Raw genomic sequence first — 268,508 nt, 5'->3', positions numbered from 1 at the left:
GAGGGTCCACCCCATTATAGGTGGTGCCCACTCAGAAGAGGTCAGGGAAGACTTTTAAGAGCCAGAGGGGTTGAGGATGCCAGGAGAACATGACCCACGCGGGGTTCAGAGGGGCTCATAGAAACTGAAGCAACAGAGCCTGCATGGGTCCTCTGCATGTTATGGTTGTGTTGCAAAGGCGTTTTTCTGTAAACACAGTCTTTGCTAAGGCCACATTCACACAAGCACATTTCTTTTTGAAAAATGTGCATAAGGTATTTTTTTCCCACTGAACTGTAAGTTCTGAGGAGTCAGGGTTGTACCAGTTGCATTTTGCCTTGTCTTGGTCCCCAAGCAGAAGAGCACAAAGTAGTAAGTTGCATCCTCTCAGTCTTTCAAGGGAGCCCTGAAGATCTGCCATGTCCAAGAGCTTCCACAGTCCAGCGATTGTGACAGAGTGCCCATATTGGATTCTGCTAATTGAACTGTCTTAGGCTTTTGTTATTATAAACTTTATATACATTGCTTGTACATTATACACATATATCTTATATATATATCATATGTGTGTGATATACTTGTGTTGTTATGTTTATAGAAGCCCCTGGGGATCGGGAATATATCCAATGGTCTGGGCCAAACTGCCATACTCCTAGCCAGTGAGGAGAATAAACCTCACACTTCTAATCCCAAAACTCTATAGAAAGAGAGGCAGGTAGACCTCTGTGAGTTTCAGGTCAGCCTTGTCAAACAACAACAACAACAAAAATGTCCAGGGCTGGCAGGCTAGACTCCAGTCTCTTATCTTTGTTTGCCTGTTTGTTATTTATTACTGGGTTTTTGTGGGTATGTGAGTGTGCACATGTATTCACATGCATGTGAGGGCCAAAGGTCAGCATCACATGTCTTTCTCCATCAGTCCCTACCTGGTTTTTGAGACAGGGTTTCTCACTAAACCTGGAATGGGTGATTCAGCTAGCCCAGTTGGCCAATGAGCTTCTGAGGTGGATACCTGTCTCTTCTTCAGCACTGAAGCACAGATGTGCACCACTGGCTCAGGTCTTAGTGGGTGCTGGGGATTGAACTCAGTCCTTCATGCTTGTACCACCAATGCTCTACTCACTGAGCAATCTCCTCAGTCTTACCTGACCTTGCGATTGAAGGTAAGAACCTTTAAATGCTTTCTTGTCTAAGTCTTTTGAAGGTGTAAATTTTGAAGAGATAAATATAGACTAGAAAATGCAATTTGTTTTTTAAAATTGGAATATAACACAGTTCTGAAAGTCTTTGTCCTTCTGGGTTCTATAATACAAAGCTAAAGACAAGAAACGGGGCATTTTTAGAATATTGAAACATAGCAAATCCAATGAAAACTAAGGAAACGTGAGAACGATTCTAACAAGTCAGGAGAAACCTGACAATGCTGGGGCCGACTAGATGACCATTTTCTGATCCTCTCTGAGCAACCACTTGTAGTGAGAATTTTGGTTTCTTTAAAACACACAGGAATATTATGGAAATATGTTTTTGTTTAATCCCAAGTGTGGGGATATGGGGCTGCTTCAAAGCAGCTGACTATGATTTGCTGCCTGCTCTAACAGGGGTGTGGTTTTGCCAGCTGCAGATAGTTTCTGTGATTGTATGACTTTTGGAATTCTGGGGACTTTCCAGAGGATATATAAATGCTAGAGCCCTGATAGTGGTGGCTGTTCAGCCAGTTGGTGACTGAATGCTGTTGGTTGTGGTTTGAGAAGTGATCGTGTGTGAAGAGACAAAAATAAAAAACTAGATTTCCTGGGGGTGAAGATCAAACTTGCCCCAAGGAACTCGATGTCCCTAATCTACAACAGCATTGCCCCCTTACCCTCTATCCTTTTATCTCCTATCTAGTGTTAGGAGGCTGAAAGCATGGGGAAAGAGGGGTAGAGGAGGATGGAAGAAAGAAGAACCCACAACGTAGCCAAGAGTCCAGCTATGCCGCTCACCCACGAGTGACTCCTATAGCCAGGCACCTCCATGGTCCAGAGATATAAAGGCAGGAAATGGGAGAACATGGAAAAGGAGGTGGAGGTGAGCTGGGCTGCATCCCAGACAGAGGCTACATGCTGGACTGAAAATGATGGAGCTGAGCGAGCCCAGCAATTGCAGGCAAGCTAGAGACATTTGGGCCTGTAATCTTTTGGTGCTCATATATCCAGATAATCTGACTCTCAAAGGAAGCCAAATAAAAGGATTTCCAGTGAATTCCATCAAACTCTAACTCAGTAGATCAGATTTGAATCTAGGTAATTGTATAAACTGTAGAATTGATATTAAATACTAAGTAATACTTTTAAATTACTAAACAAAAATAATTCAAAGGTATACTATATGTGGGATAAAATCCTTCTGTGGATGTGGGAAGCCACATGTGCCATTGCAGAGTGGCACAGGCTTCTGCTGGCCACCACGCATAAGTTTGGGCAAACGACCAATGCTTACTGATGCAGTAAAGTTTTTTGCCAAAACACTGCCTGGCCCGGGCATGATAATGAGGCTCTGCAAAGTACCGAGAAAATAACCAATCAGATGTGAGACATGCAAATGAGGTATGTTAATGAGGTACTGTGAGATACTGAGAGAAAGTAGCCAATCAGATGAGGAACATGCAAATGAGGTATAGTGCATAACCAATCCGGGTGTGAGACACGCCTCTCCTAGGCCTATATAAGCAGCACCAGTTCTGGGCTCGGGGTCTCTTCGCCTCTACAATCAAGCTCTCCCAATAAATGTGTGCAGAAGGATCCTGTTGCAGCGTCATTCTTGCTGGCCAGTCCGGCGTGCGCAAGAAGTGGTGCCGAAAACCCGGGATGAGACATCTTCAGGCATGAGCGAAGACCCCCTGCTACAGGGAAGATTCAGAACTGCATAGCAGGGAAGGAGCGGTTAATGAAGTGTTCCCGTAAAACAGACTGCTGAGAAGGATCCGGGCGTGGATTCAGAACTCTTCAGCTGGGGAACGGTGTTAATAAAGTGTTCCTGCAAAACAGACTGCTGAGAAGGATTCGACTGCACGAATTCAGAACTCTTCAGCTGAGGAACGGTGGTACCGGTCAGTATAAAGAAATTGATATGAGTCTCTGAGAGGTATGCTTTCCTACGGAATAGATCCAATAATTGTCGCTGGGGTTGTGCTGCTCGCTTTTTTTCTTGCCTTGATAGTATGCCTTTGCCTTAACTGTCACCGCCCCAGGCACGAGTGTATCTCCTGGGAATAATCTCACGTAGATAACGCTTTAGTCCAGGACGATAATGGGTACTGGCCAGTCTATGCCCTTAGTAGGGCCGGTGCAAGCCTTGCTTAAAGAAAGAGGTTTAAAGATTTCTGAAAGTACAGTGAGCGGGTTTTTAAAAGAGATAGACAGACTCACTCCTTGGTTTGCCCCCACTGGGTCGCTGATGCTACCTAGTTGGAAAAAGTTAGGGAGAGATATAGTGAGAGAGGAAGCTGAAGGGAAAGTGAAGGCAGGAACAAGGCCGTTATGGAAATTAATTTAAGGCTTGTATCCAGGATAAGAAATGTGAGCTAGCTGTTAAGGAAGGGCAGTGACTTTTACAGGAGCAACAGGAAAGTATGTCAGAAACAGAAAGATATGAAAAAGAAGGCGCGCGCAGAAAGATAAGTAAAGGGAAAGAAATGAAAGGAGAAAAGGAAAAGAAACCAAAAAGTAAAGATATAAAAGATAATATAAAAAATAAAGAACAGAAAATTAAGTCAATTTACCCTCCTCTCAAAGACTTTGAATTATTAGAATTATCTTGCTCAGAGGACTCGGAATTATCAGCAGGGGAGGAGGAAGATTTGGAGGAGGCTGCTGCAGAGTATGAGGTGGAAAGATCTGGTCCAACAGGGAGGAGTTTCAATGCTCCCCCACCTCCTCCACCTTATACAGATAAGAAAGCAATTGGCAATGGCAACTCTTTTTGCACTCCTAGAGGGTTGCGAAAAATATGTCAGGATTTTCCTGTTTTTCAGGATCAAGCTCAACAGCGGTATTATGAGCCAATATCGCATAAACAAGTGAAAGAGTTAGTAGAGTCAGTAAGGACCTACGGAGTTAATGCCTCATTTACTCAGTCCCAGATTGAAAGACTAGCTCACAATGCCATGACTCCCTCGGATTGGATGAGTGTGGTAAAGGCATGACTTACGATGGGACAATATCTAGATTGGAAGTCTATATGGCATGATCTGTGTTTGAGTCAGGCCCGTGCTAATGCTACTGCAGGGCAACCAGCATGGAGCTTTGAAATGCTTACAGGTCAGGGTATATTGACAAACAATCAATTAGGATACCCAGTGCAGGTCTATGATCAAATCAATCAGGCTGCAGTGAAAGCTTAGAAAGCATTGCCTAATCGAGGAGAGGTATCTGGTAATTTGACAAAAATTATTCAAGGAATTAATGAGCCGTTCTCTTAATTTGTGGCTCGCATGATGGAAGCAGCAGGGCACATATTTGGTGATTCTGAGGCTGAATTGCCGCTAATTGAACAATTAGTTTATGAGCAATGTACCAAAGATGCAGAAATGCTATCACACCTTGGAAAGGGAAAGGACTACAGGCGTGGATGAAAGCCTGTAGAGAAATAGGAGGACCCCTTTCAAATGCAGGGCTGGCTGCCGCAGTTTTGATGGCGCAAACAAAAGAAATAACCTGCTATAATTGTGGACAAACAGGTCATATGCAAAAGCAGTGTACAAAGGGTACGAAGAGTAGGTTTGAAAAGACAGTACCAGGTACTTGCCCAAAATGTGGGAAAGGAAGACATTGGGCAAATGAATGCAGATCAGTCAGAGATATAAAAAGAAGGCCAATACCTCAGTTTAAAGTACAACAGCCAAAAAATGGAGTAAGGGGCCCCCGTCCCCAAGGCCCCCAAATGTATGGGGCACTCCAGACCACAGTGTCTATGAGGCCACCCAGAGACCGAGGAGAGCCACTCCGGGTTCAGCAGGATTGGACATCTGTGCCACCTCCAGAGTAATTCTTACACCTCAAATGGGATGCCAACCTATTTCATCAGATTTTAGAGGTCCCTTACCAAAGGATACAGTGGGCCTACTATTGGGTAGGTCCTCTTCTGCTTTGAAAGGATTAATGATACATCCTGGAGTTATAGATTCAGATTATGAGGGACAAGTTAAGATTATGTGTTCTGCACCTCGAGGTATCATAGCCATTTCTCCTGGAGATCGCATTGCTCAATTGCTGATTCTTCCTAGTTTGCATAACATGTTCCCTAGTAACCAGGATTCCTGAGGAGATAAGGGACTTGGTTCTACAGGAACTAATGTGGCATACATATCTTTAGATTTGGATAATCGTCCCACTTTACCATTACAAATAGAAGGAAAAACCTTTCAAGGTATAATGGATACAGGAGCGGATACAAGCATTATATCCAGTAATTGGTAGCCTGCTTCTTGGCCTGTTAATCAATCGTCACATAGCTTACAAGGATTAGGATATGAGGCTACCCCAACTATAAGTGCAAAATCCTTACAATGGAAAGATAAAGAAGGAAGGACAGGGCTTTTTCAACCTTATGTACTCCCTTTACCTGTAAACTTATGGGGAAGAGATGTGATGTCAGCCATGAACTTTATACTGACTAATGATTATTCTCAGAAAAGCAAGGAAATGATGAAAGGAATGGGATATATACCTGGACTAGCTCTAGGAAAAAAATTACAAGGTAGAATTTCACCAGTTAAAGCCACAGTAAAAGCAGATAAGAAAGAGTTGGGTTTTTTCTAGGGGCCTCTGAAGAGCCTTTGCCCATTCCGTGGTGTACGGAGGACACGGTGTGGGTGCCTCAGTGGCCTTTACCCTCTGAGAAGTTAAAAGCAGCTAAAGAGTTAGTACAAGAACAATTAGACCTGGGGCATGTGGATCCCACACAATCACCCTGGAACACCCATATTTTTGTGGTAAAAAAAGAAGTCAGGTAAATGGAGATTGTTACATGACCTCAGAGCCATTAATGCACAAATGCAAGTTATGGGTCCTGTACAAAGAGGACTCCCCCTACTTTCAGCTCTACCTAAGGATTGGAGAATTATAGTAGTGGATATTAAGGATTGTTTCTTTTCCATTCCATTAAATAAGAAAGATAAACCTAGATTTGCATTTACTCTACCTTCTGTTAATCATATGGAGCCTGATAAAAGGTATCAATGGCGGGGATTGCCCCAAGGAATGGCAAATAGCCCTACCATATGTCAATTATATGTAGGAAAAGCTTTACAACCAGTTAGAGATGGTTTCCCCTCCTTAAAAATTTGTCATTATATGGACGATATTGTGATTTGTGGACCTGAAGAAGAAAGTATACAGCAAGCTTATGGCTTGCTTACTGAAACTTTAAAAAATAATGGCTTGATTATTGCACCAGAAAAGGTACAGCAGTCTAATGTTAGTCAATTTTTAGGAGCCACTATTACTTTATGGTGTGTCACCCCACAAAAGATTAGTATAAGAAAAGATCATCTAAAGACATTAAATGATTTTCAAAAATTATTAGGAGATATAAATTGGATTCGACCTTATTTAAGGATCCCTACTTCGGAATTAAAATCTTTATTTCAAATTTTATAAGGAGAATCACATATTACCTTATTGAGACAATTAACACCTGAGGCTTCTGATGTTCTTAGGAAGGTAGAAAAAGCAATCCAAACAGCACAGCTAAATCGTATAAATGAGCAAAAACCTTTTTGCCTATGCATATTACGAACCATAAATTTGCCAACTGCTGTATTATGGCAAGATGGTCCTTTAATATGGATACATCCACATATATCCCCTAATAAGACTATAGAGCATTATCCCACCATGGTTGCAAATATGGCCCATAAAGGCATAAAAAGTTCAATTACTCACTTTGGAAAAATGCCTGATAGCATAATTGTTCCCTATACTGCTGCACAAATGCAAACATTGTGTGCGACTATAGAAGAATGGGCTATTCTTAGATGCAGTTATTCTGGTTTAATTGATAATCATTATCCTAAACATCCTTTATTACATTTTCTGTTATTACATCCAGTGATATTTCCAAAGGTAACGGCTAATACTCCTATAAGGGAGCCATTGATATTTATACAGATGGATCCGAAACAGGAATTGGAAGTTATGTGATTAATGAAAAGGCTGTAAGGTTGCAATATACACCAGGAGCCCCTCAATTGGTAGAATGTTTGGTGGTTTTAGAAGTCTTTAAAAGACTTCTTATGCCCATAAATATTATCTCTGATTCTGTTTATGTGGTTAATGTCGTACTAACGTTAGAGACTGCTGGAAATTTTAAGCAGTCTACTCCAGTATCTGAAATTTTGATGAAAATACAAAATTGTATTTTGATGTGTGAGCATCCCTTTTATATTCAACATATTAGAGCACATACATCATTACCTGGACCTATGGTTAAGGGAAATGCAATTGCTGATTCAGCCACCAGAGATACGGTTTTCCTATCACAAAATTCTATAGAAAGTACAAAAAATTTTCATCAACTTTATCATGTCCCTGCTTCTACATTACGACAAAAGTTTAAGCTCCCACGAACAGAAGCTCGAGATATTGTCCTACAGTGTGGTAGGTGTGTAGAATTTATTAATGCACCTTCTGTGGGCATTAATCCTCGCAGATTGCGACCCCTAGATGTTTGGCAAATGGACGTCACGCATATCCCAGTTTTTGGGAAATTACAATATGTACATGTGTCCATCGATACCAGTTCTGGTGTCCTACATGCCTCTCCCTTGTCAGGGAAAAAAGCAGTTCATGTCATATCTCACTGCTTAGAGGCTTGGGCTGCATGGGGTAAGCCCCTAGTGCTAAAGACAGATAATGGTCCTGCGTATACTTCTTCTAAATTTAGCCAATTTTGCAAACAAATGCAAGTGAAACATATTACTGGACTGCCTTATAATCCACAGGGCCAAGGCATCATTGAGAGAGCCCATCGTACTTTGAAACAATATTTGCAAAAACAGAAAGGGGGAATAGAGGCTATGACACCAAAGATGGCTCTATCCCTTACAATATTTACTCTTAATTTTTTTAAATTGGATGATGCTGGAAGATCACCAGCTGAAAGGCACGGACAATGGCCTCAATCGCCCAATGAAATGGTCAAATGGAAAAATGTCCTTGATAATAAGTGGTATGGCCCAGATCCTATCTTAATCAGATCCCGGGGAGCTATTTGTGTTTTTCCACAGGGTGAAGAAAATCCACTTTGGGTCCCGACGTGACTGACAAAAACTGTGAAAGAGCAAGATGAACCCCAAGATGATCCTCTTGCTCCTGATGATTGAGACCGGGATAAGTATACCTTTGTGGGCCATAGTAAGATCATGGCCAGTACCTTTACCGGTACATTCCAATTCTTCTACTTTGCCTTTGTTTTATGTGACAGAATGTTTTCTGGTTGCACCTTGTGCACGACAAACTCCTCAAGAGCCACGGGTGTATAATACTATGAGTTTTCATTTAAATTATACACTATGCTTTGTGCATAATGTGAATAAGCCTTTTACACCCTGTATATTTTTAAAGAAAAAGATTATCTCTAATTGGGCAGATCCCATTATCCAAAATAAAGTGAGCTCTGGAGTGTTACTTAATGCTTTAACGCAAGGCATTCAAGAGCGCAATCAGGCTCAGGTGATGTTGGAAATAATATAACTTCAACTATAAACATCACCACTATTATGATAAAGGGAAAGGTGACTATTCCCAAAAGATCACGATGGCCTGTTGGCAATGCTACTGCTAAACGCAGCGTGCCCTGGTGTCATCTGGACCTCACATTTCCTATAGTTTTTTCACCTTGTCAATAAAAATTTTTTCCTCAAAAAGAAATAGCAAAGGGTTTTGCTTTGTCACCTCCTTTAGATTTTGCTGTAATGAATGATAAAGGAGATGCTACAGGAAAAGAAAATATTTGGCCATATTACCAATGGATTTTAAGTAATGAGGCAGGTGCTAGTACCAGTCTGTCAGCCTTTGCACTGCTGACTGGAACCTTTCATGAGATATTGAATGTTTCTGCCACACTTTCCAATACTTCTGCTCATTTAGAGAATGTGACAACTAATAGAGTTATCAGAAATATGACTACCTTTCCAGTAGAAGTTTGTGTTAGTCCTCCATTTTTCTTTATATTGGCTGAATTTCAAAATGATACAGAATGGTTAGATTGTACACATATCACTTGTTTTTTGACGCAATGCTGGAATGGAACCAAATTCTTAGCCTTAGTGGTACAGCTACCAATCTTGGTCCCTGTACCTGTTGAGGCAGATCCGGAGAAGTTCCCAATAATGAGTCTAGTTAGGCAGAAGAGAGATTTTGGAATCACAGCTGCCATTGTCACTGCCATTGTAGTGTCTGCAGCATCAGCGGTTACCGCAGGAATTGCTATGGCCAATCAAGTTAATAGTTCTGACACCATAAGTCAGATAGCAGAAAAAACGTCTGAGGCATTGCTCACTCTGCAAAGGGTAGATTCGCATATCACCTCAGGATTAATGTTAGTGAATCAGAGAGTGGATATTTTACAGCATAACATGGAACAGATGATGGATGTCATTCAAATGAGTTGTGTGGCATCCACTCCGCATGTATGCATTACTCCCAATAGGTATATTAATAATTCTTTTATTAAAAGTGCAGACCTATCGAATTATCTGAAGGGGAACTGGTCGCAGGAGCTGGACAGGTTGCAGAAGAGGCTGCAGATATAGATCCTGAACCTTAATGGAACCAGAGTGGAACCTGTGACCTTTGGAGACTTTACCTCTTGGCTTTCCTCTGCTTTCTCTTACTTTAAGGAATGGGTGGGAATGATTTTGTTTGGTGCTGCCATATGCTGTGGACTGGTGTTCATGCTCTGGTTGGTATGCAAATTCAGAACCCAACAAAAACGTGACAAGGTGATTATAACTCAGGCACTATTAGCTATTGAAAACAGCGCCTCCCCTGAAGTTTGGTTATCTATGCTCAAGAATTAGTCGGCATCTGAGTTCTCTGCTCTTGCACATGAGAGAGACTCAACAATCATTGATCAGCCCTTGCACATTGCTGCACACGACAGGGTGATCATGATTTCCCCACTAATTCATTTTTTGGCTGGCCTCTTTTGCAGAGTTTGCCCTAGGTCATTTAGCAGTTACTGTCACACAGCACTGGGGTATTCAGAGACGGGCAACTTTCCTCATGCACAGGCCAACCTAAGACATGGGGCCCAGTGGCGATAGGGTTACCCTACGACGGGAAAGGCTGTGACATTGGAGGAACGACCTTGTGATGGTTTCTATATCCTTGGACCAAGGAATGGCACCATCTGAAGGTGTAGCCTTGTTGGAATAGATGTGACCTGGTTAGAAACGGTGTGTCACTGTGGGTGTGGGTATAAGATTCTCACCTTAGTGGCCTGGAAGTCAGTCTTCCACTAGCAGCCTTTGGATGAAGACATAGAACTCTTGGCTCCTCCTGCGCCATGCCTGCCTGGATACTGCCTTGCTCCCACCTTGATGATAATGGACTGAACCTCTGAACCTGTAAGCCAGCCCCAATTAAATGTTGTTTTTTTTTTTATATATATATATAAGACTTGCCTTGGTCATGGTGTCTGTTCACAGCAGTAAAACCCTAACTAAGACAGAAGTTGGTACCAGGAGTGGGGTATTGCTGTGATAGGCCTGACCATGCTTTTATTTGACAGAATGTGGATTTTGGGACTTTGTATTTGGAAAGCAATGGAATGCTTTAAATGGGGCTTAATGGGTCATCCTAGTAGGAATATGGAAGACTTAGTTGCTGGGAGTAAATTGAACTGTGTTGAACTGGCCCAAGAGATTTCAAAGGAGAAGAATTTCAGAATGTGGTATAAAGACGGGTTTTGTGCTACTTGGGTGAAGAATGTGGCTACTTTTTGCCCTTGTCTGAAAGGTTTGCCTGAGGATAAGGTGAAGAGACTTGGATTGATTGCATTGACAAAGGAAGTTTCAAAAAAGCCCAGCAGAGACTTTTTTCTCTGGTTAAGTCTTATGAAGAGAAGTTTGAACAAGCATAGCAAGCTTAGAAAGGAAAAATATAAAATATATGGTTTGAGTATTAAAGGGGTACCAGGAAGTGAAATGGAACAAATTCCTGTGTTCCAGAAGATAACAGATTAAGGGAGTGGGACCTTGGGGCAAGATCCTACCCAGCTAAATTAAATCCAGGCATGGTGGCACACACCTTTAATCTCAGGAAACAGGCATGCTGATCTCTGCATTCAAGGTCAATCTACAGAGCAAGAACCAGGATAGCCAAGCTTAGGCAGTGAAGGATTTAGAAAACATAAAGCTAGTGATAATGTAATAGGACAAGGGGATCATGTTCTAGTTCCTGTAAGCAGCAGAACTCGGCAGCTTCAGCCATGTGGTTCTGGCTCTAGAGTTAAGAATGGAAGGAACTACTAGGAAAATTTATGATGGTTAGCTGGAGCTAAGGAATTAGCAGTGATTAAGAAGAGGCCAGCATCACTGAAGTGAAATCGTCTGGAAATTGTTTTCTGAGAGCACAAAGAAGCTGTGTTCCAGAGATACCCAAGGTTGTACTTCATGCTGCGGCTGGACTTGGTAATGTGTAAGAGTCACTCAGGTGGTACTGCTTGTGAAGGAATGAAGGGATCATGGAGAGAAGCTGAGGCTTAGCACTGTGAGAGGCCAGGGAAGGCTATTGGAGAAGGTGAAGCCTCAGCTGTAGTTGATGGCCCAGGACTGAAGGGGTCATGCAAAGGATTTGAGGCTTGGCACCCTGAATAGAGCTTATGAGAGGCTATTGGTGAAGCCTAGTTGGTGTGGAACACCCCAGTGTATTGGAGATATCAGTACAATGGGATGATCACCAAGAACAGCAGCCGTAGTGGAGTGGATTAACCTGAGCTTAGAGTGCTACAGAGGGCAGAGCTGGAAAAGTGATGCCAGCCCTTAGGAGGAGTCCAAAAGATCAAGTGGAATCCCAGACACTGAAAGAAGAAGCTGTAACATTGAAATTGCCTTGGAGACTCAAAGATGTTAAAGATGCCAGAGCCATGGGATACATGCTGAGGAAAGCTGCTAACAAGGAGTGGAAGCAGCCCAGGAGAAAGCAGATTGTTGCAGTCAAAAAAGATGAAAAAGGAGTGGAGATTTGAAGACCACTTTGACATCAGCCATGGAGATGCAGAGTTTGGAGTTTGCCCAGCTGGTTTTCTGCCTTGCTTTGGGGATTACACTTAATTAAGTTGAATGAATCTCAGAAGAGACCTTGAACTTTGGACTTTTAACATTGTTGCGACTGCTATAGACTATGAGGACTTAGAAAGTTGGACTAAATGCATTTTGCATTATGCTATATTTAAGTATGGCCCCCATAGACTCATGTTTTTTAACAAGTCTATGGGGACCAGGGAGTGGAATGTGATGGTTTCTATATCCTTGGACCAAGGAATGGCACCATCTGAAGGTGTAGCCTTGTTGGAATAGGTGTGACCTGGTTAGAAACGGTGTGTCACTGTGGGTGTGGGTATAAGATTCTCACCTTAGTGGCCTGGAAGTCAGTCTTCCACTAGCAGCCTTTGGATGAAGACATAGAACTCTTGGCTCCTCCTGCGCCATGCCTGCCTGGATACTGCCTTGCTCCCACCTTGATGATAATGGACTGAACCTCTGAACCTGTAAGCCAGCCCCAATTAAATGTTGTTTTTATATATATATATATATATAAGACTTGCCTTGGTCATGGTGTCTGTTCACAGCAGTAAAACCCTAACTAAGACAGACCTAAAACAGGAGCCACAGTGGATGGACATAATTGCACAGGCCTAGTCCAGCCTCATTTTATTAAAACAAAAAGGGGGAGATGTGGGAAGCCACATGAGCTGTTGCAGAGTGGCGCAGGCTTCTGCTGGCCACCACGCATAAGTTTGGACAAACGACCAATGCTTACTTATGCAGTAAAGTTTTTTGCCAAAACACTGCCTGGCCCGGGCATGATAATGAGGCTCTGCAAAGTACTGAGAGAATAACCAATCAGATGTGAGACATGCAAATGAGGTATGTTAATGAGGTACTGTGAGATACTGAGAGAGAGTAGCCAATCAGATGAGGAACATGCAAATGAGGTATAGTGCATAACCAATCCGGGTGTGAGACACGCCTCTCCTAGGCCTATATAAGCAGCACCAGTTCTGGGCTCGGGGTCTCTTCGCCTCTACAATCAAGCTCTCCCAATAAACGTGTGCAGAAGGATCCTGTTGCAGCGTCATTCTTGCTGGCCAGTCCAGCGCGCGCAAGATGTGGATATTTTACTCATTAGATAGACACTCACTTTAGCAGAAGAAAAGAGTGTATTTGTTTATCTGTTTTTAATATAATCTTAAATACATTGAAAGGATTCTGAGAAAGGTAACTTTAAAAATAGATACCTCTGTATTATTTAGGCAAGAGGCTTTGAAAGAGCACAAAGCATGAATAACTGGCCAGAAACTATTAGGGCCACAGAATCAATTTACCTAAGTCACCATATCTATAAGTACTCAGGAGGCTTTCCTCCAGACAGGACACGCTGCCTCTGCCAGGGCACAATACTGTGTGCACTATATTCCCTTAGGACCCCGCATAAGCCCAAATGCCAGAACACTTACAAGAATTCTTCGCTTTGCATTTAGAATCTCTTAGAAGGCCACAAAAGGAGGTGGGCTGTGGCCCATCCTTTGTGTAACCTATGAATATCTCAGTATCTGAACTTGATGTCAGATGCATACAGTTTACATCAGTGTCCATAAAATGCTTGGTTGCTTAAGTATTTTTGTCACTGATGTCTTAGCTGCAATTTGAAATGGGTATTATACAGAGCAGATCTATGGGTCTATTCTGAAGTCCTAATAGGTAAAGTCAAATGAACATCCCTAGAGCTTTCCCATGAAGGTTTTAGGGTGGCCTCATGTTAGAAGGCAATCTAGCTCAGTAATTTACTTGTATTTTCAGAGATAGATAAAGAGCAGAACCATTTCCTGTTGTGATGCAGTGTAATCTGTGGGGCCTGGAAGGGAGAAGCCCACATGGAACTGATGAGAGTTTTGCTGTGTAGTGGTGGTACCCTTGAGCAATTCTCATTATGTATGCAGAGGAAATATTTATGATTTTATGACAGTGGGTGCATAAGAATGGCCCTCACACCAAAGAACAGAGATTATTTCTCCACGAGGACACACCAGATAAAGAGGAAGGCACCTCTTGTGCATGTTTTGTGGGACTCAACAAGTGGTCAAAAACTTGTCTTCAAGGTAACCACCTTTCAGTGCCTACGAAAGCAAGCTGCCTGTCAATGTCCAGGCAGGCAAACAGTATCTGTGAGGGATGGAAGGAAAAGTACTCAGAGTAGGAAAGCATTGGGCCCTGACAATCCTGAGGCCTGCAAGCCTTCAGGAAAGGACCAGAGGCTGATAAGGGGCATGAATTCTCTGTCTCGCCTCACTAATGCAAACTCCCCACTGCCTCAGACTCAATCTCTAGTTGCAAGGAGTAGAGTGAACTTGAGTCCTCCAGCTAACAAAGGAGAAAGCGATCAAGACAAACAGAAAACAATGGGTTGTCTTTTACATCACACAAGGTCACTTCCTTTGTCCCTGACCTCAGACCACCAAAATGCTACTAGGCATGAAGGGAGAAGCCCAGCAACCAGCTTTTTTGTATGTGCTAGAACATTATCAGGTGATATAACCCAACGTCAGATGAATATTTGAAACCCCGATACAGGAAATCTATTCATGTACCCTAACCTTTTAATTTCTACATAAAGCATCTATGGGTAGCATAACCAATCAGGTATGGACACGTCACTCCTAGGCCTATATAAGCAGCGCCATTTCTGGGGCTCTCTCTCTTTTGCCTACACGGTCAATACTCTCCCAACAAACGTGTTGCAGAAGGATCCTGCTGTGGCGTTTTTTTTGCTGGTGAGTCAGGCTACCATTACCTCATTAATATGCCTAGAGCCAGGCAGTGAATCAGCAAATAACTCTTATGCACATGCGCACATTGGTTGTTTACCCATAATCATGGGTGGTGGCCAGTGGTAGCCAGCGCCATCTTGTAATGGCGTTTGCGGCTTCCCACAAGCATCTAAGAGAAAATATGAGCATGTACTCAGGAAGGGCATGGCAATGAGAGAGACCAGGAGTTGAATCAGATCAGAAGGGACTGTGGAATAAGAGACATAAAAGCAAGTTTATTCTGAGCACATCACTGAGAACACCAGCTACATCCACTCCAGTATTGACACACGTGACAGGCCCCCAAAACCCGGACAAAGTCTCAAGGCTAAAACTTCACGGAAACTTAGTCTCCTGGAAATTTGGCATTCCCATAGCTACAATGCCCCAGATTTGTCCCTTCCATAATGTGGAGGGTCTTACATGCTTTCTTACAGTATTTTACTGGATAAGAGTTAGAAATCTCAGGAGAGGCTACTCCCATATGCAAGAATTTACCATTATCTAGGAAGAAGGAAGGTTGTGATCTAAGAAAGAACTAGAGTAAATACTTAGAACTATAGATAGCTGAGTTACACCCATACACAGGAATTTACAATGGCCTAGGGGGAAGGAGGACTATACAATAGACTAGAATTGGAACTGTGGCAAGGGCATGAAGCCCTTGCCCCTGGCTTTTAAGATTAAGCCAACCTTAAGTGGGGCTGCTTTTGATCCCAGTTGTTAACATTGAATTTTATCCCAATTGGTTCCCATTAGATTTTTGTACACATTCCTCTGTTTCGTGTAAAAAGTCACTTATAAGACTGGTGCTCGTGAAAGAACCTAGTGGGGAAACCCCCACTCAACTCCCGATTTGGTGTGCACCCAAGAGTCACGAAGAGACCATCTTGATGTAAATACACGAGGTAGTTTAATGGCAGAGCTCCGGGTAGAAACGTATCTCATGCAGGAGACAGTAGATTCGTCCACAAGGCTTGAAAGCTAGGGGTTTTTATAGAAAAGGGTCTGGGGCTGGGGGAGGAATTGGCGCAGTTTCACATGATTGATCCATTTAAACATCAGCAGACTGTACATGCAGATCGAGGTAACAGAACTTAGGTCAGAAGGGCGGGAGATAGGGAGGCGCCAGGCCAGTCCGGACATTCTTGTATCTCTTCCCTATCTTTATGGCTAGTTGGTTCCTGGGATGACTTTACAGCCTTTGTTCTTTGCTCTAAGCCCAAAAATCCCTCCTAACTAGCAAGCGGCATGAATCATGGATCTTGAATAAACTTTCTGGCTAGGACTTTGAAGTCTTGAATTTAGTTTTCTTTCTTTCATTCCCCTCTTCATCTACTAAGTAATTCTAATCTTAGAATTTTAGAAGTCTGTATCTCTATGTGGAGAATAGAAATCATACTCTTTTTTTTTATATAAGAACAAAAACAGAATAAGAAGGATAGTGAACAGAACTAGGCAGGGACCCTTCTAGTGAGGCTTGAGGGTCTGGGCATGATGTACGTGTACGTAGATCAGATCTCTGGCTGAACTGGTGAGATGTCTTTTGGGGTACCCAGCTCATTCACTGTAGCAAATTGTGACCAGACTTCTTTCTGCACCACCTGCAAGCCTTTTAACTTAGCATACAGATTATTATTACAACAACATGTAGGTTTAAACACATCATTTAAGACAGTGATGGGCATGGGAGCCCCATAAAGGATCTTTAAAAGAGTAAGGCTGAATCAAGAGAGAGCATTTTCAGTTCTAAATAGGGCATGGGGAAGGAGCACCAAGTCTGCGCCAGTCTCTATGGTTAATTTTGTCAAGATCTCTTTTAGAATTCTATTTATCTTTTTTACCTGTCTTGAGCTTTGGAGCCTGTATGCACAATGTAACATCTAATCAATCTCTAATATCTTGGCCAGTCCCTGATTTACCTGGGCAACAAAGGCAGGTCCATTATTGGACCTGATTACCTTGGGTATCCCAAACCTCGGAAGATTTCTTTTAGTATCTTCTTGGCCATCACATTGGCTGTCTCAGTCCTGGTTCGAAAAGCTTCTACCCAGCCTGAAAAGGTGTCTATGTCTAACCCTAAGTACTTGTTGCCATATCTAGCTGGCTTAATTTCTGTAAATTCTACCTCCCAGTAGGCCTCCAACCAGTTGCCCCTGAGACTCTTCTCAGGAGTATACACGAAGTGTCCTGTTTTAGTCATAGCACAAGCCTTGAGGTTTGACTATTTCTTCTGTCAAGTCAGAGAGTCCTGTAACATAGTAGTCAAAGGACCTAACCACACATTTTAATTTCTTGGCCCCCAGGTGGGTCAAGTAACGTCCACAACTTGATAGTGCTCAGGGGTGTATCTAAAGCTGGTCTCTCTGACATCATAATAATCTTTAGGCTCCTTGACTGCCAGGATCATTGCTCCTTGGGCTGCCTGTTTGGCAGTTAGATCTGCCATCTGATTTCCTTTAGTCACAGCATCTTAGGTCTTTCTCTGCAGATGTCAACAGCTCTCTTTGTCTGTATATTGCTCCGTACAGTGGCAAAAGCATTTCTGCTGTCAGTGTAGACTTTTTCTTTTGCCATTTATAGAGCTTATATCAAAGTTACAAATTCAGCTTTCTGGGCCGATGTCCCTTCAAGGGAGGCTGCTGGCCTAGATCACTTGCTTTCTGTCCACTACTGTACTGCTGTCCCCACCTTCCGCTTACCTTCAACTGCGAGGTTACTGCCATCCATGTACCAGCTTGAACTCTCAGGTCAAGGCTGATCTGATCCTTCAGATCATTTCGAGTACCAGTTTCTTCTGCCAGAATGTCAGCGTAGTGATGAGTAGGTGAAGTCTCAGGCAGTAGGGTAGCGAGATTGAGGACAGCAGGGGGAGCGAAGGTCACTCGTTCAGTCAACAAAAGAGCTCTGATAATGTGTCCATCGATCAGGGGGCCTGACAGACCACACTTTCTAGGTCATGCACCAAGTTTTGTCCCAGAGTCAATTTATCTTCGTCCTTGACCAGAAGCCACTATGTGCAGACAAGCAGGCCATCCCACAGCCACCAGGTCTAATTTCTTACAAGTATGCCACAGGTCTTTTCCAGGGCCCCCAATCTGAGTAAGAACCTCTTTGGCCATACCTTTGATCTCAGTCACATCTAGGAGGCCCAAAGCTGGGGCCCACATTAGGGCAGTCTTAATGGCATCCAAGGCCTGTTGTTCTTGATTTCTCTATATGAAGGGCTGTTTATCTCCAAAACCTGGAACCCACAATCTGCAAAAGCCCACAGTGCCTAGGAGCTTTTCTAATTTGTTTTGAACTGGTCAGTGGAGGAATATGAAACACGGTCTCTTTTCTAGCTGCTTCCACTGGCCTCTTTTAAAGACTCAGCTTCTGTGTTAGCACCCCTTTTGCTATCTCTTTACTTTTAGCCACGAACAGGTGAACGGTTTGGTCATGAGGGGGGGGCTCCTCTTCTTTTTGTTGGGGCAGTCTCTTACCCAGTGCCCATTTTCTTTACAGTAAACACATTGATTTTTAGCCAAAAGCTTTCTGTAGTTGCCAGGTACTATTTTCTCATTCTTTTTAATTCCCTGGCTCCCTGTTCCTTACCGATCATTTCTAAGTGCTAGCATTACCAGCATGTGCCACTTTGCTGGGTTCTAGTCTGCCTCACTGCACATCTCTGATTCTGACTCTGGTCTCTGTCTTTGTCAGCCTGATGTTTCTTCAACTCTACCTCTTGCTTGTCTCTTACTTACTGGTTCTTCCTCTAAATATTCTCATTCAGGGTATCTCTCTCATCTCAGACATCTCTAATCTCCTTCATCTCTATTTTCACTTCTCCTCACTGTTATCCTCCCTATTTGCCACTGTCATCTATCTCTCCTGAGTCTGCTGAAGCTTTGCTCTTCCTTACAGTCTAAGCTCACCTTTTTCTAGACCTCTATACACATTTTTCAGAGCCTGGTGATTAGACTCGTAGGTGCTCCTTACCTGGGACAGAAGTTTTAAGTGGGTGGATGTCTCCCTCGCTGGTTAGCAGCTTAGGGCGGGGCTGCCCTAGTGGGCCAGGGAAGGGAGCACAGCTTTCACAGCTGGCTGCATCAGGCCACTGATATCTCAAAGTGAAAGCACTTTTTCTGTTAACAAGAGGCACTCTGGTCAAAGCCTGAAGATGGGCAGGTGGGATGTAGGGGAAAGGGGAATAAGAAGCAGCCAGGGAACTAGCGATGCTCTTGGCCGGCCACTCCCACAGTGTCCTCCTTTTCTTCTCATCCGTCTGTCCTGCAGAGGCGGGGCTTGGGGTCAGGGATGGGGGAGGTCTGCTCACTGCGCAGTCTCCTGGGAGCGGGGTGAACTAGCAGGCCCCCAGGGGCTGCAGACACTAGGCTGGGGGAGGGGGGAAGGCAGCAAAGGCAGCGACTCTAGTCGCCCCCCCCCAACTGCGGCAGGCATCACGGCCACTCTAGAGAGTTAGGCAGGGCCAGCACAGGGACCCTACAGGCCTTGCCCCTCTTTCTTTCTTCTCTCGCCCATCCCTGCGTGGCGGTGGTGGGTGTCCCGGGGAAACCTCTGCATCAGTGTTCCCCCCCTCGGCCATGGTTTCCCGAGTTGCACCTCACCTCGGCCGATGCCCACACTCGCCATCAGCATCTTGCAACTCGCTCACAGGGCACAGCCGGCCTCTGCCGATGCGGCGCCTGCAGAACCCAGAAGTGAACAGCAGGCGACCAGAAGGTTTGTGTGCTGTTTCGCACCAAGAAGCCCTAGCTGTGTGTTGCCACCAAAGCCGAAAGTTCCCAGTCCGGCCATGTAGCTGCATCCTGGAGCTCCTCCAAGCAGCCAGGGGCGCATGCAGGGAAGCAGGCCCATCTGAGGGAAAACAGCGCCAAGTTGTTTTTCTTAAATATCACTGACAAATTCTGTCCCAACGTCAGTCCAAGTCCACAGTCAAAGACAAAGGGTTGACACACACAGAGTCTGTCCCATGACAAAAACCACAACAGAAACAAGACAACAACAGAGAAAAAAAAAAGAAACCAGTATCTAAGCACACTTGTTCCTCACCCTGCCAGATGACAGTCAGTCCTTCTTGACTGTCCCTCACCCTGGGTATTTCCTCCAGGGTTACCCTTGGAACATCTTCCAGGGTCACAGCTTGCGGCGCCTTCTGGACGTCTCCTTCCCGCAGCTACTGGGTCCACCAGGCGGGACTTGAACCCACAATCCCAGAACTGTAAAACCAAGACACAAGGTGGGACTCAAACCCACAATCCCAGAACTGTAAAACCAAGACACGAAGTGGGACTCGAGCCCACAATCCCAGGACTGTAAAACCAAGACACGATGGGACTCGAACCCACAATCCCAGAACTGGAAAACCAAGACATGAGGTGGGACTCGAACCCACAATCTCAGAACTGAAAAACCAAGACACAAACTCACAATCTCAGAACTGAAAAGCCAAGACACAAATCCACAATCTCAGAACTGAAAAACCAAGACACAAATTCACCACACTTAGACAACAGACAACATGGAAGACTCACACAAACAAATGTACCTCCAAGGGATCTTTCGGGCTTCCTGGGTGTCACACAGATCTCGGTGGGACCTCCAAATGAAAGAACCTAGTGGGGAAACCCCCACTCAACTCCTGATTCGGTGTGCACCCAAGAATCATGAACAGACCATCTTGATGTAAATACATAAGGTAGTTTAATGGCAGAGCTCCGGGTCTCACACCGGAGACAGTGGATTCGACCACGAGGCTTGAAAGCTAGGGGTTTTTATAGAAAAGGGTCTGGAGCTGGGGGAGGAATTGGCGCGGTTTCACATGATTGGTTCATTTAAACATCAGCAGGGAGGAATTGGCACAGTTTCACATGATTGGTCCATTTAAACATCAGCAGACTGTACATGCAGATCGAGGTAACAGAACTTAGGTCAGAAGGGCGGGAGATAGGGAGGCGCCGGGCCAGTCCGGACATTCTTGTATCTCTTCCCTATCTTTATGGCTAGTTAGTTCCTGGGATGACTTTACAGCCTTTGTTCTTTGCTCTAAGCCCAGAAAGCCCTCCTAACTAGCAAACTGCATGAGTCAAGGACCTTGAAAAAACTTTCTGGCTAGGGCTTTGAAGTCTTGAATTTAGTTTTCTTTCTTTCATTCACTTTGAGACAAATTACATCCAGCTACCACACTCCACACTCCCTTGTGTTCTTGTCTGTTTGTTACCCTTTTCTCGCCAACTCCTTGCCCGGGGTCTGGAACCCCAATTTCTTCCGCGGATTGAGCGAGGCCGACTGGGGCCAGTCCCTGACAGGATGGTGCCCGAGCAGGGACTCTGGACAGGTAAGACTTTATCTCTTTTTCTTCCCTTTATTCTTTACTTCTCAGGCATGGATAGGATCTCATCTTGGTGCTGCAGACCCGACTGATAAAGGCTCATTAGTTTGAGAATGACGAGTAAGCTTTACCATGGTGCAGTCTGACATTAAAACATGTTTAGACGTCCATAGACCAACCGTAGAAAAGGCCTATGCTGCAGCAATGAAGGGACAGAAATTCAGTGCCAATGTTAAGAACACCTGTGAGAATGAAAAAGAGTTCTCAGGGGAATGAAGCTACACGTTTCAGTTGAAAAAAAAAGTGGGGGGGACACCTGAGGAAGGATTGTAAAAATCCCTCAGCAAACAAGAAGGGGCTTCCTCCAGGTCTCTGCCCATGCTGTGTTGAAGAGAACCTTGGAGGAATGAATGTAAATCAAATTACCATAAAGATAGGACTCTGCTCACTAAAGAAGCGGGTAAGACAAAAAAACTAGATAAGGGGCAGCCTCTTAGCCCCATTTAGGAACTGTGGGTCTCATAGTGAAAGAAAATTAAATTCAAGGTTCATGACTCATGCAGCTTGCTATTTATGAGGGCTTTTTGGGCCAAGGGCAAAGAACAAAGCCTGTTGCTGTTAAGTCATTCCAGGAACTGGCTAGCCATAAAGATAGGAGAGGCGATTTGCTGATGTTTAAACTGTCCAATTGTGTGTAACCACGTCAATTCTTCCCCTGCCCCCAACTTTTTGTATATAAACCCCTAGCTTCTGAGCCTCATGGTCGACTCCTCTGTCTCCTGCATGAGATACTGTCAGCCCAGAGCTCCGTCATTAAACTACCTCTTGTGTTTGCATCAAGATGGTGTCTCGTGATTCCTTGGGTGTGCGCCATCTCGGGACTCAACTGGGGGTCTCCCCACTAGGGTCTTTCATTTGGAGGTCCCACTGAGATCTGTGTGACACCCAGGAACCCTGAAGACCCCTTGTAGGTATGTCTGTGTGAGTCTTATATGTTGTCTATTGTCTGAGTGCCGCACCGCTGAGTTTGTGTTTGGTTTCGGTTTTCTGGCAGCTGCCACTGTGGACCATAAAGACCCAGTGGCTGCGTAAGGAGATGTCCTAGGGACGCAGGCTGCAGCCCTGGAAGACGTTCCACGGGTGGAGGGGGGGGTGGATGTGGAACCCCACACCCCATCAGGAAGTTCAGGAAAGCCTGACTGTTGTCTCTCAGAATGAAGGAGATGAAGTGCTCCTTCTACCGGGAAGGGAGTGGACGTGGAATCCCATCCCCTCTGCGAACACGTGTGTTTAGACATACTAGTGTCTTGTGCCTTTGTTTTGTTTCTGTTTTGGTTTTTTTGTTTTTTCTGATTTTAGTTATGGGACAGACAGTGTCATCCCCTTTGTCTCTGACTGTGGACTATTGGACTGACGTTAGTTAGGGTAAGAGAACAGAATTTGTCAGTGATAGTTAAGAAAAACAACTTGGCGCTGCTTTCTCATGGGCAGGCCTGCTCCCCCGCATGCCCAGGCCCGCATGGACCTGGCAGTGCTGGCAGTGCTCTGGGACGCGGCCGCAGCCCAGAGCCTGGCGGCCTGAGCAGGGCCGGACTGGGGACTCCTGGCTTCAGTGGCGGCGGCAGGGCTCCATGCGGAGCAGCACACAAACCTTCACCTACTGTTCACTTCTGGGTTCTGCAGGTGCCACAGCGGCCCCGGCATGCTGGGCCCCATGAGTGAGCCACGTCCAATAGTTCAATTTACCCACCATCACCATGCACCCCACCGCCCGCGGGCCGGGCAGGAGGGGAAGGGGCGAGGGCCATGGGACCCACGCCCCCCGAGTGTCCGGGCCCCCCCACACACTGGGGGCCCCGTAGTTCCTCCCGCTCCGAACCCCCATGGGGTTGGACCCGTTGCCCCAGAGCCTGCGCCGCGCACTGACCTCCTCCACCCCCGACCCCGGCCCTGACCTCCTCCACCCCCGACCCCGGCCCCACTGCCACGGGACTGACAGACAGGGAGAAGAGGAAGAGACTGTGAAAGTGTCCGGCCAAGAGCGCCTGCCCTGGCTGCTTCTCACCCTTGCCTAATTATGTTTCCCTTTCCCCTGCATCCCACCTGCCATCCCATCTCCAGACTTTGGCAGTACCAGAGTGCCTCTTGTTAGCAGAAAAAGTGCTTTCACTTTGAGATGTCAGTGGCCCAGTGCGGCCAGCTGTGAGAGCTGCCCTTCCCTGCCCATGCGTTTTCTCTTCACGGGAGGCCCCGCCCTGAGATGCTGGCAGTGAGTCTGTTCCAAGCTCCAGTGAGGGAGACATCTGCCCACTTGGGGCTTCTCCTGCCCAAGGTAAAGAGCACCTATGAGTCTAACCGCCCGGCTCTGATGGTGGTAGAGTAGGAACCAGTAAGTAAGAGACAGGCAAGAAGAAGAGTTGAAGAAACACGAGGCTGACAAAGACAGAAACCTGAGTCAGAATCAGAGATGTGCAGTGAGGCAGAAGGATAAAGCAGGATAGAGGTAATGCAGGGACCGATTGAACCTCCCTCAGTCTTCCTTGAAAGGCTTATAGAAGCCTTCAGGCAGTTCACTCCTTTTGATCTTACCTTGGAAGCCCATAAGGCCTCAGTGGCCCTGACCTTCATAAGGCAGTTGGCCCGGGAGATCAGAATTTTGACCACAGTGGTAGGAGAGAGAGAGAGAGAGAGAGAGAGAGAGAGAGAGAGAGAGAGAGAGAGAGAGAGAGAGAGAGAGAGAGAGAAAGACAGGACCTAGAAACCTGGGGGGAAAGGGGGTAAGGTGGGGAAAGAGCGGGAAAAAGGGGGGAAAGGGGAAAAGGGGGAAAGGGGCAAAAGAGGGGGAAAGGGGGGAAAGGGGGAAAGGGGCAAAAGAGGGGGAAAGTGAATTTTGGAACTCTCCCAGGGACAGAGAGAAATCAGGAAACGTCCTGCTTCCTCTCTGGCCCCTACAGGAGAAATCTTTAGTTTTGGTTATATCAAGTTCTCTACCCTCTTTGTATTGTCTGTGTTTGGTGCACCAAACTGTCCATGTGTCAATTCATGTATGTTTTTGTTTTGTTGTCTGAATGACTGACTGTTCTATGTTTCATGTTGAAAAGAAAGGAAAAAAAATGGTTAAAACTTTATCTGCTGATTCAGTCTCAGTTTGCACAGTGGAGGCTGAAAGTGGCCCCACACTTTAACCAAGAATCAAGCACAGCAGGAGAGCCCTTGCTGACAAACTGTGTTTTAAAAAGGAGTCTACACCTCTTAGTTCTAAGGCAAATAAGCTGATAGTTGTTTTTTCCTAGAAAATTCTCAGCAATTGTGATTATTGTGTTTAGCAAATGACAAAGTGCTTTTTATCTTGAAATTATAGATAGAAAAAGTAAAATTCTTTGATATAAATTTATAAGATTCGCATACCACTTCATTTGGTTTTTGACTGGTCTTAAAGGTATAAATATGCTCTGCATGTCTTGGTCATAGAGTATTGGCTAATGAGTTATTGGTTATGATTAAAAAGGTGTAACACTGGTAACAAGAAAGTTAGCTTGAAAGTGGTAACTCAGGGCTGGAACCATTTTAAAAACAACAGCACATGGCATGAACCAGCCCAAGAAACTAGTCCTCTAAGGATATGTCTAATTGGGATAATATTTTATGTGATCCTTATCCTAGAAAGTAGACTTATAACAGATAAGATTTAAAAACAATATCTCTTTAATAAAATATTAAAATTTACACTCTCATGCATTCATGAATTGGCAGCCAAACTTCATAATGTAATAGTGATGTTTCTGGTATTGATTTTAAAGAGAATAAATTGTTTAAAATTGGGTTTTGCTTTCTAAAAGTTATAGATATATTCTAATATTGCAAAAGAAACTTAATTCTGGTTAAAGTTGCCACTGTTCCATTGACTGCAGTTTGCAGTTTGATCGCAAGCTTAAAATTTTTACTCACCCATATATTTTAGTTAATTAAGATTATTACAAGAGTAATCATCTTATGAGAATGCTAATACAGCTCACTTTGGCCATTCAGCTATACAAAGCAAGGCAGAGTTAACTAGATATATTCATCTCTGTGCAGTAATTAGACCCTCACACAATCAGTTTGGCTATGGTTGTGGCCTTGCAGGACCATAGAAGGTTATAAAAAATGTTTTAAGTATAAGTCATCTTAAGAAAGACTGTCCAATGAGCCGGGTGTGGTGGCGCACGCCTTTAATCCCAGCACTTGGGAGGCAGAGGCAGGTGGATTTCTGAGTTCGAGGCCAGCCTGGTCTATAAAGTGAGTTCCAGGACAGCCAGGGCTATACAGAGAAACCCTGTCCCAGAAAGAGAGGGAGAGAGAGAGGGAGAGAGAGAGAGAGAGAGAGAGAGAGAGAGAGAGAGAGAGAGAGAGAGAGAGAGAGAGAGAGAAACTGTCCAAAATTAGAGGCATAGACAGACAGTGAAATTGTTCCCCTGGAATCTGTTCTCACTGCAGGAGGGCCAAGACTCAGGCAATATGCTCAGATTAAAAACAAAAAATTACATTTGAGTTAAGGCAAAGCTCAGAGCAGCCTCAAGCTTGTGCGACATTTCTTTTGTTTTGCAAACTGCCTAAGGAAGTTCTTGAAATTTTACCTCTCCCTTCCTTCAGGAGGATTTCTTTTTAGCTAAACAACTTTGTTTCAGATCTACCCAGGTGTTGTTCATAATAAAGTTTAAAATTTACACAAAGTCAATTAGGCATTACAAGCTGGCTTGCCTACTCCATATAAAATTACTATAGATTTGAAAGTTTTTTTTTTCTTAGCATTCTGATTATTGTAAAGGGTTTGCTTCTAGTGAGTTTGTGATCACTGGAAGATTTTGTCTCTAGGTATGGCTAATATAGCCTTATAATATGTAAAAAAAAAAATTTATTGTCTCTGCTTCAATACAGGAAGCTAAGAGTTTGAATCTTTCAGTGTATATTGTTTCTTAAATGGAAAGTAATTTATTAGCGAATGCCTCTGAAGGGAAGCTTACGTCAAATCTTTGCTCTCACACAATGAGCTTTAAAGTTCTGGGGAGTAGATGTTGCTCCAGAAAAGACTCAGAGGCAATATCTTTTTAATATTTAGGGTCTTAGTTATCCTAGAAAAATTGTGATACAGAAAATTTAAGAAAGAAAAGATGATTGGCTTATTACAAATTATTTTCAAAAGCTTCCAGGAGATGTTAATCGGCTAAGACCTCACCTTAATCTTACCATGGGAGGACTTAAGCCTTTGCTAGATGTTATCAAGTGAAATTCAAATTCACTGGTGAGAAACAAAAGGCTTTACAGAAAGTAGAGGAAACTTCTGTGATCAATTGTTATCAATTTTAATCAAGGGTAAGCAAATATTAGCTGCTTATTTTGGCAAAGAAAACATTAATGTAAAATCATCTTTCTTCATCTCCAAGTAAATTTTTAACATCCTATTATGATGCTGAAATTTGGATTCCAAAGAAAACCTTGCTGAGTGAGTGCCTTATAGTATTCTACAACCAGGAATACTTATGCCTAGGTGAAGTGGAAGGATCCACTTACTGGCACATGGCATGATCCTATTCAGATACTTAATATGGGGAAGAGAACATGTTTGTGTTTTTTCCACAGAATGTTGCAGGAGCATGACAGCTGCCAGAATGATCCTTGTGACAGGCTGACCTATGAGTTGCTGAGTGCCCTGACAATGGTGACAGGAAAGCTGTATTGGACACACAGAGAAGGAGGAAGCAGGGAGAGCAGACATTTGCAAGCAAAATGAAGAGACTCTCCCTATCTCTGCCACAGACTGCAGCAACGAGAACTGACCTGGTGACAACTTAAAAACAAATAAAGAAGCTGATTCGTGAGGGGAAGGGACTGCTACAGAGAACGAGCAAGAATACTACTGCTCTTCAACCAGATTTTAGACTTTCCTACTGCTGCTAATTTGATTTTTTTAAAAAAGAAACCCAAAGCTCAGACCAATTCCTCTACAGCTGTGAAAGCTTGTGTTCCTTAGCTGTATGCTATGTTATTGGGTAACTTTGGCAACAATTGATTGGGAAAAGACTAAAGCTCATTTGCAGGGAGTATGGAGCGATACTGATATTTCTCATGACATGGAGCAATTAAAGGCAGAAGTCTCAGATATTAGCAGAAGCCATTTGGATACTTGGAACATTGATGAATTGGCCAGAGATTTAAAAAAATAACCTAAGTGCATTGAATCCCTTGGATTGGATTCAATATATAGTCTTACTTGCTATTATTATTGGCATTTTAATTTTGTAATTGTTGTATTTCCACTCATCTTTAGAGTTCTTCTGAGATCTGTAGCTATGACAAGGCAGGACATTCTGGAACTTTGTCTAAAAAATAAAAAAGGGGGAAATGCTACATCCACTCCACACATGTGACAGGCCCCCAAAACCTGGATGAAGTCCCGAGGTGAAAAGTTCAAGGAAACTTAGTCTCCTGGAAATTTGGCATCCCCATAGCTACAATGCCCCAGATTTGTCCCTTCGATAATGTGGAGGGTCTTACATGCTTTCTTACAGTATTTTACTGGATAAGAGTTAGAAATCTCAGGGCAAGCTATTCCCATATGCACGAATTAAATACTTAGAACTATAGATAGCTGAGTTACACCCATACACAGGAATTTACAATGGCCTAGGGGGAAGAAGGACTACACAATAGACTAGAATTGGAACTATGGCAAGGGCATGAAGCCCTTGCCCCTGGCTTTTAAGATTAAGCTGACCTTAAGTGGGGCTGCTTTTGATCCCAGTTGTTAACATTGAATTTTATCCCAGTTGGTTCCTGTTAGCTTTTAGCAGCATTCCTCTGTTTTGTGTAAAAGTCACTTATAAGACTGGTGCTTGCTTTGAGACAAATTACATTCAGATACCACATTCCCTTGCGTTCTTGTCTGTTTGTTTCCCTTTTCTCGCCAACTCCTTGCCCGCCTGTCTGGAACCCCGATTTCTTCCGAGGATTAAGGGAGGCTGACCATTTACCGTGGGCATCAGAATTTACATGCTTTAATTTTCTCTGTTTACAGAAAACTTACAGCATTATGGCCACTGAACTAAGTTACACTCCACCAATGTTGGTGAGTATCCTTAAGGTTTTTCATATAATACCAGCAAACAACCTTCATATTGAAGATACTGTGTGTGTGTGTGCCTCTATGTGCATGTTTCCGGACATGAGTGGATACGTGGGTGTGGCCTTGTGTCTGAGGTCTGAGGAAAGCCTGAGTCAGTCTTCACCTTCCACTTCGTGTGCCAGCGTCAAAGCTTAGGAGGTGCCAGGGATTCAAACCCAGGTCCTTTGGTGTTCTAGGCCCACAGCAAACCTACAGAGCGGCAGCACTCCCCCACCTTGTGTGGGGCAAGATTACTGTAGTTATTACCCTCATGTTTTCTCACCTGTCCACTCTGTTACCAGAAATAATGACTGAGACTTCTTATATATGAGTAAATGCTTAGGTCAACAGCTCTGGGTCTGTTCCCTGACTAGCTCATATCTTAATTACCTGTTTATTTTAAGTCATGCCATATGGCTGGTTACCTGGTCCTCAGTTTCATATGACTACCTTCTTCTGTGTCTGAGATGAATCCCTTGTGCCTCACTATTTCCCAGTATCAGCCTGCCCCCCACATCCTGCCTTAGCTCATTGGCCATAGGTTTTTTTGATTGGTAAGTGAAACTTCCACACATGGCATAAAAGATTCCCTCAACAGTTACTTTTGTTGTTCGCTAGTGCACATCACAGGCTCACTAGGAGATGTCTACAATTCATTGCTCAGCTGTACTGCAGGCATAACATGCCTGGTGCACTAATGAACCCACAGTAGCTGGGTCTGATAAAGATTAGGCCATCCCCATTCTGCCATGGATTAGGAAAGGAGCTCTCAGGCCCCACCTGAAAACCACAGAGCTAGGGAGTTAATGGTTGCTGAGGAGAGAGACCTTTCCTTTAGTGATAAAGCCACCAGTAAACTTCCCTCAGTCTTGTAAATAACGCCCTTCCCATGCTCCTGGAACTCTAATGGAACTGACTGGAACATACTACATGCCTGTGCACATGCACACACATGTGAACAGACACACAGAGACACACACAGACACAGATACACATACACATGGACATGCACACAGACACACTGACACACATGGACACACATAGACACACATAGAGACATACAGACACAAACACACACAAACTCACGAAAGGGACATGAAAGGAAAAGAAAGATTGGTTAAAAACAGAAGTGGAGTGTCATGTGAGTACGATCAAATCCATTACACACATGTATGAGATGAGGCTGCCATAAGGAACTCCTTAGTATGTGTAATTAATATAGCCAATGAGAGAGTCAGACTCTAAAACAAACACCAAGTGAGAACGTTATAGAAAGCACACACCTTAGACTTAGCTGTGGATTAAATTGTAGAAAAAGCATATTTTAGTCTTACATGTGGATTATGTTATAGAAAGAGCACATTTTAGACTTAGGTATGAACTGTAAGTTGAATTCTCCTGCTCCCAAGCTTATCTTGAGTAAGTATCAGCTTACTCAAGTAAAAATTGCTCTGAACGTCACTTTGATCAGAGATGTTAGAGGATTACATAACACATTAAAAAATATGTGCTAAAAGAAGGTTTATAACAATCCCTTCGGAGCTCTGTCTACAAAGTGCTAATTGGCTTTAATGTGGAAGCCGTCTATTCAAACTATCCATCTGTGTGCATTATTTGGATGCTTAAGGTCCAGGGAGTCCAGCAGAATCCTTTTCAAGTGGAGTGTTTGTGAGACCAGTGTTACTACTCTATAGTGTGGGCTGACTGACTCTGTAGTGTGGGCTGACTTTATAGTGTGGGCTGACCCTTCTCATGATTGATCATCTTGCCTCAGTTTCCCAAGGAATTACTGTCATGACCACCATACTTGGCTTAAGGTTAATTTGGGGGAGGAGTTTTTGGTTGTTTGGTTTTTGGAGACAGGCTTTCTTTGTGTAACAAGCTCTGGCTGCTGTGGACTCACTTTGTAAACCAGGCTGGCCTCAAACTCACAGAGATCTGCTTGCCATCACCACCTGGCTTAAAATTGATTTTAAAACAGTAATAACATCAACAAAAAACAAAACAAAACAAAACAAAAAACCTTTCAAGTTATTTTCTTATTAGTTTTCCTTTCTTAAAACACTTTTAATACCAGATTTTCTAAATCCCTTTCTAAGACTGGTCTATCAGTGAAAATAAATTAAAAACGTTTAACAGTGGAAATACAAATGGTAGTTATGGATAAAGGACTTTGAAAGAGAACACAGACATCAAAGTTCAGCTCGGTTCTACAGCTCTACAGAACTGACCTCAGGCCCTCTTCTAAACTACTAGACAACAAGTGTATACATTAAAAAACAAAACCCCACAGCACCAGCAAGCAAAGTGAAATCAGTATCAGAGAAAGGAGCTGCAAACAGGAGGACCGAAGGCCAGTTGAGTCATTTAGTAACTAGGTAGAAAGCTCCCCCAGGTAGACGGAGATGGTAGAGCTGCACACAGGTGACCAGAAGCAGCAGACAGGCTGACGTCAGTGTGAGGAAAAGAGCTGATAGCGAGGGGAGCTTCAAAGGCTCCGTCTTCACAGGGCCGCCAGCAGCTCTCCCCACCTTAATAATCCCCAGGAAATCACATCATTATGAAGCTGTTTTCCATAATGGTGGCCCTGAGTCATGAAGGAAGACTAAATCCTGTTTAGTACTCACAGTTAAAAAGCAGGAAATATTTTGGGGCCAAGAGATTGAATAATATGTTTTAGAGTTTTATAGGCAAGATTTGGTTGAGTGAACATTTTACATGTTCCCTGGACATTGTAAGTTCTCTAATTAATCAGAGGCTTGCAGTGTTTTTGGTTAATAAAATATTCTTCTAAATTCTTTCTTAAATGCAATGTACCAAAATAAGATAGTCAAGATTAATTCTCCAGCTCTCCCCAGAGTTATTTGAAAATCCCAGTGCTGACCTTCTCTGGGCAGGCCGTTATGATGTTCCTGGAGATGGGAAGAGGATGGCAGGGAGGCAGGCGCCTGGGGGAGACTGAGGTCGGAGTGCTGCTGAGAGCTGGACGGAGATTCTGTGGTATGAGGCAGAGGCAGGACCCTGCGTGAGCTTGAGAGAATATGAGGAAATGACTCCCACATTTTCCTCAGTCAAAGGGAAGCTACAGGAGTTTGTCCCACAGGCTTGTAACTTTTAGGTCCTAGGGAAGGGTGACACGTCCAAGGCCAGTCTCTTCAGGAAGAAAATTATGGTAGTAGAATGGAAAATTTTTATATATGTATGTATACACATATATGTGTGTGATATATATGTATATGTGTATATATATATATATATATATATATATATATAAAATCTCAACAGACAGGCCCTTGCACAGCAAGGAAGGAGGGCACCTGACTGTCTGGGCCTCAAATCCTCAGCCCTGGCTGAAGCTCTTAGGTATGCTGTGGGGTTTTGTCTGGAGGGCATGGGGGTGAAGAAGCAGAAGCTGGCCTCTTCTCTGGAGTCAGAGAAAGGAAGACATTTAAAGCATCCCCAAGTGTCCTACAGGAATGATTTGAACTGCACCTGACCTGCCTTTCCCTCTAAGGACCAAGGGCAGAGTCTGGCACATTCCACAGATTCTTAAGTAGCCATGTAGACTCCTCTGGTTTACACCTTTGACCAGTAACTTCCTGTCCCTCTGCAGTCTTAAAGATTAACTCAGAGTTAGCCATGGTCAAGTTAACTCAGCTCAGGTGAGGCAGGCATCTAACTGTAGAGGTCTCCAGTCACTTTCCTTTTAGCTATTTATGAAATCGTGTCTTTTCTGGTTTTTCTAGTACTTGCCCAGCACATATCAAGTGACATCTAAATCAGGTTATGTAGAGGCCGATGATAATATCCACTTGGATGTTGTTCAGGACATTTTCTGGCTCACCATTCATTGCAAGTTTGATAACACCTGTACCAGTGGGGGAAACAGAGTGGGAAACAGAGGTGGAAACAAGACTGACATGACTGATGAAACCTAAACATTCTTTCTAAACAAAGCCATAGGCATGGAATTACCTCCCTGCCATGCAATTTGTAGTCCTCTTTTGGAAATCTAGAATACTGGGTACCTCAACATCCTACAGAGAGTCTCACAGTGGCATGCCTCAAATACACCATTATTTCCAATGAGTGGGGTTTGTAGCATTTTCCCACAATCCTTGTGCTGGCCCCACTCCTTTCAGTATGGTTTTGGGAGCTGGGCATTCTTTATCTGGCTTCTGTGGTATTTACTGCATTAAAAGAAGAGATTCTGCACTAAAACGTTGTCTGGGAAACACACTGTATCCCGCTTCCTTCCATCCATTCATGCGAGCTAATTATTGCTATCTCCGTCTCCTGTGCATTTTCCCAGACCATAATGATTTGAGACTTATGGTAAAACAGCTGGGTTGTGTGCTCCTCGTTTTCAAGCAGGCAATTTTGTGAAGTGCATGGTAATAATCAGAGCCACAATTTGGTTTCTGGATATTTCATCTGTTCCCAAGATGGTTTGGGGGTCCATAAAACTTTTCACCTGAAAACTACCATGTGACCTTTGAAATCCCACAGTCTGTCTCCCACAGACAGAGCACACAGGCTCTGGGGCTTTTGAGGAGCCACATTCCTTTTCCCATTTCTTTTTTTTATCCCACCTCCTTGGGGTCAGGGCATCTCTAAGTCCTTTGTAATTAGTTTAAAAGAAACACGGGGAAAAAGTTATAATCTTTCCAAATAAACTACACATTTCTCTTAGGGATTTATACGGAATTGTTTATTTATTTTAAGAAAGCCCAAATGATATGAATATAAGAAATGCAATACTGGGTCAACCCAATGGCCTAACCAGCCTGTGGTTTCAAAGTTTCACAGCACTCCATTAATGTGGGCTCAGACATTATGGGATATACTCCAAACTAAGTCTCACACAGTAAAGATGCCCCACCTTCCTCATCAGGAGACTGATGGCTACAGGGAGAGGGCCACCATGTTGGGGGTGGGTAGCAGAGAATTAGGATGGACAATCCAAGATCACCATAGTTGTCCTCTTGCTAACAACTGTTCTCATCTGCACCCTCTCCTCCCAAAGTTTGATCTCCTCTCTAAGCATCACCCTGGTGCCTGCTAAGTACTGGTTCTTATGCTATACATCAGGGCTAGGTTTAAACACCCATGGAAAGCGTAGAAATTATCTGCCTCCTCCATGCCTGGTATAGGCAGGGTCTATGGTGGACCCCCGATCCTCATGTCCTGAGATTTATGGCTTTGTATAATCCATGTTCCTAGAATATTTGGTGCTAACCAGCAGAGTATGACAAGACAGAGGGAGACTGCATCAGTGATTGGGTTGTAGAAGACAGCATCTTCTGTTTTGCTACCAGTGTCCATCTGTCTGTCTGTTTCCACCCTTTCCTGTCTTTTTCACAACTCTGACTTGTTGGTGGGGTTTATAGGAAAAGGACAGAAGGTAACTTCTAGTGAACAGCCATTGAGAAATCGAAGCCCTTGTTTTATAAGTCCTTAAGGAATGAACTCTGCCAACTTCAAAGTGGGGCTTGAGAGCACAGCTTTCCTAGTGAACTCTCTCAACACGACATACGCATGGATGGGCGTCTGTATGCACAGATCAGAATCAGAATGTAACAGATACTGACTCAGAATGACATAAAAACCTGATTTAAGTTGCTAAGGTTTAAAGATGTAATACTTGATTAGAGTTGATAAGTAACACCAGATAGTTCTATAACTAATGAATAATAAAAAAGGCACAAGACAATTAGAATAAATGCTCCCATTTGGAAAGGTTAGCCACAGCAGCTCCTATCACAACACAGCAATGCTACAACTCCACCAGACAAGTGCTGGAGGAGTCCCTTACCAGCATGTCGGGTACCTCTACCTAGCTTGAGAATTGAGAACTCTGAGGGTGTTTTGTATTTTGTCTTTGTAGAAGTCTCTTAATCTGTACTGGAAGCATTTTTATGAACACGTGTTCCTTAAAACCTTATTGGGCTATTTTCTTGTTTCTAATCAACTATGAAAGGCATACCTACTATTCTTTTTGTGTGAAGCTTTTATTGTTTGAGGCTTATTTACCTCTAATTTAAGGTTATTCAAGCTTTAGTGTGACTTTGGGTATAAGTTTTCTGGGGAAGCTTCTGTCTAGCAAAGAGTCTATGAGACCTTAGTCCTTTTAGAAGTCTAAACTACAGATGGTATGGGTCTATTGTAAATAGTTTTAAGTTATGTAAAATATGTTTACTTAATCACTTGAGTGTCTCTGTGAGTCTGTATGTGAGTATATGGTGCATGTGAATATATGTGTACAGGTATATGTGCCTGTGGGTGCTGACAGAGGCCAGCGGGAGCACTGAGTGTCTTCCTCTATCTCTTTCAGCCTATTCCTCGGAGGCAGGATCTCCTGGACTGTGTGTTTTCTCAGCGAGGCTGGACACTAGCCCCCTCCGAAGCTGGCATTACAGGGTATGCTGGATGCTCAGCTTCCTGTGTGGGTTCTGGACTCCCATGCCGTCCTCCTGAGTCCCTCTATTTCTTGTGATCGCACTGTATTCATTACTTTGTGTTGCTGTGATCAAACACCATGACCAAGGTAACTTAGAGAAGCAAGCTTACAGTTTCAGGAGGGTAGGAACCCATGGCGGTAAAGAAGAGTCCTGCAGCAAGCAGTAGGCACAGGGAGCTACGAGCTCTCATCTTGAAGCACAGCACAGAGAGCAAATCTGAAGGATGTGAGGATTTCCACTCTCAAAGTCCTTCCCAGTGACAAACTTGCTCTAGTGATTGACAAAATCTAAATCTTCCTAAACACTGCCACCAACTGGGACCAAGTGTTAAGAAGGTTGAGACTATGATATATATATATATATATTCCAACCATGTCACTGTTATTAAATAGTTTATACTTCAATATTTTCTAAATTGCAGGATTTCTATTTAGTGACTTTCTGTCCTTGAAGCTACTGCAGGTGACAGTTGGCCGAATGTTTTAGTACTGTAACACACTGGTTTCCATACCTACAGCATCCTTCCCCTGTTCAATACTCAATCCTGGAGTCAATGCTACCCCTGGGGATGAGTTCCTACATCAACCAGTCTGGCTCTTCTTGCTTCATAAACCACCACCAAAATGAGAGGTTTACAACAGTAAGCATTGAACTCCTTCGTCTGGAGATTTGGGGTGGTCAGGTTTCAGGCTGTGGGGTCACTGGCTTTGGCTCTACTCTGAGGGTTTGCACAGAGCAAGGCCAAATTCAAAGCATGTTTTAGGTCTGTCTATTCCACAGCCAATAAACTCCTATTAAAAACACTAAGTGACACAGCCTGTCCAATGTCAGAGATGTATGACAGTTTATATAATATTATATATTTAGCCAATATGCATCAGGACATTTTATTGAAACAACAACAAAGCAAAACGTGTTGAGAAGGAACGTAAGGATAAAAACCATGTTGCCGCTGAGAACACTTCTTTTATTTAAATTGAGTAAGAATGTTTGCCCAAAATGACCGTTAATGTTGATAGCCAACTCGCCTGGAGTTGAAATCACTTTAGAGGCACAGCTCTGTCTGAGTCTTTGGGGGTGTTTCCAAAGAGGTTTGACTTAAATTAGATCTCCCTCCTCCGGATAATAGACAGCAGCAGCCCTTGGGTTGAAGGTGCAAACCGTTTTCTCTGCTGTGGACTGTGCATGCAACAAGGGTGCTATGGGGGTGCGTGTGCCCCTCTTCTACCACAGCAACAGCTGCTCTCACGGCCACACTCTCCCCACATGATACACTGCATGTGTAGTGGCTATTCCTGGTTGTCAACTTGACTTATTTGGAATGAACTACAATCCAGAATTGGAAGGCTCACCAGTGACCCTTATCTGGAGGCTTGGAGATCCTTATCTGGATCTTGGTATGGAGATCTTGAGCCATAGTGGCTATGGATTCCAGAAGATTAAATCTCCGAGTTTAAGGAGATTTAATCTGGGCTACACCTTTTATCTGGGATTAAAGGTGTGGTGGAACACACCTTTAATCTGGGCTACACCTTCTGCTGGAGACAATATAAGGACATTGGAAGAAGGGAGTCTAGCTCTTGCTCCTTCGCCTGCTTGCCGTGTGAGACTGAGTAACTGCTAGATCCTTGGACTTCCATTCACAGCTGCGACTGAACCATTGTTGGGAATTGGGCTGCCGACTGTAAGTCATCAATAAATTCTTTTACTATATAGAGACTATCCATAAGTTCTGTGACTCTAGAGAACCCTGACTAATACAGCATGATACTCACAACTTGTGAGCCACTTCCTTAAGTTGATTTTTGTCAAGTATTTTGTCCCAGCAACAAGAAAAATAGCTAGTACATCTCTTTATCAACTAAGATCCCTGTCACAGGTTCCAAGGAGACATGAACTGGGGAAGGGCCACTGTTTGACTTTGTTCATCAAGGAAGATCAGTTTAGATTAACAGCATTTTGCTGCATCCAGGAAATGCACCTCAGTGACAAAGACAGACATTACCTCGGAGTAAAGGGCTGGAAAGCAATTTTCCAAGCAAATGGTCCCAAGAAACAAGCTGGAGAAGCCATTCTAATATTGGATAAAATCGACTTTCAACCAAAAGTCATCAAGAAAGATAAGGAAGGACACTTCATACTAGTCAAAGGAAAAATCTACGAAGATGAACTCTCAATTCTGAACATCTATGCTTCAAATGCAAGGGCACCCACATTCATAAGAGAAACTTTACTAAAGCTCAAAGCACACATTTCATCTCACACAAAGTTAAATCAGGATCAGATAAACCATCTAAACAGTCCCATAACCCCTAAAGAAAGAGAAGCAGTTATTAAAAGTCTCCCAACCAAAAAAAAGCCCAGGACCAGATGGGTTTAGTGCAGAATTCTATCAGACCTTCAAAGAAGACCTATTACCAATACTCTTCAAACTATTCCACAAAATAGAAACAGAGGGAACACTACCCATTTCATTCTATAAAGCCGCAGTTACATTGCATATTCTCCCTTGGAGATGGAACGGTTTCTGTCTAATCAGGAACCTGTTCTTTCATAGAGGACTTCATAAGAAGCTTTTTCCTACTTCTATCATGTTTAATGTTTTAAATAGATTTTTAAAAATGGTTGAGTGCATATTACTTTTAGCTTCAGAAGATATCATGTATATTTAAGAGGCATTTAACTATTATAAATTATTTTGATGACTTAAAAAAATGTCAATACTGAGTTGTATATTTTAAAATAAATTGTTATGTTAATAAAAGAAATAGTTTCAGGTGCTGCACAATATTTTCAATCAAGAAACTATTAGGAATATCCAAGGGCTGGAGAGATGGCTCAGTGGTTAAGTGCACCAACTGCTCTTCCAAAGGTCCTGAGTTCAAATCCCAGCAACCACATGGGGGCTCACAACCATCTGTAATGAGACCTGACGATCTGATGCCTTCTTCTGGTACATCTGAAGACAGCTACAGTGTACTTAGATATAATAATAAATAAATCTTTTTTTAAAAAAAGAATATCCAATATACATATACAAGCTTGATGTTTGCTTCTAAGTGGATGACTGGATGCATCTATACTTGCCTAAGTCAGTGGGAGCTCGATGTTACCTAATGCAACAGTCCTAGAAAAAAAAGGGACAAAAGACAAGCTGAAGCAGAAGACTCTCCCTACACCATCTACATCAAGGCACTTCATGCCTTATTATCCCTAACTATATAGAAGGTATAATCGTGTCTGTCCTTATTAATACATACCTAAAATAATTACTGCAATATTTCAACTTTCTTATCCAAAGGAAATATCTCAAATCACAAGGTCATGCTCTTTGATCTTCCAAAAAGAAAAAGAAATGTTAACTTCCCGATACAACTTTTAAAATAAAAGGGGGGGGGGTGTAAAAAAAGGGGTAGGGGCAGCCCAACATAACCTCGGCAGGGAAGAACAGGATTACTCTTCATTTATTACAACTTTATTCAATTATTTATTTACAGTTTTCTGGGCTCAAAATGGGTTCAAATACAGCAAGCACAGTCTATTACTTGTTGGGTTGCTCCTCTCTTGATTTTGAGTCCCTGATCTCCTGGAGTCCTAAGAGAACTGCATCAGCCTCCAGTATAGTTGTATCTGTGGTCCCACCCAGGAACCTAGATGTCAGCTCAAGATCCAGGAGACGCAGCCGGACCCTGGTGCCCCTCTGGTACTTCCTTAAAAAAAAAAAAAGAAAGAAAGAAAAAAGCTCCATTAATTCTGCAGGTCACACATAAACAGATCTGAAAATGAGATTCAAATTCTAATTTTCATTTTTACTGACTAAGTCTTATAAGTTCACACTGGTATGTGAGAAAAAGTTGTATTTGATTTTCAAGTGTATCAGAATTTTCAATTTGAAGTTGCCTTTAAAGATTTGACTTTTATTGGTTGATTGTATGAATGTATGGTGTATAAGCGTGTTTATGTGGGTAGATTGATAAACTAGCCTGCTTCCATCTTAGACTTGACAGCTGTCTTATAGGAAGGACAGCCTAGATTCATCCCTGTTTGTGATTCACTCTGTTTCTCTAGAACTGGGCTATGGCAGATCTGCTACCTTAGCCACAAATGGCTCTTTCTATAGGCCTGTTCCCGTTTCAAAAGGTTATCAAGACCACCTTGTTGCAATCACCTGTTGTCATGGCCACCTTGTTTTGACCTCCTTGCAACCGTGTCTTTGTTTCAGAAGGTTATTATGACCAACTTGTTGTGCTTATGTAACTCTGCTTTCTTGCATGCCAAATCCCCAACTTGGAAACCCCTACTACTGAACTATAAAGAACACATGTCCCACCCATGTCTAATGCTGATCTCTTGAACCCTGCCTTTAGGGGGAGACAACCTACGTGCACAAGTGAAAAAGCTCACTTAAATTGATTTGGCCATGATATGGATCCCTGTGGGATTAATAGAATGTATATATGTATGCAGGTACATATGCACATGTATGTGTGTGCATCCCTATTGAGGTCAGAGGTCAACGTCAGGCATCTTTCCTAGGTTATTCTCCACCTAATTTTTGAGACAGAGTCATTGAACCAGAGGCTATTCAATAGGCTAGGCTGGCTGGCCAGTGAGTCTCAGGGCTCCATTTGTCTCTAGCTCTGTTCCAGTCAGTGCTACCATACTCAGTTTTTAGGATGCTCTGGGGAGCCAAATGCAAGCCCTTATATATGTACACCTGGCACTGTACTAGTCAGCTTGTCTTCCCAGCTCTCTACTTTTCTGAGCTAGGATACCATGTAGCCCAGGCTGGTCCTGATCCTCTTGCCATTACTTGAAGTGCTAAGAGTACAGCTGTGTACCACCAAATTCAGCTATTTAAATATGTTATACTATAATAAAACAATGTACTCAATTCTGAAAGTCAAACCAGTCAGTTCTTAGAACTATTGTTTATTTTAATGTCACTTATTGTTAAAGACAGTATCAAGAAGGAAAAATTCAGATATTTTTCCTCCTAAAATTGTTTCAAATGAGAAAAACTGTTACAAACACAGCATGGATAAAATTCAAAGTGCAAAGTACTTGACATCTGGGACAGACTATACCAACTGGTACTAAACATAAAAACAGTTGGATAAAACTGAAAGACACTATGTGACATGGAATAAGCCAGACATAGAAAACATTGAATAATCTCATTTCCATGGGAGCTAGAAAGGGTTGAACTCATAGAAATGACAAGGAGGATAGTGGCTGCCAGAGACGGGGTGCCTGTGGGGTGGGAAAGGTGTTCACTGAAGAACACAACAGGTGCAGTTGCGCAGCAGGAATAAGTTCAAAACAGCACAGTGACCACAGCAGTGTTTTATGTGCATAAAAATAGCTGAACGTTAACACCACAGGATGCATACATCTATAAGTGAAGGACTATCTAATAGGACCAAACACTGCATGCATGGCACCAGCAGGTTTTCCCTTTTCTCTCCCCTCTGCCTTGCTAAACCCTTAGCTTAACATCCTTAAAGCTAGCCTCCATGATCTATTCCTGCGACTAAACATCAAGGTCCAGCAAACAAAATTCATTACTGGCTAACCTGCTGTCCAGTCAGGAGTTACTAACTCACCCTGGCACAGACTTCCCATTCTCTCCTTAAAAATCTACTCCTGAAAAAAATACCTGCTGTCTGCTTTCACCCAGCCTGGTAGTGCCCCCTCCCCACTTGCCTTTGTACCGAGTTTGTGGTGGTGGACAGGTGGGGAGAGATGGGGACAGAGCAGCTGAGCAGTTATGAACTGGGAAGAAAGGAGGCTGCTGTTCTTGCTCCTTGGAAAATGATGACTTATACGTCCAGCAATAGGGCCAGTCACAAGGAAGCGCCGGAGGGCCTATGCCTCTTCCTTTGAGAAAAGCGACCACTCACTCGGAGTGGCTGTGAGTGTAGCCCAGGAAGAAGAGCAGTGTGGAAACCACAGCGGGAGGACATGCTCTTCCCTGCCGCTTCTCACCACGAGAACAGTGTGCCAGACTGTGATATACTGCAGAGTCCACCACAACTAGTGCTTTGGTTTGTTTTGGGGGGAGGTTCTTGTTGTTTTTAATTTCTATTTTTATTTTTACTTTCTTTTGAGGGGAGGTTGCAAGGGGGAGGGCAGATACAAAGGGGGTTGGGAAATGAGTGGGATTGGGGTGCAAAACATGACGTTCACAATCAATAAAAAGTAAAACCCACCAGCAGCAGCACCACAACTGCATTAGTAAATTAAGGGGAAGTAAAGCCAGGGTCAGATGAGCTCACACCAGTCAGCACACAGCATCACCAGATGAAAACCGATAGTCACCTGCCCAGTTCTTATTCTTTCCCTGGTGGCGCGCTACGTTCCAGGAAACTTTTACAAAAGATTCCCTTGTACTATTTTTAATTTGAGTCCATGTGTACGTATGTCTGTGTGTGTGAAGTACACGTGTGTGCAGGTGTCTCAGAGGCAAGAGACAGGAAAGCCCTCACTGTGGGTGCTGGGAGTCACACTGAGGCCATCTGCAGGTGCAGCATACGCTTAAGAGCTGAGCCAGCGGTGAAGAATGTTACTCTGTGGTTGAGACTTTCAGGGAACATCATAATAACAAAATGTAATTCCTATGTTCTGTGCAAAGCAATGGTAGATCCCTTTATGCTGCAACTCTTTCTGGTAGAAAATATCATGATTAGTTCATTGATTCCTTTATGGTTTTATTGTCTTGAATCAGCTTCGACAATAAAATATCCATGGAAGGAAAAAATAAAATAAAATAAAAAAAAAGAGCTGAGCCAGCGCTCCAAACTATAAATCTCCAATGAATGAAATACTTCAATTCCAGAGGATCGTTTATTTATTTCCTTATTTATGGAGTGCTGAGAATCAAACACAGGGCCTCATGCGTTCTAGGCAAGTGCTTATTACTAACCTCTGACTATACCAAATTCAGTAACCTTAATATTAAAACGATCTTACAGAAACAGAAACTGTAAAAACAGTATTTTCAGGAAGTTCACTGGGCAGCAGTGTTGGTGAACTGCATGACTACTCCGTCTCTGCACACACTCTGACGTTTGTGCACAGCCGCCAAGTAAACAGTTGAACTGGTTTTGAAGTTAATTGTTTTCTGAGAGTGGAAGTGAATGGTTTTGATTAGAACTCAGGCGCAGTCCCACTTTCTAGCCCCTCTCCTGGGTGAGGCAGAAAATCACACGGTCTGTCTGTACTGAAACTCATTATGGAGGCACCGAGGCTCGAGGCACAAACTTTAAATCCGTAGCACATGGAGTGTCCAGTGCAGCAGTCAATCCCAGGGGCGAGGGCAGGCTCAAGAGGGCCATAGCGCCAACACCAACTCTCGTCTCCTTTAGTGGGAGCTGCAGCTGCGCATGCGTTCCCAGATCCACTTGTCCTCACTGTGCTGCCGCTGCTGCCGCTTGCCGCTTACCGCTGTGAACCTGGGAAAGCAGGGCCTGAAAATGAGGCCGACTAAAGTCCCATGCAACCATCAGACAATTTATACTCTGAGGGTTAAGAGGAATCACATGAGCAAGGTGTTCAATCACAAGGGCAAACCACATGGGCTAAACCAGGTATTTTCACAGAGGCATAAGAGTAACATCAGCTGAAGTCAACTCACTCCTCTCCCCTACACCTGGGAGGAGTACAAAACCTATTCCAAGATCAGTTCCATGTTTGTGAAGACTCTTGCTCACCTGGAGTTCTCTCCAAAGCACTGAGTTCCCTGAATGACTCTATTCTTGGACAGTGTCTCAGCACACTAACAGTGATTGTTCAGTCAGCTTCTGTTCATAGGGACCGTCTTCTCTAGAACATCCAACTCGTTACTTGATTTTGCTCATTATTAAACAACTATTCTTTGACTTAGCCCTTCAGGTCTCATCGTCTCTAGACATTATCTTGGAGCTTGTCTCAGGGTGTGCACCACTCCTTGTACACCTCCTGTCAGCTCTGCTTGGCCCTTTCTTCCAGCCAGTATTTGGTCTTTTGTATCCAGGTGGAACATACCAACTGAGACTCCTTCTCGTTTCCCTCCCCAGAACACAGTGTAGTGTTTGAATTCTCAAGGAAAAAAGGGCTTTGCAGCCAAAGACTTGGGTGCAGATTTAAGCTCTGACACTAATCTTGGGTAAGCTGCTTCCTCTGACCCACAGTTTCTGTCCTATGTCACAGAAGGCGCAATGACTTTGAACATGTGCTGAATATTAAACTGGATAATATGACATAATACAATATATATTAGTACAGGGGCTGGGTAAGGTGGTACATGGTTTTAATCTCAGCATTTTGGAGGCAGAGAGAGGTAGATCTCTGAGTTTGAGACCAGCCAAGCCTACATAGTGAAAGTTTGCCTCAAGAAACCAAGCCATGCCACTTATAGTGGCACACACTTTTAATGCTGGCACTTAGAAGACATAGACAGGTGGATCTCTGTTTATTCCAGGCCAGCCAAACCTACAAAGTAAGACCCTGTCTCAAAACAAACAAAAGTGTAGCCAGACTTTGGCTACTTTGTGGGTTCTTTTTTCTTCAACCCTTCTCCACCCCTTTTCTTTCACCCTTACAACCCTCTAACACAAGATAGGAGAAGAAAAAGGAGAGAGGGGTAAGGGGGTGATATTATTGTTAGATTAATTCCTGCTGATCTTCCTTGTAATGATATTTAATTTCTTCTTCTAGTTTCTTTTTTGGACAACTACGAAACAAACTATAACCAACTAATAAATAACCAACCTACCAATGGGACTCTATCATTTATATACCCTCTGAAGAGTCCCCAGAATCCCAGATGTCACACAATTGCAGAAACTATCTGTAGCTGGCAAAATCATATCCCTGCTAGAGCACAAGACAAATCATAGTCAGCTGCTGTGGACAGTCTGAAGCAGCCCCATATCACACACTGGGATTAAAACAAAACCACATTTCCATAAAATTTCTATGCTTTTCAAACAAAGGTACCAAAATTGTCATTACAAAGAAAGAAGGAAGGAAAGGAAAGGACAGGAAGACTAACCAAACAAAAACCAAAAACACATTACAGAAAATGTGTCTGTACCCTTTCTTTCCATGTACAAGTTATGAATGGCTCCTATAGAAATGTCTGATTCATCAAGAGACACATGCTAGCTACACAGGGTCTGATACCATATTGTATTTATCTCTGTGTATTTTTCCAGAATCTCTGAAAATGCAGTTCAGTTGGTATAGAGCTCGCCTAGCATGCCTAAAGCTTTGATTTTCAATACTGATAAACTGAGTTTATTATGGTGGTGCATGCCTGTAATCCCAGCACGTGGGAGATGGAGGCAGGAGGATCAGTGGTTCAATGTAATAGTTAGCTAATGGAATAGCAAGGTCAATGTCTATCTCAAAAAAGGTACTTAACAGTGGTCACTACAAGGTACACAGCTACAAGGCCACAGATGACCTCGACTGAGGACTGGTATACTTACTTGATCTTCCCGGATACTGCTTGCCATACAGCCTTGCATGCAGTAGCTAACGGATGTTATTTTCTTACCTTCCCCACTCACTTTCAATTTTTACTTATTTTTAAGAACACTACTCTCTGGTGAGCCATAAACTGTGCATCATGGTAGTAGCGACAATGACTTCTGTTTTTAGCAGAAACATTTCAGTGTGTCAGATATATCTGAGAAGAAAGCTTTTTGCTTGCCAACACTGAGGCTGCCACTGAACCAGGGCCTGTCTATATCCAGCTCTCCATGTACGTGGCTCTATGTCACATATGTTAACAATTCCTCGCAGAAAAGTTACACAGAAACTTCAATGGGCTGGAAATCTATGGAGAGCAAGTTTACTCCATTTTAGATGCAGTAAAGTTTAAAAATAAGAACAATTTTGCTTTTGTTTTTATAAATTATGTCAACTCTATAAGTTGTCCCGCTGACCCAGTGAAGGAAAGAGAAACAAAGTTGAGACCTTTGTGTATGCTGAATGACAGTCATCTGATGATGAGCCATGTGTAATTGAATGATGATGAGCGCACACCTGTAATTCCAGGACTAGGGAGGTAGAGCTAAGACCAGTCTGGACTACATGAGACCATGTCTCAGAAAATAAAGTCTGAGAGTTCTAATGACACAAACATTAAAAGAAAATTATATAATCATATATTCTGTGCATTAAACAAAGTACAAAACCCTCTAAAACACTCTGACTTCCACTCTCTGAATGCTTTACTTCCACTTTGTATTTACAGGTATTTCTGTATAACATTACCTTTCCTATTAGCTATAGTTTCCTTAAAGAGCCAGTGACCCGCCCAGTGCCTGAGGACTACTTCCACTTCTTGCAGTCTTTTGACTGGTGCTTTCCACAGACCCCACCCCCAATACTGGAAGCACTGGGGTTTGCTGAACATGCAGAATCATAGATGAAATCTCAGAGAGATCTGGCAAATTTGAGGTGGAACTCTGCAATCTGCTTTTCAAAAGATTCCAAGGTGATTTTTGACAATCTCCTGAGAACAGCTAGTCTAGAATTACCTTTCTTTTATATACAAACAAGCTTGGGACAATACATCCTACACAAACCCACAGGGCTGATAAAACTTTACTGTGACGAGTAAGAGCCAAGTATGTCAGGGATCTACTGTAAATTCTAACAGCACCTATGTATAGGGAAGTGAATGTAAACAGAGTCCTTCCAGTAAAGCCCTCAGGCAGAGGTGGTGGGGCTGCCCTCTCATGGGAATCCCAGGACAAGAAGAGATCAGCACCGTCAACAGGGTACAAAGCCATAGAAACAATGGGGAGCTCTAAACTTTACAATCCTTTATTAAAGAGAAAGAAGTTAACTGTAATGCATTTCTGAGAACTCCGATGTAATGTGAGGCAAGCCTTTAATATTGTGGTTTAAGATAATTACTTATACTACTTAGTTGTCTTAAGCTTTCCATTGTTCCAGATAATGAGATTTAAAAGGAATATGCCAGTAAACGCTTTCCAGACTGTACATGTAGCTCTACATGACTGCTTTACCCAATGACTTTGACCTAAGCATATGGATCCAGTATGTAAAGCACCAGTTAATATGACCTCCAGAACCAGATGACTAGAGCTGGTGCCCAACTCTAGTGCCCTGTGCAACTCTGAGTCCGTGCTTTAGCTCTGTTCCAATTTCCTCACTGCAACATGAGAATAATAGTTATACCTGTCTCCTAGAGTTCCCGTGAACATAAACTGTACAACCACTTACTCTGTCTTTATTAATGCCCATCATCATCACCACCACCACCATCAAAGACCAGATTCTCTACCGAAAGAATCAAAGGCTACAAGAGCCCAGTCATAATAATCTAGTTTACAATTAAATCAGTAAAGAATTTGTAAAGAAAGAAATTTAGAGATTCAATAATTTGCTTAGATTTACATCTTATTCACTGTAATCATATAAATACACCCTTCTTAAAATATAACAATGTTTGGGATTTGTCAACCAATTTCTGGTTGGATTTGAGACCTATTCCAGAGGGGAGACATACATCTAGTACTGTAAATCTGACCAAGAAACCATGGTTGGGGAGCTCGTCAGCCCCCAGGGGAAACTACGACAATGATTTTACTAAATAGACATAGATCACACTGCCATCTAAACTTGTATATCTACACCCATAGCTTCTAGGACTCATGAGATAATTCCTTTGGGCAGGTAATAACTGAATTTGAAATGTGCAGCCACAAGTGGGATGTCAATATTACACGTCTCTCCCCAAAGCTCAAGGACCATTGTGGAATTGGAACAGAGTGACTGTAGGAGTCAGCAAGCCGGGGTGGGGTGGGGTGGGGGGTGGAGTGAGACAGTGTCCTTTGGACAAGACAGTCCCACTGTACTCATGAACTAAGCAGCTGGAGCTACCTGGACAAGATCACATCAGTCAACACTCCAGCATGGGGGGGGGAGAATTAAGGGTGTGTGTGGCAGAATAAAGAGAGGGGAATTGTAAGAAATAGGGGTTATGCTTGTTTGTTTAACATTAAAGGTAGTTAGTGTGACAAGGACTCTTATTTTCAGCACCTTTTTTTTCCCTTTGCATCAGATTGGTTCAAACTCTCACTGATGGGGTGAGGTGCAGGCTCGGCCTATGTCAGAGGTGTGTAAGAGGGAGCCATCCTGGGTAGTTGTGCTGCTATCCCTTGGGTTCTGAGGTACCTTTTCTGCAGAAAGAATTGCCTTGCAGAGTTCCCTTTGCTTTGTGTGTGTTCCTTTTTGTGACCCTGTAATTACTCTGTTGTTTCTAGTATGGGGGATGTGATAGGTCAACCACACTCCAGTGATGGCCCCATATTCATGAGTATATGGACAGCATAAATTAGATTTGGTGGGATAGAAAACCAACCAACTAACCAACCAACAAAATATTAAACACAGGAAAAAAGGACATGCAGTTGTGGAGGGAAAGGGGACTAGAACATAGACCTGGGAGAAAAGGGGAAGAAGTATTTGGGTATACTTTGTATGTGTGTGTTACACTAAAAAAGGAATACAAAGGATTTCTTTAAAAGGAAAAGAATATAAAGATATAAAATAAAAATTGTCTTCTGGTCCACGCCAGCTCCCATGGTCCTCATAGGACTCTCCACAAAAATTAGGATAACTGGTGAGTGGAACACAACATCGGTTCCAATCCAATTGTGACAGGCCTGTGACAGCAGGAGCAAGGACATGGGAGTCCTGCCTGACCAGCAGCTCAGGTTCCTTCTGACTGGTGCTGGTATACCTTGGTTACGAACACACCAGACAGCCCCACACTCCCAGAGGAGACACCACTTCCAGGTGCTGTAACACACCCAGGATCTTAGGATTCCAGGATCCCAGGATAACAGGAGCTTGGTCAAACCAAGATCTCAGGGTCTCAGAAGAAGCTTGACTGCCAAGAACTCTGACACACCCAGAATCTCAGGTTCACAGGAGCCCGCAATCACAGGATCACAGAGAAAGCTGGACTCTGAGGAGTCCTGAATCAACTGGGATTACAGGAAAGACAGGCTCCAATCAGATATAATGAAGGCAGCAAGCATTTGAGATAATCAGGTGGCAAGAGGCAAGTGTAAGAACAGAAGCAACAGAAACTAAGGTTACTTGGCATCATCAGAACCAAACTCTCCCCCACCATAGCAAGTCCTGGATCCACCATCACACCAGAAAAGCAAGACATGGATCTAAAGTCACTTCTCATGATGATGATGGAGGACTTTAAGAAGGAAATAAATAACCCATTTAAGAAATACAAGAAAACACAGGTAAACAGCTAGAAGCCCTTAAAAAGGAAACACAAAAATCCCTTAAAGAGTTACAGGAAAACACTACCAAACAGGTGAAAGAATTGAACAAAACCATCCAAGATTTAAAAATGGAAGTAGAAACAATAAAGAAATCACAAGGGAGACAACTCTGGAGATAGAAACCCTTGGAAAGAAATCAGGAACCATAGATGCGAGCATCAGCAACAGAATACAAGAGATGAAAGAGAAAATCTCAGGTGCAGAAGAATCCATAGAAAACATGGACACAACAATCAAAGAAAATGCAAAATCCAAAAAGATCCTAACTCAAAACATCCAGGAAATCCAGGACACAACGAGAAAACCAAACCTAAGGATAACAGGAGTAGATGAGAATGAAGATTTTCAACCTAAAGGGCCAGTAAATATCTTCAACAAAATTATAGAAGAAAACTTCCCTAACCTAAAGAAAGAGATGCCCATGAAAATATGAGAAGCCTACAGAACTCCAAATACACTGGACCAGAAAAGAAATTCCTCCCAACACATAATAATCAGAACAAAAAATACACTAAATAGGGATAGAATCTTAAAAGCAAGCAGTAAGGGCAAAAGGTCAAGTAACATATAAAGGCAGACCTATCAGAATTTCACGAGACTTCTCACCAGAGACTATGAAAGCCAGAAGATCCTGGATAGACGTTAAACAGACACTAAGAGAACACAAATGCCAGCCCAGGCTAATATACCCAGCAAAACTCTCAATTACCATAGATGGAGAAACCAAAGAATTCCATGACAAAACCAAATTCACAAATATCTTTCCACGAATCCAGCCCTTCAAAGGATAATAAAGGGAAAATTCCAACACAAGAAGGGAAACTACACCCTAGAAAAAGCAAAGTAATCCTTCAACAAACCTAAAAGAGGATAGCAGCAAGAACAGAATCCCAACTCTAACAAGAAAAATAACAGGAAGTAACAATTACTTTTCCTTAATATCACTTAATATCAATGGACTCAAGTTCCCAATAAAAAGACATAGACTACATAAACAGGACGCAACATTTTGCTGCATACAGGAAACCCAGCTCAGGGACAAAGACACTAACACAGAGTAAAAGGCTGGAAAAACAATTTTCCAAGCAAATGGTCCGAAGAATCAAGCTAGAGTCACCATTCTAATATCGAATAAAATCAATTTTCAACCAAATGTTATCAAAAAAGACAAGGAGGAGCACTTCATACTCATCAAAGGTAAAATCTTCAAGATGAACCCTCAATTCTGAATATCTATGCTCCAAATGCAAGGGCATCCACATTCATTAATGAAACTTTAGTAAAGCTCAAAGCACACACTGCACTGCACACAGAAATAGTGGGATACTTTAACACCCCACTCTCATCAATGGACAGATCCTGGAAACAGAAACTAAGCAGAGACACATTGAAACTAACAGAAATTATGAAACAAACGGATTTAACATATCTACAGAACATTTTATCCTAAAACAAAAGGATATACCTTCTTCTCAAAAACTATTCTCAACAATAAAAGAACCTCTGTTGGAATCATCATGCCTGACCTTAAGCTGTACTACAGAGCAATTGTTATAAAAACTGCATGGTACTGGTCCAGTGACAGACAGGTAGATCAATGGAATAGAATTGAAGACCCAGGAATGAATCAACACACCTATGGTCACTTGATCTTTGACAAGGGAGCTAACACCATCCAGTGGAAAAAAGACAGCATTTTCAACAAATGGTGCTGGCACAATGGGTGGTTATCATGTAAAAGAATGCGAATTGATCCATTCTTATCTCCTTGTACAAAGCTCAAGTCTAAGTGGATCAAGGAACTCCACTTAAATCCAGAGACTCTGAAACTTACAGAGGAGAAAGTGGGGAAAAGCCTCAAAAATATGGGCACAGGGGAAAAATTCCTGAACAGAACAGCAATGGCTTGTGCTGTAAGATCGAGAATCGACAAATGGGACCTCATAAAATTGCAAAGCTTCTGTAAGGCAAAAGACACTGTCAATAAGACAAAAAGGCCACCAGCAGATTGGGAAAGGATTTTTACCAATCATAAATCTGATAGGGGACTAATATCTAATAATATATACAAAGAACTCAAGAAGGTGGACTCCAGAAAATCAAATAACCCTATTTAAAAATGGGGTACAGAGCTAAACAAAGAATTCTCAACTGAGGAATACCGAAGGGCTGAGAAGCACCTGAAAAAATGTTCAACATCCTTAATCATCAGGGAAATGCAAATCAAAACAACTCTGAGATTCCACCTCACACCAGTCAGAATGGCTAAGATCAAAAATTCAGGTGACAGCAGATGCTGGTGAGGATGTAGAGAAAGAGGAACACTCCTCCACTGCTAGTGGGATTGCAAGCTGGTACAACCACTCTGGAAATCAGTCTGGCTGTTCCTCAGAAAATTGGACATAGTACTACCGGAAGATCCTGCAATACCTCTCCTGGGAATGTACCCCAGAAGATGTTCCCATTTGTAATAAGGACACATGCTCCACTATGTTCATAGCAGCCTTATTTATAATAGCCTGAAGCTGGAAAGAACCCAGATGTCCCTCAACAGAAGAATGGATACAGAAAATGTGGTACATTTACACAATGGAGTACTACTCAGCTATTAAAAAATGAATTTATGAAATTCTTAGGCAAATGGATGGATCTAGAGGATATCATCCTTAGTGAGGTAACCCAATCACAAAAGAACATACATGATATGCACTCACTGATAAGTGGATATTAGCCCAGAAACTTAGAATACCCAAGATACAATTTGCAAAACACACAAAATTCAAGAAGAAGGAAGACCAAAGTGTGGATACTTTGTTCCTTCTTAGAATGGGGAACAAAATACCCATGGAGTTACAGAGACAAAGTTTGGAGCAAAGCCTGAATGAATGACCATCCAGAGACTGCCCCACTTGGGAATTCACCCCATAAACAACCACTAAACTCAGACACTAGGCAGATGACAACAAGAGCCTGCTGACAGGGGCCTGATACAACTGTCTCCTGTGAGTCTCTGCCAGTATCTGGCAAATACAGAAGTGGATGCTCACAGTCATCCATTGGATGGAGCACAAGGTCCCAATGAAGGAGCCAGAGAAATACCCAGGGAGCTGAAGGGGATTGAAGTCCCATAGAAGAAACATCACTATGAACTAACCAGTACCCCCAGAGCTCCTTGGAACTATACCACCAATCAAAGAAAACACGTGGTGGAACTTGTGGCTCTAGCTATATTTGTAGCAGAGGATGACCTAGTCGGTCATCAATGGGAGGAGAGGCCCTTGGTCCTGTGAAAGCTGTATAGGGGAATGCCAGGACCAGGAATGGGAGTGGGTGGGTTGGAGAGCAGGGGGAGGGGAGAGGGGATAGGGTATTTTCAGAGGGGAAACTAGGAAAGGAGATAACATTTGAAATATAAATAAAGAAAATATCTAATAAAAATATATCTATTTAAAATATTACAAACATCTTCATAATATTTAGACTTAACTCTTGATCGCTCTTCCCCTTACTTTTTTTGTTCTACTAAAATTGAATAAAATATAAATACCCACTTTTAACTTTAAAAATAAAATAAAATGAAAATAAAAATTTCTTTCACTATGAATGCTGGAGTTTGAGAATAAAGCTAGCCCTGAACAAACACAAGAATGCCTCAGAGAAGGCACTGAGCAGCTCACACCCCAGCAGCAGTCACAAAAGAGTGGAGCCAAGCACACGCTGTAAAGCAAGGGGCAGAGGGCCCACCTGCTCTGAGGCTTTGCAACAGTGGCTTGGGGAACTCTTCCTCGCCTCTCACCTCCCTTGCTTCTTAAGTCTTGACAGAGACCGAGCTGAGCCTTTTGTGAATCTGCTTGGAATTTAGCACACAGAAACTCTTGTGAGAGTGGGGTATTTATCCCATAGGTTCATTATTAGTTTTCGCAAAGAGTCTTTTACTCAGTATCCTTTCAAATTGGCTATAGAACTGTAGATCTATCTTCTAGCCTCCTTATAACTTTATAGACTCAAACCTCTTTTTCATCGTCTTACTAAATTTAAGTGGTAACCTGTGGATCCTGATTCACTAAGTGCCACAGGGGTTCCCAAGACCATCAGAAAAGACAGAGATTTACATCACAAATCATAACACTACTAAAATTACAGATATGAAGTCGCAACAAAAATAATGTCACAGTTTGGGGTCACCACAGCATGAGGAGCTATACTAAGGAGTCCCAGCATGGTTCAGGCTGAACATCTCTGGTATAATCTAAGGACTCAGGGGGTACTTGGATGATGGCCTTGAAGGACAGACTTAGCTACTGGAAGAACTTGTCTCAAAAACAACTAACAAGCCCTAAAAACACAAGGCCCAAACATACTTGTGAGTGGTTCCACCTTACAGCATGACTTAGCCATCTGACTGTAGCTGTATCTCCAACAGCCACAATGCAAATCAGACTGTTGGAGGGAGGGAGGGAGGGTGGGAGGGAGGGAGAGAGAGAGCATAATTCAGCCTGCTGCTGTTGACCTATGTCACTGTTCTCTAATGCAAACTCGCTTACTTTCAACTATTAACAACGAATTACATTGTTAAAACACTGTCTTAGTCAGGGTTTCTATTCCTGCACAAACATCATGACCAAGAAGCAAGTTGGGGAGGAAAGGGTTTATTCGCCTTACACTTCCATGCTGCTGTTCATCACCAAAGGAAGTCAGGACTGGAACTCAGACAGGTCAGGGAGCAGGAGCTGATCCAGAGGCCATGGAGGGATGTTCTTTACTGGCTTGCCTCCCCTGGCTTCCTCAGCCTACTCTTATAGAACCCAAGACTACCAGCCCAGGGATGGTCCCACCCACAAGGGGCCTTTCCCCCTTGATCACTAATTGAGAAAATGCCTTACAGTTGGGTCTCATGGAGGCATTTCCTCAACTGAAGCTCCTTTCTCTGTGATAACTCCAGCTGTGTCAAGTTGACACAAAAATAGCCAGTACAATTGACCCCTTGTCAACTTGACACACAAACACATCACTAGTAAGCCTCAACCCTTACATTCTTACTCATCCCCAAGATCTAAATAACTTTAAAAGTCCCACAGTCTTTACATATTCTTAAAATTTCAATCTCTTTAAAATATACATCTCTTTTAAAATCCAAAGTCTTTTTACAATTAAAAGTCTCTTAACTGTGGGTTCCACTAAAACAGTTTCTTCCTTCAAGGGGGAAAATATCAGGGCACAGTCACAATCAAAGCAAAACTCAATCTCCAACCGTCGAACGTCTGGGATCCAACTCACTATCTTCTGGGCTCCTCCAAGGGCTTGGGTCACTTCTCCAGCCATGCCCTTTGTAGCACACATGTCGTCCTCTAGGCTCCAGATGCCTATACTCCACTGCTGCTGCTGCTCTTGGTGGTCATCTCGTGGTACTGGCATCTCCAAAACACTGCATGACCCCTTCAGTCCTGGGCCTTCAATTGCAACTGAGGCTGCATCTTCACCAATGGCCTTCCATGGCCTCTCACAGTGCCGAGCCTCAGCTGCTCTGCATGACCCCTTCATGCCTTCAAAACCAGTACCACCTGGGTGATCCTTACACATTACCAAGTCCCACTGCAGAAGGAGTACAACCTTGCCTATCTCTGGAACACAGCCTCTTTGTGCTTTCAGAAAACACTTCCCAGAAGATGTCACCTCAACGATGCTGGTCTCTTCTTAATCACCGCTAATTTCTTAGCTCCAGCTAACCAGCATCAATAGTCCCAGTAATGCAAAGTTTTTGCTTTAGTAGTTCTGGTATCTTGTTAATCACAGCTGATTCTTCAGCCCCAGCTAACCAGAACTACAAAATCTTCACAATCAAAACAGCAATGGCCCTGAAAAGTCTTTAATTTTCCCTCTGAAATTTCACAAACCAGACTTCCATCTTCTGCACTGTTCTCAACATTATCTTCCAAGCTCCTACACAACATCTGACAGAGCTCTTAATAACGAATGGATCTTCAAGCCCAAAGTTCCAAAGTCCTTCCACAGTCCTCCCCAAAACATGGTCAGGTTGTCACAGGAATACCCCACTCTGCTGGTACCAATTTGTCTTAGTCAGGGTTTCTATTCCTGCACAAACATCATGACCAAGAAGCAAGTTGGGGAGGAAAGGGTTTATTCGCCTTACACTTCCATGCTGCTGTTCATCACCAAAGGAAGTCAGGACTGGAACTCAGACAGGTCAGGGAGCAGGAGCTGATCCAGAGGCCATGGAGGGATGTTCTTTACTGGCTTGCCTCCCCTGGCTTGCTCAGCCTGCTCTCTTATAGAACCCAAGACTACCAGCCCAGGGATGGTCCCACCCACAAGGGGCCTTTCCCCCTTGATCACTAATTGAGAAAATGCCTTACAGTTGGGTCTCATGGAGGCATTTCCTCAACTGAAGCTCCTTTCTCTGTGATAACTCCAGCTGTGTCAAGTTGACACAAAAATAGCCAGTACAAACACTATATTGCTTAATTTGTTTTAATTAATTAAAAGAAAGCTCCAGATGCCAGTGTGACAGAAACTTTATATTCTGCATCAGAACCACAGGACAATACTGGCTACAGGTAAGCAGGGCGAGTCCAGTGAGAGCACTCATTACTCAGCGGCTCCCTTTACAAGGCCTGCCTTTCTCTGTTAACATCAAGTGCTTCTTCTGCCGGTTCCTGAACTCGCTGTACACAGATGCCTTGCCTCCCTCTGCATTCCACTCTGCAGTTCTCACACCACACTCTGCCCTTCCTGCCTGTGTGTCTGTGGAGCACAAGGACAACTACATCTGGCTTTATATTTCTGCACTAAGAGAATGGCTTAAGGAAAAGATGGCTCAGTGGTTAAGAACACTGGCTTCCAGAGGATCCAGGTTCAGTTCCCAGCACCCAGACGGCAGCTCACTCTGTCGGTTAACTCCAGTTCCAGGAAATCTGACACCCTCACACCAATGCACCTAGAATTAAAATTAAACAATTTAAGAAAACAAAACCAAACCCCATAGTTTGACAGCTTTCCTCTGAAGCAGACATTCTTTCCCACACCAGCCAGTACCTGCTATTGCTGGTTCTCACCTGCTTACCATATTAGATCCCTCTGATGCTCTTCAATATAAACACAGAAGATGACACAAAGCTAGCAGACCTCACTATCCAGAGACAAAACTGCAAGGACAATTACCTGCCCCTCCAATCACAGCTCTTTGAGGCTTTAAAGCAGTCTGAACTCGTTAGCCACGTAAGTTTTTAGCTCAGCTGCACAAAACCTTTCAACTTCTTGTCACTTTCTCACAATCCCAGAGACTGTTCTAAAGCACAGGAACAGGCTATTGCTGCACAAGAATCAGACTCGGGAAACACAGAATCCGTGGGAGCTGTGATTATTTTCTATTTAAAAACTATCACCTGGACATGGTGGAACATCTCAGATCAGAAGTTGGACACTAGTTTGGACACACAATCAGTAAGACCAAACTACCAAATTTAGAGTGACAAGCAAACACTTAAGACAGGGACGAAGCGAGACTTCTCCATCAAAATCAATGGGTACAGGTGGTGTTTCTGCACATGAGAAAAGCTTCCCAAGTATGTCTGCGTCTCTGGACTCTGTTCAGGGCATTGGTTCATATCGGAAGACAGTCAGTCTCCAAGTGTTACAACTGAACTCTAAGTGATTCATGGTGTAATCTTATTTAGTTTATGCTTTAATTTTTCTAACAAGCACATGCTATTTATGTAGGCCAGCATGAGAACTGAACGTTTTAAATATCAAACGAGAGGTGCAAAACTTTTGCCGGGCGTGGTGGCACACGCCTTTAATCCCAGCACTCGGGAGGCAGAGGCAGGCGGATTTCTGAGATCGTGGCCAGCATGGTCTACAAAGTGAGTGCCAGGACAGCCAGGGCTATACAGAGAGAAACCCTGTCTCAAAAAAAAACAAACAAACAAAAAAAAAAAAACCAACCCAACCAACCAAACAAAAAAAAAACCTTTTTCCATTATGAAAACTAGGGATTTACATTCATCTAAACAAAAGGCTGAATCCTCTTAGCTTGGATGGGTTTACTTCAGTTGAGGCTGTGTTTTCATGCCCATAAGAAATGAGATTTTTGAGTGGGGAGGCCTGGCGGGAGTGTAATGGGGCATCCTCTTGGAGATGGGGGGGGGGACGGCGGAGAATGGGATGAAGAACTGTGGGAGGTGGACTGGGAGGGGGACAATGACTGGACTGTAAAAAGAATAAAAGTAATAATGAAAAAAAAAAACAACTGAGATCTTTGACGCCACACACACAGCGCTCCAGAACCAGCACTCTAGTACATATAAGGGTTGGATCTTCTTTTGATTATCTCATCCCTACAACACCCTAAGGGCACCTAAGTTTTTCTTTTACAGTTGTTTCTTTTCTGTGTGTACATGCACACATGTGGACATTACAGGATACCTGCACACATCATGGCCGAACCATCCTACCTGCCTAAGAACACTTTTTCATGGTAAAAGCGGTTTCAAGATTCCTACCTAACTCTGCACTGTTAAAATGAACATCAGTTGGAGTTTATTAAGCAAACATTCTACTATGCATTAAAGTAATGTTGTGGTGAGAGGAGGGGGGAAGTTAAAGAAAAGGAGAGTTTTGCCCATCATGGCAAGGGTGGATGGGTATGGAGTCTTAAGAGACCGTGTCACATTTATGTCTTAACCATAGCCATCTACACACTTGGCTTTGAAGTTACACTGTTCAGAGGGTTTAAAATACTCCAGTCAAAGCTTTACAGAGAAAAGCTTTAAATGCACACTCATTGTTAGTTTGGTTTTTGCCTCTGTAAATGAGTTGCTTATTTCATAAGCTTTGTTGAGGTGGGAGCAGTAATAGGAAACAGAGGCAGGGTAGGGAAGTAGAGAAGCAAAGGGGCAGAAGTGTCCTGAGTCACACTCACCAGGGTGATGTGTTAAGATTCCAGTTAAGAAACTCTCTCCCTCCCCTCACAGACTTACAGTCAGGATTTGGCAAGAGCTAGTAACAACACGTTTGACCCTTGCTGATGCTTGCCCTGCAAATTCCCAACTCTGGGAAACAGTCCAGCACCTGCACTTTATTGGAACTAGAGAAACAGAAAGCACTGCCTGGGGTATAACTTTGGAGTGGAGTGCTTCTCTAGGTAGGCAAACCGTCGACGTTCTTTCTCCCTTGGTTTGTAACTGGAGGAGAAACCTGGAAGAACTCAGACATGCATACTTTCCTACCACTCTGCTACTCAGTACTCAGTTCATGTCCAGGAGGCACTTCTGAACTACTGTACTTCACACCACTATCCAATCAGAATTTGTAGATTTCAGGAAGAAGCCACTTTCAAAGGCCATCGCAAACAGCTGCAACTTATTCTACAGAGGGGCATGTGTGTGTGTGTGTGTGTGTGTGTGTGTGTGCGCGCGCGCGCGCGCGCGCACACTCTCATGAACACGCGCATGCACTCGAAGGCCCTCGGTGGTATCATTGGGTGTTATCACTCCACCACCTGTCCTTGTGCCCTCACCTTGACTTTCAGTCTCAAAGCCCAAGGAACAACCTAGAGTTGATGTGTGCTGTTTAGTATAGAGATAGAGTTTTCTCAAGGAATGAGGAACGGGCATGGTTACAGGGTGACTAGGGCCTTACACTCAGCAGCTGAGTTCTTTGTTTCTATCTGAGGCAAGAAGGCAGTTCAGGGTAGATTAGTATTTCCAGGGTGGAGTGCTAAGAGCATATAAATACTGGCAGGAGTCAAGTATCCTTGAAATAAAGATCAAAGTGACAACTATACTCAGTCTCTGAACAAAATCACAAGGCACATATTTATGATTTAAAATAGTAAATAAAAGGGCTCTGATTTTCTCTCAATGGAAACAGGAGGTGCTAACACAATTTTCTTAGGATTAGACAATGATATTATATTAAGCCGTTTATTATCTATAAAACAACATTCAAATCATAAAGTTCTAACTGAAGGGTATTTGGTATATTTTGACAAATAGAATGGTCTCTGAACAATTTTTCAGGCTCTTAAAATAAAGCAAAATAGGGTAGAAGAGTGACTTAATTTTCTTTCCTTGCCACCAAAGGCGCTTTATCTGCTCAAGAGATGAAGAATAAACCTGTGATCCTAAGAGTAATCCAAGTATGATGGCAAGTCTGTAATCCCAGTTCTTGGGAGATAGAGGGGGAAAACTCAGTAATTCAAGATCATGGTTAGCTACATGGGAAGTCTGTAGCCTGTTTTGAGTACAGAAAACTTGTCTATCTATAAATAAATAACAACAAAAACCTTCAAAGCTATTCCTCTGGACATGTATGGTTAACACATGTCAAAATGCTAACACTCAAGTGGTAGAGGCAGGAGGATCACTGCAAGTTCAAGGCTAACCTGATCTACATAGTGAATTTCAGGCGCTCCAGGGCTATACAGCAAGAACATATAAATAAAACAAAACAAAGCACATCACAACAGCCCAAAGACGTAGCTGAACATGGCACTTCATGCCTGTAGTATCAGTCCTAGAGAGGCTGAGGCAGAAGTATCACAGGATATTTGAGGCAATTCTGGCTACATACTAAAGTCCAGGCTCATGTAGCCCATAGAACCAGCGTCTGTTTCCCCTCCCTACCCTCAAAGCCCCGGCAACAACAAAAGGGGGCTAGCAACCACAGGGGAAAGCACTGTGACACGGATGATCTAAACAGAAAACACTGCACAGATCCATAAAGAGCGTTCAAAGTGTAATCACAGCATGCCATATTAGAGGTAGGCACACACGCAATGGGTTCCCTTAGTGTAGAAATTCGAGAACTCTAAGAAGCCCGGCTGACATTTATGCTGCTTTTATAGACAGAGTGGAACTCACCCAGGAAAACAAAAAGAAAATTCAGACTCACTCTGTGAGAGCAAGTCATGGTCCTCCAACCATCGCCTGAAGAAGCTCTTCATGGACTGAGTGCAGGAATAATTACTGTTTGCCTGGCCCATTTAGCCATTAAAGGTCTTCTCTGAGATAGGCTCCCATTATTGTCTTGAACTGCTATTTAAATCTTTTGTTAGCAACAACTTTTAATAAGTACATTCCTTGTTTATTAACTGTAGGTCTCCTTGTGGCAATATTTGGTGAATTCTTCAATGGAGAAGGAACTCAGTGAATGAATGTTGTTTTGATTTGATGAAATTAGAAGCTATAAAAGAAAGTATTTAGATGTGAGAACAGGAGGAGCCTTCTACCCTGGTTGCAACTTCTCACTGTTTTCACTGGTTCCCTCTTTTGAATCTCATCCCCTGTTAAAACAGTTGACTTGCATCTGACTCTTACAAGGCTTAAACTCTCTTTATAAACCCAACTTTCAATCCAGCAAACCTATCTAATTAGAGGTGAGCTTAGAGTTCCCAGTCTCTATTACTTTTTATAGTCTCCTGTCCCTTCCTGTTTGAATTTTATGTAAGCATTTAAAGGGCCATAAAAATTTATTCAACAATACACATAACTCCAAAAGGGGAATAATTCAAAAGACATTTAATTATCAATCCCCAAAGTTTGCACATTAACCTTAAAATACAGTTAACAAATAAGTTGCCATCTGGTAATCAAGCGCTCTGTGAGAGACCAGGGCTGATGAAGGTGTTCTCTCACCTTTGCTCTCAGTGCCTAGGTCATACATGTGGTCTGTATGTTTCACAAGCTAATATTTAAACAGAACACTATACATGCAAATAAAGACCCTCCAGGATGTAACACACGTGTTCATGTAACTTTGTAACCAAGTCTTATGTTAAAACAAGAGGCTGAGGAGGAACAGCTCGGCTCTAATGCTCCGTGACAACCCCAGAGACATTAGCAATTATCCAGGAAAAGCATCTCCATTCATACAGCAGTTACAGCCCTCACTCGACAGTCACAAACCCTCCTGTCAAATTGATTATATCAATGAGTTGCTAAAAACCCATGCTTACAGAAGTCCTCTGATGTCCATGCCCAGGAGGGGCTCTGTGACGGCAACTACGCCAACTCTACCTTTTTAACAGTTTGCCAAGATGAGGGTGTTATTAGCCAGGCTTGGCTGAAACAATCCATCTCTCGCTCACAAAGCTACTTTAATGTACTGTCTCTATTGAAGATCACAGTATCCAACAGTAGCCTGTGACACTCTCCCACCACAGGCCACACTTGTTTCTAACAATGAAGCCTCGCACACTACCCCTGCAGGAGCCGACCCTGACCAGGGCTATGTGGCTGCCAAGGGGACATCTGTGAGTGCCACCATACAGAAAACTGGCCCTTTTCTTCTCTCTTACTTTTTTATTTTCCAGACAATAAACTGTGTGACTGCTTGGTGAGGAGAGGAGCTTTCCCTGCCCTTCCTCTTCCCTTTTGTTTGTTTGTCCATTGGACACACAGTCAACTACATCTGCCACCCACCAATCCGTGTTCAGACAGAGAAACACAGGCGAGGTTGGTTTCTGACCTCATAACTTTTACAGTTAAGTTCAGCTAAAGAATGCTGACTTTAAAGACAAAGATAACAAAAACATGTTAACAAAAGGAAGCTAATTCTGAGAATATTGTAGAACTTCATTTATATCTATTGAGTGAAAAATCCTGATAAAACAAGTAAAAAAAAAAAAAAAAAAAGAATATACTCTCAAGAGGAAGAACCCTGCAAATCATGTTTCTCTGAAGAATATATACAACGTGAGCTAATATTTCATAATAAAATCTCATTTTGGTATTTTGAATCAAAACAGATTTTTCTGTTATGTTTACTTTACCTCAGATTAATCACTCAGTTTAACATAAAATAACTAGACGTACAAGAGGCAAATGACTGAAGATCTGACTAGGCTACCCCTAGGCCTACTGAATGAAAAGGGGAATTCAAATGTGTAATAAATATGTGCACCATATAGCCTGTTACATCCAAAAAGTAGCTGACAAAACATTCTTTATGAGATCAACTCATATGAAAGATAATATATGCTGGCTTAGAAAAAAAAAACAAACAACAATTATTTCATGGTTGTGTGACAACACATTTCTCTGTAATAAATATGTTCTTAGAAAAAAAATCTCTTCATTATTGCCTCTTAGTACATATGGCAAAATTAAATTTATTATCACTAAAGAAATACAGGATGAGCCATTTCTTCTGTGACTCCCAGCTCTTAAACCTTGTTCCCTTATAGCTATGTGAATTCCGCTGGAAAGCTGTGTGACAAGCAGGACGGGGACACTTGCTCAGGAAGGAGGGGCTGTGAGCAGAGACTCTTATGTTTATAATATAGACAATCATGGCTTAAAAAATTTACTGAAGTTATAGTTGTAGCTAATTCATACTGATTTTCACAGCCTGGAAAAAATAAACAGACTGTGAACTTTAAGTAGTTTTTAATTCTGAATATTAACATAGATATTAGTTCAGAGTATTACCAAATAACTATAATGTGTATAACTGAACTTTTTAAAAAGTATCTGTCCCTGGCAGATACAAGTTTTTTAATATTCTTTAAATCAAAGTCAGCGCAGAAAGAATATTTCATTTTACGTTTTACAGGTTGGCACTAGCTAGTACTACCAACCACATATTAAAAAGAACAATGGCATGGATAAGGTTAGTACCTTGTGATCTGACGACTGTGCAGTTACGTCCCCTGCTGTATATGTGTTTATGTGGCTGTGTCACACACATGGCTTGTCCTTTATGTGTTCTCGTTTCCTCTCACACCATCTGACAGGTAGACTTTACTATTACTGCACTGCAAGGAAAAACCTCCCCCAAGCCATAGAGCTGGGCAATCAGAGCCTGCGTGGAATGCGCTCTGTGCTCTTTCCCTGAGTAAAGAAAGGTAGGTGACCACTGCAGACATCAAAGCTACCTTCCAGCAGGCAGCTGTGGCAGCGAGTGCCCTAAGATAAAGATCCCCCATTCTCCCATCAGTGTGTTCACTCCCTTCCAGCCAATAGTCCTGGCAACTGCACCTGCTTAGAAAACTTAAGCACCTTGTGACATAAGACAATTTTTAGATTAACAACAATTTCACTGTAAATCCATCAAAAGTTCATTATCCTGCCTTTGTATGACCTCATCAATTTCTAGAAAAGCTGAACCACTGGTTTAGTGATAGAAAGGAGTTTTCTATGGAAGGAATAGTGATTTGATCAAACAAGAAAAAAAAATTAATTGGCTGGCGAGATGGCTTAGTGGGTAAGAGCACTGACTGTTCTTCTGAAGGTCATAAGTTCAAATCCCAGCAACCACATGGTGGCTCACAACCACCTGTAATGAGATCTGACTCCCTCTTCTGGTGTGTCTGAAGTCAGCTACAGTGTACTTATGTATAATAATAAATAAATCTTTGAGCCGGAGCAGTCGGGGACTAAGAGAGCAGAGTTGACCAGAGCAAGCAGAGGTCCTAAAGAAAATTCAATCCCCAACAACCACATGAAGGCTCACAACTATCTGTACAGCTATAGTATACTCACATACATAAAAATAAATAAATATTTTAATTAATTTTATAAAAATTTGCCAATATTCGTTAACTACAGTCACATTTGACATATTGTATAATTGGCTGTTTCTTGGTGCTCAGCTGGCTGTGGGAAGTGGCTGGCATTAATTTCTGCTTGGATTCCTAACTCCTACCATCACGGTTCAAGGGATGTTCATTGAAGTATCAGGGTAGAGGTTCTATGCAGAAAGATCTAGACATAATATACTTACCATGCCATGATACCTTCTTATGGCTATTTGCATATAACTGCACTTTAAAATCTGATGTACTAGGAATGTACTAACAGCAAATCAACCTGCTCTCAATGATTATGAAGAAACTAGGCGACCCAGCAATCTTATCACTATTTATTTTTTTTTATTTCAAAAGAAATAAAAACAGAATATAGAAGAAATATGGAGTGCTATGTTTACTGCAGTACTATTCACAACAACCAGACTGCGGGGCTGATCGTAGTATCTACCAACAGATTACTGGATAAAGGAAATGAGGTATATATACACAATAGAATCCTAGTCAGTTATCAGAAAGGATGAAATCATGTCATTGTCTAATGACATTTCCTAAATCACCTAATGAGCCAGATTTCACTACTATACAACGTGGAAACATCACATCTTACCACAGAAATATGTACAAACATTGTATCTACTAGTAGTAAAATAAAAATAAAATTCACCATGACACACTAAAACAAAAGTTTCTTTTAAGGAGTGGACCTCCTGAGTTTTCTGGTCACTTTCTATATGTTATCATTATTATTCTGCTGTCCTGGTACTTGCCTCAACGTTCTTAATGTTGGAAAACCAGATCATCTTATTAAGAAACCTATGTTGGATTGTCAAGACGGATCAATGGTTAGAAGCACTGCCGAGAGGCCTGGTGATTTAAGTTCAATCCCCAGAACCCATATGGTAGAAGAGAATCAACTCCTGTAAGATGTCCTCTGACTTCCACATGAACACTATAGCATGCGTGTGCACACAGATACACACACAGATGCACTCACACTAATCCACAAATGTAAGAATCTATTTAAGACGTCACTAAGGATCCACGATGCTTTCTCTAAGGGCTAATGTAAAGTTCCTCATTTTTAGTAAATTTTTGAACGACTTGAGGAATGTGTTGACTATCATCCCAAAGCTTCACGTCTAGGATTAAACGGATGCTCTGCATTCGAAGGAGAACATTCTTGTAAGAGTTCAAGGCAGGGGTTTCTCAGGCACTGTCTTTAAAATTCACTAAACATTTTTCAAAATGTGTTCATTAGTAAAACAAACCCCTTTACTTCCATTACAGTTTCTCTTATAAATCTTGATCATGAGATAGGATGCACTCCAAATTCAGAAAGAACAACTGACAAGTGACTTAAGGTGTCCTGCTTTCACCGCACAGCAACACAGCTTGACAGCAGAATTTTACCATCTGCAAAGGTGACCCTGGCTTTCCCACGGTATCCGGTTGCTCATCTAGGTCCATGTACAACCTAGGTGTTAATTCACTTAGATTTAGACTACTTTCATTCAAGGCCAACTTTTTCAAACAATGCATCATCTACACTTTAAATGGTGAATGAAATTCTACTCTACTCTCAGGAAAAGGGGCAAGCAAGAGTATTGTACTGGACAAGAGAACGGACAATGAACTCAAGCTACAGCACCCCGTGTAAGAAAGATCTGTTGAAAGACAAAGAAAAAAACACAAACAAACAAACAAAAAAAACTAAAAAAAAAAAAAAAATCACTGGATTTTTAAATAATATTTTTGGTTTGGATATTCATAATTCAATACCAGAAAGGAAACTAATTTTTTTAATATATAACTGCCCTTCTCACAAATCTCACAAGTCAGGGATATCAGCTTATTCTAGACTATAAATGTAAAAAATATATTTTCATAAATATAAAAAGTATGAGGTGTGGGATAATTAAAGAACTGTTGGTCAAGAAGTCCTGGGGGTTCCCCAAACAATATAGGACCTTACCACTCCTCTTGATTGCCTACTAGAACTAGATGGTGATACATTAGTACTTAAGACATCATGTATCTTAGTTATAAGATATTGATAAATCAAGCTGGAACTGAATTGGATGCATTCTCCCTGTTGTCTCTCACAGAGTTGCAAAGTACTGTGCTGAAAACTGAGGGAGAAAAGACGTCAAGAGTCTACTACTTCACGCCTAACTTCATACACTTCCTAACAACTTCAGTACTTCCAGGCAAGATGCACCCACGTGTGCAATAGCGATACAACTCCTATGGAACCAATTGCTCTATGATTGGATCTGAGGTCCAGTCCACAGATGGGCACCCATGCCTAGCACTGTAAACCTATGACTGAAGAAATGATAGGCTCTTAGGGAACTTCTGTTGTTTAGTTAAGTTCAAATAGAGGCAAACTGTTCTCTAAATATTTATTTTTATACCCATAGACAAAGGGTATTCCCACCCTTAATTAAAGATAACTCTTGTATAGCCCTGGCTGTCCTGGAACTCACTTTGTAGACCAGGCTAGCCTCAAACTCAGAAATCCGCCTGCCTCTGCCTCTGAGTGCTGGGATTAAAGGCGTGCGCCACCATGCCCGGCAAGATAACTCTTTTTGTAGTGACTGGCAGTTGATGCTCAAGATGCAGAGAGTCAGTGGTGGATGAGAGCTTAGCCCTAAACAAGATACCCACACCACACCGCTTTCAGGCTGTGGGACACATCAGAAGCTGGGAAAGAAAGAATACTAAGAACTGAAAGAAAGGGAAAAGAGGAATAAAATATTGTCTCCTGAGTATGCATAGCCATTGTAAGCATAAACCCACAGAAATTGGGACTATCTGCACTTTGCTGGCACAAGACTAGCCCTGTTGATAATTTAGTCATGGACAGGGAGGGACTTATCAAGCCCTACCCACCCTTCCTTGGCTGTGGATAAATCCTGTGAGAGGAGTAGTCACTCACTGTCTTACGAACCAACTGATGACATCAAGCTCCAACTGACAGTTCCAAACCTATGGTTATACAGATGACCCTAGTTAAACTCAGTGGTCATAAAACACAAAAGACGTGAATGTGGGAAAGGGATCTGGAAGAAGGATGGAGGACTGACAAGCACAAGAGGGCAGTAAGGGAAGTTGAGAAAATAATCAGAATGCATTCTATACATGTAAGAATTTATCAAAGATCAAATTTATTTCATTAAAAAGAGAGAAAATTTTTAGGAGCTTCAGGGAGAGTAGTTTGGTCCAAGAAGAACGTGGCTTAAGAAATGGCAAGTCAGCAGGCTGGTACAGCTGGCAGAACAGCACCTGAGACCAGTATCAAAAGCTCGTACTAACACAGGACCAACACAGGCTGCGTTCCATGGAATGACACAATTTGGAAGAGACATGGAACTTACCGACAAAAACCTGTTACAGTCTTTAGTCTATAATAATAGCTACCTCGGATCAAGAACTGGCTGTTCAAATGAAGGTATAAAAATCAGGAACTGTGAAGATGACTTAAAAATCTTAGAATTATCCCCAAGTTTGTGAATAAATGACTCAATCTCAAGCAAATTTATATTCACGTAGCTCAATGACATTAGTTTCTTTTATGAAAATTTTATAACCTGAGTTAAGTCCAGCATTAGAAGTTTGGACTCAGAATCTATGGAGTCAATGTGAATTTACCAGGCATTTTTCAAAATATTAGTGTTTTCCCTGCTTTGATCAAGACTGATGTCTGGGAACTAGCACTTACACACTTCTATTATTTAAAGCTAGTTATACTGGGTTTAAGATTATTTTTAGGGGAGTACCCCTTCAAAAGTCAGTGTTTTAAAAATATCTACTACCTATTATAACTATGGCATACACAATAAACCATGTATGAAAATAAAATAAACTCACTTTATGTAGAGATAAAAATATTGAAAATCTGACCCACTTTGGAATCAAATAACTCAGAGCTTTACCTGTCCGTCTTAACTGTTCAGGACGGAAGATTCTACAAGGTGCTGAGACAACATAGCACTCACCGTGCTCATTCAAAACTACTGCAGGATCTTTCCACCAATTCTCCATATTTTTAGGTGGTATCAAAGTGCTATTTCACCGTGAGTGACCAAGATCTGTAAGACTGAAGACGCCCCACCCGCCCCTGTCACTTTCAAACTCTATGACGTTTCACTGACACAAAGTACCACTACCCTAGCTATGTGGTCAGTCTGGCAGCTGTCTTAGGAATGCTGCCAACCTCCGCAGCTCACAGAGCAGCTGCCGTGCCTGCTCTCTCTCACAGATGAAAGCAGAGTGCTAAAGCCTACAAAACCCTTAGCAGTGGCTGTGGCTGAAGGCAGCTGCTGGCCCATGACACTGCTACAGGGTGTGCTTTGTGATACTAGCTAGGAGGGGGATGAAGGGAGTGACTACAGCCCAGGTTTACGAGCTGCACATTACACTCCCAAACTTGTTACATCATAGAATATTACACTGTTTTTCATATCTGTAATTTAGATTCCCTAACATCTAGGCATAAAAGGAAAATATCACCACTTACATATTTCCAATTTTAAGTTAAATAATGAAGTATCCTAAAAATTTGGGTCCAGCACTTCAAGAACTAAAATGGCAACTTTGTACTGTTATAATGTTTTAAAATAATAAAGAAATCACACCAAGTTAGAACTGAACTAGAAGTGGATAGTAATTTGATAAGAACAAAATTTGATAAAACAAAATGTTTCATGTATTTACTAGGAATTTCAAGTCAAATAGAATTGAGAGGTAGAACTAATATTCATACTTGCTATACCGATAAGTTGTGCCTATCATACTGCCTTTTAAATAACAATATTTATGTCCAGGGAGTAATGCTTCCCTTAGCTTTAGCCAGAGAGCCATGTCTGCCATGGCTACTACTCACAAGTTCTCACAGTGCTAAGGATGAGGCTTGTTGAGTCACAGCCATAAGAGTGTCTGTACCATGTCCCTCAAGAGAGGAATGGATACAGAAAATGTGGTACATTTACACAATGGAGTACTACTAAGCAATTAAAAACAATGAATTCATGAAATTCTTAGGCAAATGGATGGATCTGGAGGATATCATCCTGAGTGAGGTAACCCAATTGGAAAAGAACAAACATGGTATGCACTCACTGATAAGCGGTTATTAGCCCAGAAACTTAGAAGATCCAAGATACAATTTGCAAAACACATGAAACTCAAGAAGAAGGAAGACCAAAGTGTAGACACTTCCCTCCTTCTTAGAATAGGGAACAAAATACCCATGGAAGGAGTTACAGAGACAAAGTTCGCAGCTAAGATGGAAGAAAAGACCATCCAGAGACTGCCCCACCCGGGATCCATCCCATATGCAACCATCAAACCCAGACACTATTGTATATGCCAGAAAGACTTTGCTGACAGGACCCTGATAGAGCTGTCTCTTGTGAGGCTATGCCAGGGCCTAGCAAACACAGAAGTGGATGCCCACAGTCAACTATTGGATGGAACACAGGGCCCCCAATGGAGGAGCTAGAGAAAGTACCCAAGGAGCTAAAGGGGTCTGCCACCCTATAGGTGGAACAACAATATGAACTAACCAGTACCCCCGGAGCTCGTGTCTCTAGCTGCATATGTATCAGAAGATGGCCTAGTCGGCCATCAATGGGAAGAGAGGTCCCTTGGTGTTGCAAACTTTATATGCCTCAGTACAGGGAAACACCAGGACCAGGAAGCAGGAGTGGGTGGGTAGGGGAGCAGGGTGTGGGGAGGGTAAAAGGGACTTTCGGGATAGCATTTGAAATGTAAATGAAGAAAATATCTAATAAAAATTGAAAAATAAAAAAGAGCATCTGTACCGTTTCTCTGAGAGCTGTGGAGCACTGGAAGAGGACATGGAAAGAATGTGTGAGCAGGATGGATGGGCTGAGTGGTCAGGAACGACACAGCCTTGTACTCTAGAACACACGGCATCTATGTTACCCGAGCACACACACACCGGGAGCAGCTGACAGTATGTTGTGAACAGTTTAGGGCTCATGAAGCCTTACCCCTTTGTGAAGATTTATACATAGTTAATAGTTGATAAGGACGGAGAGACATTTTCTTCAGCCTATAAACCACTATTAAGTTACCCATACTCCAGTAAAGTACCCTAAGTAACCTAGTGTGAGAATCACTGCGATAGACATGTATACACATACACACATACTACACACAGGCACACCATACACCCCACCCCACCCCAACACACATACAGGTACACCACACAGACATAGGCACAACACTCACAGGAACAACATACACACACCCCACACACCACACCCATATCCATACACACCACACACACACACATCACACCCATATCCACACCACACACGCACATACATACACATCACACACACACCATATCCACACACACACACACACACCATATCCACACACACCAAACACATACACTCCACATACATGTACACACGCACCAGAAAGGGGCTAGTTGGAAGAGGAAGGAAATAATTGTGAGTGGGAGCAAGTAGGGGACAAGGGAGAGTAATGACAGGTGAGTACAGCTGAAATACATTATGTTCGTGTATCAAATATCATAATGAACTCCTGTATTATACATAATGAATGTATGCCACTAACAATTTTAAATAATAATACCAAGTTAGAATGATCTACATAGGAAGAAGTGACTTTACATCCAAACAGGCAAAGTCAGGAACAGGATGCTGGCGAGAAGCCAAACTCGGGGTAGGAGACACCCTGCAAGGCTCCACTTTGAGTAGCTGCTGGTGGCTGGAGAAGAAAGTCTTCAGCACTGAGGCCCATGGTAGGCTGCCCATGCTCCAGCAGATGCACCCTATATCTATTTGGGTACAAACAGCACTAACTGGACTTGGTGTGTTATTTTAAGGGGGTGGGGTGGTTGGAAAGAAAACGTATGGAAGAGGGTGTATAGGAAAAACTAGAGACAGGGAACAGGGGTGTGGCTATTATATAAATGCACTGTATTCACATATGAAAATAACCAAGACTAATACATAATAAATGCACTTTCTAAAATTCAAAAAAAAAAAAAAAAGAAAAAAGAAAAGGAAAGAAAAAAGACACCGCTTTAGGGCTGGAGAGATGGCTCAGAGGTTAAGAGCACTGACTGCTCTTCCAGAGGTTCTGAGTTCAATTCCCAGCAACCACATGGTGGCTCGTAACCATCTGTAATGGGATCTGATCCCCTCTTCTGGTGTGTCTGAAGACAGCGACAGTGTACTCACATATATCAAATAAATACAATCTTTAAAAAAAAAAGACACTGTCTTGGAAAAGGCCCAAGGATACACCCATAAAGTCTGATAAACACTAGAGACAGCACTTTGAATTTGTGGGGGAAGATGAGCTATTTAGTATAATCATGGGGCCCTTTTCATCACATGTGAAAACACACCTGCATGTAAGGCATTTCCTTTGTGGATGGTGACTGACTGTGTTCTGAAACTAGGCAGTGGCAAGGCTGCTGTATTAGCTCCTGCTGCATCACTGTGACCAAAATACCTGGCAGAATAAACTTAACAAGGAAGAGGACATTTTAACTCCGTTTTGGAGAATTAATCCATCGCAGGAAGGAAGCCATAGCTGGGTGACCAGCTCCTGACATCACAGCACAGCCTAAGCATGAAAGGCCCTGGGGCCAGGGCCAGGATATACCCTTCACAGGCATATACCCCAGGGATCTACTTCCGCCTTCTCGTACCTTGTATGCTAGGGTTCCACAGCCTACCTAAATAGGGCAGCCAACTGGGAAGCCCTCATTTAACACATGACCCTATAAGGAAACAAACTAATAGTTGCTAAGCACCAAGGGTATGAAATACCACTGAAGTATACAGTGTGTGTTTGTGCAGTGTGTGTGTGTGTGTATGTGTGTGCTTAGTGAGTTATGAATGCACCTCTGTGTGCAGATGCAAACTGGAAGGTTAGAGGAGGATGCTGAGTCACTCCTTCACCTTATTTATGTCTTTAAGAAAAGACCTCTCACGGAACCTGAAGCTCATCATGCTGGCTAGATCGCTGGCCCAGCCAAGAAACGCCAGGGATCTGACTGTCCTGTTCTCCTCGTGTTGCGGTTACAGGCAAATGCAGCCACGCCCAGCTTTTTACATGGATGCTGGGGATTTAATCTCATATCCTCGTGTTTGCAGAACAAGCGCTCTTACCACTGAGCACCTCCCCAGGATCAAACCTTTAAATTCTAAGTCTCCATTATATGTACTCTGCCACAACGAGAACAGTAAATATCAGATACATTACGGAAACTAAGAAAGATCAGGTGTTGGATAGATACATCAACATAAACTGGGATGACCCCAAAGTAGAAAAGGGTTTTCCAGACAGACACACAGGGTATTGCTATACCGTAAACCACCCTGAAGCTCAATGGCTAGAAACAACAGCAATCACTTATTTTGCTTTACCGGAGTCTCTTGCAGTGATGTGATTTAGGCTGGCAGATCCATTTTAAAGATGTCTCATTCACAGAAAAGCTGTTTATCACCAGCTGTTAGTTGCTGACCACATGGACCTTTCTGTGTAGAACATGGAAACATAAGACTCTTCAATGATGGTGGTTATATATTCCAGAGCATTGTCAGAGGTAGGAGGATGCTCTAAAACCTACAGGTCCCAACTAGCGTTAGACCACTTCTGCTGCTGCGTAAGGTTCAAGAACTTTATACAGTATATACTCAAGGAGAAAACCAGACCCCTTTGATACCAAAGAGCTTGGGAACCATGATTATGGCTACTTTACTAATTCATAAAGGAAAGATAGCTACACTTACCAGCATCCAATTTTAAGCCCTCACATGACCGCCCCCAAATCATAAAAAAGGCAAAACATGAAGTTGTCTGAAGAGAGGAAATTTGTTGGGTGCCATGGTACATAATATTCACAATAACTAAACACTAGTACTTATAAAAGTATAACCAGAGACCGGTTCATGTCTTTGCTAGAATCAGGACTGAAGCATGCCGTAACATACCACCCAGCAATGTTAACTTTAGAGCTCATTTCAGCTAGCTGCACCAGCAACAGGAAACGGAGCTTCAGTGGATGCTCACAGTCAGCTGTTGAATAGATCACAGGGCCGCCAATGGAGGAGCTAGAGAAAGTAACCAAGGAGCTAAAGGGATCTGCAACCCTGTAGGTGGAACAACAATATGAACTACCCAGTACCCCCCAGAGCTTGTGTCTCTAGCTGCATATGTATCAGAAGATGGCCTAGTCAGCCATCAGTGGAAAGAGAGGCCCCTTGGTCATGCAAACTTTATCTGCCTCAGTACAGGGGAACGCCAGGGCCAAGAAGTGGGAGTGGGTGGGTGGGGGAGTGGGTGGGGAACTTTTGGGATAGCATTGGAAATGTAAATGAAATAAATACCTAATTAAAAAAACTTTTTAAATTTTTGAAACAAACAAACAAAAAAGCTCTATTAAGTTTTAATTCTTTGATTTAAGAAAAGTATGAGATTGGAAAATCTCTATATTAACTTTAAAGATGAAAATTCAGACACTCATTACACAACTTTGTGTGGGTTTTGCAGTTCAAAAAACAATTAATAAGGAAGAGTTACCACAGTTGGCCATCCCCAGCCTGCTGTGAGAACAGCACATTTACAATGCTGTTGGGGACACTTTTTATTAAATTGGATACTTTATTTACAGTTCAAATGTTATCCCCTTTCGCCATTTCCCCTTCGGAAGCCCCTTATACCATCCCTCCTCCCCCTGCTTCTGAGGATGCTCCCCCACCTACCCACCCACCCACTTTCGCCTCCCCACCCTGGCTTTCCTCTACACTGGGGCATCGAGTCTTCACAGGACCAAGGGCCTCTCCTCCCACTGATGTCCCACAAGGCCATCCTCTACTACATGTGCAGCTGGAGCCACAGGTCCCTCCATGTGTGCTCTTTTGTTAGTGGTTTAGTCCCTGGGGGCTCTGGGGGGTATGGATGGTTGACATTGTTGTTCTCCCTTTGGGGTTGCAAACCCCTTCAGCTCCTTCAGTCCTTCCTCTAACTCCTCCAATGGGGATCCCATGCTCAGTCTAATGGTTGGCTGCAAGCATCCACCTCTGTATTTGTCAGGCTCTGGCAAAGCCTCTCAGGAGACAGCTATATCAGGCTCCTGTCAGTAAGCACTTCTTGGCATCTGCAACAGTGTCTGGGTTTGTTGTTTGTATATGACATGGATCCCCAGGTGGGGCGGTCTCTGGATGGCCCTTTCCTTCAGTCTCTGCTCCACACTTTGTCCCCGTATTTCCTTTAGACAGGTGCAATTCTGGGTTAAAAACTTGGAGATGAACTGCCAGACTGATTTTCCAGAGTGGTTGTACCAGCTTGCAATCCCATCAGCAATGGAGGAGTGTTCCTCTTTTTCTGTACCCTCCAGCATCTGCTGTCACCTGAATTTTTGATCAGAGCCATTCTGACTGGTATGAGGTGGAGCCTCAGGGTTGTTTTGATTTGCATTTCCCTGATGATTAAGGATGTTGAACATTTTTTTTTTCAGGTGCTTCTCAGCCATTCGGTATTCCTCAGTTGAGAATTCTTTGTTTACCTCTGTATCCCATTTTTGAATACGGTTATTTGATTTTCTGGAGTCCAGCTTCTTGAGTTCTTTGTATATATTGGATATTAGTCCACTATAGGATTTAGGATTGGTAAAGATCCTTTCCCAATCTGTTGGTGGCCTTTTTCTCTTATTGACAGTGTCTTTTGCCTTACAGAAGCTTTGCAAAGTACTACTGGAAGATCCAGTAATACCTCTCCTGAGCATATACCTAAAAGATGTTCCCACTTGTAATAAGGACACATGCTCCACTATGTTCATAGCAGCCTTATTTATAATAACCAGAAGCTGGAAAGAACCCAGATGTCCCTCAACAGAGGAATGGATACAGAAAATGTGGTACATTTACACAATGGAGTACTACTCAGCTATTAAAAACAATGAATTTATGAAATTCCTAGGCAAATGGATGGATCTAGAGGATATTATCCTGAGTGAGGTAACCCAATCACAAAAGAACACACATATATGCACTCACTGATAAGTGGATATTAGCCCAGAAATTTAGAATATCCAAGATACAATTTGCAAAACACATGAAACTCAAGAACAAGGAAGATCAAAGTGTGGATACTTCGTTCCTTCTTAGAATGGGGAACAAAATACCCATGGAAGGAGTTACAGAGACAAAGTTTGGAGCTGAGATGGAAGTATGGAACATCCAGAGACTACCCCACCCAGGGGTCCATTCCATAAACAGCCACCAAAACCCAGACACTATTGCATATGCCAGCAAGATTTTGCTGACAGGACCCTGATATAGCTGTCTCTTGTGAGGCTATGGCAGTGCCTGGCAAATACAGAAGTGGATGCTCACAGTCATCTATTGGATAGAACACAGGGCCCCCAATGAATCTGGTATAACCCCTCTGGAAATCAGTTTGGTGCTTCCTCAGAAAATTGGACTTAGTATTATCATAGGACCCAGCTATACCACTCCTGGGCATATACCCAAATGATGCTCCAACATATAACAAGGACACATGCTCCACTATGTTCATAACAGTCTTATTTATAATAGCCAGAAGCTGGAAAGAAGCCAGATGTCCCTCAACAGAGGAATGGATACAGAAAATATGGTACATTTACACAATGGAGTACTATTCAGCTATTAAAAAGAATGACTTCACGAAATTCGCAGGCAAATGGATAGAACTTGAAAATATCCCAAGTGAGGCAACCCAGTCACAAAAGAACACAGATGGTATGCACTCACTGATAAGTGGATATTAGGAAAAAAGCTCAGAGTACCCATGATACAATTCACAGACCACACAAAGCTCAAAAAGAAGGAAAACCAAAGTGTGGATGCTTCAGTCTTTCTTAGAAGGGGGAACAAAAAACAAGAGGTAGAGTGTGGAAGGGACTTGAGAAAAAGAGAGAAGGGGGGAGGGGAAAGGATCAGATGTGGGAGGAGATGGGGATGATATACAGAGGATCAGGAAATTGAACAGAGGTGTGTAGCAATGGGAGATGAGGAACTGGGGGTAGCCACCAAAAAAGCCACCACTTTCTTTATGGTGTTTCTCTGCTTGGCCAGGGCTCCTCAGATTGTCTCCACACTGAATTTTTTTCAGGTTACATATACAACTCAGTACAACAACAGCGGCAGACTCTCCTCCTGCTGCTCCATGAACGTAAAGCCTTAGCAATTGTTAAAACAATGACCCAGAAAGATTGAAATTTAAAAAGTATGAAAGAATGAAAAGATAAGGAAGTCTATGCAGAAATCCTATACACAGTTAGAGGGAAACGACATGACTGAGCATTTAATACACAGTGGAACTGCTATGAGTCAACTCTAATCACTAAGTCTCTCAATCCTTTCAACAGCCTACTAAGGTACACACTGGAAGAGCCTTTTCACAGTAAGAATGAAAGATGCTTCTGAGAAATCTTAAAACTAACCCAAAAGGCCTTAAACAATTACAAGACCAAATTTTGCTCATCTGTTTTCTAAGACTGAAATCTAAAAACCCCCTTGACCTCATTCAAAAGACTAGTTTCTTGGTTCACTCTTTTTCTACGTATACTGTGAGCCCATTCTTTCCTTCAGTTCCTAATACCACTTCCCAAAGCAAACTCACCAAACGTCGTACCTTGACTATACAATACCATTTTCTAGTTTGATCTTGCTGTTTTCAACATCAACACCTGACATCACAAGCAGATAACCACAAACTATGATCTGGCAACACAGTCAGCTATATAAGTCTACCTGAAGCATGCAGGACGTGCTGGGCCCAATATAGAGTGACTGGCATTACCTTTGAAAGAAAGGTACACTTGGCTAGGCCCACTGTCCAGAGAAGCCTAGCAAGCTCAAAGAAAACAAATCATTTAGTTGGAATAACTGTATTTTCACCATTAAAAGGCTAGGTAATTAAATTATGACCTTTTTTTTTTTTGAGATAAAGTCTCATTCAGGCCAGGCTGGTTTCTATAGCCAAGGATGACTGTGGGCTTCTGCCTTCACCACCTGAGTGTCAGGATGCAGGAACACACCAACATACCTGGATACATGGCGCTGCAGATGAAATCCAGGGCTCCGTGCATGCTAGGCAAGCACTGTACTGACTGCGTTATGTACACACATAGCCAAGGGATGGGCAGGAAGTCCCACACCAAGCTGAGAAGACACTGGCAACTGGCAGATGCAGAGTACGGCCCATGGAAACTCAGCCACACTCTAGTGGAAGGCCACAGAGCCAAGAGTAGCCCAGACTGGGCATGATGAGTACAACAGGGATGCAGACAGGACAGAAAGCTGGACAGGCAGAGAAACGCAGTGGCAGGATGTGTGCAGACTGAGGGGAAAAGGCTGACAAGATCCAAGCATATGGAGGAAATTCCCAAAGAACTAAGAAAAACTTAACATAGCTCTATTACAGTAAGCTCGAAAATCTAAATTGTTTTGAAAGATATACCCACAAAACTGAGGTATAAAATCTACATACTAATATTTTCTAGCATGGATTAACTGCTTTAACAATGTATTTCACTATAGCTAAATAGTCAGTAATGCTGCTATATGGAATTGTGAAGAACCACAAAGAAACTCACAATTGTATAAGTTCCATGTATATTATTTTATATGCACACACACACACACACACACACAATTATTTATTAAAATTATCCTACAGAAGGCAATATGTCCCAGGAGCCACAGGTTGCCAAATAAAAAGTGCCAGGTGTGGGCTACCTTCCCTCTAGTTGGTAGTCAGGTTGTCTACAGATCCCCATCGGTACAGGCTATTGCAACTACTCTTGGTTGGCAACTAGAACTCAAGGGTGAAATCCTAGTACTGAAGACACCACATACTGTAACTGTACTGCATGGATAAATCAAGTTGGTACTAACCAGGAAGCGTTGATCCTGCTGGCTGGCTTTACAGAACTGGAAGGTGCTGTGACGGCTACTGGGAGGGGAGCTTGGAGAGGGGGGGAATTGTTGGTCATCACCAGGCTTACCCAACTGTGAACCCTGTGAGCTACAAGCTAAAATAATGACCGACACAGTAGGATATGGCCACAGATGAAATCGTGTGTGTGTCTGTGTGCAGAGGGAGGAGTTAACCAACTACTTTTTATGTGGATTTAAGGCTGACTCCAAGGAAGGAAATTCATGATACTGTAAATGTGGCCAAGAATCCATGGTTGAGGAACTCGAGGCTCCCTGAGTGATTTATTTTGCTAAGTGAGCATATTATCGAACTGTCCTCTAAATTCAAAGCCTTCTACCCATAGATCAGTTAGCTCTCCGACCTCATAAGAGAAATGTCTTTGTGCAGTAGATGATGGTCACTACAGAAATTCACACTGGTTAAAGTGCAGAAAACAAGTATGACATTGTTATGAGCCAGGAGTTAGGAACAGGAAGGACTGGAGCACAGCAGTTATCTTTTGAACATGACAGGCCCACTCATAACTGCAACACTGTGACAGCTACATAAGATATGCATAAGATCAAGTCAGCAAACATGGCAGTGTGAAAGAGGGAAGGGCTTCTGAGCTCCCATGCACAGCTGAAAAGCTACTAACAACTGATGGCTTCCGAAGAAGGAGCGTCTGTTTTCTATCAGAGTGGCCCTGGGAGGCTGACAACAATCTGGTCATAGCTCCACACCACGAGTACATGGGCAGCAGCACGGATGGATGACAGAAAAGAAAAAGGGCATGTGAGTGGAGAAGGAGTGGAAAGCTGGGGAACTGAAATCAGGTGGCCAGGCTTGTATTGTGAGAATCTCTACCCCCATCTCACCAGCTCATGACAGTCTACATGGGCATGCTACATTGTATAATATTCTTGAACATTAACACCTTATGCCTAAGGCAAAGAAGTGGATATATATAATTTTTCCCTTTGATACTAACTAACTGTACCAGTGAAAGTATAAATGACCTCTGTCTTACTGATCAAAGAGATACCATGTCCAAGGCTACTTATAAAGGAAGGCATTTAAATAAGGGCCTGCTTACAGGTTCAAATGCTTAGTCCATTATCATCCTGGTGGGGAGCAGACAGGTATGGCACTGTAGTAGTAGCTGGGGGCTTTACATGCCAAGAGTCGGGCAAGGGGGAAAAGACAGAGACAGAGACAGAGACAGAGACAGGTGTAGGTACACGGTGGACCTATCATGGGCTTTTGAAATCTCAAAGCCCACACCCAGCAACACAGCTCCTCCAACAAGGCCACACCTCCTAGCCCTTCCCAAACAAATTATCAACTGAGAACTAAGCGTATAAACATATGAGCCTATGGGGCGGGAGTGGGGGTTATTCAAACCCCCAATCCTCCTAGCCTAAGGAGTCTGATTTACTTAACTGCAATAGAATTTAATGTTCACTCTAAGGTTTAAAATCTTACAGAAAGAAAACTGAGTTCACCAAATTAGAGCTAGCTATTAAACATATCATCCAGCCAGATATGGTGACCATGCCTCTACTTCCAGCACCCAAAGAGCAGGAGGCAGGAGAACTGCAAGTTAAGAGTTTGTCTGGACCTTCCCCTAATCACCTATTATAAACTAAAACAAAACATCTCTTCCCACTTGAAAAACAAATCTCCAAAATGCAACATGCTATCACATCTTCACTGTGTACCTCTGAACGATGGGAGTTTCTTTCTTCCTTTTGTTCTTGTATAATTTCTAAATTTTGTACAGATAGCTTTTACAAAGTAGGGAAGAAATAATAACCAGTAAATCATTAATTATAGGTCTATAAAGTAGATCTATGTGGCAAGCCTCTGTTGTAAAGGCATCATTTCAGGTTGAAAATTCATAGTGGTCTTCATGTATCAGTTTCAAGAATATAGGCAAAAAAGAAAATCAATAACCTGGTACTTTTGTACTTTATAAAAAGTGGCATTGGAGCCCTTAAATTACAGTCCTGAAGGTACAAGCCTATAAATTCAAGGCCCATCTGGGCAACTTAGTGAGATCTTAGCTCAAATAAAAAGAACAAAGGGGCCTGGGATACAGCTTGGTTCTCCATCCAGTGCCTGTCCCGCATGCACAAGGTTCAACCCAGGCAGGTTGCGAGGTGTCTGGACCAATCATACTCACACCTGCGTAACAACCTATAAAGGAGTCATGGTCAGAGAACTTGTGAGAATTCTTCTTTCTTAAAGGACACATAAGAAAGAGATGGTTCCTGTTCTGAGCGTGGGGCTGTCAGCTCTGCATATGATGCCGAACTTTTATTTTATTTGTGTGTAGATGTTTTGACTGCATATCTGTCTGTCCCCAAGAGGCTCCAAGTGGACTCGATCCTATTTTTAAAAATCAAGCCATTCAAAAACACCTCATTCCAAAATAGATCATTTTCAGTCATTTTCCTATGACAAACAGAAACCATTTTATTCAATAGACTGAGATGAACCTGTCTGACAGATAAAGAGAGGCTATGGAAAGGAAGCTGTTTCTAGTAAGCCTACTTCCTTCTCTGCCTTCAAAGATGGCATCGTCACTGACCTGCACCCTACACTGATGGAGGGAAAGAGAGGGCAGTTTGGCACTGGAGGTAGGGATATGGCAATAGTTTGCAGGAGAATGGCATCAAACAGTTCTCATATGATGACAGAAATGCTCTTCTTGAGAGTATTCTGTGGATGGGATCTGTATTCCCCAAAGAACTGAAGCTTCACCTGACAGGATAACCTGCAGAGACCACACAACAACAGATACAGAGATGCCTGAGCTACTGAGTCAATCTCCTCCTAGCTGATTGCTCTAGGCTTCATCAGAGGGTCTTACACATCAAAAGATTCAAGCTCCCATAGCCAGACAGGAGGCTGTGTATACCTGTCCTGAGAACTGTGTAGTTATACAGTCACTCACCTATTCCTTGGTGCTGGTGATAATAAGAAGCATGGTCAACAGCATTTACAATTTGGTAAGTTTGACAAATCTGTGCTAGGTAAAAGCATCCAAGAGCAGGTTGGAAACAGAAATGTTGGTGATTTTGTGAAAACTCACAATCTCTTAAGGTAAAAAAATTAAACGAGTGAAAGCATGTGATGATAGCTTTTTAGAAGAGATAACGTTTGGTAGTGAGAAAATTAACTAAACATTCGAGAGAAGCCATGCAGCTGAAGTCAGCGCACTGACTAACAGAGCAGCTGTCAGTGCAGAGTGGGTTCCTGTGCTAATCCTGTTCTGACTCGGAGCTGAGTCTGAGAACCTGTCAGAAAGGTGCTCTCACAGTTAAGACAGCAGGCAGCAGCTGTGGAGCTCAGTGGGTTGCAGACCTCTCTTGCCTTTCAGACCCCACTCTAGTTGGGAACATTCGGGAACCAAGCATATGTAGTTCTTGTCACCACCATAGAGGGCAGTGAACCTCCAGTTCCACTAGTGTGAAGCTGTCACAGGCAGGGTGTCTTCTGGACTTAGAATGAAGTCTGCTCTTACAAGTCTATACGGGCATAGTTTAGGTCACAGTGACAGAATACAGCTAGCTGCAATATAATTGATTGCCCCTATCTGAGAAGTTAATAATAAACAGTCATTGCATGACTTATATGAACTGAATAAAAAGTGACTATTCAAAGTTCTTCTAGGAAAGATGAGAAATAAAGTAGAAAATGAGACAGAAAAGGCACATTTTATATGCATTTTGAGAGAGATTAAGAGGTAGAAATAAAGACCACTCATTACACACTTTATATATGTATTACATTTTTAACTCATAAACTTGTGCAATTAAACAACAACAAAAAGACAAAGACCACAGGCTTAGAGAAGCACAATGGAGACGCACTAATTATTAGTGCATTAAATTCACTTTGAATTCTTGGATGGCTATTTGCACAGTAGTCCCGTTCTGTGTAGAACCCTCTAGGCAGCCTGGCTACTTGTCTCTCTCCCTTCCCTTGTGTGTTTGGAGGGTGACAGGACATGACGGTATGCTGTGGGTTCCTCCTGTGAGCATATACAGCTGCACACCACAGGTGCTACTGCTCCTCAAGAGCAGGTATTCTGCTCCCTCATAGCCAGCTCTACTATGCACAATACCTACCTCTCTGTGGCTCTGCTGCCTCATCTGCACTGTTGTGCTACGGTACCCGGTAATTTAATCACAGGTCTAGCATTACTGCACACTTACTCTGCAGAGTATAACATCGATAGTTCCTCTCAATCTTACGACAGGTATCATTTAGTAAGCTGGAAGACTAAGGAAAATGCATGGTTTCCTGCAGAAAGAAGAAATTCTGTCTCAAAGCTTGAGTATATCCACTCTTGCTACATTTCCAGCCTGCTATCATGTCCTACATAATTCAGACTTGCCAGCCCCAACAATGGTGTGAGCCAATTCTTTAAAATAGACCAGCTACAGCTACAGTCATAGCTCCTGCATAGCTATAGTCCAGAGCTCCTTCTGTTTCTCTAAGAGCAAGCAGACCCAGATGGTAACACCAACCTTTCTGCCTTCTGAGTGGAAACCCCAAATCTCCCCCTCTAAGCTGTGTGCCTGCCAAGACTGGACATGGAACCCAGAAAGTCTACAGGACTGAAGAGCACAGCGATGCCCCTGATCCCTGGGGGATGAAGTTCAATAGCAGAAGGCTGATGGAAACTGATGGAGACAGTCTTCTCTGCCCCTCCTTATGCGACTTGTTCCCAGGCTGGAGACTGGAGCATAAGAAGGGCCACCCTTTCATTATTTTTTTTCTTACAGTTTTCTATGCTACATTTAATTCAAATCCTAATTAAAGTAAAATTTGCCTATGTTTATACTTTTCTTTCTTGAAAATATAATAGAAGATACATAGCAAATCCTTTTTTACACCAAAGCCTTAGACCCTTAGAGAAAGGTCCTCTGCTTTTTTTTTATTAGATATTTTCTTTATTTAAATTTCAAATGCTATCCCGAAATTTCCCTATACCCTCCCCCCACCCTGCTCCCCTACCCACCCACTCCCACTTCTTGGCCCTGGCGTTCCCTTGTACTGGGGCATATAAAGTTTGCAATAGAAAGGTCCTCTGCTTAAATATTTCAAGTTGCTAGAAATTATTCCTGCTTAATATGTTTAATAATAGAGAAAGAGGGAAAGAGGTGGCTAATTTAAACACAAATACAGTAAAGTTACACAAAATTTCAAAGGACTAAGTAAGTATTCCAATGAAAAGACATGGACTGGCAGATGGGACAGACAAAGCCTAATGACGCACTGCTTGCAAGCTGCACAAGTGCACCGTGTAGACACTGAATCAGATCTGCGAAACCTACTGGTCAGATAATAAACCCTACTAATCAATCTGAAGGCAGGAAGCACCAGCAGATAAAATGCAAAACTCATAAGGACAAAACGACAATTCTATTGCAAAGTGACTCCGTTAGGCACCTAATGGAAACTTGATATAAACAACTATCTAGCAAGGATGTGGAGAAAGATGAACACTCCTCCATTGCTGGTGGGATTGCAAACTGCTACAACCACTCTGGAAATCAATCTGGTGATTCCTCAGAAAACTGGAAATAGATCTACCTGAAAACTCCTGAGCCCTACCATACCACAAGGACATGTGCTCCACTATGTTCATGCAGCCTTATTCGTAATAGCCAGAAGCTAGAAACAACCCAGATGTCCCTCAAATGAAGAATGAATACAGAAAATGTGGTACATTTACACAATGGAATACTATTCAGTTACTAAAAAGAAGAACATCATAAAATTTTGCAGGCAAATGGATGGAACTAGAAAATATCATCCTGAGTGAGGTAACCCAGACCCAAAAGGATGTGCTTGGTACATACTCATTGATAAGTGGATATAAGCCAAAAAGTACAGAATAGTCAAGATGCAACCCACAGACCTTAAGAAGTTTAAGAAGAGGGAAGGCCCAAGTGAGGATGCTTTAATCCCACTTAGAGGGGGGAACACAATAATTCTGGATGGGAGGAAGAAGGAGGGAGGGAACTAGATGTGAGAGGGAGAGGGAGGAGGAAAGTGGAGCAGGATCAGGTATGGGAGTGGGTGGAGACAGAAGAGAAGCCCAGAGGGCCAGGAGAATGAATGGAAATATGCAGTTGAGGGGCATGGGGTAGGGGGAATCTCTAGAAAGTCCCAAAGAACAGGGATGTGAGAGGCTCCCAGGACTCAGTGGGGATGATGTTAGCCAAAATGTTCAACAGGGGGGAGATGAAACCTGAGGAGACCACCTTTAGTAGATAGACAGGGGCTCCAGTGGAGGGAGGGGATCACCAACCTACCTTCAAAACTTTTGGCCCAGAATGAGAGGGGAACAGAAATGCAGGGGCAAAAAGGAATCAGAGACTGAAGGAAAGGCCATCCCATGACCAGCCTAACTTGAAATCCCTCCCATGGATGGGCACCAAATCCTGACACTGTTACTGATGTCATGTTGTGCTTGTAGACAGGAGCCTAGCATGGCTGTCCTCTGAGAGGTTCTACCAGCAGCTGACTGAGACAGATGCAGATACTTACAGCCAACCACTGGACTGAAGTGAGGGACCTCATGGAATAGTTAGGGAAAGGATCGAAGGAGCTGAAGGGGATGACTACCCCATAGGAAGAACAACAGTATAAACTAACCCGGACCCCTGGGAGCTCCCAGAGACTGAGCCACCATCCCAACAGCATACATGGGCTGGTCAGTGGCCTCCAGTACATATGTAGTAGAGAACTGCCTTGTCTGGCCTCAGTGGGAGAAGATGCTATAGAGACTTGATGCCCCAGGAAAAGGGGGACCCTGGGGATGGGGTGGGTGGAGGAGCACCATGTCAGAGGCAAAGGAGAGGGAGGAGGGGTGAAGAACTCTTGGAGGGGGTCAGAATTGGGGGCGACATTTGGAATGTAAATAAATAAAATGATTAAAAATTACATCATTAAAAAGCTATCATTTCAAAATATATATGTTGCTTTATGAACATATAAAGCAATGTATAGCTTTATTCTATATGTATAGTTAATATTCAGTGGGTTAAGGTGACAGTCTTTGATAATTTGTAGATGCTGCTGGTCATTTTTACAATGTCTCTGGAAAGCATAAGTAGCTGTTTTGTGAGCGTGGAAGGCTCGGTAGGGCACACATAACTGAAGACATTTCCCCCTCTCATAGAAACACTCAATAGCCAATAGTTCGGCACTACGGAGAAGTGTCCCATGAGCGCTCGACCCTGTCATAACCAACTGCTGACAGGACCACTGGCGGCTGTAAGTATCTCCATCTGTCTGCAGGCTGGTGCAGATTCACTGCAGCTGATGCGAGTTCATGATCACAAGTCTGCATCTCACAGCCTTCCCCTTTCTCTGGCTCTTACATGTTCCCTATTCCTTCCATGTCCCCTGAGCCATAGAAGAGGCACTGTAAATGTCCTGTTCAGGGCTTGAATCATTAATTGTCACTTGTCCTCCGCATCTTGGGCAGCTATGAGTCTGAATTCACCAAAATTAATTGCAAAGAGAGTATCTTAGTTAGGGTCTTATTGCTGTGCAGAGACACCATGACTACAGCAACTCCTATAAAGGAAAACATTTCATTCGGGCTGGCTTATAGTCTAGAGGTTTAGTCCATTATTATCAGGACGAGAAGCATGGCAGCATCCTGGCAAACATGGTGTTGGAAAGGTTTGAGAATTCTACAACTGGATAGAAAGAGAGCAGGAAGTGAAGACAGTGAGCCAGTAGGCCCAGCTTGAGCCTCTGAGACCTCAAAGCCCACCTTTTAGTGATGTGCTTCCTCCAACCAGACCATACCTACTAATAGTGCCCCTCCCTATGGACATATACGGACCATTCTATTCAACATACTACAAAGGGGGGATTCTCTGACCAAGCCTGAGGAGCACTTCTCCATGATCTAAGCAGACACGTAGATGGCAGTGTGCTCTGACCGAATGCTAGTTTACTCAAGCAACAGCAGTAAATCCTCTCCTTGGGGCTGGCACACTTGCAGGCATGCAGGGATGCTGGTTAGGCTTTCAGTAGCAAGCACGGCAAGCATAGGCTTCTTACTGTGGAACAGTCCTCATATCCAATAAATGGTGCACTAGCTACCTCTACAACAGCTCGGTACATCTTACCCAGCAAGTTGGGTTTTGAGTTCAGTTTAGAGCTAGGGAAGACCACTTGAAGCCCCCTGCCCCGACAGCCTAGCTTGCCAGCAAGTGGGAAGGATGTTTCCAGTTTACCTAGTTTGCTCTCTCTGGATCTTGAAACCAGGGTGTGTGCTGTCTTCAGCAATAGGGCCTTACCTTCAAGTTCTGGTGAGCAACCAAGAGGAATGACGTAAGTCCGAATAGCTGTGGGGGCCTCTGAGGCCTCCCTGACCAATCCTTGCTGGGGTTTCCATGCCCGGCACTGCTAACTCATGTGGTAGCTCAGGTTTCTGACAGCAATGTTGCCTGGCCACACAAAGCCACTCCTTTCATCTCTTTTGTAGATTATATTGGAGTGATAAGATAGTAAGTTTCTAAATGGCTTTTTTTTAATGCCCCTATTTTCATTAATACCCCCGACTCACTTATCTCCTTAACCCCTGCCCCAGGGACCTCCCTGCTTAAACCCTTTCACCTGTAACCTTCCCTCTTGCTAGGCCCCTCTCTTAAGCTATCCTGTCAGGTGCCCACTTCTGAGTTCCCAGGATCTCACAGGTATTCCATGCTAAACAAACAGAGCCTAAAGAATAGAAACTAACCTTCATGTGAGAGAGAGCATGCAGTGTTTGTTCTACCAGGACAGAGTTAAAACTCGCAGTATAGTTCCCCCTCCTGCCCAGTTTCATATAGTTATCTTCAAATTTCTGTTCATTTTTATTCACAGCTGAATAAAATTTCACTGTGTATATGGACCACATTTTCATTAACCACTGAGAAGTTGGTGGGCATTTAGGCTGCGTCTAATTTCCTACCTATTGTGAAAGAGTAGTGGTTGTACAGATATCACTATAGTGTGATTTAGATTCTTTGGGTACATGCTCAAACTGGTATTGCTGTCTAAATTACAAAGCTGCAGGTGTAACAGAATCTTCCCTGTCCAATCACACAATATTAGGGCAGCAGGAGGCCTATAACTAGACAGGGAAAAGAGAGGTGGAGCTAAGAGCTGTGGAGACAGATAAGTGTCTCAGGGAGGGGAAGAGAAGGCCAAGGAGGAGGAGGACAGACAGGAGGAAGAACTTGAACCAATGCGGCCTTAGATAGCCACAGGTAGTTACGATATCATAAGGCTAGAAAAATTGGGATAAAGCTTTTATCGTTATCAACTGGTTCTGAAATTATTGTACTGGCATCTTGTAAATGAGACTTTATTGATACATAAATCTGATTGGTTAATTTTCAATTACCAAGAGTTTTGATTTACTTGTTAACTGGAATGTGAGCTGGACAATTACAGGGGTTTATGGCGGAGAAGGAACAAGCGGCTCCAGGGACACGCAAGCCAGAATGATTGGATGCTGGGGGGCAGGGGGCGGGGCTTCCCTAGCTGGAGAGAGTTGCCATCAGGACGGCTGGTCCGGCCCCCGCCGTGGAGTTGGCAGACGGAGAGAAGCAGGAGTACAGAGAGCTGGCATTTTCTTTTCAATATTTCCCACAATAGGAGGTAACTGTAGTTTCCTAAGCTTAAACTACAGTTTAAGTTCCTTTGATCTATGGGTCTGCTACTATGCCAGGAGCATGCGCTTTGCACTCCACTGCTCTGTGGTACAGCTTGAGATCAGGAGTGGTACATCTGTACTTGCCTACAGCATTCTTCTTGTTCAGAATTGCCTTAGCTACCCTTAGGACTCTGTGCTTCCATATACACTTTAAGACTACTTCTTTTTTCTGTATATGCGAAGAATAACCCTGACATTTAGATTGGGGTTGTATTGAATCTGTACACTGCTTTTAATAGAATGAACAATTTCACAATATTAGTTCTTCCAATCCATAATCATAAGAGATCTATCCATCTTGTGTGTGTTTCTCGATTTCTTTCTTTACTGTCTTAAACGTTGTTTGATGTAGAGGCCTTTTGTTTCTTGGTTAAGTTTATTCCCAGGAACTGTGTGTAGGATTGTAGGCCTGCATCTGCTTCTCCACTGGGCACAGCCTGCCACCGGGGCAGTGCCGTCGGAAAGTGCTGAGGCACCTCTCAGGGAGGTGGGAAAGCCCAATCTTAGGTATGGAAAGCCAGAGCTGGTTCGGGGGTCCCTGGGCCCACTCCAGAGCCCACGGGGGAAAGTAAACAGATAAGCACATGAGGGCTAAGAAGACACAATATCAGCAAAACAACTGGAGTTGATACCCATTTCTTAGTAATAACTGAATATTAGCACATGAGGGCTAAGAAGACACAATATCAGCAAAACAACTGGAATTGATACCCATCTCTTAGTAATAACTGAATATTAATGATCTCAATTTACTAATAAGGAGACATAGACTAGGATTAGAAAACAGGATCCTTTTTGCTGACTCCAAGAAACATACTTCACCACAAAAATCAGACAGAGCCTTGCAAGTGGAGTAGGAAACAAGTAAATAGAACTTGTTAAATTACACAGAACAGACTTCATACTTCATACTGATGAGGGGAACAAGCTATCAAGAGGATATTTACAGTTCTAAACATGCACACTATCACAAATGCACAAATTTCACTAAACAAAGACTGTAAATCCATGTAAAGCTACAGACTCACCCCAACACAGCACTAGTGGGAGATCACAATGCCCCACTATTGCCTATAAACAGATCACCCAGATTAAAAGAAATGAGAAGCATTAGAATTATGTGAAGCCATAAATCAAATAGACCAACTAGTTATGCTCTAACACAGGATGGGAGGACCAAAACTTCTTGATGGGTAGATCAATACCAATAATGAATTCAGTGTGTGCCCATTACTTAGTCTATACAGCTAAAGAACTAACAAATGTGATGTGCATTCAGTATCATTCACTGGATCACTGGTACACAGAGTTCTTATAAGAAATGGCTCAACTAACTTGCATAAGGCAGACTGTACAAGTGAGGTTAGTAACAGTTCACTCTGAGTCTTTTTATCAACACTGTCTTGAGAACAGTAACGGGGTTGTAATACAGTTAGGAAATGATATGTTAAAGAAAGGAAGAAACCAAAATAATCGATGAGTGAATGCTGAGGTGGTTTGACTAAGAATGAAAACCCTAGGCTCATCTAAATGAATGCTCAGTCAACAGGGAGCAGTAACACTCTTTGAGGAGGACTAGGAGGTAGTGACCTTGTTAGAGTAGGTGTGGTCTTGGCAGAGTGGACATTGGAGGTGGGCTGTAAGGTTTCAAAAGCCCATGGTAGGCCCAGTCTTTCATTCTCTCTATTTGGTGGAGAGTGAATAGCTCTCAGCTAGTGTTCTTGCTGCCACACTCCCCACCGTGATGATAATGGACTGGTTCTCTGAAACTGTAATCTAGCCCCCAATCAAATGCTTTCTTTTATAAGAGTCGCCATGGTAATGGTGTCTCATCCCTGCAATAGTGACTAGGACAATTGTAAAAACACAAAAGTTGCACAAACCATCCATATACACTGTCTGTATAGATGCAGGTGGAGCTCCCCAGGGCCTGAGATGAGACTCTTCCCACTTTTAGATGTGAGACACTATAAAAGCACACTATAAGATGGAGAACTTATGCTATCTTAACTGCAGCAAAGGCAACCAAACTAACATTTTCCTGTCATCTAACTTTAGCTCTAGCAGTATGTGAATCCAAAATACTGTTATGAATGTCCTTGTTTGTTAAGCAATGCATCAAAGAACTTGGGATAGATTGAGAGGTGGAGAGCCCTGCTATACAAAACCTGTAAAGTATAAAACAAATTCACATTTTCATTCTCAGGGAGGAAAGGTGGAGAGGTGGTTCTACTTATTTTAATTGTTACTGTTAGTTTAGAAAAAAAAAAATCGCTTTATGCCAAGTATGACAGTGTACCCATTTAGACCTAGCACTCAAGAGACAGAGGCAGGCTGATCTCTGTGTTTGAGGCCAGCCTGGTCTACAAAGAATGTTCCAAGACAGCCAGGGCTACACTGAGAAACTCTGTCATAAAACAAAACAAAATAAAAAAAGAAAAGAAAAACCTTAGCTTTTCCAAAGAAAAAGATAATGAAGCTTTTTCCTAAAAATGTATAATGTTTTATTTGATATTTTTATTTAATGTAGTTTTTAATGATTAGATTTCTCTTTGTGAGATTAAAGGGGACGACTTTAAACAGGAAGGGAACGAAGGTTCCTAAAGGAAATAATCTCTCTGTCTGAGATGATTTTATGTAGAAACCTTTCAGCACACAGAAACGTACGCGTTTACAGTCTGGGTGTTTAGTCTGGACGATCAACACTGATGTTCTTTCTAAAACCCTGAGTTATCAGCCAGCCAAGACAAATTAAAAATGTGATGGCAAAACTTTGACATTTCAGATATTCACAAAACCTGCACCTGGATTTAAAAATAATATGTTTATGATGATGCTTTATTTTTTTAAATCTGGAATATTTTGAATCATGGTGAACTTTAACAATAAAGCAAAACTACAGCTGCTTTTGCTTTTGAAAAAGCACAGAAGCTAAACACTTATTGATTGAATCTTCTCAATACTATCAAAGTGTCACAGATTCAAATTCCAAACCTCAAATTCTGACAACATCCTGTTTCATAAGGACACCTCCTCCCCCCAGCACAAACCCAGGGAAACCTCAGAGCTCCTTCATGGTCTGGCACCACCGCCTCCTTGGGAAGCTCAAAGTACTCTGCATCACCAAAGGAGCCCAGCTATGAGACAGGTACCCTCAGCCTCCAATTAAAGTCTAAAACAAGCATGGTGCAACAGGGGATGCCTGGATGCGTTCTTTCTGGTCGCACAGCCACTCACCTCCCCACAACAGGTAGGCATGGACAGACCGCTGTGGAAGCCCCCAAGTCTTGCCAAGAGCCTGAAGAAACCCACTGGTTTCTGTGGTTGTCCCAGGCAGACTGCTTTTCTACAGATTCTGGCTCTATGCCAGAGTCTAATTAAGCCACCAGAATGCCAGATGGTTAACCCTCACAACACCCACCTACAGTTATTTATGAAACACTTTGAAATCTTTACTTACTCCCCGGAATAACATTGTGTAGCAGACACATATAGCAGGGTGAGGGTGGGCGTGCCTGCAGGAACCCCGTGCCTACGGGTAGCACTTGCTACCTGCACTTAAGAAAGCTTGCTTGCTAAGTCTAGGGTTCAGAAATCCTCCAAATGTACATGTGCCTTTATAAGTTAGAGTTTAGAGAAAAATGCAAAAGAATTCTAAATTTAATCATACTTAACCCAAGGAAAATATTTTTTTTTTTGTTCAGAGAAAGAGAAAACAAGCATGTGGATCACAATGTCTGTTGTGAATCTTTTTTACCATGTGAACAAAACATTATAGAGCTTTTGAAACTCCCAAGGCCACTGCTGTTCATTAAGAGAGAGAGAGAGAGAGAGAGAGAGAGAGAGAGAACTCTTTTAAGATCTAGTGCTTTATTTTTCCAAAATGAAAAGATCAAACACGAAACCTTATTTGTAATCAAGGCAATAGTGTCTCCGAGTTCCTTGCTAAGACCAACAGCAGTGAGGGTGAATGAGGGGAAGCCCAGACAATGGTCAAACCTGAAAGGAAGCTCTGGGTTGAGGCCGGCCTTCCCTGATGGCAATCTCTAGACCCAGGCCATAACACTGCCTAAGCACTCCACCCTAATTCTTCCTAGGGAGGAAGACGCAAGGCCACTCGGTAACCTACCTAAGCCCTTGCGACCTCACAAGAGAAGAGCTCTATTCGAAGATAACTTAAATAGCTAAACTGCAATTCGGGAGGAATGCAGAAAATTGATTAGTTGGACTTATCGTCTTCTCTTTCCGACATCAGAGTGAGTACCCCAGTTTGTTAATGTCATGTTTGTCCATGATCTCTAGCAACAGACCCCTGCTTCTAGCTTCCTAGTACCACCGATGCAATTCCCAATCAACTAAAGCTAGTCAAGGGCCAGGTCTATGTCCTTATTTTACAGTAATGGTACTTTCTTCTCAACCTTATGCAGATCCAATTCCTCGTCCTTATAACTCCTATATATCTATAGTGTACAAAAAGAGCACCAAGACAGACTGCTGTCTCGAAGACTGTCATGGATGCAGACAAGAACATCCCTATCTGGTAACAACAGAAGATTTCACACCTAAAGACTGCCACAATATGGCCCAAACAAAAGGGTAACTTAATTAATTGCTGGCCAAGAGCCATGTTCCTACCAAATCAGGGCATCTACAAGATGACATATGGTTTGTTATTTCTAACAAATATGAAAAGCCTTTTGATGTGATTATCTGTGAAAATCATTCTATATGTAACATAGCATTAAAGAAGTGAAAATATTTTTTAAAAATCAGATTTCTCTCCAAAAAATTGAAAACCATTTTCATTTTAAGAAGTACCCACAACTGCATGCACTTGCAGCTGTCTTAACTCTACCATGTTCTACATACAGGATGGCAGCTTCACTTAGTAACATTAACACAGAACAGTATTTTCAAAACACAACTAAGAGTTCTCAATGGCCCACTTTGTTGAGAGAAGTTGTGAGAGAGAGAGAGAGAGAGAGAAAGAGAGAGAGAGAGAGAGAACATTTTGTGTATTTACTGTATCCTATTATTCGCTGTATAAAATCTTACCACTATGTTGTGTTTAAACATGTGCTTGTGGTAAGCATAGTATAAAAATAAATGCATTTGGCCTTACTTCCCTACAGATAAGAATGTATATTCCTCCTCATCATATCTTTGGTATCTTACATGTAAGAAGGTCAAACATCATCCTCCCAGTGACCACTACTTACAGTACAGTATAGCCACCTCCTGCCTTGTTCTGTGATGAACAAAGAAAGGAACCTGCCTATAGGACTGGTCCACAGGCAATTCCAACCTGAGGGGATTCTCAACAAGGCCAACAACACAACTTTTAACTAACGTCAGGAAGAGACTGCATCCCCAAAGGCAAGTGACACAAACTGCAAACCTTAGACAACCTTGAAGTGGCCCTAGACCTTGAAGTCTGGTTCTCTTATGCCCTTCAGGACTCTCACCTCTGAGAACTTCACCATGCCCTAGTGACAGCATGAAATAGAAGGAAGACAACACACCATCCACTCTCAAAGAGCAGCCCACCACCTCACAGCCCACCATCTCCTAGGGGTTTAATAAATACTAAGACTGATGAGCTGTGCAGATGAGCCAAACCTGACTGCAGTGAATTTAAGTGATAAAAGTAGATTTTGACACTAAAGTAAACCATAGTTGAATATTTTCTTTTCTTTTCCATCATGAAACTGGTTCTTTCCCATAGAGCATAGAGGATGTGATGCTTAAAGGCAGCTGTTTTGAAAACGTTTGCTGCAGATCGTCTTGCACTAGGGAAGACACAGTGGGTTAAAGCCACAGGGCAGACAAACGAACACCACCGAGTTCCCACAGCAGCACGATGCCCTGATCATCTAGGACAGAAATATAACAACTAGCTTTAGTTTATACTACTTTAACTCAACCAAGGTTACTCAGGCTGGAGCCATGTTATCAATGGAAACACGCAAGCATCTGTGGCCAAGGCCATAAGTGTCTACCTTATCCATCTTTTACTCATCCTGACCCATTATCTATTTTCAGTTAAAAATCATTAAAATCCAGCATGCAAGAATCTAAACACAGAACAAAAAGAACCTATTTTTCCCATGGGGGCAGTGAGCAGATGTCAATAGCTGCAGCTGTGACTATATAATTACCTGTTTGCATTAACACGGACCACAGTTTAGATTTAATAGGTCAGATGACAATACAGCAAAATGCATGGAGCCTATGATTACCCCTTTCCAAACATTCTCTCACTCACAACTTCGACCCTGGGAACATAGCAGCCACAGACTTAGGTCAATAAGAAACACTGGCCAGCACAATAGGCCTTGCCTCAAACAGCGCTGTTGACAGACAGCAGCACAAAGGAAATGAATAGAGCCCCCTCAGTTCTCACACAGAGCGCAGAGTGACTCAGTGCACTGCTGCTTTGCTGCTCTGTTTGAACAGTGTATACAGCTTTTGTCCTCAGCGACTGTTCACAGCTCAATGGGGGCTAAAGAGCCTAGGAAGTGAAGGCGGAAGAATGCTCCACACTTGTCCCCTTGGCCAGCAGTTATACCCATATGTACATGACAGGTCAAGAGAGAGCTGGGAAGTCAGTAGGTAAAACTTCTTACCCCAGTGAAGTCACTTTTGCATTAAAATAGAGCTAGGGCCAAACAGTCCAGTCACTGAGTTTGGTGCTGACAGGGTACTGAGTCAAGCACTGTTGTTGCTCTTTTACACTTCTTTCGTTTCTGTCATACTTCTCTTATGAGTCACTTACAACCCTCCCCCCCCATCTCCTCTCATCCCCCTCCCCCAGCTTGTGTTAAGTACAAAGAAAAGTCTGGACTGGCTCAAAGAAGAGAAGCGAAGTAGGCCATGTGCCAGTAGAGAATGCAGGAACGGGCTGAAAGCCATTGAGAGGGCAAGGTTCTGGTAGTGCTCTGAGGCCTCCCCAGACCGGCAGAAGCCTTTCTGGTCTGTTTTTTATATGTATGTGAACATGCCCCAAGCACATGCACTATTCTCTTCCTGCATCTTTCTTAGGTTAATCAGGTATAAAACTAAAGAACCTAAGTCAGAAGTCAAACAGCGGGCACTACAGACCAACAGCTTCCATTGACTTAAAATGCTTTGCTTGACAAAGGCCAAGAAAATCTAGCTAGATCAAAGCACCAACTCAAGTACTAAGTAAAATGTTCCTTCCCTAACCCAGAAATGCCTTAGGAGGCTTTATCTGTACTTAAGCATGCATGCTGTAGGGTTCAACTACAGTCTAATCTGGTTCTACCAGTTACCAGTTCTGTTATTTCTTAATTTAAAAATTAAGGGTCTTAATTTTCTTCATCTGCAATAGAGATGTCCAACTATTTCTTTTCTTCCACCCCCCATCCCCCACCCCCTGATGTTTTCGAGACAGGGTTTCTCTGTGTAGCCCTGACTGTCCTGGAACTCACTCTGTAGACCAGGCTGGCCTCAAACTCAGAAATACGCCTGCCTCTGCCTCCCAAGTGCTAGGATTAAAGGCGTGCGCCACCACGCCTGGCGAACCAACTATTTCTTAATTTTAAAATGTCATAATTATTTTAATATTTTTTCCATCTAAACCTGTAAATTCACTTATTGAAAGGCTACAGTATTATAATTCAAAATATGCATATACTGCATAGTGATAACATCAGGATACTGAATGTCTCCTTTCCAGGCATCACCATCTCTGTGTGTTAGGAACTATAAACGTGTCCTGGAGTAATCTGAAGTATATGTAGAGTTGCTGTGTACTAGAGGTGCTAGTGTGCTGTAAAACATTAGTGCCATCTCCTTCATGTGCTTTGCCCCTCCCCCGCCATGGGAGCCTGTCCTCCAGCTGCTAGCTACACTCTTACTCTGTGTCAATAAATAATCATTGAGATAATAATAATACCTGCTGCCTTGGCTCCTGTGAGGACAAAAGAGGTTATTATGTGTGACGGACCTAACAGCCTGGCACCAGGCAAGCATTCCTGAAATGTTGTCTGTAAGTTTAACCCCAATTGCTCCTAGGACCACTTTCAAACTCTACAACTAGTGTTGACAATCACAAGCTCTTGCACCTCCTCCGCCAAGGGACTAACGCATTCATGACCCAACAGGAAGTTTATTGCCAGATGACTGAGATTACTACATCTTGTGTCCACGAAGATATTCATTTACTAAGAGACTGCTAGTAAATTGATTCCAGTTTTATGGTCACTGCATCTGTGACATAGACATAGATACTACACACAAACATATTAATAGTGAAATGTATGCATATATGGGAGGGGTGCATGCTCACATGTGTGTGTGCCTGTGTATGCATTTGTAGAAGCCAGAAGAAGATTATGGATGTCCTGCGCTGTCGTCATTCTCCATCTTGTTTCCTTGAAACAGGGTCTCTTACTGAGAACCTGGAATAGGCTCAGCCAGCAAGCCCTAGCAACCCTACTGCTCACTGTCTCCCTGCACAGCAATAGGGTTGGAGGTGCACAGCCATGATCAGGTTCTTATGTTTGAATAGCAAGTGTTCTTACCTACCAAGCCATCTCTCTATCCACTAACATAAAATGACTTAATCAATACATGATTTAACATTTCCACCCAATCTAAATCAAGGTCCAGCCTAACAGTCACAGCGGCACGATGGCTCGGTGGATGAGTTTGATCCCTGGAACCCACCGGGTGGAAGAGGAGAAATAAATCCTGAAAACTGTTCTCAGATCTCCAAACATGCATGTCCACATGCAGAAACATGCTGAAAATACAAAAGATGAATGTTTGGCTTACCCATTTCATTGGTGCTCCTAGGAAGGCAACTGGGACTTGTCAAGCATAAGCTTAACAAGGCAAAGGAGGCACTGCTGTAGAAGGTCTGGCATAGCAGCCAACCATAAAACCCTAGCAGCCCATAAATAATACTATGCTGTGAGTTACAGGTGTAGAAGATGTATTTTTTGAAGACTAGGCAGTTGCTAACCATACCTAGTCTTTAGGGGTCAAAAAGGAAACCTCATCATTACAGCCACAATCAGTTCTATGCTTATGAATTTTATTTCATGTGCTAATTATATTTGTAATGACCCAGGGAATGCAAAGAAGTTATTAATGAAAAATAACTGCCTTAAGGACAGATGTTTTAAGCACAGTGATTTTAAAAGAAAAGACGCCCACTGTTTCCATGACTTTCCAAATGCCTCCTTACACTTCATAGAACCCAACACCAAGCAGTAACACTGTCAGAGTTCACTTCATAGAGATCGGACTCAACGTATCTTCAAAGTCTGAACTTGTAAACATGCATAAATACTTATGAATGCCCTTGATTATAAGTAAATTCTAAAGCAGACTTTAGAATTTTTTTTACTTTACTGCTGCATGTCCAGCAGTATGTTGGACAAAGTAAATGGATCAAAGCTTCTGCTACAAGAATCAACATAGAGGTGAAAATGCCAAAGATATTTTCTAGTATCATTGAAACAGCAGTTTAGAGTTGGTTATTTAAGTCAGGAAAAGAAAGGAGAGCTAAACTCAAAGAATAAACAGAACGCTGAGAAAAACATAGGATTCTTTTAACTAAAAAAGGGTAGGCCAGGCAGGCCTCAAAGTTGTTGTGTTGCCCAGGGTAGCCATAAACTTGCCCATCCCCCTGCCTCTGAACCTATATACCAGGATTTCAGTGTGCACCATCATAGCTGGCTTCTTTTAACATTATAGATACAAAAGATTTATCACTTTAAAAATGAGAAAGACAGGACATATAAAACTCTGATATACAATGACACAGTTTTAAAGTACATAAAGGGAAATGTAAAACAAAGATACTGGTATTATATATAAATATTTAAGTAACTGACTCAACCCCATGCAAAGGAGAAGCTCTTAAAAATTTGAGTAGTATTTTCTGCTATCAATCATTAAAAATTCTCATTTGTTTGGCAATTTAAGATTCATTTCTGTATAGCTCCCGAGTTAAAAGAAAAAAGTGGAGGGCATTTCTTGTGGCTTTGGGGAAGACGGCACGTGGCCTATGAGGAGGTCAAAGTTGGACTGCACAACAGAGTGGCCAGCACTACTTGAAGCAGGACTACCAGCTTTTTAAAATTTTATTTAAGGACTTTAATTTTTACCCTTAGATAACTGGCTATATATTAAATACAATAGTACAAATACACAGATTTAAATTAGTATAAGTTAGAATGGCAAAGTTCCTTTTCTCTTCCCTCAGAGAACCCAGGAGTCACAAAGCGTCTGCTTAGCCTGTGGATCCCACCACATTCCTTTAACATCCCCTTTCCCTGCCTACTCATGCGCCTGCGGGCAACTCCAGCATCCCTGTCCTATCAAAACCCTCTACTTCAGGAGCAACAGTACTAAAAGTAACATGGAGAGGAAAGGGCTTATTTCACCTCACAGTTTATAGTTCATTGCGGTGGTCTGAATGAAAATGGCCCCCACAGGCTCACAAGGGGTGGCAATATTAGACAGTATGTTCTTGTTTGCTGGAGGAAGCATGTCACTGGGGGATGGGCTTTGGTTTTCAGAAACCCATGCCAGGCCCAGTGTGCTCTCTCTCTCTCTTCGTGCTGCTGGCTGATCTGGATGTAGAACTCTTAGCTACCCCTCCAGCACCATGTCTGCCTGTGTGCTGCCGTGCTTCCTGCCATGATAACAGTGACTTAACCTCTAAACTGTAAGGCAGCCCTTAGTAAATGCTTTCCTTTATAGGCACTGCCATGACCATGGTGTCTCTTCATAGCAATAGAAACCCTGATTAAGACACCATCATACAGAGAAGTCAGGGCAGAAACTCAAGGCAGGAAAATGGAGACAAGAAATGAAGTAGGGGCCATAAGGGAATGGCTGCTTACTTACTGGCTTGCTTCTCATAGCTTGCTCAACCTGCCTCCCTTATACAATCTAGGACACCTGCCTAGGGGAGACACTGCCCAGTGGGCTGAGTCCTTCTAAATCAAGTTTTAATCATAAAAATGCTCCTACAGACTTGTTGACAGAACAAATATACAAACTAGCCACTATACACCTTAACTGATCTCTTTGCCTCCAAACCTGAAATGTATTTTGTATAAGCTTCTATGACGATAATGATAATTTCTATTTTATAACCAAACCCTGTCTGCTTGTAGGCCTCTATGTCCCTCATGACCTAGCACAGGTCTCAAAGATGTCTTCAGACATGACTTTAGACATGACTTTACAGTTTAGGACATGACCTTTTAGTAAGCCCCACCCTTGATTCTGAAGCGGCCAGCTGATTATTTCTCTCTGGCTCTTGCTGTGGAACCTGTGCTCTGTGATATAAAATCTAGGAGCCAGGGAGATGGCTCAGTGGTTAAAGTACTTAGTCCAAGCATGAGGACCTGCTCTGAATCTCCTGCCCTCTTCTAACAATCTGGGTATGGCAGCACAAGCCTGTAGCCCCAGCACTAGGAGAGGAGAGAGACAGGAAGGGCCCAGAGGATTTCTAGTCAGCTAGTATAGCTCTATGTTTAGTTAGTGATTAGATCTCAAAATAGTAGTAGTAATAATAATAATAATATAACAACATGATAATAATAATGATAATGACAATACAAGGTGGAAAGCAATACAGGAAACCTAACATCTACCTCTAGGCTGCACAGGTGTGTGCACAAACACACATTCTCATTCTCATATATTCTCTTTCTCTCTCTCTCTTCCTCTCCTCTCTCTCTCCCTCCCTTCTTCCCTCCGTGTGTGTGTGTGTGTGTGTGTGTGTGTGTGTGTGTGTATAACTAAAATAATCTTGGAAGAAAAAAACTACAATGTTTATTACTGATAAGGCCAAAATTTTACCACAATATAAATTTCAGATATACTGCAGGCTTTCAAAATAACTTTAAACACTAGAAAGACATTTAATGAATTCTATCTTTTTTAAAAACTCAAGTAAAGTTTGTCATCTGAAATGACAAATATAAAATAAGGAAAAGTTTGATGATCTTTACTGAAAGAAAAACAAACAGTTATACAAGGCAAGAAGAGACGAGGAGGGCCTGGCTGGGAGTGAGTGCAGCTGGCAGAGGACTTGCACAGATCTACTGGGTCAATACGCAGCACCGCATAAACCAGGTATGGACATATGTGCCTGTAGTCCAGCACTTGAGAACTGCAGGAAGGAGCATCAGAAGGCCAGGCTGCATGGCAGCTCAATAAAAGCACTTGCTACCAAGCCTGATGACCCAAGTCATTCCAGCATGTTGCAGGAAGAGGCAATCCTATGCCACTCTTCACAAGAACAACCTCTGTCCCAGTGAGTTCAGCAATGCTCTGCTCATTATAAACAACCACAAGGAGCACACGGGTCATTCAAAAGCTGCCTTACCTCTACATCAACAGATTCTAGATCAAGATTTTAACACAGGATACAGATACTTCAAGGTCAATGGTTTTGTGAGGGAAATCTGTGAAGCCAACACCATACTATATGTATGTATGTATACACATTTAAATTTTCCTAGACTTAAATTTTCCTAGACAACACGCTCTCATTATATTCTCAAGAACCCAGAAAGTAAAAGCAACTCCTGCTGTGGACACAGGAATTGTAGCCCACTGAGAAGACGTCTGCCGCGCCGCTCAGCAGGCACTGAGCATATGCCTACGTGGCATTTCTTTGCAATATAAAATAAACTGAAAATAGCTGACAAGTTTTGCTTTACTCATCTAAACTCTGGTCTCAAATGTTTTGAGTATGAACAATCTAGTGAGTCTGTTTGACAAAAACTTCTTCTAAAATTTTTGTTTATAGAACTTGGGCTCCAGTGACTCCCACAATACAATCCCTGTGCATAACTGAACCACAGAAAAATAACTCCTTAATTTGTGGTTAAAATAACCACTGCTGAACAACCTACAGTGGGTGGCATGAAGCTACCACAATTATAAGTAACCAAGCAAATAATATACTATGTCTCTAAGAGATAAAATGTTATAAATCCAAAACACACATTGCTATAAATACAGTCTGTGGTTATTTGCTGCGATGCTCTGCCTAACAGTGCAGTGACAAAGGGTACTCTTGGCATGCGTTATAAAGGAATAACTAAGGCTATTTGACAGTAGACTCAGTGGCACCACATGCATTGTTTGGGCTAAAAAATGAGGCAAACTGTACTGTAGACAGTTACTTTGGGGAAATGCAGCCTTTAATATAAACAATGGATTTTCCTTTAGAAACCACGCTAAGGAAGCAGAGGGCAGCAGGACCCACTCCCTAATAGCTCACATGCAATGTGGGGAGCCACTGGAACCAGAGCTGCCCACGTACCCACATGGTTATCTGCGGATGGCTATGATCAGATTGCATCCCTCAGAGTTGAAATCTACAGTCTAGAGTGGGGAAGCTGTAAAGAGCTGCAGCAGTGGAGGCTGAGCAGCACAAGCAGCATGGAACCTGAACAGGTTCACGATGTGTTTCTTTTCACTTTTTTTATTAGATATTTTCTTAATTTACATTTCAAATGCTATCCTGAAAGTCCCCTATACCCTCTCCCACCCTGCTCCCCAACCCACCCACTCCTGCTTCCTGGCCCTGGCATTCCCCTGTACTGGGGCATATAATCTTCGCAAGACAAAGGGCCTCTCCTTCCAATGATGGCCAACTAAGCCATCTTCTGCTACATATGCAGCTAGAGACACAGCTCTGGGGGTACTGGTTAGTTCTTATTGTTGTTCCACCTATAGGGTTGCAGACCTTAGCTCCTTGGGTATTTTCTCTGGCTCCTCCATTGGGAGCCCTGTGATCCATCCAATAGCTGACTGTGAGCATCCACTTCTGTATTTGCCAGACACTGGCATAGCCTCACAAGAGACAGCTATTATCAGGGTCCTGTCAGCAAAATCTTGCTGGCATATGCAATAGTGTCTGGGTTTGGTGGCTGTTTATGAGATGGATCCCCGGGTTGGGTAGTCTCTGAATGGTCCTTCCTTCTGTCTCAGCTCTGAACTTTATCTCTGTAACTCCTTCCATGGGTGTTTTGTTCCCCATTCTAAGAAGTAACCAAGTATCCACACTTTGGTCTTCCTTCTTCTTGAGTTTCAAGTGTTTTGCAAATTGTATCTTGGGCATTCTAAGTTTCTGGGCTAATATCCACTTATCAGTGAGTGCATGTCATGTGTGTTAATGAACTGAGTCTCGTTTCCCTGATCACACTATACTTCTGTGACAGTTACAAACAGGGCACTTTGTTCACTGCTGCCCCTACAGGGGTTCTTCACCCCATCCCTCCTGTTCCTCTCCCCTAAGTGCCAAATGCTTGACTTTTCACTAAAGTTTCTTTAACTGAAATAGAATTCACAAACCAAAAATATTCCCCAGCTTGGATGGCTTTCCTCATACTCACTGAAAACAGGTGTGCCTCGGTTGACTTTCAGATTCACATTACTACCCCAAAGGCACTCTGCTATCTTCTCATCAAGCCTACTGTCTGCCTACTCTATGCACGATACAACAGTAAGGCCTTTGTGACTAGCTTCTTTAATCGAATGATAAACTTTTCAAGAGTAAGTCATGTTCACCATGACAGAGGAACTTCACTGCCTGTTATATAATAGTTTCTTGGATGAATGAACATACCATATTTTCTTTATCTGTTTATCAATAAACATTTAGATTGTTTCTACCTCTGTCTATCCTGAATGTCTAGGAACAACTGTGTGAAGGTTCTGGGGTAGACACCCTTCAGTCTGTATATACATACACACTCCTGGAATTAGACTATCTGGGCCACTGATGGAACTGACTCAACTCTCAACTGATGGCAGCTCTCAACTGCCTGTAACATTCTATATGCTGACCTATCTGAAGTTCTCACTTTTACAAGTCAAAGAAATTAAACACTATCATAGACAGAGATTAATTTCTACTTACCATTAACTGCTTACCATTAACTGGTAAGAAAAAACCCAAGTGTTGATAAATTGGTCTGCGCTCACACACGCACGCATGCGCACACACACACACACACACACACACACAACCAGTACATGACAATCAGATTCAGAATGACTTTGAATGGCTGTGTGTATGCTTATAGAGACAGGTCTCACTGTGTGGTTGTGTCTGGCTTGGAACTCACTGTGAAGACGAGGCTGGCCTGGTTCTGCCTGCCTCTGCTTCTGGCTTTCAGGTGCTAGAATTAAAGGTATATGCCACCATACCTGCCTTAAATAAGTTACTATTTTTAAAGAGCTGCTAGGACCCAGTAAGATGGTTCAGAAGGTAAGCACACCTGCCAGTCTGATGCTCTTGGCCTAGCTGGTGGAAGGGGAGAATGGACTCCTGAAATCTATACTGATGTCCACCCACATTGTACACTTAAAATAAGCAAATGTAAAAAAATGTAAAGGTAAAATGTAATATTTACTTCACTATTTAAATCACATCAAAATATTATAAATGGATCACAGATAAATGCCAAATTGTAGCCATAAAGTCATATTTTTATCTAAGATTACATATAATACATGAGTGTATGTGTACATATATGTAGTAGTTTATATAGTAGTAGTAGTTATATGTGTAGTTTAAATGAAATTATGCCACTTGGGCTGACAATACTCCTCCCACAAGAGCCATAGGCTAACAAAAACCCCAGTACCCCATGAGAAACCCCACTTTGAGTTGTTGGACAGGGAAGTCCAAGGGACTCCTAAAGCAATAGAGATTATTGCTGTTGCTCTTAGCACACAGACGTTGAAGGTAACGTCCTTACTGCTGAAGACATGATGCATCTTATGGGATCTTATAGAAAATCCTCCTCCCTGAAGACTAGCTCTCATAGTACCAGAAGGAGCTATGCAAATTTCCAAGGGAGGGAAGCAACCAGCAGTCCACCCAGCAGTGACGCCTGTGAACCCCAAGAGCACCGCGGCCAGATATCCCTAAGGGTGCGATAGTGGCCCTCATCTTGTCAGTAACCAATAGCTGTCTATTAGATTCAACTCCTGGTCAACACGGGAAACCATGCTAGGTATTAGAAAACTACCCAGGCTAGTGATAACATGGATCTCAGAGGGAAATCCCTGTCTCTTTACTAAATGACCAGCGTTCCTAACTGTATTCTAAATACTTATCCTGATATCCACAGACAAGTGTAGCTCTCACCTTGCATTAAAGAAACCTCTTTGCAACTAGTGGAGACCACTACAGAAAAGCATTATGTCTAAATGCACAGAACAAGTTATTATATGTTGCTCAGCACTAATATATCTAAAACACAACTCTACCCTCCAGTTCAGAGTACATAATGGAAAAGGAAGAAGAAAGTCTGTATGAGCCAGAGGACCAGGATATCTGCTGTGAGATTGTATTTCCTCTAAATGACGGAGAAACATCACTATGATACCTCAACATTATGGATGTCTAAATAAGACCCAAAAGAGGATACCACTAATCAATGAGCTGATATAGGAGAGAAATAGTAACCACAGGCCTACCCCTAGCCAAATAAGGCAACTAAGAAATGCTGAGAGCTGAGGAGCTCATCTTCCCAAGGATAGGCCTCCTAATTAGTTATCGACTACCAAATCAAATGGTCAGTCTTGACATTATGCAAGTAAAACTAAATAGACTGAACAGGTTGTATTCTATATTCACGCATTTATACATGTTTGTTACAATAACAATTAAGAAGACAGAAGATGGATTAAGAAGAGACTGGTAGGGCCAGGGAAGAGTTGAAGGGAGAAAAGGGAAGGATAAATGAGTAGATATATTTTAAATTTTAAAAACTAAATATATTAAATAATCTAAAAATAAGAAAAGGTAAAGTTTTATTTTCCTTTCTTTTTTTTTTTTTTTTTTGGTTTTTCGAGACAGGGTTTCTCTGTGTAGCCCTGGCTGTCCTGGCACTCACTTTGTAGACCAGGCTGGCCTCGAACTCAGAAATCCGCCTGCCTCTGCCTCCCGAGTGCTGGGATTAAAGGCGTGCGCCACCACGCCCAGCTATTTTCCTTTCTTAAAACCTATCAGCAAATAATATTATATAGTTCCAGTCATTAAGATGGAAAGAAATTTTTGTCAGAATATAAAACTAATAGATATTCTACAGGGCAAAGTAAACATAAAATATACATTTAAGACTGAAAAACATCTACAACCCCTCAGTAATAATAATAATTAAATAAAGTGTTATTGTCCATGTAAGTTCTTGACAAGCAATTTTATGACTTGATATAGCACAGGTATATTATTGTGGCAATTTGCATGGGTCCTATGAAACTGTACATGGTTAACTGTGTGGTAGCGTGGCTGGTGACAAGGTGTCCATTCAGCCTGTGTCATCACTGTAGTGTTATCTACACTCAGTGTCATCACTGTGTATGGTAGATTCTTTTCTAGGTTCATAGGCTGCTCTTGAATTCGAATAAAAACAATAGAAAACACACACACATGAAAGCTGAACAATGCTCAATGATAACTCGGTCAAAGAAGAAATAAAGAAAGAAATTAAAGACTTTTTAGAATTTAATGAAAATGAAGACACATCATACCAAAACTTATGGGACACAATGAAAGCAGTGGTAAGAGGAAAATTCATAGCTCTAAGTGCCTCCAAAGAAAAACTGAAGAGAGCTTACCCTAGCAGCTTGACAGCACACCTGAAAGATCAAAAACAAAAAGAAGCAAGAATACCCAAGAGGAGTAGATGGCAGGAAATAAACTCAGGGCTGAAATCAACCAAATAGAAACAAAAAGAACTATACAAAGAATCAACAAAACCAGGAACTGGTTCTTTGAGAAAATCAGCAAGATAGATAAACCCTTAGACTAACCAGAGGGCACAGAGACAGTATCCAAATTAACAAAATCAGAAATGAAAAGGGAGACATAACAACAGAAACTGAGGAAATCCAAAACACCATCAGATCCTACTACAAAAGCCTAAACTCATCAAAATGGAAAATCTGGATGAAAGGAACAATTTTCTGGACACATACAAGGTGACAAAGTTAAAATAAGTTCAGATAAAAACCATCTAAACAGTCCCATAACCCCTAAAGAAATATCAGCAGTCATTAATAGTCTCCCAACCAAAAAAAAGCCCAGGACCAGATGGGTGTAGTGCAGAGTTCTATCAGACCTTCAAAGAATAGCAATACCAATACTCTTCAAACTATTCCACAAAATAGAAATAGAAGGAACTCTACCCAATTCCTTCTATGAAGTCACAATTACACTATACCTAAACCACACAAAGACCAAATGAAGAAAGAGAACTTCAAACCAATCTCCCTTATGAACATTGATGCAAAAATACTCAATAAACATTCTGGCCAACCGAATCCAAGAACACATCAAAACAATCATTCACCACGATCAAGTACGCTTCATCCCAGGGATTAATATACGGAAACCCATCAACATAATCCACTACATAAACAAACTCAAAGAAAAAAACCACATGATCATTTAATTAGATGGTGAAAAAGCACTTGACAAAATTCAGCATCCTTTCATGTTAAGTCTTGGAAAGATCAGGAATTCAAGGCCCATACCTAAACATAATAAAAGCAATCTACAGCAAACCAGTAGTCAACATCAAACTAAATGGAGAGAAACTTTAAGCAATCCCACTAAAATCAGGGACTAGACAAGGCTGCCCACTCTCTCCCTATCTATTCAACATAGTACTTGAAGTTTTAGCTAGGGCAATTAGACAACAAAAGGAGGTCAGAGGATACAAATTGCAAAGGAAGAAGTAAAAATATCACTATTTGCAGAAGATATGATTGTATAATTAAGTGACCCCAAAAATTCCACCAGAGAACTCCTAAAGCTGAAAAAAAAAATCTTCAGCAAAGTGGCTGGATATAAAATTAACAAATCAGTGGCCTTCTTCTACGCAAAGGATAAACAGGCTGAGAAAGAAATTAGGGAAATGACACCCTTTACAATAGCCACAAGTAATATTACATACTCTGAGGTGACTCTAACCAAGCAAGTGAAAGATCATATATAAGAACTTCAAGTTTCTGAAGAAAGAAATCAAAAAAGATCTCCCATGTTCATGGATTGGCAAAATTAATACAATAAAAATTGCCATCTTGCCGAAATCAACCTACAGATTCAACGAAATCCCCATCAAAATTCCAACTCAATTCTTCATGGAGTTATAAAGAGCAATTTGCAAATTCATTTGGAATAACAAAAAAACCAAGATAGCAAAAACTATTCTTAACATTAAAAGAACTTCTGGGGGAATCAACATCCCTGACCACAAGTTGTACTACAGAACAAGCGTGATAAAAACTGAATGCTGTTGGTACAGTGACATACAGATAGATCAGTGGCATAGAAGGGAAGACCCAAAAATGAACCCACACACCTATGGTCACTTGATCTTTGACAAGGGAGCTAAAACCATCCAGTGGAAAAAAGACAGCGTTTTCAACAAATGGTTCTGGTTCAACAGGTGGTCAGCATGTAGAAGAATGCAAATCAACCCACTTTTATCTCCTTGTACAAAGCTCAAGTCCAAGTGGATCAAGGACCTCCAGTTAAAACCAGATACACTGAAACTTATAAAGGAGAAAATGGAGAAGATCCTCGAAGACATGGGCACAGGGGAAAATTCCTGAACAGAACACCAATGGCTTATACTCTAAGATCGAGAATCAACAAATGGGACCTCATAAAATTGCAAAGCTTCTGTAAGGCAAAGGGCACTGTCAATAAGACAAAAGTCAACCAACAGATTGGGGAAAGATCTTTACCAGTCCTACATCCAATAGAGGGCTAATATCCAATATATACAAAGAACTTAAGAAGTTAGACTCCAGAGAATCAAATAATCCCATTTAAAAATGGGGTACAGAGCTAAAAAAAGACTTGTCAACTAAGAAATATTGCATGGCCGAGAAGCACCTAAGGAAATGTTCAACATCCTTAGTCATCAGGGAAATGCAAATCAAAACAACCCTGAGATTCTACCTCAGTCACAATGGCTAAGATCAAACACTCAGGTGTCAGCAGATGCTGGCAAGGATGTGGAGAAAGAGGAACACTCCTCCATTGCTGGTGGGACTGCAAGCTGGTATAAACCCTCTGGAAATCAGTTTGGTGGTTCCTCGGAAAATTGGACTTAGAATTCCCATAGGATCCAGCTATACCACTCCTGGGCATATACCCAAAAGATGTTCCAACATCTAACAAGGACACATGTTCCACTATGTTCACAGCAGCCTTATTTATAATAGTCAGAAGCTGGAAAGAACCCAGATGTCCCTCAACAGAGGAATGGATACAGAAAATGTGATACATTTACACAATGGAGTACTACTCAGCTATTAAAAATGATGAATTCATGAAGTTCTTAGGCAAATGGATAGAACTAGAAAATATCATCCTGAGTGAGGTAACCCAATCGCAAAAGAACACACACGGTATGCACTCACTGATAAGTAGATCCTAGCCCAAAAGCTCCAAATAACCAGATAACCAGGATACAATTCACAGACAACATGAAGCTCAAGAAGAAGGAAGACCAAGGTGCGGATACTTCAGTCCTTCTTAGGAGAACAAAATACTCACAGAAGCAAATATGGTGATAAAGTGTAGAGCAGAGACTGAAGGAAAGGCCATCCAGAGTCTGTCCCACCTGGGGATTCATATACAGTTACCAAACCCAGACCCTATTGTGGATGCCAAGAAGTGCATGGTGAAGGGAGCCTGATATAGCTGTCTCCTAAGAGGCCCTGCCAGAGCTTTACAAATACAGAGGCAGATGTTAGCAGCCAACCATTGGACTGAGTGCAGAGTCCCTAATAGAGGAGTTAGAGAAGGGACTGAAGGAGTTGAAGGGGTTTGCAACCCCTTAGGAAGAACAATATCAACCATCCAGACCCCCCAGAACTCCCAGGGACTAAGCCATCAACAAAGGAGTACAAATGGCTCCAGCTGCATATGTAGCAGAGGATGGCCTTGTCATGCACCAATGGGAGGAGAGGTCCTTGGTCCTCTGAAGGCTAGACAGATGCCCCAGTGTAGGGGAATCGAGGGTGGGGAGGTGGGAGTGGGTGGGTGAGTGGAGGGACACCCTCATAGAAGCAGGGGGAGGAATGTGATAGGATGTTCCCAGGAGCAGGGAGAGGGAGAGGGAGAGGGAGAGGGAGAGGGAGAGGGAAAGGGAAAGAGAGAGAGAGACTGAGACTGAAGTCATTATAAAAAGTCAAAAACAGTCAATAAATTTTGAGTTTGTCTCCTATTTTAACTTGGAGACAAAGAAGAACACCATCTATGCCTTCCTATAACCTTCAAAATTCAGTCATTCTACAAAGTAAATGATTTTTATTATATAAAACAAAAATGAAAAATGAAAAACTGGACCTTTCTAAATTCTGGACAACATTCACTACCAACATTTCTGACATGAGTATGTTTCCTCTTGGAGAGGCAGGCTTAGAGGATTGGCCTTTACGTTAGGCCACACAATCTCAACTTGACCACTTAAGTTGTAGGGGACCTGGCAAACTAGCAGATCCACTCATCAGATAATATAGAATTATCCAATTTCTCTTTCTCTTTAGAATAGTACACAATGAAGAAGGATGCTGGAGAGAGACTGTCTAGTAATTATGAGTGTTTACTGCTTTTAAGATGACCTTGGTTTGACCCATTACTTCAGTTACAGGAGAACTGACACCCTCTGTCCTTCAGGGGAAACTATATGTAGGTACACATACACACAAATTAAAAACTAAGTCTGTAAAATTGTTATAAGTCTGCTTCATGTACATGGGTGCTTTGCCTGCATGCACACACGTATGTGCCTGGTGCCCACAAAGGCCAGAAGAGGGAGTGGGGAGTGCCTGTGGCCTGCCATCATTTCATTCATTGTAAAGATGAAACAAGCTGCAACACGCTATGTGTGTTCCTCACAATCACGCAGCTGAATTAATAAGGAGAGTTAGGAGCCAAACCTCAAATTCTTCAGTATTGGGTGAATGAAGTACACTTTGATATGAGAAAAGTGACTATCTGGATGAGTTGACAGCTCAATGCTGTTGTCTGTAGTAATTACTAAAATGTACAGAATCATGAACATAAGAACTGGTAGGAAATTTCCCAGTGCCCAATTCTAGAAAATTCTCATTTAATTTTGTATTGATTTTCCTTCCTGAAACTTAGGAAGGTTCTCATGTCTTTGGTGAACCAGCATACTAAAAGCTCTTTATCAGATGTCCCTCTGTCCATTTATAGCATCAAAGGGAAAGGCAGACCAAGGTATCTCCTCAGTGGTTGAAATACTGACGTGAGCTAAATGGCTTGGGAAACTCACCTATCAAAATAGTAGGCATTGTGACAAAAGACAGGGTTCACCAACAGAGTACACACTTAGCATAAGAGGGCCTGGGCTGAGTCCCTAGTACCCATGAGTAATGAATGTTCACTCCAGAAGACACCATGTGAGACATTAACATTTTTTGTAAGATATACATATATTTATTTCTTTAACAGTTAACATTGTTTTGGAAAGGGAATTTCATAATAGTCCTAAGAAGTCAGGAAGCAGCTGTTGTTATCAGTTACCAAGACTATCATTACTACCATCGTGACCACTATCATCAGTGACACAGAAAGCTCCTGTCACACAGACAGTAAAGAAGTAAAAAAAAAAGTTTTACTTAAAGCATGTCTTCTCTTCAAACTTCAGGGTGAAGCCTCGCTGAAATAAACAGGACAAAGAAAAACTTGTACTGTTCTCCCCCATTATCTTCCCCACCCTCCACCAGCCAGTCTCCCCTCTCCTCTTTTCCAAGTATTAGCAAAACAAGCTAAATCCAGAATTAAAATACCTAAAGAAGTTACAGTCAGGACAACATGCAGACTAAAACATTTGCAATTGCCGTTAGGAAACGCTATTTCATCTCTGAAAAAGAGTTCCTTTGAGATGTCAAGGGCTTAAATTTTGCTAATAATTTTCAAAATAATTGATGTACTATCTCTCTAGTTAAAAAACGGTTATATAACAGCCAAAGCAGGGTGGACATGTTGGAAAACCCAGGGACCTGCCAACCACTAAGATTAAAGGTGTGTGTGGCACCAGTGGCCGGATGAGAAAGTATCTTAATATAGGTTTGATTTCCATTTGCCTGATAGCTAAGGATACTGAACACTTTTTCAGATACTGATTGGATATTTGTACTTTTTCTTTTGAGAACTTTCCATTTCTCGTGGCAATATCTGACTGTGCATGCAAACATGTGTGTGTACGTGTGTGTGGCATTTGTCAGATGCATAGCTGATAAGCATGCCCCCATCTTGTCGGCTATGTCTTCATTCTATTCCAAGGTTCCTTCCCTCTGAGGTACAGCAGCTCTTCTACTTCACTAATCCTGTTGTCAGTTCTTGCTGTTATGTACTCGACTACAGGAGTCCTACTCAGAAAGTCTTTATTACTCCTGTACGTCAACTGTTTCCCTCCACCAGTTTCATGTTTATATTAAGGTCTTTGAATCACATAATAGAAATTTTGAGGCCAAGCCAACACAAGTAAAGATGCTGAGTTCTAACATATATATATATATACATATATATATATATATATATATATATATATGTATATATATATATATATTAGAAACCAGTTTACCTTAAATCATATATTTCATATTGAAAAATGCATATTTCTCCATTTTTTATCATAATAGTTAATACCGTCATTTTCATAAGAACACACACTAAAATAAAACTACTTTCAAGGAAAGTATCTTAAGAAAAAATTTATTTGCTTAATAAATTCAAAATAACTGAAGCAATATCATAAAATCCACATGAACACTATAATATGCTCAATCAGTACAAATTAGGATCTAATTATACATGTTTAATACTCAATTTGCATTTTAAAAGGGAGCACAAAGTATTCTATTTTAGGTCTAAAAATAAACTTCTGAATTAAAACTTTAAAAGAAAACTAACTATAGTATGCCTTCCCTTCCCCTCCCCTAAAAATGAGAACATGCTAAGAAGGAAGCCTGTTTTCAGGCACTGGGCTACACTAACCCTGAATGATTTATCTCACCAAGATAAAAGGAAAAGGTGTGAGAAACAGAGCTAGAGAATTGTGTCACTATCAAGTGTTTCCTAGTTACTAAAATTCGATGATTTGTAAAGGAACAACTCTTTATGGCTGGTGTTGGGTTTAGGGCTCTGCTAGGCAGCATCCCCATGAACTTTCCCTGACTTGCAAACACAGCCTGCTTTGGAAGAAAACATATGCAAGGGAGACAAGAAAGGAAAATGTCAAGAACATGAAGTGAAGGGCATACCCCTCTCCCTGTCACGCCCCACAGGAAACTCATGTACCCTGCAATCCAAACTGCCCTGCTCATCTCCCGTGCATATGCTTAGCCCTACAGTACACTTGCCATCATGGTGTATCACAAATGCCTAAGATACAACTTGAAAAGAAAACACTTATATGTTTCCCCGTGGCTTGGCTCATTGCTTCTGAGTCATAAAGGAAGGCAGAGACAAAAACCAGGAAACAAACAGAGAAAGAGAGCACCCTCCGTGGGCCCTTTCAAGGCCTTGCCTCCAGTTACCTTAGCTCCTATCACTAGCCCTCACTGCCTCCTAAAGGTCTGACCAGCTCCCAAGAACCCACCCACTCTTTAACTCCTGGACCTTTGTGAGAAATGAAGGCCCACAACTTAAGACTCCTATCTCTCTCCATGTGTACTCTTTTATGCAGCCCTGCCTAGAGAGATGAATTAGAATGCAAAGGCAGCAGCGTCTAGGGACCTGTGTCTGCTACACACCCCATGAGAAGGAGGGACTGCATTGACTGAGTCCTGCTGCCACATTCAGGTTCAGGCTCTCACTCAGGCAGAGCAAGTGCATGGCTGAGTTTACAAACCACAGCCAGCACTCTCGTGGAAGAGGACGAGGGTGCCAGCTGGACTTCCTACAGATTTCTCCTTCCAGCTTCATCTAGAGCTCTTGTAGCTCTTTCCCCGTATGCTGCTACAGTAACGGTTCTCTGGGTAGATTTTGTCCCCAGAACTCACAGCAGAAGAAGGCTACCTCCTGAAAGTTGTCCTCTGGTATGGATAGCAGCACACACACACACACACACACACACACACACACACACACATAATTTAAAATTTTTCTCCATCCATTTCTAGTATTCTTTGCTACAATTTTCACTGTTAAGGAATTTTATTCTACTGCTGTAGCAGATAACTATATCTCCTTCCTTGACACCAAATTCTTGTGTTATATGAAGCATTACTGTTTGACAACAAAAATAATCAAATATCTGGTGTCCCGCATGATTGCAGCACAACTCTAAGGACTCCCTATCCACTCCCGTAAATTTCTCTGTTGTCTTTTCTTGATACAATGCTTTCCATCCCATTTATTTCCCCCTCTCAACTATTTTCCATTCTTTCCTGTCTTCAAAACTGCCTGTTCTCTAAAATTCTGTTCATTCCCCAGCAAGGCTTTGCCCTTACCGTTATGTCATGAACCCATTAGCAGTCTCTGGTCATCTGCCCAGCAGTGTCAGTGGAGACAAAGGAGGAAGGGCAGGGGAGGGAGGGAACTCAGCGGCAAACAGTGAAAGCTAGCACATGCAAGCCTGAGTCTAGTCGGATACCCAGCACATCCAAGAAGAAAGAAAAGGAAGGCTGCTGAGAGACTAGAGAAAAAAGAAAGGGCAACAAAGTTGAAAGAAATTTGCAGACATTGGATTGAAGAGTTTAGGGAAGGGTTGCAGTGAGGAAAGTGACTCTGAGCTTTCAGGCTCTAGGCAAAAACTACAGCTTGACACCTAGTGTGAAACTAGCCAGGGTCTTTTGCATACGAAGAATAAATATTTAGAGAACTAAGGACCAGCAGCCTGAAAGAAGAGCTTTTGCCATTATGGGAGGGAGTAAAGGGGGGAAAAGCTCACAGAGAGAAAGAGACAGAGAAACCTGAGCTGCCACAGAGCCTGACACCTCGACGGATACTTTCCAAACTATCCCTAAATGACATCAGTACTCAGTGTATGTCAGGGGGCAAAGATCTGCATACCTAGAATCATAGCAGAGAAAGTTATAGCTCTTTTGTAAATACATTAATAACCAGGGTCAGAGAATAACAACCAGTAAACCTATTAATATTGGTAATCACCTCAACAGTGAAAATATGGCAAAGGGTATTAATATTGGTAATCACCTCAACAGTGAAAATATGGCAAAGGGTATTAATATTGGTAATCACCTCAACAGTGAAAATATGGCAAAGGGTATTAATATTGGTAATCACCTCAACAGTGAAAATATGGCAAAGGGTATTAATATTGGTAATCACCTCAACAGTGAAAATATGGCAAAGGGTATTAATATTGGTAATCACCTCAACAGTGAAAATAATATGGCAAAGGGTATTAATATTGGTAATCACCTCAACAGTGAAAATATGGCAAAGGGTATTGGGCAATGGCAGCACACGCCTTTAATCCTATCTCTTGGAACACAGAGGCAGGCAGATCTCTGATTTGAGGCCAGCCTGGTCTAAAAGGTGAGTAACAGGACATCCAGGGCAACAAAGGGAAATCTTGTCTTGAAATACAGGGGGATAAAAAAGATACAAAGTGTTTTCACTTTCTTAAATCTTTTCACTGGTTTTATAAAGACTTGTGACAGTGATGTGAAGAGATGGCTCACAAATGTGAGAACCTCAACTTTGGATTCTCAGAGTCCACCTAAAAAAAACAGGCATGGCAGCTTGCACTATTACTTTATTAGCACCTGAGGGAGGGAAGGGTGCAGACAGTAGATTCCTAAAGCCCACTGGCCTCAAAAAGAGAAACATGGTCAGTGAGGAAGGGACGACACCAATGTCTGGGATCTATACTGTGTGCACACATGTACATTTACCCATATGCACATGTGCACACACCTGTAGCAGCTCAGGTTTCTCTGTCTCTTTCTGTGTCAAACACAGAATTTGTTTAATTTTTTATTACTTATTTTACTTATTTACATTTCAAATGTTATCCTCCTTCCCAGTTTCCCTTCCCAAACCCCCTATCTCATCCCCTCCCCCTGCTTCTATGAGGGTGCGCCCACTCCATCGTCACTGCTCTACACTGGGGCATGGAGCCTCCTCAGGATCAAGGGCCTTCCCTCCCACTGATGCCAGACAAGGCCATCCTCTGCTACATATATGACTGGAGCCATGGGTCCCTCCATGTGTACTCTTTGGTTGGTGGATTAGTCCCAGGGAGCTCTGGGGGATCTGGTTGGTTGATATTGTTTTCCTTCCTATGGGATTGCAAACCCCTTAATAAAAGCAGTTATATTTTTGGAATAAAAGTTGAGCTTTGTTCACAACCTCCCAAGGTTCATAAACCTTGTACACTTCCATGTAGGAGGCAGGCCAGTCCACAGTCCCACAGACCATGCCATGCACCGTCCCCATGACTTCCCTGGCTCACTCTCTTAGATCATTCATGAAGACACCCACTCAGTCTAGATGCAGAGGTCCATGAAGAAGACCTCCTGCCAACAAGCAGCATGTTAATGTTACGGTCTGGATCTGGAATGTTCTCCAAAGATTCGGTGTTAATCATTAGGTCAACACCCATGCACAACTGGCAGCCTCTACTCCCAGCCAAGCCTTAAGATGCCTCCTGACCTGGCAATTGCCTCAAATGAACTTCCTAAGAGACCAGAGTCATCCAGCTAGGTGACTCATTGATTCCTGGACCAAAGCAACACGAGATTTATAAATCCCAAGTGCTGGGATAACTTACTACACACAAGTAGATACCAAAAAGCACACTATGTGCACTCTCAAATCTCCGCCACACTTCACACCATGTCCCCAGAAGTGTCATTTCATTACTAAGTTCCCCATCTTTAAGCCGTTCCAGCCAGGTGTGGTGGCGCACGCCTTTAATCCCAGCACTTGGGAGGCAGAGGCAGGCGGATTTCTGAGTTTGAGGCCAGCCTGGTCTACAGAGTGAGTTCCAGGACAGCCAGGGCTATACAGAGAAACCCTGTCTCGAAAAACCAAAAAAGAAAAAAAACATAGGCCAGCTTTAGTTTCTTCAGAGCATTTTAACAAGGTTCCTAACAGTACTGTTCTTAAAGTAATAAAAAGTTTAAGAAAATAATACACTCAATATTTTTTTCATAAAGTGTTTTGTATAGAGGGAATGTTCAACAAATGTGCAATATTGTTTATGCTATAAGGATCACAAATTATACAATATGTGCTGAAATGTTAGTCTTCATGTCTCAACAAGTTACCGAGTAGCAATAAATTAATGTAAATTATACAAGCTAAACTAGAACCCAGGTCCTCTTGTTTGGCAATCCCACCCTTGAACCAAGCGCAGGAGTAAAGCCTAGGCTTTTCCCCTCCGTCCCACTGAGGTTTCACTGCAGAAGCTTTTCTGGCAATACTGTGTTCCGTGAGAGACAGCCACCCCAAGCCATGGGCAGACGCACTTTAGATCTTTGCAGTCCTGTGATAGCATAAAAAACTCACTCAACACTTTAACCACCTCTGCCCTGACAGAGCTGTACACAGACAATGACTACAAAGCAATCAGTTCTGCTAACAACAAAACCAGAATCTGTAACACCCAAGACGACAGAGCAAAGTCCAAAAGCAGTCCCTATGTATGACACACTTCCCAACACGGAAAACCCTGACCTCCTAATCCTGTGCACAGTCTACACCATGTGTTTCCACACCTCAGACAAGATCCTAATTTACAGTCTGACCACAAGCGAACACAGAACTCATGTAACTTGTCTCTTACTCAAAAGGTAAATAGAATGCACCCTATTAAACTATCAGAGATGGATTAAAGAAGAACTAGCTCATCGGATGAGTCAGAATCACCCATCTAAACAAAGACAGACATGCTTTAAGGTGTGTTCTATCTCTTCTGAAATAGAGAGACTCAGTTCAAATTTTTATTTTCTCTTTGCCAATAGTAAACTCTGAAAACTTGAGACTCGGAAACATTCACTATATATTCCACTCTCTATTGACCCTATATATTTCATAACCCAAAATAGAAACAAAGACTGGGAAATTAGCTTGTTTATTCCGCCCCAGTGTCAAACAAAAGTACAAATAACATTCAGGGCACGTGCAAGTTACCTTAGAGCTGCCAATCATGCTTGTTTTGAAACGCTTCGATTTTCAGAGCTGTCAATCATGTGTGTTGTGATAGAGATGCCAGGGTAGAGATGATGCACTAAGAGACATAACCCTCATTTACACATTAATAAATAAAAGGACTTTTTACTTATACAACTGAGCTGGAGGGTTTTACAGAAACACCTGAAAATGAAATTATAACATTTTCATTTCAGAAAAATGAAAATATAACAAAGGAAAAGATTCGGAGAATTTGGCAAAGCCATAAGCACTGACAAACCATAGGTACTTTGGGTTTTGGTAAAGACAAAAGTGTTCCCTGCCTGGTAAGTGAACAGAAACTGAGTAAGAGAATTAAACAAGCAAAGGTGTCATAAAAAACACCCTTCTGCTCTGCCTCCCCAACACCTCCCAACCCACTCCCTACCTCATAAGTCACATCTGAAATGGAATGCTGTTCAAACCCCACCTCTGCCTCCTGGATAAGCAGTCAGTCAACAAGACCAGCCTCTTCTCCCCCTGCCGAGGCCTTTCTGCTTCTCACCCTCAGGCTTCACTCAATGCCATCATTCTTTCTAGTGGTTTCCACAGTGATCTAACGATAGCACTTCTCTTGCAGTAAACACGCCACGACTCTTCCAGAATGATCTCATTGAAACACAAATGTGATCCATATTATCTGTTCAAATATTTCCCTGGTATCTGCCACCTTCAAAGCAAAGCCATAATTTCCTGAAGACCTATATCCTGCCTGCCCACAGGACCTCTCACATCACATGTCCTTAACATGACCTCTCACATCACATGTCCTTAACATGACCTCTCACATCACATGTCCTTAACATGACCTCTCACATCACATGTCCTTAACATGACCTCTCACATCACATGTCCTTAACCCAGGCTCATTAAAGCATCTAGGTTCCAGGAGACATGGGCTCTCACTGGTGATGGAGCCTCTTGCTGTCCTTCATCCTTCCGCCCTCATTTCAGCAGCTCCTCTCAATAGCCTGCCTGACACAGCAATGGACACCCTGACCCCTAGACTCCATTCCTGAAGAAAGCAGTCGAAAGAATGAACATGCCATCATTTGTATTGGCTTATTCTCTGTATCCTGGCCTGAATCAACTCTCAGGATGCAACATTATCTTTAATTCATAAGTTCCTCATGTTGTGGTGACCCTCAACCATAAAATTATTTTCACTGCTACTTCATAACTATAATTCTGCTGTTATGATTCTGTTATAAATAGTATAAATAAATGTTTTCCTATTATCTTAAGTGACCCCTGTGAAAGGGTCAATTGACCCCCCAACTGGGGGGGGGGTGGCAGGGAGGGTGACCCACAGATTAAGAACTACTGCTATAATAGCTACATACTTAAAGTTTGCTGGACTCAATAAAAAACTATATTATGCCCTGTTTGTTTAAAATAAATGTCTAACAGGTATATTCCAAAGCAAGCAAACTAATCATTATTAAAAAGCTACTCTTTAGGCTTACTAATCTTTGAAAGGAATTCCATCATCTACTTACAAGTTCACTGTAAGAATTCCTTCACATACAACCTAGAACCTAACCGTCCCATCTTATTCTCCCTACAAGTCCTACTGAAGGTGTTAAAGTCTCTGCCACGACAAATGCTCATGTCCCAAACACTCAGCACCTTGACTGGTTCAACAGACACTGCTCTCATATGTGACAGCCCCTATCAAGGGCATCAGTGGACAGAGGCAGAACCCCACACCAGCAACACTTCACTCATCAGGAAGTTACTTCTCTGCTGACATCAAGTATTCCCAGAAGCCAATGAGAACAAAGCTAAAGGAGTTGAGAAGCTGTCAGAACACATGTTGAAGCTCATGTGCTGAAGTGTATGCACTTAAAGAAGAGGCTGCTAGGTCCTTACTCAGTAGCTATTCTTATTTTAACCACAACAAATTTGGTGAGCAATATCTCAGGTTTCAGCACACTTAAATAAGAAAGTGTAGACTTGAGAGAACAGAAATGGACATTATAGCAGAAAAAGAGAGTTGAAGCAAACCTACAGAACTGGGGGATTATGTGGTCTATATGACATCTGTGTGATGATGAAGTATAGAAGCTCATATTTGCAAGTATGATGTTGGAACATAAAAAACATAAAAGATTAAGTTTTAAGCCCAATGAAGTTCAAAGATGTTACATTCTATAAAAAACACTAAAAAATTAAAAATTAAGTATTACATGTGTATCAACAGACTTCTCTGTTCCCTGCCAATTAAACTGCATTTCTAAATAGCCATGAGGCATACTGACTCTACCAATCACTGTTAAATATATCCAATTCCTGTTACTACTGATTTCACTAAAATTACAATCTTGATTCATCTTAAAAAGCCTGAGTCCACTATTCATTACCTTACTGGCATTAACACTTTTAAAATGTGAATACCACTATCTTAGTCAGTTCAGGATGCTACATCAAAGGCTCAGAAAGATGGTAGCCTACAAACGACAGCAACACATTTCTCACATTTCTCCAAGTGAAGGGGTCCAGGAAGGTTGCAGCCAGGTCAGTGTCTGATGAAGGTCAAGCCCTGGATTGCTGTGCCCTCAGCCGGTAGAGGGATCGGGAAACTCTCAGGGGCCTCTTTCACAAAAGCACCCTTTCCAATAGCTCCCAGCGTCACATTGATGGTTCTAACACTCACTCAAGACCACAGCGAGCATGGCAGCATGGCAGCATACTATAACAAAGTACTCGGCACTCTTTACCACATCGCCATCTCCCTTCCTCACTAGCGAGCTGCTCTCAGTATCCCTATAACAAAGTACTCGGCACTCTTTACCACATCGCCATCTCCCTTCCTCACTAGCGAGCTGCTCTCAGTATCCCTATAACAAAGTACTCGGCACTCTTTACCACATCGCCATCTCCCTTCCTCACTGGCGAGCTGCTCTCAGTATCCCTATAACAAAGTACTCGGCACTCTTTACCACATCGCCATCTCCCTTCCTCACTAGCGAGCTGCTCTCAGTATCCTGGGATGTTCTGATGACATGCAAGTGACCTTATGTTCAGGATCCGGAAAGCAGCAAAGTCAGGTAGAAAATCGTCTTGGGCCCTGGATTAACTTTGCTAGGCCGAATCTACTTTGTTAATTACTAATTGTGTAACAGCAGCACACTCTGCCCAAAGATTCAATCTGTTAATTAGTGTGCACATCATGTGCATTTAACAGAAGAAAAAATATCTTAAAAAAAATAAAGCAGATACTGCAAACAGTGCTTTGTCTAGTCAGAGTGGAAGCCCCTCTGGTCATGGAAAAGCAAAAAGAGACTCAGACAGAACAGACAGGTGTGCTGTAGGGATGAGAAGCAAAAGCAAATGATCTTGAGCACGCCAACACAGACCACTGCCTTCTCTTGAGTAAGAGGCCACAATGAAGCTCCCTCCTTCTTTTTATAGCCATCCCATACTAGTAGACCTATGCCTGTCACTGATTGGCTGTCAGGTCCACCATATGGAAAGACACCTGCAAAGCAACATCTTCCAAACATTATAATTTTGTATTCATCGTGTGTATGTGCCTGTGTGCGTTCGTGCGTGCGCGCGTGTGCATGAGTGCATGCGTGCGTGTACGTGTGCGCATGCATGCATGTGTGCGTGTGTGTGTGTGTGTGTGTGTGTGTGTGTGTGTGTGTGTGTGTGTGAAGCCCGTGCACACACGCTGAAGAGTTTCAGAGAGGGTCTTCCCCAGGCTGCTATGGCACTAAGTAGGTGCAGCATCCTGACCTTCATCTCCTGCCTCAGTGCTCCAAGTGCTGGACTGGGAGTGAGTACTGTCACTCCTAGGCTTTGATTTTCAACCTACAAATATTCTTGCTTAACCTGTTCTTTATAAAATCAAACTCTGGAGTCTGGCAGAAACACTAAAGTTAGCTTTCATGACTGGGCATAGTGACCAGTGCCTGGAATCTTCAGCACCTAGGAGGCTGAGGCACTTAAAGACTATGGTGAGTTCAAGGTCAACCTGAGCTACTTAATAAATCAGCCACACAAACAAACAGACAAAGAATTACTGCGATAATGTGCTCAGCAGATATGAGCACTGTGACCTTCCAAAGGACAGCTTAGACCTGCTGAGAGCCAGAGACTCCTTTCTTAACACTCCCTATTCCCATACAACCGCTGAAACCCTTCTGAAAATTCTAGGGCTTTTTGGTGACAAGACTGGAAACCATTTATTTAAAATATAGTCTATACATAAATATTAAAAGAACAGGCTAAGTGCAGGTTTGGTGGCACATACCTGTCTCTCCAGAATTTGGGAGGCTGAAGCAGAAGGATCACAGAATGCTCATGTCTGTCTAAATCATGGCCAACCTGGGCTACAGTTGAGACCCTATCTCAAGAAACAAGACAAGAGCCCAAATAAAGCCAAACAAACACTATGGAGCTTTTTAAAGGCCATTCAGCTCATGGAAATACTGAAGTAACCAAATGGTTTCCATTCCCTATCAATTTTTCTAAGTCTGAAATACCATTAAATGTGTTTACTAAAATCATGATAAACTAAACATATATGTAACCTTATATTTAACTAGATTTTGTTTATCGCTCACTGTATTTCCCCTTCTCTAAATTATCCTACATTAGAATGTGCACAAACATCTGAATGAGGGCTGGGGAGGTGGCTTGGTGGTACAATGCTTGCCTGGCAAGTGCACACCAGCATGGGGACAAGTGGTACCAGCTTGAGGATGTCTGAATAGAGGTAAAAACAAAACAAAGAAAAAACCAACAAATAAAACCCATGATTCGCTAAAAATATTAAAAGAAAAAAGGGATCAGGACACAGCTGATGAACATTAAATAAATATGTATACCCTATTTGCAGTGACTTGAACATGTCCTAACAGGAGATCCAGGCACACTGAATCTCCCCCCCACCCCCCAGGTCTGTCCACAGAGGAGTTCTATAGGAGCAGGATGCAAAGACCTGTCAAATCCACAACTCTGTAGCAAGTTACACCATCTCAATATCCAATTCCTGATACCAACAACTATAGTCCACATAAGAGAAATATCTAATCTCAAATACTACACTTAAATTTTCCAATTTTTGCAAAGCTTCTGTAAGGCAAAGGATATTGTCAATAGGACAAACCAACAGATTGGGAAAAGATCATTACCAATACTACACCTGATAAAGGACTAATATCCCATATATACAAAGAACTCAAGAAGTTAGACTCCAGAGAATCAAATAACCCTACTGAAAAATGGGGTAAAGAGCTAAACGAAGACTTGTCAACTGAGGAATATCGAAGTGGGTGAGAAGCACCTAAAGGAATGTTCAACATTCTTAGTCATCAGGGAAATGCAAATCAAAACAACCCTGAGATTCCACCTCACACCAGTCAGAACGGCTAAGATCAAAAACTCAGGTGAGGCAGATGCTGGCAAGGATGTGGAGAAAGAGGAACACTCCTCCATTGTTGGGGGGATTGCAACCTGGTACAACCACTCTGGAAATCAGTTTGGCAGTTCCTCAGAAAATTGGACATAGTCTTACCTGAGGACCCAGCTTTACCACAGTCCTGGGCATATACCCAAAAGATGTTCCAACATGTAATAAGGACACATGCTCCACTATGTTCATAGCAGCCTTATTTATAATAGCCAGAAGCTGGGAAAGAACCCAGATGTCCCTCAAGAGGAATGGATACAGAAAATGTGGTATGTTTACACAATGGAGTACTACTCAGCTATTAAAAACAATGACTTCATGAAATTCGCAGGCGAGGACCACAGGCCTCATCCAGCTGGATCAGCGCCGGGGTAGCGGGAGCGCAGGGTTGCCTGACACCCGCCAGCTACCCACGACCCCCGCCGCAGGATTTTGGGACTGCTGGTGAGTGGAACACAGCTTCTGCTCCAATCCAATTGCGCGGGACCTGAGACTGCATTAGTTAGGGAAGCAGAAACTGGCCTGAGTAGGGCCACAGGCCTCACCCGGCCGGATCAGCGCCAGGGTAGCCGGAGCGCAGGGTTGCCTGACACCCGCCAGCTACCCACGACCCCCGCCGCAGGATTTTGGGACTGCTGGTGAGTGGAACACAGCTTCTGCTCCAGTCCAATCACGCGGGACCTGAGACTGCTCTGGTTGGGGAGAGAGAAATCCGGCCTACATAGGGCCACAACCCTCTTCCGGTCAGAAAAGCACCTGAGCAGCTGGGGCGCAGGGTCTGCTGACACTCGCCAACTGCCCACAACACCCGCCACAAAGATACAATTTGCTAAACGCATGAAACTCAAGAAGAATGAAGACCAAAGTGTGGACTCTGTGCACCTTCTTAGAATTGGGAACAAAACACCCAGGGAAGGAGTTACAGAGACAAAGTTCGTAGCTGTGATGAAAGGATGGACCATTTAGAGACTGCTGTATCCAGGGATCCGTCCCATAATCAGCTTCTAAACGCTGACACCATTGCATACACTAGCAAGATTTTGCTGAAAGGACCCAAATATAGCTGTCTCTTGTGAGATGATGCCGGGGCCTAGCAAACACAGGAGTGGATGTTCACAGTCAGCTATTGGATGTATCACAGGGCTCCCAATGGAGAAGCTAGAGAAAGTACCCAAGGAGCTAAAGGGATCTGCAACCCTATTGTTGGAACAACATAATGTACTAACCAGAACCCTGGAGCTCTTGTCTCTAGCTGCATATGTATCGAAAGATGGCCTAGTCGGCCATCAATGGAAAGAGAGGCCCATTGGACTTGCAAACTTTATATGCCCCAATATAGGGGAATGCCAGGGCCAAAAGAATGGGAATGGGTGGGTAGGGAAGTGGGGGGCGCTATGGGGGACTTTTGGGATAGTATTGGAAATGTAATTGAGGAAAATATGTAATAAAAAAAAAAAAAAAGACTTCTGGTGAGTGGAGCACAGCTTCTGCTCCAATCCAATTGCGCGGGACCTGAGACTGCATTAGTTAGGGAAGCAGAAACTGGCCTGAGTAGGGCCACAGGCCTCACCCGGCCGGATCAGCGCCAGGGTAGCGGGAGCGCAGGGTTGCCTGACACCCGCCAGCTACCCACGACCCCCGCCGCAGGATTTTGGGACTGCTGGTGAGTGGAACACAGCTTCTGCTCCAGTCCAATCACGCGGGACCTGAGATTGCTCTGGTTGGGGAGAGAGAAATCCGGCCTACATAGGGCCACAACCCTCTTCCGGTCAGAAAAGCACCGGGGCAGCTGGGGCGCAGGGTCGGCTGACACTCACCAGCTACCCACAACACCCACCACAGGATCTTAAGACTTCTGGAGAGTGGAACACAGCTTCTGCTCCAATCCAATTGCACGCGGGACCAGAGACTGCATTAGTTAGGGAAGCAGAAAAACGGCCTGAGTAGGACCACAGGCCTCTTCCGGCTGGACCAGCACCGGGGTACCGCAGGATTTAGAGACTGCTGGTGAGTGGAACACAGCTTCTGCTCCAATCTTTAAATAGTGACAACGATAACAACTAACCCCAGAGATTACCAGATGGCGAAAGGTAAACGTAATAATCTTACTAACAGAAACCAAGACCACTCACCATCATCAGAACCCAGCACCCCCACTTCGCCCAGTCCAGGGCACCCCAACACACCGGAAAAGCTAGACACGGATTTAAAAGCATATCTCCTGATGATGATAGAGGACTTCAAGAAGGACGTTAATAACACACTTAAAGAAATGCAGGAGAACACTGCTAAAAAGGAAGAAGACAATAAAGAGGAAGCACAAAAATCCCTTAAAGAATTGCAGGAGAACACTGCTAAAGAGTTACAAATCCTTAAAGAAAAACATGATAACATAATCAAACAGGTAGAAGTCCTTACAGAAAAACAGGAAAACACATCCAAACAGATGATGGAAATGAACAAAACCATACTAGACCTAAAAAGGGAAGTAGACACAATAAAGAAAACCCAAAATGAGGCAACACTGGAGATAGAAACCCTAGGAAAGAAATCTGGAACCATAGATACGAGCATCAGCAACAGAATACAAGAGATGGAAGAGAGAATCTCAGGTGCAGAAGATTCCATAGAGAACATCGGCACAACAATCAAGGAAAATGGAAAATGCAAAAAGATCCTAACTCAAAACATCCAAGAAATACAGGACATAATGAGAAGACCAAACCTACGGATAATAGGAGTGGATGAGAATGAAGATTTTCAACTCAAAGGACCAGCAAACATCTTCAACAAAATTATAGAAGAAAACTTCCCAAATCTAAAGAAAGAGATGCCCATGAACATACAAGAAGCCTACAGAACTCCAAATAGACTGGATCAGAAAAGAAATACCTCCCGACACATAATAATCAGAGCAACAAATGCTCTAAATAAAGATAGAATACTAAAAGCAGTAAGAGAAAAAGGCCAAGTAACATATAAAGGCAAGCCTATCAGAATTACACCAGACTTTTCACCAGAGACTATGAAAGCCAGAAGATCCTGGACAGATGTTATACAGACACTAAAAGAACACAAATTCCAGCCCAGGCTACTATACCCAGCCAAACTCTCAATTAACATAGATGGAGAAACCAAAGTATTCCACGACAAAACCAAATTCACACATTATCTCTCCACGAATCCAGCCCTTCAAAGGATAATAACAGAAAAAAACCAATACAAGGACAGGAACCACGCCCTAGAAACAACAAGAAGGTAATCCCTCAACAAACCTAAAAGAAGACAGCCACAAGAACAAAATACCAACTTTAACATCAAAAATAACAGGAAACACCAATTTCTTTTCCTTAATATCTCTTAATATCAATGGACTCAACTCCCCGATAAAAAGACATAGACTAACAAACTGGCTACACAAACAAGACCCAACATTTTGCTGCTTACAGGAAACTCATCTCAGAGAAAAGGATAGACACTACCTCAGAATGAAAGGCTGGAAAACAATTCTCCAAGCAAATGGCATGAAGAAACAAGCTGGAGTAGCCATTCTAATATCTGATAAGATTGACTTCCAACCCAAAGTCATTAAAAAAGACAGGGAGGGACACTTCATACTCATCAAAGGTAAAATCCTCCAAGAGGAACTATCAATCCTGAATATCTATGCTCCAAATACAAAGGCAGCCACATTCATTAAAGAAACTTTAGTAAATCTCAAAGCACACATTGCACCTCATACAATAATAGTGGGAGACTTCAACACACCACTTTCACCAATGGACAGATCATGGAAACAGAAACTAAACAGGGACACAGTGAAACTAAGAGAAATTATGAATCAAATGGATCTGGCAGATATCTACAGAACATTCTATCCTAAAACAAAAGGATATACCTTCTTCTCAGCACCGCATGGTACCTTCTCCAAAATTGACCACATAATTGGTCACAAAGCAGGCCTCAACAGATATAAAAATATTGAAATTGTCCCATGCATCCTATCAGATCACCATGGACTAAGGCTGATCTTCAATAACAAAATAAATAATAGAAAGCCAACCTTCACGTGGAAACTGAACAACACTCTTCTCAATGATACCTTGGTCAAGGAAGGAATAAAGAAAGAAATTAAGGACTTTTTAGAGTTCAATGAAAATGAAGCCACAACATACCCAAACTTATGGGACGCAATGAAAGCATTTTTAAGAGGAAAACTCATAGCTCTGAGTGCCTCCAAAAGGAAACTAGAGAGAGCACACATTAGCAGCTTGACAACACACCTAAAAGCACTAGAACAAAAGGAAGCAAATTCACCCAAGAGGAGTAGCCGGCAGGAAATAATCAAACTCAGGGGTGAAATCAACCAAGTGGAAACAAGAAAAACTATTCAAAGAATCAACCAATCAAGGAGCTGGTTCTTTGAGAAAATCAACAAGATAGATAAACCCTTAGCCAGACTCACTAGAGGGCACAGGGAAAGCATCCTAATTAACAAAATCAGAAATGAAAAAGGAGACATAACAACAGATCCTGAAGACATCCAAAACACCATCAGATCCTTCTACCAAAGGCTATACTCAACAAAACTGGAGAACCTGGATGAAATGGAGAAGTTCCTAGACAGATACCAGGTACCAAAGTTGAATCAAGATCAGGTTAATGATCTAAACAGCCCTATATCCCCCAAAGAAATAGAAGCAGTCATTAATAGTCTCCCAACTAAAAAAAGCCCAGGACCAGATGGGTTTAGTGCAGAGTTCTATCAGACCTTCAAAGAAGATCTAATCCCAGTTCTTCACAAACTATTCCACAAAATAGAAACAGAAGGTACTCTACCCAACTCATTCTATGAAGCCACAATTACTCTGATACCTAAACCACAAAAAGACCCAACAAAGATAGAAAACTTCAGACCAATATCCCTTATGAATATTGATGCAAAAATCCTCAATAAAGTTCTTGCTAACCGAATCCAAGAACACATCAAAACAATCATCCATCCTGACCAAGTAGGTTTCATCCCAGGGATGCAGGGATGGTTCAATATACGGAAATCCATCAACGTAATCCAGTATATAAACAAACTCAAAGACAAAAACCACATGGTCATCTCCTTAGATGTGGAAAAAGCATTTGACAAGATCCAACACCCATTCATGATAAAAGTCTTGGAAAGATCAGGAATTCAAGGCCCATACCTAAACATGATAAAAGCAATCTACAGCAAACCAGTAGCCAACATCAAAGTAAATGGTCAGAAGCTTGAAGCAATCCCTCTAAAATCAGGGACTAGACAAGGCTGTCCACTTTCTCCATACCTATTCAACATTGTACTTGAAGTCCTAGCCAGAGCAATTCGACAACAAAAGGAGATCAAAGGGATACAAATTGGAAAAGATGAAGTCAAAATATCACTCTTTGCAGATGATATGATAGTATATATAAGTGACCCTAAAAATTCCACCAGAGAACTCCTAAGCCTGATAAACAGCTTCGGTGAAGTAGCTGGATATAAAATTAACTCAAACAAATCAATGGCCTTTCTCTACACAAAGAATAAACAGGCTGAGAAAGAAATTAGGGAAACAACACCCTTCTCAATAGTCACAAATAATATAAAATATCTTGGCGTGACTCTAACTAAGGAAGTGAAAGATCTATATAATAAAAACTTCAAGTCTCTGAAGAAAGAAATTATAGAAGATCTCAGAAGATGGAAAGATCTCCCATGCTCATGGATTGGCAGGATCAACATTGTAAAAATGGCTATCTTGCCAAAAGCAATCTACAGATTCAATGCAATCCCCATCAAAATTCCAACTCAATTCTTCAACGAATTAGAAAGTGCAATCTGCAAATTCATCTGGAATAACAAAAAACCTAGGATAGCAAAAACTCTTCTCAAGGATAAAAGAACCTCTGGTGGAATCACCATGCCGGACCTAAAGCTCTACTACAGAGCAATTGTGATAAAAACTGCATGGTACTGGTATAGTGACAGACAAATAGACCAATGGAATAGAATTGAAGACCCAGAAATGAACCCACACACCTATGGTCACTTGATCTTCGACAAGGGAGCTAAAAACATCCAGTGGAAGAAAGACAGCATTTTCAACAAATGGTGCTGGCACAACTGGTTGTTAACATGTAGAAGAATGCGAATCGATCCATTCCTATCTCCTTGTACTAAGGTCAAGTCTAAGTGGATCAAGGAACTTCACATAAAACCAGAGACACTGAAACTTATAGAGGAGAAAGTGGGGAAAAGCCTTGAAGATATGGGCACAGGGGAAAAATTCCTGAATAGAACAGTAATGGCTTGTGCTGTAAGATCGAGAATTGACAAGTGGGACCTCATGAAACTACAAAGCTTCTGCAAGGCTAAAGACACCATCAATAAGACAAAAAAACCACCAACAGATTGGGAAAGGATCTTCACCTATCCTAAATCAGATAAGGGACTAATATCCAATATATATAAAGAACTCAAGAAGGTGGACTCCAGAAAGTCAAATAACCCCATTAAAAAATGGGGCTCAGAACTGAACAAAGAATTCTCACCTGAGGAATACCGAATGGCAGAGAAGCACCTGAAAAAATGTTCAACATCCTTAATCATCAGGGAAATGCAAATCAAAACAACCCTGAGATTCCACCTCACACCAGTCAGAATGGCTAAGATCAAAAATTCAGGTGACAGCAGATGCTGGCGAGGATGTGGAGAAAGAGGAACACTCCTCCATTGTTGGTGGGATTGCAAGCTTGTACAACCACTCTGGAAATCAGTCTGGCGGTTCCTCAGAAAATTGGACATAGTACTACCGGAGGATCCAGCAATACCTCTCCTGGGCATATATCCAGAAGATGTCCCAACCGGTAAAAAGGACACATGCTCCACTATGTTCATAGCAGCCCTATTTATAATAGCCAGAAGCTGGAAAGAACCCAGATGTCCCTCAACAGAGGAATGGATACAGAAATTATGGTACATTTACACAATGGAGTACTACTCAGCTATTAAAAAGAATGAATTGATGAAATTCCTAGCCAAATGGATGGACCTGGAGGGCATCATCTTGAGTGAAGTAACACAATCACAAAAGAACTCACACAATATGTATTCATTGATAAGTGGATATTAGCCCAAAACTTAGGATACCCAAGATATAAGATACAATTTGCTAAACGCATGAAACTCAAGAAGAATGAAGACCAAAGTGTGGACACTGTGCACCTTCTTAGAATTGGGAACAAAACACCCAGGGAAGGAGCTACAGAGACAAAGTTCGTAGCTGTGATGAAAGGATGGACCATTTAGAGACTGCTGTATCCAGGGATCCGTCCCATAATCAGCTTCTAAACGCTGACACCATTGCATACACTAGCAAGATCTTGCTGAAAGGACCCAAATATAGCTGTCTCTTGTGAGACGATGCCGGGGCCTAGCAAACACAGGAGTGGATGTTCACAGTCAGCTATTGGATGTATCACAGGGCTCCCAATGGAGAAGCTAGAGAAAGTACCCAAGGAGCTAAAGGGATCTGCAACCCTATTGTTGGAACAACATGATGTACTAACCGGAACCCTGGAGCTCTTGTCTCTAGCTGCATATGTATCGAAAGATGGCCTAGTCGGCCATCAATGGAAAGAGAGGCCCATTGGACTTGCAAACTTTATATGCCCCAATATAGGGGAATGCCAGGGCCAAAAGAATGGGAATGGGTGGGTAGGGAAGTGGGGGGCGCTATGGGGGACTTTTGGGATAGTATTGGAAATGTAATTGAGGAAATTATGTAATAAAAATATATAAAAAAAAAAAAAAAAGAAATTCGCAGGCAAATGGATATAACTTGAAAATATCATCCTGAGTGAGGTAACCCAGGCACAAAAGAACACACATGGTATGCACTCACTAATAAGTGGATATTAGGACAAAAGCTTGGAATACCCATGATACAACTCGGGACCATATGAAGCTCAAGAAGAAGGAAGACCAAAGTGTGGATGCTTCAGTGCTTCTAAGAAGGGGGAACAAAATACTCACAGGAGGAAATATGGGAACAAAGTATGAAGCAGAGACTGAAGGAAAGGCCATCCAGAGACTGCCCAACCTGGGGATCCATCCCATATACAGTCGTCAAACCCGGACGCTATTGTGGATGCTGGAAAATGCTTGCTGACTGGAACCTGATAGAGCTGTCTCCTGAGAGTCTGTCAGAACCTGACAAATACAGAGGCAGAGGCTCGAAGCCAACCATTGGACTGAGCGCTGGGTCCCTGATGGAGGAGTTGGAGAAGGGACTGAAGGAGCAGAGGGGGTTTGCAGCCCCATGGAGGGAGCAACAATGTCAACAGGCCAGAACACCACCCACCCACCCCCAGAGCTCCTGGGGACTTGACTACCAACCAAAGAGTACAAATGGAGGGACCCATGGCTCCAGCTGCATATGTGGCAAAGGATGGCCTTGATGGACATAAGTGGGAGGGGCAGCCCTTGGGCCTGAAGGGGTTCAATGCCCCCATTGTAGGGGAATACCAGGGCGGGAAGGTGGGAGTGGGTGGGTGGATAAGGGAATACCCTCATAGAGGCAGGGGGAGGGGGGATGGGATGGGGGTTCTGGAGGGGAGACCTGGAAAGGGTATAACATTTGAAATTTAAATAAAGAAAATATCCAATAAAAGAAAAAAATGGCAAAAATTTTTGCAATTTAGCAAATAAGGAACAGAATCATATCTGACACTTTCTATTCCAAACACTCTGAAGGCATTTTTAAATATGTTTAAGAAAATGACATAACAAGAAAACAAATGTTGTAAAATTTTAATTAAATGAAAAAAGATTAAATAATATTCATAAAGAATTATCTATGAAAAAAAGATTAACAAAATATTAACATAATTCTATCCTTATAGAAAAAGTACTAGATGTGGTGGTGCACACCAATAATCCTAGCACTCAGGAGGGAGGCAGGGGCAGGAGGAGCACCATAAGGTCCAGGGCAGTGAGGGCAACATAAGAACAGTATGCTCGGAAAGGAAGAGCCAAAGGACCGCAGGTATTGGGAAGTCACAGTAGATTGGACTGCATAGGGAACAGTCTACTGAGAGGTATCTCAGCAGAGCTGTCTGTAAATGCCACTTCTATGACATTCCCATCCAATCTGCCACAGCAAGTGAACCTGGAGAAAAAGCAGACCACTACACCCAGGCTGCATCCCTGACAGTAAGCTGATATAAGTAAAGACTAGAGGTCTTCTTTCAATGAAGTAAAACTGCATTTCATCTTAGCATTACAGATATACCTTCTGTTAAGGAAAAGTCCTATGTCACTGCTTCTGCCCACAGCGGTGTAGGAGGTCGGAGGACCAGCTTTAGAGGACATACACGCATATCTGCTTCTCCCTAAGATTTCAGTCTGTCCCCACTGGGCCCTCCCAGCAGTTAAAATCCCCTGGCCACACAGATGGTCCTCCTTAAACTAAATGAGCCACACAACCAAACCGAAAGTTGTCAACCTGGAAAAGGGTCGGGGAGGAAGACGGGATGGGAGGGAGTCAGGAACAATCAAAATGTATCATCTGCTTGTATGAAATTATCAAGGAACAAAATTAAAAGAAAATCACCTGTCTTCAAAAAACCTTTGAGGTACATCAATCTTCATAAATACTATGCATGCACACCCAGACACACGTATGGGAGAGGTGTGCATTCACATGTGGATAGAGACCAAAGTCAACATGTCAACACTGAATGTCATTTCTTTCTGTTCTCTCTCTCTTCCTTTCTTTCTCTCATTCATTCACTCATTCATTCATTCTTTTTTTTTTCCCCCCAAGACAGAGTTTCTTTGTAGCCCTGGCTGTCCTGGAACTCTCTCTGTTTATCAGGCTGGCCTCGAAATCAGAGATCCATGAAGGCTGGGATTAGGGGTGTGTGCCACCATGGTCCATCTTGTTTTCTTTTTGAGATGGGGTCTTTTAATAGCCTCAAGTGCCCCAGGTAGGCTACACTGGATGGTCAGTAAACCCTAGGGGAAATCCGCCTGTCTTTGCCTCCCCAACACTGGGGTTACAAGTGCATGAGCCACACCTGGCTTTGTGAGGGCATCTGGGGTTGGAACTCTGGACCTTATGACTGCAGAAAAAAACCCTTACTCAGAGTCATGCCCTACTCCTGTGATCATGCTAACGTCACTGGGAAATGATTCTACTTACTCGCCATCCACGTCTGGTCTTTTACACACACAGTGAAACTTGCCACCAAAATCTATGTAGAGATCATCCTCCACGATATGGAAGATCCGCCCAATGACCAGTTTGTCCTTGGCAGGCCCCATCTGGGTCAGGGGAGAGTGTCTCAGCATGGAGGCAAAGGATTCCACAGGTTTGGGAGACTCCTAAATATGAAAAGAAATATTTATATTCATGAAATCCATCAAAAAGATGAGAGTAAGTTTAACAGGGACTTAATTTGCTAATTAATTAATTCAAGACCAAAAGTAGAAGTTTGCTCCAGAAGCCAGTTATCCTCTTTTGCTTCCTCCTCCCCCCTTTCCTTCTCACAGCGGAACCAGTGGAAAGGCTGAGGAGGGCAGGACACCACAGTGACTCTCAAAAGCACAGAGATGAGGGAGCAGCGATGTGGGTGGAACTGTCAGAAGCTGGACTCTTGCAGCACATTCAAGGAGAACACACTGACTTCACTCCCAGAACTGACCATCTGCAAAAAACCCCGCCTAGTCCAGAGGGCCTCCTTTAAAGTAAGTAAGTGGCTATTCAGCCCAAAAGGACCAAGGGCTTTCATCATAGTCACCAATGGGAACATGAGTTCTCGTTTAGAATAATTTTAAATAGATTGAGTTTGTCTTTACAACCCCTCTTTTTTCTGACATGAATTCCAAAGGGAAAATACCTCTGTTTTGTGCTGCATAGTTTCTACAAGTCTTTCTGAAGGTGTCTGCTTGAAAGTCGGACATGAGATGTTATAAAAGTATTTTCTCTTTCTTATACTTGTTTTTCAGATATTCTTCAGAAACCTGTGGCTACTAATGTGTTTTCTAGTCATTTTTCATTTGAATACGGGATGTATGTATAGATGTTGGTACAAAAGAAGTACAAATTTTCTGTGAGAGCAAACCACAAAGGAATCTTAACAATTTGATCTCACTAACTATACCTGCTTACACCTTGAATTATAAATGAGTTTTACATGTTACTCAAGGATTATTAATCATTTAGTGGCCCACACACATAAGGACGCATAAATGTATGTATCAGATTTTATCTTCAATTACACAATTACATTTGTAATGGAATTTTAATGTTACTCTGAGGATTACAAACTCAAATGCCTGACCCTGTGTGGGTCCCAAGGAGAATGGGAGGTCAGTCTGGCGGAAAAAGCCACCACTGAGCCTTTTAAAAATGCATACATGTTAAAGAAAACAATCAGACAAATACATACGCCATTTCATAAATAAGGCAAGACATGCTTAAGGTGTTGAATTTGGCTCAAGGGCCATAATTTTATGAGCATAGCTGACTGATACTTGGCCCCTCAGGTGCGCAAGTGGTGGTGGAGACGGGGCAGAGGATTGGGGTTGAGGAGGGCGGCAGTGGGTAAGATAATTTATTACAGTAGTGTGCTGGCTGGTTTTGTGTCAGCTTGACACAGCTGGAGTTATCACAGAGAAAGGAGCTTTAGTTGAGGAAATGCCTCCATGAGATCCAGCTATAAGGCATCTTCTCAATTAGTGATCAAGCGGGAGGGCCCCTTATGGGTGGGACCATCTCTGGGCTGGTAGTCTTGGTTCTATAAGAGAGCAGGCTGAGCAAGCCAGGGGAAGCAAGCCAGTAAGTAACATCTCTCCATGGCCTCTGCATCAGCTCCTGCTTCCTGACCTGCTTGAGTTCTAGTCCTGACTTCCTTGGTGATAAACAGCAGTATGGAAATGTAAGCTGAATAAACCCTTTTCTCCTCAACTTGCTTCTTGGTCATGATGTTTGTGCAGGAATAGAAACCCTGACTAAGACAAGTAGGAAGTAACATACCGGGAAGCAACAAATGGTGAATGCAAACCACAGCAGTATCCGTAGATCTGATAGCCCAGGCAGATCAGGAGCACATGCTACCAGCTTTTAACACCTCAGAGTATGATATTAAAGTTCCCCAGAGAAGTCTCTTAGGGAGCAGGTCTTGAATAAAGACACGGGAAGAGCACATCCTGGAGCAGCGGTCCTCAACCTTGCTAATGCTGTGACCCTTTAACACAGTTCCTCAACCATCCAATTATTTTCATTGCTACTTCATAACCACAATCCTGCTATCACTGTGAATCACAGTAGAAAGATCTGTGTTTCTGGTGGCTTAGGGAACTGCTGTGAAAGGCTGACCCACACACACAAGAGGTCATAACCAACAAGTTGAGAACCACTGTCCTAGAGACTCAACACCGCCCATCCCTGAATGTCACTCCAGAGACAAAGCAGAGTCGCACCAAATAAGCCCTGGGGAGAAAGAAGCACCACGGTAGCCACTATGTCCCCTGCTTAGAGCCACTAAACCCCCAGCTGCTGAGAGCTGCACAGAGCACCTGGACAGACCAGAGAAAAATCAGTGTGGGGACTCATGGTGCTTAAAGCTAGAGGGTTGGCACCCACACTCCCTCACTTCCCAGGACTCCAGGTCTGGCTTTTTCTTCTTTTAGTTTTTCTGCTGACTCATTAGCTCCACAGCCCAAGTAAAACAAGAAGACCCAGAACTTAAACATATATTTAGGGCCTATTCCTAACATACACAAAACTCCTTCATAACCATGAAGAGGTACCCAGGCTAACATCAATATGGCAGCAAGTGGCACTTCTCCCTCAGGTTTAGAAAACAATGCGTTTGACTTTTTAATAAGGATTCCTTTGGGCTGGAAAGATGGCTCATTGGGAAGGGCACATGCTGACCAGCTGGAACCCACTCAGTAGGAAAGCACCAGCACGTTACCCTCTGCCCTGCATAGGCAAGCTGTGAGTGACAGGAGAGCGTGTGTGTGCACGCGCGCACACACAAATAAAATCAATTCCCCTGAGATTTTTAGTAAATCTATTTTAAAATATTTATCCCATTGTACATTTCTCTGAAAGTGTAATTATTTTTAATCAAATGGAAATTAAACATTCCTTTCTCTTTTGTTACCTTTGCTTGTATCACATTCTACCACAGCGGCAAATGTGCTTTCAATGAGTGAAGGATTTTACCGCAGCATAAGAATCCCAGGTTAACACCTATATTTGTTCTTAAACTGGATATTCATCCTCACTCACTGACTTTTGGATGTCCTTTTAGATAATCAGATTAGAACCATCTCTGAATTCCTAGGGTCCAAACCAAGCTATATTCATCTACTTGTCAAGTGATTTTTAAAAATATCAAATGTGCCAACCCCTACAATACATTCTGACAACAGGGCGTGCTTTTTCTGAAGTGTCTGAAGCAACTTTAGAACTGAGGCGTCTCGTCTCCTTCCATGCTGACACAGCTCACAGACAAACAACCCTCGGTGGACTGCGAGTCTGCTTCATAGAACTCAGTGAGTGATGGAGACCACCACCACAAAGCTCATTCCCAAGGAAGGCAGATATCCTGGGACCAACTGCTTCCTTAAAGATTGGTCATAGAGTTTCACATGCCAGCTCATGTTGCCTGCAACTTCAGCAATACAGAGGCCAAGACAGGAGCAATGTCGTGAGTTCACTATCTGAGCAACTCACTGACTTTCACAGTATCCTACACGAGAGTGAGAACCTGTTTCAGAAGAAAGGAAAGGGAAAGTTGGTTACAGAACTCAGACTTCCTATTATTCTGTTGTACATTTTTTTTCTTCCTAAGCAGACTGAAAATTGGACAGAACTACCAAGATAAAGGGAGAAGAGGCACAGGGTTTCAGACACAGGGAACAGTACAGCTTTCACTCACTCATTTCTCAAATATCCATGAATGTCACTGTGCTCTGACTGTGAAACAGCCCCACTTACTAGTGCTGATCTACAAGGTTGAGGAACTTCCAGGAGATGGAACTTGACAGAAAGTAGGTCCCTAGGGAAAGGCCTTGGTTTTAGGCTAGCCCCGCTTCCAGGAGGCTCTGTGGGAGGTCCTACATACACACTCCTGCCGCCATGGAGCTGTGTGCCACCATGCCATCAACTTCGTGATCAACTGTACCCACTCAAGTTAAATGCCAACAATAACACTTATTTCCTTATTTGCTTCTTGTCTAACATTTGGTCACAGCAGCAGAAAAAAAATGTAACAAATATAAGTACCATAATATGAACTGTGTGAAAGAGGAGAGGGACACAAAAGCTAGGGTCCAAAATGATGCTGAGAGAATAGCTGTTCACACTTAAGGATGAAGAGTCTTGTACTGCAGGAGCAGTGGCTTAAACATCTATAAGAAGTCGGGAGTCAAAAGAGAACTTAATCAACAGAGTGATAACATTTGTGAATTGGTAAGAAAGTTTTGTCAGCAGCATGCAAGGTACACCAGAGGAAGGGGAGAAGTTAGTTTTATACATTTGAGTTTTATTACCTAAACCTACATAAAATTTCAAAGACTGCTGGGTGTCTAACAAACAGCTTACAGAAACACTGTATTATATACAGTGTATATATTTCTATGCCTGTTAATAATCATGTTTAGTGATAATATATAGCTACAAATCCCCCAAAATTATACCAAGTACTAAGTGCAACAGCTTTTCTTCACATTATTTGTAATAAAAACTCAAGAACACAAAAAATATGTCTCACTTTAATAATACACATATAGTGTATATGTGTCTTAGGTCTCATTGCTGTGAAGAGACACTATGACCCAGGCAACTCTTAATAAAGGAAGAGATTTAATTAGAGCTGACTTACAGTCTTACAGGTTCTGTCCATTCTCATCATGGCAGGAAGCATGGAAGCATCCCGGCAGGAATGGTGCTGGAGAAGGAGCAGAGAGTTCTACATCTTGATTTAAAGGCAGCCAGGAGAAGACTCCACTCTTCAGGCAGCCAGGAACAGAGTCTCTCTTCTGCACTGGGGGAAGCTTAAGAAGCCATCAAAGCCTGCCACAGCTATTCCAATAAGGCCACACCTTGTAACAGTGCCACTTTCCATGAGTCAAGCATATACAAATCACCACATTCCACTCCCTGGCCTCCATAGGCTTGTTCAAAAACATGAGTCTATGGGGGCCATACGTAGCCATAGCATAATGCAAAATACATTTAGCCTAACTTCAAAAGTCCCCATAGTCTATAACAGTCTTAACAATGTTAAAAGTCCAAAGTTCAAAGTCTCTTCTGAGATTCATGCAATCAATTAACTGTAATCCCCTATAAAATCACAATCAAAACACAGATCACATACTTCCAACATCACAGGATATATATTATGATTCCAGAACATCATGATGAGGAAATACTGAACCAAAGAAAGACCAAAAGCCAGCTGGGAAAACTCCAAACTCTGCATCTCCATGTCTGATGTCCAACTCCTTCAGCTTTGATGACAACAACACACTTCTTTTTCTTGGGCTGACTCCACTCCCTGTTAGCGGCTTTCCTCAGAAGGTATCCCTTAGATTTGATATCTCTAACATGTTGGGACCTCCAAGGCAACTTCAGCGTCACAGCTTCTTGTTCCAGTGTCTGGGATCCACAGATGATCTTCGGCGCTCCTCCAAAGGGTCACTTCTGCAGCTCTACGCTCTGTAGGACTCTAGGTTCTGGTTGTCTCCACTCCACTGCTGCTGCTGTTCTTAGTGATCATCCCATAGCACTGGCATCTCCAATACACTGGGGTCTTCCCTGTAACTAGACTCCACCAATAGCCTCTCATAGACTCAATTCATGGTGCCAAGCCTCAACTTCTTGCATGACCCCTTCAGTCCTGGGTCATCAACTACAAATAAGGCTGCCCCTTCACCAATGGCCTTCCTTGGCTTCTCACAGTGCCGAGCCTCAGAAGCTCTCCATGACCCCTTCATGTCTTCACAACCAGTACCACTGGGGCGAGTCTTACACATGACCAAGCCCAGCTGCTGCACAAGGTACAACCTTGGCTATCTCTAGAACACAGCTTCTTTGTGCTCTGAAAAAAAAACACCTCCCAGAAGATTTCACCTCAGTTATGCTGGTATCTTCTTAATCATCACTAATTTCTTAGCTCCAGCATCAATTTTCTCAGTAGTGCCTTCTATTCTGGACTCTGAAGTCAGAAGCACATGGCTAAAGCTGCTGAGTTCTGCTACACTGTTCTATTACATTATCACCAACTTTCTGTTTTCCTACTCCTTCATCACCTAAGCTTGCCTATCCTGGAACTTGCTCTGTAAACTGACTTTGAACTCAGAGATCTACATGCCTGTCTCCTAAACACTGGGATTGAAGGTGTGGTCCACCTCAATTTAAGGTGAGGCCTGGATTTAAATTTTTCTTCACCTAGAACTTGTTTTGTTCTAGGCAGGCCTTGAACTCAGAGATCTGCTTGTCTTTACCTCCTGAGATTAAAGGCATGTTCTACCATGCCTGGACCTAAACTTAGCTGGGTGGGATCTTGTCCCAAGGTCACTACTCCCTAAATTCAATTTAATATCCTTGAACACAGATTTCAGCTCCATTTCACTTCCTAGTGCCTCTTTAATACTCGAACCATATATTTTATATTTTTCCTTTCTAAGCTTGCTATGCTTGTTTAAAATGCTCTTCATGAGACTTAACCAAAGCCTATGATAGATGTTTCCAAGACTTCCTTTGTTAGTGCAATTAATATGAGTCTCTTCACCTTAGTCTCAGGAAGACTCTCAGACAAGGGCCAAAAGTAGCCACAGTCTTCTCCAAAATACCACAAAAATATTCTCTAGGCCACATATTGAAACATCTTGGGTCAGGTCCACACAATTCTAATCACTCTCAGTAACAACATCTTCCCTATTCCTACTAGGATACCCCACTAAGGCCCATTGAAAGCATTCCACTGCTTTCCAAATCCAAAGTCCCCAAATCCACATTCTTCCAAACAAAACCACAGTCAGGCCAATCACAGCAAAACCCCAGTCCACAGTACCAACTTCTGTCTTAGTTAGGGTTTTACTGCTGTGAGCAGACACCATGACCATGGTTCAGTCCATTATCATCAAGATGGGAGCATAGCAGCATCCAGGCATGCACGGAGCAGGAGGAGTTCTATATCTTCATCTGAAGGCTGCTAACACAATACTCGGGACTAAACTTCTAACACATGAAACTTTGGAGGACAAAATAAATCCAATTTATATAAGGTCACCTAGGAATGACCTCAAAGAAGCAAGATAATCAGTCCTGTGGGCATCAGTCAACCTCTTTTAACCCTCTCAAATGGGTTCAAAAGCCATTTGAAGTTCAAAGTGGCTGTGACAACCAGGATGCACTTCCTTTTTAGCATTGTCCCAGACCACTGGTCACCTACAGGATTTATCAAGGCGCAGGTGACCATATACTGTTTGTTTGTTTGTTTGTTTGTTTGTTTGAGATAGGATCTCAGATAGCCCAAGCAAGCTTTAAATTCACTTTATAGCCAAGGATGACTCTGAATTCCTGATTTTCCTGCCTCTTCCTCCTAAGTAGTGTTGGAATTACAGGTGTTTTATCATTACACACACACACACACTCACTCACTCACTACATATTTGTGTGTATGTGAAATGTGTGTGATGTATGTGTGTGTATACAGATGTATGAATTCACATGCACACTTCTGAATGTCAGAGGAGGAAGTTGTCTTTCTCTCTCACTCTTCCGTTATGTTTCCTTGAGAAAAAGTCTGTTGGTAAACCTAGAACTCATAGTCTTTCAGCTGGACTAGCTGACCAGCAAGCTCTAGCTGACCTCCCAGCTTTGCCCACCTCAGCACTGAGACACAGGCATGCCCTGCCTTTTATGTGGGGATCTGAACTCAGATCCTCATGCTTGCACAACCAGAGCACTTAACCAATGCCCCTAAGCCCCTATATTTTAGTGGGAAGGAGGTTATGTACGAATTCAGGAATAATGACTTCTATTTATCTATGGAGACATGGTTACAGTCCCTCCTAAATGATGAAGCTATCAACCAAGAACAGAGAGCAACATTAAGTTACCAATACAGTACCTATGCCTGCCACCTGCTGGAAGGCTGACACAAGGCACCATTCTGTACATTTTTTAAAAAGGACATTAACAGTATATAGCTGGGAATGACACTTGGAATATGGACTTGCTAAGCAGTATTCTGTGGTAAAAATATACCATGGTAAATCTTTAATCATTAACTAGTTTTTAAAAATAAATATATAGGTTGTCTCCAATATTAAAAATAAAGCTGGGCTGGAGAGCTGCATCTTCCAAAAGCTTTGGGTTCAATTCCAGAATCCACAACCATCTGTAACGGCAGGAGAAGTCAGCTGTATCTGTTTGAGTAGTCAGAGCTCAGGCAGTAGGACAACATGTCAGCAGAGACTCACTGCCCACACTACCAACAGTCAGGCTCACCATCTTCAGAAAGCAGGCGAAACCCACCCTGAATCAGTCCCCAAAGCCTATAGATCCGTTCTGCTCGAATCTGATTAGTTTATTTCCTGTTACTTAACGCTAATTTTTTAAAAAGTTAGAAGGCTATAATCACAGCCTGAAAACAATATGAACAAAAAAATGAAATTTTAATGTAACACTTAGAAGGAAAAAACCCAAAGACATTAAAAGAAGGTAGCAATTATTTCTGAGCAAAACATGGGTGCTAATAAAGATCTACAATCAGAGAAACTAAGTCCAAGCTGAAAGTCGAAATGGAGCTAAATGGGTCAGGTCACATGATTACCCTTCAACTATAGCACATGCTAACGATCTTTCCTTTCTGGAAATGGACTACTTTTAACCAAATTTTAAGTATTGATAAAATCTGACTCCCGGGACTGGAAAGATGGCTCAGTGGTTAAGAGTGCTGACTGCTCTTCCTAAGGTCCTGAGTTCAAATCCCAGCAACCACATAGTGGCTCGCAACCATCCGTAATGAAATCTGACACCTACTTCTGGAGTGTCTGGAGACAGCTACAGTATACTTACTTATTTAAATAAATCTAAATAAAAATAAATAAATTAAATAAAGTGCAGGCGGTGGTAGCACATGATTTAAAAAAAAAAAAAAAAGCTTACTCCCTTGTGAAGTCTATCTACTTCAATTTACTATTTCATTGCCTTTTGACAATTTTCATTGTAGAAATGAACGTTTCAGAAAAAAAATATTATTAACTCTTAGTAACTATTTCAGAATTCTACAATGTAAAGAAAAGGGGATGGCATAAAATCAGAACTATATTTCAACATTCCTTTACAAACTTAATAATTTCTAAGATATCAATGATTTGTCATGTGTTCAATAGAAAACTGGGAAGAAAAAAAACCTGGAAGGGTAAGAATGAAGCACATAGCCGGGCATGGTGGCGCTCGCCTTTGATCCCAGCACTTGGTAGGCAGAGGCAGGCGGATTTCTGAGTTCAAGGCCAACCTGGTCTACAGAGTGAGTTCTAGGACAGTCAGGGCTACACAGAGAAACCCTGTCTTGAAAAACCAAAACTAAATAAATAAATAAATAGAATGAAGCACATGATTTTATTATATAAACATATAAAATAAGATCATTTCTTCGTTTATATTGAAACAAATCCTTTGGTATTCATAAAAAACTCAATGACTAACTTAAATCTTTTATCATGGACTGGAGAGATTGCACAGTGGTTAAGAGCGCTTGTAGAGGACCCAGGTTCCATTCCCAGCATCCACACCATATACACACAAACATGCAGGCAAGACCCTTGTGTATATTAAACAAAGTTCTGTCGTTTTGGTTGGATTGGTTGGTGTGGTTTGGTTGGTTGCTTTGGTTGGTGTGGTGTGGTTTGGTTGGTTGGTCTTTTGAAACTGGGTCTCTCTTCAGACTCCTGGCTATGCTGGAACTCACTATGCAGACCATGCTGGCCTTGAACTCACAAAGAGTGCTGGGATTAAAGGCTTGTGCCACCACACATGGCTAAGTATTTTTAAATTAAAAAGAAAAAAGGAAGGCAGGGAAGGATGGAGGGAGAGAGAAATTTTAACAAGAAAGTAAAAATACTCAAAATTTGTATGAAATCCATCTTAGATATTTTGAAATATATAAAAGTACAAGTGTCCTGCAGGGTCGATATTCCCAATACTCTGAAGCAGAGGGCGTCTACTGCGCAAACCACTTCCTGGCCGCGCTGCAGACGGACGACAGGACACCCCCTACTGTAAGGAAGCAGCAGCACTAGCCACGGAACACAGGAAAACCCATTCTTGCTCAACACTGCCATCTGTGGGCAGTTAACATGGGTTCTAAACTTAACCGTTCCCAATGCTATAAAGTCATATTGTCTAAGTTGACACAAGAGAGATGTAGAATTCAGGAGGGAAAGACTGGGATGTCACTCAGATACAACAATTTATCACTGGCAAGGTTGGGCTTTGATGCCCTACTCCACAAAGGAAAAAGAGACAGAAAAATATGTGTACAGACCTAACTATCTTCAGCAGATATTTACCCGTCCTTCATATAGCAGAATGAGCTCTGTTGACCACAATAATGAATAATATTTGGCCCTTATGCTCAATAGCTGAAAAAATACCAGCATCAAAGCTGGGAAAGACGTGGCCACGTGAACACACAAGTAACCATAGAACGCGCAGGTCCTTTAGACCCAAGTTTGCTTTATGTACTAACATCCACGAAATTGGGGCAAAAAAATTATGTGGATCAATTCTGACTTCTTAGCATATATGAAAATCCAACAGTGAAACCCATTATTTTAAAGACTAATGTAATATATGCTAAAAACAAAGTTAGTGTGTATCACTTGAAATTTCATTACTACATATACATATTTTCAAATCCAAAAATAGGCATCTGAGTTGCAATTTTTTACATAATCATTCAACCATCAAACTAAGTTTTATTACAATTTAAGTCAACATATATTCTTACTCACACACATGTATGGGTTCATGCAATAATCCTAACCTTGCTTTTTCCAAGAGTTGTAACTACAAAGACAAAATGGGCTCAGAAATGACTTCGTGAACCTACAGAATGGTCAGCATACTATAAGACAGTGGTGAAGCAAAGCCCAGGCCGTTCAAGGGTGTTTCATACGGTTGGCTGGCTCACTAAGGGAAGACAGAGTGAGTCCCTCAGTGAATCCTGGGAAACCCACCTCAGGGGGAAGAGCTTCATTTAGGAAACAGCAATGTTTATCTTCAAAGGAAATCAAGCACAAACCATCTTACTAATGAACTCTTACCTAAACCCCAATATGCATGCTATAAGTGTAATTTTTGTGACTACAAGTATATCTTATAGCTTATTTGTCAAGTAAAATATATAAACATCAGCAATTTTGACTTAAAATCAGGGATGAGGAGTATGACAATCCCAGTTCCCAATTCCTAAAGGTTGGTTTAGTCACCTGACATGGAGAAACTCCCCGGGTGGGCTGAGGCTAGAGTTCAGCAGCAGGCACTTGCACAGGCATGTGTGAGGCCCTGAGTTCCATCCCTAGCAATGCAGAACAGTAAGAGCAAATGCACACATGATGAAAACGGGGTGAGGTGGTAAGAAGACGGACATCACAGCACAGTCCCTGGGAGGTCATCTGGATAGGCACAGTAGACCTGTCAGAGGCTTTCTCCCAGTGAATACCCTCTACATTTGCTTTCATAAGCACAAAGTTACAAACGCCCACTGTAGCATTATCAACCTGAGCATTTGCAAGGCAGGCCTTTTCTATTTAAGTAAATTATAAATATATATAAAACCATAATATAAAACATTAGCAGAATTGTTAATACTGTGTATACACTGAACATAGGAATCAATAAGGAAAAGACTCAAAATTACACTTAGGTAAATACAGCAATTTTCAGTAGTAACAACTAAACTACATTATATTTACTGGCAAGGACTACTTTCAAGTGCTTTAAATAATGAATTGTTTAACCCTGCAATAGTCCCATGGCTCAGCTTTCTTTTATAATAAAAGGAAAAGGAGAAAACAGATATGTAGTACTTTTTCAAAAAATACAGCTAGAAAGATGGCTCAGTAGTTAAGAACACTGGCTCTTCTTCAAATTGACTGGGTTCAATTCTTAGCACCCACAGAGCGGCACACAATCATCTACACTCAGTCCCAGAGAATCATCTGGTCTCCTGAACATGCAAACATGCACATGAACATTTTTTAAAATTTTAAATATACCTAGTAAACAAAGCAAAACCAAGAATTTAAGCCAAGACTTTGTGAATCCAAGAAGTATAGTGTTTTGCAGGGATGTAACTGCAAACTGTATCTACCTACAACACAAGCCAACTGTGTTTTTAATGATATATGATGTTATGTTTTATATATATGTGTGTGTGTGTGTGTAAATATGTATAGTTGGTTTATATTTGTGTATATGTCTGTATGTATGTTTGTGTACTCAAACTCATACATAAAATCCAAGGGGTATATATATCTAAAATTCCTTTCCATCCTTGGGAATGATACCTTCCTGTGCTTTCTAAGTCAATGTTACTTTTATACTTTGTAAATAAACTTTTTTAAAAGTCCTGATCACACAGTACTTATTCATCTTCTAATTTCAGGGTATTTTTCAATTAATTAAACCCAACTCTAAAAAGTGATGTGACATTTTGCTCACAAGCTAAATCCCTAGCAATCCCTAACAACTGCTTGCATGCCTCACCACAAATGTTAAGAAAGGAATGTAGCAAAACTTCCAGCAAATACTAAAATTAAAGCTAGCGGGGTATTTTGAGCTTCCTAGCTACTCTAACACCATTTCTGCTCAATTACTATTATGGACAAGCACATTTAACTAAGAGCCCAACCTATCCTATGTGTGTAATGGTTTGTGAGTTGTCACAAGCCGTGACAAAACTCAAGTCCCTGTGTGACTGTGTACTACTTATCCGTACATCCACTTGGTAAACCTTAGTCTCCATTGTCAGCCCAACTAGACAGTAGAATCATGGAAGAGACACATCTCCTGTATATGAGGGTGTTTCCAGAGAGACGCAAAGGAGAAAGCTCACCCTGAATGTGAGCGGCACTACCCCACAGGTCCATTCAGAAAAATGGAAAATGAGAAGGAGAGCTGAGAATATCACTCATCTCCCTCTGCTTTCTGGCTCCAGGCACATGTAACCAGCTGCTTCTGGTTCCTGATGCCCAGCAGGGCCTTCTCTGCCAATTGGGCTATGCCCTCAAACCATGGACAGAAAACAATCCTTTCTTCCTTAAGCTGTTTGTTGTCAGGTACTTGGTCACAGCAAGGAGGAAAGTAAGTAAACAAACAGCAAACATTTACCAAGTACCCATCATGAACCACACAAAGTGCTCACATATTGAGAACAAACCAGAACAAGAGAGAAAAAGACCTCTGCCCACCTAAAAGCTCATTATATTGGGGGTAAGGCCATGAAAACTTTTATCCTAAAGTGTACTAATGTGGCACAAACTACCATATTAGAAATTACCAGTGCCTGTAAGTTAGAAGTAGACATGTGCACAGTATCTTTTGTTGTTTTGGGTTTTCTATTTCTCCAGTGAAAAGCTTGATTTTATTGTCTCACTGAAGTGTACACTTCAGCCCTTAGTCATGGCTTAGACATACTTATTTGGGGGGTTGGGAAGGGGCATGCCACAAGGGATACGGGGAGGTCAAAGAACAGTTTGCAGGAATCAATTCTCTCCAGGTCAGCAGGCTTAGCAACAAATGCCCTCCCACCCTCAAATGACACTTTTTATTTTATTATAACACAAACCCAGGCACGTCATAACGACACATGAGAGGTAGAGCAGGAGTGCGGCACACACAGGCTGTGGTATAGTGCTTCCACAGCACTAGAAGGTCCCCTAGGGGACTGTTTCCTGCAGCTTTAAGGTACTTACAACAAAACTGAGATGGTGCTATCCCATAGCTCTTCGTCCACCTCTACAGTCTCTGTTATCCACAACCTCAACGGGAGCATGCATTTGATACCTAATAAACCCCATGGTTAGAACAGCTTCTCACGACAAAGCACTGATAACCCATTTAATGAGGAAAGTAATTCTGAAAGCATTCCTGAAAAGCCACCTCACTGTGTCTTGTCATGGAGCCCAGCACTAGAATATCTCAACTGCAGTGCCTCAGTCTAGATGCTGCAAAGCTGCAGAGACCCTGCAAAGCAGAGACCCTACCCTGTACAGCGGAGATTACAACCCAGCCTCCTTACACCCTCCTCCCCAAGCATTTATTCCAACTAAACCAAGATTCCCAAGAATTATTTTTAACAAGGAATTGGGGGCTGGAGACATGGCTTGGTGGTTAAGAGCACTGACTGCTCTTCCGATGGCCTTGAGTTCAAATCCCAGCAACCACATGGTGGCTCACAACCATCTATAATGAGATCGGATGCCCTCTTTTGTTGTGTCTGAAGACAGCTACAGTGTACTCACATATAATAAATAAATCTTAAAAAAAAAAAAAAAGGAATTGGTAAACTACATTTCACAACCAAATGCATCTACTCGCTGGGTAGCAGAATGATGTTTGCTAAGCTGTGTTAGAGATTCCATGCAGTGTGAACTGGGCAGAGCAAATAAAGTGTCCTGGGACTTCCAGAAAACACCTTACCTCTGCCTGAGAAAACAGAACACTCTGATCAGAACAGTCTTTAGAAGGAAAGGGAATCACGGTCAGTGTTTCATATCTAAGAGCTTTCCTTCATTAAACTAATCACTACTATGTGAAACCACAGCTACGGTTAAGATGTCCAATAAGCTGTCCTTAGACTAGGGAGAGTATTCTGGTTTACCTGATGGTCCTAATTAATCCCAACAGAACTCAAAATAAAAAAGGGAGCAGATGCAAGGTCATCATGAGGTAGGTAGTGAGTAAGAAGACTTAGTTGTCACTGTCAGCTTTGAAGATGGAAGAAGCGGCTCCTGAGTCAAAGAGCAATAGCTTTAAGTGTCATTTCAATTCAATTAAGATGTTTGTGACAGGCCTGGAGCCTCCTTGTGGCACAGCTAAGACCTGGAGCCGTTTTCCTCCAAGTCTGACGGGTCGCCCCACAAACCCGCTGGATACCTGGCCCAGAATGTCTCACTAGGGTATGCAGACAGAACCCACAGGCGCGTAAATGCCTTGGAAAAGGAAGAAAATATTAATCACACGCTCTGCTGCAGGTCAAGGGTAGAAAGCTACACGCGCCGCTCCAGTCGCTCCTCTCCTCATCCCTAAGTCAACGGCATAGCCCATGACAACAAGGACAGAATTCACCCCCAACCCACGCTGGCCCCTCCCTGGAGTCGCCGCCTGAGCCCCACCCCAACACCGACAGGCTCCCGCCCCACCACGCCGGCCCCTCCCAGCGTCCGGGGCTTAGCCCCGCCCCACGCTCGGCCCCGCGTGCGGACGTGGCGCCGCGAGGCCTGCTTACCAGTCGGAGCTCCGCCTTCCGCTGCAAGTCCGAGTGTCGCTCCAGAGCGCTCGCGAAGCCGCCTGAACGCGCCCGAGGAGCGGAGGAGTCGTGGGTTGCGCTCTCGGAGCCACTCTCCGTGCTTGCATTTCGCAAAGGCTTGGAGAAGACAAGCGCTCTCAAGAAACGGCTCCCAGCAGTCCCGGCGTGGGACCTACACAGCGCCGCCATGACGCCTGCGCGACCTCTGACCTCTTCTGCACGCTTGCAGGTCAGGGGGCGGGCCGAGGAGAGCCCCGCCTACCGCCTTAATCCCAGGCGAGCCTGCTAGTCCCGTAGTTTAAAGCTTGCCTGACCGATCTCCCAAGGACGCCAGAGAGCGCATGCCTCCTGAGGGACGGGGTGACGCTACAGCTGCTGTACTACACAGTCTTCAGAGGTCTTCTTCGTTATCCTGTTAGAGTTGGAAGCCCTATGTTCACCAGCACCTCCTGTGCCTTCGTTATTCAGCACTTTCGAATGCGTCATGCTTTAGATTTGAAATAATTCTTAGTGTTCACCCTCCAGTTTTGTAAACTCCAGGAAGGAAGGAGAATGCCTTTGCAAATGGGCACAAAGTTGTTCGTAAAACTGGTGGTCTGTCCTTGGCCACTTCTGTTGCCAGTCACATGCATTACAAAACTCAACAGAAGTTTTATCCTAGCTAGCTACCATCATTTCCTGTGAATTAAGCTTTAGAAATATGCTCAGGCGTTGCACTTCCACGCTCCCATACCCAAACACTTGATATTGTTTGTTTCTCCCCAGTGCAAATCCCCAGAATTTGTCCATCCACTTAAGAATCGAACCTAACGCCATAGTTGCAAAAGTGTTTGCCTTTTAAGTGGACCACTAGTCTAATCAATGTAATGTTAACCTACAGATTACTAAATCCAAGGGCGGGTGTCAGTTTTCTATGTCATTTGTACATAAATATCTTTTTACCCCTTAAATCGGGGTCTCATGTAACCCATACTGGCCTTGAGCTCACTGTGTAGTTGAGGGTGACCCTCAACATCTGACCTTCCTGCTTCTCCCTGAATGATGGGACTTTACAAGTACTGTCACTACCAGGGCCAGGACAGAACCTCTTTTATGTCTTTGACGCTTAGTGTAAGTCTTCCTCAATGCTGCAGGTCTATTTTGACCATAGAATGATGCATAATTTTGTGCATCACTTATCACTCCGCATTACTAGTCACTGTAGGGAGTATCTCACAAATTCAGGAGCCTGAAAGATAGATTCCGCTCCAAGTGAGATCTCATTCTGCATACACTCATTTCTGCTGACACTTAAGTGGATTCTTGTCGAAAATGTCAATCTCTATGGCTATTACCACTTTCAGTTCCTTTCGAAAACAGTGTAGCAAATTGTAGAGCATGGCCAGGGCCCTTTAAGAGCCCTCAGCAGTCTCAAGTAAGGAACTTTCATCTTGGGCAATCCAGTATCCCGGTGCAGATTTGGTTTTTCTGCTTGGGAAAGCAAGCTGCTCAGCAGTGCCAAGTTTAAAGAACTGCTTTGCAAACTTAAATTGTATCACTTCGAGTGCTTGTCTGGCACGGCAAGGCCCTAGGTTCAATCTTCAGCATAAACCCTCCATCTGGATGAACAGAACAAATGAAGTCCCATCTTTAAATCCAACAGACATGTTATATTCGTGTTGCCTAAGCTAGTGAATAACCCTGAAAGACCGGCAGAGCCATGGGAAGGGGGCTCTTAGTCTTCCTTTTGATATATGTACGCTCAGTGGACACATCTTGAAGCTTCCAACTTACTTAAGAAGTATCAAATGAGATTAGAAAAGTGAGGATTCACAGGGCAGTGGTGATATACAACTTGAATTCTATCCCTCAAGAGGAAGAGGCAGAGGAATGTCTCTGAGTTTGAGGCCAGTCTGGCCTACAGAGCAACTTCGAGGCCAGCCAGGGCTCTACAGCAAAGTCCTGTCTCAAAAATACTAAAGAAGAGGAGAGAGGAAGGAGAGAGTGGAGATTCATAGCAAACCATTTTAATTGGAATTTCCTTATACAGTGAATTGTGCTCATCTGAGAAGCCATAGGTTGTCAATAAAAAGCCTAACACCAGGTTTGGGACACCTCCCCTCAAGCTGATGGTCAGGGTTTTCCTGGAGACACCTGGCACAATACAGACAACTGTCCCTGCACTTGTTTGCCTATCAGGACATGGCAGTAAAACTCTGCTGAAGACACTACACATACTGGTCACAGACTGTGAAGAAACCAAGTTGGCCCGCACAACTTGGTTGGTACTCTCAGTGTACTAGGAACATGTCGTGTGGGCTGAAATAATCAGCTGTGAACCCTGTGAACTCGAATAACAACCAGCATGGCAGAAGATGACCAGGGGTATAGTGTTGGCATGAATGCTATGAGAGTAAGCAAACACTTCTTGGACTTTTAAAGCCTGCTCCACAGGAGATGGAACCAATCCAGTTACTGCAGATCTGGCCAAAAACTATGATTTTGCTAAACAGATGTACTATCAAACTGCCCTATAAATTCCTCTCTACTCACAGGTTAGTGCAGCTCGAAGGCCTCACCAGCAAAGTTTCTTTGTGCAGTGGATGGTAGTTAACACAGAAACAACTGGTCCAAGTTGTACAGCCTGTGGAGAGCTCCACCACAAATGGCCACAAATCCACATCACCACTCCATCATCCCACAGCTCAGGGACCATCCTGGAGGAGCTGGTACAAAGATTATTAAGACCCAGTGGTCAGAGAGGACCAAATCGCAAGTGCTTTCTGCAATCATGAACTCTCAGCAGCTGTGGTTGCCTAAGTGGGACCTGCCAGATCAACACAATCGAGCTTCTAAATAGACTGGGAAGTAGCTCGTGAGCCCCACTCAACTGTATGGTTCAAAATCCGATAAATGATAGCACAAACTAGAATCAATGGATTATTAAAGTTTATTGCTGGGGGTAGGGAGGTAGAAGCAGATCAGGGAAGTAGTTAAGGGGAAAAGTTAGTGCATATGATTAAAACATATGCAATCCTCAAAGATACTTACTTTTCAAACTGAAGTAGTGAGGAGATGGGAATTTTGAGCTGGGAGTCAACCTGCACTAAGTAATGAGATCCTGTCTCAAAACAGTGTGTGGTGGGGCATGCATGTGATCCCTGTCTCTGGCAGATGGAAGTAGGATAGTCAGGGCTTCAAGGTCACCCTTTGCTACATAGCAAGATGGGACATCTTGAACTGTGTGAGACTGCCTCAGAAATAAATAAATGAATGAATGAATGGATGGATGAGTAAATGGATAAATGGATGAATGAAATAAAACCAAGTGAGTCAACGAGAGGGATGAGTCTGCAGGACTCTTGCCTACACAGGCACTAATGGGCATGGGCTCTAGTGGCAATACTGCTCCTCCATGCATCTTCCCACTAGCTCTATTAAAATACTTCCAAGTTATTAATACCCATTGTAAAAATGTTACTAGCAGTTAGCAAGAAAACGAATAAAATATACTTCAAAGCTCTGATGGCATCAATCACCCTGGCCTCATCTACCAAGTTGTGGCATCAACAGCGCTACACACACCACACCCCAGCCCACCCCCAAGAACACCAGTGTGCTAACGGGTGCTTCCTAAAACCTCCATAGAAAGTAGGTCTTAGTGGTTTGGTTGGGGTGACCTAGAGGTGGTTAGAAATGTATGCCTCAGGCTGGGATGTGGCTCAATTAAATCTGGGTTCAACTCCCAACACCACTAGAAAGCTATGGTTCTTAACTGCACAGGAAAGACTGGAAGAAAGTCCTGAGACATAGGTGAGATATATTGTCACACTAAAGACGTTCATCTCAGCCTCAGAAAGAGGACCACTAGAAAGCTATGGTTCTTAGCTGCACAGGAAAGACTGGAGAAAGTCCTGAGACATAGGTGAGATATATTGTCACACTAAAGACGTTCATCTCAGCCTCAGAAAGAGGGCCATTTTACAGGTCACAGAGATGGCTGAGGAGAGCATTTTGGGACGGGATAATACTAAAAACTAGTCATATTGAAGAAAAAATCCTAGAAATAAAGGAAAAATAAAGCATGTGAAGGGAAGGTTTTTTAACATGTTCATGTGCGTGAGGGTGCTCGTCAGCACACATAGAGGCCATTTGATGTTGGCTGCCTTCTTTCTATGAGGATCCAGGTCTTCCTACTTGCATGGCAAATACTTCACCACTGAACCATCTCCCCAGTCCTGACGCTGAGACTCTTAAAGGTCATATGTAAACAAGAAAATTGTTTGGCTATTGCTGTGTGGTAGGAAAAAAAAACAACTTAAAATCATCACACTACCAACCAAACTCAGTAACATCACAATTACACAAAGGAGTTGGTAGGAGCTGAGTCACCAGTCCACTGGAGTGTGAAGCCCTGGTACATGCTGAGGGCACACAGGCCTTAAATTCATGCCCTACACCGGAATATGGAAACTACAGAATTAAGATCTGCTGCTTTGGGGGAATTGAATGGGGGGGGGGTGCAGAGGGGAAACTAGGAAGGAGGGCATTTGAAATTAACCAATTAAAAAAAAAACCTGCTGCTTTACTTAAAAGTGGCCCTGTTTTATATTATGTGTGCTTTCTATCATCAATCCAAAGTAGAAAACAAGGACTAATCTCTGGTCAGATGTCTCTTTGCTATGGAAAAATCCAGCCTTTCAGCTGTCTTAAGAACTATTTATCCTTAAAAAGGATCTGGAGAGATGGCTCATCAGTTCAAAGTCCATAATATTACTCTTAGAGAATGAATGCCCAGGTTCAGTTCCCTACATGCACATCTGACTGTGCCTCCAGCTCTGGGACACCCTGACGTCTCTGCTCTCCACAGGCGCGTATACTCATAAGCACATAACACACTTGCATACAAACACATAATGAAATAAACCTTAATTTAAAAGAAAGCAATCTAAAGAATGCAGGATCCTGATGTTGGCACATTTGCACATTTGCTGTGTCCCCTCGCACACTCGCGCTTCCACCTTTACAACTGCTGGTCGGCTGGCTGGCTGAGTTTGAAGCTTTACTTTGCTGTTTTACATGTCAGCATCTGAAGAGTCTGAGAGATGTTGCAAAAATGACTCACCCTTTCCTGAAAGAGGGGAAATACATAAAGAACCCCTACCCAAATTACAGTTTTTATTGCTTTCAAACACTTCACAGAAAACCATGTGTAACTTAATTAAAAGACCCAGAAGGAGTTCAAATTAAACTCTTCTGTATTCCAAGAATTGTGTGTAGTGGCTCAAATCCGAGGGCTGGTGATGAGTTCTCTCTTTTATTCACTTCTCAGGTTCTAACTATTAAGAATTCTTGCTAGTGTCCCCCAGAACCTTGAGTTAGGAAACACTGCTTTTGGAAAGACCTCGGAGCTCTTCCATCACCGTTTGTGTCCTCATACAGCTGAGATTTCACAGGAAACCCAAGCTTCCCCTTTTGCTGTTTTGCCAGCATAAACACAAATCCCAGTAAGCAGCCCCAACCTCTCTGCAATATTTCTGTTAATAGCGGTTTGTAGCCTTAGTATCTGTGAACTAACTCATAACGAATCTCCAACAGATATTCTGCATATATGTGAATATTCTAAAACTCCCATTTAATTTTCTGTGTTAGTCCTTCGTTTTGTAACATCTTTGATGAGGCAGGGTGCCTTCCAGTAGATTAACTTTCTAGATGAAGTGTGGGAAGAGTTTCTTCCACACTCATCCCTGGTCTGATCTATGTATATTCCTTCTCCTTCTCTCCTCCACTTACATCATTTTCCTCATATGAAATATCTATACAAAACTTGAAGATTTCTTATTAAAAAAAAAAAAAAAACTACCATCTTATTCTGTTCTTGCCTGGTTACAAATACAGAGTAGGTACCCAGGAAACAATCTGTTAACAAGATGTTAGCAAGAAGAAGAAGAAGAAAAAAATAAAAAGACTAATTGGTAGAAAAATCATTATATTGAATAATCACAATATTTCTCTAGAGACAAATTTCTACAGTTCCAGTCCTCTAGGAAAATGCTTCCAGAATACCAGTTGATTTTAGAATATAACAAGTTTTGTCCAGACCACTGTCCTCTTAATAAATATTGAAACCTATACTACTGAGACACAGACTTTATTAAGATTTTCACATGTAATCAAGCATAGTTTCCATTGCATCCAAGTAGCAACCAGGAATGGCAGCATGTCATTTTGTAACAACCGACACTGTGGCTTTTCAATTCTGGTTTGCAGAAACCTTATCCTCAATTAAATCTAGTCATGCTCTGAAAAATGCTTTAGGTCACTCCAAGCTTGGCAATTAACATTTGGCATGGACACTGGTAAAACCACAATAGAGAAGTAACAGATACAACCTCATAGGCCATAAACATACACAGCAAAGGAAGCAGGAGTGAGTCAGGAGTGACCACAGTTAATAGAGGAGCTTAGCAGAGCCACTGGGAAGCTTTGACTCACAGCCCCGACAGTTCTTAGAGTAGGAACAAATCTACATACAGTACAGCTCAGGCACTAACACACTGAGAACAGGTACAGCCTGATAAGCTCAGTCGTAGTAACGCCTCACAGCCTTCGGAGTTATCAACAATACCTTAGTATAAAAAAATATTCAAGTTGTATTTCTCATAGAACTTTCTGTGCTTCCTAAAGGTGTTAAATGGATTTAATGGAGGCAGTAATTTTCCCTAAGGTGAATTTTTTTTTAGCATTTTTATAGCTGTATAGACCTAAAGACTTTTAGACTTTTGGAATTATCAGTGATGAATGTGGGAACATTCAAACTTACTGTAATATCATATACTTAACTCACAATGTTATTCTATCAATTTATCTGAAATTAACTTTTAATCTTGTAAAAAAAAATGTGTGAGAATGGTATAATAAATAACTGATATGCTCAAATAGATGTAGCTACAAATGACAGTTACCAAGGCAGGAGGACCCACACTCTCCCCACTGGAAGTTTGAGTGTCTGCATGTTTTTAATTTACAGAATTATGGAACTGCATACACACCTGTCTACTTCAGTCTGGTGTCTTTAGAAACCCAAGATATGGTCCTCATAGAACTGTTTATCCGAGAAAAAAATGTACCTGGTGGTTTCTCCTTTGAAAGTAATGAAATCATTCCAAGACTTTTAATAACCAGAATTTAGAAAAGAACAGTTTGTTAGAAATTGATTAAGTGTACAGAGACCCAAAAACAATGACTCATGAAGATAGTAAAGAAAGATCAAACTAGAATCCAGATGGACAGTGATTTTAAGGAGAAACACAGTAGTTGCCTGCAGGGATCTACCAGAGGCTCTATGATGCTGTTGCCTATACAAAGGGCCTTCCGTGCATGCGAACAGTGTTTCCCTGGAGTGGAGGTGAAGGTGATTTCACTTTGTTTCATTCATCAACTATTTGGTCAGAGAAATAAGTAAAGCTAAATAAAAGCACATCTGGTGGAAATCCGCAGCCATGAGCGTTGTCAAGATGTGCTTGGCTCTCGCTGGCAGCACCTGGCAGTGGGCAGCAGGACACAGGTCGGCAGCTCAGGGGCTCTCTGTCATCTGTTCTGGAGGAGGCTCTGTGGTCATGGTACTGGTAGCATTGGCTGTGGAATTCAGGACTTCTCCAAAATCGCCGCCAGCAGGCTTGGCTCCTCCTACTTTAGACTTTTTAAAAAGTGTGAAACAGAAAGACATCATGAAACAACGTTAACTGCCCCTGCAGAAAGGAACTTTAAATTTACTTTCAAGAACACACAGGGCCTCTCCTGGCCCAGCTCATTACATGGATGTATGTACTATAGTGCTCGGGGTATCGGAACAGCCCAACATCTGCTTTCTACCTTGCTGAAATGCTTGCCCCACACTCCACCCTGCCACCATCAACTAATTGCTCTTCACCAGAAAATTTACTTCAAGAGCTTTGCACTCTATTATTCCAAAGTATCTACTGGTCTCTGTAGATAATTGATAAACATCTTGTTGTCTATCAGTTTCATTCATCCACATTCATTCAGAAATATTGAGTACAACAAATGGAGGACATAAATGGATTTCTCCAGGTGCACTGTAAGCTTTTCAGCCCTTACCTATATAAAAGTCTAGCCTACAGACTAAGCATCGTCAGGGGGCTTGACAGACACTGAGAATGTCAGAACTGAAACCTTAGTGCCAGAAGGACCCTGAGTGACTTCCTGCGTACTGGAAATGGGTAAAGCCACACTCCAATGTAGCAGGTCTGAAAGAGTCAATCAGTGTTTGAACGCTACATAACAGCTAATACTCAGGAACTAGCTCGTGACCAAGAATGCATGCTCAGTGGATTCAAACTTGCCTGTCCTGTTCCCCGAGTCTTTACTGACTGGACAGAGTCTAAAACGTCCCATCCAATCTTTAAATTGTTGGATAAATTTGCATTTGTAGCCATTATTAAATTCACTGAACTATATTTTTTAACTGTAAGAAACTGTTACAACTCCTTGCAATTCAGTTATGTAAAAGCAAACTCCCAACAACTGGCCCCCTTTCCATTCATCATTCACCTTGCCTCTCCAGTAGAACCAATGAGACCCTTCCACCAAAACAATAATCTTTACATGGTTTCATTTCACTGTTTGCTCCATTACATTCTAAGTAGAAGTGCTTAAAATGTTATGTGCCATAATATTACATTTAAAGATGTGTTTTAAAAAATGTACAGCAACAGCACCTACATCATTGTCTGACCCAGCACATGGAGCCATCGTCCGTCCTTTGGTTCCACAGCATCCGCCTTTCTTCATCCTAACTTCTACATGTGTCTGTATTTGCTCCCATTATGGCATCTGAACTCATCCACTATCCTCTTCTGCCTGGATCTCAACTCCTACCTCTTAACACACTCCCTTCATTGTGCAAGGCTGCCAGTGATGCTTGTAAAACGGACAGAAGAAGGTCCTGACTGGCTTCCATTGCCACAAGACCAGATTGCGATTCCTCAAAAAGACTTTACAGCCTTACACATCTCCAATTATATTACTGAGGCCTTCACTGACTTTCCCTTCCTGTCAGTAGGTGAGGTCTTCCTCCAGGTTTGCATGGTACCCTCTGCTTTGCCTGTCACAGTCGCATGCTCAAACACTCCAGAAACCTGAATCCATCCCAAATCTCAGTGCACAGGCATGGTGATCCTAGACTTAAGTATAATTTGGCAAAATTTTCCCAAGCATGCAACCACAAGTTTCTTTAGCAATAGCAGCTCAATACACTTTGTAAAGTTACTTTTTATGTTTTCATCAGTGCTGGATAGTTTTATGTCAACTTGACACAAACTGCAGTAATGTGAGAGGAGGGAATCTCAATTAACAAAGTGCCTTTATAAAAACAGACTATAGGCAAGATGGCGGGACATCTTCTTACGTAATGACTGATGGGGGAGGACCCAGCCCACCATGGATGGTGCCACCCCTGGGTTCTATGAGAAAACAGTCTGAGCAAGCTATGGTCTCTGTCATGTTTGAGTTCCTGTCCTGGCTTCCTTCAATGAGGGTCTATGATCTGAAAATGTAAGCCAAATAAACCCTTGCTTTGGGTCATGGTGTTTCATCACAACAATAGTAACGCTAACTAAGACATCATCTAAATGATGTTAAGTCATATTTGACCAGTGGACTATAGTCTACAGAATGTTAATACAGCAAGCAACTGGGCAGTCCTCACTATCTCTGGAATCAAATGAACATTAGTTCCTGATTTCTGACGAGCTATTTCAAACACTAACACTCAGGACAGATGGGAGGTGAGGCAGAGGAGTTGACAGTCTTGAGATCTGAGTCACAGCAACCTTGACTCTTCATTGTGGCTTGTTTTCAGATGTATGACTCGGCCCTGAGATTCTGAATGGAGCCAGTCTCATGGACCGCTCTGGAACCACGAGTGTGACACTTACATGCTGAGCAACATGCCAAGAATTATGTGAGGACCCTAAACAGTATTGTTGAACAAAAGGAAGGGTTCCTGCAATCATGGGTTCACATACATAAAGCTGGAAGACTGTGTATGCAGTGTGATCTCAGAAAACAGCTATGCATTTACATGAGAAGAATCCAGACCACTGGATATCACCCCTCAGTAAGCATGTCCTGCCTTTGTGATGTCAGACACTTTTAAAGATAAGTGACTCTTCTAATGTCTCGAAGACTAAACTAAATATGAGCTTTAAAATATATTTTCTTGAATAAGGTCTGACTCTGTAGTACTACCCAGCAGGCTCATTTAATAATAATAATAATAACAATAATAATAATCAGCTCCAAGTATACCCACTATACTGATCAGGACTAGATAAAGAAATAATCATACAGGCCATACACAAATACCACAGAATAGAACATCAGGAATTCTATCACCTGGATATCATTTGTGATTCTAACAGCTGCTAAGTTTGTTTTGTTTTGTGTTGTTTTGTGTTGTTTTGCTTTGCTTTGTTTTGTTCTCGAAACAGGGTTTCTCTGTGCAGCCCTGACTGTCCTGGAACTTACTCTCTAGACCAGGCTGGCCTCGAACTCAGACATCTGCCTGCCTCTGCCTCCCAAGTGGTGGGATTAAAAGCGTGTGCCACCACTGCCCAGCTCAGCTGCTAAGTTTTTGTTTGCTTGGTTTTTTCTGTGTGTTTGTTGTTTGGTTTTGGTGGTTTTGTGACAGGCTAGCATTCCACTATCTCTGCAGCCCAGGCTAGCATTCCACTATCGGCAATCCTCACGCCTCAGCCTCCAAGGGCTCAGATTACATGCATGAGCCACTACCCCCCAATTCTCAGAGGTGATAACTTTGTAATCATCTTGGAGATAATGCAATTTATAAAGGTAATCATTATGAAAGAATATGTGCCGCCAATAGGGGGACTAAAGGAGGTAGGTATGATCAAAAGACACTTTATAATGTGCAAAATTGCTAGACAGTAAATAAATATCTTTAAAAATAATAAGTCAGTAACTACTAAATGACATTCATGAAGTCAACAGAATTAACAGATTATACAACAATTAAGGATAAAGTATCCAATATAAGGCATATATAAACAGACATCATATACAACGAAGATGCACAATATTCAATAGCAAAGGAAAATGTCTGGGTGGGTTTCAAAGCATAACAGCTCAGGCTGTGTGGAAAATCAAACATTTCAATATTCTCTACTTTCTAGACAAAAAAAAAGCTAGAGCAAATTTTGTGCAATTCTAAGAATATTTGAAATAAAGCAAATGACTAAATAATTGTTGTTTTAAGTTATCCATTCTGTGTAGCATGCTACAACACATGCTCAAAAGCAAAAAACAAAAAACCTACAAAACTGTGTGTGGTGAGACCTAGGGCAGCCGTGTGCTATGACACCAGTGTGTCGTGAGACCTAGGGCAGCCGTGTGCTATGACACCAGTGTGTCGTGAGACCTAGGGCAGCCGTGTGCTGTGACACCAGTGTGTCGTGAGACCTAGGGCAGCCGTGTGCTGTGACACCAGTGTGTCGTGAGACCTAGGGCAGCCGTGTGCTGTGACACCAGTGTGTCGTGAGACCTAGGGCAGCCGTGTGCTGTGACACCAGTGTGTCGTGAGACCTAGGGCAGCCCTGTGCTGTGACACCAGTGTGTCGTGAGACCTAGGGCAGCCGTGTGCTGTGACACCAGTGTGTCGTGAGACCTAGGGCAGCCGTGTGCTGTGACACACACCAGTGTGTCGTGAGACCTAGGGCAGCCGTGTGCTGTGACACCAGTGTGTCGTGAGACCTAGGGCAGCCGTGTGCTGTGACACCAGTGTGTCGTGAGACCTAGGGCAGCCGTGTGCTGTGACACACACCAGTGTGTCGTGAGACCATTCATCCTTTTACTTGCCTTTAAATTTTCAACTTTTTCTTCAAATGACTTGAAAGTTGGGGAGTTTCTATGGAGACAAAAAAAAAAAAAAAGTAAAATTACAAGCACTATGAAAAAGTTAGCTATCTGAAGCAGCAGTGAGTGACCACATTTCTCTTTGCTGTCATTCACAATTAGCAATAGGCCAGGGACTTATCCGGATGTGTGTGCACAGGTGTCAGCATGTACACTTACCATGGAAGACCAGCTTTTGAGCTAGCATGTCTACCAGACTGCTTTTAAGTTCATGAAAATGGCTACTCTGAGCTATAATTGATGCTGTCATACAGACATGTACAGAAAGAACAAAGCCAGGCAAGACCAGCTCTGTCATTTCCTTCCCTAGCAATGCATCAGAATGCAAGGAAATGCCACCATGAACCCAGGCCCTGTGCTTTAGAACTCTGGTTTAGCAACTCCTCTTGCAAGGCATTTGCACACCACTCCAGCAAGACAAGCAAACTGTGTGAGGCCCGCTTACTAGAATCTCAAGTCCACAGACCACTGTCAGAGAAGAAAAGGACCAGAAGAGATCGGAGTTCAGAAACTTAGGTTTCCTCCACACTCTGGGCTTCTGTCTCTCACCCATGGGCTCCTCCTATCCATGGGACCTTAAATACCCAGTCTGTGGAGCATGGCCATCCCCACCCCACCCCAACCACAGGCCAGCTGCAGCTGCAGCTCTCAAGGACTTCCTAGGAAAATGAATTCTCAGGCGCCCCAACCTGTTCTAGAGTCAGAAACCCTAGGGGTGTGTTCAGCATGTAGCACTGTGTCTACCCTTCTGGGTGATTCCAACATAGACTCAAGTCCAAGCCAAGGATTTATACAGCTAGGCTCTGCCAAAGGCCCACAGATGACAGCTGGCTCTAAGGCCATCCTGGGATGATGGGGGCAGAGTGGAGGGTAGAAGCAGGGAGTTGAGGGGGTTGTAACCAAAGTTGACATAGACAGAGAAGAGCCAAAATCACCCTGAGCCACAGAGGGGCTTCCTTCTTCACTGGCATGTGTTTTCCAACTCAAATGCTTTCTGGTAAAGATTTTATAAAATGAAATTGAAATAGTAATTCTTTAAGAAAAAAAAAAAAAACAGCTGGGCATTGGTGGCACATGCCTTTAATCCCAGCACTTAGGAGGCAGAGGCAGGCCTATTTCTGAGTTCGAGGCCAGCCTGGTCTACAAAGTGAGTCCGGGACAGCCAGGGCTACACAGAGAAACCCTGTCTCGAAAAAAAAAAAAAAAAAAAAAAAAAACAAACAAACAAACAGAATTTCACATTTTGGATCTCGTGAATCTATCCCAACATGGAAGAACAATAACTGCAAACTTCAACGGTATTAAAGGCACAGCATATTTGAAGTAGAATTCTAGTTTTCTACTCAGTGGCTTGGGTTAAACATCAAAAAAAAAAAAAAAAAATGGCAGGGAGCATCTTGTAAAGACATACTTTACCTCATAGCAGGCATGCTAATCGAGTGCTGAATGGAGCGGATACTGAGAGGCAGCGTTAAAGAGAGACAGAAACAGGTTAGTGAGACGCTCGTCACACTTTCTAATAAATAAAGCTTTCTGACAGTTCATTGTCTTGGCACTGTGAATAACGATCTGCTTTTTTGAGGTGGCAGGAAGATGTCAAAGTTATTCTAAAGGAATTTACTTTTGGGGCTATTCATGAGCCAAATGCATCCCGATCATTCTGAGAGCCAAGAAGACAGCCCTTGCGCTGCGAGAGCTGCAAAGATGTGCTTTCCCGGCTCTACACAGCAGCATAGCTCGGAAGAGAGGTGGGAAGCAGAGGTAACAGCAGAAAACGGAGATGGGAGTGTGGCTCTTTAGACATCCTGGGTGTCCATCACCTCCCCTCAAAAGTGTGAGTGTGCACGCACACACGTGTACACACACACACACACATACAAGTAAGCCCCTGAAAAGCCACAGGGGTCATCTTTCTCTAGGTATTTGTTTCTAGGCTGGAACAAGCCGGTTTCTAAATCCACCCCCCAGGATTTGATGACTCTAAGCTATTACAAATGCCACACAGCACTCCTTAGCAATAACAGTAGCTGCTCTTCAATAAGAGACAGTTAGCCTTGATCTCAAGACTTCCTAGAAGACACTCACGTACCACAGAGTTCTCCATATTCTGGGGTTTAACTTGTACCCCACAAGAGCACATACAGCCCACTGACCGACAAAGCTTTAAGCCTGATCTCCCCTAGATTTTCCTAGACACCATCTTACCAGCTGAAAAAGATCTTCATTCTTGGGCTTCTATTAAAAACAAAACAAAACCCATAGTGCTATAGTGCTATTTCACTATATTTCAAAATATTCAGAATATTTTGGTCACTAGCATAGCTTTTTGGTAAGTAATCTTTCCTTTGGATAAAGCGAACAGTTCAAGTATTAATCTTCAATAACATTTAAAATACTGTGTGTGTTTTTTACTGCATGTCTTCGATGTTACAGATAGCAATGTATTATTTCTACCTGGATATTACTATGTAATTTATGATCCTGATGTACAGCAGAATAAGAAAGCTCTGTGTTCAGAGTCAGGACACCTCGGGTTGTGCTCTCTTCTGTCACACAGTAAGTTCTCGGCGAGTGCTGTGGCTGGAATGCGCGGGAGGAGGGAGCCAACAGTACAGTTCTTCTAATTGGCCTTAGGAAGCATACTGTTCCCACAATAAAATAGAGAATGAAAAGTGATCCTTCTAAATGCTTAACGACAGAACTTGAATCATCACATGGATTACCTTGGGCCCTTCTAATAAAAAAAAAAAAAAAAAGGAGGAGGAGGAAGAGGAGGAGAAACAGCCTGGAAGCCACACTCCCACAAGACACCTGTGACCCTAACTCCTATGACAGAGCAGTGGACACCACCCACCACTTCTCCCCTGTCAGTCTGCAGACTGTTGGCACTGTATGGGATGTGGGAGCTGCAACAAGATCATCACCCTGACATGGGACAGGAAGTGGCTGTCTCAGATGGATCTCGGAGCTGGAGAGCCAATCCAATTTAAAGGCTATGGAGGAATGGTCAGACCTCGGAAGAACTGTAAGAACTGAGAGAAAGCCTGTTTGGGAGCACAGGCAGGATGAGAATGGAGAGAGAAACGGTCATGCAGGGGAGGGCAGGGAAGGAGAAGACAGACTTTCCCATTTCCTAGGCACCACCTCAGTTCCCAAGGCTTTCCCAGAAGTCGGCTGGTTTCAGTAGGGCTGGGCTCGTCTCTCCCCACTCTAAACAGTTTTGTATTTATGCAAAGCATTCTCTTTTTTGCACTGAGTGAAGGCACATCAGTTTCTGCTCAACAAAAACATTATTCCCTAGAATGCACACTGCAGGAGAAGCCTCTGGCCACAGAAGGTGAGGAGCGGCCAAAATCCATAATCATGGGATTAGCTCTTAGCTCATCATTCGATGATATTAACAAAATGAGAAGTTATATGAGAAGCCTGCCTCTCCAAGAGGAAACATACTCATGTCAGAAATGTTGGTAGTGAATGTTGTCCAGAATCTACAAAGGTCCAGTTTTTCATTTTTCATTTTTGTTTTATATAATAAAAATCATTTACTTTGTAGAATGACTGAATTTTGAAGGTTATAGGAAGGCATAGATGGTGTTCTTCTTTGTCTCCAAGTTAAAATAGAAGACAAACTCAAAATTTATTGACTGTTTTTGACTTTTGATAATGACTTCAGTCTCAGAGTGTGTGTGTGTGTCTGTCTGTCTGTCTCTCTCTCTCTCCCTCTCTCCTTAACCCCCCTCTCAATATCAACATTCTCAGTTCTAGCTCTATAGCCTACAATGAGTCTGACACGTAGTCAGCATTTCACAAGTACAGCAGAATGAATTTAACTAAAACTGGGAAATGTGAATGGGAAAGGTATGGAAAGATTACACTGATTTAGTTCCTAACTAAAACATACCCTTCCACAGAGGATGGAAAAGATTTCTTTTCTCAGGAAGGGTGGAAGTTTTCAGTAAAAAGGAACTGTCTAGAAGAACCTTAATAAACGCCCAAAACAAATAAAAATATTGAGATACATACATATATATACACACACACACACAATACACACACACATACACACACTCATCTGAAAGGAAAATTTCTTGTGAATTATGAAATGCTAACCCATAACACAAAATGAGTTATGGGTTAGCATTTCTTCTTAAATCTATAAGAAATGAAACAGTGAGTCCTCCCAGGATGCTATGAGAGTATCGCGTGAGTGTGTTGCAATGTAGCAGTGGTTAAAATCAGAAGGTTCTTGTCAAGGTTTTTCCACATTAATAAAAGCATAACTCAAATGTGCTGCCTGTATAGAACACAGCAAAAAAAAAAAGCTGGAAACATGCTTCTAGGGGTTGTCTATGATTATCGCCAGGGGCCTCGAGGGTCAGTGCCACTATCTGGTCTCACCAGGACACCAGCCTGGCTGAGCTCTTACTTTCAAGCCCTCCAAACCACCCATTCTCATACTTCCTTCCCACCCCACTGCATCTCTCCTCTCCTTCACTGCCTCTCTACCATCCCTCCTCCCTAACCGAGGAAATCTCAAATGTTAACTCGTTAACTTTATCATGCTTTAAAAAAGCAAAACTGATGTTGAATCTATGAATGCTGAGGAACTTGGGAGAAACAGTTAATGGGATTAAACCATCTGCTTCAGAGTGGCTGGTAAAAGGGGTCTTGGGGGTCCACCCTCTTAGCTCCCCACCCCAACCCCCAGAAGCGGTCAGGCTGCCAGGGCCCAGTAACAGCCCTATCTCCTTGGGTAACTCCTGGAGAAATGTGGCCAGAATTTATCTTGATGGCCCTCATGATCTTAAAGATGTAATTTTCCCTGCATGTCAGAAACCACGGAACCAGACTGAGTGACCTGTAAGAACTGCAAACTCTGAAGGAGAACCTTTTCTCTCGTTTCCAAGTTTTCACCAGAAGACTTGATGTCTACAGATTGATACACACTGTCTGTCAGTGAAACCAAGACAAGCATTGACAACACTCCCTGAAAGTTCACCGAGCATTGTGGGAGAGGAGACAGAAAGAATCTGAGGACTGGGAGAAGGCTGTGAAATGCCATTTGGTAAGCCTGGACCTATGATGGCATTCACTCACTCACAGGAGCCATGGCTACTGAGACTAGACCTTCACCTTCCTGACAGCCACTGCAGCAGCGAGGAGCCATGGGGCCCGTGCTGGGCTACTGGCAGTGAAGAAGCTAGAGACATGAGGACGCTGAGAAACAGCCTGAAGTGAGCTGCCACCTGGGGTCTGTGGCGATCTCCACAGACCCTGGAACCACCAAAGGGCATTCCTACTCTGTGCTGCAACCTGAGACCATGTTGACGTCCAATGGCTGAACAGAGCTGGCTCCACCCCTCACTGGCTATCACACTGGAAAGAGCAGGCCTGCACCACACCTGGGCAGCCCAGTAGAGCTGGTCCTGGTGGTAAGCTATGCCTTGCAGTGGGGTGTTCCTCCACACCACCACACCACCTCACCACCTCACCACCTCACCACCACACCACCTCACCACCTCACCACCACACCACCACACCACCTCACCACCTCACCACCACACCACCTCACCACCACACCACCTCACCACCACACCACCTCACCACCTCACCACCTCACCACCTCACCACACCACCACACCACCACACCACCTCACCACCACACCACCACACCACCACACCACCTCACCACCTCACCACCACACCACCACACCACCTCACCACCTCACCACCTCACCACCTCACCACCTCACCACCTCACCACCTCACCACACCACCACCTCACCACCTCACCACCTCACCACACCACCACCTCACCACCTCACCACCTCACCACACCACCTCACCACCTCACCTCACCACCTCACCACCTCACCACCACACCACCTCACCACCTCACCACCACACCATACCACCTCACCACCACACCACCTCACCACCTCACCACACCACCTCACCACCTCACCACCACACCACCTCACCACCACACCACCTCACCACCTCACCACCTCACCACCTCACCACACCACCACACCACCTCACCACCTCACCACCTCACCACACCACCTCACCACCACACCACCTCACCACCTCACCACACCACCTCACCACCTCACCACCACACCACCTCACCACCACACCACCTCACCACCTCACCACACCACCTCACCACCTCACCACCACACCACCTCACCACCACACCACCACACCACCTCACCACCTCACCACCTCACCATACCACCTCACCACCACACCACCTCACCACCACACCACCTCACCACCACACCACACCACCTCACCAACTCACCACCTCACCACACCACCTCACCACCACACCACCACACCACCTCACCACCACACCACCACACCACCTCACCACCACACCACCTCACCACCTCACCACACCACCACACCACCTCACCACCTCACCACCACACCACCTCACCACCTCACCACCTCACCACTTCACCACCTCACCGAGAACAGGAGAGTGGCTCCCATATAAATATTTATAGTCTCAGAATAAATGAATGCTGTACATGTTTAATCTCAATTTTGTTTCTTATTGTTTCTTTCTTATTCTTATTATTGTCTTATTCTTTCTGACTTCTTTTCCCATCATGCATATGAAGACAGAAATATAACGAAACCCTCTGTGCTTGTGAACGTCCTTGCAGTTCATTGCATATTCTTGTTTTTACTCCAGATAATGGAGTTACTGGTGGCTTCTCTGAGGTCTAAATATTAAACTAGAAAGTGTTCATGAAGCTTGGTCCTCTGGACAAAGCCTGAGAACAGGCCCTGGTGGCACAGGTTAGGGAGAGCTGGACAAAGCCTGAGAACAGGCCCTGGTGGCACAGGTTAGGGAGAGCTGGACAAAGCCTGAGAACAGGCCCTGGTGGCGCAGGTTAGGGAGAGCTGGTGGACTGATCAACTCGGCTACTAGGCTCAGATCCAGGGCTTTGGACCACCCCCATATCTACCCCATCTATGAACTGCTGGAGCATGTGAAGGGGCCGGTCCTACAGATCCAAAGCTGACGTATCTCATGACACAAGGCAACAACAGGACATCTGAGAGGAGTCCAGGTAGGGATCTAGTACTAGTGGTGTTGCAGAAGCCAGAGGCCTCTAACCAGACTCACTGCAATGAGCATTTGTAGTAAAGCTGTGTGGACCAAAGGGTGCACTGTGTGGCACACTGTGACACACTGCAGCTTTCACAGCAAAATTTCATTTTCTCTTTTGTTTTGGTGGGGGATGATGCAGGGGCAGAGGGCAGATACAAGGAGATGGGGACTGAGAGGGGTTGGGATGCATGGTGTGAAAGTCACAAAGAGTCAATAAAAAGCAAAAAAAAAAAAAAATTAAAAATAACAACTGGAAAAGGGAGACAAAGGGGGAAAAAAAACAGTAGCAGCTGCTCATGGGCTGCAGTGAGAACAAGGCTCCCCTAAAATGATGATGCGCCCCACTCGGAAGAGAGATGGAAACCAGATGCCCGTCCTGTTATTCTTTAAGCATCTTGTCTTCTCCAATACCTGCACATATACCCAGAGTCTGCACAAGAGAGGGAAGGTGGGCTCAGCATCACAGGACCCCCACAGGCACGACTGGCACTTGCTCACTGACACATCATCCCATGTGCACAAATAATAAAACAGTAAAGTACTCTAATAAACCAAATATGGAAAAGTACACAGTGAGCAAGATCTCACATGTCAGGAGCACTGTAGCCTTTACAAGATAAAAGAGACGGTACCCGCGCAGTCGATTATAATTACACAACAGGACCCACGGAAGGGGAATTCCAGTATCCTTACAAAAGCATCAAAAGCAAACTATCAGACTTGAAAAGGGAGAAATTCTGTATGCCAAGGTAAAATTGATAATAATAATTAAAACTTCAAAAGTCATTTCCATAGCCCGCGTGCCGTGGCGGCAGAGTCTTCTTGTAAGGGTTCGTTATGCATGGCACACAAGCGACCCTCCTGGGAATTAGAATGCACTCAAGAGGAAGGTCCCAAGAGGGTACTCGGGAGTGTCCACAGAGGCAGCACATCTAACCTCACACACATTTCACACGACTGCCAGGCAGCAGCAGGGGTTCAAACTCTCCTTACCTAAACGAATGTGAGAAAGCTTGCAATCTGTAAGAAGCCAGAGGAAGCGTTAAAACAGAAAGGAAGTTCTGATGGGTCTATCACAATTAAATAACCTGCTTTCCTAAGGGCGCATGATTTACATAGCCCTTATAACACTACAGATTCGGTCAACATTAAAAGAAGTAAGGGCACTAGCAGGTGCCCCCCCCTCAGAAAATGTGTCGCTATGATATTAAGCTTAGAACAATGTAACTCTCAAATATAATGCATGAGGAAACAGATTTTAATACACAGTATAATATACTGATGCAACAAACTCATTCAACTAACAAATTCTGGTTGTAAAACCTATTTTTCTCCACAAATAAAGCATACAGACTCATGCAGTCTAGGCACAGAAAAAGACAAACAGAAAGTGCGCACACTAATGCAGGCACAGGCGATGTAAGGATGTTGACTATGCTCGCGCTATTTAGCCACAGGGGAAGATGGAGGCACGAAAGCACCATGAAGTGGTTTTACCAAAATGACAAGGAAACTGTGCACACTCATCTCAAATACAAACACACAATTTGAAAGAAGAAACTCAAAATCAGAAAACCTGAGTGCAAACGTTGGCAAAGCTGCTGGGTTAGTACAAACCAGCACTCACATGAGCACCTTGGAGCCACATCATGACACAAATGTCACACACAGACAGGGAAGCCCAAGCGTGCACTCCCATGCTCTTGTACTCATCCCCGGAAAGGCACCTGGCTCTGCCCACAACCACACATTTGCAAACACCACAGACGCACTGGTAGCAGGATCAAGGACTGAAATGCGACAGTTTGCAACCAGAATTTTCCAACAGCCCTTAAAGGGACTCACAAGATGCTCATTTTGGAGGTTAGAGTAGTAGGTCTTGAAGAATTCAGGCAAGCACTTCGGGCCTTGCTTTGAAGGAGTACCCTCCCCCTCTCTAACAGAGGAGAACCCAGCAGTACCCAGACCCAGAGGCAGAGAGGGACCAACAGCAACCAGGGAAAGGCACACATACTTCACGTCTTCCAGCTTTTTGGTGATGACTGAGCCAACCGATGAAAATGCAGCGGAGGCCTTCTGCCCAGCTTGCGATAGAGTTTCAGATGTCTTCTTGTATCTAGAGTCAATTATGAATGAAGAACAGGGGGGAGAAATGTCAGCTAGGCTTTTTCTGTAAATTCTTTCTGGCACAGTGGTCATCACCTGTGGAAGAACTCAAGAACAAAACAGTTTTAAGAACTTCTAACGTTCTCTATAATCATCAGGCAACAACAGTCCTTCCATCACGTTCTTCTGGTGCCCTGGACAGAGGCAGGAAAGGAATGAACCGAGCAGTTAGGGTGGGGCTGGCAAAACTCGTGTGTCCTCCCCCCCCCCAAAAGAAAAGCAGTACACATACTAAAAATTCTATAAGGCCAGGGCCTGAGCAAGCAGGTCAGGCAATAAAGTGCTTGCCTTCCAAGCCCAAGGGCCTGAGTTTGAGACCCCAGAACCCACGTTAAAAAAAAGCTGGTAGTTCTGGCCTGTAATTCAAGTGTTGGGAGAGATGGACAAAAGGGTCCGAGGTTCACTGGCCAGCCACTTGATGAGTTCCAGGCCAAAAACTGCAGATGGCTGGCCCCTGAGGAAATGTACTGAAGCTGTCCTCCTCTTCCCTTGCACATGTGAGTGCTGCAGGGAAGCACATTCGGAGACCAGGGAAATCCTCTGTGATCACTTCAATATTAGAACCAATCTTTCGGGGCAACCTGAGGCTCTGTTTCCAGGCCACAGTTGCTTATGTCTGGCTCAAGAATAAATTATCTTTTCTTTCCCTCTAGAGAAAAGCTGTATTTTAGGTCAACAAGCTAAAACCAATCACGAAACAAAACTGAACATGAGCCCGAGTTTGAAGCCTCCCCTTTCTTTCCCCCTTTCTACATCAGCCAAACAAAGCACATTGTAAATCTGGTTCCTCGGATGCTTTGACAGTGTTACCTCACAGAAAGTAGTCACGAGCAAGCGGAGAGCGCACATACTGTAGCATCCAAACTAATGTCACGAGCGTTAGTTGGTGGAGCTACCACATAAGCCCTTGACTGACTTTCAATGTATAAATAAGATACTAATACAGAAAACTATTATGACATTTACTGTAACACTAAAATGGAAATGATCACTCCACTTTATCATACCAACCAAACATGGAACCTATCATCAAAAGGGTCAACCCTCTCCACTTCAGAAATTAGTGCTGGGGCATTGTTTTTGCTATTGCTGTGATTTTTTTGTTGTGTTTACTTTTGTTTGTTTTGTTTTATTTCTTTCTACATCTAGATCAAATACTGGGAACAAGCACTGCTCCTGGTTAGTGCAGTCAAAGATTAGTTCCTCGGATGTTCTTCTCTGCCAACTAACATGAGAAAAGATTTTAAAAAAGACAATGTAGTGATAGAGCATTGCTAGATGAGCAAGGCCACGGGTTTGAGTCCCAGTACAGGACGAAGGAAGAAGAAGAGGTGGTCAGGATCCCCTCATGTACTGTCAAGTGAGCAGTTACTGTAACTGTTGTCTCGATCAAACACGAAAGGCACCTACTGCCAGAAGCCTGCCCCTCCCCCGCCAGCACAGTAATGATGCTAGATCATAATCTGTGTGATCACAAAAGCAAAAATCTTAAGGACTGGCCTCTGCTCTTAGCACATATGAGACACTGTGGTGGGACAACCTTGAGCTATTAGAGCAAAGGAAAAAAAAATGCCATCTCCGCAGATGGCCAGAACCGAGTTCAAATCCTGATCCCACCACTCTGCGTGACTGTAATCTCCAAATGTCACTTACTTGAGCCCATTCCTTATTTGGAGTTCCCTCATCATCCAATCTGCTGGCTTACACTGAGAACTAATAACTCTCAGCAAGTAGAAACGTAATACGGACCCCTCCCTATACTGATACTGATAGAATTGATAGTTCTAAAATCACCAGTGGATGCCAACAGTCACAGCTCACACTGACCCCAATCAACTCCATGTCTTCTCCTACAGGACCACTAAGTAACTAAGGGCCAGGCAATATGGTGGTTTGACTAGGAACCGCCCTCCTCAGGCTCATGTATTTAATTAAATGCCTTGCTGTAGGGAGTGGCTATTAGGAGATGTGGTCTTGTTGGAGGAAGTAGAGTTGGGCTTCAAGGTCTTAGATGTTCAAACTAGGCCTAGGGTCATTTTCACTTCTGCTGCCTGTGGATCAAGATGGAGAACTCTCTGCTCCTTCTCCAGCACTATGCCTGCCTGCACACTGCCATGCTTCTCACCATGATGGCAATGGACTGAACCTCTGAAGCTGTAAGCCAGCCCTGATTAAATGTTGTCCTTTCTAAGAGTGTATGTGTCACGGTGTGTGTCTCTTCACAGAGATGGAACCCTTACTAAGACAGGTGGAATATACACCATGGACACACTGGGAAGGAGATGAATGTGTCCCAAGCTGTACATAAGATGTCAGGAGATTTTGTCATGTTTACAGCATGGAATTTAAAATGTATTCATCACAGTGCCCCCAATGGAGAAGCTAGAGAAAGTACCCAAGGAGCTAAAGGGATCTGCAACCCTATAGTTGGAACAATATGATGTACTATCCAGTACCCCGGAGCTCTTGTCTCTAGCTGCATATGTATCGAAAGATGGCCTAGTCGGCCATCACTGGAAAGAGAGGCCCATTGGACTTGCAAACTTTATATGCCCCAATATAGGGGAATGCCAGGGCCAAAAGAATGGGAATGGGTGGGTAGGGAAGTGGGGGGCGCTATGGGGGACTTTTGGGATAGCATTGGAAATGTAACTGAGGAAAATATGTAATAAAAATATTAAAAATTAAAAAATAAATAAATAAATAAATAAATAAAATGTATTCATTTTATGTCTAAAATTTTCCATTTAATATTTTCTGGCCATGTGGAACTAAAACCTCAGGAAGAAGAGAGAGAAGGAGAAGGAGGAGGAGGAAGAAGAAGAGGAAGGGAGAGAAGACAACAACACAGAAAGGGAAAAAACAACTATCCAACATTTTTCAAACTTGAAAACAGTTCCCTCAACCTGTACATGACATTCTATTCTTTAGAATATTCTGGAAAACCAAAATTAGAAACGAGTTGGGTACTTTGAAAGAACTGGAAAGAAAAGGCTGTGTGGTCCAAAGAGAAAGCATGGGAACATCCTCCTCCTCGCCCCAAAGACAAGACGACAAAGCCCTTTCCGCTGACTAGAAGCATGACAATCCGGGGAACATACGCATTGGTTGCCGTCACGTCTTGCCACCCTTTGGCAATGTTCTGCTTGAACTCCTGAAGCGAGGAGATGCCAAGCTTCCGCTTGAGCTCGGCGAGATGCTTCTCTTTTGCGGCCAATACTTGGGACAGAGTCTGGATTTCTTCTTCTACCTACAGGAAGCAGGGTCAAGGAGGAAACACAGTGAGAAGCGGTTCTGTAAATTATTAAGGACATCAAAGCAAGCCATGCACTGATGCTATCGTCGCTTCTGGGGGTGGTATGTTTGTTCATTTGAGGCAAAGAGTCCCACCATGTGTCTTTGGCTGGATGGAACTCTCTATGTAGACCAGGCTGGCCTCAAATTCACAGAGATCCACCTGCCTCTGCCTCTCTGCCTCTGCCTCTCTGCCTCTCTGCCTCTCTGCCTCTGCCTCTCTGCCTCTGCCTCTCTGCCTCTGCCTCTCTGCCTCTGTCTCTCTGCCTCTGTCTCTCTGCCTCTGTCTCTCTGCCTCTGCCTCTCTGCCTCTGCCTCTCTGCCTCTCTGCCTCTGTCTCTCTGCCTCTGTCTCTCTGCCTCTGTCTCTCTGCCTCTGTCTCTCTGCCTCTCTGCCTCTGCCCCTCTGCCCCTCTGCCCCTCTGCCCCTCTGCCTCTCTGCCTCTGCCCCTCTGCCCCTCTGCCTCTCTGCCCCTCTGCCTCTCTGCCTCTGTCTCTCTGCCTCTGCCTCTCTGCCTCTGCCTCTGTCTCTCTGCCTCTGACTCTCTGCCTCTCTGCCTCTGCCTCTCTGCCCCTCTGCCTCTCTGCCTCTGCCCCTCTGCCCCTCTGCCTCTCTGCCTCTGCCCCTCTACCTCTGTCCCTCTGCCCCTCTGCCTCTGCCCCTCTGCCTCTGCAGTCCTAGGATTAAAGTTGTGTACCACCACACATGACTACACTTAATTTTTCATTAATTTGGCTGTCTCTTCCTAAACAAAGTTGTTCAGTAAGCAGAGCAAATAAGGCTGTCTCCAGCCAATCTACTCTGTCTGTCCCTGGTTGTCCTGCTCTGTTAACTCGAGTCACCTGAGCACCACTGTGCTGACCTCTTCCCTACCAGATGCTGCTACTGGGCTGCCTGTCCGAAAAAGCTGCTGTTTATATCAAGTAATCTCCGTCCCCCACCAAAAGATGTACAACCAGTCTTCTTTCATAGTGGATCTGCCAAAACCGCAGTCATATGAATTAAGCAGCATCCACTAGGGCCTTGCACCATGTGAGTCCCCATCCTAGAATAGGCATCCCACAGCTACGGGTTAGCAATGATATGAAATGATAGGATATGAAAGGGTTAGCCTGATAAGAAAGAAGAGTCGGCCTTAGCAGACTGTCTCTCTTAGGAGACTTTGAAAGGACAAGATAACGGAGGAAGAAGCTGAAGGCAGAAGCACTGAGTGTGAGTGAGATCGTGAGACATAGGAGCCTTAACACCCAAAGGAGAAGAGAAGGCTGCACCAGAAAGGTGGCGTCGCAGCATGAGACAGACACACCATGTGGAAACAGAACATTGAAAAGAGGGATCCTGAGGCCTATTCATCAAGACCCTTGTACAAGCTCGTCCAAGGCTGCTGCTCAGCCTCAGCCCCACGTGACCTGCAGCACAAGGCAGTAATTCCAAAGCTAAGAAGATTTAGGAAAACAACAAACAGCTTTGCTGAGTCAGTTTCAACCGAAAAATACATCTACTAGACTCAAGTGATATGCTGCTTAACAATGGAGAGAAGAGTAAATAGAATCTAAAGAGGGGGGCAGAGAGGGGGGAGAATACATATGACAAGTGTGTCAGCACAGCACTGAGACTGCACTAATGGGCAAGAGAGTACAAAATAAAGGCATGATTCTCTGTGCTCAATCTTAGACATAACTGTAGGTTGCTCAGTTATATACTGAAGAGTAGACCATGAGAAGGAAAGGGCAAGAGAGTAAGATCAAATATAGTCCAAAATCAGGCAGTGGTCAGGCAGTAGCAGTGATGCGGAGCCAGAGCCTCACCCAGGTTTTCAGACCTCAGCAGCGGGGGCAAACGACTCCCCTCAGCCTTTCACATCAAGGCTTGCACAGTGTCGCGCGCCCCTTGCTTTTGTTGGTTAGCGTATGCTGCTGCTACAACATATCTGGCAGCTTTAATCTCTTCTTCCGATAGGGTGGGCAAGGGAGGGCACGAACTTGAGCGTAGGTGAATGTAAATGGTGGAAAGAAACGTGTGCGAGAAAGTTGGCTGTGGGGGTGGTGCAGCAAGGGAGGGTGTGGTGCTGAGCACCAAGGATAAACACACAGCAAGGGGACACAAGTCAGAATCAGAAATCAAATGCTTTTGACAAATGCGTCAAGAGACCTTGGTGGGGTAAAACAAGGATTTTTGTCCCAACAAATACAACTCAGATAACTGGTTTCCATATGCAAAAGAATAAAGGTGTACGTACGTACACACACACACACACACACACACACACACACACACACACTCCTCACGTTGCTCAGAAAGCTGTATATAACTGCTAACCTGTATATAACTGCTAACCTGTATATAACTGCTAACCTGTATATAACTAACTGCTAACCTGTATATAACTAACTGCTAACCTGTATATAACTGCTAACCTATATATAACTAACTGCTAACCTATATGACCCTAAGAGTAAAACATGGAGTCAAATCTTCAAAACCTTAGTTAGGCTTTTTTTTTTTTTTTTTTAAGATATAACACGGTACAAGCAACCAGGGAGAAAAAGCATTAAAAACCAAAGTTTGGCAAAGAGAATCAGGAGGTTGAAGTGTACAAGCCACTCTGGGCTACAGGACACCATATCTCAAACCCACCCAACTTCCAAAAATGTAACAACTACTGCACTTCACAGTGAGATAAAAAGAAAGCAACAGAATAGAGGAGACTATCTTCAAAGCCTGTGGTAAATGTATCTTGTGACCAGAACACTTGAAGAAACTTACAACTCCATCAAAAAGAGGCAAATGATGGGATTTTTAAATGGGCCAAGGAATTGGATAGTGCTCACAAGAAAATGTAAAAATGACAAGAGGCAAATGTAAGGGTGATGAGCATCATCCATTAGTGACAGGAAACGTGTCGATGGAAAAGCCACCCTACACCCACTTTAGAAACACTATAAAAAATATGTCCAATAATGGAACATAATTCCGCTGTAAGAAATACTGCTCTACACCACAAGGAAGGAGGAAATGTGGGCACATCACAGTAAGTCAAAGAAAGCATCAAAAAGATGGCCTTACATAAGCAGTTTCCTCCTAGATTAAAACCTTGGAGGGAAACTCCTTAAAATGCTGGATGTTAAAGGGGAAGGTGGAATAACCGGATGCTCTAAGGAAGGGTGAAACTTTCCATCTTACTGGGAAGCCCTGAAATACAGGAACAGCTCAAGACAGCTTCAGGAAGTCCCTGAAACTGACAGGTTCACTAGGTCCCTCTCTCCCCAAGCACATAGAAGCAGTAAAGACTACTGTGAGTTGCTCAGAAAATCCCAGCTGCCTAGAAGATACAAATCAACCGAACTGCATAGAAGAGGCTCAGACCAGCCAAGTCTGATGCTGCCAAGAGCCATCTCTGGGTCCATGATCATATGGAGCCCAGTCTGTGTTAATGTCTGTGGCCCATGTTACCTCCATAGGCCAGGTAGAGGCCATGGCGTTTGCTGTGGCCTAAAACCATGCTGATGTCCGTGATCCCAGTTGCATCGCAGGACCTTGTCTGGGTCCATGGCCCAACTGCAACCAGGAGTCCTGATCCTGGCCTGTGCCGATGCCAGAGACCAAGCGGAAGCCCAAGACCCATGCTTCCGCAGAGCACAGAGAGTAAATAAGCTACTTATTGGCAGTGACATCGGTGACTGCAGATGCACATGGACATGGAAGACTTGACAACCCTGACCTCCATTCCACCTACCTCCCCCAAAAAAACAGAAACAGCCTAAATAGTCCACCATTGAAGAGAACTCTTAAAAGCTGTGACAGTCTGCTGAAGTGTCACTCTCCACAACAGATGGCTTCTGGCAGGGATGGGGGAGGGGAAGGATTCTGCTCTAACTGCAGGCCACTGGGAGGCTGACCATGCGGTGAGTATGCAGATAACACAACATGGCCTTTTTTTTTCTTCAAGGGAGCTCACAAGGGCAGGGGTAGGGTTGAACAGGGAGGGACTGGGAGGCAAATATGATAGGGGTGTAAGATGTGAAATCCCAGAAGAGTCAATAAAAATATTATGTTGGGGGGAAAAGTTAAATGTGGGCTTTGCCACCAAACCTGAGTAGCATCTCTGGAGTGGAAGGAGAAGTGACCCCTGCAAATTGTCCTCTGAACTCCATATGTGTGCACACACACACACACACACACACACATACATACATACACACACACACACATACACACACACACACACACACACAAATATAAGACAGTGTTGGAGATATATACAATGGACTACTAGTACCCACAAAAAGGGAACCGGTTCCTGGCAGATGATCCAACAGGAATGACCCCTAAAAGCATACTACTACGTTCACTGATGAAATAAGCCAAAATACCAAGGCCAAGCATTGTATGTGAACTATCCAGACAACAGTTAAATTCATAAGAGAAGAAAGGCAGCTGAGAGAGGGGAGTGGGAGCGGTCCTCAGCAAGTACAGGGCTCCTGCGGACTGGAGAACGATGCTCAGACTGAATGACAGCAGCAGGATGCTGACTGTGCACTGTGAGACAGACCATTCTATGATGTTACAGAAGGAAGCTAGGAAAGGAGGGAGCTGAAATGTGTCCAGAAGTTGGGCTGAAGCCTGAAGCAAAGAAGAAAGGAAAAGGGGGAGGAGGCTAGTCGAGATCCATAACACAAGCAAAGGCGAGGACAAGGCTGCTGAACCCATGCGCCAGGGGCCGGACAGCGCAGCTCTCCTCACTCTCTCCTGCCCGTCTGACTCCCATGCTCACCCCACCCAACCATTCTGTCATATGAAAGCCATCTAAGATCACTTTGTCTCCTCTGTCCTTTGAGACTCTGGGCTGTGCAAGCTTTCTTTCACCTTGAGCCTTTTACCATAAGGTGCTCTGCAAACTCACAAGGCAAAGCACAAGGCCCACAAACTACGACCCTCACCTTAGTAAGCTCCCGCCTCAGCTCCTCTTGCTCCTCTTCCGTCAGTGTCTCTGGAGCACTGAGCATGGTAACGGCATCCTCTCCTTCCTCGGCCACTGGCTCTGTCTTCAGCAGACCTTAGGGTCAAGGAGAAAAAAAGAGAATCATGTCAAGTGTGAATGCTAAACTAAATTCCTCTGTAGCTGCCCCACTGTCCCAACGAGAACAGCCATTGAGGTTGTAGCGTCCTCTTTCTTTCTGTGCGTATGCTCAAGTGAAATCAGGGAAAGATAAAAGAAAAACCAGGGATAACCAATAAAAGCCACCAACATAGCCCGCTAACAAATGAACTAAAACATTTCCCTTCCCTCTGCTTCCACTCATACTTCAGTCTCAGGATAGTTACAGCAGAGCAGAAGAGCGGGGATCACCATGATCCACCTTTATACTACATCCAACACATGCCTATAATTCCAGCACTCAGACAGACACAGGACAGTCACTAGTCAAGGCCATCTTTGGCTAAGAATAAGCTCAAGCCCAGCCTGGGTGACAGGAGATCATATCTCAACAACACGAAACCTCTAAAACACTGCACAGATAAATCGCAGAGAGTAGACAAAGGACTTCCAACCCTGCACACTGGCCCATACAGAAGACCGTGTCCTCGTTGCTCCCCGTGGGGACATCTGCATAAAGGAACCCGGGAGCAAATCAGATGTCCTAGCAAAAGCTGGTTCTGCTGCTGCTTCCTGCGTGGCAGCTAAAGTAGGAAAGTCATAGCTTTTATTAAAACTGAACCTCCCTGGGATACACATGCCTGCAATCCCCGTGCCCAGGAAGCTGCGACAGGAGAGCTGGGAGTTCCAAGCCAGCCTGGGATGATACAGTGCGGTCCTGTCTTAAGGAGACAGGGCCAACAACAGCATGGAGACTTCCAAACCCACTGTATTCATTCTCTGAACAGAGCCCGCTATGAAGACCACATTACTAAACAGAGTGGCCAGCACAGCCAGTCTTCAGATCCCCTGCCCTGCCCAGCTAAAACATCAGGTAGAAAACCTAGAGAAGCCACCAAGCCCCTCAATTCTATTTTATTAAGGTTTTAGTGTCAGATATCTATCGTACATGCGGTTTATTGCTTTTATGTCTGGACCTTTGGCCCCTATCTGATGGCTGTTTCTGATAGGTCATGGAGCTTTTAGAAGACAGAGCCTCAACAAAGGAAGTGTCAGGAGTGGGGTGCTTGGGATTTCATAGCCTGACCTGCTTCTGTCTTCTTGGCTTCCTGACTATGATGGATGCAGTTAGTTCCTCATGCTAACACTAAGTTACCTCTCAACTACTGACCGGAAGTACATCCTTCCCGTCTCACGCTGCTTTTCTCAGGTATTTATCACCAGCGACAAGAAAACAAATACATATTTTAATCTAATTTTTAAAATCAAAGTGAATTCAAAGAATCCATTTCTTGGTCTCACTGTGTAGCCCTGGCTGTTCTGGAACTCACTTCGTAGACCAGGCTGGCCTCAAACTCACAAAGACAGTCCCCGCCCCCCACCGTGCTGGGATTAAAGGCCTGTGCCAACAGCACATATAGCCTAACATGTCAAACTTTAAACAGAAAGCATCAGTCCTGCTGACGTGTTTGTCCCTTGCCTCAGGCACCGAAGTGGCTCTGCGTGGGTGATCCAGCACTGACCTTCCACCTTTAACTTCGCCATGCGGTTATCATAGATCTTGTTGGCATTGACTTTGACTTTTTCAAACTGTTGTATTGACACATGACTTGATTACTGAATTTCTGGCACCTTCCTAAACTTTACCCTAGTGACTCACCCTAGCCCGTCTACCCACCCATTCTCATCATTCCCAGGTCACAGATTACGCTGCCAGAGAAGATCCTTCTCTGCCTGTAAGTTCTTCAGCCCATCACACTTGTGTGGCTGACTCGGTACCCTCCCAGCAGACGAAGGACAAGAGGGTTGGCAGGAAACAGAGACACTGCCAGACAGGTAGCCGGCACAATACATGTACGAGAAAACACGAAGCAACAAGAGCCACATGTAGCGTGCACATTCCAGAAGCATTGACATGGGCTTTCTTGTGTACTAACTTTTAAAGGCAATTAATAATTATCATAATCACTAACATGACAGTACCAAAATAGTGGCCCACGCACAAGATGTGAAAGAGCTACTAATGGAGCAAGAGTAATACAAACAAGTCTGTTCACAGTGCGCCAACAAGCAGGATTCGCGGTTTTCCGAAGCAGAGACAATCAAGGGAAGCTCAGTGAGGAGGCTCCTGTACACTAGAGAAAGCCAAAGAGCACAGCCATGTGGCAGGGGACTCGAGGCTAGAGCTGTGGGGTACCGGTCAAGGAGAGCTGCACACAGCCTGTGGAGCCAGCCCAAGAGAGAGAAGCGTGCTGCAGTCAGAAGGCTGGAAGGAAGAGCCGTCTGATAACCTTTTAAATCAGACAGCATTGTGGGATTTAGAGTTTGCTCCTCCTCTGGGTTTTGGCCTTGCTTTGGTCCAGTGTTTCTTCACCATACTCTGTTCTCTCACCCCACAACCCCACCCCCGGAATGGTAATATATATTTAGTCCCCTGTGCTCAAAGTATGTGATCTGCATTTTGATTTTAATTTGACCAGGTTAAAGAGTAGGACTTTTAAACCGCTGAGACTGTGAAAGACTATGGGGACTTTTGAAGTTGGACTGAAAGCATTTTCCATATGCTATGGCTACCCACCTGTGGGGGGAGGGAGAGGGAGGTGGCTGCTGGAGCGGGAACGGCCCCCATAGGCTCATATGTTTGAATGTTTGGCCCCATGTTTGTGGAACTACTTGGGAAAGATCAGTTACTATGGCCTGGCTGGAGGAGGTGTGTCACTGGGGGTGAGCTTTCAGGCTTCAAAAGCCCCTTCCAAGGCCAGCATCTGTGCTGGCTGCTGCTGGCTGCCTACAGATGAGGATGCTAAAGCTCTCAGTTACTGCTCTAGCATCAGGTCTGTCTGCTTCTGTGCTTGAACCTGTACGCAAGCTCAATTAAACGCTTCCTTTTAAGAGTTGCCTCAGTCATAGTGTCTCTTCACAGCAGTAGGACAGTATCTAAGATGTCTGAGAGTCCCCACAAGGATTGAGCAAGGACAATCTGCACCGCAGAGACCTGATCCCTGCTTTTACATCCTTCAGCTCTTCCTTGTTTTAGAAACTCAGTCCAGCCCGTAGGTCAGCATCCAGCCACGGGAGCAGCTCTTGCCTTTTGCCCTGCCTGTGTGTGTTCCCGGGCTCATCCCCCATCTCAGACTGCCTCACAAACGCAGCGAGGGCCTGCAGACGCAAACCACCAAGCATGCGCACCACCGCAGCAGGCGCAACGCAGAGCTAAAGTCATGTGGCTTGATCCTAATGAGTGGCTCCAGATTAGGTTCTTGATGACAACAGGACTCAAATCAAAGAGGAGCTATAGAATTCAAGCGCTAAACTCTGCCTTCTGTAGCAAAAGCTCTTCCATGCTTTTAAATAAACATAACTGTGCATGTCTAAACAGGCAAGGAGATCAATGCAGTATCAAACTGCTAATGCACAAGGATCTTCAACTCCAAAAACAATCTAAGAGGGGGCTGACAAAGGTTGGAAATACTTAATCTGAAAAACATTGTAATTTTTCAGGATTTTAGGTTCTGGATTTTTGAATCAGGCTTTTTCAATCAGTAAAGTCCACACACAAATATTCCCCAATCAGAAAAATGAAAAATATGAAATACTTGTGGCCCAAAATTTCAGACAAGGAATACTGAAATAGTTCATTAAACCATCAAGAAAAATAATGCCATACTTGGCTTCGGGACAACCAAGATGCCGTGACCTAGCAAAGCCAGCCAGCTTTTCTCACGTTAACCTGCAGGGGGCAGCAAATCACTGACATTAAACTTTAAAGGAGCAGGTTGTTAAGATCCTCAACTGGGGCAGAAAAATGTAGACACAGAAGAACCAAATAGGAGATGGTCAAATCACAAGCGAACTATGCAGCCATCTCTTATCTCTTAGAGAAACTGCTAAGCACACCTGGTCCTCCAGGAGCTAAGAGGTCCAAACACAGTCATTTACACTGCACTTCAATAACTGTATGGGGATTTCTATCACCACTTAGACATGAGGAAAGTGGCTTGCAGAGGCTGTGCGGCCACCAGAGTCACACACCAGCACAGGAGGCCCTCCAAGTCATTGATCTAAAAGCAACCCTGAAAAGCAGAAAGCAATACCTGGACCTCTGCATCTTGTAACCATGGCAACACTACAAACCCTGGAGATGAGGTCTGGAGCAGTCTTCAAGCCGACTCTTCCCTGGTCCTGAACATACATGTCTTCTATAAACTCATTAATGGACTTAGTATGGAAGGACAATCTAGTTTAGGGGAGAAAATATATTGCTTTTTCATGCAAATCACAAAAGGTAAGAAATGCGACTACTACAAAAAACAATCCAACAAACATTTGTTCTTTGATTTTAATATTCTTTCCTAAAATCCAATGGAAGCTATTTTAAATGACAATGTGACTACTCAGGTTTTTCCACACCAGGCACCGTGAGGGGAAATTGGCAAGAGAGTCTCTGCTTGATCAAACGTTAGTCAGGCCCCTAAACCTTCTCTCAGGCCACCTTCGTACTTCTTTGTAAACCCCAGTCTGAGCAAACAAACACACTAAGTCAGTTTAAGCAGAGCCCCCATCCTTACTATGTGACCCCTCCAGACCTTCAGGTCCCCATGTGATATTCCATCTTCCTGCCTAGAGCATGCTTGCACTGGAATCATTTGTATTCATTATGAACATATTCCATAGAAGCAAACAAGCAAAATTAAATCAACATCTAATGAGAACAGTGATTTCTACTAGAAAACTAAGGTCCTCCAAGGTTGCACAGTTTAAAACTTGAAAGTCTTTCTGATTCTACACACTTGCGTGCTCCATTCAGTTTGTCTTAGAGCAATACCAACATGCACGCAGGGTAGAGAGCCAGGACTAATGCTTGGTCCATGGAAGCTTTCTGTGTCTCTGGCTGGGAGTCGGCATCAGCAGGATTGAATCCAGGTGACTAACACTGGGCATCACTACCCCACCCCTCCTGGGCTTACTGCTAAGTTTAGCTACTCCCTTACTTATCTAAGGCAGCAGCAGGATTGAAGCTTCCGTGTTCAGTACTAACCAGGGGCCCCTGCTGTGCTTAGCGTGGAGGCATGGCCAGGGTACACGCCTCATCTACAGAGTCCCTCCAGCAGCAGGGTAGTCAGTAGCACGGGCTGGGGAGAACCAGGAAGCTACACACTGCCCAACAGCCAGCTGGAGGCGTGGATGGCAGCGGAACCACCTCAGGATGGAGGGTGGCGGTGGCTGACCTCATGGCACCACTGCACTTTTCTGTGCCTCATCTTGAGGTACAGCTACAAGGCTAGGTCATCACTGAACAGCAGCAGCACACCACCTTCAGACAATTTGAAATCTGGAAACTGGACTTCAGTAGCATAGACAATCCCAGATAATTTTACAGAGGCCTCATTTAAACAAGGATCCACAGAGACACTGTGTGGGAGAATACAGTGTTCCTAAATGGGAGGACAGCACTGTGGGACCAGAAGCAATGGCTGGTGAGAGCTGTCAAAGGCTGCCGTGCCCCATGATTAGCTCACTGCAAAGAAGAAAACCTTGGGGCAAAATGAACTCGAAACCTGGTCAAGGTGGCCAGGAACAACGGAAGCTAAGAAAATGACCCATTTCATTTGGCAGAAGATCCAGGAAGCTTTAGAGCAGAACTGAGTGACATTGGGGTCGCTGAGGAAAAAAGGAGACAAAGCAGGAAGGGACATGGTAACAAGAGAAAATGAGGGGTGTGGATGGGTAGCATCCGTCAGTGCCTCACTCAGGGAGATGAAGACAAGACAGACAGACACACAGACACACACACACACACTGGCAAAACACATTCACTGTTCCAAAGAGCTCACTGCCCTCTTCCTAGAAACCTACCTCATTAAATCTTTAATCTTCCAAGGGGGGTGGGTCATCTTTAAAAGTCTCCAGTTACTTCAGAGCATCTCCCCTTCCTCCCTCCAAACACCACATACAAAACTGATACCTGAGACCATCTACTGAAGACACAGGCTGTCAGGCCAGGGAGACACTTGCGGTGTCTGGAGAGATGTCTCCACTACCATTAAATTCCCTCTCCATGGATAGAGCTCTCTACAAGCCTACTCTGGTTTTCATTTGTAAACGACAGATAAGTTGTTCTTTAAGATCTTGCAATCTGACTCATGAGATAGCTCAGTGGGTAAGAGCACTGACTGCTCTTCTGAAGGTCATGAGTTCAAATCCCAGCAACCACATGGTGGCTCACAACCACACGTAATGAGATCTGACGCCCTCTTCTGATGTGTCTGAAGACAACTACAGTGTACTTGTATTAATAAATAAATAAATGGGCTGGAGCAAGCAGGGACTGAGCTAGTGGAGTTGACCAGAGCAAGCAGTGCTGACAAAATTCAATTCCCAACAACCACATGAAGGCTCACAATCATCTGTACAGCTACAGTGTACTCACATACATAAAATAAATAAATAAATATTCAAAAAATAAAATAAAATATTAAAAAAAGATCTCGCAATCATAAAAAACCCTGTAAGACTCAGCGAGCACTGAATTCCCTGAAAGGGAAGGGCTGACTCACAAGAAATCAAAGAATAATGCAGAGTAAGACATGAGCTCTGAGCTGGGGGAGCTACAGCTGGACTTGTCACTCTCTTCAGAGTTCCAGATTTGACAGCATTAAATACAAGATTATCTTTGTTTTCCTGCCAGTTCTGGGGATTGAACCTAGGCCCTTATGCCTGCTAGGCAAGACCTCACCACGGAGCTACAGCCCCAGCCCGGCTGTTGGATCATCTGCACTGTACATCATTTCCAAGTCAGAGCAGAACCAAGGGTGTTAAGGGCCTGTAACTTCCTTAGTCTTCCTGGAAATTCTTAAGGGGAAGAGATTCCACACAAACAATAGCTAGGAGAGTAACCCCACAAGCTCTCGTAGAATGGAAAGGACGGTGAAGGTCGCCAACTTAATGCAGATGGTGTTGACAGGCAAAGAATGGGATACAGCAGTCATGTCCCAGTGGTACATAAAAACAAACCAACAGTAAAATCCCTGACCAGAAAAGATGTGCTTGGCTGATCAGCCTGTTCTGCAAGAGCTGTTGCCAGCTTTTGTGATGGAGCAAGTAGGTAGCATGTTCTAGGCTCTGTAGATCCTCAGCACAGTACAAAGCAAAGCCCTGGTTTGGGAACTGAAAGCTTAGTGTTAGCGCCAGCTCGGCTAACAGATGAGGGCATACCAAACCTTTCCTGCATCAATACTCTCACATCTGTAAAAAACCAGGACGGATCCTCCTGGGACAATTCCACTCAGCTGTTTCTTCAACAAACATTTGCTCTGCTTTGTTTGTATTTATTATTGTTGTGATGATGATGACGACGACGATGACAACCACAACCACAACAACAGTCTAACTATTGTAGACAAGGCTAACCTCAAAACTAGTCTACTGAGTCAGCATCCCAAGTACTGGGCCTCATGATTCTCCTGCCTCAAACGCCAAGGCACATGAGTTTCATAGGCTTGTATTCCAGATACCAACACGCATCACACATCCACGTTTTCAAACTAGACTGTGAAAGCCACTTAGCAGGAGCACACTAGGAAGTACCAAAGGGTAGACAGGCACACTGCAAGGTGCTTTCAGCCCTGATGAAACAAACCCTCCTTCCCTTTCAGCTCCCAGTCCGCCCAACCACTGCTCACACTGCTTCAGAACATCTGGGCACCAAGCTTTCACCTTTGCCCAGAGACAGCATTTGGATACAATTCAAAGGATACTTCTTGTTGGGTAAGTGTTCCCGGCATTTGTGAGTAGGATACCTTTTTGCATCAGTCCCCTTTGCCTGCACAAGCTACCTGCTTATTCAGAAAGTTACAATGGCCAGGTGGTAGGGATGCATGTCTTTAATTCCAGCACTTGGGAGGCAGAGACAGTCGGATCTCTGAGTTCATGGCCAGCCTGATCTACAGAGTGAGTTCCAGGACAGCCAAGGCTACACAGAGAAATGCTGTCTTGAAAAATCACAGGAAGGGAGGGAGGGAGAGGGAGAGGGAGAGGGAGAGGGAGAGGGAGAGGGAGAGGGAGAGGGAGAGGGAGAGGGAGAGGGAGAGGGAGAGGGAGAGGGAGAGGGAGAGGGAGAGGGAGAGGGAGAGGGAGAGGGAGAGGGAGAGGGAGAGGGAGAGGGAGAGGGAGAGGGAGAGGGAGAGAGAAAGAGGGAGGGAGAGAAAGGGAGGGAGAGAGGGAGGGAGGGAGGGAAAGAAGGAGAGGGAGGGAGGGAGGGAGGGGAGAGGACAAGGAAAGGGAGGAAGAGAGGAGGTACACATTGGCCAAAATCCAGATTAACTTTAGTTAACTTTAACTTTAGCTAACTTTAATCTGGATTAATCCAGATTAACTTAAGTAGCAGGTTCCAGGTCCCTCTTTTCAATTACAGACTTCTTTAACCCCACCACCCAAAAGCACGCTCAGCCATGCCGGCTGCTGTTCTGACCGCGAACACTGGGAAGTGGCCACACTAATAACTAGGAAAGCAGGTGGAGGTGAAGGGCAGCCGGCAAGAACTAAAGGATGCAGGGCATCTTCCCCAGTCCCTGCTGGGGACCCTCAAGTTGCTCATCTGCCACTCTGCCCACTCTCCAGTCTTAATGACAGCCCCACCTTCCCCACTGTGACCCCTGCTCTGATCCACAAGCCCACAAGTTAGAACTAGGTCATCCCCCCTCTTAAGTGCTGGGTAACGGGGAAGCCCAGAGGTCCCACATGGGTCATAGGCAAGGGAAGTGTGAAAATGAGAAGAAAAATGCTTTTCCCATACCCTGTCTCCCACAGACATTACTAACAGCTCCCAGCTTCTAGAGGCCAGTGTTAGCCTGTAACTATCAACATTTGTAGGTTTCTGAAAATCCAGACTATACCTCAAAGGTGGCTGCTATAACCAAGCATTGAAGCATGCTGTGTTAGCACACACCTGTGCCCTGAAAACGTCCAAACCCCCAGCAGCTTGGATCAGAGGTGCCACAGTCCATCCTTCACTGTTTTCCAGGTTTCCCAAGCTCTACTGTTTAAAAGGAACAAAACGTAACCAATTCTCCACAGTAAGGAAATAATTAACTTCTTCTGGGAAAGCCAAGTTGCTTCCTTGACTCTGACAGAGGAGTTCATGAAGCCATCTCATCTTCTGGGCAAGCAATAGGATCCTTCCTGCCAGCTGGGAAGGAGGCCGTCCCCACTTCTGCTGGACCCTATGTGGGATCAACTCAGACTGTCACCGCCTGGTTCCCGCCTTGTGAACAAATCGATGTCCCACATGGGAAGAAGCAGCTGCTTCCAAAGGTGTGCTGGTCTTTCATTTTCCCTTTTGGAAACTGTGAGGTGTACATAGCTATTTGTCTAAATGGCTTTTGGTCTCTCGAGGGAAAATCCAAGCCTATCTTCACCTTGATAATTGTGGTGTTATCATATCACACTCACCAGGCCCTTGAGTGTGGTGAATGGTTGTATGCCTAAGCACCCTTTACTAAGACGCAGCCTAGGCAGATTTTAAAACTGTACCCACTATTTGACCCCAAGACCCTCCGTGTCATTCACCATCACTGCACACATCCACAGACCTCTAAGGGGCATAGAAACAAACGGTGCCAACTTTAAAATTCATTGTCCCACTCTAAATAGTTAACAACCAAAAATAACTTCCCATGTTGAACCAGTTATTCAGAACACAGCAGAGGGAACTCACTACACAAAATCAATAGTTACCAACGTTCTGTGTAGGTGAACCAGGCGGTGAGGTGTTCCCGCTTGGAGAGAGGTAGAGGTAGTTCTTGTTCACTCCAGAATCAAAATCAAAGGGGGACTGATAATCATCATACAACTCCATATCTCTACCATCCATGCCAGATGAAGGCAGCGAGCGAGGCGAGCATGGCGCTGCAGCCGCCTGGGAGCCCGGGGCTGAGGGAGGTGCGGCTGACCGGTGCAGCCCAGGTGAGAAGAGGAACCGGGCTTAAAGCCCCGCCCAGCTCCGGCCCAGAGGAACCGGGCTTGAAGCCCCGCCCAGCTCCGGCCCTGGCAAGCAGATCTGTAGTGACTCCTCCCTTAGGAGGGCCCTAGTCGCCACCTGTTGCTAATTCACTGGACAAAGAATAACCGGGGCAGAGGGAGTGGCCTTCCCTCTGTACACAAAGGAGGCCCCCCATTCTGCAGCCCCGTTCACTAGATACTGGCACGAATATTGCTTAAAATACAACTTTTTTAGACAGGTCATCTGACCACATCCTCGGCAGGGCAGACTTAATCTTCTAGGACAAGAGAGGATTATCTGTCAGTAATCTCCCCGAAAATGCCATCTGGGTGATTCTTTTCTTGCACCCTATATTATACAGGATTCTGAGAGCTTGGCATCCCGTGTTAGCAAGCAGCCTTTTAAGCAGAACCTAATACAAAAATAAAGCTAGACCCATCATCGATTTTTTTTTCCTAAAGCAGAATCTGAATAACTGTCAAAAAATTTTAAACTGACTCTTTTTGAAAGAATGAGGTTTTCATAGGAAGTAGCTGGAAGATGCAGGTAGCCCCCACCGCCTCCCTGGGGGGGGTTGGGGGGGAAGGTGCTGAAACTCCCACAGCTCCCCGGGGGGGGGGGGGGGGGGGGAGCTCCAGCTCCCTTGTTTACACAAAGTCAGGCACACCCTGAGGGCTCTACAAAGAACTTGTTCCTTTGGCACACCCTTCAGACAGAAAGGGAGCTTGCTTGTAAAACTTTTCAATCACCAAGTTCACTTCCTCCATCCCAGGCCTCCAGAGAACCTGCTCATGCTCTCTCCATGGCTATTGCTGTGACCCAACAGCACTTGCAGGTCCTTGGTGGAACTAAGTTAAAAGGAGGAAATAGGTCAAGCCAGAAATGGTGGCTCATGCCATAATCACATTACTCAGAAACCTGAGACAGGGGGATTGCCATGAAGCTAGCTTGGACTTCAATGGGAGACCCCATCTCAAAGAATCCCCTCGGACTGGAGTAACAGGCAGTTATGACGCACTATATGAAGTCGGGGAACTGAACCTGGGTCCTCTGTAAGAGCAGTAAACAATCTTAACCCCAGGGCCATCTCTCCAGCCCCCAAAAGCAAAACGTTTTAATGATGAGCAAAAATTTCAGTGTATGACTAGACTTCAAAATCTCTAAGATGATCCATATTCATGTCAATTTACAACTGATTCTCATTTCTGTTCTTTTTAGGTAGTCCTGTGTACTCTATGGAATGCCTTTGTCTAATTTAAACTTTTTGAGAATTTATTTTTATCAAAAATATGTATCGTTTCCTTCTTAAAGACACCCAGATTTTGGCAGTTACAATGCTTGCTGTTTAACTGAAATCATTAATTGTCAGAGCTGCAATGGCTCATCCTTGAAATCCCAGAACCAGAGAGGCTGAGGCAGGAGGACTACTGCAGCCTGGGCTCTGTAGTGAAGCCCTGCACAGAAAGGACAATAATTCTGTTTTCTTTCAAAAGTCAGGTTTTCTACAGTCCACTATGTCATTCCCTCTGACGGCCCAGTCAGGGTTAGTAGGAAGGTGTCTGGGCACCTGCTGTTCTAGCCTCCTTCCTGTCAAAAGGTCACCTAGCTCTGCCACAGACACACTACAGTCTCTGGTAACATCCACACTGCATCCTGTACCCAAACTGCTGTACTGTGTTTTCTCTAGCTGAGGCCATGCACCATCCTTCAAGACCATCACCTCTTCTCCGAAGTCTCTTCTCCCATCTCCCATCTCTTTCCCACCCACGGCACTCACCTGTGAAGAACTCTCTGCCAGCCAGACCTCATGGTTACATTTCTGCCGGCCTTACCTGAGTATGGGACTTTATAACCAGTGGAGAATAAAAACAGCCTTATTTTCAAATATGAGGGCTAAGAATCTAAGTAACTGTCTAAAAGTCTGACCTGCTAAAGCCCCTTTTAGGTCAGTGCCACGAGTCCCAGCTCTGGAGAACAGCTCCCCTTCCTATCTTCGGGCAGACCCAGATCAGACATTGCAGCCCTGAGAATGGCGAACACAGCCAAGCAGCCCCAGAAAGGACAAGCGTGGGTTCCTGGAATGGCGGGTTTGTGGTCTGGATAACAGAGAGTGGGGCTGAAAAAAATAAAAGACTAGGAATGTAGCTTGGGACTCGATCAATAAAAGAGCCAGAAGGATAAATAACTAAGCCTTTACATGTACTATGTGCTTTTATACGGAACAAACTCAAGGATGCTGAAGTAGACAAAGAGAGCATCAAACGGAAACATTAGGAGAAGCGGTGAGGCTGAACAGAAAGCACCTGCCTGTCAGGTGTGGAGTCCTGACAGCCGGGTGGAAATGACAGACAGGACTGCTGTACAGGCCCCTCTGTGCCGTGTGCACAGTGCAGTGGTGCACACAGACAACAGGAAAGGATGCTCAGAAAGCCCTGGGCCCAGCCAAGCAAGCATCAGGGAAGCCTCGGGGCCACAGCAGGCCCTTCCATTTCCTGAATGGCTACTGTACTGCCTGGTTGTGTGTCAACTTGACACAGCTGGAGTTATCACAGAGAAAGGAGCTTCAGTTGAGGAAATGCCTCCATGAGCTCCAACTGTAAGGCATTTTCTCAATTAGTGATCAAGGGGGAAGGGCCCCTTGTGGGTGGGACCATCTCTGGGCTGGTAGTCTTGGTTCTATAAGAGAGAAGGCTGAGCAAGCCAGGGGAAGCAAGCCAGTAAAGAACATCCCTCCATGGCCTCTGCATCAGTTCCTGCTTCCTGACCTGTTTGAGTTCCAGTCCTGACTTCCTTGGTGATTTTGAACAGCAGTATGGAAGTGTAAGCTGAATAAACCCTTTCCTCCCCAACTTGCTTCTTGGTCATGATGTTTGTGCAGGAAGAGAAATCCTGACTAAGACAGCTACCTAGCCCAAGGAAGAGCTGGCCCTGCGCAAAAGGTACTTCCACAGGGCTGTCTGGAAAATACTTCAAAATTGGCATTATTTTCACCCAAATCTCCCAGTTCCGACCTCACATGGATTCTAGTCAGTAGTACATGGAGAGCTGTCCACCGCAAGCCACACATCTTTGTCCTCGGCCACACCCTTCTGCGATCTGCCACGAGTGCTCTTGAGGCCCCAGGGTGGCCATCTTCTGCCTTGTCTGTGTCTTTCCCTTGAAGAATTCCTGACCACTTAGATCATTAGCTCTGCAAAAAGACCACCTGAGTCCCCACTTGATCTCCTGTTTCCGATGTGGCCCAGACATACAGAGTTGCTCAGAAGTGGGCCTAAGGGTAGCTAGCTGACCTGAACAGCCCGTCAGCACCATCCCGAACACACTTACTGAGCAGCAGAAGACAGTGGCCTTCGCTGGAGCCGGAGCTGTTTGACACTGATGAGAGGGGCCAGGGCCAAGAGGGGAGAGACCAGTGACCCGACTGGGAAAGAAAGGAACGGTACCACACAATTCGAGCCCCTGCATGTACAGTGATCCCAACGAGTCTGCTCCTCTTGGGGCTGGAGCCAGTGTCAAGGGCTCTGGGTACTCACTTCCTCTTTTCTCACTATCATACAACTGGCACTGGGTTCCAACCAACTTGATTTTCCAAAGTTTAAGTGTTGGTTGGTTTTGGGGTGCTATGGATCAAACCCACAGGCTTGCACACCCTATCACCGAGCTGTGTCACCAGCCCTTGGTTGGTTGATTGTTGTTGTTGTTGTTGTTGTGAGACAAGGTTTCACCATCTAGCACAGGCTGGCCTCTAACACGGAGCATCCCTACCAGGGCCTCCTGAGGGCCTGCCTGGATTACTGCCTGCACCACCTCAGCTTGTCCAGTGTTTTCTCAGACTTGATTTTCCTCTATAGATTTACCTCTCTATTTTACCTATCTTTTCTCTATATTTTATACTTATCTGATTCATCTACCAAGTTGTCATAATCTACACGATATTACACACAGTATACTTACAGAAGATGCCCATTTTAGACCAAACCTGAGAAACAACACAACTGCCTTCTGAGTGGGTGGCTTAAATGCTAAAGGGAACAGGTGTGTGCAGCAGAACACACACAGATAGTAACATGGCACTGGGAAAAATACATATTTACCATGGAATATAACTTTTTAGTTTTTACATTCTGTGAATTTGTGTAAGAGTTTCACTGCATGTGTATCTGTGAACACATGCATTTCTGGTGCCCAAGGAGGTGTTGAGCCTCCATGGGAGTGCTGGGAACAAAACCTGGGGCCTTTACAGAAACAGCTGCTCTTAACCACTGAGCAAACTCTCCAGTCCCAAGAAAACACTCTTGATATATTAGTAATCAAACAATTTCCTTAAAGATGTACTTCTTTTTATGTCATATGTATCAGTGTTTTGCCTGCATGCATGTCTGTGCACAACATGCATGCCTGGTGTCCACAGAGGCTAGAGGAGGGCACTGGATTCCCTGAACTGGAGTTGTAGAGGGTGGTGGCCCAGGGTTCACCGGAAGAGCAGACATTGCTCTTCCCTCTGAGCCATCTTTCCGGTCCTGACAAACCTGTTTTAGGGAGCCGGCCACCACAAGAAGAGGGAGTGGGGTATCTAACAACCTCAGACACTTGCTCATGCAGAGCATCACCTGCAGAGGGCGCCCAAGGACAGTGCAGAGATCTGCTAGGAGTAGGGAGTGAGGCGTGTGCTGGGGGCCTGAAACCTTCAGTTTCCCAAGCAGAAAGGCAAGTTGGGCAAAGAACTTAAAAGAAAATCAAGTTTATGTCTACCTGTTTGTGCATAGCCTGGTGGGTCGGAATAGTCCCTCTATATGTGAGTCACGTATGTCCAAAAGTAGGACCTTTTATGGCAGGCCCCTGAAAGGTACCTCAAGGTAAGAGTACAGGGCTGCCCAAAAGGAAACCAATGCCAGAGACATTCATTTAATTCTGCCCTTAGAGAGCTCAGGGCAGCATTCTTCAAAGAAAACATCAACCTTGCCAAAGCTACGTAAAGACTATAACAATGATCTGTATTAAAGAAGACCAAACAGTGCTAACTAAATATTATACTTAATCATAGAATTTGTCCTATAATGAAGGAAGAAAACACCCCATCTTTGACCAGGTATGGCAGCACCAGCCTGAGAGCGATCCTTTCATTCTGGAGGCTGAGACAGAAGGACCAGGATTCCATAGCAGCCCGGGTTACAGAGTTCAAAGTCAATCTGAAGTTCACACTGAGAGTCAGTCTCAAAAAAAAAAAGTGCTGGGGGTGTAGCTCAGTGGTGTGATACTTGCCAACTGCATATGTTTCTGAGTTTGATATGCAGCACCACAAAAGACAGATAGACAGGCAGATCTAAAATTGGAAGTGCCCACAGACTACTGTTGTCTGAGAGAACAGCTACCCCCCTCACACACACACACACACACACACACACACACACACACCCCGAGAAATACTGAAGTCTTGAGAGATCTGGGGCCTAGCATATGCAACTTCCTTCAGATGACTTTGGAAAATAAGAACACCGTGGGTGTGCACATACCCATACACAATGAGGAAGCAGCCAGAGTCAACTTCAACTAGTAGCTGATGAGCCATCTGAGAGGAGGCCTTGACTTCCCAGTCCTTTGTCACTTGGCTAGGGGGCACACTGTGTCCTAGGTAATGTCGTGTCTGTGTGAGCATCAGAGTGCACTAAATCTCACTTACAGATGCATGGACCCATTGTTACATTAGGGACCTAGAGGAAAGAGTTTTGGCTCACAGATTTGGTGAACTCTCTCATCCTGCAGTACGACAGTGGTAAAGGCAGGCTGCCCAGTTTACAGCTGAAAGCCAGGATGGGGAGAGGGAGGGAGGGAGGGAGGGAGGGAGGGAGGGAGGGAGAGAGAGAGAGAGAGAGAGAGAGAGAGAGAGAGAGAGAGAGAAAGAAATAGCTGGGGTCCCACGATTCCCTTGAAGGGAACACTCTCCATGACCTTACCTGTCTCAGTACCTTGTCTTCAACACAAGAAGCCTTGGGGACACCCCAGAGCTGAAACGCTTCTGTTGTTAGCTGGCACACTATCTGGCCTGCGTTTCACCAGCACCTTCTAAACAGATATGCTTGGACATACGGGACTGTGTAGCCAAAGGAGTTTGGCTATGGCGTGTGTTTGTTCTCCTCCGACGATGATTCACAAACTGCTATGTAAACATCTACCTGCCTACCTTCCTGTAACTATTTCGGGTCTTGAATTATAAAAATACAAAGTGCCTAGAAAAAAGGGGTGAAAGCTAGTCTAAGGCTGTTAATGGTGTATCTGAGAGCACCATGGTCTGCCTGGGGAGATTATCAGGAGATAAAGAGATTGTCGGAGCTGAATGTTGCCAATTGGCTGACTTTAAAGAGTGCTCAGCAGAGATCCAAAACCTCCGACTGCCAGGCTTGAGAGGAGAAACTCAGCGGTGGACTTAACTGTCATTAGGAAAAACTTCCGTGCCACTTACAAAGCTATTCCCGGCCCCTGGCGCCCCGGATGAAGCCGCCCTCCCTGAGAAGTGGAGTTTCTCAGAATAGTGGGCACTTACTGAAAATTAATGTCGACCACAAACTCCAGTCACCGGCAAGCTGAGGCACAGCAAACTGCCCCCAAAATGAGCGAGCACTGCAGACCACAGAACTCTGCGGGCTGGATCCAGAGGTCCGCCATTGAGAAAAACCACAGCACAGCCTGGAGGCGCAGCGAACGGTTCCCTGTAAGCCCAGACTCTGCAGGTAAAGGCAGGAGGGCTCAAGGCCTCTCAACACCACCACGAGCTTGGGACCCACCCAAGTCACTCAAAACAAAGAAACTAACTGCCATTTTCCTCTTGAATTTTATTTTTAAAAGTTTTATTTCTTATAGCATGTCTCTCTGGTAGAGAAATGCCTTACCCAGCTCCACATTACACACCCTTTCCCTCTTAAAACAAGAGCGGACTACCAAAGCCACAGCGACGATCACCTTCAAGCCAATGGCTAGCAAGTACAGGCCTGACATCGTGAAAGTATCTAACTACCATACCTGCATTAATTACTGTGAAGACATTGATGGCTTCCTCTCAACTATTTCTCTAATACTATATATTAGGTAGGCCTAATTTATTACCGAAGTCTCTCTTAGCATTAGAGAAAAGACCACAGAGGCTTGGGGAAGGAGGCACCATCATAGAAAAATGCTTCCCAGGGCCAGCGAGGGGGCTCAGCAGGTCAAACGCCTGCCTTGAAAACTTGATGACCTGTACTTGAGCCCCAGAGCCCACATAAAGTGGAAGGAGAGAGTAATTCCTGAAAGCTGTTCCCTGACCTCCACAGGTGCGTGCGCACACACGCACACACACAGACACACACACACATGCACACACACACACACACACACACACACACAGAAACCCCTCCAGGCACGCACAGTAAGAAGAATTTTTTTTTTTAAAGATAATCACTTTCCCAAAAAAAGTATCAAGAACTTGGCAGCCATATCATCCATCAGAGACAATACTTTGTATGGCAATAATCTCACCTAATATGGCCTAGAACCAGACCAATAAGCCTCTTATTCCTATGTACACAGCCAGACTACATTGCTTGTTCCCTTGCAGCTAGATGTGGCCATGTGCCTACACAGCTAGACTACATTACCCAGTATCCCCTGAAGAGCCATATGACTACACAGCTTAAACTACATTACCCAGTATCCCCTGAAGCTAGATGTGGCCATGTGTCTACACAGCAAAACTACATTTCCCAGCTTCCCCCGCAGCTACCAGGGTAGTAGGTTCTAGCCTAAAGAAAAAGAATTGTTCATAGGTACCGAGCTTTTGGAGAGTATTACTATAGCAAGCTATAACATAAGCCTACTAACAGACATATAGATTTTCAGGTAGATTTTGTAAATTTCTCTTCTTACCCCCAGATGAACATCATGGTGTTGGCTGCCCAAAAACAAAAACACAAATGGCACTGAATCAGAGCAGCATAGATGGAATTGAAAGCACTGGGCTCCACACACGGCATCCCAGGCACTGTGGCGCACACCTTTAACCGCAGCACTTAGGAATCAGAAGCAGGAGGAGCTCTTGGAGTTTGAGAGCCCAGCCTGCTCTACATAATGAGTTCCCGAACAGTCAGAGCTATATTGGAAGACCCTCTCTATGGAGAAAGGAAGGGATGGGGGGAAAGACAGAGGGAGGAGGAGGGAGAGGAGGGAGGGAGGGAAAGTGGGAGAGAAGGAGAGGAAGGATATGACTGGAGAAAGTCATTCCCATCGTCATACAGAACAGTACAGGTCATCAAGTCTGGGGTGAGGCAGAGCTGGTCAGGATGTCGCAGGGAAGGAAGGCAGTTGTCACCCAGAAAACAGATGCTGTGAACAGAAAGGGTACAACACGTGTTTCCACCCTGTAATCATCATAGCTTTAGTCATGGTTACCCTCAACTGCACAGAGCTATCTTCCAGCAGATGGCAGAATAATATAATAATAATGAGCAGACAATGGAACATTGGTAGGCACTAGAGAGGTCAGGGCCACCCAACAAATCATGGACAGATGTATGAAGGAACTGTAAACAGACAGGCATTACTAAGTGACAGAAGTCAGTCATGTTACAACAGCTCAACATTCCACAGGAAGCAAAACTATGGAGACCAAGACAGGCTGTAGTGGCACACGCCTTTAATCCCAGCGCTTGGGAGGCAGAGGCAGGCGGATTTCTGAGTTCAAGGCCAGCTTGGTCTACAGAGTGAGTTCCAGGACAGCCAGGGCTACATAGAGAAACCCTGTCTCAAGGAAGAAAAAAAAAAAATCAGTCTTGACCACCTGGCTGCCAGGGATCAGGAGACTGGAATATAAGTAAGTGGGGGACAGGAATTTTAAGATTGTACAATTATTTTTGCAGGATCCGTACCGGTAGTGTTGGGCATGAATGTGAAGTGTCCCCTACAGGCTCCTGTGGTTGACAACTTGAATTGGTGGAACCTGAAGCAACTACACCAACTGTTACCTTCCCATGCCGCCCTGCACTGTGTGTCTGCATTGTATCTCCTCCAAAAGCTTCACCGAGTGGATCTGGGACACCACGGCTTTCTACAGAACAGCTTTCTAGTCAGACCAGGCCATCCTTTTAGGAAATCTTGCCGAGTACACCATTTTAATCTCCTATAGGTAGAGGTACCGCCACCCTACCAGTGGCTTCATCCATCCATGCACCAAAGCTAGGCTTGACAGGGAAAGTCCACCAACCCAAGTCTATCTGAGCTCTTCAGTGAAGACACCAAAGGCCCATGCCTCCCGAGGAGAAGCCAAGGTGACATGCGTGAGCTCAACAAGCAGAGGCCTCAAGATCTCCGTGACCTGAGGAGGTCAGAGCAGCAGGAGGCACGAGGGAAGGACTTAGCTATAGGGTGTCAAGGTAGAGAAGACGGAACATGGTGGCTGAGAAGACAAACACTTCATTGACTGACTGGCTGGCTGGCTGGCTGATTTGTTTTGTTTTGTTGATTGGTTGGTTGGTTAGTTAATGGGTTGGCTGGTTACTGGTTTGGTTGGGTTGGGTTGGGTTGGGTTATCCAAGACAATGTTTCTCTGTGTAGCTCTAGCCATCCTGGAACTGGCTCTATACACCAGGCTGGCCTCGAACTCACAGATTCTACCTCTGCCTCTCTGCCTCTACAGCACTGGAATTAAAGGTATGTGCCACCAGGCTGATTTGAGTTTATTAGGGTAAAGTCTTCAATGTCACCATGGCTGCCCTGATTTCACGTAAACCAGAATTGACTCAAATCACAGGAATCTGTCTCAGTCTTCCCAGCAATGGAATTACACCAGTGCCCTCCAGCCCTGGGTAATGCAGATATCATAACAAGCTCCCTGCAGAGCACAGGGACACTGATTAAGTCCTGCATGGCTACTTTTTCTCCAAAACATGGCCTTTCCTGCTTTTACCATTTTCTAAGAAGTCAGCTGAACCCAACCTGAGGGAAACCACACATAATGTTTTCTTGTGTTCAAGAGCCTATCTGATAGCAGCAAAGAATGCAGCTGACAGCCAGCATGGCCCCGAGGCCAGCCCAGAGGCCAGACACATGTGGCAGACTGCTCACATCAAGAAATGAAAACTGCTGTACAGCCAACTGCCCAACAGTGTCAAAAGAAACTGAAAACATTACTTAAAATAACAGTTGAGTGTGTTGATTTTATGTCACAAGTTAAAGGCACCTGAGAGGAAGGAGCCTCAATTAGGAAATTGCCTCCATAAGATGAGCTGTAGGCACGCCTGTAAGACATTTTCTTAATTAATGATTGATGGGGGAGGGCCCAGTCATTATGGGTAGTGCCACCCTAGCTGGCGGTTCAAGTTCTCTAAGATAGCAAGCTGGGGCTGGGAGGGAAATTATATAGGAATAATGTGCACAAAATCACATCAGTTACACGACTGGACAAAATAACGGATTTCTACATGCCAGACACAAGTTCAAGATGCAGTGAGGGTGGGGGTATGGCTCCGTGACCACAGTGCTTGCCTAAAGTGCACAAGGCGCTGGGTCCTTTCTCCAGCACCACGTGAACCAGGAATGATGCTGCATGCTCTAATTCCAGCACTCAGAAGGCAGAGGCAGGGGGATCCAATTATCAAAACCACCCTCAGCTACATAGTGAGCTTGAGGCCAACCTGGGCTACAAAGGTACTTGTTCAAACTTGCAAAGTACAAAGCAGTGGTCACGACCACTTTCTACGTGGACTCCTGAGATGATGACATGAATCTCCTTTCCAGAGAAAACTTCCAAAAAGTCAAAACTTCCAAGAGCCAGCATGGGACCATGCCTATAATACCAGCACTCTGGCATGGGACCGTGCCTATAGTACCAGCACTCTGGCATGGGACCGTGCCTATAGTACCAGCACTCTGGCATGGGACCGTGCCTATAATACCAGCACTCTGGAAGAAGAGGCAGGAAGATCAGGAGCTAAAGTTTATCCCCCAAATATACAGGATGCTCAACATCAAGAACAGCCTGAACTACAAGAGAAAAAATTGAACCCAAGCCCCCAAAGAGAAGTGAACATCACACTCTCAGGGCTAGAAGCCAGCCCCTCCATGGCTGTCCTGATCATGGCCTGGTTCTATCTTTCTGTCTCCTCTCATTCCTTGGCTATCACCTTACTGCAAACCTGTCACTGTGAAGATTGAAGAACTTCTTGCTCTCCACACCATCCTCTCTCTCACGTCCTCCAAATGTATCCATCTCCTAAGCTTAAGCCCCAACAAAATAGCTTCCTGATGCAAATGGCCTGTGTAATCTGGGTCATAAAATACTATTGTAGCCAACATTCAACTACAAGGCTTGCATCTGGCCTGTACCAGACTCACTGGGAGTCCCTCCCCCTGGAGGCTCCCTGGTTCTCTGGTGTACTTTGTCCCTCCCAAACCACCACTACCACCACCACACCCTGCAGCCCGCCTCAACTATTTATGCATTATTTTAACTACTTACTTGCTACGGTCTGACTATGTCTTCCAAAACTCATGTGTTGGAAATGATCTGCAGTCCAACAGTGCTTGGAAGGTGGGGCCTAAGGAGGCGTTCGTTATCAGCTTGTGAGAGAGCTGCTGCATGAACGCACTGCTCTTACCGCAGAGTAGGCATAAGGCTACCAGAGGGGATGCACGCCTCTGAGAGTGTGTGGTCCTCTCCTGCCCTACCCCCTTCCAACATGGAATAATACAGCACCAAGCTCCTAGACACAGGCTGGCACCTTCTCAGACTTCCCAGCCGCCTCACAATTACATACACTCAAAGATGCTGTCAGTACATCAGAAAATGGACCACAGTATCTTTTCACGCACAGTAACCTGTGTACGACAAATGCCAGCCATGCCTTGGACAAAGAGCTGGAGGAGGGCCGGGAGACTGTCACAGTAACACAAGATCAAGCTTTGTTTCTTAGTAACAGCCTTACTCCAGCATAATTCCAATTCCATGATATTAACCCTTTATAATGAACACAGTTTGCCACTTATGGTAGCTTAGCCCTGTAGTCACATGGAGATGAGGCAGGGGGACTGCTGCCAGTTTGAGGAGTACAGTTTATAAGGAGTACAGTTCAGCGGTTTCTGGTATCTTCAGAGCTGAGCGCAGCTGCTAACCACCACAATCTAACTCTAGGAACACTTCAGTCACCTGAGAAGAAACCAGTGCCCACTTGCGTTCTAAGACAATGTTTTAATAAAAGGATTTTTTTTTTCTGAGTTTCCAATTAGCACACTTTTAGAACTTTGAAAATTACGCACTGGCTATGCTATCTAAAAGCTGCCCAGTATGTGATGTAGATTCACATAGTTAATAATTATCCACTGTAGAGCAGATGCAACTTAAAAGGCAGAGGCAAACCTTTCCCTGGATAGAAACCTCAGCCTTAACTCTACTAATGGAACGAAGGACGGGAGCAGAGCAGCCCCAGCTTCTGGGCACTCAGGGAATTGCAGGAGGGCTGAGCAGAAACCCAGGGGTGAACGCTGTCTCAGGGCAACCTGGGAGTAGAGGTTTGTCCTCTGCAACCCCAGAGGCAAGAAGAGGCAGATCCCTGGGCTTCAGCCTACTTCACAAGCTCCCTACCCAGTGAGAGACTGTCTCAAAAGTCAAGGTGGGGCTGAAGAGGTGGCTCAGCCATTGAGAGGACTGACGGTTCTTCCAGAGGAACTGGGCTCAGTTCCTGGAACCCACACGGTGGCCTACAACCTTCTTTCTATAATTCTACCTCCAGAGGACCAGACGCACTCAGCGTGAGCTACACAAAGCAGCAGTTCTCAACCTTGCTAATGCTGAGACCCTTTAACAGTTCCTCAGGTTGTAGTGACCCCAACCATAAAACTATTTTCGTCCTACTTCATAACTGTAATTTGTCCTACTATTATGAATCATAATGTAAATATCTGTGTTTTCCGATGGTCTGGGGAGACCCCTGTGAGAGGAAGATCCAATCTCCAAAGAGGTTGAGATCAAAGATCAAAGGTTTAGAACGGCTGACAAAGGGAGTTCCAGGCCAACCAGTGCTACAAAGTGAGACTTCATCTCAAGAAGAAAAAACAATCAAGGTAGATGATGTCTGAAGAACACGCAAGGCTGTCTTGGACCTGCACACACATGAGCACACACATACCAAAAATGGATTCAAATACTAACTGCTAACAATACTGGATCGTACCTTCAAAATTCTGTTAAACTACATCTCATGGGAGCAGTATGAGCACAAAATAAATGTTTTGGGTTTTTGGGGGGTGGGGTATTTCTTTTAAAGATTTATTTATTTTTATATATGTGAGTATACTGTTGCTCTCTTCAGACACACCAGAAGAGGGCATCAGATCCCATTACAGATGGTTGTGAACCACCATGTGGTTGCTGGGAATTGAACTCAGGACCTCTGGAAGAGCAGTCAGTGCTCTTAACCACTGAGCCATCTCTCCAGTCCTCGTTTTTGTGTTTTAAGACAGTTTCTCTGTGTAGGTCTGGCTGACCTGGAACTCACTCTGTAGATCAGGCTGGCCTCAAACTCAGAGATCCACCTTCCTCTGCCTCCTGAGTGCTGGGATTAAAGGCGTGTGCCACTATGCCCAACTATAAAATAACAATTGGGGAGGGTATGGGGGACTTTTGGGATAGCATTGGAAATGTAATTGAGGAAAATACGTAATAAAAAAATATATATATCATATTGCAGTAAAGATTTAAACTCATTATTAAAAAGTTACTCTTGTAAAATAAAAAAAATAAAATAATAAAATAAAATAACAATTGTAAACATGGTGTCTTTTCCGTTGACTCCATCCTCCTGGTATATTTACAAGTGGGAAGCCTGGTGTTTTGAAAGATGCCTGACCCCAGTCGCTCAGGCAGAACTGCCTGCCTTGCTCTGCCTGGGCATGAAGTGACGCAGGCGATGAGCCAGCTCAGAACTACCACAAACAATTCCAATTTCTTATCTGTCTGAGAAAAAAAAATGAAAATAAAACCAGGCCATGCATGATATAACACAGCAAAGCTTGCCTTTGTTTTACGCCAAGTCGCAGAGACTGCCTCAGCTCTGGCTGGGCCGCAGCCCCACCGCTGGCCTCATGGCCTCTGGCTTGCTTTGGTGGTGAAAGCATGAACCCTCCCCAGAACCCAAGTCCTGATTCTCCCGAAGTCACCCTGAAAGTTAAGGAGCCTGAGCCTTACCCAGACTGAAAGCTCATGTTAATTAGAATCCTTTAATCAAAATGGAGCAAAGCTCTAATTACAACTGTCCCTGAAGTAACATCCCTCCTGACTCAACGAGTCTCACCAGAACCCGACCCCTGGGGAACATGGGCTGCACCTGGTTAGGCAAGAAAACATCTCAGTGTCCCCAGGAATATTGACTCCTTTTTGTTTTCTTTTCAGGCATAAAGTAGTATTTAGAGGGCCTGCTTATTAGCTTCTAAGCTGTTAATGACCTAAAGGAGATTAACCAGCTATGGAACAGTAATCCATCCTAAATTATGCGGCTAAGGTATCCCAGTATACAGGAAACATGTCTCAGCGGATGAATGCACACGTAAACACCCATGTGGAACCTATTTTTGGAAGAATCAATTGCATATGGTCATGAATTCTAAACAATACAATGTTAGTAAAAGACTTAGCTGTACTGAACTCTAGGAAAGTATACATTCCTGCCAGCTCTGATGCCAGCACCACTCCAAAACGGGGGCAGGGGGGGGGGGGGAGTCTGTTTTTCTTGAAAAGGTCAATTCCATAGAACCCACCAGCAGCATCACTTAAGATCCCACATTAAATGAACCTTATTCTATTCCATTCTATTCTATTCTCCTGACATTTAAGGAGAGCAGCAGAGACATTTTCAGAGAGAGAGAGAGTGTGTGTGTGTGTGTGTGTGTGCGTCCATTCCCAGCACTGCAAAACATGGATGAGCCCCACACCCTCAATGTTAGCAAACCTTGGTTCACCTCCTTTAACACCCCATCCCCACAACCCTGGCTCGGTGAATATTCCCACCATCAATGCAAGCCTGTGTGGGCAAATCCCGTTTTCTACCTTGGATCGCAGTTACACACAGCATGTACCATCCCTACCAGACTAAGCAGCTTAGGTTGATTCCATGACATGTTAATGCCCACGGAGAACACCCAAAACACATTAGCACCAAGTTCCTGTCGCCAACATAGCTCCTGACCTCCTAAGTTCCTTCTCCCCTAACATTATAGCCAGATGAACTATGGTCCCCAAGGAGCACTGCAAGGTACTCCTGGTAGGCCCCTCCTATACGGTCCTAAGTTAAACCACGTCAAACCTTCTTCAATCGTGGGTCACAATCCCACGGAGGCTGAAAACTGACTGTATTAGCGACTTAGTAAAGAGTTCAGAATACACAATTGTTCTAGTTGATGCTGTAACCTGGGAGAACAGAGCTGATAAACGAGGCAAACTAAAGTCTCATGAGATAGCCAACTTTATTTAGAGCTTCAGACAAATAATCCTCTAAAGGTTAAGAAAAGTCACGTAGGTAAAGTGTCCAATCACACGAGAAGGCATGTGCTGAGCAAGCTGGACAAACCCATGTGTTTTCATAGAGGCACATAAACAAATAACAAAAGCCAGGTGTAATGAAAGATCCGCAGCAAACTCACGCCTACCTGCCACACCTGAAAGGGACACTGGACGATAATCAAAGAACAGCTCCATGGTCGTGAAGAAACTGGGGTCACAACACTCATGTCTTGTTTCTTGGAGTGTTCTCACAAGCACTCAGAACTCGGCACACACAATTCCACACCTGCACTGTGTGCTGACACACAAGGACCGAAAAGGAATTCAAAACCAAGCACGTAATGACTGTGAGGAGTCTCCTACAAGGCCCATCCACAGTCCGGCTCCTGCCTTCACTCAGCCCTTTGTGTGAACACACAATGTGTACACTTTGTAGTGCCCATTGTCACATCACAGCACGGAAATACCCAGCCTCAGCTTTGACACAGTGGTATGAACTGCAGCATCTGAACTACCCAGAATTCCACTCTAGGAAAACAGGGCTTACATTTTTTAAAACAAAATCTCTTTTTTTAACTTTTTTAAAAAAGATTTATTTATTTATTTATTTATTTATTTATTTATTATATGTAAGTCCACTGTAGCTGTCTTCAGACACTCCAGAAGAGGACATCAGATCTCCATACGGATGGTTGTGAGCCACCATATGGTTGCTGGGATTTAAACTCTTAACCACTGAGCCATCTCTCCAGCTCCAACAAAGACTTCTTAACAACTTCTTACCATCATTCCTGGGGTTTAACCAGGAAGTGAGTGGGTAAACTCTGTCTGCACTGTGTTACAGACAAGCACATCTATCTTGTTAGCATGCAGAATTGTTTTCCATTTTTTTCTTTATGGATCATTTCTTTACTATCATTAAGTGTTTGGTTTGTAATACTCATTTTATATATGCAGGGTCAGATGAAAAGATCTCGGGTACAGAGCAGTAACAAATGAAAACAGCCCAGGTCTGGGTGACAAAGCCACACTCTACTGATCACTGACCTTGGGAAAGGCAGGGCTGGGAAGCTTAAGGAAAGATGCAGGGAGCGAGCACCTGCTCTTCCGGCAGCAAGCGGCCTTCAGGGGGAAAGCCATCGCCCCACCTCGGAGAGACTCCAAGACTGTGGCACCACCACGACTGCGACACCAGCTGGGCCCTGTTAGAGGAGGCGAGCGTGTCACCAGTGACGGGCTTTGGGGCTCCAGTCTCCAGTCTTTCCCAGCGTGCTCTCTGCCTCCTGCTGCCATGCTTGTGCTCCACCTGACTCTGATCGTCTGGGACAGTCAGTCCAATTAAAGGCTTCTTAAAGTTGTCCTGGTTACTTTTCTATTGCTGTGAATAGACAGCGTGACCTGACGTCTGGACCAGGGCTGCGTCAGAAGGCCATGTCTGGGTCTGTGTGAAGCCTGGGGCCCGTGCTACCACCAAAGGCCACATGAATGTCCAAGGTCTGTGCTGCAGCCTGAAGCCATCCATGTTCATATCTATGGACAATGCTGCTTCAAAGTGAGTGGCCTATACTGCCACCTGGGGCCATAATGATGTGACGCTGGGCCCGAGCTGCCACTGAAAGGTAAAGGCCAGGTGGGATGTCCGTGGGTCCATGCCGCCCAAAGCCACCACATTGTTGTCTGTGATCCCAGTTGCATCACAGGACCTTGTCTGGGTCCATGGCCCAACTGCAACCAGGAGTCCTGTTCCTGGCCTGTGCTGATGCCAGAGACCAAGTGGAAGCCCAAGACCCACGCTTCCGCAGAGCACAGAGAGTAAATAAGCTACTTATTGGCAGTGACATCGGTGACTGCAGATGCACAATGGAGAAAGAAGGGCATGGAAGACTTGACAACCCCGACCTCCATCCCACCAACCCCCTCAAAACACAGAAACAGCCTAAATAGGACACCATTGAAGAGAACTCTTTTTTTTTTTAAGATTTATTTATTTTATGTATATGAGTACACTGTAGCTGTCTTCAGACACACCAGAAGAGGGCATCAGAACCCATTACAGATGGTTGTGAGCCACCATGTGGTTGCTGGGAGTTGAACTCAGGACCTCTGGAAGAGCAGTCAATGCCCTTAACCGCTGAGCCATCTCTCCAGCCCCCAAAGAAAGAGAACTCTTAAAAGCTGTGACAGTCTGCTGAAGTGTCACTTTCCACAACAGATGGCTTCTGGCAGGGATGGGGGAGGGGAAGGACTCTGCTCTAATGGCAGGCCACTGAGAGTTTGACCATGGTCTGGGGAGTATATAGATAACACAACATGGCCTTTGTGTTTGCTGGGGAGGTGACAAGCGTCCAGTGTGGGGACATCAGGGAAGGACAAGGAAATAAATATATGTGATAGGGGTGTGTGGTGTGAAATCCCCAAAGGACCAATACAAATATTATGTTGGAATTTGTTTAAAGGCACCATGACCAAGGAAGATGAAGAAAGAATTTACTGAGGCCTTGCATATAGTTTTAGATAATTAAAAATCTACAGCCATCAATGGCAGGGAGCAAGGCCGCAGGTAGGTAGGCAGGCCACACCTTGAGACAACATCTATGAGACTGAGAATGGTATGGGCTTTTGAAACTTTAAAGCCCACCCCCGGTGTGTGCCACACCTCCTCCAACAATCCCACACCTCCTAACCCTTCCCAAACAGCTCCGCCACTGGGCATCCAGTATTCAAACACAAGAGCTTATAGGGCCACTCTCATCCAGACCACCATACTTTGCCATGGTGTTTTATAACAGCCATATAAAAATAACCAGTACAATCATTTAACCCTACTCAGGACATTAAGGAGGAAGAAGAAACCACAGAAAAAGAAATTACTAAGGGTTAGACAGTTCCACTTTCAACACGAAGTATGTTTGTTAAATGTTAAGATTGTAATACACACACCACTGTAGTGCCACAGAAGTAGTCAAATGGAAGCAAACTGCTTTTCAGAAAGATGTTGTTTATGCGAGACGCAGTAGCGTGTAGCTGTGGTCCCAGCTATTTGGTAAGCTAGCACAAATCCTGGCTGGATTTGTCAGCTTGACACAAGCCTAGTTATATCTAGAGGAAAGGAAACTTGCTGCTGCTGCTGCTGCTGTTATTTTTAAGATAAGAGTTTTTCTGTGTAGCCCTGGCTGTCCTGAAACTCACTCTGTAGACCAGAGATACAACTACATTTGCTGGGATTAAAAGTGTGCACTAACCACCACCCTGCTGGAAGAGGAAGTCCTAATGCTTCCATCAGAGTAGCCTGTAGGCAAGTCTGTAAGGTCACCTTCTTGACTAATGATTGATGTGGGTCACCCACTGTGTATGGTACCACCCTGGGCTGGCAGAGCTAAATTCTCTAAGAAAGCAGGCTGAGCAAGTCAGGAGCAGGCCAGTAAGCAGCACTGGCCCGGCCTCTGCGGGAGCTCCTGCCCTGATTTACCTCAGTGATGGAGCGTGTGACCTGAGAGCTGTAAGCTGAAACAGCCCCTTTCCTCCCCAAGCTGCTTTGGTTAGTGTGAACTCAGAGCAACAGACACACAACTAACACAGATGGCTAGAGCCCAGAAGTTTGTCGTAAGTCTGGACAACACAGCAAGGCCCTTTCTCCAGGATCTTAATTTAAAAACTCACTTACGGTACATCCTTATAATATTCATGAAATACAGAGATTTTATATCATCATGAAAGTCACATCCATTTATTGGCTGATCTTTCAAGTGAGACACATCACACATGACAAATGTTCCAAACAGATCTAGAAATGGGTGAAGGGATGGTCAGACTCAGGAAGAATGTTCATGCTTCTTCAAATGAAAGCTATCGCCAGGTAAGGTTTTCTTGATGTTCTATATCGATCTGTAGAGCATAACACTTCATTCTTTCACAATTATATCAGAAACAATGCTTAACATCTGTCTTCATTGTATCAATATCCAAGGCTGTCATTGTACAGTTAGAGCTGAAATCGAAGCTCTAAGACAAAGCAATACGTGAACTGGGAACCGGGAACGTTACACGTGGAGGCCCTACGGAAACCCATCAAGCCTCACCAGAACAGGAAGTCACCTCCAGCTGAAGCCGAATGACCTTTCCTGATCACTCCTGTCACTGCAGGCCTGTCTTCCGACCGCAGTCACCTCTCCATGGCAACCAGCAAGCTCAGCAGAGGCCTCCTCACATGAAATATTTATTAGGTCTCAGACCAGGAAGTATCTGGGGAAGGCCAGGCACCACACGCAAATCTCAGATCCTTCCTTCAAAACCACGGTTTTTGTAAGATTCCCTGAAACCACATAAGAAAGGTGATGTCCACAAAGAGGATGTCTCCGATCTGTGAGATGGCATGTGCTGAGACTATAGACCTTTTGCATGGCTTTTATGTCCACTTGTTTCAAGGTATTCTGTGTCCATTTGGACCAAACTTAAGAATTATCAAAGTGTCTGGCACACTTCAACTTCCTCCACTCCTGATCCCAGGAAATTAGACCACCAAAAACCTCATAAAGTAAGTTATCTCTATTTTTAAGAACAGTTGTGTTATCTATATGAGTGTCTTGCCTACATTTCTGTCTGTGTAGCACAAGTGTACCAGGTGCCTGTGGCGGTCAGAAGAGAGCATAACCCCCACCCTTCACTCCCAGACATGGAGTTACGAATGGATGTTAGCCCCCATGTGGGTGCTTCACCAACTGTGCCTCAACAGCGAAAGGAAAACCAGACTTGCCAGAAGCCGGAAGATAAAACTACCATCCTTGTGGCCAAACAGGGTGACCTTCTGCTAAGATCAGAAAGGCAAGTAAGTGATTCTTTAAATGCCACATTTGTCACCACAGATGGTGACATGTGTGCACAGGAAGATCATCTGTATGCTACAGGGCTGCTGAGGAAGCTGCAGACTGACACCTTCCCACTGATGCTCAGGGGCAGAGCCAGCCTCTTAGACCGGCAGCAGCATCCCTTCCTGAGGAGCTCTGCAGTTCCCAGGCCCAGGGCATGAGGCAAAGAGAAAGCCCTCACTGACAGACACCACAGCACGTGTGTATGGGGAGCCGGCAGCTCTGCACTCAACGTCTGCATGAGGCAAAAGGAAAAACAATTTCCCCCCCTCAAATCAAACTGAAACCTTTTCTTGTGGAATATTTGCCCTGATTGGTTTGTTTGCTTGGTTTTGTTGGGAGGAGAACCTCTTATTTTTAAAATAATAGAAGCTTTGAGGGGCTGGTTTTAATAATTTAGGCAAAAGGAGGCTGAAAACTATGCATGAACATACATCCCATCTCCTCCCTCTCCCTGTCCACGCCCCTCTCCCTCCTCCTCTCTCTGCCTCTCTTCCTCCCCCCACCCCTCCCTCTCTCCCATCCTCTTCACCTCCCTCCCTCACCTCCTCCCTTCTCTTTCCTTCCTAATTTTACCATCCCATGGTTTCTGAAAATTTGGAACTGGTTAGTGGTAAAACTAAAAACACAGTGGGCCCTCTATAGCCCGCCCATGACTACAGGCCTCCCTACTTCTTGTGGCAGTGCTGCCAAGAAATGGGGGTTGGGGGAGAGAACTCCCTCAGCAGGACACCATAGTCAACGCTGATCTTGATCATGCACATCAGAGTTTGGCATGAAGTAGGAAAACTCTAGCTCTGATTCTACATTTGAAAAAGAAAGAACTCCATCTGAATATGCTGAAGATGCTGGTGTGTGCCTGATAGCCACCTCTTAGAGATAGAAAGAAAAGATGCCGCTAGCTCACAGTGTCCCTCTCTCAATCCAACGGAAACTGATATGTTGGTGCATCCCTACAATCCCCGCATTTAGGAGACTGAGGCAGGAGGATCACTAATTGGAGGCCAACCTGAACTACAGAACGACAGACACTCAGCCCTCTATGTATATGACCCACTGCTGCTGAACACAGTTCTTATCAGTCTGCAGTTATTAGTAAGGAAGGAAATCATAGTTTTTAAATATGTAAACACACACACACACACACACACACACACGTCAGTAATCCGAAGGCTACTACAGACTGTGTGAAAGGTCCAATTGGCGCATTCAGATTCTGCTGCACTGAATTAGCCACGCACTGGAAGGTGAATAAGACAAACTGCCTATGGTTGGGCATTACCATGTGAGTACTAGGAAGTCAGCGTCTAAACTAAAGTTTCACATGATCATCAATTTCACTTCTGTATATTATCCTTGACAAGCACACTTCATGCAGGAAACTAAACAAAGCACTTGCTTATAATAATTCACACACACACACAAAAAAAAAAAAAAACCACTGGAAAGAACCAAAATAAGTGCGGCCTGACATGAAGTCATGGCACATGAATACTCTGGAATGTCATGCACCAGCTGAGGAGGAGGAGGAGGAAGTGACCAGCAGGTGCTTATACAGAGCTCTGCATGACCCAGAGGAAATGGAAAATATACTTGTGTATATATAGCTCAGTAACATTTGTTTTTCTAAAACAGCACACAAGGGGACTGGAATGGCTCAGTGGTTAGGCTCACTGGCTGTGCTTCCAAAAGATCTGGGTTCGATTCTCAGCACCCACATGGCAGCTCACAACTGTCTGTGACTCCGCCCAGATCCAGGGAATCTGACCCCCTCATCTGGTCTCCAAGGGCACTCCAGGCAAGTGATGTACAGACAGGCATGCTGACAAGATAGCCATACTAATAAACAAACAAAATAAAAGGACACACAGGAGCTGGGGATGTGACTCAGTGTAGAATACTTGCCGAAGATACATGAAGCCATGGGTTCTCGACCTCCAGGTACACAGACACACGGCACCTACAAGCTCATCCCAGAAGTCAATAGTAGAGGCTGTATGAATACTGAAAGTTCAAGGACAGAGCAAAATACATAGCAAGTTCCAGGCCAGCCAAGTCTACACAAAGACTGACTCTCAAACAGCACGAAAACAACTAAAACAGCAACACCCCTCCCCCGTAAAAAAATTCTATTCCATATAATGTGACCAAAAGTGGTCCCTGAGCAGTGACACATGCAATCTTGCTTAAAATATCTATTACCAGGCCTGACCTTTGACCTACAGAGTCAGACTCTGGATAGTGCTACCATCTGCCCCTCAGATAATTCTAGGCTTGGGGAGGCCTTGGGGAGGCAGAGATCACAGTAGGACAACTGTCATCTGAGGTTCCCGGGCTTCACCTTTATTTACGCTCACCCCGCTTCTCATAAGCACTCTATGCATGGGTCCTCTAAGTTAGATGATGTTGCAGATGCCAGCAAGGGACAGGTAAATGGTTAGCTGCTCCTGTAACACATGGAAAGCTCTGGATGGGAGATTAACATTCCCTAGTGGCTACTGAGTCAGGAAGGATTCCCCTCCTAATTGACAACAGTTCAACTGGTCCTCCTGATGTCTTCTGAAGAGCAAGCACATGACAAATGGCTAACTGTAACAGGAAGAAGGGCTAGCAACCATGGCGAGGGGAGGCTGAACAGTACAGGCCTTGTTTAAGAACAGCTACTTAGAATGTCTTTTGTTGTTCTGTTTGTGTTGAAGCTTTGAATTACAGGCAGCAGCAAGCAGCTGGCTCCCAGTCCCGGCTGCCAGTCCCAGCTGCCGTCCTTGCACTTTCTGGAGCTGTGTTGTGGGGCCGCAGGGCAAAGGTCACAAGAGCAGGAGACTTGAGGGAGAAGTAATGAGCCTTACAGAGGACTGGCTGAGGTACCCGAAAATCCTGATCAAGCAGGTTCAGCACAGCAGAGCCTAAGACCACACACACACACACACACATCACACACATATCACACACACAGCATACACACACACACATCACACACACACGCCACACACATCCCCCACACACCACACACACACACACACACACACACCACACACACCACACACACCACACACACACACACAACACACACAGTTTCCTCCATTCACTTCACAGCCACAAGTGGGAGAGGGGAAAAAAAGAAATCAAACCTTTACTGACAACATTTCTGAATGTAAAAATAAATTCTACAAGATTTACAGAAACCTAAAATATGAGGGTCATAACACTTAATATTTGGTCAAGAAGTGGCCAAAGAATTATTAATTTCCTGTGAAGTATACTGGCACATGCCTGTAATCACAGCACTTTGGAGTCTGAGCAACACAGCAAAACCCTTTGTCTCAAAAAATAAAAACAAAACAAATTAAGAATAATCCACTTCTAAAATACTTTCTTGTGTATAAGTGTATATACAGTATGTGAGATTTGCATAAGTATATGTAGGCACACTGTATACGTGTGTGTGTGTGTGTGTGTGTGTGTGTGTGTGTGTGTGTGTGTGTGTGTAGGGACTGAAGTTGACCTGGAGTGTCTTTCTTATCCTCTCTCTACTTTATTTACTAAGGCAAGACCTCTCAGTGAATCTGAACCTCACCAATTACAGCTGCTGTAGCCAAACTGCTCACCTCGCCACAGGGATCTCCCTCTCTGCCTCCCTCCGCTGGGATCACAGACGGCTGTCAAGTCCACCTGGCTCTCTGAGGACCCGAACTTCAGTGTTCACCATTGCACAGCAAACACTTTATTCACTGAGCCATCAGCTCTCGTGTGTGTGTGTGTGTGTGTGTGTGTGTGTGTGTGTGTCTGAGTCAGTGTCCTCAAAACTCACTGTGTAGCTAATGACAGCTGTGCACTTGGGCCCCTCCCATTGCCTGCGCCACCATGCCAGGTTTATATGGTTCTAGGGATCGAACTTGGGTTCTCATGAATGTTAGCATCTGAGCTACATCCTCAGCCCTGAAGTGTTTTAAAAGTAAGAACCAAATTGATCTATACCTCAGGGGTGCGTGGCACTACCACTGACACCACAGGCAAGGACTTTAAAAGCTGGTTTCTAGAACAACCTGGATACCCTGCCTCACTCTCTGATAAAGAACAAGCAAAGCTTCTCTCGAAAAAGAACTCTGCAGATTCCACTGGGAGAAAAGCTAAAACCATCTTCATGTCTGGCTTTGGCCATATCAGCAGTTGGGGTTCAACCTTTCTTCTCGTGGGCACGGGAGGCCATCGCCGCCCACTTGTACTCTGACACAGGCAAAGGAGCCCTGCTTGAAGCCACAGTCAAGCTGTAGAGGAACAGCTGCGAGGCACTCAACTTTCCAAGCCTCGATTCTTCACTCTACAGAAATATATGTAATTCTCTTACAGCAGACACAGAGCTCAACTCTCAACAACAGCAGTAAAGGATTATTCTTTGTCGCTACAGACTAGATCTAAAACTTAAGAAAAACAGTGCAAGTGATTATTTTTAAGGCATGACAAAAAAAAATTCCGGGAAGTCTTTGTTTTTAGACCCAGCTCCTGCATGAGGTCAGATCAAACAGAAATGGAGTCTCTGGCCCTAAGTGCCATGCAGTCAAACTGAAAAATAAAGGGGGCTGGATGTCCAAGCAGTGCCCATTGGAATGCCTATTCCATTTTGGTTTTGGGAAATCAAAGTCAATTAGAGTTATGTTTGCTGTTATTTTGTCTTCTGAAAGGTGCACACACCAAATGATCTTTATGTAATTTATCCATCCTTACTGAGTTAACGGCAAGTAAAAAACATGGCATCTAGCATGATGTCAGACACCGGACATGATGCAAGATGCTGGAAATGATGCCAGACGCCGGAAGTGACGCCAGACGCTGGAAGTGACATCCTTGTATCAGTACTTTGAGGTGATGCCAAGTCTCCAGGCAAGCAGCTTTCTGTATAAACAAGAACCCTGTGTCTCAGTTACTCCAAAGCAGAATGCTGCAACTCTGGGGTTTCTGGGGCACCTTCTGAAATATATCTGATTAGCATTAATAGTTTGAAGAGGAAAAAACAAAATCTTCCCTGCCAACCTGACACACACAAATCTGGACGTATCTGGGAAGCAGGATTGTGAGTTGAGTTGTGGCTATCACACTTGCCTATAGTCAAGTCTGTGGGTCATTTTCTTAATGACCGATATGGGAGATCTCCTAGGTAGGCAGGCTTGGATGCATAAAGCATGCTGAGTGAGATGATAAACAACACTCCTCCCCAGTCTCTGCTTCAGTTCCTGCTTCCAGGTTCTTGCCTCGACTTTCCTCTGTGATAAACGTGGAAATGTAAGATAAAATAAACTGTCAGGTGTGGAGGACCACATCTTTAATCCCAGCATTTAGGAGGCAGACACAGAATCTCTGGCTGGGAGTTCAAGAACCAGCCTGGTCTATAGAATTCCAGGACAGTCAGGAATATGTAGCGACCCTGAAGAGAGAGAGGGGGTAAAGAGGAGGGAAAGAAAAGAAAAGAAAAGAAAAGAAAAGAAAAGAAAAGGAAAGGAAAGGAAAGGAAAGGAAAGGAAAGGAAAGAAAAGAAAAGAAAAGAAAAGAAAAGAAAAGAAAAGAAAAGAAAAGAAAAGAGAAAAGAGAAAAGAGAAAAGAGAAAAGAAAAAAGAAAAAAGATGAAGGGGAAGGGGAAGGGGAAGGGGAAGGGGAAGGGGAAGGGGAAGGGGAAGGGGAAGGGGAAGGGGAAGGGGAAGGGGAAGGGGAAGGGGAAGGGGAAGGGGAAGGGGAAGGGGAAGGGGAAGGGGAAGGGGAAGGGGAAGGGGAAGGGGAAGGGGAAGGGGAAGGGGAAGGGGAAAGGAAAACCTTTTGTTAGAGAAGCAGGGAAGAGAACAGCCTACAGGAGTTAGATGCACCTAACAGAACTGACAAGGTCACATGAGCAGAAATAAGCCACAGAAGCACCAACGCAGGAATACAAAGCTGTCATGAAAATAGCCTTCCTCCTCAACATCATCCTTCAAAAGAATGTCCATCATACCGGAGACCTCAGCGGATGTCTTACGAGACAAAAGGCAAGCACAAGCAGGATCCAGGTTCCCTTTGAAGGCACGAAATCTGATCCTTGAAGGACGGCCAAAGAAAGCACTCAGTGTTTCAGGGAAAGGCCTGTGATTAAGAACTTGAACATTGACCTGACGGGGTGTGTGCAGGAGAGGGAGAGAAATGTAGTGAGTGGAGAAAATGACTTTTATTAGCATGGTCTGAAGCTTCTGCTAGCACCTCTACCCATTGCTGTACACGTATAGCCAACCCAAGAGAGGGAGAAAAGCGCTTAAGCTGAGGTTTCGGTAAGATACTTACTGCTGTGAGCTGAAGCAGGAAGGTCCCCCACCAGCTCCGTTTTAAATGCCTGCTCCCAGTCTGTGACTCTATTTTAAAGGGCTGTAGAAACCTAAGAAGGTGACCTTGCTGGCAGAAGTAGGCCATCTGGTTCCTGCCTCACTTCCTCCTCCTGATAAAGGAGCCTGCCTGCCCTTGTCCCACGGCTCTGAAACTGTGAGCCTAAGTAAATAAACAAACTTTCTTCATGTAAGTTGACTCTGCCAAGCATTTGGCCACAGTGGCAGAAAAGTAAATTGATATGCTTAATTAATTGATAAAATATGAAATTTTTAATTTTATTAACTTATATATAAACATAATAGACTATATTGTAAATTACATATAAATATGTAATTTTTATATATTGCATATAATAAAATACAATGTTATACATAAAATATATTGTATTAATTAACTGTAAAATTAATATTCTTGATTTATTTAAATAACTTTGCATAAATAATGGTTTTGAAATATGACTTCTTATTAAATGCATTATTGCTATGCTTTCCTACTATACAACAGATACAGATTACTCATGGTGAAAACGGAAAAGAGGTGAAGAGTAACTTCCTAGACACAGGCAGATCAGGAGTTCAAGTCCAGCCAGAGCTATATAATGAATCTGAGGCCAGATTTGACTCTATAAGACATCATCACCACCGCCACCACCACCACCGTAACCACCACTAGCACACAGAAAAATACTAAGTACATGAAATGCAACTGCTTTGATTTTCTAATGCCCGTACAAGGTCAGCCATCCTAACATGGAAGGTGACAACTGCTCAAGGGTAGAACCAGCAGCAAGTTTGCTGTCTCCCTAGAGAAAATCCTTCCTCAGCAGCTGGAGAGACGCACAGAGCCTCCTCTGCCCTTGCCCATCCTTTTTGCCCTTTCCCCACTCCTAGGCCTCAGAACTTCTCTCTCCAAAATGGCACCAGCAAGATTTGCTCCGCTGGTAACGTTAATAGAGAACTCAGAATGCCAAGGCCACATCCCTGAAGATTCGGTTTCTGGACTGGGAGATGACTGGGTCGGGAAAGGGCGTGCCCTGGCAGTTCGAGGATCTGAGTTAAATCCCCCACTCTGATGTAAAAAGCTGGGTGGGCATGCTAGTGCATAGATGCAACCCCATCTGTGGGAGGTGGAACCAGGCAGTGCAGTGCAGAGGCAACAAGAGCTCAGGCTGGCCTCTGCCTCCACGTGTGCACATACACACCTTGAACACATGACCACACATTGTTGTTTTTGAAGTAAACCAGTTCCATTTTGGCAACCCCGTTTAGACAAAGGGTTCCTACATCAATAGCAGGTGATAAATTACTGCAGTCTTGGGCTGGTGAGATGGCTCAGTGGGTAAGAGCACCCAAGACTGCCCTTCCGAAGGTCTAGAGTTCAAATCCCAGCAACCACATGGTGGCTCACAACCACCCGAAATGAGGTCTGACGCCCTCTTCTTGTGTGTCTGAAGACAGCTACAGTGTACTTACCTATAATAAATAAATAAATCTTAAAAAAAAAAATTACTGCAGTCTTAGTTCTGATGTTGGAGAGCTCCTTACACCCTGTAAACTTTAAACTCGGCCACCAGTAAACCGGAAAAGATCACGGGACAGAAACTAGGACTTTGAAAGCATTTATAAAAGTTAGCATCATCAGCAAATAAAAATGCTTTCTGTTCTACACAGTACTGACTGAAAAGAATTAAAAACTTCAAATTCTCCAGACACCCCAGAGTCCAAGCTGTCCCCTCTGTGCACTGGCTGAGCCTCCTCCCACCACTGCACGTGCACAGCACTGCGTTCCTGGGAAGCCTCCCGGGGCATCCACCTATTCAGAACTGAAGAGCAGGTACAGACAGTAGTGGGAAGGGGGAATGGCTACATCTAAACACAGAAAGCAAACAGATACTGTTACTGCGGAAAGTATAGAGGGTCTGAGTGGGCCAACATCTGGGAAAGGGGAACAAAAGGATGAGAGCCTGGTGTCTCCAAGACTGGAGGGAATAACAGGGCGGATTGCAAGGCAGGGAGCATCCGTGCTGGACATGACAATCCCACAGGGGCCCACAGCCTAGGAGGGACAGGTTACAGTAATTGACTAACGGCTTCCGCAATCCCTTTAGGAAAGATAAATCTAAACTTCCTTATATAACGTCTAACAGTGGTTTTTCCTTAATCATGACACCTTTAAGTCAGGAAGAGAAAGGAGCCACAATGGTTCCTTGTTTCTCTACTGGCCCTGAGTGTGATATTTTTAAATTCCCAATCGTTTCAAAAGTTTCTTCTATATTTAGAAGCGTCATATGTATATATATGCAACAAAATTAGCCTTGAAATAACCAGGACATTAATAATAAATGAACAAAGTTAACAAAGCAGGTTTCTGGGAATGTTTTATTACTCCTACTGAAAAAAAAAAAAAAAAAAAAAAAGATGTTGGGCATAGTGGCGCAAGCCTTTAATCCCAGCACTCAGGAGGCAGAGGCAAGCGGATTTCTGACTTCAAGGCCAGCCTAGTCTACAAGTGAGTTCTAGGACAGCCAGGGCTATACAGAGAAACCCTGTCTCGAAAAAAAAAAACAAAAAACAAAAACAAAAACAAACAAAAAAAAAACCTCCACATAAAGCATATTATTAAATAAATGCATAAGTCACTCTTGCAAGTGAAGAAGATCGGAAAGAGAAAAAGGAAAAAGGAAATTGGGAGAAATGACAGGGAGCAAGAAGCCTCAAAAGGCATGTGCTTAGAGCACACGGGGACATGTTGTCCAGCAAGTTAAAAAAGTGGATGCTAGCTGACTATTTCAGCGTCTCAAATCCACTGTCTACAGAAAGTCTGCAAGGAGACTGTAACACAGAACCAAAGGAAAGCTGCTCAATCCAGAGAAATGTCCGGCTGTCTTTGCTCCGAATGGAGATGTTCAATCTTACTGAACCCCTGAAGCAGCAGGCAGAACCATCCATTTCCCATTGGGGCATGGAGGCTTCACAGCGAGCTATGACCAACTCTGGGTCAGGATGCTGAATAAAGGTGGTTTCTGAAAAGGATCTGAGCAAGTGATCAAGCAAGCAAACAAGCAAGCGAGCGAGTTTACAAGAGTATCTGATAAGTTTGCACTTGGCACAACCCATCCCATGCTGTGAACACAAGTTCTCTCAGCCTCAGCAACCACTGGCCAAATCTGCAAGATCACAGCATCTCCAACTTTGCTCAGATGTCACCACCAGGTTAAACTGCTTCTCTGACGATAGGAATACCCAGGGGATGGATCATACTTCCTCAGGACCAATATTTAATAAATGTCTCTGCTCTGCAATGCACATGAAAATTAATTACCGCCTATATACTTGGGCTACTGAAGGTCAGACTCTAACACCACCATGAAAAGATCCTTTGCATGAGAAGCATCCTGACTAAGATAGAGGCAGCTGCTGGACTGCAAGTCTAGCATCCTGACTAAGATAGAGGCAGCTGCTGGACTGCACGTCTAGTTATTCCCTTCACCTCTGGTTTCTACTCACTTGCAAAAGCCACACTTTTCATCCTCCCACGTTGACAGTTAAAACATCACTAAACACAGGACAAGCACTATCATGTAATCCACAATTTCTGTTCGAACACAGCTGGACTCTTCCCAAAGGAGCATCCTTGTTTGGCTACCTCTCTTCCTCCATCCCCACAGACTCGGCCTGTACCTACCCGTCCTCCCCATTCTCCGAAGCCTCACAGGGAATATCCTGGCAATCTTGTCAGAGAGGCTAGTTTCAACCTGTTCACCTCCCCGACTGCCATCTCCACTCCTGTCGGAGCCTACCTATCTCATAACTGACACTGGGAAGGTTCGCAGGCCAGGCTTGCTTCTTGCTTTTGCTTTAGTTTCTCTGTGGTCATCATACTGCCCATTGTCAGGTATCCTGAACTTTGACAATTGACCCACCTTTCTCTGAACACATCTGCATGGATGTCACACGTGAAGATGTGGTCATCTTAAGATAGAAGTCCTCACTCACTGACCTGCTTCCCAGCTGTGCTCAGTGACACAGTTCTAGCTACAGGCACGATGTAAAATCATGTGACTTACAAAGCAAGGCTATGAAAAGCCACATAGCTCCAGTCAGCCCATCTCTCCCAGGACTCCTCCTAAGGAGCTCTGGGGAAGCTTGTAAGACACACATGAGAGACATGGCCAACAGAAACAGGCATCCAAGGAACCCAGCAGTTGGAGTCTTCTAGCACCACCCCTCCCCAACTGGAGAGCCGGGGCTCTGGGAGACCCAACCTGAGGCATCCGTCCTCCAGCCCAGCTGAGAGCCGGGGCTCTGGGGGACCCATCCTGAGGCATCCGTCCTCCAGCCCAGCTGAGAGCAGGGGCTCTGGGGGACCCATCCTGAGGCATCGGTTCTCCAGGCCAGCTGAGAGCAGCAGGTGGGCAAGGGTGAGCTGGTTACACAGTGTTGGAATGGGAACAGACCTCAGCAGCTCAGCTCTCGTACCCTCTGTCTCCCTCCTGGTGTCTAGAGCTTTCTGTGTTTTCCGACTAGCACAGTTCTTTCTTTCTACATCCAATATGAAACCCTTACCCTTCTTTTTTTCCCACCTGAGTCTCTAGACACCTGACTTACTCTCCCTGACGCCTCCCAGGAACCCAGCACACTCAATGTCCACAGCATTCTCAACTCGGGTCTAGAACTAAGTGACTCACCCTTTCTGGCTTTCATACTTCCTGTGCATCAGCCAAGCAACATTTCTTAATCCCGATTCCTGGCCCTCACCCACAAGACACTGCATTTATACTCCCAAGGTCACCTTAAACCCCAGGCCCAGGCCATTTCTGAGGCTTGCCAAGTCCCCTGCTGGCGCTCCAAGTCCTCCTTATAAACTCCTCTTTCCTCCCTTCTCTCTCCATCACTTCTTCCCACCGTACTTGGTCTCTGTCAGCTCAAGCCCTTCAAGGACCACAGAACGGCTTCAATGACATCACTTCTTAGGCTCTTGGATAAAGCCCAAAATGGATCGATGTGGCAGCAGACTGGGAATCAAGCGCAAGCAGTGATTTCCGGTTCACAGATTGGTGTTGCTCTATCTTCCTGTGGGAAACAGAGATCAATCCTCAGAACCTATGTTTTTGGGTGTTTTGGATGTTTAAAAAAAAAAAAGCCAGCCAAGGTGTTGTGTAATGCCACCTGGGAATCATTGGAGCTCACTGGCAGACAGCCTAGCCAATATGAAGAAATTCACGCCAGTCAGAGACCCTGTCTCTAAAAGCAAGGTAGACTTAGCACCTGAAAAACAACATTGGAACTTGACTTCTAGCCTCCATGTGCATGTGCATACACACCTACATACATACATACACACACGCACAGAGGGGGTACGGGGGAGAGAGAAAGGTGCATCAACTCTACCCATGAGTTTAGCCTCCATGACTAAATTACCTCCCAAAGTCCTCATCTCCAGACACCACCCCACCCTGGAGCACGCAAACCTCCAAAGCATTCCAGCCAAGTTCAAATGGCACGGTCTACTTTGAGGTCTCAGTATAGATGCAGCCCAGAGTGGCTGGCTTCCTCCCTGGCAAGGTGATATAGCTTACACATTATCTGCACCCCATGTCTCTCAAGCCATATATCCGAGAGCCTGTAGGTAGTCACACTATAGAAATGTCTCTAAATCCATGCCGTTGGATAGTCATTGGGATCCGCTGAGTTCAAGCACTCCAGTCACCCAACGCTCAGCTTCTGTATCCGTAACACCGTACTACCTGGGGCATCATCACTGTCAGTCAGATGGTGAGCCAGGAAAAGTCACATGAAAACTGGAACCCAGGTACGACTTCATACCCAACATTCTTGACCTTAACATTTCCAATTAGCTCTGATTCCAAGGACAGAGAGACACAGGCTCTCACTTCTTAACTACCTTTCATGCTCCACAGTAACTATGCGACTGCCCTCCAAGGGAAAAGGGACACTGGATAAATTCTAGATGATGTTCAGTTGGACATGACATGTATGCCTCAGCCTGACATCACAGATCAGAAGCCCAGATCTGTCTGTGCCAAGCACTGTGCTCTAGAGAAATTACCCTGTAAAGCGGGGTCACACCAGCACCTGCTCCCAGGACTTGTCAAGAGTCTTAAAAAGAAAAAAAAGCTGGGTGTGGTGGCGCACGCCTTTAATCCCAGCACTTGGGAGGCAGAGGCAGGTGAATTTCTGAGTTCGAGGCCAGCCTGGTCTACAAAGTGAGTTCCAGGACAGCCAGGGCTACACAGAGAAACCCTGTCTCAAAAAACCAAAAAAAAAAAAAAAAAAAAAAAGGATGAGCCTGGACGCACTTATACTGAAGGCTGGCACACAGCAGACACTTCGGAAATGCTATCAGACTAAAGGACTCCAGACATGCATGCAACTGGGAAGCAGGGCTCACACCTTGTTCCTCTGAATTCCAATTTTGTTTAAATTAGCTGTGGGGAAAACGTTTCTAAAAAGCACAGCATCCTGCTCAGCAATCATATACTAAATTGTCTTGGACCCAGTGCTATTTTCTTAGAAACAATAGGTTTAATTAGGGTAATGTTTTTTGTACAGCTCTCCGCATTCAGCACAGTAGATCTTGGGAAGCTGTGACCACAGCAACTATGCCCCCATAAACAACTGAAAATGGTGGTAGGGCTGAGAGACACAGAGAAAGCAGCATGCAGAACACCTCGGGATGCCTGGCGCTCCTGTAGGCAGTCCCACTGGGGGTCCCATGCAAGCTGCTGCTAGGTGTGGGTTCAATATCCACGGTTTTAGGAGTTCAGGGACAACCATGATCTGAAAATAGTAAATGGAAAATTCCAGCTAGGCATGGTCACCAGAGGCTATGTCCTTCACAGCAACATTCAAAGGAACTACTCTAACATGTATTGAGGGGTCTGGAGCTGTGGCGCAGTGGGTAGAACACTGTGCAGCACACAGGAGGCTCTGGATCTGAGCTCTAGCACTGCATAAATGAAGGTCAGTGTCACACACCTGTAATCCTAGCAGATTAAAAGACAGGCCAGAGGAACAGGTGCTCCAGATGTTTCTGGGCAACATTCAGATCCAGGACAGCCTGGGATGTAATAAACAAACAAGGCCATCCATGCACTCTAAGCTCCGGAGACATTAGTAACACTGACAGGGCCTGGTTTGTTAAATGACAAGGCACTATGTCTAACAACCTTTGCCCAATACAAGCTTAAGCATCACTATCCATTTTATGTAGACATGGCATTTTTACAAACACACTGCAGAATGAAAGAACCAGTCTCTCTTCTATTTACAAAACACATTTTTCGGTGATTTATATAAAGCTAGAAGCATATTTGAACATATATTCCTGTCTCGCTGCCGAGCCAGTTTCTCTCCCTAATCCTTAGCTTTTTCTGTCTACTCCCGTCTGACTCCATCCATGCTGAAGTCTCTCCAACCAGTACTCTGTGATGTGCTTCCAGTCTGCCTCCTAGAAACACCCACACCAAGCATGGAGCCGCATCCCAGAGACCCTGGCAGGCTGGCCAAACCACATTCAATCCTGTCCCTGGCCTGCGGACAGACAGAGCCACACCCTCCGTGTCCGACCACACTGACTCCAACAGCCTGAGGATGCAGCAGGGATCACATAACCCATTGAGTTTCCAGTCCAAAACTTCATACAGGCAATTTTTAAAACTTAATTTCCATTTTTCTCAACCATGAATGTTCGTGAGTTAAGGTATATAAATAAATAGCGGAAAGCACTGTTTTTAGTACTGACTACCAAAGCCTATAAATTCAGAAGACACAAAATCCAAGAAATAAGTATCAAAAGCAACTCAGAGACAGCTCAGTGTCTCCAAAGTGTCACCTAAAGGTATTTGCTCTTTTTTTTTATTAGATATTTTCTTTATTTACATTTCAAATGCTATCCCGAAAGTTCCCTATACCCTCCCCACAGCCCTGCTCCACTACCCTCCCACTCCCACTTCTTGGCCCTGGTGTTCCCCTGTACTGAGGCATATAAAGTTTGCAAGACCAAGGGCCTCTCTTCCCAATAATGGCCGACTAGGCCATTTTCTGCTACATATGCAGCTAGAGACACGACCTGGGGGGGGGGGGGGGGAGGAGGTTGCGTACTGGTTAGTTCATATTATTGTTCCTCCTATAGGGTTGCAGACCCCTTCAGCTCCTTGGGTACTTTCTCCATCCAATAGATGACTATGAGCATCCACTTCTGTGTTTGCCAGGCACTGGCAAAGCCTCACACGAGACAGCTATATCAGGGTCCCTTCAGCAAAATCTTGCTGGCATATGCAATAGTGTCTGCATTTAGTGGCTGATTATGGGATGGATCCCCGGGTGGGGCAATCTCTGAATGGTCCATCCTTTCGTCTTAGCTCCAAGCTTTGTCTCTGTAACTCCTTTCATGGGCATTTTGTTCCCTATTCTAAGGAGGAATGAAGTATGCACATGTTGGTCTTCCTTCCTCTTGAGTTTCTTGTGCTTTGTAAATTGTATCTTGGGTATTCTAAGTTTTGGGGCTAATATCCATTTATCAGTGAGTGCATATCAAGTGACTTCTTTTGTGATTAGGTTACCTCACTCAGGATGATATCCTCAAGATACATCCATTTGCCCAAGAATTTCATAAATTCATTGTCTTTAATAGCTGAGTAGTACTCCATTGTGAAAATGTACCACATTTTCTGTATCCATTCCTCTGTTGAGGGGCATCTGGGTTCTTTCCAGCTTCTGGCTATTATAAATAAGGCTGCTATGAACATAGTGGAGCATGTGTCCTTCTTACCGGCTGGAACATCTTCTGGATATATGCCCAGGAGAGGTATTCCTGGATCTTCTGGCAGTACTACATCCAAATTTCTGAGGAACCGCCAGACTGATTTCCAGAGTGGTTGTACAAGCTTGCAATCCTACCAGCAATGGAGGAGTGTTCCTCTTTCTCCACATCCTTGCCAGCATCTGCTGTCACCTGAATTTTTGATCTTAGCCATTCTGACTGGTGTGAGGTGGAATCTCAGGGTTGTTTTGATTTGCATTTCCCTGATGATTAAGGATGCTGAACATTTTTTCAGGTGCTTCTCAGCCCTTTAGTATTCCTCAGATATTTACTCTTAATACTATATTTTGTTAGTTAAGTTGGCATTTAAAAGTACAACATAAACCAGGCAGTGGTGGCACACGCCTTTAATCCCAGCACCTGTGAAGCAGAAGTAGTGGATTTCTGAGTTCAAGGCCACCTGGTTTACAGAGTAAGTTCAGGACAGCCAGGACTACACAGAGAAACCCTGTCGGGGAGGGGGAGGGGGGTTAAAAAAAAAAAGTACAACATAGGGGCTGGAGAGATGGCTCAGCGGTTAAGAGCACTGACTGCTCTTCCGGAGGTCCAGAGTTCAATTCCCAGCAACCACATGGTGGTTCACAGCCATCTGTAATGGGATCTGATGCCCTCTGATGTGTCTGAAGACAGTGCACTCATTCATATACATAAAATAAATCTTGTTTTTAAATACAACATAGCCTAAATGGTAAGAAAAACATGAACAAAATAAACGGCTAAGAATTGGGGGAAGATGATGGTTTGGTGGGAACGAAGGTATGTGTACATGTGCAAAATGCTTTGGGCCACAGAGAACAAGGTGAGGTGTAAGGGCAGGGGAAAGCGATGCGAGGTGTGAGATTTATTATGAAAAGTGAGGCGCTTAAAAACGTCTCAAAAGGAATCACAAATAGCTAAGTCATCCACACCTCCTAGGAAATAGACATGTGAAACATAAAAATGACATTTTTCAACCTTACATTTTATTCTTTTTAAGGCAGAGAATCAACAAAAGAGGGGAAAAAACAATTAAGGAAGTAAAAAGCCAAGTTATAGAACAGGAAAATATACTTACAAACCATGACAATAGAAGACCAGTATCTATAATAGATAAAGAACTCTTCAAGTCAACGACAACAACAAAACACTGGCAAAGGGCTTCAGTAAGCATTTCGCTGCTAAACCATATGCAAAGATGCAGACCATTCCTTGCCACCAGAGATGCAAATCAAAGCTATAGTCAGGTGCAGCCAGCACCACTAACCCTGAGAACCACAGGAAAAGAGCAGGTGCTGGGGACATGTGGAGAGATCACAGCCCTGGGCACCACTGGTGTGGTCACTTCAGAAAACAATACACAGGCTTTTCCAAAAATTAAAAGGCTGGCTAGCGATATTGCTAATGGATGTCACATATATCTGAGGGGAAGGCAGAATTTGAAGAAGATATACATTTTCCTCTTCCTCTTCCTCTGGCTTTTGGAAACAGGTTTCCTCTATGTAGCCCTGGCTGTCCGATAACTTTCTCTGCAGGCCAGGCTGACCTCAGACTCAGAGATCTGTCTGCCGGCTTCCTCTCCGGCGCTGGGATTAAAGGAGTGCGCCACCACCACCCAGTTGAGGTGTCCAGAATCTGTCTTCACACCTCCGGTTAAAATAAACTCCAGATGGATGGCAGACTTAAATGTAAAAAATAAAGCCATAAAATGTGAAGTCAGAGTGAGAAGGCATTTCTAGGAATGATTCATAAGCTAGAAGCTATAAATGAAAAGGATCGTTGGTTAGTATTCCTACTTGGGAAAAAGGAAAGTCACCGTAAAGCACAGAAGAAAGCGCAACCTAAGGAAGGCAACCGGCCTCTCACCTAGCAGACAGAAGGCAGCAGGGCTTTACAGATCAAGGCGGGGAATGCAGAAAACACATCAGGAAAGCCAGCAATGATTATCGCTAAACGTTTTGAAAATGAAATGTAAATTTGAAACATCCAAAAAGAGGGGATGCACTTTCCTATCAGAAAAGAACATCGGCCAGTGTGGTGCTCTCAGCCGAGGCTAAGGCTGAGGGCTTACAGCACATGGAAGGCCAATGTGGGCTACTTGGTGAGAACCTGTCTCCAAAGAGGGGTAGAGGGTAGGGAAACGGATGGAGAAGAGGGGTGGGGATAGAGGTGGCGCGGGGGGGGGCGGGGGGGGGGAAGCCGGGAGGGAAGGGGAGGAGTCATCTTTCTTTAGTAAAACAGGTAAAGCTGAGACTGCAGGAACACCGCGACCACGTGGTGTGGAAGCAGACATTCACACATGCCAGCGAAATAACTGGCACCATTTCCATGGGCACGATTTGGCACAATCAAAAGTGAACAGTCACGCGCCTTTAAGAACTCTTCACGCCGGGCGTGGTGGCGCACGCCTTTAATCCCAGCACTCGGGAGGCAGAGGCAGGCGGATTTCTGAGTTCGAGGCCAGCCTGGTCTACAAAGTGAGTTCCAGGACAGCCAGGGCTATACAGAGAAACCCTGTCTCGAAAAACCAAAAAAAAAAAAAAAAGAACTCTTCACTCAGGCACGTTATACACACAATCCAAAAAGAAAGAAAAAAAAAAAGTGCTAGGGAGACATTGTGCTTAGTGCACAATGGCGCTCGCCCTGCAAGAGTACCTGCCTTCAGGCGGTGGCGCACGTGTCTGACCCCAGCACTCAGGAGGCAGAGGCAGGCACAGGTGGAGCTCTGTGAATTCAAGGCCAACCAGGTCTACAAAACTCCAGGACATCCAGGGCTACACAGAGAAACCCTGTCTCAAAAAAATAAAACAAAACAAAACAGCGCCCATGTAAAAAGCAAGACAAAACTACCAGTGCCTGAACCCCAACGCTGGAGACAGAGGCAGGCAGCTTCTCCTCTGGCTAAAATGCAGAGAGCTTCAGCTTCAGAGAGACTGCATCTAAAGGAGTAAGGTGGAGAGGGATAAAAGCACCGGTCTTGCTCTGGCCTTGGAACACACACACACACACACACACACAGCAATGAAGTTGCTGGGGACACGCTCACTGTTAGAGATTTACCTGGGTTCCGTTCCCCAGACCCAGGTCATCCAGCAGCCCCATCAGAAGAAACAAATGAACAATTGTTCTGGACAGCAGGCAAAACATCCATACACAAAAATAATAAAATTACAAATTTCATATATATATATATATATATATATATATATATATATATATATATATATGAATGAGAAGGAAGGAAGGAAGGAATGGTTGCTATGTTGTGAAGGCTGAGGTTTTCTTTTGATTGGCAGTACTAGAGAATAAATCCACAGCCTTGACAGGTTAGGAAGAGTAACCGGCACTGAGCTAGCCGACTTTGCCTGATTTTTACTTTTTACTTTAAGATAGACTGGCTTTGAACTCACAAAAGTGGTCCAGGCAGGCCTTGAACTTGAGATCCTCCTGCCTCAAACTACTGAGAGGCCGATATGCCAAACTGGACCCACAGCTTGATTAAAATACAGTTTATTTTTAAAGGGCTAGTTGTAAAATAGGATGCTGTTCCACCGTGAACCCTAAGATTATGTTAGTTACTTAAAAAAACCTGTTTCTAGTTGTGGGGTGTGACTCAGCCTTATGACATGCCTTTAATCCCTCTGCCTGGAATACAGACACACCCTTAGTACACACTTTTAATCCCAAACAATGGAGGTAAAGTTACTTTGTAGAAGAAAGCACCCAAGTTTGGAAGCCATGTCTAATTGAAAGGCAGACAAAGTGACGAATCAGAGAAAGATTTGACAGAATAGACTACGCCCAACTCTCATGAGAACAGAGAGAAATGAGAGGCTACTTAAGAGAGCAGGGCACCTGGCGTGGTGGTCCACGCCTTTAATTCCAGCACTAGGGAGGCAGAGGCAGGCAGATTTCTGAGTTTGAGGCCAGCCTGGTCTACAAAGTGAGTTCCAGGACAGACAGGGCTATATAGAGAAACCCTGTCTGGAAAAACCAAAAGAGAGAGAGAGAGAGAGCAATGCAGAGAGGAGAAAGGCGAGGCAGGTTGCAGAGAGAGAGAGAACAAGCTAGACACAGGTGAAGGAAGATAGAATGAGAATGAGACGGAGCCAGAAGATTAGAAAAGATTGCTAGAGTTAGTATGAGGCCAAGCAGTGAAGCCAGATTAAATCACTCACCGTAAAGAAGAGTATGACAGAACAGCTGAGTCGGATAGAGCTCAGAAAGAACTAGGAAGGGATGCACCTAGTCCACAATAAGCCTCAGTGGCTGAAAACACTCTAGGCCTAGACAAGACTGTATGGAGGCTAGAAGCTTCCAGGACTAGGCCCAAGCTAGCGACTGAGGCAGTAAGCCTACGAGACAATTACACGGGTGAATAAAAGATACTTTCACAGATGCTCTGGCTTTATGACTTGCCAGTTTAAAGGGGTAGATACACAAACAAGCATACTATGAATTGTCAGAATGGTATTAGAAGTAGTTTTATTTTCTTTTTCTTCTTCCACATTTTCAATTCTTCTAAAATAAACAACTATTTTAGTAGCAGAAAATGTATTTTTAGATCTCAATTTTTTTTTTCAATTTGTATTAACATCTTAAGTACCCCGTTCAACAGACATGATGACCTACACCTATGACCTCAGAACACAGTCAGAAAGACTGCAAGTTCTAGGCTAGCCTGGGCTATATAGCAAAACCCTATCTAAATCAATCAAACAACCAATAAATCCTTTGATTTCTTTTTTTAATTTAAAAAACAAATGTAAAAACTATGGTCTCTGCACAACTGGTACCCAACCAGTTTAAATAATGTTTGGGCGAGTCTCAAAAGAGAGTTTACAAGAGTAGACAGTAAACTAACCTCAAGAGGGTAGAAAATGAACGGAGCCTGCTAGAAAGTGCTCCGTGGCACACACCTTGCTCTGTTCTGCTCTGAACTGTGAGTGTCTACTGTGTTTTTATTATTCACATAGGTTATTCTGTTTTAAGAATCTGCTAAGAGACCACAGCTACTTTCACTACTGGCTTTTCCCTAGGGACCAGGCAGGTTATCACACACACACAAAGCAGGAAGGAGAGGATGAGTCACAGATATCCACCCAGTAGGGAAACAGGAGTACTGAGCAGATGACAGAGAGGTTACTAACGCCCGGCAGGCCACTCCCAGGGTCTAGGGACCAGACCTTTTGAAGTATCCATCCTTCTCTGCTCACACCTGCTTCAAGTTTAAATAAAGGGCATCCTAGATCTATCCTAACTCTAAGGCTAACCAGTCAAATAGTAACAACACATCACTCTATTGTTCTTTCCCCACTCACCGTTCTCTCTCAGGTTTCTGGCCCTGGCAACCTTCCCTCTTTCCCTTTAAATTATTATTCTGTTTAAGCAAACAACATGCTGAGCGGGTGGGTAACTGCTGCTGATATATTACAGTGCTGGGTTCTTAATGACATAGGGAGTCCTTGCTTACAAATAAGTATTCAGCCCTTAAAAGGAGACAGGAAGGCTTTGTCTTCACACAGGCATGCTCCAGTTAGCAAGTGGCAACATAGGAAACACCACACACATCGAGTCTCCTGTGCCCGTTAGTGCCTGAAAACGCCTGAAAGGCGCTGTGCACAAACAGAAGGGCTGCACAGGACCCAGAGTCTAAACAGAAAGTAGAAAAAGAAAACAGTAGAACCCTGGCCACATACTACAAAGTATCAAAGAACACAACACTGTTCATCTTTAAGTTTAAAGGTCTGCTAAGAAAATCAGCAGCAAAAAGTAGATTTGGGGCACCAACAAACAAGAAAATGTAAGACCTTTTCAAGCAAGTTCATGTAAGACAAGAAAGAGGACATTATTGTCACTGTTATTGATGACGTTATAAGGGACAAGGGTTAAACTCCAAGCATATAAATATAAATCCAGACAGTTTCTGATATAGATTAAAATATAGTTCTGCAAATATATAAACAGATAAATGATAGATAGACAGAACAACAAAAAGTCCTCGAAATTAAAGACACATTCACAGATAGATAGATAGATAGACAGACAGACAGACAGAACAACAAAAAGTCCTTGCAATTAAAGACACAATCTCGGTTTGCTACACTCTATCCCAGCCAACACAGTTTGCTGGTTTAAAACTGCACCTGTCCCTGTCCCTCCCACTCCTTCACAAGAAGCAAGGAGTCCCACCACAGACCCATTAGATGTCAAAGCGCTTGCACTACCAATTCAAAGGTCCTTTACAGGTAATTACAGGTAAAGTCACTTGTACCGCCCAACACAGCCAGATGCCAGGAAAAAAGGAAATAGGAACCAAGCAGCCAGAGGTCAGCAGCTGGCAGAAGCTACACAAGCACTTTTCAGCTTTGCTGAGTCCCTACCCTGTTCCCTGGGGACTGTGATAAGATACAGGTAGGCCACCTGTCACAAGGTACTAAGAAATCCAGCAAGAATATGGGAGCAGGCCTTCCCCGAGGACCCAGGGACCCTGCACTCTTCCCGGTGGGGACAGGGTGCACAGCTGACAGCTGTGGTACCATGGCAAGTGAGCACCTCACACAGAAAACACCAAAGTGAAGCCTGGAAAGACTCACTTTACAAGTCCTAGGATTAAAAACTTTAAAAAAAAAACCAAGTCCCATAAAACCACACAGAGTACATTGGCCTGCTGGAAGGCGGAGACAGCTGCTGGGCTGAAACACACAGTTCATTAGAACAATCACACAGACACGGAACCAAACAGCAGTTCAGCACACTTGAAAGTTGCAGGCTGTGACTGAAAACCATCAGTATATTAAACATGGCAAAAACAGTCAATACACAGCACACATATAGAGCACACAAAACAGACACACACGTATGCACCCTGACACAGTCCACATGGAAAGTCAGAGGGAATGGTCCCAGGTTTTCCGATACAAACTTACTCACTCACTGACCTACGAAAAACAAGTAACTCAGCCAACCACACAGGCTCAAAGAGGCAACTCGAGGTGCGACCCCAAAAGCCAAAAGTCTAGACAGCATGCATAGGTTCACGAGTAGCAGCAAGGTTAATAAGCACATAGAGTGAACGTGAAATTATCTTGGGGGAAAAGAGAAAGGAGAGATTACTAGGTTTAAAAAAAAAAATCTACCTTACAAATTAATCATAAGTAAAATACACACAGTACTTGTGAAATACGGTTTTATTTACATTTCCAAAAACCCATTATTGATACTCATACCAGGTGCAAACACCGGAAGCAAATAAGCAGAAAATAAGGTATTCTACAGGGGCTTGCATCAGGAATGATCCCTAAAACCACTTCCAAAAGACTTAGTGTTTTCTTTAGCATTCTATACCCTTTCAAGCCTGCCACCCATACCAGTTTCATAGCAGAGCTCTCCCACGTAGGCAATATTTCAATTGAAAACCATAACCTGCTTCTGGCCACATCTCCGTTGATTCTATTCCGGGCAATTTCACTAGACTAGCCATCTTAGGAAGTGAAAGGAACAGCTTGGTGCAGGAAACCAAAGGTTCCCTGCTGTGTGATTCACCTGGCTGGAAACTAAGACCCAGATACTGAAAGCTCCCTTCCCCCAACCAAACCCACAGGCTGCACTCTACACTCCATAGTTTGGGGACTCCTCTTACTGCAAATATCTTCACCCAAACACTGTGGCTACGGGCTCAAAGGCCACCAACAATTCCAACTGGCGAGCAGGAAGTCTTCACAAGTCATGGTCCCATCTGAACGCCATCACTTCCAGGATCTGCCGGTGACCCCCGAGGCCAGCGCGCTGCCGGAGTGGCCCTCGCTGCGCGCATCCTAACACCTCGGTGGCCTCTCGCCACCCTACTCCTCCCCGCACACTCGCACGCGATCGCGCACACTCGCTCGGGCACGCCTGAGCACACTCGCTCACACTCCGGCTCCCGCGGCGCGGCCCCTCCTCCCTCTCCGCGCTCGTTAGAGGCTCCGGGGGCTCGGCCATCGAACCGGACCGGGTCGGGATGGCCCAGACGCGGCTCCGAGGCTCCGCACGGCCACCAGGAGCCAGCCGCCACCTACCTTGCTCGCCGCGGTCCATGTCTGAGCCACCTCGCTCCCGGCGCTCGGCCTGCCGCGCTCCTCCGCGCCTCTCCGCGCTCCGCCCGCGGCCGCCCGCGCAGTCCCCACCCCGGGCGTCGGCGCCGCCCTCCCGGGTGCCGGTCCCGGGCGTCACCGACCACCTGACCGCGACCTGTGCGCTCCGCCACGTCGGCTTGGGCGGCGGCGCTTTGCACTGGCGCGGAATGAAAGCAAAGACGGGGGTGGGGTGGGGTGAGATGGCAGGGAAGGGGACCCCGAGGCTGCACAAGCAGCTACGAGCGGGTGACGTTCGCTCTTCAACCCCAAGTTTGTGACTGGGAAAGTTTCCTCCCAGGATTCTGGTCTTGCGACTGCCCCTTTCTCCGCCCCCTGTGCACCTGCTTGAGCGGAAAATGCTGTTTGCTAGGAGGAACAAGTCATTAGGGTGGCTTAAATCCGTGTTTTTGAGTCGTGGCTAATCATATTTGGCTCAGAATAAACTCTTACTCCTCTTGAAGTGATGTTTATGTGTAGAAGTGGTAATATTCTCTTTCTATATATGTAGATGTGGGGTGTGTGTGTGTGTTCAATACGAAAGTAAATTAGATACCCAAGGAGCTGAAGGGGTCTGCAACCCTAAAGGTGGAACAACAATATGAACTAACCAGTACCCCCGGAGCTTGTGTCTCTAGCTGCATATGTAGCAGAAGATGGCCTAGTTGGCCATCATTGGGAAGAGAGGCCCCTTGGTCTTGCAAATATCATATGCCCCAGTACAGGGGAAGGCCAGGGCCAAGAAGTGGGAATGGGGGGAGGGGGAGTGGGGAGGGGTATAGGGGACTTTCGGGATAGCATTTGAAATGTAAATGAAGAAAATACCTAATAAAAAATTGGGAAAAATTTTACTCAAAAAAAAAAAAAAGAAAGAAAGAAAGTAAATTTGGCTTAGAAGGAAACTCAGTAATATAAAAAAGAACTTGAATTTCGTATGTCTGGGGGGGGGGTGCAACTAAGTAGTAAATGTGTAGGCCTAGCATGTGCGAAGATGGTACATTTGAGACCAGCATGGACTATGTGTGTAACAAGATGCAAGACCCTGTCTCAGATAAAGAAAACACCCCTTACCCCTTACCCCTTACCCCTTGAAGAGTTTACATACTTGTTTACATGTGTAACTTTTCTCATTTTCCTTCCTGTTCAGGAACCTGGTGTTGCACAACTGAAACACTGCCGGGGCAGATCCCCATAGCTCCCCAGGCAGGAGCAAAGTTTGCTGGCTGGGCCTCAGAGAAACTATTTAGGGAAGCAGAAGAAGGGGAGCCCAAGTTTGGAGCCAGCCTAGGCTACCAGTGGGGGAGGGAGGAGGAGAGAGGGAGGGAAGGAGGAAGAGGAAGAAGTGGGGGAGAAAGGCCATTAGTTTCCCTTTGCCTTTGCACTGACCTGAGCAGTGGACATGGTGCAAATATGAGGAGGAAAGGTCGAGAATGGCTGACATGGACAAAAAAGCAGAAAAGATCTGGTTAGGAGCCCTGCCTTTTACTGGAGAAAAATTAATGCCAGCTTTGTAGAGTGATTAATATATGAGCCCCTGTTACGTGGCTGAAGTGCAGCCCTGACCCAGGGCTATTTTACAGTTAATTCTGTAAACCTGGTGTGGTGGTACACAGCTGAGTCGCAGTGCTTGCGAGATAGAGGCGGGAAGATCAGGAGATCTGCTCACACTAGGATAGATAGTTAGGTGTGAGACCCTGTCTCAAGGAGACAAGGAGTTAGAGATGTAACTTAATGGGTAGAGTGCTTGCCTAGTGTACGTGAAGCCCTGGGATTTATACATATGAGGCCTAGGTGTGGTGGTTTGAATATGCTTGGCCCAGGAGTGGCTCTGTTAGGAGGTGTGGCCTTGTTGGAGGAAGTGTGTCACTATGGGGCTGGGCTTTGAGAGACCCTCTCCTAACCATGTGGGAGCTAGTCTTTTCCTATCAGCCTTCAGATGAAAATGTAGAACTCTCGGCTCCTCCTACACCATGCCTCAACATTGCCATGTTCCTGCCTTGATGATAATGAACTGAACCTCTGAACCCATAAGCCAGCCCCAGTTAAATGTCGTCTTTATAGGAGTTCTCAGTCATAGTGTCTCCTCTCAGCAATGAAAACCCTAAGACAGTAGGCTGGCCTCATAATCTTCTGTTAGCAGCCACACAAGTAGCCAGGACTACAGACAGGAAGCCACAGCATCCAGGTGGTACCTCTACAAGCTGAACCATTAGTGAATTTATAAGAAACAGTAGGCTAGTTTCCCAGAACATTAACTGAAGCAAGCACAAGTACTGAAGAGAAGAGGAAAGAAGGTATAGATGTATGCTATGGCAAGTTTAGCCTGCAGAAGACACTAGGCTTGTTCTCTGGCCCAGTCACTAAACAAATAAATAATGGGGGAGGGAGGGGAGGGGAGGGGAGGGGGAATGAGGTATTCTGCCCTATCATGCATACCTCCCTAAGCTGACAGATAGCAAAAATCCCAGCAAGTAGAAAACATTGGAAGCTTCCTGAAGTGGCAGCCCTGAGTCTGGGGCATGGACAGTGTAGTGGCTATTCCTGGTTGTCAACTTGACTATATTTGGAATGAACTACAATCCAGAATTGGAAGGCTCACCAGTGACCCTTATCTGGAGGCTTGGAGATCCTTATCTGGATCTTGGTATGGAGATCTTGAGCCATAGTGGCTATGGATTCCAGAAGATTAAATCTCCGAGTTTAAGGAGATTTAATCTGGGCTACACCTTTCATCTGGGATTAAAGGTGTGGTGGAACACACCTTTAATCTGGGCTACACCTTCTGCTGGAGACAATATAAGGACATTGGAAGAAGGGAGTCTAGCTCTTGCTCCTGCGCCTGCTTGCTGTGTGAGACTGAGTAACTGCTAGATCCTTGAACTTCCATTCACAGCTGCGACTGAACCATTGTTGGGAATTGGGCTGCCGACTGTAAGTCATCAATAAATTCTTTTACTATATAGAGACTACCCATAAGTTCTGTGACTCTAGAGAACCCTGACTAATACAGACAGGGAAACAGGTACTAACGCAGACGCTGGCTTTCTCTGCTTCTCTCCTCGACTCTGCATTAGAGCATCAGCTACTCCTTGACCACACTTCCAACCAAGAGTAGCCATTGAAAAGCTTATCCTGGGAAAGAGGCCAAAAGCCCTGACAATGTATGCAAGCCTGCCAAGGCAGGAGCTTTCATAATGCATGCCTGTAGAGGGCTCATGGGTCTAAAGAAAGGGTACAGTGTGAACAGAGGCATCTGCTTGATAGTGAGGCCTCCTTCCTCCCACACACTGCAGTTGTTTTCTAAAGCTAGGAGCCCGGGCTGTGGTCTTTTTTGCCAGATAAAATACAGGACACCTACTTCAATTTAAATTTCAAATACATAACAAGTGTGTTTGTTTGTTTTACTACTAGCTTATCCCCCCCCTCATAATATTGCCACATATTTTACTGATTTTTTTTCATTATTCACCCAAAATTCTTAGGCATCCTATATTTTTCTTTGCTAAGTGTGCTGACCCCAGGGCAGTTCTGACTTGCTGACTAATCAAGAGGCATCGCATAGCACAGTCTGGAAGTCACCATAATCCAGAAGACCAGCCTTCCCTGCACGAACTGTGAAAATCCAAGGGGCTAAACGGCTACGAGGCCAAGAAGTCAAGACTGACTTTGGGAAGAGATCTATTTAGTGTCACGTATTAACACTGAATTGCTTAAGGCAATATTATAGCTAGCTCTTATATCCTCACAGGTGTATAAGACTGTGGAGATGAGGGCTGGTGAGATGGCTCAGCGGTTAAGAGCACTAACTGCTTTTCCAAAGGTCCTGAGTTCAAATCCCAGCAACCACATGGTGGCTCACAACCATCTGTAACAAAAATCTGATGCCCTCTTCTGGAGTATCTGAAGACAGCTACAGTGTACACACATATAATAAATAAGTAAATCTTTAAAAAAAAAAAAAAAAGACTGTGGAGATGAAATGAAGGAGTTAGAAATGTACAGAAACAGGTATTGGCCAGGAAGAGTACTTAACAAGAATGGAGGTTTGACATGCAGTCCCTAAGGAGGAATGGGAAATGCTCTCACCGCATTGATCTGGGCTATGTTGATAAGAGCTATAGACCACTTAACTCCCCTTGTATGTTTTTAAGCCACTCTGCATTCTGGGCAGTTATCAAGCTACATTATGAGGGCTGGGAAGAAAGAAGACACAGAAAAAGTACAGCCCCTTTTCTCCTGAGCATCTGATGTTGCTGCTGTCAAGGGGTCTCGTTTTTTCCCATCTATCCTGAAAACAACCCAGAGTATAAATATCATCACTATCTTAGAATCATTGAAAATATTGGTTTTTTGTTTTTGTTTTGTTTTTCAAGACAGAGTTTCTCTTTATAGCCCTGGCTGTCCTGGAACTCACTCTGTAGACCAGTCTGGCCTTGAACTCAGAAATTCCCCTGCCTCTTGCCTCCGGAGTGCTGGGATTAAAGGCGTGTGCCACCACGCCCGGCAAGGTCAGCGTTCCTAAGTATCAGTGTTCCTAAGTATAAGTACCAGTTGCCTGTAAATAGGATAGGCTAGGATCACAAGAACAGGAGCAGTGCTGAATGCCCAGCATTGCCGCTGCTCAAAGGCAACGCTACAATATTGTTACTGTGTAGCTGAATCAGCACTGGCCATCACTATCCTGGGCCTCTCACTGAAATGTCTCTGGTTCAATCTCCTCATATCTAAAATCTGTGGTCATGCTTTACGATAAAACCACCACATACCAAAAGTATTTAAAATGTACTCTACTGACATAAAATGTATATACCATAAAATCCATTCTTTGGAGAGTTCAGTGGTTTTAAGTTATCTTTCCAACATATATCCTTGCTTTCTCCTCCCCAAGGCTACTAAAGTTACAGTCAGGTGACAAACCCACAAGGACAAAGAGTGCACAAAGTTAAGTGATGGTAATTGATCTCCCAGGGCTGAGCAAGCCAACTGGGAAACGGGCAGGCGAGGAGGCCAACCACATTCACAAACAAGCATCAGGAGTAGGTGGGACAAAAGAGAGTTCAAAAAAGAAAAGAAAACAAACAAACAAACAAACAAAAAGCGAGGATAAACCCAGGCGTGTAGTGCACACCTTAAATACTCTAGGGATCGGGGTAGGAGCCGGAGAATCACAAGGTCAAGATTATCCAGGCCAGCCCAGGCTGTACGAGGCTCTGTCTCGAGAATGGGGAGAAAAGCAAAAGGATGAGCTGAGGGGCTAACCAGGAAGTGGACAGCCCCTTCTCCCCAAAAAGAACGTAAGGAAGAGAGATGTGGGGGGCACACAGACAAAAATAACAATTAGAAAAATCATAATTCACAGGGGGAAACAACTATACAAATTGAAGAAAAAAATGAACTTTTGAAGTTGTCACTGTTACATTCAAGATGAAAAACATCCTTTGGTTGATGCATGACTCAGTGTGTGTGTGTGTGTGTGTGTGTGTGTGTGTGTGTGTCCTTGCACAGCAAAGATGCACAAAAATATGTAATTCTGCCAGGCAGCAGTGCTGCACACCTTAATGCTATCACTAAAGAAGCAGTGGCCAGCCTTGTCTACAAAGTGAGTTCCAGGAGAGCCAGAGCTCCAAAGCTACATAGAGAGACTCTGCCTCAAAAGTAAATAAATAAATAAAAACAAATGTATATATTGCATATATGTGTTGCATATAAATATGTTGAGTGCATGTTGGGTGTGTGTGTGTGTGTGTGTGTGTATCCTAATCCTCAGACCCTGTGACAGGAAAACAACTTTATAAGGTAAAGCCAGAGATGCTGAAATAGGGAAACTAAGCTAAGGAATTTTGCCTAAATTATTGCGATGAGCCAGGCATAGTGCTACATGCCAAGAGTCCCAGCTCTAGGCAAAAAGCAAATTAAAAACAACAAAACAAAACAAAACAAACAAACAACAACAACAAAAAAAACAAAGGACTCTCCTCTGATTAGAAGCTGAGACATGCCACAAAGAAAGACATGCCACAGAGTGTCATGAAAACATGCCAGGAAACATGAGAAAACATGAGAGGAAGTTGACCCTCTGTTACTATTTCAAGATGGATGAAGACAGCCATGAGCCAAGAACTGTAGAGATGAGCTAGAAGCTAGAAGAGTTCCTGACTGACATCCATCAGAAATCAACTTCTGCCAATGACCTTAACAAGCAAAGCACTGGGATTTCTCAAGAGTCTCCAGGAAGCACGCAGCCCTCCAAGGGCCTTGTTCTGTACATAGCAGAGCACTGATTGTCATAGTTATAAGGTGGCATATGTATCAACCTACTATACAAAGTAAATTTCTAAAAGATGAGATAGAAGATAGAACTGAAAAATAGAGAAGAAAATTAAAAGACTGATCCAAGAGGCCAACCATCCAAAAGGAATTTAAGGAAGAGAGATGGGGGAGACACACAGAAGAAAGTCTTCAGTAAGATCATTCAGTGAAGGCCCATCCCCACCCCACCAACTGCAGGACAGAATTTCCAGACTGAGAGCATTCACTGAGGACCCAGAGCAAGGGGCACACCTATGAAACTCAGAACAATGGAGACAAAGACCCTACAGTGTTAGAGATGAGGGCTTCTGCCCCATGGATGGACAGCAACATATGTCACTGGTGCTCTTGAGAAATGAAGATAAGGTGCTTATGAGTTCAAAACCAGCGTGGTGCACATGAGACCCAAAATAAAGCAGTGAGGGAGAATAAGACATACACATCTGTAATCCCAACTCTTAAGAAACTGAGGCCAAGCAGACCTGGGGCACAAACTCCGCAGCCAGACCCACAACACCCAGAGACAGCTCCACTCCCAGGTGCTCTAACACGCCCAGGATCAGAGTATCACAGGATCCCAGGAGCTTGGTCACAGCAGGATCTCAGGGTCTCAGAGGTAGCTTGATTCCCAGGAACTCTGACACACCCAGAATCTCAGGATCCCAGAGACAGCTGGACTCTGAGGAGTTCTGACTCAATCAGGATTACAAGAAGAACAGGCTCCCATCAGATATAGTGAGGACAAGGAGCTCTAGAGATAACCAGATGTCAGCGGGCAAGCATAAGAACAGAAGCAACAGAAACCAAGGTTACTTGGCATCATCAGAACCCAATTCTCCCACCATACCAAGTCCTGGATACCCCAACACACCAGAAAAGCAAGATTCAGATCTAAAATCACCTCTCATGATGATTATAGAGGACATTATGAAGGACATAAATAATTCCCTTAAAGAAACACAGGAGAACACAGATAAACAGCTAGAAGCTCTTAAAGAGGAAAGATAAAAATCCCTTAAAGAGTTACAGGAAAACACAATCAAACAGGCAAAGGAAAGGAACAAAAGCATCCAGGATCTAAAAATGGAACTAGAAACAATAAATAAATTACAAAGGGAGACAATCCTGGAGATAGAAAACCTAGGAAAGAGATCAGGAGTCATAGATGCAAGCATCACCAACAGAATACAAGAGATAGAAGAGAGAATCTCAGGGGCAGAAAATACCATAGAAAACGTTGTCACAGCAATCAAAGAAAATGCAAAATGCATAATTGCAAAAAGCTACTGACCCAAAACATCCAGGAAATCCAGGACACAATGAGAAGACCAAACCTAAGGATAATAGGTATAGAAGAGAGTAAAGATTTCCAACTTAAAGGGCCAGTAAATATCTTCAACAAAATTATAGAAGAAAACTTCCCTAACCTAAAGAAAGAGATGTCCGTGAACAAACAAGAAGCCTACAGAACTCCAAATAGACTGGACCAGAAAAGAAATACCTCCCAACACATAATAATCAAAATACCAAATGCACTAAACAAAGAAAGAATTTTAAAAGAAGTAAGAGAGCCAGGCATGGTGGCACATGACTTTAATCCCAGCACTTGGGAGGCAGAGGCAGGTGGATCGAGGCCAGCCTGGTCTACAAAGTGAGTTCCAGGACAGCCAGGGCTACAGAGAAACCAAATAAATAAATAAATACATACATACATACATACATACATACATACATACATACATAAATAAGAAGTAAGGGGAAAAGGTCAAGTAACATGCAAAAGCAGACCTATTAGAATTACATCAGACTTCTCAGCAGCGACTATGAAAGCCAGAAGATCCTGGAAAGATATCATACAGACCCTAAGAGAACACAAATGCCAGCCCAAGCTACTATACCCAGCAAAACTCTCAATTACCATAGGCAGAGAAACCAAGATATTCCATGACAAAACCAAATTTACACAATATATTTCCACAAATCCAGCCCTACAAAGTATAATAGATGGAAAACACTAATACAAGGAATGAAACTACACCCTAGAAGAAGCAAGAAAGTAATCTTTCAACAATCCCACAAAAACATAATTCCACGTCTGACAAGAAAATTAACAGGAAGTAACAATCACTTTTCCTTAATATCTCTCTTTTTTGGGAGGGGGGTGGTTTTTCGAGACAGGGTTTCTCTGTATAGCCCTGGCTGTCCTGGAACTCACTTTGTAGATCAGGCTGGCCTCCAACTCAGAAATCCACCTGCCTCTGCTTCCCGAGTGCTTGGGTTAAAGGCATGCGCCACCATGCCCGGTTTTAATATCTCTTAATATGAAAATTAACATTACCAACATATCCTAATCGATTGAAATTCAAAAATATGAGGAATAAGAAATTTGTCGGCTGTCATCCAGTGGTGTCTTTAATTTGGTAATGGGAGAATAGGTTCAGTATTGTACAATCCATATACACTTTCTGCTTGTTTGTACATGACAGGGTCTTGCTGTGTGCCACATAATGATCTTGAAATCATGCTTCTCCTATCTCAGCCTCTCTATTAATAGGATTGTTTATTTGATGTTTTTACACTATACTATGGTTTTCAGAACAGCCTACATATTTCAAAATTATTTATATAATCAAAAGAAATGTAAACAATCAATTTGGGAGATGGCTTGTAAGAGAAGAGCAAAGAGTAACTGAAGGCTTTGCTTGATATTTATAATTATTGTATCAATTTTGAAGAGGACTTTATAAGTTACTCTTATTCTGCGATGAATGCTTTTCCTCACAGAAACCATCACAGCTAATGAACCAGAATCTTACCCTCACCTAACGTCTGTGCCACCCTCCAAGCAGAAACACTGTTCATTGAAACAGTTGATGAATGACTTCATGGATAGACCATCTTGGTATACACACCATTTCTTAAATGAATGTAACCTGTTCCCTGTGGGCTGAGAATGATGACAATCACTCAAGTCAAACAGCTTTGACCATAGCAGGAAATCTGTATCCAAAAATCGTGCCTACAGTTCATTCCTTGTCACAGCAGAACTGTCAACTCTTAGCTTATCTACTATGGAGGTAAAATCCTTTGGTGATGTGAGGGGCATCGAAGTACAGCCTTATTAAAATGAACTCCAATGTCCAAAAACTGTTCTTATTTTGTGTTTGTACCACAGTAAGAGCCAAGATTTTAAGCTCTACTAAAAACAAAACAAAACAAAAAGATTTTATCTATTTATGTTCATTAAAAAACTAATAGTGACATATTATTTTAAAATATCATAGTTAATATATTTGAAGTTATTTTAAATTTATATTGAGAAAAATATATGTATTTTCAGTATTGCTGTAGACAAACATCTACATAAGACTCTTCAATTGATTGTTGTTTTATATCAAACAACTTTTATAATACTCATTTTTATTGTTACAATAGTTTATAAATTTTAAAGAATATGATAAAAATGAAATGTATTGCAGGTTTTGGGGGAGACTCGGGGAAGAGTTGGGGTACAAAAGGGAAAAAAGAATGCGATGTAAGTCTATATACTCAAAATATGTTTTAAAATGTTAACAAATTCAGATAAATTAAAATTATGTATCTTATGTATTTTATGTATAAAAAAAAGAGAGAGAGAGAGAAACTGAGGTCAAAGAATCGCCTCAAGTTCAAGGCCAACCTGGGCTACATAGCAAGACCACATCTCAAAACACCAGAAAAAGACAAAAAAAATCCTGAATAACAATAATTCTAGACTTTTAAACAAGAAGCTTAGCTTCAATACACTACAGAAAAGTGGTTCTCCATGTGTCCTCTTGTAAGAGTTCACAGTTCACCAAAGAACGATACCCCAGACTCAAATAGCATGTGAAAGCCAAGAGTATTTTATTCTGCAGAAGTCCAACATGTGGGGGGTCTCTCAGTCTAAAATGAAGACCACCAAATAAGTTCACAGGCCTGATTTAAAGCAATTAGGGGAATTCAGGAGTAGGTGACCCCTTTCTTAATCTGTTGGCTCCATCTCTAGGGACCTTCCAGAAACATTACTGAGGCATGGGGGGTGGGGGGGGGGGGCGGGCTGGAAACTGTTGCTGGGGAACTCTGGAAACTGTTGGTGACCCATTGCCCTTGCCTCAAGCCAGGCTGAAGAGCAGCTTTTGATGGTAGGGCAGTTTCTGACTAGCTGCCTGAAGCCTGGACATTGTTTTCTTTTTTAAGTAACTGACTTGCCTAGGTTTGCCTAGACATGCCCAGTTCTTGGGAAAGAGATTTAGGCCTAGGATCCTGAATTGCTAGTTTGAAGCCTGCCATGGAGTCAGCCTGTCTCACTCCTTTATGAGAGAGTCAGGGTGAGTGAAATGTCATAGTGGTGAACAGATAGATCACAGTGAAGCGATGGGCACCTTCAGCATCACAAGAGGGTGCCAGCAAGGCAGTCTCCTTGTCAGAAGCCATAAAAGAACATCAAAGTAGAAGGAAACCACATAGAAATAAGTGGACTACGGGAAAGGGAGAGAGGAAACGAAAGAGTGATGGCCAATGGATATGACCAAGATTCATCACATGGGTGAATGAAAATGTCACAATGCAGCCATTATTTTATACAATTTATATGTGTGTATATGTATATACACACACACACAAAGTAACACAACTGAAAACATGGAGTTTGCTCATTTTTATAAAGCAATTTTAGGTCAGGCATGGAGGCGCACATCTTTAATCCCAGCACTCAGGAGGCAGAGGCAAGAGGATCTCTGAGAATTCAAGGTCAGCCTGATCTACATAGCAAATTCCAGGATAACCAAGACCAAATAGAGACATTCATGTTAAACAAACGAACAAGCGATTTTTTAAGTTAAGTTTAAAAAGCTAAAGAAACAATGAATGAAATACTCAGATTAACCCACTTGTTTCCACAGAGGTCTTAGGACCATTCTCAGAAATCCTAATTCCCCATCAATAGCTCCCTGGCACCTCTCTGTGTTCTTCATCTTGATCCTTAGGGGTCATTACTTTGCACACAGGTAAGTCCTAGAGCCATCTGGGTTTCTCTCCACTCGCTTGTCCCTAACTGAATATTTTAAGAATGAAGTACACAGGGTTAAATTGATGTGTCAAGAGTTATCCATACTTGTACCATGAGCTAGAGAAGATATCCTGTCTAAAAATAAATTAACCAATTATCTTATGCATAGGATACCATGATAAAGTGCTGTCTGATATTTATTCCCTTTAGCTCATCATTATAACTAGTACCTGGCTATTTCAAAGGGAGAGAAGAAAGGTTGGCAACAGTTGAAAACGTTGTTAAATGCTGTAGTCTCAGTAATCTGTGCTTTCTACAGGCAGCTTTGGTGTGAGTGAACAGACTGCAAATTGTGTGTGTGTGTTGTTGTTGTTGTTGTTGTTGTTATTTTCCATAAGAAAAATAATGTGAGACATATAAGAGCTTTGACTTTGCAGGTGTAATGAGAAATCTACCATAATCTTTTGCACAGAAAAGTGTTTGTCCTCTGAGATGGGCAGGTTGCCTAGGAATCACCTGTGAGCTGCACGGTTGTGTGTAGATTATTGGCATGTGTGATAGCGATCTAGCCTGGGAAGAGAAGCCAGAAGGATCAGAGGGAAGAAAGACTGAGATAGACACAGAGAGGCCTCATGCCTTCCCACTAGGAACTGGGGAGCTAGGATGTCCTTCAGAGTTATTCCACACTGAAGCAAGAGTCCATCCAGACTTGCACCTGAAGGCTGACTCACACTAGGGAGTAGGGTTCCCTCAGGAAGTGATCTTGGGTAAGGTGGCTCTCTGTGGTTGAGAATAGATCTCAAAGTAGAACTTTGCTGAGAGCCATCAGCTGGTAACCTTCCCAGGCCTGGAGGAGGAAGGCGGATTTTGTGACATGACTCTGCACTCTCTGATTTCTACCTAAGCTGTAAATTATTAATGTAAACCTGTAAAGGACTGAGAAGTGTTGAGGGGGGAAATAAAACTTAAACCTATCATACAAGAAAACTAGAGTTGAGAACATGAAGAAGGGCTAGAGGTATGGCTAAATGGTAGAGCATGTTCCTAGCATGAGTGGAATGAGGCACTCCTTCTTAGAAAGGAGGAGGTTAGGGGGAGGGAAGGTAGGCTGTGACAACAGCAGATATTAGAGAGTGGTCCCAGAACCTATTTAGAGGATATCTGGTGACTTGGAAATAATACACTATACTATTGCTAAGACCCTTTCAAAGAAGCTTCGTGTGTGTGTGTGTGTGTGTGTGTGTGTGCATGTGCATGCATGTGTTGAGACAGGGTCTCTCTATTTAGTCCTGGCTGTTCTGGAATTTGCTATGTAGACCAGAGTGGCTTCTAACTCACAGAAATCCACCTGTCTCTGCCTCCTCCTAAATACTGGGGATGATCATGCACCAGTATGCCCAGCCACTTCTACAATTGTTTGTTTGTTTGTTTGTTTGTTTGTTTGTTTTTCAAGACAGAGTTTCTCTGTGCAGTCCTGGCTGTCCTAGAACTCACTTTGTAGACCAGGCTGGCCTCAAACTCAGAAATCCGCCTGCCTCTGCCTCCACAGTGCTGGGATTAAAGGCGTGCACCACCACTGCCCGGCTACACTTCTACATTTTTAGCCCAACTTTCCTTCTCAAGAAAAGAAAATAGCTGAGCTGCTTCATGGACTCCACTCATCATCGAACACAATAAAAGCACACGCCCTTTAAAGAGCATCTCCTCCTCTCACTTAGGTTTCCTCTTGCTTCCTCCCCAGGGAAACACCGCCCCACAAAAGCTTTCAAAGAAATGAATGAGCTTGCAGGTGCTGCTCCTGAGCCAGGAAAAAATCTGCCCTCCCAAGTAAATTATCTAAGACCTCCATCTCAGCCAAGGGGCTCAAGAAATCCTATTTACTGCCCTATAGAAGAGCACTCTGAGAATATTTCCTATGGTTTTCAGTGCTCTTAAAATTCTGTGCTAAATAAACTGTGGTTCCATGCGTCATATTCAAATGTTGACACTGTGAAAATCAATATGAACATACATACATACATACATACTTACATACATACTTAACTCTTCCACAACTCTGAGGAGTCAGCCTGCTACCTTACAACAGAGGGCATTGAAGCACTAATACTTGGTTTTCAATTACTTGCTTTTATTTGTATGAGGCTTTGCCTGCATGTATGTCTTTGTACCACATGTGTGTCTGGTGCCTGAGGAGGTCAGAAGATGGCATGAGATCCCGTGGGATGGAGTAATGGACGGTTGTTTTGTTTTATAGTTTACTTGTGTGCCTGTTTTCACACACCTTCAGCAGTGTGTTTAAAGGAGAAGTGTGTAACACGGTGCTGTGCTTGGTGAATCTCAGTTGTGAGTTGCTTCTCCTGTTGGAGCCTCTGCCTGCTGCCTCGCTGCCCTCACAGCCACGGACTCTGAACATTTCCCTTGGCTGTGTCTTTAAGATGAGCTAGCAGTTCTTCACCTTGGCTTCCTGGGAGGGCATGAATGCTGAGAGTTAGCTGGCTTATCATCAGTGCTTGCACCCGGGAAGCACTTAGGGAAGCCACCTCCATCCTTTTCTTGTGAAATCCTCTTGAGATCTGTTATTATTCTCTGAACTGAAGGGACTCTGGCTAACTGGACCGTAAAGAACATGGCTCTGGCAGGCCTTGACCTTCTCTCCATTCCCTCTGTCTCACTAAAAAACCATTAGATTCCTGAAGCTAGCTACCAAGGTCTACTTGGTTATTTGATCACTTCCTTTTCCTGAAGCAGACCAACTATCAAAGCATTGAAGTTCAACAATCAAAAGCTCCCTTTGGCCACCTAATTTATATGCTCAATTAGAATTAAATATCTCTTCTTAACATGGGGTTTCCCCTTTTACTTTTATAAACTGCCATTTTCCTATACGCCACATCTGTCTCCTCTCTATCCAGAGGCAGTCCTTTGTGCTCCAGGGCAACAACCACCCATCTCCCTTCCCTTTTCCCTCATCCTCCATCTTCTGTCTTTCTTACTCCCTGCCCTCTATCCTTCCAGAGCAAATAAATCTTCCTTATGCTGAGACCTTGGTCTTTGTGGGTCCTGAGCCATGCCAATCCCTTACACATCCCACCCCTCTAGTCGGTTTCACCGACTTGTGAGCTGGTGGTTCTCAGCAAACTCATAGCCAGTCACCAATAAACCTGGTAAGTTCTTTGATCTTTTCTGTCTTTTCTTCTTGTGTTGTACTGGGATGTTAGACAGCTACTGCCTGAAGGAATTAAAACACTTCATCCAGGGTGGCAGAGAAAGGCTCTTAAGACTCAGGAACCTGGCATGTACACATCTTTAATCTCAGCACTCAGAAGGCAGAGGCAGACAGATCTCTGTGAGTTCCAAGACAACCTGGTCTTACACAGTAAGCCCCAGGACAGCCAGTGCTACAAATACAGGCCATGTCCTAAAACAACAACAGAAAAGCCTCAGGAACTAGCTACCTGGTCCTCACTCTGCCCCACGAGGAGTTACTCAAAGATAAATAGTCACTCAGGCAAAGAGGCTCTTTGGTGGAGCTGCTGCCAAGCTGCAGGGGTATCCAGGGGTGCAGCTTCCGTGACTCATCATCTACCTTGGAGTGGGCTTCTTGGTGTTGTAATTGTCTATGAAATATCCAAGAATAACTCCAAGAAGCTAATTGGTTTACTGAGCTAGATTTGAGTAGAACTGTGGACTTGATCCATACTGGTACCCCCGCCTGATGTGAATAGGTATTTGTTTACATTTCCCTGAGGTAAAGTCAAGCAAATGGAAGCATGGCTTTGATCCAGAAAGCATGTCCTCTCTTCTTCTCTGCCTGTGAGGGGGTACAGACTGGCCTGTAGATCAGGATGCCAGTTGGTACAATGAGTCCCGGAAGACAGTGCCAAGCATCACTGTGGACTTGTCTTGCCAGCCCTCATTGGCTCATCTAAGTGTAAACCCTCTTTCTGCTTTATTAGACGAGAAATTCGTGTGGCCCCTTTCTAAATGCATTTTCAGCAAGATGACTTGGACCACCAGCAGCTCCCCCAAGGAAACACTTACCTAAGCAGTAGTCACGGAGTGAGTTCCTAGAAAAGAAAAACTGAACGCTAGCCATTGCCCTGGCTCCTGGAAAACAACGCACACGCATCCCAGGCCCAGGGAGAAGTGCTCCTTTTTATTCGTATGCAGAGACTTACAAACAAAATTTAATTCAGAAATCACTTCACTGAGAAACTGTTTAGTCCAAGCTAATGGCTGATTTTACAAGCTTCAGCAGTAACAAACTACACTTGCTTTCTCAGTCAGCCTGTGTGGCTTTTAGCTACTATCTTTTCCTTATTCTTCTGGTAGCTCTCTTTCTCTCATACAAAAACTCCTTTTTCTCTCACCAAGAGTTTTCTTTTTCCAGCAACTCTTCTAATGCTTGAAGAAATCAATTACTTCAACTAACCCTACCGTTGCCTTATCTTGACATGGTTACCGAGGCTCTTCCCATGTACCCAGCGCTTCTAGAGCCTGTTGTTGGTCTCACAGAGGTGTGGTGCTGGCATCATTACCACCAAGGAACTTACAACACTTCCACCCTGCCAGTTAGCTTCTGAAAAGACAGTCTTCCACTCGAGTTGTGGTCCTCCATTGCAACACCCTGAACCCAGTCCAGAATAAAGAAGAGGAAATTCATGATTGCCTTCTCTCAGGGAACGTCCCTCACCTCAGGAAAAGCATTAGAAACGCCCACAGAGACCCTTCACCCAAGCACAGTTGCTATGAATCATCTCAGAGCTGAAGCTGGTAGCTGAAGAAAGGACTCTAAAGCCTTCATGGGAAGTCGGCTGTGAAGAATTGCTCACCCAGCCACCTGGTGCTTCTGGAGGTCACAGAACACAGCTTCCAGCCTTTGACAGACCAACTGAATCAGAATTGTGGAACCCTTTGGGACCTGTCTGATACACTTTAACACACTGACCTTTTCTTTTTTAAATTGAAAATAATTTTTATTCAGAAAAATCTGTGGTTAGATATGGTCAATTAACTACACACAAATGTCTTGAAATTTTGTGACAGATCCAAATGGACCCTAGTGTCTCCACCCTGGACAGACTCTGCTAAATCATCTACATCATAAAAACTGCCCAGAGCCGGGCGTGGTGGCACATGCCTTTTGTCCCAGCACTGGGGAGGCAGAGGCAGGTGGATTTCTGAGTTCGAGGCCAGCCTGGTCTACAAAGTGAGTTCCAGGGCAGCCAGGGCTGCACAGAGAAACCCTGTCTTGAAAAAAACAAAAACAAAACAAAAAAAACAAACAAACAAACAAAAAAACCTGCCCAGAGCCAGTAGTTTATCCTCCTGGGCTTCCAGGTCTCCTGGCGACATTGAATTTCCAGTTAGTAACAATCAGGGGAAAAGGATATTAACACTCCAGTATGTATTTCAGTTCAGCTTGGAATTTGTATAAACCCCACCTATTTTCTATCCAGTGGAAAAGAGATTGAAGCTAGGTAAGACACCAAGATGTGACACTTGTATCAGATCTACTACAGAAATTCTGCAATCTTCCAGCTGACCAGCTGAGCCTGACCCCAGATTTCTGCACTACTCCCTCTCCTGGGGGACCCCACTCCTGGCACACAAATGGCCAGGCCTGAAGACATATTTTTCGTTATACTGTGGCTTATCAACCCCATCGACTCCATGGTCACCACCATAGCACTTGAAATCAATCTGTTTGGCTTCCTAGATTATTTGCCACTCAACAGGAAGGCAGCCAGAGTTAATGCATGTTCCCACCTGTCTCTCCCACAGCCACCTAGAATCCTTAAACACAGAACCAGCCTCTCTCCCCCCTTTTCCTGCATCAGAAACCTCAGTAATGCTCGGCCAAGAAATGTGGCTGTTCCTATAAAGAGACCATCTCCTCTCAGCATTTTCCAGTAGTTGTTATGACTGAGGAGGCAGGGAATGACTTAGACCTAGGAGGAAGACTCGGTACTTTAGTGCAGTCCTGGGCAGGATGCCGCTATTTTGTCCTAAATGAGAACCTGGTTTTTGTTTTTTTGTTTTTCGACACAGGGTTTCTCTGTGTAGCCCTGGTTGTCCTGGAACTCACTTTGAGGACCAGGCTGGCCTCGAACACAGAAATCTGCCTGCCTCTGCCTCCCGAGTGCTGGGATTAAAGGGTGCACCACCACGCCCGGATGAACCTGTTTGTTGTTGTTGTTAAACAAACTCTAAAAGACAGATTAGACTAAAGGAAATCTAGACTACTTACAGTAAAGTGTGTTTTGGCCACCTGGAGTTTCCTGTTGTATTGAAACATCCCAGATATCCAGGGCAACACCACCTAGTTTGAATACATACCCCACATACTCCTTCATAAGAATAGGGCAAAATAACCCTATAGGTAGAACAACAATATGAACTAACCAGTACCCCGGAGCTCTTGGCTCTAGCTGCATATGTATCAAAAGATGGCCTAGTAGGCCATCACTGGAAAGAGAGGCCCATTGGACTTGCAAACTTTATATGCCCCAGTACAGGGGAATGCCAGGGCCAAAAAGTGGGAATGGGTGGGTAGGGAAGTGGGGGGGGAGGGTATGGGGGACTTTTGGGATAGCATTGGAAATGTAATTGAGGAAAATACCTAATTTAAAAAAGGGGGGGGGGAGAATAGGGCAAAATATAGGACATAATTAGTCTCTTTTGTAAAAATAAGTTTGTTTCTCTTGTACTTGGCCTTTCTGGGTGCAGATAGATGACTGAAAGCAAGGTGAACTCACAGCTAGCAGTGTGGGACACCCTGGCTTCCCGCAGGAGAGTGTTCTTCCCTTGTAGACACACAGCTGAGCTCTCCTCTCAAAAGCTCTCTTAGACAACTGCAAGTGCCTTCAGTTTGAATATTGAGCCTAACATCCTTCATCAGCCATCTCTGCTCGTGATTCACTCACTGTTCCCCTTGGGTCCACCACATGTCTTTTGGAACTATCAAGGAATGATCTCTGTGTCCAGCCAACACTTCTGGGTGTCTTTTCCACTTCTAAGTTTATAGGATCAGATGAGCTGGTCATGGTGGAAGACACTTGAAACCCCAGCACACAGGAGGCCGAGGCAGGAGGATCATGAATTTGAGACCAACATAGGGAGACCCCCTAAAGACAAATGAATGTCTGACTGGTTGGAGGGACAAACAGGGCATGTTAGGTCTACTACCTTATGCAGTCCCTTGAAAAATAAGATCTGGACTTAGTCAAACTGAGCTGGGGTCCCTAAGGGCCACCAACTAGTTGGGAGATCACATTGGATTGATTGTCAACCTGTGCTCCTTGGTTGATATTGGTTCCACTTGGGAACCTCAAATATCATAAACAACACAGTGTTTCCTATGTGGAACTGTATTCTATAAGGCTGCAGACATGCCTGCCTATTCCTTCAGAGGACATTGTGTCATCCAAGAATGTTCATGATACAATCATCACAGAGAAGACAGTCTAGAACAAAGATGACCTGGAATGACACCAGCTTCCCCCACGCCCACACCTCCCAGACTAGTGCTATAGGGGCGGCTGCCACAGGAGAGCTCCAAGTATTTAAGGCAGGAGTCTTGCAGCCTTCAGCAACATCAGACTCTTTCCAGACAAGATTTTAGGGAGTTTGCCAGGGGATTTATACATGTATTATCAAAGTGTGCCCCAAAAAGGTTATGGTGAGGTTAATCCAGCTTAAATGTAATTCAAAGGGTCAGGGGCATGGCCTGGCTGACAAAACACCTCCTTCACAAGCCTGACAACCTGAGCCTGAATCCCCAGCACCCACGGAAAATACTGGGTTCAGCAGCATGAAAGTCCAGCACTTGGAAGGCAGAGGCAGGGGGAATCTCTTGAGTTCAAACAGAATGAGTTTCAGGACTACTCAGAGAAACCCTGTCTCGGGAGTGGGGGGGTGGGGATGGGGTGGGGGACAGTTAAAAGAAAATCAAAACATTTTATCTGAGTTTACTTTTAAAAACAATCATGTATCCAGTTCTGCCTTTTATTCTGAATGCTGATGAACACATCTGTGTTAATTAGCTTCTATCACCATGACAAAAACGCCCAAGAAAGCCAACTTAAAGGAGGGGGGATTGGTTGTTCTGTGTGGGTCCCAGGTGCAGCAGGCTATCATAACGGGGTGACAGTGTAGCAAAGCCAATCGCCTTGTGGTGGCCAGCATCGAAAAAACACAGGAAGGAGGGATAGAAGCTTTCCTTCCAACAGACTGCCAGTCCCCAGTGCTGCCACAGCACCAAGCTTTCAGCAGACATAGAAGACCCAACCACCTGAGTATTATGACTGCATGCCTGTCATGCTAGCACCTGGGAGGCTTGCAGGACAGCATCACGGGCTTCATAGCAAGACCCTAACTCTAACGAGAACAGCAAAAACTTCCAATCTAATAATATCTGATTTTTTAAAAAATTGTGTATGTTTTTAATTTGTTCATTTGCCTCCAACTCTTTCTTGTTTTGTTTTGTTTTCTTTTTTGTTTTTTGAGGCAGGGTTTCTCTGTATAGCCCTGGCTGTCCTGGAACTTTCTTTGTAGACCAGGCTGGCCTTGAACTCAGAAATCCACCTACCTCTGCCCCCTGAGTGCTGGGATTAAAGGCGTGTGCCACCATGCCTGACCTGCCTCCAACTCTTTATGTAGTTCAGGCTGCTCTCAAATTCTTGATCCTTCTGCTTCCCAATGTATGTGTACATTACTGTACTAATATACTATTAGAAACACATGCTTCAAGTATGGTACTGTGCATTATGTATGAACACACACACATATGTATATATACATACATACACACATATGTATATATACATACATATATACACACATATATATGTCTGTATATCCTTGAAATTGAGACATGTCCTGAAGCCAGTGCGATTTTAAAAAGCATCCTCTAACATCCTTCCTGGCAGTGTACTACACACTAAAGCAGCATATCAACCCTGGCAGTGTACTACACACTAAAGCAGCATATCAACCCTGGCAGTGTACTACACACTAAAGCAGCATATCAACCCTGGCAGTGTACTACACACTAAAGCAGCATATCAACCCTGGCAGTGTACTACACACTAAAGCAGCATATCAACCCTGGCAGTGTACTACACACTAAAGCAGCATATCAACCCTGGCAGTGTACTACACACTAAAGCAGCATATCAACCCTGGCAGTATACTACACACTAAAGCAGCATATCAACCCTGGCAGTGTACTACACACTAAAGCAGCATATCAACCCTGGCAGTGTACTACACACTAAAGCAGCATATCAACCCTGGCAGTGTACTACACACTAAAGCAGCATATCAACCCTGGCAGTGTACTACACACTAAAGCAGCATATCAACCCTGGCAGTGTACTACACACTAAAGCAGCATATCAACCCTGGCAGTATACTACACACTAAAGCAGCACATCAACCCTGGCAGTGTACTACACACTAAAGCAGCATATCAACCCTGGCAGTGTACTACACACTAAAGCAGCATATCAACCCTGGCAGTGTACTACACACTAAAGCAGCATATCAACCCTGGCAGTGTACTACACACTAAAGCAGCATATCAACCCTGGCAGTATACTACACACTAAAGCAGCATATCAACCCTGGCAGTATACTACACACTAAAGCAGCATATCAACCCTGGCAGTGTACTACACACTAAAGCAGCATATCAACCCTGGCAGTGTACTACACACTAAAGCAGCATATCAACTTGGGAAGCATAGTAAGAGTGGATTAGCTACAATGCATACCAAGACTGTTGTGTGTCTTTTAAGGTTCTCTCCTTTGATCCTGTAAGGATATCCAGCCAGGATTGCTACTCAGAGGACAGAAGAGATTAAGGACTTTGCCCTGTGGTTTATCAGTGTTGCCATACTCTGTGACCTGCTGGTGCTGCGCAGCTCTCGGGCAAAGCTTTGAGTCTCACCATTTGGTAATTTCCTTGGTGTAAACTCTGTCCTTACCACCAGAAGCTCACTAAAGGTAGAATTAGGAAGATATCTATTAACCTAGTCTGCAGGTGGAGCTGACTTGGGTCCCATCTTCTAAATACTGTCCCCACACCGACCACTGTTCAGCTCTCTGTTTGCATGTCCACTTGGATGCTCTGTTGGCTTCTGCAGTTCCATGGAAAAGAGAGGCCTTTGGCATATTCCTGGCATTTTGCTTGAGAACATTTATTTACTTATGTATTTATTTATTTATTTATTTATTTTCGAGACAGGGTTTCTCTGAGTAGTCTTGGCTGTCCTGGAACTCACTCTGTAGACTATGCTGGCCTTGAACTCAGAAATCCACCTGCCTCTGCCTCCCAAGTGCTGGGATCAAAGGCGTGTGCCACCACTGCCCGCCTGAGAACCATTATTGAGTGAAGAAAAGGAAACCTGGAATTTTAATAATATAATGCTTAAGAACTATGATATAATAATATAGTACATATAACATAATAAACAAGCACAGAAATAATATAATGCTTAAACTCTGATGAACCAGCAAAATGGCTCAGCAAGTAAAAGCCATTTTGCAGGCTTGATGATCTGAGTTCAAGCTCTGGAACCCATGGTAGAAGGAGAGAACCGAGTCCTGTAGGTTATCCTCATTATCCTCAGACCTTCCTATTTGTCCTGGTACATACATGCCCATCGTTCTACACACACACACACACACTGTGATGATGATGACAGTGATGATGATGAAAATAAAGTTTAAAAAACTCAGAAGGCCATGTGACTCTATCTATGAGTAAGCTCACACACTGACCTGCTAGGGGGCCACAGCTTATTGTCACAGCTGGTTTAGATCAGCGAGCATAGACTTAATTTAGCATGCTAAAGTGTAAGCATAGCACTGGTATATTTTGTTTTGTCTTTTGTCAAATAGTAGTTTGTGTCCGGTGTCTACTAAGTGATGCTAACTGGACTTTGTATTCAGTGGGCAGCATTTCAGGGAAAGGAACCTGACACCCTATGGGCCCCAGTCCTTTATCACACTCAGTGAATCTGCCCACCTTTTGCTGAGAAAGCATTGTCTTGTCAAGCCTATAAGCAAGGCTGTCCTTTTCACACTACCCCTGTCTTCCAAAAGTAGTCATAAACCATCCTTGAAGAAATATCCTGGAGCCAAGGATGTTCAGAGACCCCGGGAGAATTCCCCATGAGTGTGTCAACACCATTGCCGTTCTAATTAACCTGACTTGCAGTTCCTGGGAAGAAATCCATTTGTCTCTCATAGAATCAATTAAGATGCTATTACCAGGACTCCACCGCAGCCAGATGAGGCTAACCTGCAGCACTTAGCAGGCATGTAGCCAGGGGTCTTGAACCCACCATACTGAGCAAATCTCCCCTCCCCCCCCCCACCCCCAGACTTTCTCTGTGTAGCCCTGGCTGTCCTGGAACTCACTCTGTAGTTCAGGCTGGCCTCGAACTCAGAAATCCACCTGCCTCTGCCTCCCAAGTGCTGGGATTAAAGGCATTCGCCACCACTGCCTGTTTTTTTTGTTGTTGTTGGTTTTTTTTGTTTTGTTTTGTTTTGTTTTCCTTTTCTTTTTCTTTTTCTTTTCAGACTGAGCAAATCTAAACTCTCAGAGTATAGATGGAGTTGAGATGCTTCTACTGGCTTTTCCAGTTGGCCTGAGTACCCATGTGTGGTAGAATTGCAGACTGTAAGGAAGACTTCGGGAGCATTTCAGCTGCCCGTGACAACCCCAGCTAGTCAGCTGGGATGTCCCAAATGGTATCCAAAACATAAGGTGGTGTCACTAGTCACAGCTAAAATAGGGGAAATTTTAAATTACCTTTTGTGCGTGTGTGTATGTATGTATATGTGTTCAAATTTATGTGTGTGCTTGGATGCACATGTGTGTGAAGGCCAGAGGTCCGTTCTGCTAGGTGCCTTCTTCAGCCTTCTCCACCGTATTTTTAAATGAGACAGGTCCTCTCCTGGAACGTAAAGCTGTCCTATTCAGCAGCAATGGCTAGCCAACAAGCCCTAGGGCTTCTCATGCCTGGCCAGTGGTGAATTTCTTAAATTAAAAAAATATAAACATATGGGAAATCTTTGTGGGATTATAACAATAACATTTAAGTCACAAACAACTGAATGAACAATTAGGCTTTCTCTAAAATGATCCACATTTTAGATAAAAATACATATGAACTACATAGAAAGGAAGGGTATGTTAGATGTATTTATTTCACTCCCCCCCCCCCAAGGGAAATGTGCATATAATGACAGCTAGGGGACTGGCTAAAGTCAAAATGCCTTGAAGAAGTAGAAATGAATTTATATTGTGTAAAGGAGAATTACTGGAAACAAATTCAGGCTCCCAAACATGGAGAAACCATTGTTTGTAAAGCAGATCTTCAAAGAACATTTCAAAACACAGCAAAAAGTGAAACAGAAAAGCATATCTTAATTTTGTGAAATTTACAACTGGTAGAGAATACACAATGACCTTCAGAAAAACTTAACTCTAAAGTCCTCAGAAACAGCTTCCAAAATAAATAAATGTTTAAAAAAAGAGAAAAAAAAAACAAAAAACAAACAAACAAAAAAAAAAACCAAATTCCTCTCACATCGGTAAAAAGATCTGGCTTCTGAAAGACCAGTTATGCTGATGCAACCGTATAATCTTGTACTTGGGAAACTAAGGCAGGAGGATTGCTGTGAGTATGAGGCCATCTCACAGGCCTATAGTATGAGCCTATCACACTCTCTCTCTCTCTCTCTCTCTCTCTCTCTCTCTCTCTCTCTCTCTCTCTCTCTCTCTCTCTGTGCTGCTTTTAACTTAAAATAACTCTAGGGCTCCACTCTGTTGCTAGATTCATTTCCCTAAATGCACATGTGCCAACTAACCACAGCTGGGACACTCACGAGTTCCCAGATCGCCCTGCAGATCGTTAGAGAAGGAAACTCCCAAAGACTGTAACTGAGGTAGCTTGAAATGTTGCCTTGAGGACAGGAGCTATGTGTCCAGCTTGTCACTGGGACCTGTGCCTTGGGATAGAGCAGCCTGTGAACCTGGGGTTCTTACCAACAGAGGGGAACAGCGAGACCCACCATCCAGGGTTCATGAACTCCTAAAACTGTAAGTATGTCTTACAGAGTAATAATGAATTATGATGTGAATTATCACTCACCATAAATTATAAGTAAATTACTGACACCACTACTATTGTAACCCCGGAATCACTGATACTAGAACTTCAGTGTTGTACAGACAGTTTGCCTCTGTGCTCCCCTCCTCACCGCCCCTCCTCCAGAAGCTCCCATCCCCCCCCCCAGCCTTCAAAGCTCCCATCCCCCCCCCCAGCCTTCGGCAAGCACTATACACAGACAGCTGGTTTCTGTGCTGTGTCCTCTTGCAGCAAGGGGCTCCCTCCCCCTCCCCTAGCATTAGAATGGCACTACCCATAAAACTCCCCCTAAATGAGGACATTCTGAGGAGTCAGCTCTAAACATCCTCCCTGCCTTTGTGTCTCCAAAAACCAACCCTCCTCCTGATAAGCAGAAGAACTCTCCAGGTTCCTGTCCTTGAGACCTTAGAGAAATAACAAACTCAAGGGAGATCAGAGGCCAGGTCACAGACAGTTACGACTGGTCAAAAAAATTAGTCCCTGAACAGACACCCATTAACCCCCGTCCCACTTCTGTACCATTCCAACAAATGATTACAGCCCTCTACTCCCCTTTTTTGTGAACATTCACGGATTCCTAGCCATACTGTATGTAAACCCAGTGTTTTCTGTACTCAGGGTCGCTTGCCAGCTTTCACGCGGTGAGTGTGAGGCAGCGAATCGAGTTAGAACTTGAAACAATAAAAGACTCTTTTGCGAGTTGCAGCAGACTTTGCAGTTCTTGGGCTCGTCTGGGTTTCCCGTGGACTCAGGGCACAACACTACTACCATTTTTGCTCTTCACTGCTCCGGAAAGAGGAAAGTAGCAGTCATCACACCGCTATATGATAACTATGAGGTAAGATTTTATATAAAATGATCATGAAGATCTATATGTATTTTTTTAATGTGTAAAGATCTTTTAAAAATTGCTTCATTTTCTGCTGTACTGTATAAAGTAATCCTTGGAAGATCATAGGCTTTTAATTCAGATCTAGATGTTTGAATCTCTGTGATGGTGTCCAGATCATTTAACTTCTCTAAGTTTAGGGAACCCCATGCCCTAGGTTTGCTGTAGGCATTTCATTATGAAGCACCCTCATCCTCTCATACAGATTCTCATGTGGTGGTGGCCCACAACCATGCGTTTATCTCATTGCTACTTCATAACTGTAGTTTCACTACTGTTAGGAATTATAATGTGAATATCTGATCTGCAGCCCCTGAGAAAGGGCCATTCAACCCCTAAAGGGTCGTGACCCACAGACTGAGAACCTCTGCTCTGCAGGTCCTAGGGGAGAATTCATTTCCTTGTTCTCAAATACTCTGTAGTTGTTCCTTGCATTTTCTTAGGGAGAGCTGGAAGGGGTGGAAAGAATCGTGGCAATGGCTTACATCACCCTGTCCCTTACATGTCTCTCCTGCTCTTCACCATGGCGCTCCTGAGAGAAATGGTGTCTTTCCTACTGTGCCCTTCCCCCAGCCTTGGGCAGGCTAAACAGACCTTGAGTGCTTGCCACAATGGTTTTAAGATCTAAATGGATATGGCCTCTGCTGCACTTGCCATTTCCTACAGGAGCTTTGCGGAGCAGACTGCCTGCTGAACTTGCTGAAACAAAGGACGGGTCTGTGGGCTCTCCCTATATAAACGCAGTGCTGATATTAAACTTTGAGTCTTGATCAGAAACTTTGTCTTGGCTTCATCCTTCTCTTGTACCCCATCCTTTTTCATTTCCAGATTCCCCTTTCAGATAACACAGTTCATCCATGTCCGCTGGACGGTTACATCCTACTATTTGAAACCATGAAGCATATCTCAGAGGAGATAGAAACAAAATTGTGTTTTATGTTACATTGCCAGGGACAAAACTCTATCAAATGATAATGGCATATAGTTCCCTCTTCCATGTGTCAGAAGCCATGTTAAATCAACAAGCTGTTTTCATTCAATATTTACACTGTCCTATAATGTTCATACAATTTTCATACAATGTTCATACAATCCTATAAATGGGTTAACATGTTGTTTTAATTTCCTATTGCTGTTCTACAAGGTAAGCTCAATTCAGGGCTTGGATGTAACACAAATATAGTCTCTTAAAGTTTTGGAGATTGCTGGGCGTGGTGGCACACACCTTTAATTCCAGCACTCAGGAGGCAGAGGCAGGCGTTTCTGAGTTCAAGGCCAGCCTGGTCTAGAGAGTGAGTTCCAGGACAGCCAGAGCTATACAGAGAAACCCTGTCTCAAAAAAAAAAAAAAAAAAAAAAAAAAAAAAGTTTTGGAGATCACAGTAGGTCTGCAGTCTGTATTCTTTCTACAGCAGTAGTTCTCAACCTTCCTAATGCTTTGATTTAATACCGTATCTCACCTGGTGACCACCAACCATAAAATCATTTCATTATGACTTTGTCACTATAATTTTGCTACTGTTGTGGATTGTAAGTAAATATCTGATAAGCATGATATCTAATATGTGACCCCTGAAAAAGAGCCATTCAACCCCCTAAAGGGGTAACGACTCAATGAGAACCACTGTTCTACCGGCTCTAGGGGAGAATTCATTTCCTTGGCTTTTAATTCTTCCAGAGAATGCTCACCTTCTTTGGCTGCAGGCCCTGGCATGCCCCTGCTTCTACAGTGGCACCCTCACTCAGCTCATGGCTGCCTCAGTCCTGTTTAAGAACACTGGTGACATGTTGAACCCACTCACATGAGGCAGGGTATACTACTCTCTTCTCCTTTGTTCTTGATCATAGTGGCTAAGTCCTTAATTAAAACGGTCAGGTATCTTGCCAGGTAAAATTTTCCTGTATGTGTATGAGGGAGCTAAGTCAGACAAGGACATTTACTCCGCCTCCTCTCTGAATGGCTGCCCATATACTCAGGCTTCAAACACTGATGGTTGGTGGAGCAAACTTTAGCTAATAGGACATAGTTCATGGAGACACTAGAAGGCCTTCAAAGATGTTCTATAACAAAACTTTCCTGGGGAGACGCTGAGGGGGACCCCCTCATAGTGTGGGTACCTTCTGGAAGAAACAGATTAGGCACAAACTACACCCAAACACCTATGTTCACAGAGAAAGCCTTTATTAAGTGGTGGGAAGGGGTAAGTAGAAGTGGCTGCTCTCTGACTTAGGCAGAAAAACAGCAGCATGTGACCTTGCAGGGGTAATTTTTAAGGGGAAAGGGGGAGGTCTGTGTTAGAATTGTCTAGGATATGATGGAATATTTGATTGGTCATGGTAATTAATGAACCAAAGTGGGCTTTTGATTACTGGACTTTGGTAGTCAGTCTCAGAAATGAGTCTGGCATGAGAAAAATGTCTAAAAAGGGAATAGACCTTGACAGCTTCAGCATGCAATCTGTGGTCACAAGGGGGAGGAAAGAGGGAAGGGCAAGCATGAACGGAAAGGAACAGAATTGGCTCATGACCCCAGGAAAGACCAAGTTCTCAGGACAATGAAGATTCATTTGCCCCAGAGGAACAGAGGTGGGGAGTACAAGACAGCGCAGGAGATAGAGGATACGGGGGAAAGGGAAGGGAATAAAAGAGAGGGAGAAAAGGGACAGGGTGGTGGTGGTGAATATTTGTCCCTTGACAAAGGGCTGTCTCTGGATAGAGGAGACAGATGCGGCCCATAGGCAAATGGCAGTTTATAAAGGTAAAATGGATCCGTGTTAGGATGAAGTGTTTAATTTTATTTATTTATTTATTTATTTTGGTTTTTTGAGACAAGGTTTCTCTGTGTAGCCCTGGCTGTCCTGGAACTCACTCTGTGGACCAGGCTGGCCTTGAACTCAGAGATCTGCCTGCCTCTGCCTTCCAAGTGCTGGGATTAAAGGCGTGCACTGCCACTGCTGGACAAGGTGTCTAATTTTAATTGGACAGATTAATTAGGTGAGTCAAGCAACAGGCTTTCTGATTGGGAAATGTCAATACTTTGATAGCTGGATCTTCAGGAGGAAGAAGTGGCCAAATATGGCTAGCTTCAGGAATGTCATCTAATGGGTTTTACTAAGGCAGAGAAAATTGGGGGGAGAAGGGCAAGTCCTGCCAGAGCTAGATGCTCCAGTGGGCTAGTGTCTCTTCACTACTAGTGCTATGTTTGCCAAACCCAGCCCTTCAGACACAATAGACATGTCTACTCGTCCCTTTTAGGGATTCCTCAACAGGGCAGTACGATACCATTAAAGTCCAACTTGGTGAACCAATGAGTTTATTGGAGTTACTTACAAGATATATGTGTCAGAGGCATGTCTGCCATCCCAGGCAGGCCAGAGTCCCTTCAAAGAGTACTGAGATATTTATGCAGTTACCCTAGAATAAATTCACTTTTATAATAATTTAAAATACTTAATAACACAGCCACATATAATAATATACAGGCCAAAATAGTTCTCATTAACTAGTCCCCATGTTTTCATTAGTATAAACTGGATGTTTGTGACCTTTCAAGTTCTTGTGTTGAAGTCCTAACCCTTAGAATGATATACTTGCAGTCAGGCCTTGGGGAGGTAACTAGCTCAGGAGACAAAGCCCTAGTGTCAGGATTGGTGTACTTATGAGAAGAGATGAACCAGTGGAGTGGAAGTCTGTGCTAGAGACTTGCAGGTGACTCTGTGGTGGTTCAATTCCCATAGAGAGGGGATGGGAGGGAAGGAAAAAGTCAGGGAAGGAGGGAGAAATTAAAGGGGGGTATCTTTCTCTCTAGCATGCTTAGTCACAGCAAGATTTAGACTTTAGCTTCATGATTAAGCCCCTCAGACCATGATATTCTGTTATCATAGTTCAATATGATGACTGGCATTCGCACAATTGTCAGAAAGTATGATTTGTATGGGCATTTTCTATTCCTGGGCAGAAATGAAAGACCTGGGCTTTTAAGAGAAAATAGCTGGCCATAAGTTTATCTCTATAATCTAGTGGTCTAGTGGTGATGACCCCAAGTTAATGGCTAATGTCTCCAATTGCAAGCTGAACCTGTTCCTTCGCCTCTCAGATGCCACCGTCCTTTCTTAGCCCCAGGAAATGGGAATAGTAGTAATTCTCACTTGGCGGCACTGCTGTGAGCATCGTGTGGATAAAGGACATCAAGCACATATCACTCCATGCAGGTGAGCAGATGACCAGACTTTCTCCTCCATCTTCTCCTCTTCTCCTCCCTGCTCTGACTTCTGTTTCCAGGGACAAGAAAGAACATGAACAGATCCGGGGTGTGATGTGAGATGGTGTTCACCAAGTGCCCACCAGATAAGGAGAGCGATGCAAGGATTACTTCTTGTCTCTACTCAGGGGAATCCTGAAACTTGAACAATCACACCCTTACTGGGGTTTGTGGTACACATCTGTGGCCTCCGGATTGGCAGGCTGAGTTTGAGGCAGCCTGGGATATAGAGTGAGATACTCCCACACACACCATATACACATACCCCCTACACTCACACACACACACACACACACACAAACTGTCAGACTGATCAGGAGACATTTCAATTAAAAGTCAATTTGAAGGACCAAGGTGTACCTCAGTTGTAGAGTACTTGCCTGGCATGCACAAGACACTGGCTCCAATTCAGAGTACCACACACACATAAGTAAATAACTCAGAGAACTACATTGTGAAGGTGATCTAATAACACATGCAAGGAGTTTCCCATTGTATTTGTCTGATTAATGCTCCAAACATGTCTGTTGTTCAAGATGGCAACTCCCTAAAAGCCTGCCTGCAGGCACAGTGAGTGGGGGATTCTTTCAGAATGGCCAGCTCATTCTTTAATTTGCTAGGAGGACTGGGTCAACACTTAGATTTAATAGCTCTCTCTTCTGACCACATGGCCACAAACAGAACAGCAAACAAGGTTTTCCGTTCTCTCCTGCAGGATTTCAATTGTTGAAATTCTGTTGTTTATCATTTATGTCAGTTTTTTAAAAATGCGTGAAATAGTTAACAAATATTTCACTTCAGCTGTGAAGCAAGGCAGAGAAGTGACGTCATTCTGCCCATCATTCACTGTCCCACTGGTGTAGAAAGTGTTTTTACAAGCTGCTAAGTGCGCTTTCCGGTTGCTGGTGCAGAGTCAGATGAAGATAAATCTTCTCGAGGGAAGTTAGGTAAAGGCAGTGGGCCATTAGCTGATATTTCTGGAACACTATTCTCGTCTTCTATGGAGGACTGAAAATGGGCATGCCAGTGCTGGCAGGATGCATGGGTGATTATCCAAGATAAAGCCTCCGTGGCATCCCTTCTCTGTCTTTCTGGGGAATATACAGCATCTATTGAGTCACAAGAAAACTAAACAAAAGGCATACCAGATTATACACACCTTAATTGTGTTACGAATACAACTCGCAGCATGAGATGTCTACAAACAGGAAATCACACTGCAGTTAAAAGCAAGACTGCAATTATTTTTCAAGCCATAAGCAGGGGTGGCTAAGCCGGGGAGCCACAGAGAGTATGGCAAGCTGCAAATCCAAGCAGACAAGACAATAATGGCTTCATTATATAAGCTGTACGACAGATGGATCTCTTTCTAACATGTGGCCTTCTCCCCACCCCCACCCCACCCCCACCCCACCCCCCCCCCCCGAGATTATCCAGAGTCCCGCCCTTCTAAAGTGGTACTAAACAGAGACAACACTGACAGCCAGCAACTGCACTCTGTAGGACCAACATGCACTGAGCTATTTCTCTCCCTCAGCAGGAGTTTCAGCTTCTGGTTTCTGTGGTGTCTTCACAGTTTCAGAGCACTGGGCCAAAGGGCACTTGCAGTCAATGTCTGCATATACCTTTGAGACTTGTCATCTGATCCTTCTAGAACAAAGTGCAGTGCTGGGCTTTGAGGTGTTCTATGCAGGTCAAAGGTCAACCAGCTAGATCAGCACCAGACTGTGGAAGTCCTGGCCCCCAAGCAGGACTCTTGCTTTAAGAAGTTTCTTACCTACTTCTGTTTCTCCTCCCTTCTTCTTCCACTCTGTCAGTCCTCTTCATATGCTTTGTCTGTCGACAACTGCATACAAGCATGCAATGTGTCGACAATTGCATACATGCATACAAGGTATTTTGATGATACGGGGCCCACTCTGCACTCACTTTCACTGAGCCTCTTTGTCTCCCAGATAGTTCTTGTTGTGGAGTTTAGTTGGGTTTGTTTATATATAAGTATGGGGTTGTTGTTTTTTTTAATGTATTCATTTTATGTGCATTGGCATTTTGCTTGCATATCTGCCTGAGGATGTCAGATCCCCTGCAACTGGACTTACAGGCAGTTGTGAGCCACCATTTGGTTGCTGGGAATTAAACCCAGGTCCTCAGGAAGAGCAATCAGTGTTCGCAGCCACTAAGCCCTCCCTCCAGCACCCTTCCCCCCACATACCCTTTCTTTTTGTAACTGGAGCATGGGCTCCCTCATTTTAGATGATTCTCAGCAACTCTAGGAGTCAGAAACCAGCAGGAGAGATGCCAGTGTGAAATATCCATCCTAGATGGTTTAAAACTATCTCATTTTTGAGACTGGAAAGATGACGCATGAAAGGACCTTCCCTTGCTAGTACACTGTGTCGGGTGGTTCACTGTGTCGGTCTGTACTTCAGCCACAGCTGCTGTGTCTGCTGGTACCAGGGGATTGGTCTCTTTTCTCTCCTGACCTTTCCCTTCTCCATGTCCTTTACTGTGGCCCCACAGTTGCTATACATGGAATTTCTATACCATGTACTATCATGACCCCTCAGCCACGACTCTCCCTAGATGGAAATAGCATATTTAGCCAGAGAGAAATCTGACAAGCGTACTGTGTGAGAAAAGAATCTATTTTCAATAAAAGGAAAGAAAAAAAGAAAAACAAAAACAAAAACAAAAAAAAAAAAACCCTGGTGCCTGAACACGAGTTGTACATGTCGTAAGGAGTGAGTTGGGTGTTCTTGAAATGCATGGACCCAGCAGGCGTGGTGGCACACGCCTTTAATCCCAGCACTCAGGAGGCAGAGGCAGGCAGATTTCTGAGTTCAAGGACAGCCTGGTCTACAGAGTGAGTTCCAGCACAGCCAGGGCTATACATAGAAACCTTGTCCCGAAAAACAAAAAAAAAAGAGGGAGAAAAAAAAAAAGCAAGAAAGAAACGCATGGACCCACATGTCATGTCTTCGTCAGTATCCTCTGTAAGATGCTTTAATAGCCCAGTGCATGTAAGAGCAATTTGAAGCAGTGTCAATCAATACTGAAGTAATACATAGCATGTAATAATGGAGTAAGCCATCAACCCCACTTCAAAAAGTCCTAGCGAAAGGAATCACTCTGTCGATTATCAGTCACAGCCTGAACTGCAATCCCGCAGGTCTTAATTCTAATACTTACGTTTTTATATTTTTATAGTGTTTGTCATGAAAACTCTCCCAGGGATAGATGGATTGGATCTGTGTTTACTTTTCTGTAGACTTGCATGATGCTAACTAACAAGGTACTAAATTTTTCTTGAATATGCTTAGCTACACATTAGATGGTAAATGTGACTCCCGGGGCTTGAAACAGTGTAGGACTAAATCCATAGCTAAGCTTATTTATCAAATGTTGTCAGCATAATCGATGCACTAACCATATTCCAGAGAAACACACCTGTTCGTGCAAACGGTGCTGTCTGCTTCTGCAGAGAGTGCATTGAGTGTGTCTCAGCAAAGCGTAGAGGCTTCTGCCTGAGTCAAGCTCAAACTGAGTTCCAGTTTGCAACACTCACAGCCTTTGTGTTAGTGGCACTTTTTCTGGTTTTGCTTGTTTGTTTGTTTGTTTTCTAAAGACAGGGTTTCTCTGTTTAGTCCTGACTGTCCTGGAACTCGATCTGTACACAAGGCTGGCCTTGAGCTCAAGAGCTCCGCCTGCCTCTGCCTCCAGAGTGCTGGGATTAAAGGCCTCTGCCTCCCAGTGCTGGGATTAAAGGCATGTGCCACCAACAGGCAGCTGCAAATTATGGCTCTGTGCTTTTGTTTTTGTTTTGTGGGAGCATTTTCTCAATTGAAGTTCCCACCTTTCAGATAACTCTAGTTTGTGTCAAGATGACATAAGACTAGCCAGCACACATAGTCACTGTTTTATTCCTGTGAAGAGACATCATGACTAAAGCAACTCTTATTTTAAAAAAGCATCTAATTGGAGGTTTGCTTACAGTTTTAGAGGGTCAGGTTAGTCAATGGTCATCATGGTGGTAAGCAGATAAGCTGAGTAATGGAGGAATAGCTAAGAGCTTTAAATCCTCCACAGGCAGCAAGTGGGGAGAGAGAGAGACCACAGAGCGCATGCGCGTGAGAAAGGGGGGGGGGGGAGGCAGATGCAGACACACTAGGCCTTGCCTGCACTTTTGACTTCTCAACACCTACCTATAGTGACACATGTACTCTAACTAGGCCACACCTGATTACATTCCTGAAGCTGGTCCCCAAGGCCAACAATTTAGCCACTCCTTCATCCTGAAGCTGACTACCAAGGTCCAGCTATCAAAGTATTGAAGTCCAGCAATCAAAAGTCCCCTTTGGCCACCTAATTAACATGGCCAATTAAAAGTAAACATCTCATCCTAATATGGGGTTTCCCCCTTCCCTTTATAAACTGTCTATCCTGAGGCTATTCCCCCCCACCCCCCAATATCCTGCCCTTTCTTCCTTGTTACCTCCCCCTTCTCCCATGTCTTCTGTCTCTTATTCCCTGTCTCTGTCCCTCTGGGGCAAATAAATCTCCTGTATGCTGAGAAGTTGGTCCTGGGCAGATAGCAATCACTTCATATCCAGTCATCACTCAGATATCGGCCTATAGGATACCCTCTCTTAGTCCGGGTCTCGCCCTTTCCGACCTTCCTGTGCCAGCCTTCTTCATCCAACAGTGACTAACTGAACTCCTTAGATTTCTACACCCAATACACACAGTCCGTTCAGTTCTGTGTGGTTGGCAAGCTTTTCTTTCGCTTCTTGTGGCTGTACTGCTAGAATTCAGTATTTGCTCTTAACTGTCTGAAAACCCTGTTGACAGGTTTCAGATTCTTTCATGGATCCCCTTGGAGTCTCTCTGGGTGAGGGAGTCTAGGTGATGATACCCGCTGTCCCAGAGGTCGCTCTTTTGGGACTCTCCAGAAACATGGAAACGCCCTGTCTCTCGACTCTTGCTCACCAGCCTCTGCTACTGATGGAGATGCTCTCCTCCATCTGAAAACTGTTTATTAATGGTGCACTTTAGCACCCAACAAAAACACCGGAATGCGTCCCTGCTTTCTCTTCTGCCTTCTATGAACACTCAGTGTGACTCCTCCACTCTGAACTTTTCCAAACCTCATTTTAAACCTTTGTGCCTGTCCCATTAAACCTTCTGCGAGCTGCATGCATACGGCCAGCCACAAAGTCACCAGGTGCAGCGACGCCGGCCCAGGCAGCCCTGCCCCCTGCTGTGCAGCCAGTGCCTCTGCAAGAGCTCGCCCTAGCTTCAGCCTCAGCACTGTCCCCACAGGACACGCCCCTTAGGTCCTTGCTGCTGCCGCCTGCTCCAGCCCCCACTGCCTGCAGCTGCTGCACTCCCGCAGTCCTGTTCCCCCTAGGAATTAGAGCTTCCTTAGCATGTCTGGGCCACAGGTAGTGTTTTTCTCTTAGGTCCTTCTAGGCCTCTGGACATCGCTCCAGCCCTGAGCTTCCTCCTGGAAGTCCTGCAGTTTCTTTAGGTCCATGTCTGGTCTCCTGAGACCCCACCCCCACCCCCACGTCCTCTGCCACTTGTCCCATGGGTATTTATGCCTATTTTTCCTGACCAAATTATTAATAATATCCCCTTTTACGTTCCATGTTTATTTGATAAACCATACCGATAACCTTCATATATCACAAGTTCAAAGTCATCCTTGAACTTTTGAGACCCTGTTTCAAAAAACAAAACCAGGGCATTTGGGAGGCTGAAATGCCTGGAATTCAAGGCCAATTGGGATAACATGGAAAGATGCTGCCTGAAAGAAAGGAAGGGGAGGGGAGCCTAGGGAAGAGACAGACAGAGAGTATGCAAACAATCACGAAAGAGACCCATATAAATCTCATTCATTCTGGGCAAAGTTTTACACAGGAAAACACGCTTTAAAAAAAAAGATTTATTTATTTATTTTATGTATGTGAGTACACTGTAGCTGTACAGATGGTTATGAGCCTTCATGTGGTTGTTAGGAATTAAATTTTAGGACCTCTGCTCGCTCTGGCCGGCCCCACTTGCTCCAGCCCAAAGATTTATTTATTATTATACATAAGTACTCTGTAGCTGTCTTCAGATGCACCAGAAAGGGCGTCAGATCTCATTACAGGTGGTTGTGAACCACCATGTGGTTGCTGGGATTTGAACTCAGGATCTTCGGAAGAGCAGTCAGTCCTCTTACGCGCTGAGCCATCTCTCCAGCCCCCACTTTTTTTTTTTTTTTAGCTTAAAAATACTGTCTTTATTCAGAACCAGAAAGAATTTAAAAATTACACTATTATGAACGTTTAATACAGGGAGACCAGTCTGCGCCGACGGTCAGCTCACAGACTGCGGAGGGTAAACAAGCAGACTGCAGAAGCAACACAGTTTCTGGGACAGACCCCCATTTCCGGCTCAAGACATCCGGGCACCTTCCCCGCCACAGGAGAGGTGGCCTCCTGGGAGGGCTCTGACTCCCAGAGCAAGTGAGGGAGTTGTGTTCCTGGTCCCTCAGAGACCAGTCTGCGCAGGGGAGCACACAGACTGCAGAGGCAACACATCTTCTGGGACAGGCCCGGTTTCGGGCCTTAATCTTCAGCCAGGAGGCAGGTCAGAACTCCAGACCTCTGTGCACCTTCCCTGCAAGAGGAGAGCTTGCCTGAAGAGAGTGCTCTGACCACTGAGACTCAGGAGAGAGCTGGACTCCCAGGAGTGCTGACAGAGACTAACAGAATCACAGGAGGAACAGACTCCATCCATCCAGAGACAACTATAACAACTAACTCCAGAGACTACCAGATGGTGAAAGGCAAACGAAAGAATCTTACCAACAGAAACTAAGATCTCTCACCATCATCAGAACCCAGCACTCCCACCTCAGCCAGTCCTGGATCCCCCAACATACCCGAAAAGCAAGATTTGGATTCAAAATCATATCTCATGATGCTGGTAGAGGACTTTAAGAAGGGCATTAATAACTCACTTAAAGAAATACAGGAGAACACTGCTAAACAGGTAGAAGTTCTTAAAGAGGAAACACAAAAATCCCTTAAAGAATTATAGGAAAACAGAGCAAGTGAGGTGATGGAATTGAACCCAAAAAGGTGATGGAATTGAACAAAACTGTACAAGACAAGCTGGGCGTGGTGGCACACGCCTTTAATCCTAGCACTCAGGAGGCAGAGGCAGGAGGATTTCTGAGTTCGAAGCCAGCCTGGTCTACTAAGTGAGTGCCAGGACAGCCAGGGCTACACAAAGAAATCCTGTCTCGAAAAACCAAAAAAAAAAAAAAAAAGACCTAAAAAGGTAAGTAGAAACAATAAAGAAAACCCAATGTTAGGATATCCAAGATATAAGATACAATTTGTTAAACGCATGAAACTCAAGAAGAACGAAGACCAAAGTGTGGACACTGTGCCCCTTCTTAGAATTGGGAACAAAACACCCATGGAAAGAGTTACAGAGATAAAGGTTGGAGCTGTGACGAAAGGATGGACCATCTAAAGACTGCCATATCCAGGGATCCATCCCATAATCAGCTTCCAAACGCTGACACCATTGCATACACTAGCAAGATTTTGCTGAAAGGACCCAGATATAGCTGTCTCTTGTGAGACAATGCCGGGGTCTAGCAAACACAGAAGTGGATGCTCACAGTCAGCTATTGGATGGATCACAGGGCCCCCAATGGAGGAGCTAGAGAAAGTACCAAAGGAACTAAAGGGATCTGCAACCCTATAGGTGGAACAACATTATGAACTAACCAGTACCCCGGAGCTCTTGACTCTAGCTGCATATGTATCAAAAGATGGCCTAGTGGGCCATCACTGGAAAGAGAGGCCCAGTGGACTTGCAAACTTTATATGCCCCAGTACAGGGGAACGCCAGGGCCAAAAAGTGGGAGTGGGTGAGTAGGGGAGTGGGGCGGGAGTGTTTTGAGGACTTTTTGGATAGCATTGGAAATGTAAATGAGGAAAATACCTAATAAAAAAAATTAATTCTAAAAAAAAACCAAAAAAAAAAAAAAACCAAAAAACCCAACGTGAGACAACTCTGGAGATAGAAACCCTAGGAAAGAAATCAGGAACCATAGATGCGAGCATCAGCAACAGAATACTAGAGATGGAAGAGAGAATCTCAGGTGCAGAAGATTCCATAGAGAACATCGGCACAACAATCAAAGAAAATGCAAAAAGATCCTAACTCAATACATCCAGGAAATCCAGGACACAATGATAAGACCAAACCTACAGATAATAGGAGTAGATGAGAATGAAGATTTTCAACTTAAAGGGCCAGTAAATATCTTCAACAATATTATAGAAGAAAACTTCCTAAATCTAAAGAAAGAGATGCCCATGAACATACAAGAAGCCTACAGAACTCCAAATAGACTGGACCAGAAAAGAAATTCCTCCCGACATATAATAATCAGAACAACAAATACACTAAATAAAGATAAAATATTAAAAGCAATAAGGGAAAAAGGTCAAGTAACATATAAAGGCAGGCCTATTAGAATTACACCAGACTTCTCACCAGAGACTATGAAAGCCAGAAGATCCTGAACAGATGTTATGCAGACCCTAAGAGAACACAAATGCCAGCCCAGGCTAAAATACCCAGCAAAACTCTCAATTACAATAGATGGAGAAAACAAAGTATTCTAAAATAAAACCAAATTCACACAATATCTTTCCACGAATCCAGGCCTTCAAAGGATAATAAAGGGAAAACACCAACACAAGGATGGAAACTA

General features: G+C 43.8%; 2 protein-coding genes across 8 annotated transcripts; both read right to left on the bottom strand.

The window, feature by feature from the left end:
- Positions 1-38,443: 38,443 nt before the first annotated feature.
- Mrps28 (mitochondrial ribosomal protein S28) lies at positions 38,444-147,017 on the bottom strand. The gene is made up of 3 exons (XM_021158772.2): positions 146,771-147,017; positions 131,431-131,612; positions 38,444-38,700 (listed from the first exon to the last, which is right to left on the bottom strand). Exons 1-3 carry the CDS (start codon positions 146,978-146,980, stop codon positions 38,532-38,534), a joined length of 561 nt encoding a protein of 186 aa, XP_021014431.1. The 5' UTR covers positions 146,981-147,017; the 3' UTR covers positions 38,444-38,531.
- A 5,725-nt stretch (positions 147,018-152,742) lies between these two features.
- Positions 152,743-230,363, bottom strand: Tpd52 (tumor protein D52). Of its 7 annotated transcripts, XM_085836029.1 has the most exons (10): positions 230,023-230,237; positions 218,563-218,573; positions 187,802-187,836; positions 176,255-176,372; positions 171,122-171,270; positions 167,869-167,970; positions 166,848-166,874; positions 160,142-160,183; positions 158,669-158,717; positions 152,743-154,469 (listed from the first exon to the last, which is right to left on the bottom strand). In XM_085836029.1, exons 1-10 carry the CDS (start codon positions 230,039-230,041, stop codon positions 154,347-154,349), a joined length of 675 nt encoding a protein of 224 aa, XP_085692155.1. In that variant the 5' UTR covers positions 230,042-230,237; the 3' UTR covers positions 152,743-154,346. The 7 variants fall into 7 exon arrangements, with proteins under 7 accessions (XP_085692155.1, XP_029331320.1, XP_029331319.1 ...); XM_029475460.2 differs by lacking the exons at positions 187,802-187,836; positions 218,563-218,573 and adding an exon at positions 218,052-218,214 and having other exon boundaries at positions 176,255-176,370; positions 230,023-230,363; XM_029475459.2 differs by lacking the exons at positions 187,802-187,836; positions 218,563-218,573 and having other exon boundaries at positions 176,255-176,370; positions 230,023-230,359.
- Between the last annotated feature and the right edge of the window lie 38,145 nt (positions 230,364-268,508).

Source organism: Mus caroli, unplaced genomic scaffold, assembly GCF_978045245.1.
Source record: "Mus caroli unplaced genomic scaffold, Mus_caroli_1 scaffold_3, whole genome shotgun sequence".
NCBI classification, from domain to species: Eukaryota; Metazoa; Chordata; class Mammalia; order Rodentia; family Muridae; genus Mus; species Mus caroli.
Note: the sequence above shows the minus strand (reverse complement) of the source record. Positions and strands in the feature narration are given on the sequence as shown.

Bases quoted from the DNA above. Each gene is read 5' to 3' on its own strand.
- Mrps28 (XM_021158772.2), bottom strand. From the start codon at position 146,980: ATGGCGGCGCTGTGTAGGTCCCACGCCGGGACTGCTGGGAGCCGTTTC. The intron at 131,613-146,770 runs GTAAGCAGGCCT...TTTCATATTTAG, and splicing joins GGAAGGCGGAGCTCCGACTG to GAGTCTCCCAAACCTGTGGA. The intron at 38,701-131,430 runs GTAAGTAGAATC...TTTTTTTTTAAG, and splicing joins AGACCAGACGTGGATGGCGA to GAAGTACCAGAGGGGCACCA.
- Tpd52 (XM_021158049.3), bottom strand. From the start codon at position 186,283: ATGGATGGTAGAGATATGGAGTTGTATGATGATTATCAGTCCCCCTTT. The intron at 176,371-186,147 runs GTAACTATTGAT...CTTGACCCTAAG, and splicing joins TTCACCTACACAGAACGTTG to GTCTGCTGAAGACAGAGCCA. The intron at 160,184-166,847 runs GTAAGGAGAGTT...GCTGCCTCTCAG, and splicing joins GCTTTCTCACATTCGTTTAG to TATCCGCTCCATTCAGCACT.